We start from the raw sequence: 244,908 nt of genomic DNA on the forward strand, positions 1-244,908 counted from the left end.
TGTGTGTGTGTGTGTGTCGGTCTGTGTGTGTGTGTGTCGGTTGTGTGTGTGTCGGTCTGTGTCTAGGTTGTGTGTGTGTGTAGTAGAGGTCGACCGATTTAATGGTTTTCATTGCGCGAATGCAGTAGAAGCCAAGGTAAATGGCTAGCTAGCATTAAACTTATCTTATAAAAACAATCAATCATAATCACTAGTTAGAACTACTCATCCAGTTTAGCAGGCAATGTTAACTAGGTGAAATTGTCATTTCTCTTGCGTTCATTGCACGCAGAGTCAGGGTATATGCAACAGTTTGGGCTGCCTGGCTCATTGCAAACTTATTTGCCAGAATTTTACGTAATTATGACATACATTGAAAGTTTTGCAATGTAACAAGAATATTTAGACTTAGGGATGCCACCCGTTAGATAAAATACCGAACGGTTCGGTATTTCACTGAAATAATAAACGTTTTGTTTTCGAAATGATAGTTTCCGGATTTGATCATATTAATGACTAAAGGCTCGTATTTCTGTGTTATGTTATAATTAAGTCTGATTTGATAGAGCAGTCTGACTAAGCAGCAGCAGGCCCGTAATCATTAATTCAAACAGCACATTGGTGCGTTTTGCCAGCAGCTCTTCGCAAGCACAGTGCTGTTTATGACTTCGAGCCTATCAGCCTAATGGCTGGTGTAACCAATGTGAAAGGGCTAGCTAGTTAGCTGGGTGTGCGCTAATACTGTTTCAAACGTCACTCGCTTTTAGATTTGGAGTAGTTATTCCCCTTGCGCTGCAAGGGCCGCGGCTTTTGTGGAGCAATGGGTAACGATGCTTCGAGTGTGGCTGTTGTCGATGTGTTCCTGGTTCGAGCCCAAGTAGGGGAGAGGAGAGGGATGGAAGCTATACTGTTACACTGGCAATACTATAGTGCCTATAAGAACATCCAATAGTGAAAGGTATATGAAATACAAATGGTATAGAGAGAAATAGTCCTATAAATACTATATTAACTACAACCTAAAACCTCTTACCTTGGAATATTGAAGTCTCATGTTAAAAGGAACCACCAACTTTCATATGTTCTCATGTTCTGAGCAAAGAACTTAAACGTTAGCTTTTTTACATGGCACACATTTTTACATGGCACATATTACTTTCTTCTCCATCACTTTGTTTTTGCATTATTTACCCAAATTGAACATGTTTCATAATTTATTTGAGGCTAAATTGATTTTATTGATTTACTATAAGTTAAAATTAGTGTTAATTCAGTATTGTTGTAATTGTCATTATTACAAATAAAAAAAATGGCCGATTTAATCGGTATCGGCTTTTTTGGTCCTCCAATAATCGGTGTCGGTATCGGCGTTGAAAAATCATAATCTGTCGACCTCTAGTGTGTGGGTTGTGTAGGTGTGGGTTGTGTGTGTGGGTTGTGTTGTGTAGGTGTGGGTTGTGTGTGTGTAGGTGTGGGTTGTGTGTGTGTAGGTTGTGTGTGTAGGTGTAGGTTGTGTGTGTGGGTTGTGTGTCTAGCTTGTGTGTGTCGGTCTGTGTAGGTTGTCTGTGTAGGGCAGTTGTGTGTGTCGGTTGTGTAGGTCGTGTGTGTGTGTGTCGGTTGTGGTGTTCGTCAGTACTAAATGTGACTTTCAGTAAGGGCGTGTTTGTGCATTGTGCAAAGGCAGGACTGTCGTCCGTTCTGTTCCTGGACTATATTTGGACATTTGGTAACTTTTGACAGCCACGCTAACAGTCAGGCAGGCTGATGGTAAACTGACCTAAGCCTTTATCTCACTCTGACTGCCGTTTTGACTATCTGTGAATTGGATACTCTTCTGTTCTGTGGGGACTTTCCCTTAATTTTAATGTTGACAGCAACAATTCGATTTTGACACTGCCGTCTTATTTTTTTTTGCAAAGCAATGCTTCTGCCCGGTTGGAGTATGCCAGGTATAGAAGGTGTTTGTAGTGTAGAAATCGTTTGATGGTAATTGTTCATTTGTATGAGTGTTTTTTCCTTTGGACAGTTTCTTGTCAAACGAGCACAACAGACAAATCATGACTGAAAGTTACTGAGAGAACAGGTGTAGAAACCACGCCTTCTAAACTAAATTTTTCTCCCATTAGACCTGGTGTCGCTGTTCGACCTGGAGAATGACCTCCCAGACGAGCTGATCCCAAATGGGGACCTGGGTGGCCTGATGGGCATGCCCTCCAACGGTGCCCCTGGCGGTGGGGGAGGAGTGCCTGGAGGAGGTCCCCGGGGCCTGGGCTCCATGGTCCCTGACGCTGCCGCCAAACACAAGCAGCTGTCTGAGCTCCTGAGAGCGGGCGGTGCTGGGTCCGGTGGCATGGGCCCCATGATGGGGAAAGTCCCCATGGGCCAGGGCTCGCCCAACCAAGCCCAGAAAGGAAGCCCCGCCAGCGGACAACAAGGCAACGGCTCCATGGTGGGCTTCAACCAGGCCATGATGAACAGCCATGGACACGGGATGCCTGGCCAGGTGATGAACGGGGCCCTGGGGCCGGCAGGACGGGGCAGGCTGGGGCTGCAGCAGTACCAGGTCCAGGCCATGCAGGGTGCTGGGGGGGGCGTGGGGCCGGGAGGCAGCAGTGTGCTGGCTGAGACTCTGGCTCAGGGAGGAGGGCAGATGGGAGCTCACAACGCCATGAACGCCCAGCAGGCTAGCAACATGAATAAGGTGAGTGTTGGTGCATGTACTGTCTGTTTACTGTCTGGCTTCACTCGGGGCCGAGGGTTTTGACTAGTCTGGTCAGGAAAACTCATTGTCTGGCTTCACTCGGGACCGAGGGTTTTGACTAGTCTGGTCAGGAAAACTCATTGTCTGGCTTCACTCGGGACCGAGGGTTTTGACTAGTCTGGTCAGGAAAACTCATTGTCTGGCTTCACTCGGGACCGAGGGTTTTGACTAGTCTGGTCAGGAAAACTCATTGCCATGGCCTATGATTTGTGATTGTAAAACTGGAGTAAATACATTGGTCATTTATATATACAGCACCTGTCAAGTTTGGACACATTTACTCACTCAAGGGTTTTTCTTTATTTTTACTATAGAATAATAATGAAGACATCAAAACTATGAAATAACACATATGGAATCATCTAGTAAACAAGAAAGTGTTAAACAAATCAAAATATACTTAATATTTGAGATTCTTCAAAGTAGCCACCCTTTGCCTTGATGACAGCTTTTGCACACTCTTGGCATTCTCTCAACCAGCTTCACCTGGAATGCTTTTTCAACAGTCTTGAAGGAGTTCCCACTTATGCTGAGCACTTGTTGGCTGCTTTTCCTTCACTCTGCGTTCCAACTCATCCCAAACCATCTCAATTGTTGTTTAGGTCGGGTGATTGTGGAGGCCAGGTCATCTGATGCAGCACGCCATCACTTCTTTTTGGTCAAATAGCCCTTACAAGGCCTGGAGGTGTGTTTGGTCATTGTCCTGTTGAAAAACAAATGATAGTCCCACTAAGCGCAAACCAGATGCGATGGCGTATCGCTGCATCTCACAAAGACACGGCTATTGGGACCAAAAATTGGACTCATCAGACCAAAGGACATATTTCCACCGGTGTAATGTTCATTGCTTGTGTTTCTTGGCCCAAGCAAGTCCCCTTTTCTTATTGGTGTCCGTTAGTAGTGGTTTCTTTGCAGCAACTCGACCATGAAGGCCTGATTCATGCAGTCTCCTCTGAACAGTTGTTAAGATGTCTGTTACTTTAACTCTGAAGCATTTATTTGGGCTGCAATTTCTGAGGCTGGTAACTCAAATTAATTTATCCTCTGCTGCAGAGAATTCTGCATCGTCCTTTCCTGTGGCGGTCCTCATGAGAGCCAGTTTCATCATTGCGCTTGATGGTTTTTGCGACTGCACTTGAAGAAGCTTTCAAAGTTCTTAATTTTCTGTCTGAAAGTAATGATAGACTGCCATTTCTCTTTGCTTATTTGAGCTGTATTTGCCATAATATGGGCTATCTTCTGTATACCACTCCCACCATGTCACAACAACCGATTGGCTCAAACATGAACTTTTAACAAGGCAAATCTGTTAATTGAAATGCATTCCAAGTGACTACCTCATGAAGCTGGCTGACAGAGTGCCAAGTATGTGCAAAGCTGTCATCAAGGCAAAGGGTGGCTACTTAGAATAATCTCAAATATAAAACAATTTTTGGTTACTACAGGATTTCATAGTTTTGATGTCTTCACTATTATTCTACAATGTAGGAAATGGTACAAATAAAGAAAAGTTGTCAACTTTTGACTGGTACTGTATATTTACCTTTTATTTCATTATATTCATCCAGGCTTGACACAGATGGGAGTGGGAAATGATGTCCTTGCTTTACTGTGTCCCACAGTCTTCCCGTGCTCTGGGAGCAACGCTTTGTAATGGCTTGTTCATGGCATCATGGCTGTCTGTTTCATGCGTGCTTTGCATCAGTACATCTGTCTGTCCAGATAGGAAGCTTGTTGGTTTGGTGACAGAATCGTTGGTACAGCTCTGGTATCCCAGCTCATATCACTGTTGAGCTATGAGATTCAAAGTCATGTCTCTGTTTGGAACAGGGATTTCCTGCTCAGTGTGAGTGTGCATTGTTCTTGTACCGATTGAGCGCTATAATCCCTGTTGGTCAGTACATGTACACATGCATCTGTTGGGTCTCTCTCTCTGATGCATCCTTGTCTCCCACCCACCATATGCACATCCATCTGTAATCTTACCCTGGGATTTTTGGAGGAACAGGACACCCAGCTGGGGTGTTGAATACATCCCTCCAGGACAGAAGAAATGACCTTTCATAGCATGTTAGGAGCACAGGCTGACCTCCGAATAGTCTTTTCCAATAACAGGATTTTTCCTATAGCTACTGTAGTCAGAGGTCTCCATAGCGGATCAATGCTAACATTATCTACTGGATTCCCTTGCTTGGCTTAGCTGGTTGGAGCAACTGGAGTCAGCCTGCTGTCTGCTCTGAGGTCGGTGTATAGGTGTTCCCCCGCCTGTCTCGCTTGTAGGTAAGGCTGAGGCTAAAGCATGGAGAGTTAGGCCCATATATTTAATTTGAATGCTATGGTTAGGCCTGTAACTTGATTCTAGCTTGGTATTTCATTAATATCCCATAGACTTAGGCCTACTATTTACCTGCTTCGAGTTGTTTTGGAATGTGGATATAGGTGGGTGAAGGGAGATTGTTTGTAATGATGACAAGTCTGAGAAAGCATAGTAGTGTTTAGAGAAAGACAAGCTTTATCTGTTGATTTGTGAAAAGTGCGTAGTAGTTGTGTGGTAGTGCTAGTTTCAGGGATGTCTACGGATTTTCTCTGCTACTGTTGTGGTTTGACAGGAAACTACGGGGAAACCAGCTTGCTAGTTCATACAGACTCGACACATGCAGGCTGTCACCACATAAAACAAACCCCCGGGCTCGCTGACACACGTGACTGTCTGGCATTGCTTTCTTACACAGTACTGACAGGGAGTAACATCATGTCTCCAGTTCTCTGCGAATGTTCCATAGTTAGGCAACAGTAGCAGGGTCAACCCTGGGTGTATCTTCACCATCTAACCTACTGCCAGGAGAAAGAGGGATTTCAAGCCGTGGAGGATAGTGTGTACATGCCATGGTACGTTGGTTAGGCTGTGGTTGCTAGATAAAAGAGCTGGCTCTGGCAGTATTGACATTGCACAGCTGCCACAAGACTAACGCATGCTGCTGAAGTGTGGCAGACACCAGAGTGTCAGTCCTGCGTTCTTAGTATCTGTCTGAATCAGAAGCAGGTTAGGGGTCAATTCCATTCATTCACACAGTAGACCAAACAAAAATCCTCATTCCAAATGTTTCTAATTGAAGAGAAAAGTAATTTCAGTGTAAATACAGCACCCCTGCTAGCTAGAGTACACCTACTGTTGCCATTCACAGAGATGTGGTGGTCTGTGAGAATCAGTAGGACGGTTCAGTAGGCACAACAACATGAGACAACTTCTAGTAAAAAGAGGGGGAAGGGAAGTGCTGCTAAGGTACACAATAGTAGATTTTGGAAGACAGAAGGTTCTCTTTGGTTAACATCTTAGAGCTACCCCCCTACTTTTTTCAATTTCCGCCTGAAGACATACCCAAATCTAACTGCCTGTAGCTCAGGCACAGAACCAAGGATATGCATATTCTTGATTTCATTTGAAAGAGAACACTCTGAAGTTTGTGTAAATGTGAATTGAATGTAGGAGAATATCACACAATAGATCTGGTTTAGATAATACAATGGAAAAACCATACATTTTTTTTCATTTTTATTGTTGTATCATCTTTAAAATGAACAAGACAAAACAAACAGTCAGATAGGATGATGGGGACAATTTCAGTGAAAAATATAAGAGGGCAACAGTACTTGTGCAAAGTTTCAGACTGATAACTTCCAAAATGAGTGTGCTACATGACATTTATCATGAAGTTACCCAGGTGTCCCACACAAGTAGCCCAAATGTACCCAAGTGGCCAAATTGGTGAAGTTATACATTTTTGAATGGAATAACTATATTCAAAATACCAAAATATTTGGAAGACCCTCAGTCCTCTACACAATATTGTGCTGCTGATGCCAGGTGCCACAGCAGTCTCTTTCTGCTGTAAAGCAGAGGGTCACCAAGCTCGTGGTGCAGGTGATGGGGAACTTCATTTTGCAAAGAACACAGCGACGCCTCCATGCTGTGCCCTTTTGGCCCTGAGGCACATCCATGCCTGCAGAAATACATTTAGGCAGATGAACACCACTTGTGGCAGGAGCTGGATGAACCAGCTTCAGTGGGGGATGGACACCTTGGCACTGGGGGCTCCCATTCGGAGTCGGTGTCACTGTGAAAGAAAATGTTCAGTTAGAATAGTTTCACATATGAGCCCTGTATCAACAGGTATAATAAACAGAAATATATAAAGTGGTTGAAGGTTGAAGTGCATAAGGTTGAATATATTATGACCTGCTAGATCTGTCTTTTATATTATGACATTTCAGCTAGATCTACTGTCTCTATTATATTATGATAGACCAGCTAGATCTGTCTTTATTATATTACAACAGACCAGCTGTATCTACTGTCTTCATTTCACTTTGGCCATTGTTGTGGGCCTGCCCTCCCCTCAACAGCCTCAAATAGGCTATTTAATTTCACAAATAATATTTTATATTATTCATTTCAAACAACGGCATTGGCATGAGAAACTTACCAGTCCAAAACGATGTCCTCTCCGTTAAAAAAATATTCCTCCATTTGGGAATCGCTAAATTAATCGTCCTACAACAATCTGTCTCATTTTCCCGATCAATTTCTTCTAAAATTGTGTGTACATCTGTACTCCGATTTAGCTTTCCCTGACTTAGTCGCCATACTGATTGAGATATAAACAGCTGAAGACGCGCTTTACCAAAACAATGTTGTGCGTAACATGCGTTGCTCCTTCCGGTATGAAACTTTAATGGCGAATGACCCTCTTTACGCCAGAGTTTACTACATGGGTTGGTCTTCCAACACATAAACATTACATATTGCCGTTTACCTCAGCTCATTGGCTATCTACCCAGCTAGATTTCAAGATGATCAGTGGTCATTGGGTTAAAATACAGTCAATCAACGAAAGAGCGGTCATATCATTGGTGCACAATGATGTCATTACTTGTTACTTGTTACCGTTACTCGGTTTCTTTCACTCAATACGTCCCGCGAAATGACCCATCAGGTTTGGTTGTGTTACAAAAAAACCAGTTGATTGCAATGAAACCAAACATGACTGGAAAAGTCATGTTTCGTTTGTGTATTTACATCGAATGTGTCGTCGAAAATGGAATGAGACGGAATTCACGACACAAGCGGTTCACAAAATGTTTCCTGTTAGGCTATAAAAATGTATTTGATCAAATAAAAGACCATTCATTGTGTAACATTGAGCATTGGGATTGCAAACAGAGGAAGATGGTCAAAGGTAAACTATTTATTTTAATGCAGTTTGTGATTATGTTACGCCTGTGCTGGTTGAAATAGTTGTTTTTTATGGGGCTCTATCCTCAGATAATCACATTGTATTCTTTTGCAGTAAATCATTTTTTAAATCTGACAACGCAGTTGGATTAGCAAGATTCTAGGCTTTCGACCCATGTGAGACACTTTTATTTTCATTAATGTTTAACCTGTTGGATCTCTAGGGGCGCTATGGTAATGAGCTTAGGTCTGTAAATAGAATCCCGGATCCGGGTTTGGTCGACCCAACAGGTTAATATGACTATTTTTGTAGCGATCACCGTATGTTGTCGAATTTAATCCCGCTAACGGGTTCGGTGCGCAGAGAGGTTAAAGGGGTACATTGGTCATCAAAAAACGAGGAGGACCAAGGCACTTCATATAATGAATTAAAATGCCTATCTGTATGGCATGTTCAATGGAACATTAATAACTCTGATTCATTTCCTCTGCATGGTCTTCCTCAGGGAGTACAAAGAAATGATAATATCCTCTTTTGAACAGCTTTTCCTGTCAGCTCTGATTTGAAGGGGAGTGGTTACAGAATTTATTGGACAACATCTAGTAAGCGTTACTATACACATTAAAAAGTGAAATACTGTACATATGTTATCAACAAATTCAACTCCAAGCAAGAAGCATCAGAACGCCTAGAAAGGTAGTTCTAACCTTTAAATGTGACTGGGCAAAGTGTCAAGAATAGGAGAGCTGTCTATTCCATAGTACACTGGAACACAGCAAACATGGAAAACAGTCTAAACATAGCTGAGGGCAATAGAGCAAAATGTCCACTAGATGACAGAAAATGGACCTCTCACAACCCTACAGGAAAGGTGAGAAATCCATATCTTCATTTAAACCAGGGTATTTAGTGGCATGTAATTTGTAAATTCATTTCTTCATTTAAACCAGGGTACTTAGTGGCATGTAATTTATAAATCCATATCATTTAAACCAGGGTACTTAGTGGCATGTCATTTATAAATCCATATCATTTAAACCAGGGTATTTAGTGGCATGTAATTTGTAAATTCATATCTTCATTTAAACCAGGGTACTTAGTGGCATGTAATTTGTAAATCCATATCATTTAAACCAGGGTACTTAGTGGCATGTAATTTGTAAACCCATATCTTCATTTAAACCAGGGTACTTAGTGGCCTGTAGTTTGTAAATCCCAAAACTTTCCCTTTGGTTTAGCTGTTTAAGACGGTCCCCTTTACTAATTGAGGCTGGAACATGATCAATACCCATAGCTTGTAGGGAGGCAGGGTTGCCATGGTGTAAGGACTTGTAGTGCCTTGCCATGGGGTCGTCTTCATTGCCAACCCGTATGGCGTACTTGTGTTCCGCTAAGTGGTCTTGAAGGCGTCTCTTTGTCCATCCAATGTAGAACACCTTGCACTGTGGACATTCCAATCTGTAGATGACATGAGTGGTTTTACAGTTAATGAAGTACTTGACGTAATAATCCATTTTAGAAGCTGTCAACAGAAGACTTTTCCTGTGCGATAGTTCTGCAATGGTGGCACTGGTTGCACGTAAAAGAGCCTTTGGGTTTGTGGTCTGGCCATGAGACAGCTATTTGAAACAGAGACAACCACAGCCTGGTATACTCTCAGGTCTGTCGTTGTTTCCGTTAGCTACAGTACTGCTACCAATGCCATTCAAAGAAATTCAAGCGGTTTGGCATAGGGCATGTGAACTCTCTCATTCTCTATTTTGTTTTCTTTCTCATTCATTCTCAGTGAGTCCTCTTTCTCTCTCGCTGTCCCTCTAACATTCTCTTCCTCTCTCTAGTTTACCTTCATTCTTTTTCTTTCTCCTTATTTTCTTCTTTCTCTTCCAATTTTGTGTGTGTGTGCTGGTCCTCCCGGCCCCTTGGCTCATAATGGAGCTGTAAATCATGTTAAGGTGTGTGTGTGTGGAAGGAGAGAAAGGAGGAGGAGCGAGGGATGGAGAGAGGGAACGCGGCTATTTCAGAGGCCGTCTCCACATCTGTCTGGGGTGTGTTTTGAATGTATTACTTTTTAGTGCATGTTCGCTCTAGTTAGAAGTTGGGAGTTGATTCCCCTGCGCTGTTGTGTGTGTTTTATGCTTGGGTGGTATACTGTATACTGGAGTATTTTGAAATGCCAACTGTATAATCTTCAGTACCGGTATGATAAAAAGAGTGTGTGTTGGGGCGTCCTAAAGCTGTTGTGACTATGGAAGATGTGCTAAATAACAGCTCAGGTAGGAAGGAGTGTGTGTGTCAGAGCTAGGGAGGGTCTAGAGTTGGCCTGCGTGTAAAAAGTTCAAGCTTGAAGTGTGTTAGCCAGTCAGTAAGCGTGTGCGTGCCTGTGCTAGCCCAGGCGCGTGAGACCGTTTGTTTGTGGGAGACTAAAGTGAACGTGAGGCAGAGCGGAACTCGGCGTTTCAGAGCTCCACTGTATGTAGGGGGTGGGGCAGACTAGAGCTCAGCTGTTGAGCGTGGCTACAATGCTGCTGGTCTCTGGCTCTTTCATCTGTCTGCTGGAGCGCTGACAACGGCGGGAGAGCCTCCTCGCCACTAAGCACAGTGGAGCACAGTAGAGGAGCATGCTGCTAGAGCAGAGCAGGCAGGGCTGTGTACACATGCACACCAGGAGAGGGATGGACTAGAAATGGGGATTAGGTCATTATGCTCGATTGCTAGTCATCCAACATACTGAAGTGGCAATCAGCAGTTGAAACGATAACAAATGATCTCCTCGCCCCTGTTTCGGTAAAAATCTGAGGGATTGGGCTGGGGAAATGTAATCATTCTCTAATTCAAAGACAGAGCTTTGCTTTGCTTTGGATGCAAGGACTCGCTTTGATATCAAAAGTATAGTTTTAACCATGATTTGCGGCTAAACAGTGTTTGTTTACATTTAATTTGTTTACAAACATTGGGGTAAAACAAGCTTATATTTTGGGTTCTGATGGGGTACGACATTGTAAGCTAGTGAAGTATTTATTGGGTACATATCATAAAGTCCAAAAATGGATGAGGTAACTGCTGATTGACACTTGAAGACCTGAGCTATACACTGACAAAACATTAGGAACGCCTGCTCTTTCCATGACATAGACTGACCAGGTGAATCCATGACATAGACTGACCAGGGGAATCCATGACATAGACTGACCAGGTGAATCCATGACATAGACTGACCAGGGGAATCCATGACATAGACTGACCAGGGGAATCCATGACATAGACTGACCAGGGGAATCCATGACACAGACTGACCAGGGGAATCCATGACACAGACTGACCAGGGGAATCCATGACACAGACTGACCAGGGGAATCCATGACACAGACTGACCAGGGGAATCCATGACACAGACTGACCAGGGGAATCCATGACACAGACTGACCAGGGGAATCCATGACACAGACTGACCAGGGGAATCCATGACACAGACTGACCAGGGGAATCCATGACACAGACTGACCAGGGGAATCCATGACACAGACTGACCAGGGGAATCCATGACACAGACTGACCAGGGGAATCCATGACACAGACACAGACTGACCAGGGGAATCCATGACACAGACTGACCAGGTGAATCCATGACACAGACTGACCAGGGGAATCCATGACACAGACTGACCAGGTGAATCCATGACACAGACTGACCATGACACAGACTGACCAGGGGAATCCATGACACAGACTGACCAGGGGAATCCATGACACAGACTGACCAGGGGAATCCATGACACAGACACAGATCCATGACACAGACTGGGGAATCCATGACACAGACACAGACTGACACAGACTGGGGAATCCATGACACAGACTGACACAGACTGGGGAATCCATGACACAGACTGACCACTGACCAGGTGAATCCATGACACTGACCAGGGGAATCCATGACACAGACTGACCAGGGGAATCCATGACACAGACTGACCAGGTGAATCCATGACATAGACTGACCAGGTGAATCCATGACATAGACTGACCAGGTGAATCCATGTGAAAGCTATGATCCTTTATTGATGTCACTTGTTAAATCCACTTCAATCAGTGTAGATGAAGGGGAGGAGACGGGTTAAAGAAGGATTTTTAAGCCTTAAGACAATTGAGACATGGATTGTGTATGTGTGTCATTCAGAGGGTGAATGGGGAATACAAATGATGTACAGTCCATGCGTAAAGTATTCAACCCCCTTTCCCTTTTCCACATGTTGTTACGTTACAGCCTTATTCTAAAATGGATTCAATAAATGTTTTTCTTCATCAATCTACACACAATACCCCATGACAATGTGAAAAAAGTTTTTCAAAATTGTAGAAAATGTATTTTTATTTACATAAGTATTCAGACCCTTTGCTAATAGACTTGAAATTGAGCTCAGGTGCATCCTGTTTCCTTTGATCATCCTTGAGATGTTTCTACAACTTGGTTGGAGGCCGCCTGTGGTAAATTTAAATGATTGGACATGATTTGGAAAGGCAAATACCTGTCTATATAAGGTCCCACAGTTGACAGTGCATGTCAGAGCATAAACCAAGTAATGCTGTTGAAGGAATTGTCCGTAGAGCTCTGACAGGATTGTGTCGAGGCACAGATCTGGGGAAGGGTACCCAAAAAATTCAGTGGCCTCCGTCATTCTTGAATGGAAGAAGTTTGGAACCACCAAGACTCTTCCGAGATCTGGTCGCCTGGCCAAACTGAGCGATTGGGGGAGAAGGGCCTTGGTCAGGGAGGTGACCAAGAACCCAATGTTCTCTCTGACAGCGCTCCAGAGTTTCTCTGTGGAGATGGGAGAACCTTCCAGAAGGGCAACCATCTCTGCAGGACTCCACCACTCCATCAGGCCTTTATGGTAGAGTGGCCAAACGGAAGCCACTCTTCAGTAAAAGGCACATAACAGCCCACTTGGAGTTTGCCAAAAGACACCTACGGGACTCTCAGAACATGAGAAACAAGATTCTCTGGTCTGATGAAACCAAGTTTGAACTCTTTGGCCTGAATGCCAAGCGTCACGTCTGGAGGAAACCGGGCACCATCCCTACAGTGAAGCATGTTGGTGGCAGCATCACGCTGTGGGGATGTTTTTCAGCGGCAGGGACTGGGAGACTAGTCAGGATTGAGGAAAAGATGAATGGAACAAAGTACAGCGAGATCCTTGATGAAACCTGCTCCAGAGAGCTCAGGACCTCAGACTGGGTCGAAGTTCACCTTCCAACAGGAAGGTTCACCTTCCAACGACTCTAAGCACACACCCAAGACAACGCAGGAGTGGCTTTGGGACAGTCTCTTAATGTCCTTGAGTGGCCTGGACTTGAACCCGATCGATCATCTGTGAAAATATATGTAGCGCAACGCTCCCCATCCAACCTGACGAGCTTGAGATGATCTGCGGAGAATGGGAGAAACTCCCCAAATACAGGTGTGCCAAGTTTGTAGTGTTTTACCCAAGAAGACGCAAAGGCTGTAATCGCTGACAAAGGTGCTTCAACAAAGTACGGAGTAAAGGGTCTGAATACTTTTGTAAATGTGATCTTTCAATCTAAACCTGTTTTTGCTTTGTCATTTTGGGGTATCGTGTGCAGATTGATGTGGGGGGAAAAACAAGTCTATCCATTTTAGTATAAGGATGTAACATAACACAATTAATACTTTCCGAATGCACTGTAAAGGCCTTTGAATGAGGTGTGGCAGTAGGTGCCAGGCGCACCGGTTTGTGTCAAGAACTGCAACGCTGCTGTGTTTTTCACGCTCAACAGTTTCCCGTGTGTATCAACAATGGTCTACCACCCAAAAGACATCCAGCCAACTTGACACAACAGGGGCCAGCATCCCTGTGGAACGCTTTCGACACCTTAGAGGCCTTAGCCTGAATTTGTCAGGGCATGTGGAGGGCAAATGGGGTTGCAACTCAATATTAGGAAGGTGTTTCTAAGGTTTGGTATACTCATTGTAGATGTCATAATTGCATGTTTTCAACCTTATTGGTCATATTGGAAGATCAAAATTAGTGTTTTTTTATTTATTCTAAAGAGATTGTAGCCGCGCACCTAACTATTCTGTCCATGCCTGCAGCAGATCTTGCACCACCCATTGTCTCTGAAATAGTGTTTTTTATGTGTTCAACTCACATTGAAAAGCTAGTCAATGAAGTTTAATGATGGTAGATGGATAGATAAATGGATGGGATTTGGCAGCCACTCATGGGGAAATGTTTCTTTCATACCTCTGTTTCCTTATTTGCCTGATTTTGGGGTTGGCAGTTATAACGATGGGGGGGACAAAGACCTGTTGAAATAAGTCACACTGCATCTGACCGCTCTCTCCTATTTTCATCCATTTCAATGAGCTCGTCCACAAGATCCGACATGTGTAATCATCTACAAGTAACTTGTAAGACATATATTCATATCTATACCTAGCCTGTGTTAGGTTTAGGTGCTCCCTTGTTTACTATCACATGTTGTGGTTGAGAGATGGCGTGATTTGGGGAGGCCTTGTAACAGGGGCCACTTCCTCTTATCTCAACCACGGAGAGACAGATGTCAACCGGCAGACCCACCATTGCATGTCATTCTCCCCTTCTAGACAATCCCCATGGAATCAGTGCTAAAACACCAGGCTCTTTGGTATTGTGTGCAGTAGGGAAACCTGTGGCTGGGCTTTGCAGTGTTGGGGCCCAATTTCATTTGAACCCAATAGGTTCGTTTTACAGTCCCAAATCATACATTGTCCTGGTCCTTCTTGACCCATTTTGAAACTCATGAATAGAGAAGAGACCTGGTTCACCTCAGAGATGGTCCTAATCCCTTGTCTCTCTGTAGATGGGTATGGCTGGCAGTCCTTTTGGGCAGCAGTACGGTCAAGGCGGGGCCCAGCAGCAGATGGGGGTGAACGCCCAGCAGCAGCTCCGGAACAAGGCAGCCCTTGCCAACAGCCTGCCCCCCTTCCCCAGTGACCTGAAAGGGGCCAACAGCCTGCCCCCCTTCCCCAGTGACCTGAAAGGGGCCAGTAGCATGCCAAACCTGGTAAGTTCCTCCAACTTTGTAGAAAAGGAGAAATGCAAACCTGCGGTAAGTTTACACGATGACCTAAACGGAGGATTCTGGGAAAGATCTGTTTCCATTTGGATCTCGAGCCTCTTCGTCTCGCCCCCTTAAACAGTTGGAATCCGATATCTGTCTGGGGGCCACAAAAAATCAGCTCTCAGATCTGATGTGGTCCCCATGCCTTTGTGTTTCAGACTTGTTACCTTGCCCCTACCCTCCTGGTGTTCTCACATATGAAAGTACTGACTATACAAAAGATATGTTGGAATCTCCACTCAGTTTATCAGAGGGTTAAGTGAAGCCATCATCATATTAATGTGCCTACCTACCTAGTCCTTTCAGATGTTTGAACACTGAAGAGATTAGATTAGGCCCTGGTTAGAGGACTGGTCTCTAAAACCCCTATCATTAACCCCTAGATCCTACGTACTATGGGAGGATTGGTTGAAGCAATACGGTGAAAATGACCCCCTGCCTATCAAATACTTTCAGATTTAGTCTCACGTAGTGACAACTCTCCCGAAGTCTGAGTCCATTAGTCTCTGCATTGACTTTGAATAACGCTGCAGTTCCCAATGCCACGGTATTGGAACAATTATTCTGACACATTTCTCTTCCATCTCCAAAAACCAGGCCTGGAATGCAGAATGAGAGATTGTTGGAAGGGGAAACATTTGTTAAAAGACACTCCACTCAGAATATTGTTGTACAGAGAGAGAGAGAGAATGAGGGAAAGAGGAAGAGAAAAAGAGAAGGGTCTCTTTCAAGGCACTGAGTAAATACTGCATGCAAATCTCTCTCCCAGGAACAGGAAAAGGGCCTAATGAACTCATTACAGAGGAAATAGTTGTGTTTCTATTTTGGTTAAAGGTTAATGGAGTCTTATGTGAAATAGTTGGATGTTTACCAGGCCTTTTGAGGGGGGGGGGGGGGGTCGGCTTTTCTTTCTTTTTGATTCATTCACTGGCTGCCTCCCATTATTCTGTCTGGGAATCGTTCTTTCTCTGTTCACCACTCTTCCCCCTGCCGCCCTCCGCTCTTTGTCTTTCTCACACAAGTGTTTTCCCTCTTTCTCCCTAATCAAACCTCACCCCGTTGATCTCGGCATAAATGTGTTTATGTAGATCAGCTTTTCTTTTTCAAATTGTGAAAGTAATGTACTTGTATAAGTAGGCTTAATTACCGGGATTGGGTGATTCCATTTCAATATAAACGGTTCAGGGATACAATTCAAGCAACCCAGTTCCAATTCAAGTAATTGGGTTCAAGCTAAGTTTCAAATAAATCCAGTCTGCCTCACTTATTTGTTGCGTTTCCCTCCCAAGGCCCAGATGCAGCAGGTACCCTCCATGGTCCCTGGCGGTGGGGTGTCTGCAGCGACTGCGAGCCACACGGCCGACCCAGAGAAGCGCAAGCTCATCCAGCAACAGCTGGTCCTGCTGCTCCACGCCCACAAGTGCCAGCGGCGGGAGCAGGCCAACGGGGAGGTGCGGGCCTGCGCCCTGCCACACTGCCGCACCATGAAGAACGTCCTCAACCACATGACCCACTGCCAGGCCGGCAAGTCCTGCCAGGGTGAGTGTCTGGGGAAGGGGGGTTGTGGTGTTGGTTGCTGGATAAGTGTTGGGGGACTGAGCCTGTGTGAATATGATTGAACACACACTCGTTAATGTCCAACGGGATATCAGCTTTACTCCATTTAATGTAAGAGACATTTATATCTTCTTCTGCTGTTTAGAAGGCTATAGTTTGTTGATTGACGTTGAAGTCAAGTTGGTTATCTTTCTCTGTGCTGCTGTGTCCAAAGCCCCTCTCTCCTCTTTCTCCATGGCTCCATATGAATTAGTCTTTCTGCTGTTCCCGGCATCCTATCTGCTCAACTACTTCTCAACCGTATTGGAGGAGAAGGTTGAAGGTCCCTGCCCTCTGACCTTCTCTGTGTGTTTTGAGGAGGAAGTGAAGAGAGGATTTGCAGAATTGAGGAAAGATTAATTTGGAAATAACCATTGTCTTCCATTCCCTCCCTCCTATTTGCCCCGGTGACTGACTGAAATCCCGCTCCAGCCTATATTAATAGTGAGGACACCAGCAGCTATAAATCCCGGGGCTTGTTTTAAAAGCCTGTCTGGGTGCTTAGGCCTAATGTAAATACTCAAGTGGCTTTAGTCTCCACACTGAGTCTGGGTGGCTACGGCGCTTTCCTGCCGCCCCGTGCTGCTCTGGACATTAAAGGGTGTCTCTAGGTCGATGGCCTCTGACTTTTAACCCCTGAGGTGCCAGTCATATTGGTAATGTGTTTTAATGGCTATGGGGTCAAATGAGGATATATGATGTTCTAGGTCTCATCCGGTTTTAATTGGGTTGTGCTGTTTACATGTTTTTAAAATGGTTTATATTAGTGATTATTTGTTTAAATGGCCTTGTTGTTTGGGTTTGCCGGTTCCAATGTTGTATTTGTTTTAACATTTTGTGGTGTAATATCTCACGTACCTACTAGCCCTGTGGGATAGCCCGCTAGCAATTCAAATAAATAATCGTAATATTAAACATTTATGAACGTAAAAGTATCTTATATCATTTAAAATCTTAAATTCTTGTTAATCTAACTGCATTGTCCGATAAACAGTTGGCTTTACAGCGAAAGCATACCATGCAATTGTTTGAGGACGATGCCCCACAACATATTTTTGAACCAGCACAGGCTTCATGAAATCACAAATGGCGATTTAAATAAATTGCTTACTTTTGAAAATCTTCCTCTGTTTGCAATCTCAAGGGTCCCAGCTACAACATGAATGCTTGTTTTGTTAGATAAAATCCTTCTTTATATCCCAAAAGGTCTGTTTAGTTGGCGCCATCGATTTCAGTAATCCACTCTTTCAACAGACAAAGGAATCCAAAGAGCTACCGATAAACTTTGTTCAAACAAGTCAAACTACGTTTCTATTTAATCCTCAGGTACGCTAAAATGTAAATAAACTATAATTTTTCATACAGAATGAAGTTTTTTCAATAGAAAAGTGAAATTGGCAGGCGTGTGTTCTCTGTCTCGCGCGAACAAATAGATTTTCCACTGAGACTCTTTGTGCCAAAACTCCTAATTCTTACTAATTTTGTAAGAAACAAGCCTGAAACCTTGAACAAAGACATCTAGTGGAAGCCATAGGAATTGCAATCTGGGAGCTAGAATTGCATAGGACCCATAGCTTTCCATTATAAGAGCCTGGGACATAAAACTAATAATAATTATGGTTGGGTTTTTCTTTAGATTTTCGACTATATCAGTTGTGTTATAGTCGCATACATTATTTTAACATTTCTACAAACATCAGTGTTTTCTATCCAATGCTAGGCCTGAGTAACAGGCAGTTTACTTTGGGCACGTCAGTCAGGCAGAAATTCAGGAAAATAGACCCTAGCCCTAATTTATTAATGATAACTCAAATACTTGAGGCTTTTCTTTAAGTAATATAAACTCTGGGATGAGACTTATTTGATGTTAACAGGAGTAGAATGATCTCTTTTATACTCTTGAAGGGATGAATCTGAAACTTCCACTTAAGTTAATGCATTGGTATCAGTAGCATGTTCACCACCGTGTGTCTCTAAAGCCCCTAATCATGCTGTTATTGGAGTCTTCCTCCACAACCATTTGCTTCCATTCCCTGGGTCTAAATCAAATCTATTACAGCAATTATCTGACTGTGTGAACACAATGGTACCTTTCTGTTAGTCCACAGGGCCCATTAGGCAACAGTCACATTAGGCTTGGAATAGTTACTAACTTTTGATTTCTGTTAGTCCACAGGGCCCATTAGGCAACAGTCACATTAGGCTTGGAATAGTTACTAACTTTTGATTTCTGTTAGTCCACAGGGCCCATTAGGCAACAGTCACATTAGGCTTGGAATAGTTACTAACTTTTGATTTATGTTAGTCCACAGGGCCCATTAGGCAACAGTCACATTAGGCTTGGAATAGTTACTAACTTTTGATTTCTGTTAATCCACAGGGCCCATTAGGCAACAGTCACATTAGGCTTGGAATAGTTACTAACTTTTGATTTCTGTTAGTCCACAGGGCCCATTAGGCAACAGTCACATTAGGCTTGGAATAGTTACTAACTTTTGATTTCTGTTAGTCCACAGGGCCCATTAGGCAACAGTCACATTTGGCTTGGAATAGTTACTAACTTTTGATTTCTGTTAGTCCACAGGGCCCATTAGGCAACGGTCACATTAGGCTTGGAATAGTTACTAACTTTTGATTTCTGTTAGTCCACAGGGCCCATTAGGCAACAGTCACATTAGGCTTGGAATAGTTACTAACTTTTGATTTCTGTTAGTCCACAGGGCCCATTAGGCAACAGTCACATTAGGCTTGGAATAGTTACTAACTTTTGATTTCTGTTAGTCCACAGGGCCCATTAGGCAACAGTCACATTAGGCTTGGAATAGTTACTAACTTTTGATTTCTGTTAGTCCACAGGGCCCATTAGGCAACGGTCACATTAGGCTTGGAATAGTTACTAACTTTTGATTTCTGTTAGTCCACAGGGCCCATTAGGCAACAGTCACATTAGGCTTGGAATAGTTACTAACTTTTGATTTCTGTTAGTCCACAGGGCCCATTAGGCAACAGTTACATTAGGCTTGGAATAGTTACTAACTTTTGATTTCTGTTAGTCCACAGGGCCCATTAGGCAACGGTCACATTAGGCTTGGAATAGTTACTAACTTTTGATTTCTGTTAGTCCACAGGGCCCATTAGGCAACAGTCACATTAGGCTTGGAATAGTTACTAACTTTTGATTTCTGTTAGTCCACAGGGCCCATTAGGCAACAGTCACATTAGGCTTGGAATAGTTACTAACTTTTGATTTCTGTTGTTTTTTCTTTGGCTCTGTGATTTACTGGACAAAAGCATGTTTTATGTGCCCAGGTGTTTATTTGCCCAGCTTATATGGTGTCTTGGACAGGGAGTGGTCATCTTGTCATAGCTACTGTATGTGTTTTTCAATGACTCGTTGCCTTCTCTCTTCCTCTTCTGTCATCCCTCATCTTTCTTGCTCTTTTTCTGTCTTTCATTCAATCTCTTTCCTTTCTCTCATTCATCATTCTCTCCCTCCCCCCCCCCCCCTCCCTCTCTCTCTTCCTCTCTTATCCTTCTATCCCCTCAGTGGCTCACTGTGCGTCGTCCAGACAGATAATTTCTCACTGGAAGAACTGCACGCGGCATGACTGTCCCGTCTGCCTGCCGCTGAAGAACGCCAGTGACAAAAGGAACCAGCAGCGTGAGTACCTGTTGTTTTACCCTAGGACCCTTTAGGACCCGTGTGTGTGTGTGTAACATTGGGTTTTGTGTAATATCATCCCATACAGGTGTTTTGGCATTAGCATACAGTGCATTCGGAAGGTATTCAGAACCCTTTTCCCACATTTTGTTACGTTAGAGCCATATCCTAAAATTGATTCAATTGTTTTGGTTCCTCATCAATCTACACTCAATATCCTGTAATTTTTGCAAATGTATTTAAAAACATAATGGAAATATAGCATTTTCATAAGTATTCAGACCCTTTTATTCAGTACTTTGTTGAAATACCTTTGGCAGCGATTACAGCCTCGTCTTCTTGAGTATGACGCTACAAGCTTCGCACACATGTATTTGGGATGTTTCTCCCATTCTTCTCTGCAGATCCTCTCAAGTGCTGTCTTGTTGTATGGGGAGTGTCGCTGCACAGCTATTTACATGTCTCTCCAGAGATATTTGATCGGATTCAAGTCCGGACGCTGGCTGGGCCACTCAAGGACATTCAGAGAATTGTCATGAAGCCGCTCCTGCGTTGTCTTGGCTGTGTGCATAAGGTCATTGTCCTGTTGGAAGGGGAACCGTCACCCAGTTTGAGGTCCTGAGCTCTCTGGGGCAGGTTTTCATCAAGGATCTCTCTGTACTTTGCCTGTTCATCTTTCCCTCCATCCTAACAAGTCTCCCAGTCCCTACCGCTGAAAAGCACTCCGACAGCATGATGCTGCCACCACCATGCTTCACCGTAGGGATGGTGCCAGGTTTCCTCCAGACGTGACGCTTGGCATTCAGGCCAAAGTGTTCAATCTTGCTTTCATCAGACCAGAGAATCTTGTTTCTCATGGTCTGAGAGTCCTTTAGGTGCCTTTTGGCAAACTCCAAGTGGGCTGTTATGTGCCTTTTACTGAGGAGTGGCTTCCGTTTGGCCAATCGACTATAAAGGCCTTATTGGTGGAGTGCTGCAGAGATGGTTGTCCTTCTGGAAGGTTCTCCCATCTCCACAGAAGAACTCTGGAGCTCTGTCAGAGAGACCATAGGGTTCTTGGTCACCTCCCTGAACAAGACCCTTCTTCCCTGATTGCTCAGTTTGACCGGGTGTCCAGCTCTAGGAACAGTCTTGGTGGTTCCAAACTTCTTCCATTTAAGCATGATGGAAGCCCCTGTGTTCTTGGGGACCATCAATGCTGCAGAATGTTTTTGGTAACCTTCCCCAGATCTGTGTCTCGACACAATCTTGTCAGAGCTCTACGGACAGTTCTTGCTCTGACATGCACTGTCAACTGTGGGACTTTATATAGACAGGTGTGTGCCTTTCCAAATCTTGTCCAATCAATTGAATTGACTAAAGGTGGACGCCAATCAAGTTGTAGAAACATCTGAAGGATGCGGGTATTGTGTGTAGATTGAGTTAATGCTGTAAAGTAACAAAATGTGAAAAAAGTCCAAGGGTCCGAATACTTTCCGAACGCACCGTAGATAAACCGGTTGTTGTCGCCCCTCAGCCAGTTTTCATACAGAAATCTGTCTCAGTGTTACATCTGCCACATTACATTTCATTTAAATGTATTTACATATTGTAGGCACAGATACAAAAACGGACACATTTCATTTACAACAGATGCATTGCACACTATAACACACTTGAGCTATAAATGATTTGCGATGTAAATCGAATTGAATTAGTCACATGCGCCGAATACAACAAGTGTAGACCTTACAGTGAAAAGCTTACATTGTTGATTAAGGGCTTGTATGTAAGTTCATTTTTAATTATTTTTTTTACAATGTAACTGAATTGTCAACAGAGAAGCATGCTGAGCTGAGAGCATAGAACCCTAGAGTGAGTGAGTGAGCGAGTAAAGTTTTCAGTGGCGCCACCTGCAGCCGCATCCCTAGCTGTGCTCTGTGCTTGCGCTGCTGGCTCGCTCTGTGCTTGCTCGCTGGCTGTGAAGGATTCCTGTAGAATGCTGGGCCTGTAATCTGACACCCTGGGGGGGGGGCTCCGGAGTTTCTATCTGTGGGGGAGGAGCTCAGGGGGAGAAATCTCTCTGATTGGCCAGAAAACCGGTGACTGATTTAAATCCCCCCACAGAGGCAACCTGCATATTCTCTCTGCCGGTCACAGATCAACATACAGAAGGCATAGAGCAGCAGTAGTAGGATCTTTGGGTGGAAGCGGATAAATATTATTTTAGATCATAACAAATGTAGGCTTTACAATTTTGTTTTGTTTAACAACTTGAGTTTTTTATGACTTCTATGAGAAAAATAATTGATTTAATCTTTGCCAATCAGTAGATTGCTTTTCATCAAATGTAACATCAAATGTAACTTCCTTTTCTGGAAGGGTATACTAATGATTTATTAACATAGGCCCAAGCCAAGTCCTAACTGTAGTTCTGTTTGAAAACTGGGGGAGATTGGTGAGTTATGTGCAGTTGGGATTCATCGCAAGTGTTCATATTTACTCATCTCCCTCTCCACCCACCACCCTCTTCAATTTGATACAAAAGTTATTGTATTGCCAAAGCAATAAGGTTTCTCTTTGAAATGTTTCATACATGTCTCCGCTCCCTCTCCAGCCATGCTGGGTTCGCCCGGCGCCAGCCTGCAGAGTGCCATCAATGCCACGGTGGGCACAGGCCCTCCCGGCAGCTCCCCGGGTTCCTCCATGAACAGTGGCGGGGTCAGCAGCGGGCACATCGACCCCAGTTCCATGCAGCGGGCCTACGCTGCCCTGGGCCTGCCCTATGGTAACCAGTCCCCTGCTCAGGGAGGACCTGGAGGACAGAACACAGCCCAGGGAGGGCAGCAGCTACGCTCCATCAATGCACTAGGTAAGAATGTTGCTTGGTCTCATTGGAGTTTTAGGCTAGGTTACTGTAAAGCACTTGAGGACAGTAGGATAAGAGCATCTGCTGAATGACTCAATTGTAAATGTAAAAATGGGTTGATAGATGCATTCGATTGATTCAACTGAATTGAATTTTGCGTTTGCAAATATGCACAATTTGAAATCCCAGAGGATGAAATCCCAGACACATATAGTGTCACATACACATTTGGTAAAGTTCTCTGTATAAGGGTCTCTCGTGTGATGAGTCGAAGTGGTATAGTGAGGGTATTGGTCACTGTTTTGGTGCTAATGCTGCCTCTGGTTGGCTGTGTTCTCTCCCAGGCACTAACATGAACATGGCCGGAGGAGGGGTGGGCGTGCCCTCAGAGACCGGCATGCTCTCGGACTCATCGCTCCCCTCGTCGCTCAACAAGTGAGTCCGCTCACCCATTTAGATTGTCTCTCTTAATTCTGTGCCCTAGATCACTCCAACTGGGTGGTACAGAGCTGGGCCCACTACAGTGTACAGCAGCACTCACCATTTTTACAATGAGCTCCAAAAGTATTGGGAAAGTGACAATTCTTTTGTTTTGTCCCTGTACTCCAGCACTTTGGAATTGAAATTATCAAATGACTATGAGGTTAAAGTGCGGACTGTCAGCTTTAATTTGCGGGTATTTTCATCCATATCAGGTGAACCGTTTAAAAATTACAGCACTTATTGTACATTGTCCTCCCTGTTTTAGGGGAACAAAAACAGTAAGATTAATTCACTTATGTGTATTAAGGTAGTCAAAAGTATGTTATTTGGTTCCATATTCCTAGCTTGAAATGATTGCATTAAGCTTGTGACAACAAATTTGGCGGATGCCAAATATAAATTAATGGTAAGTAATGTATTGTCACTTTGGAGTCACTTTTGTAAATGAGAATAGAATATGTTTCTAGAGACTTATACATTAATGTGGATGCTAATATGATTACGGATAGTCCTGAATGAATCGTGAATAATGATTTGAGAAAGTTAGTCGCACAAATATCATGCCTTCTTGACATGCCAACCTCTCACCATACAATAACAGGGGAGGTTAGCATTTTATATCATACCCCCAAGACATGCCAACCTCTCACCATACAATAACAGGGGAGGTTAGCATTTTACATCATACCCCCAAGACATGCCAACCTCTCACCATACAATAACAGGGGAGGTTAGCATTTTACATCATACCCCCAAGACATGCCAACCTCTCACCATACAATAACAGGGGAGGTTAGCATTTTACATCATACCCCCAAGACATGCCAACCTCTCACCATTACATTAACAGGGGAGGTTAGCATTTTATATCATACCCCAAGACATGCTAACCTCTCACCATTACATTAACAGGGGAGGTTAGCATTTTACATCATACCCCCAAGACATGCTAACCTCTCACCATTACATTAACAGGGGAGGTTAGCATTTTAGTGGGGGTCTGATATTTGTGCATTTAACTTTCTCACTCATCATTATTTACAGGTCATTCAGGACTATCCGTTATCATGCTATAATCCACATGAATGTAGATGTAAATAAGAATATAATATGCTTCTAAACACAAGTGACTCCAAAATGACACTACATTATTTACCATTCATTTTATTCAGACCCCTTCACATTTTCCACATTTTATGTTCCAACCTTATTCTAAAATGTATTAATTAAAAACATTTCCTCATCAATCTACACACAATATCCCATAATGACAAAGTGAAAAACATTTTATTAAATTTGTACTTTTTGCTATGAGACTCGAAATTGAGCTCAGGTGCATGCATCCTGTTTCCTTTGATCATCGTTGTTTCTACAACTTGATTCGAGTTTATTTGGAAAGGCGCACACCTGTCTAGATAAGGTCCCACAGTTGACAGTGCATGTCAGCAAAAGACAAGCCATGAGGTTGAAGGAGTTGTCCGTAGAGCTCCTAGACAGGATTGTGTTGAGGCACACACCTGGGGGAAGGGTACCAAAAAATTGCACATCATTGAAGGTCCCCAAGAACACAGTGGCCTCCATCATTATTAAATGGAAGAGGTTTGGTACCACCAAGACTCTTCCTAAAGCTGGCCGCCTGACCAAAGTGGGCAATCGGCGGAGACGGGCTAGAGCTTGATGGCCTAAAAATCATATTTTTTTTCCAAGCGTATGGGTGATTCACAATATCTATGCATTTCAAACAGTCTGCAATAATGTAATGAATTCAGGTATTGTGAAGTTTTATACCTATGCTAAATATAAGCCTCCACAACCATAAGACACACTAATAAGTTCATTATTTGATAAAACTAGTTGAACCTGCTTTTTTTTTGGGTGGGCAGGCAATCACTGATCTGGATTTCAAGTCTGAAAATGCCTTTTTTTTTGTTACAAATTGAACAAGAACCATGTATAATGCACATTCACTAATGACTCACTTCTTGTAGCAGGCTATAGAACATTAACACAGGTCTCATCAGCAGACTCTCACACAAGCCCACGTGTTAGTGAGAATCCAGCTAATATTTATATTTCAACTTGAGCCAACGTGGATCTATTTGCTAGCTAACAAGGACACTACCATCCCTACAATGAAGCATGGTGGTGGCAGCATCATGCTGTGGGGATGTTTTTCCTGCGTTAGGGACTGGGAGACTAGTCAGAATGGAGGGAAATATGAACAGCGCAAAGAGATTCTTGATGAAAATCTGCTTCAGATTGCTCAGGACCTCAGACTGGGGCGACAATTCGCCTTCCAACAGGACAACGACCCTAAGCACACAGACAAGACAATGCAGAAGTGGCTTCAGGACAAGTCTCTGAATGTCCATGAGTGGCCCAGCCACAAAACGTGAAGGTCTGAATACTTTGATGAACAGCAATATGGATGAAAATTCCCTCAAATTAAAGCTGACAGTCTGCACTCTAACTTCAGTTATTGTATAATTTCAAATCAAGTGTGCCAGAGTACAGAGCCTAAACAACAATGTGTCACCATCCCAATACTTTTGGAGCTCACTGTATATTCTATTTAAATAGTAGCTTTCATGATGAAGAAAAAAATCTGCATAAAAACAACTGTTTTTGGCTTAGTTCTAGTGAAACATGTAAATTCTGGTCTTTATTTTAAAAGTTTGAAAGTTTTGATCTGGCTCTTTTTACCCTTAGCGGTTCTACTCTACCATTTGAAATTGTGATGGAGAGGCACCTTGAAGGTGCCTCTACGTCATCTCAAAGGGAAGAGTTGGGTATGAAATCCACTCCCTTGTAGAGGTGCTGGGCGGTACCACCTCGAGGCTTACTATAAAAGTAGGTGACCGCGTGCTTTATTTGCCGATGGTCTTGGTGAGGGGAGTGTGCCAATCAATATATTTTGCGTAACTCTTCCTTGACTAGACCACTATGCAAAAGGCAGTAAGGCACATTTCCACATATGACCAAATGAACCGTTGTTGCTTACTGTTTCATACACATCTACATGATGAACCAATAAAAAATATCCATGAGGTTCATGAGGATTATACTTTTATATTCATAGCTACATGTATCGTAACAAGAAATGGATGACAATGGTCATGTCAACTTGTTTTGCTATGACTGGTGGCACAGTGTGCTAAAACGGTTAGCTCATATTTCAATGGTTGAGTTGTAATCCTACATGTGGCAGATATATTTATAAATCCTTTATTTACACTGTTCATCCCGTGCCCACACACTTCTAGTTCTGAGAAGTGATAGCCTACCTGTGAGACTGGTTGGCCTGGTAGTAGTTGTAGGTTTTTATACACTACCCAAGACCAACCTGAGAGTTAATTTGATCATTGGTCAAATAGTTACTGCAGTGCTGATTGAATTGAGCCCCATATCTTAATTTTCAATGTGATGATTGCACTTTTCCCAACACAATACTGCAACAAAAAAATATCCACATTTCAAATATTTGTTTACGCCCCATGGGAAGTTGGAACTTACTCCACACGCGCCGATAGATATCAGGAACTCCCCACCTTACCACTGAGTTAACAGTGCAGATAGATGTCAGGAACTCCCCACCTTACCACTGAGTTAACAGTGCAGATAGATATCAGGAACTCCCCACCTTACCACTGAGTTAACAGTGCAGATAGATATCAGGAACTCACCACCTTACCACTGAGTTAACAGTGCCGATAGATATCAGGAACTCCCCACCTTACCACTGAGTTAACAGTGCAGATAGATGTCAGGAACTCCCCACCTTACCACTGAGTTAACAGTGCAGATACCACTGAGTTAACAGTCAGATAGGAACTCCCCACCTTACCACTGAGTTAACAGTGCAGATAGATATCAGGAACTCACCACCTTACCACTGAGTTAACAGTGCAGATAGATATCAGGAACTCCCCACCTTACCACTGAGTTAACAGTGCAGATAGATATCAGGAACTCCCCACCTTACCACTGAGTTAACAGAGCAGGTAGATGTCACCACCTTACCACTGAGTTAACAGTGCAGATAGATATCAGGAACTCCCCACCTTACCACTGAGTTAACAGTGCAGATAGATATCAGGAACTCCCCACCTTACCACTGAGTTAACAGTGCAGATAGATATCAGGAACTCCCCACCTTACCACTGAGTTAACAGTGCAGATAGATATCAGGAACTCACCACCTTACTACTGAGTTAACAGTGCAGATAGATATCAGGAACTCCCCACCTTACCACTGAGTTAACAGTGCAGATAGATATCAGGAACTCCCCACCTTACCACTGAGTTAACAGAGCAGGTAGATGTCACCACCTTACCACTGAGTTAACAGTGCAGATAGATATCAGGAACTCCCCACCTTACCACTGAGTTAACAGTGCAGATAGATATCAGGAACTCACCACCTTACCACTGAGTTAACAGAGCAGGTAGATGTCACCACCTTACCACTGAGTTAACAGTGCAGATAGATATCAGGAACTCCCCACCTTACCACTGAGTTAACAGTGCAGATAGATATCAGGAACTCACCACCTTACCACTGAGTTAACAGCGCCGATAGATATCAGGAACTCCCCACCTTACCACTGAGTTAAAAGTGCAGATAGATATCAGGAACTCCCCACCTTACCACTGAGTTAACAGTGCAGATAGATATCACCACCTTACTACTGAGTTAACAGTGCAGATAGATGTCAGGAACTCCCCACCTTACCACTGAGTTAACAGTGCAGATAGATATCAGGAACTCCCCACCTTACCACTGAGTTAACAGAGCAGGTAGATGTCACCACCTTACCACTGAGTTAACAGTGCAGATAGATATCAGGAACTCACCACCTTACCACTGAGTTAACAGTGCAGATAGATGTCAGGAACTCCCCACCTTACCACTGAGTTAACAGTGCAGATAGATATCAGGAACTCCCCACCTTACCACTGAGTTAACAGTGCAGATAGATATCAGGAACTCCCCACCTTACCACTGAGTTAACAGTGCAGATAGATATCAGGAACTCCCCACCTTACCACTGAGTTAACAGTGCAGATAGATATCAGGAACTCCCCACCTTACCACTGAGTTAACAGTGCAGATAGATATCAGGAACTCCCCACCTTACCACTGAGTTAACAGTGCAGATAGATATCAGGAACTCACCACCTTACTACTGAGTTAACAGTGCAGATAGATATCAGGAACTCCCCACCTTACCACTGAGTTAACAGTGCAGATAGATATCAGGAACTCCCCACCTTACCACTGAGTTAACAGAGCAGGTAGATGTCACCACCTTACCACTGAGTTAACAGTGCAGATAGATATCAGGAACTCCCCACCTTACCACTGAGTTAACAGTGCAGATAGATATCAGGAACTCACCACCTTACCACTGAGTTAACAGAGCAGGTAGATGTCACCACCTTACCACTGAGTTAACAGTGCAGATAGATATCAGGAACTCCCCACCTTACCACTGAGTTAACAGTGCAGATAGATATCAGGAACTCACCACCTTACCACTGAGTTAACAGCGCCGATAGATATCAGGAACTCCCCACCTTACCACTGAGTTAACAGTGCAGATAGATATCAGGAACTCCCCACCTTACCACTGAGTTAACAGTGCAGATAGATATCACCACCTTACTACTGAGTTAACAGTGCAGATAGATGTCAGGAACTCCCCACCTTACCACTGAGTTAACAGTGCAGATAGATATCAGGAACTCCCCACCTTACCACTGAGTTAACAGTGCAGATAGATATCAGGAACTCCCCACCTTACCACTGAGTTAACAGTGCAGATAGATATCAGGAACTCCCCACCTTACCACTGAGTTAACAGTGCAGATAGATATCAGGAACTCACCACCTTACCACTGAGTTAACAGCGCCGATAGATATCAGGAACTCCCCACCTTACCACTGAGTTAACAGTGCAGATAGATATCAGGAACTCACCACCTTACCACTGAGTTAACAGTGCAGATAGATATCAGGAACTCACCACCTTACCACTGAGTTAACAGTGCAGATAGATATCAGGAACTCACCACCTTACCACTGAGTTAACAGCGCCGATAGATATCAGGAACTCCCCACCTTACCACTGAGTTAACAGTGCAGATAGATATCAGGAACTCACCACCTTACCACTGAGTTAACAGTGCAGATAGATATCAGGAACTCACCACCTTACCACTGAGTTAACAGTGCAGATAGATATCAGGAACTCACCACCTTACCACTGAGTTAACAGTGCAGATAGATATCAGGAACTCCCCACCTTACCACTGAGTTAACAGTGCAGATAGATATCAGGAACTCCCCACCTTACCACTGAGTTAACAGTGCAGATAGATATCACCACCTTACTACTGAGTTAACAGTGCAGATAGATGTCAGGAACTCCCCACCTTACCACTGAGTTAACAGTGCAGATAGATTTCACCACCTTACCACTGAGTTAACAGTGCAGGTAGATGTCAGGAACTCCCCACCTTACCACTGAGTTAACAGTGCAGATAGATATCAGGAACTCCCCACCTTACCACTGAGTTAACAGTGCAGATAGATATCACCACCTTACTACTGAGTTAACAGTGCAGATAGATGTCAGGAACTCCCCACCTTACCACTGAGTTAACAGTGCAGATAGATATCAGGAACTCCCCACCTTACCACTGAGTTAACAGTGCAGATAGATATCAGGAACTCACCACCTTACCACTGAGTTAACAGCGCCGATAGATATCAGGAACTCCCCACCTTACCACTGAGTTAACAGTGCAGATAGATATCAGGAACTCACCACCTTACCACTGAGTTAACAGTGCAGATAGATATCAGGAACTCACCACCTTACCACTGAGTTAACAGTGCAGATAGATATCAGGAACTCACCACCTTACCACTGAGTTAACAGCGCCGATAGATATCAGGAACTCCCCACCTTACCACTGAGTTAACAGTGCAGATAGATATCAGGAACTCACCACCTTACCACTGAGTTAACAGTGCAGATAGATATCAGGAACTCACCACCTTACCACTGAGTTAACAGTGCAGATAGATATCAGGAACTCACCACCTTACCACTGAGTTAACAGTGCAGATAGATATCAGGAACTCCCCACCTTACCACTGAGTTAACAGTGCAGATAGATATCAGGAACTCCCCACCTTACCACTGAGTTAACAGTGCAGATAGATATCACCACCTTACTACTGAGTTAACAGTGCAGATAGATGTCAGGAACTCCCCACCTTACCACTGAGTTAACAGTGCAGATAGATTTCACCACCTTACCACTGAGTTAACAGTGCAGGTAGATGTCAGGAACTCCCCACCTTACCACTGAGTTAACAGTGCAGATAGATATCACCACCTTACTACTGAGTTAACAGTGCAGATAGATGTCAGGAACTCCCCACCTTACCACTGAGTTAACAGTGCAGATAGATATCAGGAACTCCCCACCTTACCACTGAGTTAACAGTGCAGATAGATATCAGGAACTCCCCACCTTACCACTGAGTTAACAGTGCAGATAGATATCAGGAACTCCCCACCTTACCACTGAGTTAACAGTGCAGATAGATATCAGGAACTCACCACCTTACCACTGAGTTAACAGCGCCGATAGATATCAGGAACTCCCCACCTTACCACTGAGTTAACAGTGCAGATAGATATCAGGAACTCACCACCTTACCACTGAGTTAACAGTGCAGATAGATATCAGGAACTCCCCACCTTACCACTGAGTTAACAGTGCAGATAGATATCAGGAACTCACCACCTTACCACTGAGTTAACAGCGCCGATAGATATCAGGAACTCCCCACCTTACCACTGAGTTAACAGTGCAGATAGATATCAGGAACTCCCCACCTTACCACTGAGTTAACAGTGCAGATAGATATCACCACCTTACTACTGAGTTAACAGTGCAGATAGATGTCAGGAACTCCCCACCTTACCACTGAGTTAACAGTGCAGATAGATTTCACCACCTTACCACTGAGTTAACAGTGCAGATAGATGTCACCACCTTACCACTTAGTTAACAGTGCAGATAGATGTCACCACCTTACCACTTAGTTAACAGTGCAGGTAGATGTCAGGAACTCCCCACCTTACCACTGAGTTAACAGTGCAGATAGATGTCACCACCTTACCACTTAGTTAACAGTGCAGATAGATGTCACCACCTTACCACTTAGTTAACAGTGCAGATAGATGTCACCACCTTACCACTTAGTTAACAGTGCAGATAGATGTCACCACCTTACCACTTAGTTAACAGTGCAGATAGATGTCACCACCTTACCACTTAGTTAACAGTGCAGAGCCATATTTGCTCGCAATGCACACAATGTTATCAGAGCGTGCCAGTGGATTTCTGGTAAGTATACTTCAGTGAGAAAGTGTTGATCGGGTACAACTATGTTTACCCACCCCCAAAATGAATATTTCTGAGCAATTCCCCACCACTTCTCACCTGAATGCGTTGTGTGAATATATGAAAGGGTTGGGCAAAGGCTGAAATTGGGGTTAAATTCCTGATAACTACAATGCCACTCTTTCTACTCAGTTACCTGACACAGCATTACACAAGTTATTCTCTCATAGTTACCTTGGTGTTACTCTTATGATTACATGTTTCCTAAGTTGTCCTGCTCTCCTCTCCTCTCTCCGTCCTCCAGTCAGTTGATGCCAGACGGGTTGGGCATGGGGGGCATGGGCAACCTGCCGGGCGCCAACCCTCTCTCTGCCTCGGGGGTGAGGAAGACGTGGCACGAGCACGTCACTCAGGACCTACGCACCCACCTGGTGCACAAACTGTAAGTACCACCAAGATGCTTGCATTCTCTTCCTTCAACGTTTTTTCTCCTCAATGACCATGAATCTACCGGGGTTTAATAGGTGGACAACCCTCATGGTTTTGCCACCATAGGGCTAAAGGTATAGGAGTTGGTTTGAGGCTGGCCCACTGTGTTCACTTACCTCGTCCGTTCAGATCAGTGTTCTGAAAGGAAAATAAGTTTTCTGATTGAGGTTGCCGCTACTCCAACTCACTGTTTAATTCTCCCTTTGTGCTGTCCCTCTTTCCCTCCACCATCCCTTCCTTCTCCCTGTCCTCCTCCAGAGTACAAGCCATATTCCCCACCCCAGACCCCGCAGCACTGAAGGATCGGCGGATGGAGAACCTGGTGGCGTACGCTAGGAAGGTGGAAGGGGACATGTACCAGTCTGCCAACAGCAGGGTAATGAACTCCAGTGGAGGCTGCTGAGGGGAGGACGGCTCATAATGGCTGGAACCGAGCGAATGGAATGGCGTCAAACACATTGAAGCTATGTGTTTGATGTATTTGATACCATTCTGCTCCAGTCATTACCAAGAGCCCGAGCCCGGGCCAGCCAATCAGATTGAGTTTTTCCCCAAAATAGGGCTTTATTACAGACAGAAATACTCAGTTTCATCAGCTGTCCGGGTGGCTGGTCTCAGACGATCTCGCAGGTGACAAAGCCGGATGTGGAGGTCCTGGGCTGGCGTGGTTACACGTGGTCTCCGGTTGTGAGGGCGGTTGAACGTACTGTCAAATTCTCTAAAACGACAGAGGTGGCTTATGGTAGAGAAATACATTTTCAATTCTCTGGCAACAGCTCTGGTGGACATTCCTGCAGTCAGCATGCCAATTGTACCCTCCCTCAAAACCTGAGACGTCTGTGGCATTGTGTTGTATGACAAAACTGCACATTTTAGTGACCTTTTATTGTCCCCAGCACAAGGTGCACCTGTTTAATGATCATGCTGTTTAACCAGCTTCTTGATATGCCACACCTGTCACATGGATGGATTATCTTGGCAATGGAGCAATGGTCACCAACATTGATCTAAACCCATTTGTTCGCAAAATTTGAGGAAAATAAGCTTTGTGTGAATGGAACATTTCTGGGATCTTTTATTTCAACTCATGAAACATGGGACCAACACTTTACATGTTGTGTTTATATTTTTGTTCAGTATAAGTTATTTCTAATCTGGTGTTGTCAATTTCTGCAGGACGAATATTACCACTTCCTGGCGGAGAAGATCTATAAGATCCAGAAGGAGTTGGAGGAGAAGAGGCGCTCGCGGCTCCAGAAGCAGCCTGGCCCCATGGCAGTGGGGGGCCCAGGGGCCCAGCAGCAGCCTGGCCCCATGGCAGTTGGGGGCCCAGGGGCCCAGCAGCAGCCTGGCATGCCCCCTCAGCCGAACTCCATGGGTCCTGGCCAGTCCCCACGGCCAGCCAGTAAGTACCCTGGACCTCTGGAGACCCCTCTATTGAAGGAGGGAGCAACATAATCACTTATGTTTATTATCATCCTATTACCATGTGTGGGGCCAAACCTTTTATCAGTCATGCATTGACGGTGGAAATTTGACTAGCTATAACAGAATAATGACATGTTTGGTTAAAGTCGGTGTTTGAGGCTGTAGTTAGCTAATTTGGAAGCTTTGGTATAGGACATGTTGACCACCTCATCCTCCTCTCTTTCAGATGGATCTGTGCCTATGCCCAACGTGCCAAATCAGATCATGCCCCGCATGCAGGTGTCTCAAGGTACCAGTCCTTCTCCTACACTTCAACACTTGTTTCTCATCCTCCTTTCATTCAGACAGTCAACTGCTCAGTGACTGTCAACCCCCCTGGTGGCCAGTTGATTATATACTATAATCACTAACATAGTAAAGGGTAAATACTCCCAATACGCAAATAGTGTAAATGTTTTTTTCAGGAACGGTTTCTCTGTAAATGTTTATTTATATAATTAGAGCCAGTGTTTCCCCTGTATTCATTAAGAAGCTAAAAGAATGAAACCAATAAAATAAACAATGAATTTTGGAGTACGTTTGGAATGGCTGAATTACTGAGTGGGCATGCGGGCATATGCCCAGGGGCCCAGATTTTTGCATAAGAACACAGAATTGGCCATGGCAAAATGAATAGAATTGCAAGAAATTCGCTTTCACACTGCACATTTTTTTTTGTCAGCTCCATGACAAAATGTGTAGATTTGCTGAAAAAATTGCTTTACAATTGTACATTTTTCTCTTGGCTCCATGGGGGGGAAATTTAGCCACTTTTTGATCCAGAAAAACCCCTGCTTATTGCTAATAAAACACCTGCCTGATAATATGGAATGGTGCCATGTATATGTTTTTAACAATATGCTATTGGGCTCACCATGGTGTCTAAACACTTTTGGAGTAGAATGTATTTTTAATGTCACTGTAAATGACATCAGTCATTCTACAAAAAATATCCTGGGGTGGCACCCCCCGCCCCTTTGACTTTATCCACCGTAGCAAAACAAATTATAGTGGAAACACTAACAGGAAATGTACAAGTTTGTGAAAAGTTATGATTTAGCGCCTAACTGACTCAGTGGCTCCTTCACCTGCTCATCAGAGCATAGGATTATTAATTACAACATCTCATGTGTATTGTAGACAACACTAATCCTGTGTGTGTGAATGTATTGTATGTTTGTGTGTGCTTCTCCTCTCCCACATAGGAATCAATCAGTTCAACCCCATGGCAATGCAGAACGTGCAGATGTCCCAGGCGCCCATGGGGGCCCGCGCCGCCTCGCCCATGAACCACTCGCAGCAGATGAACATGAGCTCTGTCCCAGCGGTGAGACCTCCATGCTCCCTCTATGCCCCAGTTAACTCTTTCCTTCCTTCTGGATCTCCTTCTCTCCCTTTCTCCTCTCTCACTTCCTCTCTCTCACTTCCTCTCCCCCTCTCGCACTTCCTCTCCCCGTCTTGCTCCCCCTCTCACACTTCCTCTCCCCGTCTTGCTCCCCGTCGCACTTCCTCTCCCCGTCTTTCTCCCCCTCTCGCACTTCCTCTCCCCGTCTTGCTCCCCATCTCGCACTTCCTCTCCCCGTCTCGCACCTCCTCTCCCCGTCTCGCACTTCCTCTCCCCGTCTCGCACTTCCTCTCCCCGTCTCGCACTTCTTCTCGCACTTCCCCTCTCTCACTTCCACTCTCACTTCCTCTCCCCGTCTTGCTCCCCCTCTCTCACTTCCTCTCCCCGTCTTGCTCCACTAGTGTCTATAGAAAGTCTTCACCTCCTTGAGGGTTTTAAACATGGATTAAATTAGATTTTATTTCTACACAAACTACTCCACATTTTCAAAGTGAAAGAAAGTTATAAAAAATAGCTGAAAAGTAAAACTGTGGCGGGTTGACCTTAACTTTTTACCTGGGCTTTGGTCCTTTTCATATTTATTTTCATCCTGACAAACTCCCCATTCCCTGCCGGTGACAAGCATACCCGTAACATGATGCTGCCCCCACAATACTTCAAAATGGGGAGGGTTTCACTCTTGGATTTGACCCAACCCCGTAGTTTTTCATTTAGGCTAAAAAAGTGTTGTCTTGCAATATTATTTACAGAATGGATGATTAGGAATGGATTTAACACAGGCTTCTTCTCACTTCGTCATACAGGCCAGTAAATTGGAGTGAATCCAATGTTGTTGATCCCTTTGTGCGTTCAAGTATTGTGGTGTCAGCATACTTGTATTGGGTTATCAGCAGTGAAAATAAATATGGAAGGAGCAAAGACTAGTTTAAAAGTTACATAACTCACCTCAATCCTCTGAAAACCCTGGGATAAGGTTTTGTTTTTCTGTGGGACAATTACATATTTTTATGCAAAAGACTCACCAAAATGGCATTCCAAGAGGGTTTGTGAGTGGTGTAGTCTGTCCTGACTTGAATCTGCTTTTAAAACATCTGCGACAAGGTTTGAATATTGCTGTCCGTGTTGTAGCTTTGACCCTACTTTCCATCACATTAGGTTTTTGTGTTGAGCCTCCATTGGTTGAGACACATCAAATCAAATGTATTTATATAGCCCTTTGTACATCAGCTGATATCTCTAAGTGCTGTACAGAAACCCAGCCTAAAACCCCAAACAGCAAGCAATGCAGGTGTAGAAGCACAGTGGCTAGGAAAAACCTAGAAAGTCCAAAACCTAGGAAGAAACCTAGAGAGGAACCAGGCTATGTGGGGTGGCCAGTCCTCGTCTGGCTGTGCCGGGTGAAGATTATAACAGAACATGGCCAAGATGTTCAAATGTTCATAAATGGCCAGCATGGTCAAATAATAATCACTGGCAGAACAGTTGAAACTGGATGATACCCCCGGACATGGCCAAACAGGAAGGATAAAACCCCACCCACTTTGCCAAAGCACAGCCCCCACACCACTAGAGGGATATCTTCAACCACCAACTTACCATCCTGAGACAAGGCTGAGTATAGCCCACAAAGATCTCCGCCACGGCACAACCCAAGGGGGGGCGTCAACCCAGACAGGAAGATCACATCAGTGACGCACCCCTCCTAGGGACTGTATGAAAGAGCCCTAGTAAGCCAGTGACTCAGCCCCTGTAATAGGGTTAGAGGCAGAGAATCCCAGTGGAAAGAGGGGAACCGGCCAGGCAGAGACAGCAAGGGCGGTTCGTTGCTCCAGAGCCTTTCCGTTCACCGTCACACTCCTGGGCCAGACTACACTCAATCATATGACCCACTGAAGAGATGAGTCTTCAGTAAAGACTTAAAGGTTGAGACCGAGTCTGCGTCTCTCACATGGGTAGGCAGACCATTCCATAAAAATGGAGCTCTGTAGGAGAAAGCCCTGCCTCCAGCTGTTTGCTTAGAAATTCTAGGGACAATTAGGAGGCCTGCGTCTTGTGACCGTAGCGTATGTATAGGTATGTACGGCAGGACCAAATCAGAGAGAGAGGTAGGAGCAAGCCCATGTAATGCTTTGTAGGTTAGCAGTAAAACCTTGAAATCAGCCCTTGCCTTGACATGGCCTTGAATACAGGGTTGGTGTAATTTCAATCATATCAACATAATGAATAGAATGGACCTATCCCTTCAGACCACTGCAATTTAGCTGGTACACCATTTGAAATTTAAATGTAATTGACATTTTAACTTCTAATTACTACCACAAAGATTGAGGCCGGTCCACCCACCGTCGAATGTCAACTGAGATGGTCATGTCTATTATAGTATCTGTATTTCTATGATTTCAGTAGGTTTCCTATGGAAGATTGACAAGAACACTTTAAGACAACATATTCCCATTCAAGTCAACATTCTCTGACGTGTGGATCTCCAACCGTCTTTGTGGTACCATTTGAAAGTTGAAATGTCCATTTGGTTCCCATTTTAGTACATTTATCTGCCAAAACAACCACCCTCTATTAAAGAGCATGTTGTTTCAACTGATGGCGGGCAAAACACAAAAACCTCAGATCATGTAAAATAAGGTCTAAGCTACATGTGAATATGAGAGAGAGAAATCTGAGTTTAAGAATTTTTAGGTAATTGACGTTTTAATGTTTATACACTTTTTTAAATTATAAATAGTTTGATCATCTTTTAAATATCATCACTCTGAACCCTTTATCTTTTCCAGTGATGAACTGGATGTCTCGGCAAATCCAATATTTAGCCGATGTTATTGCTGGTGTTGTGAAATGCTTGTATGGTGGGCTATGCAAAATAGGTGAACTTTGAGCAACTTTATCTCTTGAATGTTTTGGCATTCAGGTCCAAAATGTCACTTTCTGAGCACATCTACAACGGGCAAATATGTATGGAAGGTTTTATTCTAATGGAAAGGGGTGCTGTTAAATAAATGTACCCTGTAGCCTCCTTGTTTCTACTGGGAAAGTGGTTGAGCATTGTATATGTCTTAAATTAGTTGGGTTGGAGTTTCACTGTTGAGTATTTATCTACTTCTAGTTGTTGCCTCTCTGCCTTCTGCTTTCTAATCAGCACACTGTTAGTTTATTACGTCGCAGGCCTTTCATAAGGAGTATTGTCTTGGTGGCGTGTGTGTTGTTGTATCCATTTAGACCTGGGTTTAAATACTTTTCTACATCTTTAAAAAAAACTTTGAGCATTTCCTTTAGCCCGCCTGGAGTAACAGGTTGGTGGCGTTTGCACTTTTGTGACTTGTCTATTGGTTCCATTTCACCCGGCAACCTCAATTAAGCACAGCTGAAGTTTAAAAAATAATTAATTTGAAATAGTATTTGAACCTAGTTCTGATCTCATTTAGATGCGTAGTTATTCTTGGCAAGGTCTCAATGCAAGATAGAGGTTTCCTCTCTATAACGTGTCTGTTTTTTTCTTCTCCTTTCCCCAGATGGGCATGTCCCCATCCAGGATGCCCCAGGTGCAGGGCATGATGGGACAGCACGCCAACAGCATGGTTGGACAGACAGCTAATCAGAGCCAGTTCATGCCCCAGAGCCAATTCTCTCCCAACACCGCCCCTGGCGGGGGAATGATGATGAACAACCTGGGCTCCCTCGGCCAGCCGCAAGCACAGGCAGCTGTCACTCAGGTGAGGAGAGAGACACTCACACAGATGGGGCTTGTGATCTGTTGCATTGATAATCTCTGCTGTTGGTTTGATCATATGTGAAGAAGCTGCGTTGTATGTGTTTATGGTTGTCAATATAAGTGTAGTGTTAGAATATGTACGTGTCTGAGTGGGTAGGTTTGTAACTCTGTGAATATGTAATAGTAGATGGAGCTCTAACTGTAACTTCTGTATCCCAGCCCCCCCTGCCCCGCGGCACCCCTCCACCCAACGCCTCGGCTAACCTGCAGCAGCTCCAGCACCCCCACTCCCACCCACCCCCCCAGGCTCAGCCTTCACCGTCCTCCACCCCCACTCATGTCCCCAGTGGCGGCCTCACCGCCCGACCCCCCTCGACCCTGGGCATGCAGTCCCCTGCTGCCCCCTCCCAGCCGCTCACGCCCGTGCAGCATCAGCAACCGGGGACCCCCAGCCAGACGCAGCCCAGCTCAGTGCAGCCCCCCAGCACACCGGTAAAATACCTGCTTAGGATCCACAACACTCTTATAGGGAGTTATCCTGACCTGGTGAACTGACGAGCATAACTCATGGCTAGTTATATTCTTTCACTTGGGCCCAGAGTATTTCCTGCTTAGGTCATGTAGTCAGGTAATAAATAGATGCTCTTTTTAAAGCAGCCTTTGTTACGGTCATGCAGCTTTTCCACATGTAAAAAGGTCTATTGAAGGAACAGCATGATTGGAGTGATACTAAAGCTTTATTAACAATATGGTGTTTCTTTCACATGCCAGCTCTTAATGACTTGTTGTTGTGCCAGTCAACAGTTATAGCCAGCACCCAGCCTTCGCTTTTGAAGGGTTTGAAGGGTCATTCTCAAATGTTTCCCCTCTAGCTGTCCCAGGCGCCAGCCAGCATAGATAACCGCATGCCCACCCCAGGCTCGGTGGCAGAGGTCCACTCCCAACAGGCCCCACCAGACATGGCCCAAACGGAGCACAAAGCCGAGCTCAAAGACGAGGAGGAGGAGGAGGACGACGAGGACGACGACTGTGGCTCGGGGAAAAAGCAGCCCAGCGACTTCAAAATGGAGGTGAGGATCAATATTGACTACAAGACACTTGACCAACCAGAGATTTCTATTTATATGTACATTATGAATGCAAGTGCTCTTGGATGGAAATATTAAAATGCATATGAACTCATCTGGTACAGTGGCCATGTTGCCCTCCATCTTTCAAAACGTAGTGTCCTACAGAATGATCTAAGTGCACCCTCTAAATGTAGCTGTGCCCCATAGCAGGACGAAGACCAAAAAGACCACAAACCCCTCACGGTCAAGGAGGAGGAGCCAGACGGGGCGGAGCCTAAGCAGGAGCCAATGGAGACAAAGGAGGAGAAGAAGCCGGAGATTAAGAATGAACCCAAAGAGGAGGAGGAGGGCGGGGTCAACGGCACTTCAGCGTCCACCTCCCCCACCCAGAACCGCAAAAAAAGTGAGGACCTGGTTTCTATAAAACTAGCCGGGGCCAGGAGTTTATCCAATGACAAGTAGTTTTTCCCCAGTTGGTCCTATCTTATTGCAGCTCTTTCCTCAGTTATGTCAGTCCTCACCTTTACCCTGTTTAGTTTATTAGGATCCCCATTAGCTACTGCGAATGCAGCATCTACTCTTCCTGGGGTCCTCATGAAACGTACAAATACATGACAAAATACAGAACCGTAATAGACTAGAACAACCGAAGGTATTACAATTACAAAAATAAGAGTTTGATATTGGAAAGATGCCGAGAGACAACACATACTATTTAAACACTATATTCTTATATCCAGTTAAGTGAGCTCTTTAGAGGAGAGGTGCTGTGATTCAATATGTTCTGTTTGTAAAGCTAAGAGAGTAACCTCTGGCAGAGTATTCCACCATGAGACGGCTCTATGCAGAACTGAGCGATGCATTCAATGTGTTTTTGGTTTGGGTGCTGTGATTCAATATGTTCTGTTTGTAAAGCTAAGAGAGTAACCTCTGGCAGAGTATTCCACCATGAGACGGCTCTATGCATAACTGAGCGATGCATTCAATGTGTTTTTGGTTTGGGTGCTGTGATTCAATATGTTCTGTTTGTAAAGCTAAGAGAGTAACCTCTGGCAGAGTATTCCACCATGAGACGGCTCTATGCAGAACTGAGCGATGCATTCAATGTGTTTTTGGTTTGGGTGCTGTGATTCAATATGTTCTGTTTGTAAAGCTAAGAGAGTAACCTCTGGCAGAGTATTCCACCATGAGACGGCTCTATGCAGAACTGAGCGATGCATTCAATGTGTTTTTGGTTTGGGTGCTGTGATTCAATATGTTCTGTTTGTAAAGCTAAGAGAGTAACCTCTGGCAGAGTATTCCACCATGAGACGGCTCTATGCATAACTGAGCGATGCATTCAATGTGTTTTTGGTTTGGGTGCTGTGATTCAATATGTTCTGTTTGTAAAGCTAAGAGAGTAACCTCTGGCAGAGTATTCCACCATGAGACGGCTCTATGCATAACTGAGCGATGCATTCAATGTGTTTTTGGTTTGGGTGCTGTGATTCAATATGTTCTGTTTGTAAAGCTAAGAGAGTAACCTCTGGCAGAGTATTCCACCATGAGACGGCTCTATGCATAACTGAGCGATGCATTCAATGTGTTTTTGGTTTGGGTGCTGTGATTCAATATGTTCTGTTTGTAAAGCTAAGAGAGTAACCTCTGGCAGAGTATTCCACCATGAGACGGCTCTATGCAGAACTGAGCGATGCATTCAATGTGTTTTTGGTTTGGGTGCTGTGATGAAACTCATGGTGGCATGTCTGTTTTGTAGTGTATGCAATAGATTATACTAGTGGTTAGTATTCAACACGTTTCTTAAAAAGACTAGAAGATAATTAGTACATTTCTCCTCAACCATGAGACTATCATGCATGTTGTTGATATTTGTTCTGTGTGTGCTGTTCTGAGCCAGCTGCAACTTTGCCAGGTCTTTCTTTGCTGCACTGGACCGTATTACCGGACAGTAATCAAGATGAGATGAGACCAGAGCCTGAACAACTAGGAAAAGTTGACCTTTGTGTCAAAAACACAGCATCTTTTTACAACACATACCTCTCTCCCCATCTTCACAACAACTCTGTCAATATGACTTGACCATGATAACTGACCCTGTGGAGAGACTGAAGCGTTCTGAATGTCAGATAGAAATAGAATAAATAGTCTTCACGATGTCCCTTTTCCACATGACAGATTATACTTTTTGTTCTTCATGATAGATTTCTATGATGTTGTACATGATTCATTTGAATAGAGCCCTGACCGCTCTGTCCTTGCTGCAGTCTTTAAGCCAGAGGAGCTGCGCCAGGCCCTGATGCCCACACTAGAGGCCCTCTACAGACAGGACCCAGAGTCTCTGCCCTTCAGACAGCCTGTTGACCCCATGCTGCTGGGCATCCCCGTGAGTACACACATACTCATGTACATACACTCAGATAGTCGTTCACCCTGAGAGTCTCTCTCTTGATTGGTTATGCCTAGTCATGTATTGATATGAAAACAAATGACAAATTAACTCGTTACTCAGTTCTATGCAGATCTCATAGATCTAGCCGAGGCTCAATAAGGATTAAGGATCTCTCTCATAACCATGTCCATATCATTCTGGTCAGAGCTATCAGTGAAGCTCTCACAATATCAGTGAAGCTCTCACAATATCAGTGAAGCTCTCACAATATCAGTGAAGCTCTCACAATATCAGTGAACCTGTCGCTCACAGCCACATTTCATTGATTGTCCTGAAGCTTGGTAGCGAATGATAAGGCACCATTAACTCAGTACCACTTAACTCTCTTCTAACCATTCCCCTCCTCCCCCCCTTCAGGACTACTTTGACATAGTGAAGAAACCTATGGACCTGTCCACTATAAAGCGTAAGCTGGACACAGGTCAGTACCAGGAACCCTGGCAGTATGTGGAAGACATCTGGGTCATGTTCAACAACGCCTGGATCTACAACCGCAAGACGTCCCGCGTCTACAAGTACTGCTCCAAGCTGGCCGAGGTGTTTGAGCTGGAGATAGACCCCGTCATGGTCAGCCTGGGCTACTGCTGTGGCAGGAAGGTGAGATGATGGGAGGGAAGGAGGAGAGATGGAGAGATGTTAGTGGAGGAAAGAGAAGGAGTAGAGCGGGAGGTTAGTGGTGTTTGAGCTGGAGATAGACCCTGTCATGGTCAGCCTGGGCTACTGCTGTGGCAGGAAGGTGAGATGATGGGAGGGAAGGAGGAGAGATGGAGAGATGTTAGTGGAGGAAAGAGAAGGAGTAGAGCGGGAGGTTAGTGGTGTTTGAGCTGGAGATAGACCCTGTCATGGTCAGCCTGGGCTACTGCTGTGGCAGGAAGGTGAGATGATGGGAGGGAAGGAGGAGAGATGGAGAGATGTTAGTGGAGGAAAGAGAAGGAGTAGAGCGGGAGGTTAGTGGTGTTTGAGCTGGAGATAGACCCTGTCATGGTCAGCCTGGGCTACTGCTGTGGCAGGAAGGTGAGATGATGGGAGGGAAGGAGGAAAGATGGAGAGATGTTAGTGGAGGAAAGAGAAGGAGTAGAGCGGGAGGTTAGTGGTGTTTGAGCTGGAGATAGACCCTGTCATGGTCAGCCTGGGCTACTGCTGTGGCAGGAAGGTGAGATGATGGGAGGGAAGGAGGAGAGATGGAGAGATGTTAGTGGAGGAAAGAGAAGGAGTAGAGCGGGAGGTTAGTGGTGTTTGAGCTGGAGATAGACCCTGTCATGGTCAGCCTGGGCTACTGCTGTGGCAGGAAGGTGAGATGATGGGAGGGAAGGAGGAGAGATGGAGAGATGTTAGTGGAGGAAAGAGAAGGAGTAGAGCGGGAGGTTAGTGGTGTTTGAGCTGGAGATAGACCCTGTCATGGTCAGCCTGGGCTACTGCTGTGGCAGGAAGGTGAGATGATGGGAGGGAAGGAGGAGAGATGGAGAGATGTTAGTGGAGGAAAGAGAAGGAGTAGAGCGGGAGGTTAGTGGTGTTTGAGCTGGAGATAGACCCTGTCATGGTCAGCCTGGGCTACTGCTGTGGCAGGAAGGTGAGATGATGGGAGGGAAGGAGGAGAGATGGAGAGATGTTAGTGGAGGAAAGAGAAGGAGTAGAGCGGGAGGTTAGTGGTGTTTGAGCTGGAGATAGACCCCGTCATGGTCAGCCTGGGCTACTGCTGTGGCAGGAAGGTGAGATGATGGGAGGGAAGGAGGAGAGATGGAGAGATGTTAGTGGAGGAAAGAGAAGGAGTAGAGCGGGAGGTTAGTGGTGTTTGAGCTGGAGATAGACCCCGTCATGGTCAGCCTGGGCTACTGCTGTGGCAGGAAGGTGAGATGATGGGAGGGAAGGAGGAGAGATGGAGAGATGTTAGTGGAGGAAAGAGAAGGAGTAGAGCGGGAGGTTAGTGGTGTTTGAGCTGGAGATAGACCCTGTCATGGTCAGCCTGGGCTACTGCTGTGGCAGGAAGGTGAGATGATGGGAGGGAAGGAGGAGAGATGGAGAGATGTTAGTGGAGGAAAGAGAAGGAGTAGAGCGGGAGGTTAGTGGTGTTTGAGCTGGAGATAGACCCCGTCATGGTCAGCCTGGGCTACTGCTGTGGCAGGAAGGTGAGATGATGGGAGGGAAGGAGGAGAGATGGAGAGATGTTAGTGGAGGAAAGAGAAGGAGTAGAGCGGGAGGTTAGTGGTGTTTGAGCTGGAGATAGACCCCGTCATGGTCAGCCTGGGCTACTGCTGTGGCAGGAAGGTGAGATGATGGGAGGGAAGGAGGAGAGATGGAGAGATGTTAGTGGAGGAAAGAGAAGGAGTAGAGCGGGAGGTTAGTGGTGTTTGAGCTGGAGATAGACCCTGTCATGGTCAGCCTGGGCTACTGCTGTGGCAGGAAGGTGAGATGATGGGAGGGAAGGAGGAGAGATGGAGAGATGTTAGTGGAGGAAAGAGAAGGAGTAGAGCGGGAGGTTAGTGGTGTTTGAGCTGGAGATAGACCCCGTCATGGTCAGCCTGGGCTACTGCTGCGGCAGGAAGGTGAGATGATGGGAGGGAAGGAGGAGAGATGGAGAGATGTTAGTGGAGGAAAGAGAAGGAGTAGAGCGGGAGGTTAGTGGTGTTTGAGCTGGAGATAGACCCTGTCATGGTCAGCCTGGGCTACTGCTGCGGCAGGAAGGTGAGATGATGGGAGGGAAGGAGGAGAGATGGAGAGATGTTAGTGGAGGAAAGAGAAGGAGTAGAGCGGGAGGTTAGTGGTGTTTGAGCTGGAGATAGACCCTGTCATGGTCAGCCTGGGCTACTGCTGCGGCAGGAAGGTGAGATGATGGGAGGGAAGGAGGAGAGATGGAGAGATGTTAGTGGAGGAAAGAGAAGGAGTAGAGCGGGAGGTTAGTGGTGTTTGAGCTGGAGATAGACCCTGTCATGGTCAGCCTGGGCTACTGCTGTGGCAGGAAGGTGAGATGATGGGAGGGAAGGAGGAGAGATGGAGAGATGTTAGTGGAGGAAAGAGAAGGAGTAGAGCGGGAGGTTAGTGGTGTTTGAGCTGGAGATAGACCCTGTCATGGTCAGCCTGGGCTACTGCTGTGGCAGGAAGGTGAGATGATGGGAGGGAAGGAGGAGAGATGGAGAGATGTTAGTGGAGGAAAGAGAAGGAGTAGAGCGGGAGGTTAGTGGTGTTTGAGCTGGAGATAGACCCTGTCATGGTCAGCCTGGGCTACTGCTGTGGCAGGAAGGTGAGATGATGGGAGGGAAGGAAGAGTAATGGAGAGAAGGTGGAAGGGAGACTACAAGTTTTGTGATCTGGAGAAACTCTCAGCTCTAATGGTAGGTTATTGTTAGGGCCAGGAGAAACTCTCAGCTCTAACTGTAGGTTATCGTTAGGGCCAGGAGAAACTCAGCTCTAATTGTATGTTATCGTTAGGGCCAGGAGAAACTCTCAGCTCTAACTGTAGGTTATCGTTAGGGCCAGGAGAAACTCAGCTCTAATTGTATGTTATCGTTAGGGCCAGGAGAAACTCTCAGCTCTAATTGTATGTTATCGTTAGGGCCAGGAGAAACTCAGCTCTAATTGTAGGTTATCGTTAGGGCCAGGAGAAACTCTCAGCTCTAACTGTAGGTTATCGTTAGGGCCAGGAGAAACTCAGCTCTAATTGTATGTTATCGTTAGGGCCAGGAGAAACTCTCAGCTCTAACTGTAGGTTATCGTGAGGGCCAGGAGAAACTCAGCTCTAATTGTAGGTTATCGTTAGGGCCAGGAGAAACTCTCAGCTCTAACTGTAGGTTATCGTTAGGGCCAGGAGAAACTCTCAGCTCTAATTGTATGTTATCGTTAGGGCCAGGAGAAACTCTCAGCTCTAATTGTAGGTTATCGTTAGGGCCAGGAGAAACTCTCAGCTCTAATTGTATGTTATCGCTAGGGCCAGGAGAAACTCTCAGCTCTAATTGTAGGTTATCGTTAGGGCCAGGAGAAACTCTCAGCTCTAACTGTAGGTTATCGTTAGGGCCAGGAGAAACTCTCAGCTCTAATTGTATGTTATCGTGAGGGCCAGGAGAAACTCTCAGCTCTAATTGTATGTTATCGTTAGGGCGAGGAGAAACTCTCAGCTCCAACTGTAGGTTATCGTGAGGGCCAGGAGTTACCTAAATAGGAAGAACTTGTGTCCCTTGATATACGGGTTTGTTAGCCAGGTTTGGGCTGTTGACGCCCTCAAGGTGGGAAACCATGGCACATTGCTGCTGATGACCTACAGTGCATTCAAAAAGTTTTCAGACCCCGTTTCCACATTTTTTTTACGTTACAGCCTTATTCTAAAATGGATTAAATAAATAAAAATCCTTCTAGATCTAAACACAACACCCTATAATTACAAAGCAAAAACAGTTTTTTTTATATATATATAAAAATTAAAAAAAAACTGATACCTTATTTACATAAGTATTCAAACCCTTGTCTGAGACTTGAAATTGAGCTCAGGTACATCCTGTTTCCATTGATCATCCTTGAGATGTTTCTACAACTTGATTGGAGTCCACCTGTGGTAAATTCAATTGATTGGACATGATTTGGAAAGGCACACACCTGTCTATATAAGGTCCCACAGTTGACAGTGCATGTCAGAGCAAAAACCAAGCCGTGAGGTCGAAGGAATTGCCCGTAGAGCTCTGAGACAGGATTGTGTCGAGGCACAAATCTGGGGAAGGGTACCAAAACAATTCAGTGGCCTCCATCATTCTTAAATGGAAGAAGTTTGGAACCACCAAGACTCTTCCTAGAGCTGGCCACTCGGCCAAACTGAGCAATTGGGGGAGAAGGGCCTTTGAGGGACGTGACCAAGAACCCGATGGTCACTCTGACAGAGTTCCTCTGGAGATTGGAGAATCAATACATTTTTTCATTCAAAATAATTATAATTAGCCAGAAGAAAGCCCTTCTTACATCAGCTGATGCCACAAAGTGCTGTACAGAAACCCAACCTAAAACCCCAAACAGCAAGCAATGCAGGTGTAGAAGCATGGTGGCTAGGAAAAACTCCCTAGAAAGGCCAGAACCTAGGAAAAAACAGAGGGAACCAGGCTATGAGGGGTGGCCAGTCCTCTTCTGGCTGTGCCGGGTGGAGATTATAACAGAACATGGCCAAGATGTTCAAATCTTCATAGATGACCAGCAGGGTCAAATAATAATAATCACAGTGGTTGTAGAGGGGGCAACAGGTCAGCACCTCAGGAGTAAATGTCAGTTGGCTTTTCATAGCCGATCATTCAGAGTATCTCTACCGCTCCTGCTGTCTCTAGAGAGTTGAAAACAGCAGGTCCGGGACAAGGTAGCACTTCCGGTGAACAGATCAGGGTTCCATAGCCGCAGGCAGAACAGTTGAAACTGGAGCAGCAGCAAGGACTCATCAGGCCAGGTAGTCCTGAGGCATGGCCCTAGGGCTCAGAGAGGATAAATACTCCAGACATAAGACTGACCCTAGCCCCCCGACACAAACTATTGCAGCATAAATACTGGAGGCTGAGACGGGAGGGGTCGGGAAACAATGTGGCCCCGTCCGACGATACACCCATCTTTGCCTCGATCCTGACTAGCCTCCCAGACCATGAGAAACAAGATTCTTTGGTCTGATGAAACCAAAATTGAAGTCTTTGGCCTGAATGCCAAGTGTCATATCTGGAGGAAACCTGGCACCATCCCTACGGTGAAGCATGTTGGTGGCAGCATCATGCTGTGGGAGCGTTTTTTTATTTTCAGCAGCAGGGACTGGGAGACTTGTCAGGATCGAGGCAAAGATGTACAGAGCAAAGTACAGAGAGATCCTTGATGAAAACCTGCTCAGGACCTCAGAGTGGGGTGAAGGTTCACCTTCCAACAGGACAATGACCCTAAGCACACAACCAAGACAACGCAGGAGTGGCTTCAGGACAAGTCTCTGAATGTCCTTGAGTGGCCCAGCCAGAGCCCGGATTTCAACCCGATTGAACATCTCTGTAGAGACCTGAAAATAGCTGTGCAGTGACGCTCCCCATCCAACCTGACAGAGCTTGAGAGGATCTGCAGAGAAGAATGGGAGAAACTCGCAAATATAGGTGTGCCAAGCTTGTAGCGTCACCTAAGACTGAAGGCTGTAATCGCTGCCAGAGGTGCTTCTACAAAGTACTGAGTAAAGGGTCTGAATAATTTTGTAAATGTGACGTTTTTTTTGCAAGAATGTCTGAACCTGTTTTTGCTTTGTCATTATGGGGTAGGGTGTGTCGATTGATGAGGGGGAAAAAACAATCTATTTTAGAATAAGACTGTAACGTAACAATGTGGATCAAGTCAAGGGGTCTGAATATTTTACGTCATTTAAGAGGATACAATGCCCTGCCATTCTAATCAGGTTTTACTGGTCACATACACATATTTAGTGGATGCTTGTGTTCCTAGCGCCAACAATGCAGTACTATCTTAACAATACACACAATCTAAAAGTAAAATAATGGAATGGAGAAATATATGAATATTAGATAGAGCAATGTCGGAGTGGCATTGACTAAAATACAGTAGAATAGAATACAGTATATACATATGAGATGAGTAAAGCAGTATGTCATCATTATTTGAACTTGATTAAAGTGACTAGTGTTCCATTAGTAAAGTGGCCAGTGATTCCAAGTCTATGTATATAGGGCAGCAGCCTCTAAGGTGCAGGGTTGAGTAACCGGGTTGGAAGTTGGTTAGTGATGGTATTTAAGTCTGAAATGACACGACAAGAAACATCCCTAACCCCTCCAGACATGCATAACCATGCGCTGCTGTGTTTACTGTGTGACAGACAGACACCTGTATGACCCCATGGCTAGATGGTCCTTATAAAGATTGAAACACTTGACTTAACATGATGAGCCTTTTGACTTCCTGTCGTACTTGTGACACTGAGTGTGCTTCCCAAATGGCACTCTATTCCCTATGTAGTGCACTATGCCCTATGGGCCCTGGTTAAAAAATAATGTATACTACATAGGGAATAGAGTGCCCTTTGGGATGTAAGCCTGAGACTATACGTACCAGTGAAAGGGGAACTTTCAGAGGAACACTAGGTTTTAATTTGGGAGAATCTGTGGACAGGACTGACCTGGCTGAATGCTAGACAGTGTAGAAGTGGATTCACTAACCCTTTCTCCCTGTGTTCCTCCACAGTTTGAGTTCTCACCCCAGACCCTCTGCTGCTATGGCAAGCAGCTGTGCACCATCTCCAGAGACGGAACCTACTTCAGCTACCAGAACAGGTAAGTCCACACTCCTGGTGGGGGGGTGGGGGGTGTTGTAAGTAGGCAGGGCAGGTGAAGGAAAGGGGGAGATGGAGAGAGAAGGGGAATAGGATTGTGCTCTCACAGTACATTGTAATGTTAGTTCAGGTACATGTAAAACAATGAATAATTATGATGAGAGTATTCTAAGAGGGTATTTCACCAGAGGGATGGTGCGTACTGGATACTGGAAGGGTTACATGTTGTTAAAAGTAGTGTAGCCTACATTGACAGGATCTTCAGGTTTCCCTTCAAGCCCGATGTGCTGCAATATCAGCACCACTGCTCCCCCTGCTGTTCACACATTGCTATTGCACTTCAGTAGCTCCAAATATTGCGGATGCATTGCAGTTGCATGTAGTGGAGTTAATCTGAACTCAGCGCAGTGAAGCTCGTTAGGGTTAACTACTCTATCCCTTCTGGAAGCACGTTGATGCATTTTACACTAGTTATTTACCCACATTACCCACATTTTTAAAAGTAATTTCAACAAAAATTGTTATGAAAAGTTCCAAAGACAAGCAGAGGTGATCCATATGTCTGTGTGTTCTGTGTGCATCCCTCTCTCCCCTACATCACCAGGGCTGGCATTCACTCCAACAGTCTCCCAACTGACATCATCATATCAATCATATCATATGCCTGCGCATTACTAAAGCTTTACGTGGAGAAGTAGTGGAACTTAGTAGTTCAGCGAAGTGGTTATACTTAGTAGTATGGATATTCAGATGTACTAATGATTTACTTTGCTTATGTTAACATTCATGTTCCTCCCATCAACATGGTTAGTGTTCCTGTGTCATTTCAGTATGCTTGTATGAGAAGATGTGTGAATGACTGTCATGACCATTCTCATGGTGACTAACCTGTGTTCTACCTTCACTCTGCCCTGTCCTCTTGTCTCTGTCCTCTGTCTTTCTGTCCTCTTGACTCTGTCCTCTGTCTTTCTGTCCTCTTGACTCTGTCCTCTGTCTTTCTGTCATCTTGTCTGTCCTCTGTCTTTCTGTCCTCTTGTCTCTTTCCTCTGTCTTTCTGTCATCTTGTCTCTGTCCTCTTGTCTCTGTCCTCTGTCTTTCTGTCATCTTGTCTCTGTCCTGTCTTTCTGTCCTCTTGTCTCTGTCCTCTGCCTTTCTGTCCTCTTGTCTCTGTCCTGTCTTTCTGTCCTCTTGTCTCTGTCCTCTGTCCTCTGCCTGTGTTATGCTTTGCCATTCTGACAACCATTTCTGCAACTCATTCTGCCACACGTGTGCCGGCTTGCCAACTTTCCCTGTGCTTCTGCTACTGTGTGCCCGCTCTAGCTCACCCAAATATGGCCTTGTTGCCGACAGGTATCACTTTTGTGAGAAGTGCTTCAACGAGATCCAGGGCAATAGCGTCACCCTGGGAGACGACCCGGCACAGCCACAGACGTAAGTTCGTGGTGGAATCTGTGGTAACGTTTTCATGTCAATACATTGAAAAAACACTGGGAAACAATGCTCTGTTTGATTTGGATTAGTTCCGTAGTTTTTATATTTTTTACCATATTCTGGAGCGAATCCTAACTTTCACTTAACTTGAATTTTCATCAATACATGACTAAGTGAACATTTTGTTAGTGGATGTAACCGCCCTTAAGTCTCCACTGATTCCATCTTTCCTTGGTGGATATCCTTAGTCCATGATTATAAATACTGGTCCAGAAGTGGTAGGCTTAGCTAATTATAGTCAAAGCTTATGAAAAAAGGGAATCTGTATTCGTATGAGTGGGCTGCGTGTTGGGGGCGTTGGCTGTAGAGTATCAGAACTGATTCTAACTGGTCGTCCGTTGTCTCTCTGTCCTCCAGTATGATATCTAAAGACCAGTTTGAAAAGAAGAAAAATGACATGTTGGATCCAGAACCGTGAGTATTGGTGTACCTTACCGTTTCAAACTGTTTACGTTTAATGGGGATTTAGCCCTTTTCATTCTGCTTTAAAGCTTCTAAATCCGTTGGCGACGAGCCGTCATGTACAGTATGCATCACAGTATGCACAGTATGCACAGTATGCATCACAGTATGCACAGTATGCATCACAGTATGCACAGTATGCATCACAGATCACAGTATGCATCACAGTATGCATCACAGTATGCATCACAGTATGCATCACAGTGTGCATCACAGTGTGCATCACAGTATGTACAGTATGCATCACAGTATGCATCACAGTATGTACAGTATGCATCACAGTATGTACAGTATGCATCACAGTATGCACAGTATGCATCACAGTATGTACAGTATACATCACAGTATGTACAGTATGCATCACAGTACTAGCTTTATTTGGACCATTTAAAAACACTAATCAGCCACACAAGTGGATACACTGCATTTAAAATACCGGAGGATGAAAGTCTTGTCCTGAGCTGAGAGATCTGTCAAACAAAGAAATTAAAATGAATAACCATTGATGGTGAATAGTGTATTGTCTCTTGAACCTGTCCCTCGCTTTTCCCATTCGATCACGGAGCGTGAGATGACCTCCCCAAGTACATGGGCAATGGTGGCTGCAAAAGTGTTTTGAATTAGGTGACAATTCTAACTGATATTTTATGTAACTAGATTCATTACTATCAGTCACTGACATTTTCCACTACATTTTTAAAGGGTGTATACCAAGGTTCGGGGTCAATTCCATTTCAATCGTGAATTTTAATGAATTGAAGTCACTTCCTGAATTGACCCCCAACTCTTGTACATACAGTTGTCCAACGCATTAGTATTTTGTCTCACGCCCATATGTCAGTCAACTGTTGTATCTATTACCCACTCTGCAGTATCTGTGAACAAGCAAGTCTCCTCTTGGAGACCATATGTCAGTCAACTGTTGTATCTATTACCCACTCTGCAGTATCTGTGAACAAGCAAGTCTCTTCTTGGAGACCATATGTCAGTCAACTGTTGTATCTATTACCCACTCTGCAGTATCTGTGAACAAGCAAGTCTCCTCTTGGAGACCATATGTCAGTCAACTGTTGTATCTATTACCCACTCTGCAGTATCTGTGAACAAGCAAGTCTCCTCTTGGAGACCGAGGTGTTGGTGTACCTTCTCTGACCAGCCTTCTCTCTCTCCTCACACAGGTTTGTTGAATGTAAAGACTGTGGACGAAAGATGCACCAGATCTGTGTGCTGCATTATGATGTCATCTGGCCATCGGGGTAAGCCTCATGTACCCTGAACAGACCAACGGCCCCGTGTGTCTTCTGATCACTGTTTCTGACTGTCTATTTGACACTTCCACTTTCCCTCAGCTTCATTTGCGACATCTGTCTGAAGAAGTCCGGCAAGACGAGGAAAGAGAACAAGTTCGCTGCCAAAAGTAAGTTTGAGATTGTGTTGAATAATTGTGGCGATCCGAGTGGATCCACCATTGTAGACGTGTGATGGAAGTTATTTCAGTAACTTGTGATGAGGATGTGAGGTTTGATATGACCTGCATCTGTATAACCTGTAGGACAACTGAAGAATTTGATGTTATCTGTCTCACAGGGCTACAGACGACGAGGTTGGGCATGTACATCGAGGACCGGGTGAATAAGTACTTGAAGAGGCAGAACCACCCTGAGGCCGGGGAGGTGTTTGTACGGGTGGTGGCTAGCTCCGACAAAAATGTTGAAATCAAACCTGGCATGAAATCTAGGTAAGGAAGGACTGCAGCTGCTCCAACAGTGAAATGGCCCCTCATCAATACTTTTTAAACCAGTTTATTGAACATGTTGAGAAAGATGTTCATTGAGGATTATTCTAATAAAGTTGTCTTCCAAGAGTTGCTCCAATATGTTTTTCATCTTCAGTTTGCTCCTTTGTTCATGCACCTTGGTTGGAAAGCGATGGCGCGGTAGTGTTCTTGATAGTGCTGAGGAGATTCTGTGGCAGAAGGCGTCTACACCGTTAATGATGAGTGACGTTCCCTGTGGTTGTGGATGTGGAGATTTCTCCCTTACTAGTAAAAGCACTATATAAATGTTTCATTCACTAATGAATTGATTAACTGTGTTTGTCTCCCCAGGTTTGTGGACTCGGGTGAAATGCAGGAGACCTTCCCTTACAGAACCAAAGCACTTTTTGCATTTGAGGAGATTGACGGTGTGGACGTGTGTTTCTTCGGGATGCACGTCCAGGAGTACGGTTCCGAGTGCGCCTTCCCCAACACCAGGTAACACTTTATAACGTAGTGATAACACAACATAATACACTTCTTAACAGTAATACACTCCTTCCCCAACACCAGGTAACACTTTATAACGTAGTGATAACACAACATAATACACTTCTTAACAGTAATACACTCCTTCCCAACACCAGGTAACACTTTATAACGTAGTGATAACACAACATAATACACTTCTTAACAGTAATACACTCCTTCCCAACACCAGGTAACACTTTATAACGTAGTGATAACACAACATAATACACTTCTTAACAGTAATACACTCGTCCCCAACACCAGGTAACACTTTATAACGTAGTGATAACACAACATAATACACCTAACAGTAATACACTCCTTCCCAACACCAGGTAACACTTTATAACGTAGTAATAACACAACATAATACACTTCTTAACAGTAATACACTCCTTCCCCAACACCAGGTAACACTTTATAACGTAGTAATAACACAACATAATACACTTCTTAACAGTAATACACTCCTTCCCAACACCAGGTAACACTTTATAACGTAGTAATAACACAACATAATACACTTCTTAACAGTAATACACTCCTTCCCAACACCAGGTAACACTTTATAACGTAGTGATAACACAACATAATACACTTCTTAACAGTAATACACTCCTTCCCCAACACCAGGTAACACTTTATAACGTAGTAATAACACAACATAATACACTTCTTAACAGTAATACACTCCTTCCCAACACCAGGTAACACTTTATAACGTAGTGATAACACAACATAATACACCTAACAGTAATACACTCCTTCCCAACACCAGGTAACACTTTATAACGTAGTGATAACACAACATAATACACTTAACAGTAATACACTCCTTCCCAACACCAGGTAACACTTTATAACGTAGTGATAACACAACATAATACACTTCATAACAGTAATACACTCCTTCCCAACACCAGGTAACACTTTATAACGTAGTAATAACACAACATAATACACCTAACAGTAGTACACTCCTTCCCAACACCAGGTAACACTTTATAACGTAGTGATAACACAACATAATACACCTAACAGTAATACACTCCTTCCCAACACCAGGTAACACTTTATAACGTAGTAATAACACAACATAATACACTTAACAGTAATACACTCCTTCCCAACACCAGGTAACACTTTATAACGTAGTGATAACACAACATAATACACCTAACAGTAATACACTCCTTCCCAACACCAGGTAACACTTTATAACGTAGTAATAACACAACATAATACACCTAACAGTAATACACTCCTTCCCAACACCAGGTAACACTTTATAACGTAGTGATAACACAACATAATACACCTAACAGTAATACACTCCTTCCCAACACCAGGTAACACTTTATAACGTAGTGATAACACAACATAATACACTTAACAGTAATACACTCCTTCCCAACACCAGGTAACACTTTATAACGTAGTGATAACACAACATAATACACCTAACAGTAATACACTCCTTCCCCAACACCAGGTAACACTTTATAACGTAGTGATAACACAACATAATACACCTAACAGTAATACACTCCTTCCCAACACCAGGTAACACTTTATAACGTAGTGATAACACAACATAATACACCTAACAGTAATACACTCCTTCCCAACACCAGGTAACACTTTATAACGTAGTAATAACACAACATAATACACTTCTTAACAGTAATACACTCCTTCCCCAACACCAGGTAACACTTTATAACGTAGTGATAACACAACATAATACACCTAACAGTAATACACTCCTTCCCAACACCAGGTAACACTTTATAACGTAGTAATAACACAACATAATACACTTCTTAACAGTAATACACTCCTTCCCCAACACCAGGTAACACTTTATAACGTAGTGATAACACAACATAATACACTTCTTAACAGTAATACACTCGTCCCCAACACCAGGTAACACTTTATAACGTAGTGATAACACAACATAATACACTTCTTAACAGTAATACACTCGTCCCCAACACCAGGTAACACTTTATAACGTAGTGATAACACAACATTATACACTTCTTAACAGTAATACACTCCTTCCCAACACCAGGTAACACTTTATAACGTAGTGATAACACAACATAATACACTTCTTAACAGTAATACATTCCTTCCCAACACCAGGTAACACTTTATAACGTAGTGATAACACAACATTATACACTTCTTAACAGTAATACACTCCTTCCCAACACCAGGTAACACTTTATAACGTAGTAATAACACAACATAATACACTTCTTAACAGTAATACACTCCTTCCCAACACCAGGTAACACTTTATAACGTAGTGATAACACAACATAATACACTCCTTCCCAACACCAGGTAACACTATATAACGTAGTGATAACACAACATAATACACTTCTTAACAGTAATACACTCCTTCCCAACACCAGGTAACACTATAACGTAGTGATAACACAACATAATACACTTCTTAACAGTAATACATTCCTTCCCAACACCAGGTAACTTACACTTCAGAACGAGGATGATGATAATATAAACTCAGCAAAAAAAGAAGCATCCTCTCACTGTCAACTGCGTTTATTTTCAGCTTAACATGTGTAAATATTTGTATGAACATAAGATTCAACAACTGAGATATAAACTGAACAAGTTCCACAGACATGTGACTAACAGAAATGGAATAATGTGTCCCTGAACAAAGAGGGGGGTCAAAAGTAACAGTCAGTATCTGGTTTGGCCACCAGCTGCATTAAGCACTGCGGTGCATCTCCTCCTCATGGACTGCACCAGATTTGCCAGTTATTGCTGTGAGATGTTACCCCACTCTTCTACCAAGGCACCTGCAAGTTCCCGGACATTTCTGGGGGGAATGGCCCTAGCCCTCTCAGTCCGGTGACGCTGACACATCGCCCCAGACCATGACGGACACTCCACCTCCAAATCGATCCGGCTCCAGAGTACAGGCCTCGGTGTAACGCTCATTTCTTTGACAATAAACGCATATCTGACCATCACCCCTGGTGAAACAGACACCGCTGCTGTCTGGTCCAGCGACAGTGGGTTTGTGCCCATAGACGATGTTGTTGCCGGTGATGTCTGGTGAGGACCTGCCTTACAACAGGCCTACAAGCCCTCAGTCCAGCCTCTCTCAGCCTATTGCAGACAGTCTGAGCACTGATGGAAGGATTGTGCGTTCCTGGTGTAACTCAGGCAGTTGCTGTTGCCATCCTGTACCTGTCCTGCAGGTGTGATGTTCGGGTGTACCGATCCTGTGCAGGTGTTGTTACACGTGGTCTGCCACTGTGAGGACGGTCAGCTGTCCGTCCTGTCTCCCTGTAGCGCTGTCTTAGGCGTCTGACAGTACAGACATTGCAATTTATTGCCCTGGCCACATCTGCAGTCCTCATGCCTCCTTACAGCATGCCTAAGGCACGTTAACGCAGATGAGCAGGAACCCTGGGCTTCTTTCTTTTGGTGTTTTCAGAGTCAGTAGAAAGGCCTCTTTAGTGTCCTAAGTTTTCATAACTGTGAATAAAAATGAAGTTGTTGAAGTGTTTCCATTACCCATTTAGGCAAATTGCGCATTAGGCCTAATACACTGGTGACAGCATGAAGCCTGATGCCCTCCCACATAGGATTCATGTCTCAGCTAGCCATCAAAACCCAGCATGGATAGAATCAATAATTGACAAACATTTGCCATATTCAAATAATTCTCGTGCCAACGTATCACCAGGGTGAAACTTGGACTCCTGTACATCTGAAATAATTGGATGGTGAAACTTGCTAGCCAACCAGAAAAGCAATTCCGGGCCTGGTTAACCAGGTTAGCTATAGTTGTCAGTGTAACAGGCCTGGTTAACCAGGTTAGCTATAGTTGTCAGTGTAACAGGCCTGGTTAACCAGGTTAGCTATAGTTGTCAGTGTAACAGGCCTGGTTAACCAGGTTAGCTATAGTTGTCAGTGTAACAGGCCTAGTTAACCAGGTTAGCTATAGTTGTCAGTGTAACACACCTAGTGTCTTCTTCTCTCCAGACGGGTTTACATATCGTATCTGGACAGTATTCACTTCTTCAAGCCCCGGGCGTTGAGGACGGCAGTCTACCATGAGATCTTGATAGGGTACCTGGAGTACGTTAAGAAACTGGGGTAGGTTTTCAATACCGGTGACAACACTCCCATTCAATCATTACACTGCTTTTCCAGGCTGGTTTCCTGTACACAGATTAAGCCTAGTTTTGGAGTAAAAAGCTATTTCAGTGGAGAATATCATGCTTCTTAGTCCAGGACTAGGCCTCATTTATGTCTGTAAAACCCGTTTGTGTGTCCAGGCAGGTTTAGGAATAGCTAAATCTTGCAAACTCATTTTGAAATAATTTCTTAACAAAGAATATTCCCAAGATATTTGTCGCAGTACCTTGAAATGCATGACGTTGAACCTAAAATCTGTCCTCCCATCCCTGGTCCCATGCAGCTATGTGTATGGTCATATCTGGGCGTGCCCCCCCAGTGAAGGGGACGACTACATCTTCCACTGCCACCCGCAGGACCAGAAGATCCCCAAGCCCAAGAGGCTGCAGGAGTGGTACAGGAAGATGCTGGAGAAGGCCTTCGCAGAGAGGATCCTCCATGATTTCAAGGTGAGACATGAAGGGGACCGTGGCTGTGTTCATTAGGCACCAAACAGAAGGCAACGGATTGGAACTCGGAGGGACTCGTCTGGAATTGGTTCAATAAGAAATTGTATTTTTAAGTGGCTTCTGTCTTAGGCCCGTGCTTACGTTTCTTATTAAATGCTGTTTTGAGTGTGGCATTGTCCCACACCATCAGCCCCATCTGTGCAGTCCAAGTAACAGGCGTCTTTTCTCCAGGACATCTTCAAGCAGGCCACGGAGGACCGTATTACCAGTGCCAACGAGATGCCCTACTTCGAAGGGGACTTCTGGCCCAACGTGCTGGAGGAGAGCATCAAGGAGCTGGAGCAGGAGGAGGAGGAGAGGAAGAAGGAAGAGAACGTGGCCTCCTGTGAGACCCCCGAGGTAAGACGGAGTGCTTTGTATGATGGAGGAGTGGACCCAATCTGACCCCTAGACACCGTGTCCTATGAATTTGTAGAGGTCTCTGAGGATTTCATTGGTATAAGCAGTACTGTGAAAACGTCTACCTATCAGAGGAGAGGGCAGATGATGGTGTCTGTCCTCCTGTCTTTCGACAGCCACTAGGTCAAAGCACGTCACAGACCTATTCTTCTTTTACCATTTATTTATGTCCATGTGTCCTCCATTGCCTCTGTTAACAGCTCTTTGTCCCCCCCCCCCCCCCCCCTCTCATATCAGCACACTGCTGACAGCAAAAACGCCAAGAAGAAGAACAACAAGAAGACCAATAAAAACAAGAGCAGCGTGAGCCGAGCCAATAAGAAGAAGCCTGGCATGCCCAATGTAGCCAACGACCTGTCCCAGAAGCTCTACTCCACGCTGGAGAAACACAAGGAGGTAGATGTCACTCACTCCACCCACTCATATAACATACACTCTAAAGCCCCGTTACCTTCCTCATCTCTCACTCCTTTAGTTGATCACAGTTTTGTAAGGACTTCTGTGGTCACATTATCTGTAGAGGCTCAGATCCAACACTAACATATCACTTAGAATGAAGCAATGCATTGAACTTGCATTCTAACTGGTGTACTAGTGTGGATATTGAAACACAACCACTTCTAGCTTGTGACTTCCTGTCCTCTCTTTTGTCTGATAATCTGATGACTCATGTCTCCCTCTCTTACCTCCCTCTCCACCCTTTCCCGCAGGTGTTCTTTGTGATCCATCTGCACGCGGGACCCTCGGTCAACACCCTCCCCCCTATCATGGATCCAGACCCCCTGCTGACCTGCGACCTGATGGACGGCCGTGACGCCTTCCTCACCCTGGCCCGGGACAAGCACTGGGAGTTCAGCTCTCTGCGGAGGTGCAAGTGGAGCACCATGTGTATGTTGGTGGAGCTGCACAACCAGGGCCAGGACCGCTTCGTCTACACCTGCAACGAGTGTAAACACCACGTGGAGACGCGCTGGCACTGCACCGTCTGTGAGGTAAGCCAGGGGGTGATGGTGCTGATTCATCACACATACACCAACACACGCTCCGACAGCATGTAATACATGGATATTGTCAATTCACTTTTTTAAACTGGAAGCAAAGGAAGTATTTTATTGTATGTTTATTTCACTTAAAAAGTGTGCTCATGCCAGATAATCGATAAATTGTCAAATGATTTTAAAGGTCTAATGCAGCCGTTTTTATCTCTATCATATTTTTTCTGGGTAACAATGAATTACCTTAATGTGATGGTTTCAATATAAATGGTAAAAAAAGGAGCTTAGCAAAGATACATTTCTCAAGTAGGATTTTTGCTATCTGGGAGTGGCTTGAGTGGCGAGGGTAAAACTGAAAACGAGCTGTTATTGGCCCGAGAGGTTTGGAATGCTTTTTCTTATTAATCTATTAACTCATTTACCGCCTGGTTATGTCACCATGGAAGGCCAAAACTCCATCCCACCAAAACAGGCAGAAATGTCAGGTGGTCTTTTCAAACCGCTCTTAATAGGGGCGTTATCCTAATTTGAACAATTTCACAGTTTTATTCCAACCTCATAATGTGGAAATCCATAAAACAGGAAAATCACCTTTTTGACAGCGCTGGACCTTCAATACATTTTGTGATTAAACGTCATCACATTTGTAACAAGTTGGTGCAGGTATGTGTGTGTGGGGCTGGGAGTGTGTAACCATAGAAACATTATGAGTGGAACTGTGATATGTGGTGTTTTCTCTCTCGCAGGACTTTGACCTATGCATCAACTGCTACGCTGCCAAGGGCCACGAGCACAAGATGGTTAAGTGGGGCCTCGGGCTGGACGACGACAGCAACGGAGCGGGCGGTGCCGGGGGCGAGGCCTCCCAGAGTCCCCAAGAATCCCGCCGCCTCTCCATCCAACGCTGCATCCAGTCCCTGGTCCACGCCTGTCAGTGCCGCAACGCCAACTGCTCGCTGCCCTCCTGCCAGAAGATGAAGCGCGTGGTGCAGCACACCAAAGGTTGCAAGAGGAAGACCAACGGCGGCTGCCCCGTGTGCAAGCAGCTCATCGCCCTGTGCTGCTACCACGCCAAACACTGCCAGGAGAACAAGTGTCCCGTGCCCTTCTGTCTGAACATCAAGCACAAGCTGAGGCAGCAGCAGCTCCAGCACCGCTTACAACAGGCTCAGATGATGAGGAGAAGAATGGCCACTATGGCCGGGCGTGGAATGGCACCTCAGAGCCTGCCGTCGCCACCTACCTCAGCCACCCCCGGCACCCCCACCTCGGGCGGACAGACCCCCAGCACACCCACCCACACCCCCCAGGCCTCCTTACCCATCAGCCAGCCCCAGCAGCAGCCGCCCCCCAACGTGACAGCCGGCATGGCCCAGCAACAACCCGGCTTTCCCAACAACGGGCGCACCAGCCAGCCGCCAACGCCGGTTCCACAAGGGGGAAAGCCGGGGCCCCAGTCTTCCCCCCTACATCAGGTGCAGTCGCCCCTGCCCAACATACCCAACATGACCCCCCAACAACAACAGATTCCCCAACAACAACAACCGCCCCCGCGGGCCGCTCTGAAGATGGCCCAGCACATAAAGATGGTGGCCAAGGCCAAGCAGCAGCAGCAGCAACAACAGAACTACAACATGAACATGCCCAACGGTGTGCCCATGAACCACCCCCGCATGGTGGGGCCTATGCAAGGCCAGATGGGGCCAGGGCAGATGCAGCAGATGATGGGGCCCCGGGGCCCCCAAGTGATGCAGGCCATGCAGCAGAGCCAGTGGGGCCCCCAGGGGGGGATGCAGCAGAACCCCCTCCAGAACCCCCAAGCGGTCCAACAACAGCAGCAAGGCCTACCCCAGCAAGGTGGCCCCATGGCCCCCCAACAGGCTCAGGGAAACTCCACTCAGTTGATGCAGCAGCGGCCCATGATGCAGCAGCAGCCCGGCCTTCAGATGCCCCCGGGGGTCCACATGCCCCCCCCGGGGCCCCCTCAGCAGCAGAGCATGACGCCACAGCAACAAGGGGGCATGCCCCGGGGCATCCCGGGAAACATCGCCCCCAATGCCCTGCAGGACCTCCTGAGGACCCTCAAGTCGCCCAGCTCTCCCCAGCAGCAGCAGCAGGTGCTCAACATCCTCAAGTCCAACCCCCACCTCATGGCCGCCTTCATCAAGCAGCGCACGGCCAAGTACCAGGCAAGCCAACTACCGGGCCAGCAGCAGCAGCAGAACCCCCAACAACAACAACAGCAGAACCCCCAGGCGATCCTGGGAGGCCAGGCTGGGATGCAGGCCATGGCTGCTGCCATGCAGGCTGGGGCAGTGCAGCAGAGGCCGGGGGTGGGCATGCCCCCCCAGCAGCAGCAGCAGCCTGGCCCTCAGCAGGTTGGTGGCCCCCAGGGTATGGCCGCCATGGGCCCACAGGGACAACAGCTGATGAACGCCGCCGCACACAACGGCAACCCCCAGCTCTACCGCAGGCAGCTGCTCCGGATGCAACAGATGCAGCAGCAGCAGCAGCAGCAACAACAACAACAGCAAGGAGCCATGCCCCAGGGCCTTCCAGGCCAGTTCCCCCAGCAGCAGGGAGGAGCAGCCAGCTACTCCCAGCTCCGCATGCAGCAGCAGAGGGCCATGCAGCTCCCCCCCATGGCCCAGATGGGGCAGCCCGGCATGGGCATGGACGGGCCCCAGGCCCAAAACCTCCTCCAGCAGAGGATGCTCCAGCAGCAACAGCAACAGCAGATGCTGAAGCAGCAGATGGGCTCTCCAGCCCAGGCCAACTCCATGAGCCCCCAGCCCCACATGCTCCAAGGACAGCCTCAGGGAGGAGCTCACCTGCCTGGCCAGGCGATGGGCAACGCCCTAGGCAATCAGGTTAGGTCTCCAGCCCCGGTGCAGTCGCCCCACCCTCCCTCACAGCAGCCCCCACATTCCAGCCCCTCCCCCCGGTTACAGCCCCATCCCTCACCCCAGCACGCCAACCTCCACTCCGGCTCACCCCACCCCAGTCTGGGCGGCCTCATGCCAGGCTCCATGGACCAGGGACACATGGGCACGCCCGAGCAGAGCGCCATGCTCCCGCAGCTCAACACGCCCAGCCGTGGCAGGCTTAGCAATGACTTGAATATGGTGGGCGACACCACAGGAGACACACTCGAGAAGTTTGTTGAAGGATTGTAGCATTTTGTGACGAGACTTGTTTGGTTTTCTCGGTTTTCCACAAATAACTTTTTGTACTGACTGCTATGTAAAGAGATGAGGCCTAAGGACTGTGAACCTTTCCTTAAACCAAGGGACTGCTATTTCTTCCAACAAAACGGAGGAATTTGAATAATTATTGCTGTTTAAAGAGGAGAATGGGGGGAAAAAAACACATATTTTGGGGTTCAGACCAGCCATGAAAATAATTTTGTTTTAATTTGTATTATTATTTGTTTTATGTCTCTGGTATGTACTTTTTTTAATGACACCTTCTCAAAACGAGTCTTTCATTTTATTTTTCAATGTTTTTATTTTGTACCTTTGCAAAAAAAATCATAGCGTTTTTGTGTTGAGAAGATTGTAAAATAATCTTGTCTGAACTTTTTGTGCCAGGTTTTGCATCTTTGCTCCCTCTTCATTCCTGGCTAATTTATTATTATAATGTACCATTTTTCAAAAAAGGGCACATGCCTTTAGGTGAGACTTATTTTCTTTCCGTACTGCAGAAGAGTCCTTGTGGGATATTCATGTATTTGTATAGAGCTAGGAACTATCGCACACCCAAACACCACGTTCAGGTGTGAACAACTGACTCTCTCAAATGCTCCTTCATCCACAGCTGCCGGAATGTTCCTTTTCTACTGGCTTGGAACCAGTATCTCTGTCCTCCAGATGTTGGACATCTTTGTTTCTTTGTTTATCCTTCAATCTGAAGTCTTGATCCCCTCCCCGGGCTTAACTGTGGCGTGGGTTTGTACCTTTTGGACTGCTTGCTGATTTGTGATTGGAGAGCGTTCTGTGCATCTTTTTTCCTCTTGCATTAAACTTGAATTGAGGTGAAACTGTTCACTGTTGTAAATCATGCAGGTTGACAATGTAAATATGCAGAAAAAGAATGAATCACTGTACAAACTGGTTAAAAATGACTCATTTCGTACTTATATACCATATTGTTAAATAAACTGTGTGCAAACAGACAACAATGGTGTTTGTATATTTTACATGTATTGTGTGCATGGCGATGGTGCAACTTAATGTACTTCAGCATCATGTAACGGTTTACCAAAACATTACTTACAGCAAAACGTGCCATATTGGTGGTTGCAGATATACTGTAAAATAATTGATTGCTGCACAGTTAACCCCTAACAGTATACACAACAATGACCTTCAATCAAAGGTAAATATTGGGACGTTTGGAATTGACAACTTTAAACATGTTTTCCTGTCTTGCATCGTAGATTTGTCTTAATGCAAATGTAGCTTATGCTGGGAATGGGGTTTTTCATTTGCACCAAAGTCTTCTGTCTAATTCCCGTATTTTCATTTATTTCTCACATCTCTCTAAGCAGGCAATATGCTAGTAGCTTGAATTACGTAATCTTTGTGCGACTGTGAGAGGTCCTACTTGTGCTTGCAGTTGTCGCACTTCTGTTTAACGTGTGTTGAATAGGTCAAACGACCTCTTGCTCTGTCAAAGATGTCTCGGTGCCTGAAATTGTTCAAATTCGCTTTGGGTTCTTCTCGAAGGGCCAACTCCAGGCTCCTGTCTTCTGGACGAGGATTGGGTAGTAGGACTGTAGGACCATTCAGTGAAGGTAAGCCGCTCGCTAACGTTAGTTCGCTAGCTAAAGCACTGCAGTTATATGAGCTAACTAATGTTAGCGTGCTCTGCCTGACGTTATATTACACAAGATCACTCACTCCCTGTCATATGCAACATGAAGTTGTCGACGACTGTGGAATGCGGTGTTTATTGACAAATGTGTCTTAACTAGCCATCCAACTATTTTTGTTTGAGCTAGCTAGCATATTTTGATATTTGGCATCTGGTGAATTAATTACATATGTGACCGGACCATTGTATATAAATATGGGGACAGTTGCATGTGCCCCGTACCGCAGCACAGACGACCAGTATCTTTACCAAGGATAATCAAATCAAATTTATAAGGATGTATCCTTGACCTAACCTACTTCATTGTAAACTTGCATTCATGTTGCATCAGATAAATCCAAGACAAGGACGTTCTAAAAGTGAACCATAACCACTGACACTCAATGCGTTTGAATATTCAATATGATGATTGCATGACCTCGCACGCCACCTATCCCCTCCTGTCAACAGATGCCCATGTCAGGCAGCAGCAGAAACAATGGTCCAGAAGTGGCATGTGGAACCCCAGCCTTTGTCTCACCCAGTGTTCCTACTACAGCACCAAGGAAGCTGAGAGAGTCCCTCAGGATACAGACAAGGATCTAGAAGCTGAGAAAGCTCCTGCGACAGAGAAGGTTGAGGAAGTAGAGAATATTCAAGAGGCAGAGGATAAAGCTCCCGAAGAAGAACCCCTGCACACAATCATCCAAGACACAGAGAATGTCCAAGGTGATATGTTTTCTGACCTCAGACCTGTTAGCTAACATTCTCAGTTTTGTGCTATAACAATTGGAACTTCAACATCACTAGCCAGTGATTGTCATAGTATTATGATTTGGCAACATTAATGGACACTGGATAGTTGTATGTGTAGCTTATGATATACTTTAGTCCACATCCTGTGTCCTTAGCATGCTAAACTAATGAAGTTAACCGTTTTCAATCTGATTTGTCCAGGCACCTTTTCCAAGCATGAGTTCCAGGCTGAGACCAAGAAACTCTTGGACATTGTTGCTAGATCTCTGTACTCTGAGAAGGAGGTGAGGGGTGGTCTGACCAGTCACAGCAACTTGAGAACTGATTTGAATGCATATAAATGACTAACTGATGGACCAGTGATAATGTGCTTGCTATATCTAGCTAGGTATTTCAGGAACCTTACGCTAAGATATTCTGTGTTTTTACCTTTTCCATCCTGGCCCATTGCTCAGGTGTTCATCCGTGAGCTGATCTCCAATGGCAGTGACGCCCTGGAGAAGCTGCGCCACAAGCTGATAACGGGAGGGGGAGACACGGCCCCCATGGAGATCCACCTACAGACGGACCAGGCCAAGGGCACCTTCACCATCCAGGTACGCCCAAACCAGGACGAGGGACTAGGGTTGCTGTGGTAACTGCTAACATGCTTTAAAGAGTTTATTTACATTTTTATCCTATTTTTCTTAGAATTATTTTAGTCATGAATCATCGTCAAATGCTAATTTGATTGACTTAAAATGCACATAATCACTGTTAGATGTTTCTGTTCATTTCAAAGTTCTGTATAGCACAGTCTGCCACCTGGTGGATGAAACAGAACTTGCACAGTTATAAAACTTGCTGGCTGTAGTTCTGACAGCTGGCTGTAGCTCTGACAGCTGGCTGTAGCTCTGACAGCTGGCTGTAGCTCTGACAGCTGGCTGTAGCTCTGACAGCTGGCTGTAGCTCTGACAGCTGGCTGTAGTTCCAAAGATAGGGAGGAATGTATTACAGAATGGTCCTTTGCTCTTGGTGATGGCTTAACAGCAGCGTATTTATCATAGTATACCTTCCTCTTTTAGGACACAGGAGTTGGGATGAACCAAGAGGAGCTGGTGGCCAACCTGGGGACTATCGCTCGTTCTGGATCCAAGGTAAACCTCGCTCCCTTATCTTTGTTACATCTCTTACATTTCCCCATTATCTGCCTTCCCATTTCATTCATGTTTTAATTCCAATGACTTGAGGAATATTCAAAAAATCAATTATGGGCCTGTGATAATACCAGTATCACAATATTCTTTCCATGGCAAAAATGAAAACATGAAGCAGGCCTTGGTCCTTTTAAAAACCTGCTGTATGTAAAATATTGTGCCTTAGCTTGTAAAATAATGACATGACTCTGGATGACAGCGTACTGTTTGTTTCCAACAGTAGGGCTGTTTTCATAAAGAAATGAAATTCAATTTGTGGATTGTTTCTTTGCCACGTTACCAATGAGTGGTCACCATCTCTGTAACGATCTCTGGTATCTCTGGTATCGTCCCTCCCCAAATTCATCGTTATCTATTTACCTACCTCATCCCCATACTGTTTATATTTATTTACTTTTCTGCTCTTTTGCACACCAGTATCTACCTGCACATGATCATTTATCACTCCAGTGTTAATCTGCAAAATTGTAATTATTCGCCTACCTCCTCATGCCTTATGCACACAATGTATATAGACTATTTTTTTCTTTCTACTGTGTTATTGACTTGTTTATTGTTTACTCCATGTGTAACTCTGTGTTGTTTGTGTCGAACTGCTTTGCTTTATCTTGGCCAGGTCGCAGTTGTAAATGAGAACTTGTTCTCAACTAGCCTACCAGGTTAAATAAAGGTGTTCTCAACTAGCCTACCTGGTTAAATAAAGGTGTTCTCAACTAGCCTACCTGGTTAAATAAAGGTGTTCTCAACTAGCCTACCTGGTTAAATAAAGGTGTTCTCAACTAGCCTACCTGGTTAAATAAAGGTGTTCTCAACTAGCCTACCTGGTTAAATAAAGGTGTTCTCAACTAGCCTACCTGGTTAAATAAAGGTGTTCTCAACTAGCCTACCTGGTTAAATAAAGGTGTTCTCAACTGGCCTACCTGGTTAAATAAAGGTGTTCTCAACTAGCCTACCTGGTTAAATAAAGGTGTTCTCAACTAGCCTACCTGGTTAAATAAAGGTGTTCTCAACTGGCCTACCTGGTTAAATAAAGGTGTTCTCAACTGGCCTACCTGGTTAAATAAAGGTGTTCTCAACTGTCCTACCTGGTTAAATAAAGGTGTTCTCAACTAGCCTACCTGGTTAAATAAAGGTGTTCTCAACTGGCCTACCTGGTTAAATAAAGGTGTTCTCAACTGGCCTACCTGGTTAAATAAAGGTGTTCTCAACTAGCCTACCTGGTTAAATAAAGGTGTTCTCAACTGGCCTACCTGGTTAAATAAAGGTGTTCTCAACTAGCCTACCTGGTTAAATAAAGGTGTTCTCAACTAGCCTACCTGGTTAAATAAAGGTGTTCTCAACTAGCCTACCTGGTTAAATAAAGGTGTTCTCAACTGGCCTACCTGGTTAAATAAAGCTGTTCTCAACTGGCCTACCTGGTTAAATAAAGGTGTTCTCAACTGTCCTACCTGGTTAAATAAAGGTGTTCTCAACTAGCCTACCTGGTTAAATAAAGGTGTTCTCAACTAGCCTACCTGGTTAAATAAAGGTGTTCTCAACTGTCCTACCTGGTTAAATAAAGGTGTTCTCAACTGGCCTACCTGGTTAAATAAAGGTGTTCTCAACTGGCCTACCTGGTTAAATAAAGGTGTTCTCAACTAGCCTACCTGGTTAAATAAAGGTGAAATAAAAAATGAATCTACAATCTCATTCAATTACAATGTCAGGGCCTAAGCTTTCTCGTTTCATCAATTTGCTCACATTTGTTGGTGTCTCTTTTCCATTCATTCACATTTTACCCCTGCTTCCTCTTTCTATCCCCCATCCCTTCTTCCTAGGCTTTCCTGGAGTCCCTGCAGAGCCAGGCGGAGGCCAGCAGCTCCATCATTGGTCAGTTTGGTGTGGGCTTCTACTCTGCCTTCATGGTGGCTGACCGTGTGGACGTCTACTCTCAGTCAGCCGAGCCCAACAGCCCCGGATACAAGTGGTCCTCTGATGGGTAGGAGAGGAGGGAGGGTTGGAGAGGGGAGGAATTTGATCAGTGTGAAAAGAGGAAGGGATGGTAAGAAAGAGGAGGGAGAGAAGGATGGAGAGGTGACAGGTATGTCGATGGATTGTGCGAGAATATGGTGTGATAGCGAGGTATGTCTTAGTAACACATTTTAATATGTTTAAGGTAAAAGATATGGACCAGTGTGTGATCTCTGTGCTCCCCAGGTCTGAAGTGTTTGATGTAAAAGATATGGACCACAGTGTGTGATCTCTGTGCTCCCCAGGTCTGGAGTGTTTGATGTAAAAGATATGGACCACAGTGTGTGATCTCTGTGCTCCCCAGGTCTGGAGTGTTTGATGTAAAAGATATGAACCAGTGTGTGATCTCTGTGCTCCCCAGGTCTGGAGTGTTTGATGTAAAGATATGGACCACAGTGTGTGATCTCTGTGCTCCCCAGGTCTGGAGTGTTTGATGTAAAAGATATGGACCACAGTGTGTGATCTCTGTGCTCCCCAGGTCTGGAGTGTTTAATGTAAAGGTGATGGACCACAGTGTGTGATCTCTGTGCTCCCCAGGTCTGGAGTGTTTGATGTAAAGATATGGACCACAGTGTGTGATCTCTGTGCTCCCCAGGTCTGGAGTGTTTGATGTAAAGATATGGACCACAGTGTGTGATCTCTGTGCTCCCCAGGTCTGGAGTGTTTGATGTAAAGATATGGACCACAGTGTGTGATCTCTGTGCTCCCCAGGTCTGGAGTGTTTGATGTAAAGATATGGACCACAGTGTGTGATCTCTGTGCTCCCCAGGTCTGGAGTGTTTGATGTAAAGATATGGACCACAGTGTGTGATCTCTGTGCTCCCCAGGTCTGGAGTGTTTAATGTAAAGATATGGACCACAGTGTGTGATCTCTGTGCTCCCCAGGTCTGGAGTGTTTGAGATAGCTGAGGCAAGTGGGGTCAGACCAGGCACTAAGATAGTGCTGCACCTCAAGGATGACTGCAAGGAGTTCTCTGCTGAGGACAGAGTCAAAGGTATGGACCATACAAGACCCCTTTGATAACTGTACTGTCTTTTATAGACATTCCACATATATAGTAGACATTCAACATGCATAATCGTTCCTGTAAGATTCATGTCAGGGTCTGTGTCAGGCTGGGAGGCTTGCTGCTTGTCCAGGCAGGACTAACAGATGTCATATGTTGTTGCAGAGGTGGTGACCAAATACAGCAACTTTGTCAGTTTCCCCGTCTTCCTGAACGGACGACGACTCAACACTCTCCAGGTGAGCACCTGGCCCACTCTTCTGGTTCTATCGACTTCTTACAGGGTTGAGATGGACCACAGCGATTGCTTTTCATTGGACCACTGATTGTTATGGCTTTAATGTCCTTCATGGGGTTGTTAGTGAGGATTAGTTGAATTGCTGGACTTATCGATGGATTCTAATAGAGGGAATCAACTTATCTGGAAACAAAGTCAAGAGACAAACTGATTGATACATTAATTGGCCCTGACAACTTATTGGTTCTCAAAACTTGTTGGACTGATTCCCAGTTATTAGTCCTATTTTGTAGTGTAGTGTGTGTCTGCCTGCCTGTCTGTGCAGTGAGTGTGTGTACCTGCCTGCCTGCATGCTCTGTGTGTAACAGTGTATCCATCCGGTATATTAACGTCCCTCCCAGGCCCTGTGGATGATGGAACCCAAGTCCATCAGTGAGTGGCAGCACGAGGAGTTCTACCGTTACGTGGCTCAGTCGTACGACAAGCCCCGCTACACACTGCACTACCGCGCTGACGCCCCCGTCAACATCCGCTCCATCTTCTACGTCCCAGACGTGGTGAGGAGAAAGGGGGGGGGGGGGGGTTGGGAGCAGAGGGCTAGGATGGGCTGGGGATAGAGGGTTGGGGAGCACTTGGCCACCAAGGGTGTGACTGGGGAGAGGAAGGGAGCAAAGATACTTGTTGAGGAAAAGAGAAACTAATAAGTGATGTTAAATGAGATCTTTCTGAGATCAAGGCTCTGTGACAGTTGTAAATGTGGACGTCCCGGTATGTTCACAACTGCCTGTAATATTACTGTGTGTCAATGTGTGAGCAGAAGCCGTCCATGTTTGACGTGAGCAGAGAGATGGGCTCCAGTGTGGCTCTGTACAGCAGGAAGGTTCTCATCCAGACCAAGGCCACTGAAATCCTGCCCAAGTGGCTACGCTTCCTTAGAGGTCAGTCTTTACTCAGTACCTCCTCAGCTGTGCCCATCTTAATGTCTCCCTTCATCTTTCCCCTCACATCTGCCCTCTGGTGTGTTTCCTTGTCTGTCTCTTTCCGGATCCTTTGTTGATTGTAAATGCTAGTAGTGTTACAGTATAACAGTGTGTATGTATTTGTGTATACAGGTGTGGTGGACAGTGAGGATATCCCATTGAACCTGAGCAGAGAGCTGCTGCAGGAGAGCACCCTCATCAGGTGAGACTGGAGCCCTACAACATCAGCTCTTTCCAGACAATGACACTGCTATGTCAAGTCTGTTGTACACATCACCCCTCTTTTAATATTGTCTTTCTACTCCTTCTCCCTTACATCCACGGCTCTCTCACTCCCTTTTATTCTCTCATGATCTCCGCTTCTCTCCCTGCCATGCTTTCCATCTCTCTCTCTCTACAGGAAGCTGAGGGACGTTCTACAGCAGCGTATCATCAAGTTCCTGATGGACCAGAGTAAGAAGGAACCTGAGAAATACGCCAAGTTCTTTGAGGACTACGGCCTGTTCATCAGGGAGGGTATCGTCACCACGCAGGAGCAGGACGTCAGGGTGAGACTGGGGGGCTGGGACAGGGGAGAGCAGGACGTCAGGGTGAGACTGGGGGACTGGGACAGGGGAGAGCAGGACGTCAGGGTGAGGCTGGGGGGCTGGGACAGGGGAGAGCAGGACGTCAGGGTGAGGCTGGGGGGCTGGGACAGGGGAGAGCAGGACGTCAGGGTGAGACTGGGACAGGGGGGAGCAGGACGTTAGGGTGAGACTGAGGGACTGGGACAGGGGAGAGCAGGACGTCAGGGTGAGGCTGGGGGGCTGGGACGGGAGAGCAGGACGTCAGGGTGAGGCTGGGACAGGGGAGAGCAGGACGTCAGGGTGAGGCTGGGACAGGGGAGAGCAGGACGTCAGGGTGAGGCTGGGACAGGGGAGAGCAGGACGTCAGGGTGAGGCTGGGGGGCTGGGACAGGGGAGAGCAGGACGTCAGGGTGAGGCTGGGGGGCTGGGACAGGGGAGAGCAGGACGTCAGGGTGAGGCTGGGGGGCTGGGACGGGAGAGCAGGACGTCAGGGTGGGGCTGGGACAGGGGAGAGCAGGACGTCAGGGTGAGACTGGGGGGCTGGGACGGGAGAGCAGGACGTCAGGGTGGGGCTGGGACGGGGGAGCAGGACGTCAGGGTGAGGCTGGGGGGCTGGGACGGGAGAGCAGGACGTCAGGGTGAGGCTGGGGGGCTGGGACGGGAGAGCAGGACGTCAGGGTGAGGCTGGGGGGCTGAGACGGGAGAGCAGGACGTCAGGGTGAGACTGGGGGGCTGGGACAGGGGAGAGCAGGACGTCAGGGTGAGACTGGGGGGGCTGAGATAGGGGAGAGCTGGACGTCAGGGTGAGACTGGGACAGGGGAGAGCTGGACGTCAGGGTGAGACTGGGACAGGGGAGAGCTGGACGTCAGGGTGAGACTGGGACAGGGGAGAGCTGGACGTCAGGGTGAGACTGGGACAGGGGAGAGCAGGACGAGACTGGGGGGCTGGGACAGGGGAGAGCAGGACGAGACTGGGGGGCTGGGACAGGGGAGAGCAGGACGTCAGGGTGAGACTGGGGCGCTGAAATAGGGGAGAGCAGGACGTCAGGGTGAGACTGGGACAGGGGAGAGCAGGACGTCAGGGTGAGACTGGGACAGGGGAGAGCAGGACGTCAGGGTGAGGCTGGGGGGCTGGGACGGGAGAGCAGGACGTCAGGGTGAGGCTGGGGGGCTGGGACGGGAGAGCAGGACGTCAGGGTGAGGCTGGGGGGCTGAGACGGGAGAGCAGGACGTCAGGGTGAGACTGGGGGGCTGGGACAGGGGAGAGCAGGACGTCAGGGTGAGACTGGGGGGGCTGAGATAGGGGAGAGCTGGACGTCAGGGTGAGACTGGGACAGTGGAGAGCTGGACGTCAGGGTGAGACTGGGACAGGGGAGAGCTGGACGTCAGGGTGAGACTGGGACAGGGGAGAGCTGGACGTCAGGGTGAGACTGGGACAGGGGAGAGCAGGACGAGACTGGGGGGCTGGGACAGGGGAGAGCAGGACGAGACTGGGGGGCTGGGACAGGGGAGAGCAGGACGTCAGGGTGAGACTGGGGCGCTGAAATAGGGGAGAGCAGGACGTCAGGTTGAGACTGGGACAGGGGAGAGCAGGACGTCAGGGTGAGACTGGGACAGGGGAGAGCAGGACGTCAGGGTGAGACTGGGACAGGGGAGAGCAGGACGTCAGGGTGAGACTGGGACAGGGGAGAGCAGGACGTCAGGGTGAGACTGGGACAGGGGAGAGCAGGACGTCAGGGTGAGACTGGGACAGGGGAGAGCAGGACGTCAGGGTGAGACTGGGACAGGGGAGAGCAGGACGTCAGGGTGAGACTGGGACAGGGGAGAGCTGGGGTGGAGGAATGGAGGTGTGAAGAATAGAAAAAATGGTATGCGTGTAGGTTTTTTGGGGAAGGGAGCAAGAGGATCATGTCCTAGGAATCAGAAATGTGAATTATGTCAGTCATGTCCCACACTCATTATCACTCAGTCCTTTCTGTCTCTCTCGCTGTCTTTGTACAGGAGGACATCGGCAAGCTGTTGAGGTTTGAGTCTTCAGTGCTACCCGCGGGCCAGCAGACCAACCTGAAGGAGTACGGCTCCCGTATGAAGGCCGGGACACGTAACATCTACTACCTGTGTGCCCCAAACCGACACCTGGCTGAACACTCCCCCTACTTTGAGGCCATGAAGCAGAAAGACATGGAGGTGAGTTGTTTTCAGATAGCCTGCTACCAGATCTGTTGGCTGTCTTGCTAACTCCTATGAGCATTGTCATGTCAAACAACGACCACAGATCTGGGACCAGATGGGAATATAAGACAGAAGTGATGGTGGAGGATAATGTCTGTGACTTCATCAGTGGTGGACAGGATTTCATCATTACTCCCTCTAGTTGTTGTCAGTCTGTTTTCTTTGTCTCCTTTTCTTTGTCTCCAGGTGCTGTTCTGCTATGAGCAGTTTGACGAGCTCACCCTCCTGCACCTCAGAGAGTTTGACAAGAAGAAGCTGATCTCTGTGGAAACAGACATTGTGGTGGACCACTACAAGGAGGAGAAGTACCAGGACAGCAAGCCTGGTAAGACCCATCTCTCTCTGACCATGTCACTGAATGCTGCGGGAATTTACATTCGAGGGGAAATCCTTGCTTCCACTTATGTCACATTTTCACCTGATCATGGATATCAATAACCAGGTTTCCTTCCAACCTGTTAATGTGAGTGAAGTTCGTTGGATAAAAAATGTCACGACAGGCCTGAGGGAAACAGCTAATTTGTCAGTAAACATTCCAAATTGTCGACAAAACAAAATATGATGGACAATGTGGGATATTTTTGTCTCTGTAAAATGAATTATGTGGGAAATGCCGGTGGATACGCTTTTATGTGGAAGTATTGTGTGGTCCTCTCACTAGGACTGGGGAAAGCCCTCAGTTCATTAGGCTTCAGGTGGAGGTTATGAAGAACTTCACTAGGACTGGGGAAAGCATGCAGTTCATTAGGCTTCAGATGGAGGTTATGAAGAACGTCACTAGGACTGGGGAAAGCCCTCAGTTCATTAGGCTTCAGATGGAGGTTATGAAGAACTTCACTAGGACTGGGGAAAGCCCTCAGTTCATTAGGCTTCAGATGGAGGTTATGAAGAACTTCACTAGGACTGGGGAAAGCCCTCAGTTCATTAGGCTTCAGGTGGAGGTTATGAAGAACTTCACTAGGACTGGGGAAAGCATGCAGTTCATTAGGCTTCAGGTGGAGGTTATGAAGAACTTCACTAGGACTGGGGAAAGCCCTCAGTTCATTAGGCTTCAGGTGGAGGTTATGAAGAACTTCACTAGGACTGGGGAAAGCCCTCAGTTCATTAGGCTTCAGGTGGAGGTTATGAAGAACTTCACTAGGACTGGGGAAAGCCCTCAGTTCATTAGGCTTCAGGTGGAGGTTATGAAGAACTTCACTAGGACTGGGGAAAGCCCTCAGTTCATTAGGCTTCAGATGGAGGTTATGAAGAACTTCACTAGGACTGGGGAAAGCCCTCAGTTCATTAGGCTTCAGGTGGAGGTTATGAAGAACTTCACTAGGACTGGGGAAAGCCCTCAGTTCATTAGGCTTCAGGTGGAGGTTATGAAGAACTTCACTAGGACTGGGGAAAGCCCTCAGTTCATTAGGCTTCAGGTGGAGGTTATGAAGAACTTCACTAGGACTGGGGAAAGCCCTCAGTTCATTAGGCTTCAGGTGGAGGTTATGAAGAACTTCACTAGGACTGGGGAAAGCCCTCAGTTCATTAGGCTTCAGGTGGAGGTTATGAAGAACTTCACTAGGACTGGGGAAAGCATGCAGTTCATTAGGCTTCAGATGGAGGTTATGAAGAACTTCACTAGGACTGGGGAAAGCCCTCATTTCATTAGGCTTCAGATGGAGGTTATGAAGAACTTCACTAGGACTGGAGAAAGCATGCAGTTCATTAGGCTTCAGATGGAGGTTATGAAGAACTTCACTAGGACTGGGGAAAGCCCTCAGTTCATTAGGCTTCAGGTGGAGGTTATGAAGAACTTCACTAGGACTGGGGAAAGCATGCAGTTCATTAGGCTTCAGATGGAGGTTATGAAGAACTTCACTAGGACTGGGGAAAGCCCTCAGTTCATTAGGCTTCAGGTGGAGGTTATGAAGAACTTCACTAGGACTGGGGAAAGCCCTCAGTTCATTAGGCTTCAGGTGGAGGTTATGAAGAACTTCACTAGGACTGGGGAAAGCATGCAGTTCATTAGGCTTCAGATGGAGGTTATGAAGAACTTCACTAGGACTGGGGAAAGCCCTCAGTTCATTAGGCTTCAGGTGGAGGTTATGAAGAACTTTACTAGGACTGGGGAAAGCCCTCAGTTCATTAGGCTTCAGGTGGAGGTTATGAAGAACTTCACTAGGACTGGGGAAAGCATGCAGTTCATTAGGCTTCAGGTGGAGGTTATGAAGAACTTAGGGTGATGAAAGTGCACAGTGATCTTGATGCTCCTTTCTAATAAATCTCCAGGGTCTGATTCTGGTGACATGTTGATCGATGCTTGGCTGCGGTTTGACGACAAAAAAGTAATTTATCTCTTTTGCCCGTAATAATGTAATGTAGGCTACACCAGCACTGTATCTGCCTGGTGTTGGCTGGAGCGCCCTGCTACACCAGCACTGTATCTGCCAGCTGTTGGCTGGAGCGCCCTGCTACACCAGAGTGGACACGCTCTCTATTTAACACGTGTTGTGAGAAAACCATCAGTACTGTTGAAAATGCAATAGAAACCCATTTAACTTTGTATTTTTTATTCAGTATTAAACTGCAAAAGGTATTTTATGTACATTACATCATCACACACAGCCTGTTATCCCTACAAGTGACTGAACACATCTCTGGTGGGACAACACATCTCTGGTGGGACAACACACATCTCTGGTGGGACAACACACATCTCTGGTGGGACAACACACATCTCTGGTGGGACAACACACATCTCTGGTGGGACAACACACATCTCTGGTGGGACAACACACATCTCTGGTGGGACAACACACATCTCTGGTGGGACAACACACATCTCTGGTGGGAAAATGCGCAGGTTTTTATGCAGATTTTGTCTCCAATTGGATGGAAACCTGGCTAATGGGAGACAAAGTGAAATTTGCCTCTTAGCCTCCAACCACAGAGCTAATCTAGGAGTTAACCTAGCGTCAGACAGCAATATGAAGTACTCTAAAACTAACTCTGTGTTCTCTCCTGTGTCTATAGCTTCTGAGCGTCTGACAGAGGAGCAGGCTGAAGACCTGATATCCTGGATGAGGAACAATCTGGGAAACAGAGTCACCAACATCAAGGTACTGTTACCCTACCATCACTATCTACACTAGTCACCAACATCAAGGTACTGTTACCCTACCATCACTATCTACACTAGTCACCAACATCAAGGTACTGTTACCCGACCATCACTATCTACACTAGTCACCAACATCAAGGTACTGTTACCCTACCATCACTATCTACACTAGTCACCAACATCAAGATACTGTTACCCTACCATCACTATCTACACTAGTCACCAACATCAAGGTACTGTTACCCTACCATCACTATCTACACTAGTCACCAACATCAAGGTACTGTTACCCTACCATCACTATCTACACTAGTCACCAACATCAAGGTACTGTTACCCTACCATCACTATCTACACTAGTCACCATCATCAAGGTACTGTTACCCTACCATCACTATCTACACTATTCAACATCAAGGTACTGACTGTTACCCTACCATCACTATCTACACTAGTTCCATTACCCTGATCACTATAACCCAGTGGGGAACGGTCCAGGGCCTCTTCCGTGGTCTTGTGTGGCTGATTTGATCCAGCCTATATATACAGTAACTACTGGCTAACTGGACTTTGGTACTGTATGTAAGAATCAGTCCATTTGTAAGGTTTCCTTTGTCTGTGACTGCTCATTCTTCACCTTTGACCCCATGACCTCCAGGTGACCCCTCGTCTGGACACCCACCCAGCCATGATCACGGTGCTGGAGATGGGTGCCGCACGCCACTTCCTGCGTACCCAGCAGATGGCCCGCAGCACAGAGGAGAGGGCCCAGATACTGCAGCCCACCCTGGAGATCAACGCTGGGTACAGGAGAGGGAATGGAGGGGAGAGGGATCTCTAAATCGAGGCGTTTTATGCAAATCCATAAGTTTCAAGTTTTATTTGTCACATGCACAAGTGAAATGCTTAACTTGTCAGCAGTATTCAATGTCAAAATAGTATTGTGTTGATTTGTGCTTGTCTCCTGCTCTCCGTTTCCTCTGTAGTCATGACCTCATCAAGAAGATGCACTCACTGAAGGAGTCCGACTCTGCACTCGCACAACTGCTGCTGGAGCAGGTAGAGTACACTATCCTGGATCACACTATCCTGGATCACACTATCCTGGGTCACACTATCCTGGGTCACACTATCCTGGGTCACACTATCCTGGATCACACTATCCTGGATCACACTATCCTGGGTCACACTATCCTGGGTCACACTATCCTGGATCACACTATCCTGGGTCACACTATCCTGGGTCACACTATCCTGGGTCACACTATCCTGGGTCACACTATCCTGGGGTCACACTATCCTGGGGTCACACTATCCTGGGTCACACTATCCTGGATCACACTCCCTACACTTTGGGGTCTGAAGCCATATCAAGCTGGGACCAGGGTTTGGGCCCATTCCATTTACAGTGTAATTTCAGTTTACTTCCTGAATTGTACTGAATTGAAATGGAATTTACCCTCAACACTGGTTGAGACACAAACATTATCAGCACTTTAAAAAACATGGTAGTTAGATTCTCTGGAAATGGGGCTCTTCGGGACATTCATAGTTCTCTGAGCTTAATGGCAATCTGTTTCACTCTTATTTGTGTCAGTTTCATTCTCATACCTGTTGTGTTCGGACTCCTAAATGTCAAACTAAGATGAAGCCTTGAGACGGTGGTATTAGACCAGTCTTGCATGTGTCTCTAACCCCTTCTGATCCTTGACCTCAAGATCTACGACAACGCCATGATCGCAGCGGGCCTCAACGACGACCCCCGACCCATGATCGCCCGCCTCAACAACCTGCTGACCAGGGCGCTGGAGAAACACTGAGACGCCACGGCCGTCAACTGTAGGGCCGATACACTACAGTCACTGCCTGGTTTAACTCCCCGGTTTAACTCCCCAACCAACTGTCCTACTGGTCAGGTCACTGTAGGCCCTACATAGACACGTGACCTGGCTCTACATGCTGCAGATACTACCCCCATCAACAACACACGGCTCTGGTGGCCTTTCCACATTCAGGCCTGCCCATCTGTTGGAGGAGAGCAGGGAGGCTTCGGCCTGCTCAGAGACCTGAAAATGGAGTAGACGGACACGACTCAAGCTGTGGATGTGTGTGTTGCTCAGACTCTCCAGCAGTGTTGACTCATGTTGTGTGTGATGACCCAGATATTTATCAGACTGTGTCATGAGCAGAGTGGAAACCCCAGATCTGAAGAATGGGTTAGGGCTTTGTAAAGGACGTCTTATTGACATTGGGACTGGTGTAATGATTTTACACATTTCCATGACGTGCAGACTTCCTAGATGACCGTTCAATACAATTGTTACTGTTGGCCCTCTTTTTTCTTCCTATTTTAGTGTTTGTCATCTTGATTCGGGTTCCTAATTTTTTTTGTACCATTTTTTTTGTTAGGTGATATTTTCCTCCCAGCTATTCCTCAGATATGATGGTTGGCAATCCCAATATTAGAGCCATAGATTCCTGTCCTTCAGAGAATAGTATTCAAACTGAATGTAAAGACTTATTTTACAATTAGATGTGTTGCTGGGAGAAATTTGTACGAGATTGTATATTACCATCTGTGGAATTTGACAAATGTCAATTCGGTGCTCCATCCAATATTATTAGTTATCCATCCAATATTATTAGTTATCCATCCAATATTATTAGTTATCCATCCAATTTTTTTTTGTACCTGTTAACAAAGGCTGACATCGAAGAAAGAGCGCGTCTAATACTCAGATTGTAAAGTATGATACTGATGTATTGTGAATAAAACCCATTTACTGAACCCTGTGGATTGACCTCTAGAGACCCGTTTATACCTGGTGCTAACATGCGTAAATGCGTCCTGTAGTCAGGCACACGGTCTAGCTGGATGTCTCGTGAAAACAGATGTTTTATGCAACCATTTAAGGCTGGGATTCAATCCATTCTGTATTATAGCACACATTTTCCAGGTCATTTCTGATTGAGTCTGCAGCGATGACCGTAAATGCGCTATCTGTGGACGTAGAGGAAAATGCCTTTAAAAGCTGAATTGGTGGCTGTCCAGCCTGCTGCTCCATGGAGTGAATGTATCTAAAAATATCACACTCAAATAAGAGGGATCAGGAAAAAGAAGACATTTTAATACCATGTGTAGATGAGGCAAAGCTTCATCAGATAGTGATGGGATCTGCACCCTTGCCGAAGCACTTTCTCAAAAAATGTCCATCCACTTTCTCAAAAAATGCTTTGGCAAGATTAAAACCTGTGACACCTCTTGTTTTTTCACATATTTAAAGGTAGTATACTGAACAAAAATATACACACATGTAAAGTGTTGGTCCCATGTTTCATGAGCTGAGGTAAATAAAATCCCAGACATTCTCCATACACACAAAAAGCTTATTTCTTTCAAATTTTGTGCACAAATTTGTTTACGTCCCTGTTAGTGAGCATTTCTCCTTTGCCAAGATCAGGGCTGTCCAACCCTCTTCCTGGAGATCTACCGTCCTGTGGGTTTTCAGTCCAACCCTCTTCCTGGAGATCTACAGTCCTGTGGGTTTTCAGCCCAACCCTCTTCCTGGAGATCTACTGTTCTGTGGGTTTTCAGTCCAACCCTCTTCTTTGGAGACCTACAGTCCTGTGGGTTTTCAGTCCAACCCTCTTCCTGGAGATCTACTGTCCTGTGGGTTTTCAGTCCAACCCTCTTCCTTGGAGACCTACAGTCCTGTGGGTTTTCAGTCCAACCCTCTTTCTGGAGATCTACTGTCCTGTGGGTTTTCAGTCCAACCCTCTTCCTGGAGATCTACAGTCCTGTGGGTTTTCAGTCCAACCCTCTTCCTGGAGATCTACCGTCCTGTGGGTTTTCAGTCCAACCCTCTTCCTGGAGTTCTACCGTCCTGTGGGTTTTCAGTCCAACCCTCTTCCTGGAGATCTACAGTCCTGTGGGTTTTCAGCCCAACCCTCTTCCTGGAGATCTACCGTCCTGTGGGTTTTCAGTCCAACCCTCTTCCTGGAGATCTACAGTCCTGTGGGTTTTCAGCCCAACCCTCTTCCTGGAGATCTACTGTCCTGTGGGTTTTCAGTCCAACCCTCTTCCTTGGAGACCTACAGTCCTGTGGGTTTTCAGTCCAACCCTCTTTCTGGAGATCTACTGTCCTGTGGGTTTTCAGTCCAACCCTCTTCCTGGAGATCTACAGTCCTGTGGGTTTTCAGTCCAACCCTCTTCCTGGAGATCTACCGTCCTGTGGGTTTTCAGTCCAACCCTCTTCCTGGAGTTCTACCGTCCTGTGGGTTTTCAGTCCAACCCTCTTCCTGGAGATCTACAGTCCTGTGGGTTTTCAGTCCAACCCTCTTCCTGGAGATCTACAGTCCTGTGGGTTTTCAGTCCAACCCTAGTTTAACACACCTGATTCTATTAATTAGCTGCTCAAAAAGACCTTAATGAGCTGAATCAGATGTGCTAAATTAGGGTTGGACTGAAAACCTCAGGAAGAGGGTAATCCAGAGATAATCCATCCACCTGACAGGTGTAGCATATCAAGAGGCTGATTAAACAGCATGATCAATACACAGATGCATCTTGTGCTGGGGACAAAACACAATTCCACAGATGTCTCAAGTTTTGAGGGAGCGTGCAACTGGCATGGTGACTGCAGCAATATCCACCGGAGCTGTTAGAGAATGAAATGTTCATTTCTCTACCATAAACTGTCTCCAATGTCGTTTTATATATTTTGGCAGTATGTCTGACCAGCCTCACAACAGCGGACCACGAGTAACCACACCAGCCCAGGACCTCCACATCTGGCTTCTTCACCTGCGGGATCGTCTGAGGGGGGGTGGGGGGAAAGAGTGCTGAGGAGTATTTCTGTCTGTAATAAAGCCCTTTTGTGGGGACAGACTCCTTCTGATTGGCCGGGCCTGGCTCCCCTGTGGGTGGGCCTGGCTCCCCAGTGGGTGGGCCTGGCTCCCCAGTGGGTGGGCCTGGCTCCCGAGTGGCTGGGCCTGGCTCCCGAGTGGCTGGGCCTGGCTCCCCAGTGGCTGGGCCTGGCTCCCCAGTGGCTGGGCCTGGCTCCCGAGTGGCTGGGCCTGGCTCCCCAGTGGCTGGGCCTGGCTCCCCAGTGGCTGGGCCTATGGCTGCACCACTGCCCAGTTATGTGAAATCCATAGATTAGAGCCTAATGAATTTATTTCTTATATGAACTGTAACTCAGTCAAATCTTTTAAATTGTTGCATGTTGCATTTCTATTTTTGTTCAGTGTAGATTATAAATGTGATTAGTTAAGAATGTTGGGTAAGGTTGGAAAACAAGTCGCTACCAGGATGGTAACCTGGTAACTGGTAACCTTGCGAGTCACAACTTGCATTTAACACCCTCCATCCACATCCAACCTCCCTTCTTAAAAGCATTTATTTTATTTGACCATCTGTAAACTGGTCATGGCTAGAAGGGATCCAGCATTTGTCAGAATGTACTTGTTGTTGCAGGTTTATGAGAATTAGGTTAAGAAAAGTGTTAGGATTAACTCAAATGCAAAAAATAAATACAAAAAAATTACTTTTGACAAAAGCTGGATCCCGTCTAGACATGACCCTGTAAACTCCATCCACTGACATGCCACTCTACACTCTGCCCACTGAGCTTTCATCTAACCAATCAAATTAGTTCTGTCTTTGAGCCTGAGCTTCTCTGAGAACAAAATTGAGGCCAGGGCCACCTTGTTGCCAAATGTTGTCAAACGTTGCAGATAGAAATATAATTAATTGAGCTGATGTGATTCCTTAGTCTACATGTCAGAGGCATGTTTGTCCTACTTAGATAGCCCATTTATATATGAACCCAAAACATTGGGTCCTGCTGAACGTGACCCATGATTCATGTCAACTTTCTATTGTCTAGTGCTGCTCTGTAATGAGCCTGAATCCTGCCCTGAATGAGGAAAACTCCTGAGCACAATTCCAAGACTCTTTCTCAATTATTCTTTCCTCAGTTTTGTGTCCTCTCTCCTCACCTAATTTAACACCCTCTAACCTCCTTCCACCTCCAGCCTCCCTCCCTGACCCTCCATCCACCTCTAGCCTCTCTCCCTGACCCTCCAATCTCCCTCCCTGACCCTCCAATGCTAAAATGTAATTATTTTGCCACTATGGCCTATTTATTGCCTTACCTCCCTACTCTTCTATATTTGCACACACTGTACATAGATTTTTCTATTGTGTTATTGATTGTACGTTTGTTTATGTGTAACTCTGTGTTGTTGTTTGTGTCGCACTGCTTTGCTTTATCTTGGTCAGGTCGCAGTTGTAAATGAGAACTTGTTCTCAAACTAAAGGTGTTCTCAACTGGCCTACCTGGTTAAATAAAGGTGTTCTCAACTGGCCTACCTGGTTAAATAAAGGTGTTCTCAACTGGCCTACCTGGTTAAATAAAGGTGTTCTCAACTGGCCTACCTGGTTAAATAAAGGTGTTCTCAACTGGCCTACCTGGTTAAATAAAGGTGAACAAATTAATAATAATACATAAAAAAATCTCTCTCCCTGACCCTCCATCCACCTCCAACCTCCCTGACCCTCCATCCACCTCCAACCTCCCTGACCCTCCATCCACCTCCAACCTCCCTGACCCTCCAACCTCCCTGACCCTCCATCCACCTCCAACCTCCCTGACCCTCCATCCACCTCCAACCTCCCTGACCCTCCATCCACCTCCAACCTCCCTGACCCACAATCAACCACCAACCTCCCTGACCCTCCATCCACCTCCAACCTCCCTGACCCTCCATCCACCTCCAACCTCCCTGACCCTCCATCCACCTCCAACCTCCCTGACCCTCCATCCACCTCCAACCTCCCTGACCCTCCATCCACCTCCAACCTCCCTGAACCTCCATCCACCTCCAACCTCCCTGACCCTCCATCCACCTCCAACCTCCCTGACCCTCCATCCACCTCCAACCTCCCTGACCCTCCATCCACCTCCAACCTCCCTGCCAGCCTTTATTGTATTTAACTCTCACCTGTAAACTCCACTGACTGACCTGTCACTAAGCTCTTCCCACTAAGCTTTCATCCAACCAATCAATCAGTTCCCGACTACCTCTGGAGGTGATACTATGAACACAGCATGACTACCTCCGGAGGAGGAAGGAGGTCAGGAAGATCTGATCACAATCCCTTCTTTTTAAATTGTCTATACCTGTCTAGAAATGTGGCCTAAATCAGAATATGGCCAAGATCAGGACGCATGTTAGCAGCCGGTATAAACAGGGATCCGTTCTCTCCACGGGCTCCCAAGTGGCACAGCGGTCCAAGGCGCTGCGTCTCAGTGCAAGAGACGTCACTACAGACCCTTGTTCAATTCCAGGCTGTATCACAACCGGTTGTGATTGGGAGTCCCATAGGGCGGTGCACAATTTGCCCAGCGTCCTCCGGGTTAGGGTTTGGCCAGTGTCATTGTAAATAAGACTTTGTTCTTAACTGACTTGCCTAGTTAAATAAAGATAAAATAATGTAGCCAAGCAGTGAACCACTGCTGTTTGACATCAGTGACCCCCTGTGTAGAGCTATGGCATTGCAAGCCACATCCAAACTCCAAATTAGTGAAGAATAAATCTCACCACGGCACGTCTTGAAAACACATCTTTACTGTGTTTTTAAAGTAGTACAGACATTTTGACATCTTAGCCCACAGTGTTGGGCTTGAGAGATGGAGAATAACCAAAAATTCAAGACTTGTATCTTCCGGGTAGCTGCCCAAGTGGACAGTGTTGGTTGGTTGGTTGTACTGTTTCTGTTAAAAAGGTAAAAGAGTTCAGGTGAGGGGGTTGCCATGGTTATGTCATCGCCAGCGTCCCAGCGCTGCTCTCGAGTAATGCCCATCGCCATCCCATATTTCCACACCTCTAGAGAAGACCCACACCTGTTACCAGGTGCACTAGGCTCCAACCCGGTTGAACCCCCCTCTCACCCCGACCTCCAGGCCCCTCCATAAGGCCCTCTTCCCTGGCCGATGGGGCCCCAGATGGAGAAGCCCATCAGGACAGGTTGTCAATGTTGGCCAGGAAGCGCTGGGCCCACCACTCATCCAGATCGATGGGAACAAAGTCTGGGGACGGGGAAAATAAGAGAGTTAGAGGAGGCCTCAAACATTGGGTTATGGTGTGGCAGCATTAACAAGTGGACCTCAACTTTTTGTAGGGTGATGATGTGAATAAAGGTTAGAAGCACATTATTGGAACTGGTCAAACATAGATGGTGACTATATTTTAAACTAAAGTAAGAATTCAGTGGTGAAATGACTTTAAAAGGTCCAATGCAGCTGTTTTTATCTCAATATTAAATCATTTCTGGGTAATAATTAAGTACTTTACTGTGATTGTTTCCAATTAGAATGGTCGAAGAGAAACAAAAATAGATTCTTAGCAAAGAGCAATTTCACAAGCAAGAATTTTACTAGGACTGTCTGGGAGATGTCTGAGTAGGGAATGGAAAACTGAAAACGAGCTGTTATTGGCAGAGGTGTGGAACTCTCTTATTGGTCTATTAACTCATTTACCACCTGGTGATGTCATCAGGCAGGCCAAAACAAGCAGTCTTTTCTCATCATTTTCACAATTTCAACTGCACTGGGCCTTTAAGACCACGAACAGTGAAAACTCAGAGGTCATATCAGAACTTTCCCAATGTTTCCCAATAGGACATTCCCAGTCAATGAACTCCAATATGACTTTCCCAATATCACTTTCCAATGTCCCCCAATATAACTTCTGAATGTTCCCAAATAGGACTTTCCCAAAATGCCTCTTCACATTGCTAAGAATGAAGACATGATGACTGACACAACCCTACATCACACTGGTTTATGTGGTGGCAGTGCTGTGACAGCCCTAACGCACACACAGATGTGACCTTCTGTCCAGGTGACCAAAAGAAGGTGCATCTTTCCATTGGGTGTGAAAAGCATGGGGGGTACGGGCAGAGGAAGTGGTTTAGTGTCAAGGAAATGTACTGAGGGGGAGAGAATGGAGAACAGATTACAGTGAATGAGTGTTTAAGGGATGAGACTGAAGGAGGAAGGTAGACTCAGGTCAGGACTCACTCTTCAAGGCTGGGTTGGGGTTGGTGTCTGAATACTGCACTGGTCCCTGAGCACTGGCACTTCCTGTCTCATCACTGGCTCCTCCCTCCTCCGCCAGCTGCACTACCTCCTGCCAGGCTGCAACAGCAACACACAGACACAACCTGGATACATGCAGCCTTCAGTAGAAATGAATGTAGGTTCCTTGGGTTTTCTTAGAAATCTATAGATTGTTCTTAGACATGCTTTAGTTTAATATTGCGAATACTACCAGGAGAAACAAAGAAGAAAACAATATCAAAATACTACCAGGAAAAACAGAGAAGAAGAAAACAATATCAAAATACTACCAGGAGAAACAAAGAAGAAGAAAACAATATCAAAATACTACCAGGAGAAACAAAGAAGAAGAAAACAATATCAAAATACTACAGGAGAAACAAAGAAGAAGAAAACAATATCAAAATACTACCAGGAGAAACAAAGAAGAAGAAAACAATATCAAAATACTACCAGGAGAAACAAAGAAGAAGAAAACAATATCAAAATACTACCAGGAGAAACAAAGAAGAAGAAAACAATATCAAAATACTACCAGGAGAAACAAAGAAGAAGAAAACAATATCAAAATACTACCAGGAGAAACAAAGAAGAAGAAAACAATATCAAAATACTACCAGGAGAAACAAAGAAGAAGAAAACAATATCAAAATACTACCAGGAGAAACAAAGAAGAAGAAAACAATATCAAAATACTACCAGGAGAAACAAAGAAGAAGAAAACAATATCAAAATACTACCAGGAGAAACAAAGAATAAGAAAACAATATGAAAGCAGACAGTCATATAGTTGAAATTGGTAAACATAAAATAGGGGGAAACTCACCCTAAGAGTCAAAACATTTTGCAGCTTAAAAGGTGTAAAAAGGAAATAACCTTTGAACAAAAGTAGTCCTGCCACATCACACCCACAGTGTAAGGTCCAGTAGGGTGAATTTTACAAAGCATGTCGCGTTTGAAACTACATTTAAATAATGCACTCTGTCATGTGGATTTATGAGAGTTCAGTCCACTGGCACTAATGACCAATATTATCTCACTAGTCTAAATGTTTCAAGTACTAATGTAAAAAATCACAAGTCAAAATGAACCCCTATTGGGGAATGAATGACTGCATAAATGAATGAATGATGAAGGCAAGTTTGAATTACTATCATTTTAATTAAACATGCTCATAGTGAAGGCAAGATGGAGCTACCATGTTAATGATCCAATCCTTTCACATCTATGATATAGGCACTTTTCACCATATGGACCTTCACATGACTTACAAGTGTTGAACCAACGTGTTGTTTTATAATGTTACAAGTAACTGGGTGTAACTTAAAATGTGTATTTACTGGTTAATGATCCTATAAAACTTGTTGCAATCCTCCTTTCTAGAACCTCTCTGTAGAAAGCCTAGTAAGAGCAGGGCCTACTTTTTGTCCTTGTCCACTCTGACCAAGGTTATGTAGTTAATGTGCTGCCATTGCAAACGTTCAGTAGGAACGACCTAGTGTGTCACATGGGCAAGGGAGGAATGACTTAACAAGTTACACATGCTGTTTGGCTGGGTAGGTTAGGGTTAATGTTGAAATACAGTCATTGAGCTTACTGTGTAGAGCTCCACTTAGACACAAAGAAATACCTGTGTCTTCATTCAATTACACTGCAGATTCATGCAGTGATTATCAACACATATTTCTAGAAGCCATTGTGTACTACCTTCATCGGAGGCAGAGTAGATAATTTACAGACAGACAGACAAACAGATGGACAGACGGACGGACGGCTGGCTGGCAGAGGGCTTCAATTTGGGTGTGAGGGTAGTGGAATTCCAGCCAGCTGTGCCTGCTATCACTGGTATCAGTGTCAGTGCAGCTGTGATGCTGAGCCTGGGAGGGGAGACTGACTCCTTGTCCAACCCTGACCCTCACCCTGCCTGTAGATGGGTGGGAATACACTGGGAGGGAGTGGTAGAGGAGAGGTCCTACTGTCACCTCTAAAGGGACACTAGACAGAAAGGAGATGATTTGGACACTACTCAGACTGTAGATGAGGTGAATAATAATAGTATGGTAATATTATGTTTACCATGGCCCACATTCATGTTGACTGAGAACATGGCTGACCATGTTGAAAGAGAAACACACATTCTTTGTAAAGTGAGTTGAGAGATCAGATCCCAGAGGCCCATTGTCCATAGACGTCCTCAGTCACAACCATATTAAATGTACTCGTGGGTGTACGGTCAAAGTCATATTGCCAAGGTTTGAGGGGCTTGGTCCATTCTATAAATTGTATTTCTATGGTCTGTAACTCCTTTACCTTCATAGATAAACTTGACATTCTCCTGGTGTGCAGAAGTGAAGCCCTCCTTGGGCTGGGGGTCCACCTGTAGAAGAGCTGCTGGGGTGTTGTGGTACTTCTTCCCATTCAGGCGGTTAAACACTATCTTGGGTGCAGGAGAGCTGCACAACAAAAAAAGATGGACTTAAACATTAAATACTTGTTGATTTATTTTAAGTCTACACACAATATACCTATAGACCTGTAGTAAATATGACATGATGAAATGTTCTCCAAATAGAGTTTCTTAGGCATGTTTGCTACTGTAGTTAAGGCGTCATAAATTACTCTGACTCTGCTCTCTCTCAATCATTCATTCACGACAAATGAATGAAAATGTATGCTTCACTCAGAGCAAGGACTAGCTAGATAGGAAGTCATCCACCTGAACCACATCGTTACCATACCTTCGAACACAGTACGGTTTCTATGGTGATAACGAAAGCCCACATGATAAGAATGCAGTATTTTTATTTTATTTAGTTGACCTTTATTTAACAGTATGGAGGATGCCATGATGGATATGTCGCAGATTGTGCTTCTCTCTACTCTACTCGATCAGGACCAAATTAGTGAAATATTGCTAAAGATATGATAAACGCCTTATTGTTGATGTTTATTTGAAACGGGTTATCTTGAAACTTAGTAAACATATGTGAGTAGACAGCAGAGAGCAGCTACCAAGCTAGCATGTTGCTCAGTAGCATGTTGCTCAGCTAGCATACACGTGTTGGGACTAGACAGTGACAACAAACGCTCGTCAGTGACCTTGCTTCCCACACACAAGGTCGTTTCACGCCCCTGTTCAATGACATAAAAGCAGGTGGCTGTGGTTTGGAAATGACCCACAACAGTGTGCCTTGTGATAGAATGTACCCCATGGATATTAGTTTTTATAGCTAGCTTGCTACTATTACGTGCCAATACAGGCGCTCGCGCTACAACAATGTTGTAAGTGCATTTCTGTGTGCATTTCTGAAACTTTAATGTTTCACGGGCTGCAGGTGAAGCTATGCCAAACATCATTACATTACAATAATAACAGTGACACTGCCATTATATGCTAATAACACTGTTAAACCTATGTACAATGCAATAATAGTACTTACTCTGGTATAGACCAAGGCGTTTGTTTGTGCTTGAAGTCATTTATTTTGTCAATCTGCTGCGTTTGACCTCATATTAAAAAAGGGAATAGATATCAACATTGCATTGAAAAGGAAAGCGATATAAACATGTTAAGTTAACTACTGAAAACACAATGTATGTTACTGCCTCTGAATGAAGGCCATTTAATGGATTGGCATCAACATTGGCACATGCGCAAATATACACCCGTGCCACACTGTAAATGTTAACATGTAACAAGGCATGTATCTAACCTCATAATTACAATGTATCATCACTTTGATGACAGTGTGAGCGAGATGTCACTGACATGTTGTTACAAAAGTGTCCGAATCGGTCTCCTAGAATCCCCCACACTCACCTGTTCGTCGCTGTGTAACAAGTTTGCTGGGACCTCTTGTAATTGTGTACATCATGTGCTAGCAAAATCCTAGTCAACTTCAGTATGGCACTTTGGAGTGTCCTATAGACTTCCCAGGCCGGTTATGTCAGAGGCAAATTGGGTATAGGCACAGTTTATAATTTATAAAATCTTTACAATACTTCCTCTCGTGTAATTTATCGACGCTTCCACGATTCAAAAAACAGGTCCGTGTTTTTCCTGTTACATTGGGCAAATTCCGTTTCAAGATTATCTCTGCATTTCAACTACTAGAATCTTCTGCGCTTCGAACGACTGGTGGAAACTTTTGGGATAATCTACCGCGCAACAACATAACCATGAATCAAGCTCCTCTTTTTCGGTATTTAATCATTCTAGTTGAAAACGTATCTCAAAACAAACCATTATAGATTGCTACGTTCTCCTGAGGCCCTGTGGCACGAGCTGATCGCCTTGCATCCAAGTGTGTGAAGAAGTCGGTAACTTTGGTCCTTGGGGCTGTCCGAGTCGGTACAATGTCAGATCTGATGAAACATGAGCTGTCATTGAGCTGCAAAGACACTCAACCAACGCGCATACATTTTGACATCGCAACACGCCTCCCTCCGTCTTTTTAAAGCGACAGTGACCAACTGACTGTATGGCAGAGGACAGGTCTGAAGATAGGGGTACAGCGTTGCCGCTGTCATCAACGTTGCTTTCAGATATGAACAAAACAAGAATAAGGTGTCCCCCCATCATGTTTACACAGTGACCATACAATACAATCACATATCCACTAGAATACTCACTATTCAGCACCAATCTGCATGTAGGGGATATTTATTTTTCCAATATTTACAGTGGGCCTGCAGTAGTCACAATAAATAACATGGTTTCATAAAGGATACATTGTACATCATGTTTTCATTGAGAAATCAAAGATACATGTCAACAAAGAGAGTTATATTTTGTACCATTGATATATCAGTGTCATATTGTTAATACAATATTAATGAATGTAGCATAATCTCTTACAGATTTGTATTAAGATGAACAATTCAACATGGCAAATTAGCAAATTGTCTGCATTTAGTGGTGTGATGATTGGTCCAAGAGAGTTCTGAGATTATGGTGCTATTGTTGGTGTAGTATAGTTGCCAAATTAGGGTTGACATTGTATGATCTTGTATGAGTGTTTGCAGTAAAAACTATTCTGGTTAAAAGGGGCAACCTGAACTAGAAAATGATCTGCTATGCAGCTATATTGGATGTGTACTGTCCTGTACATTCATACTCCATATTCCCTATGATAGTGAGGTCTGAGTCCTTGTACAACTACATGTTGTTAGGTAGTAGTCTAGAACTGTGTGTGTGTTGTGTGTCAGTCAGTAGTGAGGCTCACAGTCTTCCCTCAGGCTGTCAGTGATGTAGCTGATCTTCAGGACATCTTGGTAGTACTGTTTATCCACGGCCGTGTTGATGGTCCAGCCCACCACCTCCACCCCTCGCTCTGCCCAGTACTGGACATAGTCTCTGTAGAGAAGGATAGATGAGGGGAGTGGAGACCTGTTGGGTCAGTGGTCAGGGTATCATGTTTGTTTTAATACTTCAACAAACATCAATATATTATATGAATACAGACAGTATATGTTATCTGACAATAGGATACAACTGTCTCAATTTTGAACTTCCTCTGATATTAACACACAATGATGTGTGATTCAATCCATGGTCATGTTCATTAGGGCTACACTGTATGTAGCGAAACGTTTTGCAATTGAAAACAACAATGAGAGTTTCCTATTGAAAAAGTCCAGGTAGTGTCCCCAGTGTCAGAGTGTTTTATTCAATTTTCTCCCTAATGAACACAACCCGTGTAACAAACTCAGTAGGTCGAGTCACTGCTGTTAGTATTACTCACAGGGAGATGAAGTCCTTCTGCATGAGGATGGCTGAGACGCCACACAGGTTCCACAACAGGTGATGGTGGGCCCAGTCCAGCAGCACATCCAGAACTCCCAGCCAGTAGTTTGTCCACGCTGACAGGGAACGGGGTGTTCCATCGCCATAGCGACTGAGGCTCCAGGGCCGGTGGGTCAGGGCCGTGACCACCCCAGGGTCCGCCTGACGCATCTGGAGGAGTTGACCGATGAGGAAGTCAGAGGTGGTGTTATGGTTATGAGGACAGATAACAGTCTTGTTATAACACATCCATACAGTGTGTAACAAGCCTAGCCTGGACCCACACCTGTCGGACAATGGCTGTTTACAGGCCAAACATGACAATGACCATAGGAGTTGGCAAAACAGTACAAACAGACCTGGGACCAGACTGGTGCTAAACTGCACGCTATAAGAAAAACACCACTATAATGGAACAGAAGATGACTAAATGTGCACATAGATGTCTCAATTCATATTTACAGTTTAATTTGACGTTTTTGTGCATATATTTGGGCTATGTTGTGTGTTACTGAGTTGAAAGGTTGTTTTCGAACAAACATAAATGTCAAATGACCAGAGATGTTACAAAGTTTACCTTGTAGATAACTTTAGGTTGAAAGGAGCAGACAATGCTAGAGTTGTAGAGGACAGGGTGTTTGTGATACATCTCCCCTAGGGCTGCAGCTGCCTGGTGGAGAGGAGGGAACATATACAGTGGGGCAAAAAAGTATTTAGTCAGCCACCAATTGTGCAAGTTCTCCCACTTAAAAAGATGAGAGAGGCCTGTAATTTCCATCATAGATACAACGTCCACTATGACAGACAAAATGAGATTTTTTTTCTCCAGAAAATCACATTGTTGAATTTTTAATGAATTTATTTGCACATTTTGGTGGAAAATAAGTATTTGGTCAATAACAAAAGTTTATCTCAATACTTTGTTATACACCCTTTGTTGGCAATGACAGAGGTCAAACAATTTCTGTAAGTCTTCACAAGGTTTTCACACACTGTTGCTGGTATTTTGGCCCATTCCTCCATGCAGATCTCCTCTAGAGCAGTGATGTTTTGGGGCTGTTGCTGGGCAACACGGACTTTCAACTCCCTCCAAAGATTTTCTATGGGGTTGAGATCTGGATACTGGCTAGGCCACTCCGGGACCTTGAAATGCTTCTTACGAAGCCACTCCTTCGTGTGTTTGGGATCATTGTCATGCTGAAAGACCCAGCCACGTTTCATCTTCAATGCCCTTGCTGATGGAAGGAGGTTTTCACTCAAAATCTCACGATACATGGCCCCATTCATTCTTTCCTTTACACGGATCAGTCGTCCTGGTCCCTTTGCAGAAAAACAGCCCCAAAGCATGACGTTTCCACCCCCATGCGTCACAGTAGGTATGGTGTTCTTTGGATGCAACTCAGCATTCTTTGTCCTCCAAACACGTCGAGTTGAGTTTTTACCAAAAAGTTCCATTTTGGTTTCATCTGACCATATGACATTCTCCAATTTTATTCTGGAATCTCAAAATGCTCTCTAGCAAACTTCAGACGGGCCTGGACATGTACTGGCTTAAGCAGGGGGACACGTCTGGCACTGCAGGATTTGAGTCCCTGGCGGCGTAGTGTGTTACTGATGGTAGGCTTTGTTACTTTGGTCCCAGCTCTCTGCAGGTCATGCACTAGGTCCCCTCGTGTGGTTCTGGGATTTTTGCTCACCGTTCTTGTGATCATTTTGACCCCACGGGGTGAGATCTTGCATGGAGCCCCAGATCGAGGGAGATTATCAGTGGTCTTGTATGTCTTCCATTTCCTAATAATTGCCCCCACAGTTGATTTCTTCAAACCAAGCTGCTTACCTATTGCAGATTCAGTCTTCCCAGCCTGGTGCAGGTCTACAATTTTGTTTCTGGTGTCCTTTGACAGCTCTTTGGTCTTGGCCATAGTGGAGTTTGGAGTGTGACTGTTTGAGGTTGTGGACAGGTGTCTTTTATACTGATAACAAGTTCAAACAGGTGCCATTAATACAGGTAACGAGTGGAGGACAGAGGAGCCTCTTAAAGAAGAAGTTACAGGTCTGTGAGAGCCAGAAATCTTGCTTGTTTGTAGGTGACCAAATACTTATTTTCCACCATAATTTGCAAATAAATTCATTAAAAATCCTACAATGTCATTTTCTGGATTTTATTTCTCATTTTGTCTGTCATAGTTGAAGTGTACCTATGATGAAAATTACAGGCCTCTCTCATATTTTTAAGTGGGAGAACTTGCACAATTGGTGGCTGACTAAATACTTTTTTGCCCCACTGTACAGTACTGCCTGGTGGAGAGGAGGGAACATGTACAGTACTGCCTGGTGGAGAGAATGGAACATGTACAGTACTGCCTGGTGGAGAGGAGGGAACATGTCCAGTACTGCCTGGTGGAGAGGAGGGAACATGTACAGTACTTACTGTCAAACTACATGCAGTGTAACACAAATACATGTGGGCGGCAGGTGGCTTAGTAACCAAAAGGTCACTGGTTTGAATTCCCGAGTCGACAAGGTGACAAATCTGCCGATGTACCATTGAGCAAGGCACTTAGCCCTAATTTGTTCCAGGAACGCCGTACCACTATGGCTGACCCTGTAAAATAACACATTTCCCTGCGCTTATCCTTTGTGACAACATGATATATCAGGACTACTCAACTACTATTTGAGAAGATCCAGTCACACAAATGTCCCCTGTGGAAAAGGTCCAGATTGATGTTGTCTTTATTGGACCCAACCCCCCCCACCTCGCGACCTCAACGTTTCATACCCCTCTGTGGCAGAGGTCCGGATTGATATGGTCTTTATTGGACCCAACCCCCCCCCCGACCTCAACGTTTCACACCCCTCTTGTTAGCGAAATGAAAATATTGCAGTTTTAAAGCACATTTTCTGCACTTCTACACATTTTTCGATGTCACCTGAGTGAGTCAACAAAAATCTAAATGTGGGCCCCTGGAAGTAAAGGCTCCTGGGCACAATCTGGCCATGATAACTACAAGATCAAGATAGCCTAACTTACCTACCTAGCTAATGTGGGCTTGTTGATCAACTGGACATTTCTGAAAGGTTCTAAATAGCTCTCTCAGATCTGTCAGTGAAGGACATAACAAGAGGAAAACTAGCCATGCGCCACGTTTCTAAATGGCACCTTGTGTGTTCTAATATTATAATATAATCTAACTTTCAACTGAAAGCCAGAGTGTGTTGACCCCATTGTGGGTTCAGATCTGGACCACGTCCGCCTGTTGAGTATGGCTGTGATATATGATGATCTTATGGTCAGCAAGTGGCATCTTATTTAAGGCCCAATGGAGTGAAAATTCAGTTTTTTCCTGTGTTTTATCATATTGTTCAACATCTGATGGAACTAACACTGTAAAAGTGTAATCAAATGTGATCAGAGTTTTTTCCTGATAGTTGCTGGTTGAAAATACAATCTACACAAGACCTTCTAATCAGCAGGTTTGCATGGGCGGGAGTTTCGCCTTTCCATGGTGACGACATCATGCGGTACTGGACTAAAAAAGATCAATGGAGAATCTCTATTCAAAATCATTTTTATTCCAGGATTAGGCTTAATCTGTATCCGGGAAACTGCTCCAAGACTATTTAATTGTATTTTTGACTGCTTTGGTCCTCCATATATAATGAGGTCTGTAGGGGACTTTGGCAAATGTAACGCTTACAAAACTGTCAATATGGGGAAGGTGGAAGTATAGTGAGTCACATTGTAAGGGGGGTTGAATTCCTCTCAGACCTACTGTCTGGGGCAGCTGTGAGATTCTTTATAACCAATCTCTATAGTAGGGATTCCTATGTTACTACCTTAAACAGCTGGGTTTTTAACCGGCCTTAATCTCCCTATACACTCAGTTTACTACCATTTGACCTTACAGTGATGTGGTTGTCATTCAAAGTGCTGCTGGAGTGTGTATATGGGCGTTTCCCCAACCCTGGTCCCTCAGTACCCCCAACAATACACCTTCCCCTTGTATCCCTGGACAAACACACCTCATTCAACTCATTGAGGGCTTGATGATTAGTTGACAAGTTGAATCAGATGTGCTTGTCCAGGCTTACAATAAACATGTATACTGTTGGGGGTACTGGAGGACCAGGGTTGGGAAAACCTGGTGTGTACTGTAGTGAAGCCCTAAGTCCTAAAGCTTTATAACAAGGCTTCTACCTGCCTAGAGAGGCCCTGTCCAGAAACAACCCCTATAGCCTACCCACTAGACACCTGGAAAGAACTGAGGAGTGGAAGTGTAAGCAATATGCTACACAATCAGAAGACAAGATGGAGACATCACCATATTGCTTAAACCTTTATCCAATCCCCTCAGATCTCCAGTTGTATCTAGGAAGTAGGGGCTGTTCCAAGACAGGGACAATACCTTATCAGGTTGATCTTTGACATCAAAGAAGATGGTCAGCTGGTGGTTGATGCATTCCTCCACTGCCTCCTGAAGCGTTGGCACCCTCTCCCCCTTGAACTTCTCCCTGGAGACACACAAAGGCCAGCGGGGACACACAAACGTTTGTACTGCTGCTATATTTGAGACACCACCAATATATATCTGGCCTTGTACCATTCTATATCAATAGGTCTATATCTGGCCTCGTACCATTCTATAACAATAGGTCTATATCTGGCCCTGTACCATTCTATATCAATAGGTCTATATCTGGCCCTGTACCATTCTATATCAATAGGTCTATATCTGGCCTCGTACCATTCTATATCAATAGGTCTATATCTGGCCTCATACCATTCTATATCAATAGGTCTATATCTGGCCTCGTACCATTCTATATCAATAGGTCTATATCTGGCCTCGTACCATTCTATATAAATAGGTCTATATCTGGCCTCGTACCATTCTATATCAATAGGTCTATATCTGGCCTCGTACCATTCTATATCAATAGGTCTATATCTGGCCTCATACCATTCTATATCAATAGGTCTATATCTGGCCTCATACCATTCTATATCAATAGGTCTATATCTGGCCTCGTACCATTCTATATCAATAGGTCTATATCTGGCCTCATACCATTCTATATCAATAGGTCTATATCTGGCCTCGTACCATTCTATATCAATAGGTTTATATCTGGCCTCATACCATTCTATATCAATAGGTCTATATCTGGCCTCGTACCATTCACAGTTTACACTCCCCATTAGTGTATTTTCAGTCATCCTGACTCTGTCCTGCTTGAAGTCCAACTGAACTCACCGATCACACATGGGGCCATGTTTACTAAGCGTTTGCACCAGGTACCGACCCTATCAGTGTTTCCTGGCAGAAGCACTAACTTCTGTTCTTTTTAGATCTGCTAACACTGAAGGCGTAACATTCAGGTCAGGGTCATGTTCATTAGGGTATACAACTGAAAATGTTTTGCAACAGCAAACAAAAACAAGCATTTGTTATTGATCCCTCCCTGTTTCAGTCCATTTCCTGCCTAATGAATATGACCCAGGAGTTCAATGCTTTTGGACCAGGCCCTAACCTCCCCTCCCCTGCCAAGCCCACCCGAGCCTGTGTTTGCCCGTGGCGTCCAGCGTCCTGAGCTCTGCCAGACGCAGCGTGCCCACCGCTCCCGTCCCGTTGGTGGTGCGGTCCACCGTCTCATCGTGCATCAGCACTGCCTCTCCATCTGCAGTGAAGCCCAAGTCCAGCTCCACCCCTGTGGCTCCATTCCTGCTGGCCTAGAGGACAGGAGAGGAGGATGAAGCAGGGGGAGGAGGAAGGGATGAAGAGGTGTGTGGAGAAAGACGGGAGAGATATAGATCTGAAATGGATAGATAGAGTAGGGGAGACGGAGCAGCAGGCTATTAAACCAACTGGGATTGTACTGATCTAGTAGGCCTAGATATTAGCCAAAATATGTTTCAAATTAAAGAGTAGATACAACAATAATGTTCCAGACACTCTAAACTATAACTAACCATGGCAAAATAAGTTAACAGGTTCTCCCTCTGCATGGATTTTGGGCAACATTTAGAGAACCCCCTGATAATATGAAACAATGTCTCAGTACAGACAAGGGACGTCATATGCCTTTCATCGGCCTCTGCTCACTTCACCTGCTGCCCCTAAATCCCATCATTATAGCCTAGGAAGCCTACTCATCATTTTATTTGCAGCTACAGCATTAAGTAGCTCAGACAGGGTAGATAACTGATACTTTGTCCTTGATTCACCTCTCGGATCGCTGCAATGGTGTTCTCCGGAGCATCGTGTCCCCCTGCCCGGTGCGCAACCACGGGGACGCCGGCGCTCGCAAGGCCAGTGGGCCGCAGCACCTGACTTGCCTGGTCAGCTGGCACTTGTGGGAACCGGAACATCACGATAAAGACGTAAATGGATGCGGTGACGGCCGATGCTCCAATCGCGCTCCTGGTCCCGAATAGAACCAGCAGAAATACCGCTGAGAAATAAACTTCGTCTCCAATTTGTAACATCGTTTAGAAGCGTTGATTAAAATGTCTCCAATGATAAAATCAATACACTGTCACTGTTCTCAATCCTCATTTATTTGATCGATCTACTTGATCACCGAATGATAGTTCCTTGCTGGTGTGAGATTCCAAGTTGAGACCGAGATGCGTGCGCTTAGGTAACTAACTACCAGACACAGCAAAAAAAACTAAGAGTTCAATTACGCATAATTCCAGACACAGCCGACTCACTGCTCCAGCTTCACAAAATAAAAACACACCATATTATATTGCGATGGGATGTTGCAGAATCCGAGATTTGAAAGGAGAGAGCATCAGTCGGTTTCTAGTTCATAGTACACACCGATCTAGAGGTCGTTGCTATGGAGCAGAGACGAGAGAGAGGTACCACGCTCACACTGTACTCGAGATAGCTGCAGTCTGAGCCATAGAAATACAATAGAATAGAATGACAGAAATATATGATATTTCTATGGCTAGAGCCATAGTGGAGAGTTTCTGACTGTGGCTATGCACTCATCTATAGATACTGAACATTACACACCACCCTGTTCACATAAATGGTTCACTCCTACAGATGAGTCATGTGGCCGTGGTATATAAACAGTGGCGACCAGTTTATTCAGGGTAGGTGACATTTTTAGCACACCCCCCCCCCCCTAAAAAATACATATATATTTCTAAATAAATACAGTTTTGCATGTTATTTTAGCGTTAATACTTGTCACATATCAGTTTGCAAACAATGTAAAATATATATATATATATCATTCAGTTAATAAAGCCGCATACACACATGGTCTCTTTTTTGTTTTGTTGAGTAAGGCAGCTCCAAATTGCAGGTTTCAGCCTAGCTCAGTGCTTTCTGTGGCGGTGAGGTGAGCCAGCAGAAAATAGGAGCATTGCGCTGTGATTGGCTCAGTGTTCTGTCACTCATGAAGTATAACATCCTTAGGAAGGGTAGACATCCAACATTTCAGCCCTTTGGGTCCTGCCATATAGTTGTATTACAAGTGCCCTTCAAAGAAGGCTCAAGGTCATTGGACACAGATACAATTATTTAAAATGATGTCTTATGTACAGTAGCTTTGATTGGACTGATCATGTCAACATCATACTTTCAAAGTCTTAGCTAGCAGTCAACATCATCATGAATCAAGTCGACAATCTACTGGCAAATCCTTTTTAATCCTTGTCATATGAAGGGAAATTATAGATAAAACGTATCGGTGTTCATCGGCCATAAAGATTACACAACAAATTGGAAATCCCAAATTCAACAATGACTCGTTTGGAAGGAATCAGTGGCTAACTGCAAGCACTGCAAAGAAACCACGAACGTTAGCCAGCTATTCAATGGAGTGGTTTTTCAGAGTTCCCACCATAAATCCAGAGAATGCCAGACTTTGATGACAAAATGTGCCCACAAAGGGCCGCTGCGCCACCTTCACAAGATGAGTCCAAACATGTCTTGTATGTTGCTGCATTAATGATGTAATATGCAAGATAAATAGTATTACTTTCTTAGCTACAGTATACATACATGCATGTTGTGTAGTAAGCTGTTAGTAGCCCGTGTGCCTCACCCTAATAATTGTCTATTTTCACCAAAGCGGTTTTGTAAACACATCGTTTGTGGCCGCACATGCAAATTCAGCACACACAACATTCTATAATAGAAGTGTGTTATTTGACGTGTCAAAGTAAAAGCTAATTTAACGTGTCAAATAGAGTTATATGATGTGTTTTTTTACACGCAAATAACCATACGGGCATTCATTGTGCCTCACCCTAATAATTTGGTCTATTTTCACCTCTTATTTTCGCCTACAGTTCTAACCTGGTGATGCACATAACCTGTTTTTAGAAACATTTAATCATTGAATATTGTCAGAGCTTTCATTGTCTGTTTATATGCCCCCTTTATTTATCCTACGGTTCTGACTTGTTGTACAGGGAGAACACTGTAAGAACGGCCCATGTTCTGAATTCTGTCTTTGTACATTTCAAATGTGCTGAACAAATAGTTATATTGACTACGTCCGTCGTCGCTCGCTCATTAATGTCTTAATCTAAATTATGGATTGCCTCTTATCTGCTTGTCGTCCCCTTATGCCATAGTTTGTACATCTCAATTGTCATTAGAAACCCCATTTGTTTAAGCAAGTCAGCCATATCAGTTATGTATTTAATTTTTTTAATTAAAGGCAGTAAATGAGACTGAATGAGCTGTTTCGCTGCCAGACAAGGATCCGCTGAAAGCCAGGTGTAGCAGTGTTAAGGTGTTGGGACTCTGCTGTTGGGACAGCTTTATGTAGGCCCTAACAGTTTGTGGGCACCGTGTGTCACCGTTATTGTCATGTACTGTCATGTTGTGTCTTGTCTCTGTCCTTTCCCTTCACCCTGTCTCCCTCTGCTGGTCGTTGTTAGGTTACCTTTTCTCCCCCGCTTTCCACCAGCTGTTCCTTGTCTCCTCTGACTACCCATTCACCCCGTTTCCCACCTGTTCCCTTTTTCCCTCTGATTAGGTCCCTATATCTCTCTCTGTTTCTGTTCCTGTCCTTGTCGGATTCTTGTTTGTTGTGTTTCATGCCTGAGCCAGACTATCGTCATGTTTGCTGTAACCTTGTCCTGTCCTGTCCGAATCTGCCGGTCTATCTGAGCCTACCTATGTTTGGTTATTAAAGAAGCTCTGTTTAAGTTAGTTCGCTTTTGGGTCCTCATTCACTCACCGTAACAGAAGAATCCGACCAAGAATGGACCCAGCGACTTCGGATCCTCTCCACTCAGCCGTCGGGATCCAGGGAGCGATGCTAGGCAGACACGAGCAGGAAGTGTCTGCTGCTCGACATGCCGTTGAGACCCTGGCCACCCAAGTCTCCAACCTCACAGAACAGGTTCACCATCTCCGCCTCGATCCACCGGCCACTTCCAGGGCTTTCGAATCTCCGGAGCCCAGAATCAATAACCCGCCGTGTTACTCTGGGGAGCCCACTGAATGCCGCTCGTTCCTCACCCAGTGTGATATTGTGTTTTCTCTCCAGCCCAACACTTACTCCAGGAGCACTGCTCGTGTCGCCTACGTCATATCTCTCCTTATTGGACGGGCTCGTGAGTGGGGCACGGCAATCTGGGAGGCAAGGGCTGAGTGTACTAACCAGTATCAGGACTTTAAGGAGGAGATGATACGGGTTTTTGATCGATCTGTTTTTGGGGAGGAGGCTTCCAGGGCCCTGTCTTCCCTATGTCAAGGCAATCGATCCATAACAGACTACTCTATTGAGTTTCGCACTCTTGCTGTCTCCAGTGGCTGGAACGAGCCGGCCTTGCTCGCTCGTCTTCTGGAGGGTCTCCGCGCAGAGGTAAAGGATGAGATTCTCTCCCGGGAGGTTCCTTCCAGCGTGGATTCCTTGATTGAACTCGCTATTCGCATTGAGCGACGGGTTGATCTTCGTCAACGAGCTCGTGGAAAGGAGCTCGCGCTCTCCGTCGCCCCCCTCTCCGCATCACTACCATCTTCCTCTGCTGGCTCGGGTGCTGAGCCCATGCAGCTGGGAGGTATCCGCATCTCGACTAAGGAGAGGGAACGGAGAATCACCAACCGCCTCTGTCTCTATTGCGGTTCCGCTGGTCATTTTGTCACTTCATGTCCAGTAAAAGGCCAGAGCTCGTCAGTAAGCGGAGGGCTACTGGTGAGCGCTACTACTCCTGTCTCTCCTTCAAGATCCTGCACTACCTTGTCGGTCCATCTACGCTGGACCGGTTCGTCAGCTTCCTGCAGTGCCTTAATAGACTCTGGGGCGGAGGGCTGTTTTATGGACGAGACCTGGGCTCGGGAACATGACATTCCTCTCAGACAGTTAAAGGAGCCCACGGCCTTGTTCGCCCTGGATGGTAGTCCTCTCCCCAGGATTCAGCGTGAGACGCTACCTTTAACCCTCACTGTTTCTGGTAATCATAGTGAAACCATTTCTTTTTTAATTTTTCGTTCACCTTTTACACCTGTTGTTTTGGGCCATCCCTGGCTAGTTTGTCATAATCCTTCCATTAATTGGTCTAGTAATTCTATCCTCTCCTGGAACGTCTCTTGTCATGTGAAATGTTTAATGTCTGCTATCCCTCCTGTTTCCTCTGTCTCTTCTTCACAGGAGGAGCCTGGTGATTTGACAGGGGTGCCGGAGGAATATCACGATCTGCGCACGGTGTTCAGTCGGTCCAGGGCCACCTCTCTTCCTCCACACCGGTCGTATGATTGTAGTATTGATCTCCTTCCGGGAACCACCCCCCCCCGGGGTAGACTATACTCTCTGTCGGCTCCCGAACGTAAGGCTCTCGAAGATTATTTGTCTGTAGCTCTTGACGCCGGTACCATAGTCCCCTCCTCCTCTCCCGCCGGAGCGGGGTTTTTTTTTGTCAAGAAGAAGGACGGGTCTCTGCGCCCCTGCATAGATTATCGAGGGCTGAATGACATAACAGTGAAGAATCGTTATCCGCTTCCTCTTATGTCTTCAGCCTTCGAGATCCTGCAGGGAGCCAGGTTTTTCACTAAGTTGGACCTTCGTAACGCTTACCATCTCGTGCGCATCAGGGAGGGGGACGAGTGGAAGACGGCGTTTAACACTCCGTTAGGGCACTTTGAATACCGGGTTCTTCCTTTCGGCCTCGCTAACGCTCCAGCTGTCTTTCAGGCATTAGTCAATGATGTCCTGAGAGACATGCTGAACATCTTTGTTTTCGTTTACCTTGACGATATCCTGATTTTTTCACCGTCACTCCAGATTCATGTTCAGCACGTTCGACGTGTCCTCCAGCGCCTTTTAGAGAATTGTCTTTTTGTGAAGGCTGAGAAGTGCACTTTTCATGCCTCCTCCGTCACATTTCTCGGTTCTGTTATTTCCGCTGAAGGCATTAAGATGGATCCCGCTAAGGTCCAAGCTGTCATTGATTGGCCCGTCCCTAAGTCACGCGTCGAGCTGCAGCGCTTTCTCGGCTTCGCGAACTTCTATCGTCGTTTCATCCGTAATTTCGGTCAGGTGGCAGCTCCTCTCACAGCCCTTACTTCTGTCAAGACGTGCTTTAAGTGGTCCGTTTCCGCCCAGGGAGCTTTTGATCTCCTCAAGAATCGTTTTACATCCGCTCCTATCCTTGTTACACCTGACGTCTCTAGACAGTTCGTTGTCGAGGTTGACGCGTCAGAGGTGGGCGTGGGAGCCATCCTTTCTCAGCGCTCCCTCTCTGACGACAAGGTCCACCCATGCGCGTATTTTTCTCATCGCCTGTCGCCGTCGGAACGTAACTATGATGTGGGTAACCGCGAACTGCTCGCCATCCGGTTAGCCCTAGGCGAATGGCGACAGTGGTTGGAGGGGGCGACCGTTCCTTTTGTCGTTTGGACTGACCATAGGAACCTTGAGTACATCCGTTCTGCCAAACGACTTAATGCGCGTCAGGCGCGTTGGGCGCTGTTTTTCGCTCGTTTCGAGTTCGTGATTTCTTATCGTCCGGGCTCTAAGAACACCAAGCCTGATGCTTTGTCTCGTCTCTTCAGTTCTTCAGTAGCCTCCACTGACCCCGAGGGGATTCTCCCTGAGGGGCGTGTTGTCGGGTTGACTGTCTGGGGAATTGAGAGGCAGGTAAAACAAGCGCTCACTCACACTCCGTCGCCGCGCGCTTGTCCTAGGAACCTTCTTTTCGTTCCCGTTCCTACTCGTCTGGCCGTTCTTCAGTGGGCTCACTCTGCCAAGTTAGCCGGCCACCCTGGCGTTCGGGGTACGCTTGCTTCCATTCGCCAGCGTTTTTGGTGGCCCACCCGGGAGCATGACACGCGTCGTTTCGTGGCTGCTTGTTCGGTCTGCGCGCAGACTAAGTCCGGTAACTCTCCTCCTGCCGGCCGTCTCAGGCCGCTTCCTATTCCCTCTCGACCGTGGTCTCACATCGCCTTAGATTTTGTCACCGGACTGCCTTCGTCAGCGGGGAAGACTGTTATTCTTACGGTTGTCGATAGGTTCTCTAAGGCGGCTCATTTCATTCCCCTTGCTAAGCTTCCTTCTGCTAAAGAGACGGCACAAATCATCATCGAGAATGTTTTCAGAATTCATGGCCTTCCGTCAGACGTCGTTTCGGACAGAGGTCCGCAATTCACGTCTCAATTTTGGAGGGAGTTTTGCCGTTTGATTGGGGCTTCCGTCAGTCTCTCTTCCGGCTTTCACCCCCAGTCTAACGGTCAAGCAGAACGGGCCAATCAGACTATTGGTCGCATCTTACGCAGTCTTTCTTTTCGTAACCCTGCGTCTTGGTCAGAACAGCTCCCCTGGGCAGAATACGCCCACAACTCGCTTCCTTCGTCTGCGACCGGGCTATCTCCTTTTCAGAGTAGCCTCGGGTACCAGCCTCCGCTGTTCTCATCTCAGTTCGCCGAGTCCAGCGTCCCCTCCGCTCAGGCTTTTGTCCAACGTTGCGAGCGCACCTGGAAGAGGGTCAGGTCTGCACTTTGCCGTTATAGGACGCAGACTGTGAGGGCTGCTAATAAGCGTAGAACTAAGAGTCCTAGATATTGTCGCGGTCAGAGAGTTTGGCTCTCCACTCAGAACCTTCCCCTTAAGACGGCTTCTCGCAAGTTGACCCCGCGGTTCATTGGTCCGTTCCGTATTTCTCGGGTCATTAATCCTGTCGCAGTTCGACTTCTTCTTCCGCGATACCTTCGTCGCGTCCACCCGGTCTTCCATGTCTCCTGCATCAAGCCCGTCCTTCGCGCCCCCGCTCGTCTTCCCCCCCCCCCCCCCCATCCTTGTCGAGGGCGCACCCATCTACAGGGTCCGTAGAATTTTGGACATGCGTCCTCGGGGCCGTGGTCACCAGTACCTCGTAGATTGGGAGGGGTACGGTCCTGAGGAGAGGAGTTGGGTTCCCTCTCGGGACGTGCTGGACCGTGCGCTGATCGAGGATTTCCTCCGTTGCCGCCAGGTTTCCTCCTCGAGTGCGCCAGGAGGCGCTCGGTGAGTGGGGGGGTACTGTCATGTACTGTCATGTTGTGTCTTGTCTCTGTCCTTTCCCTTCACCCTGTCTCCCTCTGCTGGTCGTTGTTAGGTTACCTTTTCTCCCCCGCTTTCCACCAGCTGTTCCTTGTCTCCTCTGACTACCCATTCACCCCGTTTCCCACCTGTTCCCTTTTTCCCTCTGATTAGGTCCCTATATCTCTCTCTGTTTCTGTTCCTGTCCTTGTCGGATTCTTGTTTGTTGTGTTTCATGCCTGAGCCAGACTATCGTCATGTTTGCTGTAACCTTGTCCTGTCCTGTCCGAATCTGCCGGTCTATCTGAGCCTACCTATGTTTGGTTATTAAAGAAGCTCTGTTTAAGTTAGTTCGCTTTTGGGTCCTCATTCACTCACCGTAACAGTTATAGTGTAATTCATGTATTGTTTAGTGTTGTATGTGTAGTGGCTTTGCTGGCATGCATCACACTTTCTTTTTTTTTTGCCCCACCAAGATTTACATGCTAAAACTGCCACTGTATATAAAGCAGGCAGACAGGCATTGAGGCATTCAGTTACTGTTTGATTGAACTTTAGAATGGGCAAAACAAGTGACTTTGAGCGTGGTTTGCCAGGCACGCCAATTCCAGCATCTCAGAAACGTCGGGCCTCCTGGGATTTTCACGCATGACAGTCTAGGGTTTACCGGAGAATGGTGTGAAAAAACTAAAATACATCTAGTCAGCAGCAGTCCTGAAGGAAAAAACAGCTTGTTTTTGAGAGTTCGAAGGAGAATGTCAAGAATCGCTCAAGCTAACAGGCGGGCCACAACAGGCAAATAATTCCGCAGTACAACAGTTGTGTGCAGAACGGCATCTCAGAACGCACAACTCGTCAGTCCTTGTCACGGATGGGCTATTACAGCAGACAACCACACCGGGTTCCACTCCTATCAGCTAAAAACATGAAGAAACGGCTCCAGTGGGCACGCGATCACCAACACTGGACAATTGAGGAGTGGAAAAACATTGCCTGGTCGACAAACCCCGGTTACTGTTGCATCATGCTGACGACAGAGTCAGGATTTGGCGTAAGCAGCATGAGTCCATGGCGGTACAGGCTGGTGGCAGTGGTGTAATGGTGTGGGGAATGTTTTCCTGGCACATGTTAGGTACCTTGATACCAATTGAGCAATGTTTCCATTCCCCAAAGAATTCCTGCTGTTCTGTAAGCAAAGGGGTGTCTGACCCGGTACTAGATGGATGTACCTAATAAACTGGCCACTGAGTATATGTCACAGATAAAAGGTTTTTAGAACCCTGCATGACAACGTGAAAGCCCTCCCCAGTATGCCATTTGGAACACTAGTGTGACCACACATTACAAAAGAAAGCAAACCACAGTGCACTTAGTGAAAATGTATTATATTTATCAAAGATAAACAGTCAATTCAGTCTAGAAATCAAGGCACAACAGAATGAAATATCAACAATCAACATTGAGAAACCAATTAAAAAGCATAGTAACGAACAAACAAAATCACAGAGTACAACCATGTGTTCTGGGGTAGATTTGAAAAAGGGTAACAGTTTTGAGCTCTAAGAGAACCTCAGCAGTTGGACAATATTCTTGTTGTACAGGGTAAAACAAATAGATACCTGCCTTAGAGCTGTTAGATACATAGATACAATGTGTCAAGTCATGTCTCGGGATGCCCATATCATTGCATCACTCTCTTAGTGACAGCTGTGTGTGTGTGTGTGTGTGTGTATATACTGTGTGTGTGTGTGTGAGAGAGAGTCCATGGCGGACATGACCATTTGTGAGAGTTGCAGTTCCAGGTTTACTTTTCTTGGTATGCCATAGAAATATAATCTATATGATGTCTAGATTACATACAGATATAGGATCTTCATTTGACCAGTATTGTCACATCAGTAGATCTTTCCAGTACTATGCATCTCTACACTGTATCCTTGCGTAGAGAGTGGATGTGCTGGAGCAGTTGGTCACAGTAGACAGGGGTGCGCTGTTTGTCCCTCACGGCTTCCACTTCCTGCTTAAGGAGGGCTGGGTGGACGCCACTGCCGGTCTTCAGGACCTCTGGACACACAGACAGACATGAGACAGTCAGGGGTTAAGTGGAAATGGACACACACAAATAAGTAACAGTAGATTATCTCACACACACACACACACACACACACACACACACACACACACACGTCGACTACCTTGAGGAACTCCACACAAATGAATTCAACACAATAACAAAGTCAAGATATTGGGGTGGATTATTGTCACTGGCTGCAATCATTCATTGGAAATGAATAATTTGATTCAATGTAATTGTATTTATGAGGACTGACAGTGAAGAAACCACCAGAGAATATTTGCAACTATACATTGATTTTAATAGTAATTTTTGGCAGCATTTCTGTACTTGTTACTTTTGTACACAATACCGTTCTCAGTCTGAGTGATTGACAAGGGAGATGTCCAATGGAGCAGAGTTATCCCAATCAATATTACCACCGGGGTTGAAGAAGGCAGAGTTATCACAATCAATATTACCACCGGGGTTGAAGAAGGCAGAGTTATCCCAATCAATATTACCACCGGGGTTGAAGAAGGCAGAGTTATCCCAATCAATATTACCACCGGGGTTTTGTCAGTGAAGTCACATCCAGTGAAACAGAAGATAAGACCTGTTCTCCACATTGAAAAATGAGACCTTGCCCTCCTCATAATCAACAAACACCCTCACCTTCTTGGGCTTCTCTCTCGGGTGGAGGCAGATCGAAGGTGATGTAGAGACCTGGTACCCAATGTAATGCAGACCCAAAACCCAAAACCCATTATCCAGTTCAGTAACAACATATTGTTCCTGTTGATGGACTGCCTGGCCAATCCCATCCACCAAAATTGTTGCAACCCCTATTACTAGCCTATTCAACCTCTCTTTTGTATCGCCTGAGATCCCCAAAGATTGGAAAGCTGCCGCGGTCATCCCCCTCTTCAAAGCGGGTGAGACTCTAGACCCAAACTGTTATAGGCCTATATCCATCCTGCCCTGCCTTTCTAAAATCCACGAAAGCCAAGTCAACAAACAGATCAGCGACCATTTCGAATCGCACCGTACCTTCTCCACTATGCAATCTGGTTTCCGAGCTGGTCATGGGTGCACCTCAGCCACGCTCAAGGTCCTAAATGATATCATAACCGCCATCGATAAAAGACAGTACTGTGCAGCCGTCTTCATCGTCCTGGCCAAGGCTTTCGACTCTGTCAATCACCGTATTCTTATCACACAGTATATGAGTCCATTCCATATGTTAATGAAGTTACTTCCCTCAGGTTATCGGCCACCATTATCTTTCAGTTCAGGCTTCCTGCTTGTTCATGCCTAATAACGCCTGTATCCGCTCTTGATTAGATTACAATGGTGGCAGGACCCTCTCGTGTCCTAAAATTAATATATATGTCTATCTTACCCTAAGCACTTATGTCTGTTTAATCTTTGGTTTCCTGTCCGCTTTCTGTTTGTGGTCTAATGTACACCTTTGCTCTACAGTATTATGTTTGTCCCTATATGTACCGTTTGCTCCCACATTTCTCAAATGACTGCCTCGCCTGGTTCACTGACTACTTGTCAGATAGAGTTCAGTGTGTCTAATCGGAGGGCCTGTTGTCCGGATCTCTGGCAGTCTCTATGGGGGTGCCACAGGGTTAATTTCTCGGGCCGACTCTTTTCTCTGTATATATGAATGAAGTCGCTCTTGCTGCTGGTGATTCTCTGATCCACCTCTACACAGACGACACCATTCTGTATACTTCTGGCCCCTCTTTGGACACTGTGCTAACAAACCTCCAAACGAGCTTCAACGCCATACAACACTCCTTCCGTGGCCTCCAACTGCTTTAAATACTAGTAAAACTAAGTGCATGTTCTTCAACCGATCGCTGCCCGCACCCTCCTGCCCGACTAGCATCACTACACTGGACGGTTCTGACTTACAATATGTGAACAACTACAAATACCTAGGTGTCTGGTCAGACTGTAAACTCTCCTTCCAGACTCACATTAAGCATCTCCAATCCAAAATTAAATCTAAAATCAGCTGCCTATTTCTACAAAGCCTCCTTCACTCATGTCGCCAAACTCACCCTTGTAAAACTGACTATCCTACCGATCCTTGACTTCGGCGATGTAATTTACAAAATAGCCTCCAACACTCTACTCAGCAAACTGGATGAGGTCGATCACAGTGCCATTCATTTTGTCACCAAAGCACCATATACTACCCATCACTGTGACCTGTATGCTCTCGTTGGCTGGCACTCACTACATATTTGTTGCCAAACCCACTGGCTCCAGGTCATCTATAAGTCTTTGCTAGGTAAAGCCCCACCTTATCTCAGCTCACTGGTCACCATAGTAGCACCCACCTGTAGCACGCGCTCCAGCAGGTATATCTCACTGGTCATCCCCAAAGCCAATTCCTCTTTGGCCTCCTTTCCTTCCAGTTCTCTGCTGCCAATGACTGGAACGAATTGCAAAAATCACTGAAGCTGGAATCTTATATCTCCCTCACTAACTTTAAGCAGCAGCTCACAGATCACTGCACCTGTACACAGCCAATCTGTAAATAGCACAACTGACTACCTCATCCCCATATTATTACTTGCTCTTTTGCACCCCAGTATTTCTACTTGCACATCGTCATCTGCACATCTATCACTCCAGTGTTAATGCTAAATTGTAATTATTTCCCCTCTATGGCCTATTTATTGCCTACCTCCCTACTCTTCTACAATTGCACACACTGTACATAGTTTCTATTGTGTTATTGACTGTACGTTTGTTTATGTGTAACTCTGTGTTGTTGTTTGTGTCGCACTGCTTTGCTTTATCTTGGCCAGGTCGCAGTTGTAAATGAGAACTTGTTCTCAACTAGCCTACCTGGTTAAATAAAGGTAAAATAAAGAGTGAATAGTCCCGACAAAAAGAGCACTTCACGTTCACCACCAGATGGGGGTGTTGTACCACAGTGACATCCACTCCAACAGGACAGATACCACTGGTATTTGATGGTAATAAAGATGCTATGGAATTACTTGAAGTAGAGCCAACAGTAAGTGTTGAGGAAACCGCATGGCGTAACTGAAGCTGTACAGTGTTGATACTCCTGTCAGTTGGGATGAGTTAGTTCACGTCAAGTCAGCATTCGATACACCTCGGAATCCGCTTTGTTCCTCAAGTGGTGACCAAGGGGGATTTTTGCGACTTGTGTGTATAAATAGTGTTTTTTTCTTTCTCTGAGCTCTTTTGAACAAAGGAGAACAATGATGACTTGTGATGAGAGGGGATCCGGTGATTCCCCTGAACGTGTGCCAACCACGGGGTGTGTGTGTGTGTGTGTGGAGCAGCAGCCGCGCTGCCAGGGCTGTGGGATTATGGGAGGAAGGAATTATGGGAACAGGGAAAGAGGGATGAGAGAGGGGGAGAGCGGGAGGAGTGGCAGTACTGTCCATCATACTGTCAGAGGAGCAGCAGACATCAAGCTCTTGGGAGATGACTTTGAAATTCAAGAACCATATAAGAATGGGATCAAAAATAAAAGAATAGAAGCAGGAAAGAAAGGAAGAAAGAGAGACGGAAGGAGGAAAAAAGCTTCAAACACAGACATGAGACAAAGAATGTCTCCAGATTTGTGGGGAGGATTGTGGTTATGGGTACGGGGGTACGACACAGCTATCAGTCAGCACTGGGTGAGCTCATCCACACACACGTTTACAGCAGAGCAGCGCACATGTGCATGCATATCACACACACAGAGGCACCGCTAACCTCCCTACTGCCTGTATCAATCGACCAGGGTTGGGGTCAATTCCATTTCATTTTTTTCTGAGGGACACTGCAATTGGAATTTAAACTCACCCCTTGAACTGACTGAATTGACATGGAATTGACCCCAAAACCTGTTATCAACCCCAACCCTCTACACCAAATCCCTGTACCCTCACACCCAGGATAGGCAGCCCTTAGCGGGATAATGTGAGCCTCCATCCCCCCCTGTACCCAGGAGAACAACCCCCTAATCACAACCACATGGAGACCCCTCTCCCTCATCTTTCCACACAGCCACTCCATGTTATCCCCCTCTCTTTCATCTCTCTCATCCCTCTTTCACCCCTTTCCTCCCTGTCTCTTCCCCCTCCCATGCCTGGTGTTTTCCGACAGGGTTTGACGGTTCTGTGGTTTCATGGCTATTTGTGTGTGTGTACATGTGTGCATGAGTATCTGTCTTTGTGTGTGTGTGTGTGTGTGTGCGTGCGAGCAATGTGCATACGTGTGTGTGTTATTTATTGGCAGAAGGTCTGAGTGTGTTTCCTGTAGTGTGGATGTGGGGCCTTAGCGGAGAACACTGCTGGAGTTTCACTCTGCTTCTCATGGAGGCTCCTCCTTGATTATCTGTGACAAACGCCTGATGATTCAACCATATTCTCCCATCTTCATATGGAGGGAAAAGAACATCAATGGGGCTGTATCCCAAATGGCACCCTATTCCCTTTATAGTGCACTACTTTTGACCAGGGCCAAGTAGTTGACTATGTAGGGAATAGGATGCCGTTTGTGACAACGTCGGACAGAGCTGATGCAACAACAGCCACCGTACTGTGGATTCCACTCCGTTTGAAACCTTTATCAGAGTTAATATGATGTGTTCTGGCTGTGTGTCGGGGTATCAGATCAGTAACCTTGACCACAGGATGTTCAGTGGTTGGGATGTAAATCATGTTTATGAACAGGACCTTCGCTTATATACTCACTGTCATCCAGAAGGGAAGTTGTGTAGCTTTTCAGGGGTGATGACGGAGCGTCAATCACACACACTCCTCTGCCTCTGGACCCACTCCCAGCCCCGTGATGGACGAGGGGAGTGGTGGTGTGTGTGTGTGTGGAGTGGGGGGCTTCGCACGGGTCAGCGTGAAAGATGAATGGAGTGGAAAAGGTGGATAGATAGCCTTTGATACGACGGAAAAGGGGGATCTGATATCCTAGCAATGTGGTTTTGTGTATGGGGCTGTTAGACGTAGGGATCAACTCTTTAAACTCTGACTGAGACAGGACAGAGCCTGTGAAACATGAGCACTACTGCTACCCACCTGATCAACATCAAGCCATATTCACTCACTTCATGTTCACTAGCTATCATCACCACCATCATGGTATCTGTCTGTCTGTCCATCTCATGTCTTCCAATCTCATCTGTTTCTCCTCCATACCATCTTTTCCATCATGGCCCCTCTTCCTGGTCTAAGGGTTGTCATGGCCCCTCTTCCTGGTCTAAGGGATGTTATGACCCCTCTTCCTGGTCTAAGGGTTGTCATGGCCCCTCTTCCTGGTCTAAGGGTTGTCATGGCCCCTCTTCCTGGTCTAAGGGTTGTCATGGCCCCTCTTCCTGGTCTAAGGGTTGTCATGGCCCCTCTTCCTGGTCTAAGGGTTGTCATGGCCCCTCTTCCTGGTCTAAGGGTTGTCATGACCTCTCTTCCTGGTCTAAGGGTTGATTTAGGATTAGACCAATGTGGTATTGTGAGTCTCACCAAGCACAGTGTCCTGCACGCGGCTGTCTGGGTCATCCAGGTGCAGCAGCAGCTGCTGGAACAGGACCTCCAGGTGTTGACTGTAGAGCTGGGAGTTGTAGTCTTTCCCCAGTGAGGCAAGCCATAGGCCTAGAGCCCTGAGGGCCACGCCCCTCACCTCCTCACTGCTGTCATCCAGACGCTTCAGCACCTCTGAGGGCACACACACACACACACACACACACACACATTTATGAAAGAACCCAGAGACACGCAAAGATAGGAGACACACAGACACAAACAGAGAGCAGGATGGGAACAAATTAGAATGACTAAATTAGAATGTCTAAATCTATTTCTATAGGATCATAAACAATCATGGATGCATTGTAGAAAAAAGGTGTGTGTCAGTGACAGAGGGAATGAGAGAGGATTGAGAGAGGAACAAAGAGAGAAGGAGAGAGAATGAAAGATAGAGCAAACTCCTCTCTTGCCCACAGTATGCCTAACAAAGACAGGATACACAGAGGGAGACACCAGTATAGTACCAGGGTAGATGTTGTTCAGGGCATCTGGGCGGAGACTGGGTCCTATCAGTTTGAGCAGGGTGGACAGAGAGCGACAGGCCAGTAGTCTGGACAGCTGAGAGTCTTCCTCTAGAGCAGACAACACCTGGGGGCTCAGCCTCTCCTCTACGGCCAGTAACTACAGACACAGAGATAAAAACAGAACATTTGGTTGTGCATCAGCATTTTCTCTCTTTATGTCAGTCACTCAACTATCCATGTCAGCAACCAAGTTTTAATTGGTAGTTAGTTTAGCTAGCTATTTACACTTCTGGTAAACATGGTCGTATCCTGACCGGGCACACGGGGAACATGCCCATGGGCCCTGAGCTCCAGGGGGCCCCCAATGATTTTGTTAGCCTATCTGAGTGAGAATGACTATCATGTTAACATGGCATCATTCATTTCAACATGTGTAGAACTGCAGGAAATGTGCTTTAAAACTGTAAAAATCTCTCCACCCCAAATGGGTAGGAAATTAGCTGAAAAACTGCACATTTCTCTCTGTAGAATTGCATAAAATATATGTTATAAAATTGCAGTTCTCTCTGCCCCATGGCAACATGTAGAATTGCAGTTCTCTCTGCCCCATGGCAACATGTAGAATTGCAGTTCTCTCTGCCCCATGGCAACATGTAGAATTGCAGTTCTCTCTGCCCCATGGCAACATGTAGAATTGCAGTTCTCTCTGCCCCATGGCAACATGTAGAATTGCAGTTCTCTCTGCCCCATGGCAACATGTAGAATTGCAGTTCTCTCTGCAACAATGGCAACATGTAGAATTGCAGTTCTCTCTGCCCCATGGCAACATGTCTTGCCAACCAAATCTTGCTTAGGGCCCGCAATAGGCTAGAGATGGCCCTGAAGTAAGCCGCTACTTTATTCCCAGGCTTTGAACCTTGCGGCTTACACAATGACGCAGCCAATTTCTGGATTTTTCCCGCTTTCACAAGATTCATGCCGCCAAAAAAACTGAGCACCGTCACATAATGTGACGTAAATCGAGCGCGCTCAAACTTCCCATCATTCTGATTACGGTAGTCATTTTGTCACCCTCATCATGGCAAAGACACGGAGAAATGCATATGATGCAGCTTTCAAGTTGAAGGCGATCGATCTGGCTGTTGGAAAAGGAAATAGAGCTACTGACAGTGTGGAGCATTGTCAAAAAATCCACTATCATCAACGGGTTTGGAAAGGCTGGACTGCTGCGTGTTGAAGAGGGCAGCGATCCAACATCGGATGAAGCAATTCTGAGGCTATTCAACTCTGACACCGAAGGAGATGACTTCAGTGGTTTCAGTGCACAGGAGGAGGAAGATAGTGACCAATTACTTTCTTGGTAGGCTACTGTTTACTGCTATTTTTACATTTTTTGTTACAAGCCGTGTTTAGTTAAAGCCTATTTATTTTTGTTACAAGCCGTGTTTAGTTAAAGCCTATTTATTTTTGTTACAAGCCGTGTTTAGTTTAAAGGCTGTGTAAAGTTCATTTGTTTCAATGTACCGGTAGGCACCTTCAGTGGGTGCGGTTTATATTCAGGTGCGCTTAATAGTCCAGAAATTACGGTACACAACTACTACTGTGCAAATAGTGTGTGGGCACTTGGCAGCGAAAGAGCAGGAAAGCTGAACTCACATTTCATACATGTTATGTTCACAGGTAGCCAGTGAATCACTCTAGTACACACAGTAATCCAAAGCACAGGTCTGACACTGGAGACCCTGTTATATAACCAATTGACTTCCCAAACACTTTAAACAGAGGAGGAACTGGACAGAGATGGCTGTGAGTGTGGGAGTGATGGGGAAAGCACAGCAGGACAGAGCTGCAGCAGACTGACACTGGACCAGGTAGACAACAACAGAACACAACCATCCCTGAGCTGGTCTAAGATCACATGAGTGAGGGTCAAAGAGAAAGAGAGAGAGAGAGAGAGAGAGAGAGCGAGAGAGAGAGAGAGAGGGCTTGGCATTAAAGTGATCTAACATGACATCAGTGTCTATCTGATGGGGCGGTGTGTAAATGGAGCAGCTAATTGTTTTTACAGGAAGGAGTGAAGGACTGGAACAATGCTCCCCAGACAAAGCCCGGTTTGATTTGCCTGTGGAAAGGAACACACCCACACACAGCCAGTGTTCTCCAAACTGTTTTCACCGTTGTTAAACACCATTTTAAAAGTGGTGCAACGCAAAGTGGTGTTTGAGCCGGTCGAGAGGGTGTGAATATGTCTGAGTGGGCAGACAGTCCCAAGGACAAACAGACGGTCGAGAGGGTGTGAATATGTCTGAGTGTGTGAGTGGGCAGACAGTCCCAAGGACAAACACAGACGGTCGAGAGGGTGTGAATATGTCTGAGTGGGCAGACAGTCCCAAGGACAAACAGACGGTCGAGAGGGTGTGAATATGTCTGAGTGGGCAGACAGTCCCAAGGACAAACAGACGGTCGAGAGGGTGTGAATATGTCTGAGTGGGCAGACAGTCCCACTCAGTCCCTTGCTCTAGTCTTGAGAGAGAGAGAGAGAGAGAGAGAGAGAGAGAGAGAGAGAGAGAGAGAGAGAGGTTTAAACTAGGTGAACTCTCCCGATGGTTTAAACTAGGTGAACTCTCCCGATGGTTTAAACTAGGTGAACTCTCCCGATGGTTTAAACTAGGTGAACTCTCCCGATGGTTTAAACTAGGTGAACTCTCCCGATGGTTTAAACTAGGTGAACTCTCCCGATGGTTTAAACTAGGTGAACTCTCCCAATGGTTTAAACTAGGTGAACTTACGACAGAGCCTGGGCGCGAACCCAGAGTCTCTGATGGCACAGCTGGCGCTGCACCCTTAACCACTGCGCCACCCGGGAGGCCCTTTGGCTGGGCCACTTAAGGACATTCAGAGATTTGTCCCGAAGCCACTCCTGCATTGTCTTGGCTGTGTGCTTTGGGTCGTTGTCCTGTTGGAAGGTGAACCTTCGCCCAAGTCTGAGCTCTCTGGAGCAGGTTTCATTCAAGGATCTCTCTGTATAATGCTCCGTTCATCTTTCCCTCGTTCCTGACTAGTCTCCCAGTCCCTGCCACTGAAAAACAACCCCACAGCATGATGCTGCCACTATGCTTCACTGTAGGCATGGTGCCAGGTTTCCTCCAGACATGATGCTGCCACTATGCTTCACTGTAGGCATGGTGCCAGGTTTCCTCCAGGCATGACACTTGGCATTCAGGCCAAAGAGTTCAATCTTGATTTCATCAGACCAGAGAATCTTGTTTCTCATGGTCTGAGAGTCTATAGGTGCCTTTTGGCAAACTCCAAGCGGGCTGTCATGTGCTTTTTACTGAGGAGTGTCTTCCGTCTGTCCACTCTACCATAAAGGCCTGATTGGTTGAGCGCTGCAGAGATGGGAGAACCTTCCAGAATGACAACCATCTCCACAGAGGAACACTAGAGCTAGAGTGACCATCAGGTTCTTGGTCACGTCCCTGACCAAGGTCCTTCTTCCCTGATAGATCAGTTTGGCCAGGCGGCCAGCTCTAGGAAGAGTCTTGGTGGTTCCAAACTTCTTCCATTTAAGAATGATGGAGACCACTGATTTTAATGAAAAATATATTTTTTATATATATAATTATTAGTATGGTTTGATTAAATTCAAAGCTCCCTACCATCATATCTAAACCAATATGACATGGATGTTGATGAAACTTTGCAAATCAACTTGATTGGAGGCCTCTGGTCATGAGTCGTCATGCCATTACTGAGAACCGGAGTTTTAACAGGGTCATTAACATTAGGGGAAAAAAGGACTATTTCTTTCCCTGACCTAGCTCACTATCTAGGCATCGAATAAGAACGAGCCTACAGCATCCATAAACTGACCATCAGACTTGCCACCTTTCAGACTGAATAAGGTTGTATGAGCAACAGTTTTGATTACATTTATAATTTAAGAACCAATGATGTGCTACCTTGTTGTAGCATTTCTGACAATGCTAACATATTTTTTAGCCAAAGTTCAGAGTTTATACACCAGGCTAGTAAGATGGTGCTGACAGATATGGCAGCTCTGATTCTACGTGTGTGTTCATTTGTGAAGGTACCTTTGTGTGTGTTTACCTGGCTGGGCGGGATGGCTCCCCCTTGCAGCAGGGCTAGCAGACAGCAGAGAGCTGAGGTACGGATAGCTGCAGCAGTACGACCTGCCTTCCACACCAGGTTAGGTAGCAGCAACTCCAACAGAAACACATCCAGGTGCTCACAGAACCTCCTAGAGAGAGAGAGAGAGTTCAACCACCTAAAAGGAAGTGATTCCCAAACCTTCCATAACAAAGCCATCACCCACAGAGAAATGAACCTGGAGAAGAGTCCCCTAAGCAAGCTGGTCCTGGGACTCTGTTCACAAACACAAACACACTCCACAGAGCCCCAGGACAGCAACACAATTAGACACAACCAAATCATGAGAAAACAAAAAGATAATTAGTTGACACATTGGAAAGAATTAACAAAAAAACTGAGTATACAAGAATGCTATTTGGCCCTAAACAGAGAGTACACAGTGGCAGAATACCTGACCACTGTGACTGACCCAAACTTAAGGAAAGCTTTGACTATGTACAAACTCAGTGAGCATAGCCTTACTATTGAGAAAGCCTGTCTTCTCTTGAGAGCCATGTCAGCCTATGAGCACACTGCCCACAAAGTGAGCTGGAAACTGAGCTGCACTTCCTAACCTCCTGCCCAATGTATGACCATATTAGAGACACATATTTCCCTCAGATTACACATATCCACAAAGAATTCGAAAAACAAACCCAATTTTGATAAACTCCCATATCTATTGGTTGAAATACCAGCATGTGCCATCACAGCAGCAAGATTTGTGACCTGTTTCCACAAGAAAAGGGAAAATAAATCAACATAAATATGGGTTGTATTTACAATGGTGTTTGTTCTTCACTGGTGAAGAGGCACCATTTTAAATACAACCCATATTTATGTTGATTTATTTTCCCTTTTGTACTTGAACTATTTTCACATCATTACAACACTGTATATAGACATAATATGACATTTGAAATGTGAGAGATGGGAAGAGAGAGGCGTGGGGGAGGGGAAGAGAGAGAGAGAGAGACAGAAATGGAGAGGGAGAGAGAGAGAGCGAGAGAAGAGAGAGAATTAATTAAGTCGGTCAGTTATTCCAATGGACTGATTCCTACATTAGTACACGTCTTGGATAGAAGTAGATGTTCTGAAGCCGTCTCTCCTCCCCAGTCCCCACTCAACAAAGTACTTCTCCAATGATTCACTAAGAAATACCCCAAAAAATCTGCTCTCTAGTACCGGGCTATTCAACTCTGACCCTACGAGGTCCAGAGCCTGCTGGTTCTCTGTTCTACCTCATCATTAATTACACTCACCTGGTGTCCCAGGTCTAAATCTGTCCCTGGTTAGAGGGGAACAATGAAAACACAGTGGAACTGGCATCCAGGTCTAAATCTGTCCCTGGTTAGAGGGGATCAATGAAAACACAGTGGAACTGGCATCCAGGTCTAAATCTGTCCCTGGTTAGAGGGGAACAATGAAAACACAGTGGAACTGGCATCCAGGTCTAAATCGGTCCCTGGTTAGAGGGGAACAATGAAAACACAGTGGAACTGGCATCCAGGTCTAAATCTGTCCCTGGTTAGAGGGGAACAATGAAAACACAGTGGAACTGGCATCCAGGTCTAAATCGGTCCCTGGTTAGAGGGGAACAATGAAAACACAGTGGAACTGGCATCCAGGTCTAAATTTGTCCCTGGTTAGAGGGGAACAATGAAAACACAGTGGAACTGGCATCCAGGTCTAAATCTGTCCCTGGTTAGAGGGGAACAATGAGAACACAGTGGAACTGGCATCCAGGTCTAAATCGGTCCCTGGTTAGAGGGGAACAATGAAGACACAGTGGAACTGGCATCCAGGTCTAAATCTGTCCCTGGTTAGAGGGGAACAATGAAAACACACAGTGGAACTGGCATTTAGGCCCAGAGATGAGTTTGAAGGCTCTAGTAGAGTGACACTCTAGTTCCCACATTCCCAAGAAATTCTCTAACGATAAGGACAAATACATTATTTTCTTCGGAAAATAAAGAAATGGTCTAGTCCCAGGTCTATTATCGAATAATTCACTATGAAATTCCTAAAAACTTTGCAGAAAAGTCTAGGAATACCTAATATAATCTAACGATATGGTGATGAATGATGCAGTCAGTGTACAAATAGGCAACATCATCAGAGTCAGGATGAGCAGACTGGGAAGTAGCCTCCTTGTCCTATGTGTCGCGATGTGAAAACACTTGATGAGAATATGAGTAATATAGAGCTACCAGGCAGCTACTGGAGATTACTGAGCGCTACACAGTGACAAACCACTGACACACAGCTGTATCTACGGCCATGTTTCCCACAGCCAGCCGGTCTGTGGATACTAAGACTAGAGGTGCAGAAAGAGAGGGAACAGGGGATGAAGAGAAGGGGACCATCTGGATGTCCTTTGTTTCTCCTCTTCTCTCACTCACTCTCTACTCTCCTGCCAATGCAATCATACTGACAGACACTCCCTCTCCCTGCCTGCCTGCGCCCACACACACACACACACACACACAGTTAATTTATGAGTCCGGCACCCCATTTCTCTCCAACACTGACATGTGGTATTTGTAAGTGCAAAATCTGGCAGCAGTCTCTATAATCCCTATATACACCCCCATTATACTTCTGTTCTGTGTGACTACATGTTGGAGCGGGCTGTACCATCTATTCTCCAGTAGGGGGAGCCTATCTCCCACTAATGCAGCCAGTCAGCAGCCTTCATGTGTTCTATTCTCCCTGCTCTCTATCTGTCCTATATGGAAGTGGATGGAAAGGATGCCATGAAGAGTAATGGATCTTTCCACATCGCATTGACCAATCCCATCAATAGTGTGCATGGCGCTCGCAGGCACAATAAGATATGATTGTCAGTTTGATACCCAACACACGTTTACACAGTCTGACTCAAGACAAGTGCTACTCCCAGCAAGTAACGCGCATGTAAAGGACGTCACGCTGCTTATCGAGGGCCGCTTCCTCCTGATTCGGCTCATACCGAGGCCCGAACACAGGACCTCTGCTTCTTTGCAAGCACACATGACCACCCTCCTGAAGTGTCTTACCAATCACGGCACGTGAATAGCTAGCTATTTGGCAGCGCAAGTGGGGACACTTCTGGCTGAGGAGGCAGTTTTACACATCCCCATGTACACATCCCCACACACACACACACTGCTAGCCTGTCGGGTCTCTACACTGCCTAGCTCTATGCTGTAAATCTCAGACAGCAATTACAGACCTTCCTTGCCAACAACACACACCTCTTTCTGAAGAAGAACTTTGATTGTATCTGTCATTTTCACAGTGTGGGGTGTATTCTTTCTCCCATAACACATTCCTTTCTACTTGTATTTCATCTTAACTTTTAATAGCAGCCCACCTCTCTATTTCTGTTCTACCTTAACCTTCAATAGCAGCCCACAGATCCACATGAAACAAAGCCATTATGTGTCAGTGGAACTAAGGCATATGTTTGAGGATACTCTCTCTCTTCCCTTTTCCTTTCTCTTTGTTCTGCTGCCGACATGTTATTATGTCATTTTGTTACAGGAACAAAGAGTGTATTATAGAGAGATACTGTGCATCATTATCATTATCGCCTTGATGAGATGGAAGTGTGTGTCTGTGTGGGTGTGCTGCACTACAAACATTCTACATGGGAGAGACTGTGTGCGGGAAGGTATTACTTAAAAAAAGGCAGGTTGTAACCACATATAACAAATGGATTTGCATTAGTATATGCATTAAAAGTCCCAATGTAAAGATACAGCTCACTTTTCTACTTTTCTAGTTGCTACAGAGCATTGCTGCATGGGACACGTGCCCCATGTCAGTGAAGAGCATTGCTGCATGGGACACGTGCCCCATGTCAGTGAAGAGCATTGCTACATGGGACACGTGCCCCATGTCAGTGAAGAGCATTGCTGCATGGGACACGTGCTGCCATGCAGCCTGCTCTTCACTGACTTTATGGCTAGTGGCTAACATTAGTGGCTAGTGGCTAACCGAGCTGGAATATAAACTCTGTAGCACAGAGTAGATCCTCCAAATGCCGTTGAAAAATAGTGCATTGTGGGTAGATGAGAAGATCTCCAGAATTAAGTGAATAAATATTTAATAACTATGTTTGTACTTATAGGTAACCAGATCGTGACTACAACTAACTTACTAAGTCTTTGACCACACATCACGTTGGTGAGTAAAAACTCATGCTTCCAACCCTATCTGTCAATATGAATTCTTCATAGTATAAACTTCCAGAAGACCTGGTGCCCTTAGATGAAAGTTGCTATACTGTATAATCACTCACTACTGATCTTCCTATGATGACTTAACTACCAAGGTGCCCTGGGTTAAAAGCACAAGTCAACACTAAACAGCATAGGTGGCCTGTGAGAGGAAGAGAGAGTTGGGGAAGGACAGAGGCTCTGCTTGTTACCTTTATGGGATGGATGTAGCCTATCACTCCTCTGGAGCTTGGAGTTCACAATGCTAATGTCTTAATGTCTGACTTCTAGCCTGGGTGTCAGTCTGCTTCTACCAACTCCTTTGGCCAGTTTGACTAAAAGGGTTCCACACCATAATAACTACCCAGATTGACCTCCACATGACCCTAGACATTATGTACACATCCACGGTGACACGCGCTGCACCCCGGGCAGTCACGGTCGACCCTTGGGGACCACGCTGACGAGTTACCCCACTGAGTGACGGGGACAACTGTTGCTGCGACCGCAGGAGCCACAGCAGAGACCACAGACCACAAGGCCCCGGCTTAACTTAATGCATTCCCCAAGATTAGAGAGGCGCTAGAGAGGCGCTGGAGGGGAAGAGAGATGGACTATGTGGAAATGGCTTGGAGAGGCGGAGATAACAGAGATATTCAGGGACCCCATGAGGAGTCTTTCATGTGATTGTCTGCTAATATCCTGGTCTGGATTTGACTGAATGTAATGTGGAATGCGTGGGTGACAGGTAGCCTCTCCACAGGTGATTTAGTTGTATGTGTCTGTTTACAATGTGACTCATGATGTGTAGATCAAATCCTCTTCAGGGCAATACAAGTTTAATTCTGTCATTCATTCTTCCAATCATTCAGTTAGTCTCAACGCTCCATCCCTCTTAACAGTGTTGAAAGATCACTCTGGGGTGGTGATGAGGCCTGGCGTTACTAACTCACTGAGGACGGATAGATCAAACCAAAATACACCCCCCCCCCATCAGAGGCATATTGATAGGTATGTTTCATGTTGGTAGGTCCCAGATGTAACAAGATGCCTGTGGTGGTAGATTCCATCCAGATTAGTGAGACGGGGAGGACAATTTAGGCCAAGTAAAGCTCATTTCAACACATTTGAGCTATGGCTTCTATGAATTCTAAATTCAGCCTTGTAATGAGAAATATAAACAGTCAAAAGTAGGGGTAGGGGGGGGCATGTCCCCTCCATTACTAGTGGAAATTAGACCCATGGTTTTTCCTATTATGACCAATCTCCTATAGTAGCCATAGACTCTATATAGCCCAAGCCTCATAGAGAATAAACAGACCCACTGCAGTCTGCAGAGCCTGAGATGGGAAAGCTACCATAGACTTGCTGTACATAATACATCATTGACAACTACGTCTGTTGACGAGGGTCCCGTGTCGCTGGGCTGCTAATTCTACAGTTAATGAGGGGAAGTTGGAAAAACATGAGCTGTGCTAAATCTGCTAATAACGCCTGGGGAGAAACACATCACGTTCAGGGCAGTTTGGAGAAATGAAAACAAACGTGACAGGTTTAGGTCAGCCTGCGCTAACGAGCCTGTGGAAAGTCAACCTGGGCTATACTGGTCCAGCCTAGCTTTAACTGTGTGTATCTAAGACCATTACTGAACTTTCACCTCTCCTTTACCCATATTGTGGCATGTCGGGAAACCAGAGGTACTTCCTGTTTTCACTCTGCGACTTAGCTGTAGGTGTAGGAGCTAGGTGTTTATCATGCATTTTTTATGTCTGTGGTGGACACAGGTTTGTGTGTGTAAGTGCATGCGTGTGTGTGTGTGTGTGTGTATGCGTGTGTGTGTGTGTGTGTGTGTATGTGTGCGTGTATGTGCATGCATGTGTGTGTGTGTGTGTGTGTATGCATGTGTGTGTACAGTATGTAAATTTACGTGCATGAGCATGCGCGTGTCCTTGCGTCAGTTTGTGTTTGGCAGCCTGTGTGTGTGTGTGTGTGTAGCCTGTGTGTGTGTGTGTGTGTGGGAGTCTGTGTGTGTGTGTGTGTGTGTATGGGAGTCTGTGTGTGTGTGTGGGAGTCTGTGTGTGTGTGTGTGTGTGTGTGTGTGTGTGTATGGGAGTCTGTGTGTGTGTGTGGGAGTCTGTGTGTGTGTGTGTGTGTGGGAGTCTGTGTGTGTGTGTGTGGGAGTCTGTGTGTGTGCGTGTGTGGGAGTCTGTGTGTGTGCGTGTGTGGGAGTCTGTATGTGTGTGTGGGAGTCTGTATGTGTGTGTGTGTGTGGGAGTCTGTGTGTGTGTGTGTGTGTGTGTGTGTGTGTGTGAGTCTGTGTGTGTGTGTGTGTGTGAGAGTCTGTGTGTGTGTGTGTGTGTGTGTGTGTGTGAGTCTGTGTGTGTGTGTGTGAGTCTGTGTGTGTGTGTGTGTGAGTCTGTGTGTGTGTGTGTGTGTCTGTGTGTGTGTGGGAGTCTGTGTGTATCAGCCGGTCCCATATCACTCCCTATCCCTCCTTTTGGACCCCCCCATGTTAGCATGCCTGGAGAGGTATTTAAGCAGTGTTGCTTCAACCTTACAGATATGTAAACTTTGAAGGGTTAGGGCCAAGGGGGAGGGATTCAGATGGGACCGGCTGGTTGTGTGTGTGTGTGTTCAGAACTCACCCCTGGTGTCCAGTGTGTGTGTGTGTAGCGTCCAGCAGCAGTTTGGACAGCATGGTGAAGATGTGTAGTCTCATCTCAGGGTCTCTCTCTGGGTCCAGACAGTTCTGCAGAAGGGGCATTAGCAAGGGCAGGAACTCTCCAATGACTGGGCCTGAACACACACGCAACACACACAGAAGAACAGAAGTCCTATTATTAGTACCACTGACCACTACTCAGTCAGACAGGGAAAGTTCCAAGGACTGACCAGACTGTGACACACAGCAACAAGGAAATGAGACATGAGTTAAAGGAGCTTTTGTGTGTGAATTGCTTGAGTGTGTGTGTGTGTGTGTGTGTGTGTTGCGGTAAGTCGTGTTACCAGGCTGGGTCAGTCACTGGATGGGAAATTCACAGTGAAAGTATTCCCAGCTCACACACACACACTAACCAAGTGTCTGTCTGACTATGTGTATGACACGCTGTAGAGACAAGACAGAGGATATCCTGTGATGATGAGGGCAGCGGCTGGCCAGTAGAACGGACTTCCCCCAATAAGCAGATAAAGAGAGGGAGAGAAAGAGAGAACAAGGCAATGGAGGGTAAGGAGAGAGGGAGATAGAGAGAGGAGAGAGAGGGAGAGAGAGGGAGGGAGAGAGGGAGGGAGAGAGGGAGAGAGAGAGGGAGATAGGGAGAGAGAGAGGGAGAGACAGAGAGAGGGAGAGGGAGAGAGACAGAGAGGGAGAGAGAGAGAGAGAGAGGGAAGGAAGGAGAGAGGGAGAGAGGGAGAGAGAGAGAGAGACAGAGAGAGAGACAGAGAGAGAGACAGAGAGAGACAGAGAGAGAGAGAGAGAGAGAGAGAGAGAGAGAGAGAGGGACAGAGAGAGAGGGACAGAGAGAGAGGGACAGAGAGAGAGGGACAGAGAGAGAGAGACAGAGAGAGAGACAGAGAGAGAGACAGAGAGAGAGACAGAGAGAGAGACAGAGAGAGAGACAGAGAGAGAGAGAGAGAGAGAGAGAGGGAGCGAGAGAGGGAGAGAGAGAGGGAGAGAGAGACAGAGACAGAGAGAGAGACAGAGACAGAGAGAGAGAACAAAATGGAAAGATGTCACACAGCAGGACTGTGCGAATCAAAACGGTGCCACAGACAGGGTGAAGGTGTCAGACCAGAGCAGACATCTCAAGGCCTCTTCACACTAACTCACTGCTGAAATGAGAGGGTCAGCTAGGCTGGATTCCTCTAAAATGATCCCTAGTACACAGCCAGTTGACCACAGTGTCCTGCCCTGCTCACCTGGCAGTGTGTGGTGTGGTGGAGGCACACAGACACAGAGGGGATTTATTTTTACAGGGCCAGAGGGTGCCAGACCAGAGACAGTGAAGGAACACACACACACACTCACACACACGTGCATGCAGAGACACACACAAAAACGCAGGGACATTTACGGACAAACACATACACAAACGCAGGGATCCACACACACACGTACGGAAAAGAGGAGCAATGCCAGTGTGAAGAGGAAATGGGAGGACAAAGTTTATGTCTGACAAACAGCAGTCAGAAGGTGAGACCAGACTATGACTAAGAGAATGGGATATTCTCAGATCTCAAACATCCACTAATAGATGCTATAATCTATAGCATGTCTTTGGCTCCCAGGCCCATATTCCCAGAATGCTTTGGCATAGTGGCCAGAAAGGTGAAAAGTTAACCCCGGAATGGCGAGGGGCTTTGTAGGGAGTATTTTAAAAATAACCACACAAAGACTGGGGGGGTCTGACCGTAAGCTTAGAATGGACTGGTCAGTTATGACTGGAGGCTTAGGGGACTAGAGGACATACTACAGCTGTTTATTGCTGTTCTCATACAATCAGAGCAGAAACCTCAAATACCTGTTCAGTACATCCTGTTACTATCATCTGATAAATATCTGTGTAAATCTATTGGTCCTGATTAAGCATGAATAACAGTACAACTATAAAACTAAAGAACAAAAAGAACTTCTCTATTATTAGAATTATACAGACAAACCTAAAGGGGTTCTATTTTGGGTTCCATGTAGAAACAATTCCATAGAGGGTTCTACATGGGGACAGCCAAAGAACCCTTTTTTCTAAGAGTGTATAGGTCTGGAGTGCAAGTGTGTGGTGTGTGAGAGAGAGAGACGGAGACAGACAGAGAGAGCGAGAGAAACAGAGAGAGAGAGAGACAGAGAGATAGACAGAGAGAGAGAGAGACGGAGACAGAGAGAGAGACAAGGCAAGAAGGGCATTCTATGCCATCAAAAGGAACATAAAATTCAACATACCAATTAGGATCTTGCTAAAAATACTTGAATCAGTCATAGAGCCCATTGCCCTTTATGGTTGTGAGGTCTGGGGTCCGCTCACCAAACAAGATTTCACAAAATGGGACAAACACCAAATTGAGACTCTGCACGCAGAATTCTGCAAAAATATCCCCCGTGTACAACGTAGAACACCAAATAATGCATGCAGAGCAGAATTAGGCCGATACCCACTAATTATCAAAATCCAGAAAATAATTGTTAAATTCTACAACCACCTAAAAGGAAGTGATTCCCAAACCTTCCATAACAAAGCCATCACCTACAGAGAGATTAACCTGGAGAAGAGTCCCCTAAGCAAGCTGGTCCTGGGGCTCTGATCACAAACACACCCCACAAAGCCCCAGGACAGCAACACAATTAGACCCAACCAAATCACGAGAAAACAAAAAGATAATTATTTCCAATGTGTCAAGTAATTAACAAAAACACAGAGCAAACTAGAATGGCAGAATACCTGACCACTGTGACGGACCCTAAACAGAGAGTACACAGTGGCAGAATACCTGACCACTGTGACTGGCCCTAAACAGAGAGTACACAGTGGCAGAATACCTGACCACTGTGACTGACCCTAAACAGAGAGTACACAGTGGCAGAATACCTGACCACTGTGACTGACCCTAAACAGAGAGTACATAGTGGCAGAATACCTGACCACTGTGACGGACCCTAAACAGAGAGTACACAGTGGCAGAATACCTGACCACTGTGACTGACCCTAAACAGAGAGTACACAGTGGCAGAATACCTGACCACTGTGACTGACCCTAAACAGAGAGTACACAGTGGCAGAATACCTGACCACTGTGATGGACCCTAAACAGAGAGTACACAGTGGCAGAATACCTGACCACTGTGACTGACCCTAAACAGAGAGTACACAGTGGCAGAATACCTGACCACTGTGACGGACCCTAAACAGAGAGTACACAGTGGCAGAATACCTGACCACTGTGACTGACCCTAAACAGAGAGTACACAGTGGCAGAATACCTGACCACTGTGACGGACCCTAAACAGAGAGTACACAGTGGCAGAATACCTGACCACTGTGACTGACCCTAAACAGAGAGTACACAGTGGCAGAATACCTGACCACTGTGATGGACCCTAAACAGAGAGTACACAGTGGCAGAATACCTGACCACTGTGACTGACCCTAAACAGAGAGTACATAGTGGCAGAATACCTGACCACTGTGACGGACCCTAAACAGAGAGTACACAGTGGCAGAATACCTGACCACTGTGACTGACCCTAAACAGAGAGTACACAGTGGCAGAATACCTGACCACTGTGACTGACCCTAAACAGAGAGTACACAGTGGCAGAATACCTGACCACTGTGATGGACCCTAAACAGAGAGTACACAGTGGCAGAATACCTGACCACTGTGACTGACCCTAAACAGAGAGTACACAGTGGCAGAATACCTGACCACTGTGACGGACCCTAAACAGAGAGTACACAGTGGCAGAATACCTGACCACTGTGACTGACCCTAAACAGAGAGTACACAGTGGCAGAATACCTGACCACTGTGACGGACCCTAAACAGAGAGTACACAGTGGCAGAATACCTGACCACTGTGACTGACCCTAAACAGAGAGTACACAGTGGCAGAATACCTGACCACTGTGATGGACCCTAAACAGAGAGTACACAGTGGCAGAATACCTGACCACTGTGACTGACCCTAAACAGAGAGTACACAGTGGCAGAATACCTGACCACTGTGACTGACCCTAAACAGAGAGTACACAGTGGCAGAATACCTGACCACTGTGATGGACCCTAAACAGAGAGTACACAGTGGCAGAATACCTGACCACTGTGACTGACCCTAAACAGAGAGTACACAGTGGCAGAATACCTGACCACTGTGACTGACCCTAAACAGAGAGTACACAGTGGCAGAATACCTGACCACTGTGACTGACCCTAAACAGAGAGTACACAGTGGCAGAATACCTGACCACTGTGACTGACCCTAAACAGAGAGTACACAGTGGCAGAATACCTGACCACTGTGATGGACCCTAAACAGAGAGTACACAGTGGCAGAATACCTGACCACTGTGACTGACCCTAAACAGAGAGTACACAGTGGCAGAATACCTGACCACTGTGACTGACCCTAAACAGAGAGTACACAGTGGCAGAATACCTGACCACTGTGATGGACCCTAAACAGAGAGTACACAGTGGCAGAATACCTGACCACTGTGACTGACCCTAAACAGAGAGTACACAGTGGCAGAATACCTGACCACTGTGACTGACCCTAAACAGAGAGTACACAGTGGCAGAATACCTGACCACTGTGACGGACCCTAAACAGAGAGTACACAGTGGCAGAATACCTGACCACTGTGACTGACCCTAAACAGAGAGTACACAGTGGCAGAATACCTGACCACTGTGACTGACCCTAAGCAGAGAGTACACAGTGGCAGAATACCTGACCACTGTGACTGACCCTAAACAGAGAGTACACAGTGGCAGAATACCTGACCACTGTGACTGACCCTAAACAGAGAGTACACAGTGGCAGAATACCTGACCACTGTGACTGACCCTAAACAGAGAGTACACAGTGGCAGAATACCTGACCACTGTGATGGACCCTAAACAGAGAGTACACAGTGGCAGAATACCTGACCACTGTGACTGACCCTAAACAGAGAGTACACAGTGGCAGAATACCTGACCACTGTGACTGACCCTAAACAGAGAGTACACAGTGGCAGAATACCTGACCACTGTGATGGACCCTAAACAGAGAGTACACAGTGGCAGAATACCTGACCACTGTGACTGACCCTAAACAGAGAGTACACAGTGGCAGAATACCTGACCACTGTGACTGACCCTAAACAGAGAGTACACAGTGGCAGAATACCTGACCACTGTGACGGACCCTAAACAGAGAGTACACAGTGGCAGAATACCTGACCACTGTGACTGACCCTAAACAGAGAGTACACAGTGGCAGAATACCTGACCACTGTGACTGACCCTAAACAGAGAGTACACAGTGGCAGAATACCTGACCACTGTGACGGACCCTAAACAGAGAGTACACAGTGGCAGAATACCTGACCACTTTGACTGACCCTAAACAGAGAGTACACAGTGGCAGAATACCTGACCACTGTGACTGACCCTAAACAGAGAGTACACAGTGGCAGAATACCTGACCACTGTGACTGACCCTAAACAGAGAGTACATAGTGGCAGAATACCTGTCCACTGTGACTGACCCAAACTTAAGGAAAGCTTTGACTATGTACATACTTAGTGAGCATAGCCTTGCTATTGAGAAAGGCCGCCGTAGACAGACCTGGCTCTCAAGAGAAGACAGGCTATGTGCACACTGCCCACAAAATGAGGTGGAAACTGAGCTGCACTTCCTAACCTCCTGGCCAATGTATGACCATATTAGAGACACATACTTCCCTCAGATTACACAGATCCACAAAGAATTCGAAAACAAACCCATATCTACTGGGTGAAATAACACAGTGTGCCATCACAGCAGCAAGATTTGTGACCTGTTGCCACAAGAAAAGGGCAACCAGTGAAGAACAAACACCATTGTAAATACAACCCATGTCTTTATTGTTTTGAAACTTCGGTATGTATAATGTTTACTGTTAATTTTATTGTTTATTTCACTTTTGTATATTATCTACCTCACTTGCTTTGGCAATGTTAACACATGTTTCCCATGCCAATAAAGCCCCTTGAATTGAAATTGAATTGAAAGAGAGAAAGAGAGAGCAATCCGGGATGAAAGAACGTGTGTCGGAGGTGCTAATGTCGGAGGATTATGGGGGATAGGGGTAAAGTAATGCGTAAAGTGAGTTCAGAGCCCTGTAACCCTCCCTAACCTGGACTGAGACAGACTGGGAGTGGGGGGGGGGGGGGGGATTTACCCTAGTCACTAAGCTAACTTGGCTCTAATGACAAGCTTTCTGTGTGTAGCTGGATAATGGCAGGTTATGTTGCTGACTTGCCAGATGCCTCAAACTGAATTATTCTGCTGCTATCATTCGCTACATATTTCAGTCAGACTGCCACCATTCAAGTGGTTTGTAGTGACATCAAAGTGCGGGGTGTTGTACAAAACCAAGTCATCAGCGATTGGACCATCTCTAACCATCAGAGTATCAAAGCCAATGACACATTTTTAAAAGTGCCACTTTACACATTTTTGTTCTGGCTCTGACCCAAACCATCGGTTTCTGGGACCAATCAGACCGTAGAGGAGGTACTCAGATACAGACTCATTTTTGTTCTGGCTCTGGCCCAAACCATCGGTTTCTGGGACCAATCAGACCGTAGAGGAGGTACTCAGATACAGACTCATTTTTGTTCTGGCTCTGGCCCAAACCATCGGTTTCTGGGACCAATCAGACCGTAGAGGAGGTACTCAGATACAGACTCATTTTTGTTCTGGCTCTGGCCCAAACCATCGGTTTCTGGGACCAATCAGACCGTAGAGGAGGTACTCAGATACAGACTCATTTTTGTTCTGGCTCTGGCCCAAACCATCGGTTTCTGGGACCAATCAGACCGTAGAGGAGGTACTCAGATACAGACTCATTTTTGTTCTGGCTCTGGCCCAAACCATCGGTTTCTGGGACCAATCAGACCGTAGAGGAGGTACTCAGATACAGACTCATTTTTGTTCTGGCTCTGGCCCAAACCATCGGTTTCTGGGACCAATCAGACCGTAGAGGAGGTACTCAGATACAGACTCATTTTTGTTCTGGCTCTGGCCCAAACCATCGGTTTCTGGGACCAATCAGACCGTAGAGGAGGTACTCAGATACAGACTCATTTTTGTTCTGGCTCTGGCCCAAACCATCGGTTTCTGGGACCAATCAGACCGTAGAGGAGGTACTCAGATACAGACTCATTTTTGTTCTGGCTCTGGCCCAAACCATCGGTTTCTGGGACCAATCAGACCGTAGAGGAAGTACTCAGATACAGACTCATTGCGAAGAAGAAACTAACATCCATGGGTGTGATGTTTTGCCGGTGCAAGGAGTTTGGGTAACCAGGCAAGTCTCTTTCTGTCTGTGTGAGTGTTTCTAAAGGGGACTTGAGTTAAAGGTCTTTGACTTGTCTCAGAGTCATACAGGTCTTAAGGGTAGATGACAGCGTAGAAATAAAGTGAATAGAACGGACATACCAACATTTGTTTCCATTCCTGTTAGTGAGTATTTCTCCTTTGCCAAGATAATCCAGCCTCCTGACAGGTGTAGCAACTTCACACAGCCATTGTAGAGGAGTGGGACAACATTCCACAGGCCACAATCAACAGCCTGATCAACTCTATGTGAAGGAGATGTGTCGCACTGCATGAGGCAAATGGTGGTCACACCAGATACTGACTGGTTTTCTGATCCACACCCCTTCTTTTCTGTTGTTGTTGGTTGTGACTAACAGATGCATATCTGTATTCCCAGTCATGTGAATTCCATAGATTAGGGTCTAATGAATGTACTTCAACTGACTGATTTCCTGATATGAACTGTACCTCAGTAAAACCTTTGAAATGATCGCCTGCTGTGTTTATATTTTTGTTCAGTGTAAATCTATGATGGTGGCTGTTTGGCTGGTATGGAATGAAGGGTTGTCTTCAATGACAATATCCACTCTATAACTGGTATTGGAGTGGTGGGGAAACAACATGGAGGTAATAGCTTGACTATAGTCTCACCTGACTGGCCAGCGATGACATGTAGCAAATATTGTATACTATATTGACAAGATAGTCAAGTGACCCGCACTAACAGTAGAAATACATGTCCTCAAATATGGAAGTCAGGGTGGAGGCGGCGAGATCAGGTGGAACCATTCTAGCCAATGAGAGGGCAGATATGCATGTGAACAACAGGCCATAGAGATAGATGACTCATCTTTGTATCTGTGCCATTATAGAGTCTGTGACCGCAAGGGCCGCACCATTGAAGCCATTTCCATTTTAAAGTAGTCCATTTTCTTATTCTTCATTGGCTGATTGCTCCAAAATCATAGGAATCCCCACCCAATTGTCTACTTTAAAATACTGGAAGTCCTCAATGGCAATATCCACACTAAAACGGGTTATATTCATGATGAGTCCTCTCCCTATGACAACGGGAACAACTCCAATATAAAGTTGTTTTTTTCAAAGTTGGGTAAATGCAACGTGTGTCCACTTATATCAGTAAATTCGGAACAACCTAACCGTTCCGAAACTTCAGTTGATCGAATAAGCCTCACTTAGCAAATGAGCAATTCCATTTTTTGTTGACCAAATTCAACACTCTCCCATTGACCAAAAATTCCTCCCTTCTTTGGCTTATTTTCGTGGACAGATTTTGAGCGGAGTAAAACCTCTTGCTTCGCCTCTTCCTCTCTGCCTTTGGTCTCACATGATTCTGACAATAATGTGGTTTTAGTCTCACCTGATTGGCCAGATATGACTGTTTGGAGAGTAATGGGTTGGTTACAGATTGATTGGACAGAATTTACCTGTATTCTCACCTGATTGGCCAGCAATGTGGCTATATGCTCACCTGATTGGCCAGCGATGCGGCAATAGTCTCACATGACAGCAGAGCTCTTCAACCCTGTTCCTGTAGGTTCTCTCCAACCCTAATCTAACACACCTGATTTGAATTAATATCTATCTGATCAGTTGAATCAGGTTAGTTACAAGTGGAGTTGGATTTAAAACCTACAGGAGGGTAGGCTCTCCAGGAACACGCTTGGAGAAGCCTGACCTATAGTCTCACCTGATTGGGTGGCGATGACCTGGAGCTGCAGTCTCTGGGGGGAGTAGCTGGTCCAGGTCTTCTGAGAGGCTGAGAGCCACTGGAGCAGCTGATCCATGTGCTGCCTGTAGAGGTCAGCTACTGTAGCCAGACCCTGGACCTTACACAGAGACACTACGCTCTGCTCTGCCTGAGAGGAGAGAGAGAGGGAGGAGAGAGAGAGATGGAGAGACAGAGAGAGAGATGGAGAGAGACAGAGAGAGAGACAGAGAGAGAGAGAGAGAGACAGAGAGAGAGACAGAGAGAGAGACAGAGAGAGAGAGAGAGAGACAGAGAGAGAGACAGAGAGAGAGACGGAGAGAGAGACGGAGAGAGACAGAGAGAGACGGAGAGGAGAGAGAGAGAGAGACGGAGGAGAGAGAGAGCGAGAGAGATGGAGAGATAGAGAGAGAGATGGAGAGAGAGATGGAGAGAGAGACGGAGATGGAGAGGGAGATGGAGAGGAGAGAGATAGAGAGAGAAACAGAGAGAGAGGGAGATGGAGAGGAGAGAGACAGGAGAGAGAGACAGAGAGAGGGAGATGGAGAGGAGAGAGAGAGAAACAGGAAGGGAAGGTGAGAGAAAGTGATCAACACATTCCATTAAAATGTTAATGGCTGTGTTGTAAGTTTAGATTACATCTGGAAACAGAAGCATGAACAGTAACTTTACCATGAAAATAATAACTCTCCAAAAACGCTGTAAACAATGTGCTTCATATGCTCTTAGTCTTATACATCAAACCACTAACACATGTACCCATACAGAAAACAAACAGGAAGCATACATCCCATAGTCACAATAAATATCAACGGAGAGGAAATGAGCAGAGTGAGAGAAAGGAGCGTGAGCATAGTGTTGTCTCTTCAGGACAGAGGAAGTGACCTCGAGGGGTGCGTTATGGTCCCCTTGAGGGGAGGCGGGGATGGACACTGTCTGATTGACTGTCCTCTTGAGTCAATAGTGTTAACCCCCTGCGAAGGGAGCCAACAACCCCCCCCCCCCCACCCCCACAAACCCCGACTGGAAGATAATTTTCTGGGAAAACTGACGTTGCCATTCCCCCTGGGAGGTGTAACAACGTCCAGGAATGTCCCAGGCCATGCTCTCCCTCCCTCCTTCTCTACATGTTCCAGGCCATGCTCTCCCTCCGTCCTTCTCTACATGTCCCAGGCCATGGTCTCCCTCCCTCCTTCTCTACATGTCCCAGGCCATGCTCTCCCTCCCTCCTTCTCTACATGTCCCAGGCCATGCTCTCCCTCCCTCCTTCTCTACATGTCCCAGGCCATGCTTTCCCTCCCTCCTTCTCTACATGTCCCAGGCCATGCTCTCCTTCCCCCCTTCTCTACATGTCCCAGGCCATGGTCTCCCTCCCTCCTTCTCTACATGTCCCAGGCCATGCTCTCCCTCCCTCCTTCTCTACATGTCCCAGGCCATGCTCTCCCTCCCTCCTTCTCTACATGTCCCAGGCCATGCTTTCCCTCCCTCCTTCTCTACATGTCCCAGGCCATGCTCTCCCTCCCTCCTTCTCTACATGTCCCAGGCCATGCTCTCCCTCCCTCCTTCTCTACATGTCCCAGGCCATGCTCTCCCTCCCTACTTCTCTACATGTCCCAGGCCATGCTCTCTCTCCCTCCTTCCCCCCTTCTCTACATGTCCCAGGCCATGCTCTCCCTCCCCCGTCTCTACATGTCCCAGGCCATGCTCTCCCTCCCTCCTTCCCCCCTTCTCTACATGTCCCAGGCCATGCTCTCCCTCCCTCCGTCCCCCCTTCTCTACATGTCCCAGGCAATGCTCTCCCTTTCTCCTTCCCCCCTTCTCTACATGTCCCAGGCCATGCTCTCCCTCCCCCTTCTCTACATGTCCCAGGCCATGCTCTCCTTCCCCCCTTCTCTACATGTCCCAGGCCATGCTCTCCTTCCCCCCTTCTCTACATGTCCCAGGCCATGCTCTCCCTCCCCCTTCTCTACATGTCCCAGGCCATGCTCTCCCTCCCTCCTTCTCTACATGTCCCAGGCCATGCTCTCCCTCCCTCCTTCTCTACATGTCCCAGGCCATGCTCTCCCTCCCTCCTTCCCCCCTTCTCTACATGTCCCAGGCCATGCTCTCCCTCCCTCCTTCCCCGCCTTCTCTACATGTCCCAGGCCATGCTCTCCCTCCCTCCTTCCCCCCTTCTCCACATGTCCCTGTCCCTATTCTTCCTCCCAGTTCCAAACAGGACACCGTTTCTGCAGACAGACACACAGACAGTCAGACATAGAAGGCCACTGAGTGGTCAGTCATTCATCCGTTGGCCAGAGTGCAACTCCACTTCCCGCTCCTCTCCTCGTAGACCTGCTATTAGCACACAGTCCAGACAGACCGACTAAACTAAGACGTAACACAGGGCTTTTACAGTCTGTTCTGTTTCCTCTGCCTCTTCTCTTTGTTGTTTTATTCTGGGTCAAGTTACCCGGACGAGGAGTGTCCTTCGCGGCAGGATGGCGCTCGCATGGCATGTAATGGCAGCAGGCGTGAGGAAAGATGGGGCTGATTCTCTCGCTCTCTCAAAACCGCCTCCTTTCACCCTCGGCAACGGTTTAAACTAGTTCCACTCCAAAGGTGCAATTTCTGACTAAATGGGTAATTACAGTAGACTGTCGAGTTCCACTGTGCCCACTTTGAACCAGGGCTAACACTCACATTCTTCAAATAGCTTCTCTGGCCCGCTATACAAAACATACTCACAGCTGTAATAAACAAGGAGGAGGGGGGTGGAAAGAGAGTGTTACATGTTAAAAACATTCTAGATCACCACATGTCAGAGCAGAGAAGGAGAGGAGTAGTTACACAGGAGAGGTGGATGGTTATAAACGTTGAGCCCACAGGGGAGGGGAGGCCTGCCTGGAAGACAGAGAGGATAATGGGATTGCTCGTTAGAGCCACTGGGTGAGGCTGTGTGTATGTGTGTGTGTGTGTGTGTGTGTGTGTGTGTGTGTGTCTTACCTGGGCAGTGAGCTGGGGTTTGATGTATGGATGTGTAGACATACGTGTGTGTGTCCATGTACTGTATGTGTGTGTATGTGAGCACATCTTACCTTGTCAGTGAGCTGTGGCTCAGTGGAGAGGCTCTGGACAGTAACCAGCACCTGTAACAGCTGTAGACTGACCGAGCTACAGTCCTTCTCACACACAGACAACAGAACATCCACACAGGACAGCAACTGGTCCAGATACACCGCCTGGGAGAGGGACGGAGAGACAATTCTAATTCAGCCCTTTATTGGGTAAATATCATACATCACACAAACACATTTAAATATCAGCCCTCACACATTTACACCTGGAAAAGGAGAGACCGGGAGAGAGAGGGAGACGGAGATAGGGGAATGTGTAGATTGAGGTGGAGTGTGAGAAGGGGTGAGAGAGATGGGTACAGAGAGAGAGAGATAGGTACAGAGAGAGGGGTGAGAGATATTTACAGAGCGAGATAGGTAGAGAGAGATAGGTACAGAGAGAGGGAATAAGAGAGAGATAGGTTTTGAAACCTCTGTATGTGTAATGTTTACTGTTAATTTTTGTTGTTTTTCACTTTATATATTCACTTTGTATGTTGTCTACCTCACTTGCTTTGGCAATGTTAACACATGTTTCCCATGCCAATAAAGCCCTTGAATTGAATTGAATTGATAGGTACAGAGAGAGGGAATAAGAGAGAGATGGGTACAGAGAGAGGGAATAAGAGAGAGATGGGTACAGAGAGAGGGAATAAGAGAGAGATGGGTACAGAGAGAGGGAATAAGAGAGAGATGGGTACAGAGAGAGGGAGTAAGAGAGAGATAGGTACAGAGAGAGGGAATAAGAGAGAGATGGGTACAGAGAGAGGGAATAAGAGAGAGATGGGTACAGAGAGAGGGAGTAAGAGAGAGATAGGTACAGAGAGAGGGAATAAGAGAGAGATGGGTACAGAGAGAGGGAATAAGAGAGAGATAGGTACAGAGAGAGGGAGTAAGAGAGATATAGGTACAGAGAGAGAGAGAGATAGGTACAGAGTGAGAGAGAGATAGGTACAGAGTGAGAGAGATAGGTACAGAGAGAGAGAGATAGGTACAGAGAGAGAGAGATAGGTACAGAGAGAGAGATAGGTACAGAGAGAGGGAATAAGAGAGATAGGTACAGAGAGAGAGAGATGGGTACAGAGAGAGAGAGATAGGTACAGAGAGAGGGAGTAAGAGAGAGACTGCAGTGCTAGTATGATGGTGCATGAGAAGCCCCTGACCTCTGTTCCTCACTGTCATACTGTTAAATGAGGGAAAAGTCAATGGTGTGACCGCTCCCTTCACCACCAGCCTAGAAGCTAGATTTATTTTCTCTGAACTCTATCCGCCCTCTCCCCTCTATCCCTCCTTCTGTCTCCCTCGCTCACACTTCTCGCCATCTGCTCTCTCTCTCTCTCTCTCTCTCTCTCTCTCTCTCTCTCTCTCTCTCTCTCGGTGCATGCTGGGAGTTTTTTGGAGTTTGAGTGTTTGGTGTGGAAAGCTCTATCCTAACTAACTTTCTTGATTCTTTTATTTACATGTTATTTTCTATGGTGGAGGGTTAATGAAATATTTGTTTTTAGCGGTATCCAAGGTTTTCTTTTTCAAAGTTAGGGTGGAAGAGGACAGAGTAACTTTCCTGGGGGTTGGAAGGTGTAGTGTGCGCAATGGCTTCTCAGCCTAGCGCGGAGGAGACGCTGTCGATACAGCATGGATTCAGGTGTGTTCCTGAGAACGGAGTTAAGGTGGAGGAGGTTCTGCTCGCGGTCGGTGAACAGGTAGGAGCTGAGTTTATACATTCTGCTTCTAGAATGAACAAAGCTGTGGTTGTGTTCATGAAAAGGGCTAATTTGGTCGGTAGGCTAATTGCTAGCGGAATATTTGTAAGGGATGTGTTGGTGTCATTTTCACCTCTCTCTACCCCTTCAACAAGAGTTGTAGTGGCAAATTTGCCTCCGTTTATTACGGATGATCAAATTAGGAAAGAGCTGAGTCGTTTTGGTAAATTTGCTAGCGGTTTCCGTGTACTGTCAGCAGGTTTTCAGGCAGATGCCGTTAAGCACGTTGTTTCGTTCAGGAGGCAAGTGTTTATGTTTCTGAACAATAATGAGCAACAGCTAAATGTGCATTTTAAAGTGAGGCATGGGGAGGGGCTCTATGCCGGTTTTGCCAGCACAGATAGTCTACGGTGTTTTGAATGTGGGGATTTGGGGCACAAGAGTTTTGCGTGCCCACATAAAGGCCATAGACAAGGTGAAGGTACAACGGCAGGTGGGGGAAATCGAGGTCAAAATGCAGGGGGTAAGGAGATGCAGATAGCAGAGCCTGGGTCTAGTCAGTCTAGAGATGGTGGTGTAGATGAGGCTGGGCCTAGTCAGGCTAGAGATGGTAGGGTTGTGGAGGCTGGGTCTAGTCAGGCTAGAGATGGTGGAGAAGCAGAGGCTGGGTCTAGTCAGGCTAGAGATGGTAGGATAGTGGAGGCTGGGTCTAGTCAGGCTAGAGATGGTGGAGAAGCAGAGGCTGGGTCTAGTCAGGCTAGAGATGGTGGGGTAGCTGAGGCTGGGCCTAGACATGCTATGGAGGGTGGTGCAGATGATGCTGGGCCGAGTCATGCTATGGAGGGTGGTGCAGATAATGCTGAGCCGAGTCATGCTATGGAGGGTGGTGTAGCTGAGGCTGGCCCTAGTCATGCTATGGAGGGTGGTGCAGATGATGCTGGGCCTAGTCATGCTATGGAGGGTGGTGTAGCTGAGGCTGGCCCTAGTCATGCTATGGAGGGTGGTGCAGATGATACTGCGTCTAGTCAGGTTATTCTAGTGGATGAGGAGAGTATAGTGGGGAAGTGTAAGAGATTAGGGGGGGAGGAGGAGGGTGTCAAGAGGAAAAAGAAAAAGGGTGTGGACAAAGGCACCATGGAAATGTTGCCTGTTGCTGTGGGTGAGGCCCTAACCAGAGAGAAAGGGCAGGTGGTCAGGGTGGGAGATAGAGAAGAGGAGGAAAGTGAGTCTGAGGAAGAGGATGAGGAGTTATTTTTTTCAGACTCCTCTTCAATTGGCCCGGAGCTGACAGCCAGTCAACCCGAGGGGTCTAAGTACACGTTGAGAGAACTGACAAGGTTCCTGAATGAGACTAAGGGGAAAAAAGTTAATCTTGAGGCTTTTTTTCCTGATCCTAGAAAGTTTGTAAGATCAGTACAACATGCTATGAGAAATGAGGGGCATGGTGTCCTCTCACCCAGGAAACGGTTTAGGTTGAGGAAGTGGGTCACAACAGTGCGTAAAGGTTTACCTTCAGACACTGTTTAAATGTTTAATTTCTTACTGACACTGGGGCTTTTTGAGCTTTGCTATTGGTCTATTTCTCTGCTGGCTTTTCTCCCACTTCTTATGGAGACTCTTCGGGTAGGCTCGCTCAATATAAATGGCGCCAGAGATGCGGGAAAGAGGAGTGTGTTGGGTGAATATGTAAAACAAAAAAAAGTACAGGTGTTGTTTCTGCAGGAGACGCATAGTGATGTGGTGAATGAAGTTGATTGGGGGCTCTGGTGGAAAGGGGCAAGTGTGTTGAGCCATGGGACAAATCTTAGTGCAGGGGTGGCAGTCCTTTTTGCACCGGGTCTGGCTGTAAAAATTTGCTCCTCAAAGGAGGTGTGTAGGGGTAGGTTGCTTGTTGTTAAAGCAGAAATTAACAACATGTGTTTTGTCTTTATAAATGTGTATGCGCCTAACACAGGGAGAGAAAGAGGGGTTCTATTTGGGAGTCTTAGACAGGAACTCTCACAAGTAGCGCCTGAGGAGACGCTGGTGATCGGAGGTGACTGGAACTGTACAATGGATTTTACAAAAGACAGAAATGGGGAAGAGCCTCATTCAGTGTCAGTGGGAGTGTTAAGGGATATCTTTAATCAGTTTGACCTAGTGGATGTTTGGAGAACTAAACATCCAAACACAAGACAGTATACGTGGGTGAAGGTTTTTGGGGCTAGGGTGAGTGCAGCTCGACTTGATCGTTTTTACATGTCCAGGAATCAGAGCAATAGGCTACTGGGTGCTACCATTCTCCCAGTGGGGTTTTCGGATCACCACATAACCATGGCTCGGCTGTCTATTTCACCAGGGCCCCGGCAGGCATCTTATTGGAAGTTCAATGTAAAGCTCTTACAAGATGCCACTTTTTGCTCAGGTTTCCAGACTTTTTGGGAAAGATGGGGGCAGCGAAGAGAGGAGTATGAGTCTCTGAGTCAATGGTGGGATGTGGGGAAAGTGCAAATTAGGCTTTTCTGTCAACAGTATACTGCTCTCTCATCCTCAGAGGCTAGGAGAGTATTGGGGGAACTAGAGCGGTGTATTAGTGAGATGGAGGTAGAGATGGTGGGGCAAGGCAATGTAGGCCTCCAGGCTAACTTAGCCGAATTACGTAGGGACCTGGGCAGTTTTTTCCAGGTTAAAGCAAAGGGAGCACTTGTAAGAGCTAGGTTCTCCATGCTCAAGGAGATGGATGCTCCCAGCTCCTTCTTCTTTGGTTTGGAAAGACAGAGCAGTGAAGCCAAGGGTATGCATTGTCTACGGCTGTCTGATGGGCGGGTGACCTCTGTGGTGGGGGAGATGCGGGAGCGGACTGTGGAGTTTTATACTGAATTGTATAGGGCAGAAATGTGTGATCCTATGTGTGCTCAGGTCTTGTTCGCAGGACTCCCTAAGCTCTCTCGGGCACAGAGGGATGAAATGGACATTCCTCTGTTGTCACATGAACTGGCAGAGGCAGTAACCCAGATGTCCCCCGGTCGTGCACCTGGGGTCGATGGACTTCCAGTGGAATTTTACAAAAAATTCTGGGGAACAATTGGACAGGATTTATTTTGCGTGTTGCGTGAATGCGTCGGGGTAGGAGAGTTGCCGATGAGCTGCCGTCGGGCGGCTCTGACTCTCCTGCCCAAAAAAGGGGACTTGTGTGAACTTAAGAACTGGAGGCCTGTGGCATTACTCTGTGCGGACTACAAGATTTTTGCCAAGGTCCTCTCTAACAGACTGAAGTCCCATCTGGACTCTATAATACACAAGGACCAGACATATTGTGTACCGGGACGCTCAATCACGGACAACTTGTTCTTGATTAGGGACATGTTGGACTTGTCGAGAGGTTCTAATGTGAACTTTGGACTGGTCTCTTTAGATCAAGAGAAGGCTTTTGATAGAGTGGATCATGAGTATCTGTTTAATGTGATGTCTGTGTTTGGGTTTGGGAAGAGGTTTGTGACCTGTGTGAAGCTGTTGTATGCTGGGGCGTCATGTATGGTTAAGGTGGGAGGGGGGCTCAGTAGGCCAGTCTGGGTGAGACGGGGTATTAGACAAGGATGCCCTCTATCTGGGCAGCTGTACACACTAGCCATTGAGCCTTTTTTAGGACTGCTACGCAGGAGACTGCGGGGAGTGTGCTGGACAGGCATGGATGTGGTGACAGGAATAGCAGTCTCAGCATATGCAGATGATGTTTCTGTGATGGTCAGGGATGGGCAAGATATGCAGGAACTAGAGACTAGTCTGAAGGTGTACGAGGGAGCTTCATCAGCTAAGGTAAACTGGGGAAAGAGCAAAGCTCTGTTATGTGGGGCATGGGGGGATAGGGCTCCTCCTCTGCTTCCAGGGGGTTTGCAGTGGGGTTGTGAAGGGCTTAAAGTGTTGGGGGTGTACCTGGGCTCGGAGAGGTGGGTCAGCAAGAACTGGGAGGGGCTGTCACAGGCAGTGGTGTCAAGACTGGCCAGGTGGAGGTGGCTCCTGTCCCAAGTGTCATATAGAGGGAGGGTGCTGATAATCAACAACCTGGTGGCATCTTCCTTGTGGCATAAACTGGCTGTCCTCAACCCCCCCGCCGGTCTGCTTGCAGACCTGCAACGCAAGCTGGTGGACTTCTTTTGGTCGGGACATCACTGGCTGAAGGCAGCAGTTTTGTACATGACCGTCCACGAAGGAGGACAGGGACTGGTGGAGCTGGAGAGCAGGATGGCTGCTTTCCGACTAAAGGCGGTGCAGAGACTGCTGTACCACACTGATGTTGGCTGGAGGGAACCAGCATGCGCGCTGCTGAGGAGAGCTGGCGGATTAGGGTTGGACCGGCAGCTGTTCCTCATGAAGCTGGAGAGGCTGAGTACAGCAGGTCTCTCAGAGTTTTACTCTGCGGTGCTGAGGGCCTGGCAGCTGCTAAGGCCCACACGAGAAGGGGGTGTGGAGCCTGGGCAGTGGGTGTGGGAGGAGCCTATCTTCCACAACCCAGCCATCCCTTTGAGATCGGTTCAGTCGGCCACCCTGCAGAGGCAATTGATGGCAGGGGGTTTACAAAGGCTGGGTGACCTGAGACTGCTGGGAGAGGAGGGGTGGAAAACCCCGGAGGTCTTGGCGCAACAAACAGGAATAACGTCTCTTAGGCTGCTGGAGAGATTCCTGGAGGAGGTCCAGGAGGCACTGTCTGAGCCGGTAAGGGGGGTGTTTGAGAGGCCAAAGGGAGAGGGGCCACCAATGTTCCCGCCACTGCAGGTGACGGCAGAGACTGGAGACTGGCAAGGGGGTCTGGAGGACTTGTTAGATTTTAACACTCCGAGCCTGGGGGAGTTTGAGGGGGTGGGAGGTAAAGCCCTCTACAACCTCTGCGTTAAGGTTAGGAGCATTAGAAGCCTAACAGGAGTGAAGGCACATCAGTGGCAGGGGGTATGTGGGGCGGAGAGTATGGTGGGTTTTAGATGGAGGGCGCTCTACAAACCCCCAGTACCAAAGAGGTCAGGGGACCTCCAGTGGAGGGTTCTTCATGGAGCCCTGGCCACTAACAGCTGGTTGGCACGGGTTGATCCGGGAATTGGGCAGGGGTGTCCTTTCTGTCAAATGAAAGAAACTGTAATTCATGTGTTTTCTGTGTGCACCAGGTTAATGCCATTAATGTCTCTGTTGGAATGTCTGTGTGACAGGTTGGGGGTGGTTTTTGCTGTTGGGATGTTTATAATGGGATACAGGTATTCGAGTAAGGAGAAAGAAAAATGTGTTTTGTTGAATTTTCTGTTTGCTCAGGCAAAGTTAGCTATTTGGCTAACAAGGAGGAACAGGGTTAAAGGTGGGGGGATAACAGACCCTTTACTACTGTTTAATGGGATGGTCTCTGCGCGCCTTAGGGTTGAGTTTGAGTTCTATAAAATGATCAAATGTGTGGAGATGTTTGAGGAGATATGGTGTGTTGGGGGGGCTGTCTGTATTGCTGGGGAAGATGTTTTGGATATACGGTTGTAGGAGAGGGTTTTTTGTGTATGGGTTTTTGTATCATGTGGTAGATGGAAAGATGAGTATGGTACATGAATGCAGTACAGGATATATTTTTTATTTATTTTATTATTTTTTTTATTTATATTTTTATTTTTTTTTTATTTTTTTTTTTATTTTTTTTTTATTTTAGGAGTGGGGGGGTGAGTTTTAAATGAATTGAGAATGTTTCAATAAAGAAAGACCAAAAGTCAAAAGTCTCTCTCTCTCTCTCTCTCTCTCTCTCTCTCTCTCTCTCTCTCTCTCTCTCTCTCTCTCTCTCTCTCTCTCTCTCTCTCTCTCTCTCTCTCTCTCTCTCTCTCTCTCTCTCTCTCTCTCTCTCTCTCTCTCTCTCTCTCTCTCTCTCTCTCTCTCTCATGTTTAGACAAAAGGCCCTCCACTCGGACCAATTTCCATGCCATCACCGGGAGCACAGCCTTGTTTCCTGTTTTGCTGTGGCCTGTCATTAGAGAGGAGGGAGGGAGGGATGGGGAGGCAGCCTCCAGGTGTTTGCTTAGGGAGAGAGGGGGTGTATTAGGGAACGGAGAGAGATGGCCAAGAGTCTGTACGCACGCACGCACACACACACACACCTCATCCCTCCCATTCTCCATAATGACAAAATGTCTGTTCAGTGCTCAAAGCAGGCACTAGGAGGAGCACAACACTGTCTTCCCCAAGCGGCCAGAGAGCGGCCAGAGAGAAGCCAGAGAGCAGAAAGACAGCAGCAAGAGAGCAGCCAGAGAGCAGAAAGAGTGACCAAAGAGCAGAAAGAGAGCGGCCAAAGAGAAGCCAGAGAGCGGCCAGAGAGCAGCCAGAGAGCGGAAAGAGCAGCCAGAGAGCGACCAGAGAGCAGAAAGAGAGCGGCCAGAGAGAAGCCAGAGAGCAGCCAGAGAGCGGCCAGAGAGCAGCCAGAGAGCGGAAAGAGAGCGTCCAGAGAGCAGCCAGAGAGCGACCAGAGAGCAGAAAGAGAGCGGCCAGAGAGCAGCCAGAGAGCGGAAAGAGAGCGTCCAGAGAGCAGCCAGAGAGCGACCAGAGAGCAGAAAGAGAGCGGCCAGAGAGCAGAAAGAGAGCGGCCAGAGAGCAGAAAGACAGCAGCAAGAGAGCAGCCAGAGAGCAGAAAGAGTGACCAAAGAGCAGAAAGAGAGCGGCCAAAGAGAAGCCAGAGAGCGGCCAGAGAGCAGCCAGAGAGCGACCAGAGAGCAGAAAGAGAGCGGCCAAAGAGAAGCCAGAGAGCGGCCAAAGAGAAGCCAGAGAGCGGCCAGAGAGAAGCCAGAGAGTGGAAAGAGAGCGGCCAGAGAGCGGAGAGAGTGGCCAGAGAGTGGAAAGAGAGCGGAGAGAGCGGCCAGAGAGCAGAAAGAGAGCGGCCAAAGAGCAGAAAGAGAGCGGCCAGAGAGTGGGGAGAGCGGCCAGAGAGCAGAAAGAGAGCGGCCAGAGAGAAGCCAGAGAGCAGCCAAAGAGCGGCCAGAGAGCAGCCAGAGAGCAGAAAGAGAGCGGCCAGAGAGCAGAAAGAGAGCGGCCAGAGAGAAGCCAGAGAGTGGCCAGAGAGCGGAAAGAGCGGCCAAAGAGCAGAAAGAGAGCGGCCAAAGAGAAGCCAGAGAGCTGCCAGAGAGTGGAAAGAGAGCGGCCAGAGAGAAGCCAGAGATCGGAAAGAGCGGCCAAAGAGCAGAAAGAGAGCGGCCAAAGAGAAGCCAGAGAGCTGCCAGAGAGTGGAAAGAGAGCGGAAAGAGAGCGGAGAGAGCGGCCAAAGAGAAGCCAGAGAGCTGCCAGAGAGTGGAAAGAGAGCGGAAAGAGAGCGGAGAGAGCGGCCAGAGAGCGGCCAGAGAGCGACCAGAGAGCAGAAAGAGAGCGGCCAGAGAGCAGAAAAAGAGCGGCCAGAGAGAAGCCAGAGAGCAGCCAGAGAGCAGAAAAAGAGCGGCCAGAGAGCAGCCAGAGAGCAGCCAGAGAGAAGCCAGAGAGAAGCCAGAGAGCAGAAAAAGAGCGGCCAGAAAGAAGCCAGAGAGCAGCCAGAGAGCAGAAAAAGAGCAGCCAGAGAGCAGCCAGAGAGCAGCCAGAGAGCAGCATGCCACTTCAGTGGGAAGGAACAGAGATCAAAGCATAAATAAATAAGATGGAAGAGCAGTGAGTCTATGACAGGACTGGAGAGGAGAGACTAGAGGGTCAGGACTTCCAGGACTGGAGAGGAGAGACTAGAGGGTCAGGACTTCCAGGACTGGAGAGGAGAGACTAGAGGGTCAGGACTTCCAGGACTGGAGAGGAGAGACTAGAGGGTCAGGACTTCCAGGACTGGAGAGGAGAGACTAGAGGGTCAGGACTTCCAGGACTGGAGAGGAGAGACTAGAGGGTCAGGACTTCCAGGACTGGAGAGGAGAGACTAGAGGGTCAGGACTTCCAGGACTGGAGAGGAGAGACTAGAGGGTCAGGACTTCCAGGGCTGGAGAGGAGAGACTAGACACTATTCTAAAAGAAAGTGAGCATTGAGGATAACCTCTGCTTCCTTAGTCCCCCTGTCTGGCCTGGGCTTCCCTGGGCCTCCCCCTCACCCCTCTGGGCTTCCCTGGGTCCTCCCCCTCACCTCTCTTGGCTTCCCTGGGGCCTCCCCCTCACCTCTCTGGGCTTCCCTGGGCCTCCCCCTCACCTCTCTTGGCTTCCCTGGGGCCTCCCCCTCACCTCTCTTGGCTTCCCTGGGGCCTCCCCCTCACCTCTCTTGGCTTCCCTGGGGCCTCCCCCTCACCCCATCTTGGCTTCCCTGGGGACTCCCCCTCACCCCTCCTGGCTTCCCTGGGGCCTCCCCCTCACCCCTCTGGGCTTGTGACTCAGTTCTCCCCTCCTGTGTGCTTACTCACCCCCCCCGTAGAGTGTGGACGTGCTCACAGTGGGTGGTGAGGATACCCATAGAATCTCTAGTTATTGTATTTCTGTGGGGATCCCCCTCTTTACAGCTCTGCAGCTCACTATCATGGGAATAGAGCAGAGAGAATGTGGAGGTTTCACTCTGTTCTGGTCTGGTCTGTCCTGTTCTGTTCTCTGCTGTGTTCTGTTCTGCTCTGTTTTGGTCTGTTCTGTTCTCTGCTGTGTTCTGTTCTGCTCTGTTTTGGTCTGTTCTGGTCTGTTCTCTGCTGTGTTCTGTTCTGCTCTGTTTTGGTCTGTTCTGGTCTGTTCTCTGCTGTGGTCTGTTCTGTTCTCTGCTGTGGTCTGTTCTGTTCTCTGCTGTGGTCTGTTCTGTTCTCTGCTGTGGTCTGTTCTCTGTTCTCTGCTGTGGTCTGTTCTCTGTTCTCTGCTGTGGTCTGTTCTCTGTTCTCTGCTGTGGTCTGTTCTGTTCTCTGCTGCGGTCTGGTCTGTTCTCTGCTGTGGTCTGGTCTGTTCTCTGCTGTGGTCTGGTCTGTTCTCTGCTGTGGTCTGGTCTGTTCTCTGCTGTGGTCTGGTCTGTTCTCTGCTGTGGTCTGGTCTGTTCTCTGCTGTGGTCTGGTCTGTTCTCTGCTGTGGTCTGGTCTCTGTTCTGTTCTCTGCTGTTCTCTGTTCTGTTCTCTGCTGTGGTCTGTTCTGTTCTCTGCTGTGGTCTGTTCTGTTCTCTGCTGTGGTCTGTTCTCTGCTGTCGTCTGTTCTGTTCTCTGCTGTTCTCTGTTCTGTTCTCTGCTGTGGTCTGTTCTGTTCTCTGCTGTGGTCTGTTCTGTTCTCTGCTGTGTTCTGTTCTGCTCTGTTTTGGTCTGTTCTGGTCTGTTCTCTGCTGTGTTCTGTTCTGCTCTGTTTTGGTCTGTTCTGGTCTGTTCTCTGCTGTGGTCTGTTCTGTTCTCTGCTGTGGTCTGTTCTGTTCTCTGCTGTGGTCTGTTCTGTTCTCTGCTGTGTTCTGTTCTGCTCTGTTTTGGTCTGTTCTGGTCTGTTCTCTGCTGTGTTCTGTTCTGCTCTGTTTTGGTCTGTTCTGGTCTGTTCTCTGCTGTGGTCTGTTCTGTTCTCTGCTGTGGTCTGTTCTGTTCTCTGCTGTGGTCTGTTCTGTTCTCTGCTGTGGTCTGTTCTCTGTTCTCTGCTGTGGTCTGTTCTCTGTTCTCTGCTGTGGTCTGTTCTGTTCTCTGCTGCGGTCTGGTCTGTTCTCTGCTGTGGTCTGGTCTGTTCTCTGCTGTGGTCTGGTCTGTTCTCTGCTGTGGTCTGGTCTGTTCTCTGCTGTGGTCTGGTCTGTTCTCTGCTGTGGTCTGGTCTCTGTTCTGTTCTCTGCTGTTCTCTGTTCTGTTCTCTGCTGTGGTCTGTTCTGTTCTCTGCTGTGGTCTGTTCTGTTCTCTGCTGTGGTCTGTTCTCTGCTGTCGTCTGTTCTGTTCTCTGTTGTGGTCTGTTCTCTGCTGTGGTCTGTTCTCTGCTGTGGTCTGTTCTGTTCTCTGCTGTTCTCTGTTCTGTTCTCTGCTGTGGTCTGTTCTGTTCTCTGCTGTGGTCTGTTCTGTTCTCTGCTGTCGTCTGTTCTGTTCTCTGTTGTGGTCTGTTCTCTGCTGTGGTCTGTTCTGTTCTCTGCTGTGGTCTGTTCTCTGCTGTCGTCTGTTTTGTTCTCTGTTGTGGCCTGTTCAGGTCTGTTCTGTTGTGTTCTGTTCTCTGCTGTGGTCTGTTCTCTGTTCTGGTCTGCTGTTCTCTGTTCTGGTCTGTTCTGTTCTCTGTTCTGGTTTGTTCTGGTCTGGTCTGTTCTCTGTTCTGGTTTGTTGTGGTCTGTTCTGGTCTGGTCTGTTCTCTGTTCTGGTTTGTTGTGATCTGGTCTGGTCTGTTCTCTGTTCTGGTCTGCTGTGATCTGGTCTGTTCTCTGCTGTGGTCTGTTCTGTTCTGTTCTCTGCTGTGGTCTGTTCTCTGCTGTGGTCTGGTCTGGTCTGTTCTCTGTTCTGGTCTGCTGTGATCTGGTCTGTTCTCTGTTCTGGTTTGTTGTGGTCTGTTCTGGTCTGGTCTGTTCTCTGTTCTGGTTTGTTGTGATCTGGTCTGTTCTCTGTTCTGGTTTGTTGTGGTCTGTTCAGGTCCGTTGTGTTCTGTTCTCTGCTGTGGTCTGTTCTGGTCTGCTGTGATCTGGTCTGTTCTCTGTTCTGGTTTGTTGTGGTCTGTTCTGGTCTGGTCTGTTCTCTGTTCTGGTCTGCTGTGATCTGGTCTGTTCTCTGTTCTGGTTTGTTGTGGTCTGTTCAGGTCCGTTGTGTTCTGTTCTCTGCTGTGGTCTGTTCTGGTTTGTTGTGGTCTGTTGTGGTCTGCTACAACACCCCTAGGGAGGCAGCCCAGGATGCTGTAGCGAGACACCACCAGACATTTAACATTGTAACACACAGACAGACACTGACACCAAAACAGCCATCAGTAGGTGGCTTAGTGGATATGATCATGTGTTAGACACACCTGGAGCCACTGCACACGCCACGGGGGCCCGTAACACCGTGTGTGTCTGACACAAATGCACACTGACATACTGAGGTAGTTGGGGATTCATTACCCCCCCCCCCTCACAACTTCTGCCGGTGTCATGGCAACAGGGAAACAGATACACCCCTGGAGCTCAGACCCGGTTGTGTCAGTCCACAGGTGAGGTGGCAGCCACGGGCACGGGTACGGTAAGCCCAACCCACCACCACACTTCTCCTTTCTTTCCTCTCTCTTTCAACAGCGAGAGGAGCAGGCCACAGCTGTCAGCGGCCATGACATCAGACAGAGGAAACATGTCAGAGTGGGTTTGTGTTTTCTGAGAGACAGTAATATGGCCGACATGGCGTCACCACGTCACACAAAGGACAGCCACTCCCAAGTCTCTCGGCAGCATTTGCACAGAAGACAAGATAGAAAACAGAGCCTCCTCTGGCTCAGCACTTTGACAGTGTCTTGCTGTGTAATGTTCTGTCTGTTAACGACGTGGTTGTAAACACTCCTTCCCTTCACCTTTCTCTCTCCCATCTGCCTGTTTGCTTTAGCTCCGCAAATGTGAGACTAGCGCCGTAGCCACGGCAACACCACAATGGCCCTCAGCTGTAGAGTGAGAGCGTGTCTCTATTATGTACTAATAGCTTAATGTCTGTGGGTGTGTGTGTTTTATGGTATGTCCTATAATTACAACTTGTACGACACGGAAGCTTAACTAACCAACACTCCTTTCAACTCCTCTCTGCCACAGTGAAGTCATTGTGAGTGCCAAGCACAATATCAGTGTCCACATCTTCAAGGGGCTCCACCACTCTCTCTCTCTCTCTCTCTCTCTCTCTGCTGACCAGAGTGGTGACTTTGAAGATTATTTATATTGGATTTTTATTACTGCTTTTTGGTCCAAGTCAAACCTCTCACTCTCTTGCACAAAACTCTCTAATGTTGGAAGGATCAAAAACACAAAAAGTTGTTCTCAACTTTTGAAGTTTATTTTAAAAAGCAGAGCATCTGAGTCTGCAATTTAACTATTATTTTTTAACTCTACTTTATCTTATCACCACCGCTGCCCAATGTGCTCATATGACATTTTCCCCTTACATGTCTAAAAACCAACGAGCTAAACTGATATCAAAAACAGACAGTTAGTCCAACAAGCATGATCACTGTGGCTGCTGGCTAACCTTCACACCATCTGTGTGATGACTGGGTCTCTGAAGTTCATGTCAGAGTATTTGATCATTTTTATTTAACCTTCATTTCCACAGGTTTTTCTCATAGAGGTAACATCTACTTTTCAAGGGAGACCTGGTCCGACAGCAGCAAGGGAAACAACGTTTCACAAAAAACTACTTACATACACTAACACAACATTGAACAAAACTATAGACACACATACAGTACAACAATGACATATTACGTAAAGAAACACAAAATGTCATAACTAAAAAACAGCGGTCCTAAAGACAATTACACTCTTCCATGATATTTATAATGGATCAAGTGTTTAAACTCCACCAACGTTTTTGATTGGTAAAGAACCTGAGAGCTGCATGATATACTGAATCAAGTGATCTCAAGGTAGAGGCCTGTACTGTTCAATTAACAGGTGTACCTTCTAAAAAAAGTTAATTTGTGGAATTTCTTTCCTTCTTAATGCGTTTGAGCCAATCAGTTGTGTTGTGACAAGGTAGGGTTGGTATACAGAAGACAGCCCTAATTGGTAAAAGACCAAGAACTCAAATAAGCAAAGAGAAACAACAGTCCATCATTACTCTAAGACATGAAGGTCAGTCAACATGGAACATTTCAAGAACTTTGAAGTTTGTTCAAGTGCAGTTGCAAAAACCATCAAGCACTATGATGAAACTGGCTCTCATGAAGACCGCCATAGGAAAGGAAGCAAAAACCATCAAGCACTATGATGAAACTGGCTCTCATGAGGACCGCCATAGGAAAGGAAGACCCAGAGTTACCTCTGCTGTAGAGGATAAGTTAACAGCCTCAGAAATTGCAGCCCAAATAAATGCTTCACAGAGTTCAAGTAACAGACACATCTCAGCTAGAGGTCGACCGATTATGATTTTTCAATGCCGATACCGATTATTGGAGGACCCAAAAAAGCCGATACCGATTAATAGGCCAATTTTTATTTATATTTGTAATAATGACAATTACAACAATACAGAATGAACACTAAACCCTTTTATTTTAACTTAATATAATACATCAATTACATCTATTTAGTCTCAAATAAATAATGAAACATGTTACATTTGGTTTAAATAATGCAAAAACAAAGTGTTGGAGAAGAAGCTAAAAGTGCAATATGTGCCATGTAAGAAAGCTAACGTTTAAGTTCCTTGCTCTTAACATGAGAACATATGAAAGTTGGTGGTTCAATATTCCCAGTTAAGAAGTTTTAGGTTGTAGTTATTATAGGAATTATGACACGTCAACTATTCCTCTCTATACCATTTGTATTTCATATACCTTTTGACTATTGGATGTTCTTATAGGCACCATAGTATTGCCAGCCTAATCTCGGGAGTTGATAGGCTTGAAGTCATAAACAGCGCTGTGCTTCAAGCATTGCTAAGAACTGCTCACTAACGCAGTAAAGTGCTGTTTGAATGAATGCTTACGAGCCTGCTGCTGCCTACCACCGCTCAGTCAGACTGCTCTATCAAATATCAAATCATAGACTTAATTATAATAAACACACAGAAATACGAGCCTTTGGTCATTAATATGGTTAAATCTGGAAACTTTCATTTCGAAAACAAAACGTTTATTCTTTCAGTGAAATACGGAACCGTTACGTATTCCATCTAACGGGTGGGCATCCATAAGTCTAAATATTGCTGTTACATTGCACAACCTTCAATGTTATGTCATAATTATGTACAGTCTTTGTTAGGATGAAAACCCAGTTTGCAACGAGCCAGGCAACCCAAACTGTTGCATATACCCTGACTCTGCTTGCACTGAACGCAAGAGAAGTGACACAATTTCCCTAGTTAAAATAATTGCATGTTAACAGTCAATATTAACTAAATATGCAGGTTTAAAAATATATACTTCTGTGTATTAATTTTAAGAAAGGCATTGATGTTTATTGTTAGGTACATTTGTGCAAAGAATGTGCTTTTTTCACGAATGCACTTTTGTTAAATCATCACCCGTTTGGTGAAGTAGGCTGTGATTCGATGATAAATTAACAGGCACCGCACTGATTATATGCAACGCAGGACAAGCTAGTTAAACTAGTAATATCATCAACCATGTGTAGTTAACTAGTGATTATGTTAAGATTGATTGCTTTTTATAAGATAAGTTTAATGCTAGCTAGCAACTTACCTTGGCTCATTGCCCGCCACAAGGTCTTTTTGACGCTGCACTCGCGTAACAGGTGGTCAGCCTGCCACGCAGTTTCCTCATGGATTGCAATGTAATCGGCCATAATCGGCATCCAAAAAGGCTGATTACCGATTGTTATGAAAACTTGAAATTGGCCCAAATGAATCATGCTGATTAATCGGTCGACCTCTAATCTCAACATCAACTGTTCAGAGGAGACTGCGTGAATCAGGCCTTTATGGTTGAATTCCTGCAACAACAAAAAAACACTACTAAAGGACACCAATAATAAGAAGAGACTTGCTTGGGCCAAGAAACACGAGCGATGGACATTAGACCGTGAAAATCTGTCCTTTGGTCTGATGAGTGCAAATTTGAGAGATTTGTTTCCAACCGCTGTGTCTTTGTGAGACGCAGAGTAGGTGAACAGATGATGTCCGCATGTGTGGTTCCCACCGTGAAGCATGGAGGAAGAGGTGTGATGGTGTGGGGGTGCTTTGCTGGTGACACTGTCTGTGATTTATTTAGAATTCAGGATACACTTAACCAGCATGACTACCACAGCATTCTGCAGCGATATCCCATCCCATCTGGTTTGCGCTTAGCGGGACGATCATTTGCTTTTCAACAGGACAATGACCAAACACTGATGATTAACGACTCATGATGCAATTGTAACAACATACAAGAACTCAAGTCCTTGTGTTCACCTTCCTAGAATTCCTCACACTCAAATGCAGACCGTATTATCTCCCAAGAGAACTCTCCTCGGTTATAGTCACAGCTGTGTATATCCCTCCGCAAGCGTATACAGTTGAAGTCGGAAGTTTACATACACTTAGGTTGGAGTCATTAAAACTTGTTTTTCAACCACTCCACACATTTCTTGTTAACAAACTATAGTTTTGGCAAGTAGGTTAGGACATCTACTTTGTGCATGACACAAGTCATTTTTCCAACAATTGTTTACAGACAGAATATTTCACTTATAGTTCCCTATATTATAATTCCAGTGGGTCAGAAGTTTACATACACTAAGTTGACTGTGCCTTTAAACAGCTTGGACATTTCCAGAAAATTATGTCATGGCTTTAGAAGCTTCTGATGTCTAATTGACATAATTTGAGTCAATTGGAGGTGTACCTGTGGATGTACTTCAAGGCCTACCTTCAAACTCAGTGACTCTTTGCTAGACATCATGGGAAAATCAAAAGAAATCAGCCAAGACCTCAGAAAAAAAATGGAGACCTCCACAAGTCTGGTTCATCCTTGGGAGCTATTTCCAAACGCCTGAAGGCACGTTCATCTGTACAAACAATAGTACGCAAGCATAAACACCATGGGACCACGCAGCCGTCAAACCGCTCAGGAAGGAGACGCGTTCTGTTTCCTAGAGATGAACGTACTTTGGTGCTTAAAGTGCAAATCAATCCCAGAAAAACAGCAAAGGACCTTGTGCAGATGCTGGAGGAAACAGGTACAAAAGTATCTATATCCACAGTAAAACGAGTCCTATATCAACATAACCTGAAAGGCCGCTCAGCAAGGAAGAAGCCACTGCTCCAAAACCGCCATAAAAAAGCCAGACTACGGTTTGCAGCTGCACATGGGGACAAAGATCGTACTTTTTGGAGAAATGTCCTCTGGTCTGATGAAACAAAAATATAACTGTTTGGCCATAATGACCATCGTTGTTTGAAGGAAAAAGGGGAGGCTTGTAAGCCGAAGAACACCATCCCAACCGTGAAGCACGGGGGTGGCAGCATCATGTTGTGGAGGTGCTTTGCTGCAGGAAGGACTAGTGCACTTCACAAAATAGATGGCTGCATGAGGATGGAAAATGATGTGGATATATTGAAGCGACATCTCAAGACATCAGTCAGGAAGTTAAAGCTTGGTCGCAAATGGGTCTTCCAAATGGACAATGACCCCAAGCATAATTCCAAAGTTGTGGCAAAATGGCCTAAGGACAACAAAGTCAAAGTATTGGAGTGGCCATCACAAAGCCCTGACCCTCAATCCTATAGAATTTTTTTGGCAGAACTGAAAAAGCTTGTGCGAGCAAGGAGGTCTACCCACCTGACTCAGTTACACCAGCTCTGTCAGGAGGAATGGACCAAAATTCACCCAACGTATTGTGGGAAGCTTGTGAAAGGCTACCCAAAACATTTGACCCAAGTTAAACAATTTAAAGGCAATACTACCAAATACTAATTGAGTGTATGTAAACTTCTGACCCACTGGGAATGTGATGAAAGAAATAAAAGCTGAAATAAATCACCCTCTACTATTATTCTAACATTTCACATTCTTAAAATAAAAGTGGTGATCCTAACTGACCTAAGACATGGCATTTTTACTAGGATTAAAATGTCAGGAATTGTGAAAAACTGTATGTAAACTTCCGGCTTCAACTGTTGACGGACATATTCAATCCATCCCTATCCCAGTCTGCTGTCACCACATGCTTCAAGATAGCCACCATTATTCCTGTTCCCAAGAAAGCAAAGGTAACTCTACTAAATGACTATTGCTCCGTAGCACTCACTTCTGTCATCATGAAGTGCTTTGAGAGACTAGTCAAGGACCATATCACCTCCACCCTACCTGTCACCCAAGACCCACTCCAATTTGCTTACCGCCCCAATAGGTCCACAGACGATGCAATCGCTATTACACTGCACACTGCCCTATCCCACCTGGACAAGAGGAATAGCTATGTAAGAATGCTGTTCATTGACTACAGCTCAGCATTCTACCCTCCAAACTCATCATTAAGCTTGAGACCCTGGCTCTCGATCCCCGCCCTGTGAAACTGGGTCCTAGACTTCCTGATTGGCTGCCCCCAGGTGATGAAGGTAGGAAACAACATCTCCACCCCGCTGATCCTCAACACTGGGGCACACAAGGGTGCATTTTAAGCCCCCTCCTGTACTCCCTGTTCACTTACGACTGCGTGGCCATGTACGCCTCCAACTCAATCATCAGTTTGCAGACAACCCTACAATGGTAGGGCCCTCGAAGTGTAGCATCAGTAAAATAACCTCTCACTCAATGTCAGCAAAACAAAATAAATGATCATGGACTTCAGGAAACAGCAAAGGGAGCATCCCCTTATCCACATCGACGGGACAACAGTAGAGAAGGTGGAAAGTTTTAAGTTCCTCTGTATCTCTGAAATGGTCCAAGCACACAGTGTGGTGAAGAAGGCGCAACCTCAGGAGGCTGAAAAAACGTGGCTTGTCACCAAAAACCCTTCTAACTTTTACAGATGCACAATTGAGAGCATCCTGTCGCGCTGTTTTACCACCTGGTACGGCAACTGCACCACCCACAACCGCAGGGGCTCTCCAGAGGGTGGTGCTGTCTGCATCACCGGGGGCAAACTACCTGCCCTCCAGGACACCTACACCACCCGATGTCACAGGAAGGCCAAAAAGATAATCAAGGACAACAACCACCCGAGCCACTGTCTGTTCACCCTGCTATCATCCAGAAGGTGAGGTCAGTACAGGTGCATCAGAGCTGGGACAGAGAGATAGAAGCTGTTTTTCAATCTCAAGGCAATCAGATTGTTAAACAGCCACACTAGCACAGAGGCAGCTGCCTACCTATAGACTTGATATACTCTGTCACTTTAATAAATGCTAGTCACTTCTATATGCCATTTTATAAGAACTCTGTCACTGCTCATCTCATATATTTTATACTCTGTCACTGCTCATCTACTCTGTCACTGCTCATCTATATATTTTATACTCTGTCACTGCTCATCTATATATTTTATACTCTGTCACTGCTCATCTATATATTTTATACTCTGTCACTGCTCATCTATATATTTTATACTTATATATTCTCATCCCATTCCTTTATTAGATTGTGTGTATTAGGTTTAGTTGTGGAATTTGTTAGATATTACCTGTTAGATACTGCTGCATTGTCGGATCTAGAAGCTGAAGAATTTCGCTAGACTCGCGACTGCTAACCATGTGTATGTGACCAATAACATTTGATTTGATTTGACACACCTCCAGGCTGTGTAAGGGCTATTTGACCAAGAAGGAGAGTGATGGAGTGCTGCATCAGATGATCTAGCCTCCAAAATCACCCAACCTCAACCCAATTGAGATGGTTTGGGATGAGTTAGACCGCAGAGTGAAGAAAAGCAGCCAACAAGTGCTCAGCATATGTGGGAACTCCTTCAAGACTTTTGGAAAAGCATCTAGGTGAAGCTGGTTGACAGAATGTCAGAGTGTGCAAAGCTGCCATCCAGGCAAAGGGTGGCTACTTAGAAGAATCTCAAATATAAATATATTTTGATTTGTTTAACACTTTTTTGGTTACTACATGATTCCATATGTGTTATTTCATAGTTTTGATGTCTTCCCTATTATTCTGCAACGTAGAAAATAGTAAAAATAAAGAAAAATCCTTGAATGAGTAGGTGTCCAAACTTTTGACAGGTACTGTACATCGTACCAGCTCCTGCCTGGCCTTCAGAGGAAAAACAAGCCTTATGCCGGTAATAAAAACCTATTTTCAGCTGGAGCTTCCTTATCAAGTTCTCCACATGAACAGTGAAGCTCATCCTGTCATCCACCCACACTCCCAACTATTTGTACACTTGGACATTCTCTATAGTATGTTCATCCAATGTATGTGTGACTGTATGGGAGTGTGTGTGTCTGCCTGTCAGTGTCTGCCTGTCAGTGTCTGCCTGTCGGCCTGTCAGTGTCTGCCTGTCGGTGTCTGCCTGTCGGTGTCTGCCTGTCGGTGTCTGCTTACACTTACTTGCTTGGTGTGTGTGTATGTCTGGCAACCTGTCTTTCTGTCTGTCTGTTCTGCTCTGTCCGTCTTTCTGACTGTCTGCCTACCTGTCTATCTGTGTCTGTCTGTCCACTCCGCTCTGGGTCTGCTCTGCTCTGGGTCTGCTCTGCTCTGGGTCTGCTCTGCTCTGCTCTGCTCCGTGTGTGTGTGTGTGTGTGTTTGTGTGTATGTCTGCCAACCTGTCTTTCTGTCTGTCTGTTCTGCTCTGTCCGTCTATCTGACTGTCTGCCTACCTGTCTATCTGTGTCTGTCTGTCCACTCCACTCTGCTCTGGGTCTGCTCTGCTCTGGGTCTGCTCTGCTCCGTGTGTGTGTGTATGTCTGCCAACCTGTCTTTGTCTGTCTGTCTGTTCTGCTCTGTCCGTCTTTCTGACTGTCTGCCTACCTGTGTCTGTCTGTCCACTCTGCTCTGGGTCTGCTCTGCTCTGGGTCTGCTCTGCTCTGGGTCTGCACTGCTCTGGGTCTGCACTGCTCCGTGTGTGTGTGTGCTTGGTGTGTGTCTACAGGAACGCAGATGCTCCTCTCCCTTCTCTCTCTTGTTATTTACAGCCCAATGGTGACCTGCCTGGCCCTCTCTGGTTTGGCCCTGCTCTGTGTGTCTGGCCTGGTTGTTTTCAAAGAATACTGCAAGTGTGTCGGTCTGTTCTGGTAACCCTGCTCTTTAAAAGGGGAATTTCACAATTTTTCAACTTTATATTCATCATCTCCAGCACCACCCCAACATCAACATCTGTGAAAATGGTGTGTTTCTATATTCTGTAGTAAAAAAAGATTGAGGAAGATGTTTCCAATGACATCATCGGTGTGCACCTTGTGATTTTAACCAATTATGAGTAGGCATTGCCACTAATTGTCTACCAATTTGTTGATGATGTCATTGGAAACACTTATGTTCCTCTATGTTTTTTACTAAAAAACATAGAAACGCACCATTTTCACATCTGCTGATGCTGATGTTGTTTTTTTTTTTTAAATGTCCCTTTAGCTACCCAGCCAGCACTGTGCTGCTGACCCTGCTCTTTACATACCCAGCCAGCACTGTACTGCTAACCCTGCTCTTTACATACCCAGCCAGCACTGTACTGCTGACCCTGCTCTTTACATACCCAGCCAGCACTGTGCTGCTGACCCTGCTCTTTACATACCCAGCCAGCACTGTGCTGCTGACCCTGCTCTTTACATACCCAGCCAGCACTGTACTGCTAACCCTGCTCTTTACATACCCAGCCAGCACTGTACTGCTAACCCTGCTCTTTACATACCCAGCCAGCACTGTACTGCTAACCCTGCTCTTTACATACCCAGCCAGCTGACTGTACTGCTGACCCTGCTCTTTACATACCCAGCCAGCACTGTGCTGCTGACCCTGCTCTTTACATACCCAGCCAGCACTGTTCTGAACTGCTAACCCTGCTCGTTTACTACCCAGCCAGCACTGTACTGCTGATGACCCTGCTCTTTACATACCCAGCCAGCACTGTACTGCTAACCCTGCTCTTTACATACCCAGCCAGCACTGTTCTGTACTGCTAACCCTGATCTTTAAACTACTCAGCCAGCACTGTACTGTACTGCTAACCTGATCTTTAACTACCCAGCCAGCACTGTACTGCTGACACTGATCTTTAACTACCCAGCCAGCACTGTAATGTACTGCTGACCCTGATCTTTAACTACACAGCCAGCACTGTACTGATGACCCTGATATTTAACTACCCAGCCAGCACTGTACTGATGACCCTGATATTTAACTACCCAGCCAGCACTGTACTGCTGACCCTGATATTTAACTACCCAGCCAGCACTGTACTGTACTGATGACACTGATCTTTAACTACCCAGCCAGCACTGCACTGATGACACTGATCTTTAACTACCCAGCCAGCACTGCACTGATGACACTGATCTTTAACTACCCAGCCAGCACTGTAATGTACTGCTGACCCTGATATTTAACTACCCAGCCAGCACTGCACTGATGACACTGATCTTTAACTACCCAGCCAGCACTGTACTGTACTGCTGACACTGATCTTTAACTACCCAGCCAGCACTGCACTGTACTGCTGACACTGATCTTTACATACCCAGCCAGCACTGTACTGATGACACTGATCTTTACATACCCAGCCAGCACTGTACTGATGACACTGATCTTTAACTACCCAGCCAGCACTGTACTGATGACACTGATCTTTAACTACCCAGCCAGCACTGTACTGCTGACACTGATCTTTAACTACCCAGCCAGCACTGCACTGTACTGCTGACACTGATCTTTAACTACCCAGCCAGCACTGTACTGTACTGCTGACACTGATCTTTAACTACCCAGCCAGCACTGTACTGTACTGCTGACACTGATCTTTAACTACCCAGCCAGCACTGTAATGTACTGCTGACACTGATCTTTAACTACCCAGCCAGCACTGTACTGTACTGCTGACACTGATCTTTAACTACCCAGCCAGCACTGTACTGTACTGCTGACACTGATCTTTAACTACCCAGCCAGCACTGTACTGATGACACTGATCTTTAACTACCCAGCCAGCACTGTACTGCTGACACTGATCTTTAACTACCCAGCCAGCAGTGTACTGTACTGCTGACACTGATCTTTAACTACCCAGCCAGCACTGCACTGATGACACTGATCTTTAACTACCCAGCCAGCACTGTACTATACTGCTTCCCTTCAGTACCCACAGAGACTAACTTCTGATGATCTTTATTGAGACAGACAGACCAGGGACCAGAAGGTCTGTCTCCATCTGTGTCCATCGTGCTCTGGCTTGACCCCTGCTAGAGGAGGGGTGGAGGGCTCCGTTTCCGCTCCTGTCTGTCTGTCACCGGGACCCTGACCCTCTTTGAAATGTTGGAATCTCAGTGCTTTAAAGGGGGTTGGGGGGCAGTGGTTGGTAACAGGGTGGGGGCTCTACGTTGCTCTCTTCTACACACAGTGAGTGTTGAAAACTGGCTATTATTATTATTTTTCTAAACGGGTTGCCCCCATGTGTCTTTTCTGAAATGACCAGCGGGGTGAGGGGGGGGGGGGTCAACCCAGACACGCAGAGGTCAGGAGAAATTCATATTTTATTATTATCATCCCCTCCAGAGGAAATTATTCTGAGCCCCTCAGGGGGGGTTATGGGTACGGGTGACTCATTGCAGCCAGCAGTGTGAGTGCATGTGTGAAAATAGCCCCCACCACCCTTCGCAGCCAGAGAAATGTTATTTTAATATCAAACGTAAACTAAATGTGGGACACCAGAGGAGAGGAAGGAAAGAGCTGCTCTGGTCTTTTACTTTTCCTTTTTCCACTGAGACATTAGGGATGTTGTTCTCTGTCTCTGTCTGTCTCTCTCTCTCTCTGTCTGTCTCTCTCTCTCTCTCGCTGTCCGTCTCTCTCTCGCTGTCCGTCTCTCTCTCGCTGTCCGTCTCTCTCTCGCTGTCCGTCTCTCTCTCTCTCTCTCTCGCGCTGTCCGTCTCTCTCTCTCTCTCTCTCGCGCTGTCCGTCTCTCTCGCTGTCCGTCTCTCTCTCTCTCTGTCCGTCTCTCTCTCTCTCGCGCGCTGTCCGTCTCTCTCTCTCTCGCTGTCCGTCTCTCTCTCTCTCTCTCTCGCTGTCCGTCTCGCTCTCTCGCTGTCAGTCTCTCTCTCGCTGTCCGTCTCTCTCTCGCTGTCCGTCTCTCTCGCTGTCCGTCTCTCTCTCTCTGTCCGTCTCTCTCTCGCTGTCCGTCTCTCTCGCTCTCCGTCAGTCTCTCTCTCTCTCTCTCGCTCTCTCTCTGTCTGTCTCTCCATATGTGTTTCTCCATCTGTTTGTCTCTCTCTCTCTCCCCATCTGTCTCTCTCTCTCCCCCCGTCTCTCCCTCTCTCCCCGCCTGTGTGTCTCCCTCTCCCCCCGCCTGTGTGTCTCCCTCTCTCCCCGCCTGTGTGTCTCCCTCCCCCGCCTGTGTGTCTCCCTCTCCCCCCGCCTGTGTGTCTCCCTCCCCCCGCCTGTGTCCCCCCGTCTCTCCCCCCGCCTGTGTGTCTCCCTCTCTCTCCCCTCGCCTGTGTGTCTCCCTCTCCCCCGCCTGTGTGTCTCCCTCTCTCCCCGCCTGTGTGTCTCCCTCTCTCCCCGCCTGTGTGTCTCCCTCTCTCCCCGCCTGTGTGTCTCCCTCCCTCTCTCCCCGCCTGTGTGTCTCCCCGCCCTCCCTCTCTCCCCGCCTGTGTGTCTCCCTCCCTCTCTCCCCGCCTGTGTGTCTCCCTCTCTCCCCGCCTGTGTGTCTCCCTCTCTCCCCGCCTGTGTGTCTCCCTCTCTCCCCGCCTGTGTGTCTCCCTCTCTCCCCGCCTGTGTGTCTCCCTCTCTCCCCGCCTGTGTGTCTCCCTCTCTCCCCGCCTGTGTGTCTCCCTCTCTCCCCGCCTGTGTGTCTCCCTCTCTCCCCGCCTGTGTGTCTCCCTCTCTCCCCGCCTGTGTCTCCCTCTCTCCCCGCCTCTGTCTCCCTCTCTCCCCGCCTCTGTCTCCCTCTCTCCCCGCCTCTGTCTCCCTCTCTCCCCGCCTCTGTCTCCCTCTCTCCCCGCCTCTGTCTCCCTCTCTCCTCGCCTGTGTCTCCCTCTCTCCCCGCCTGTGTCTCCCTCTCTCCCCGCCTGTGTCTCCCTCTCTCCCCGCCTGTGTCTCCCTCTCTCCCCGCCTGTGTGTCTCTCGCTCTCTCGTTGGTTTAGGGTTACGAGAGGACTCTAGCAGTTGAAATTAAATGAAAGATTGGTGAAAACAACATGTGCCTTGCACATGTACTCCAAGGTGCTCCAAGGTGAACCCCCTGACCTCACAGCACAGTTATCCCTATAAAAGCTTTCACAACAGTCTTGATAGAAAAAAATGCATCTTATCTTAATAATCTTTCACTTTATGGAACCTTTCACTGTAAACAGTTTTAGGGTCAAAACTAAGTACCTCAGAAAGGGTACTGTTTCATCTCTCGGTCTATATGCCAACTTCACCAGACCTGGCTGGAGACTCAAATATAACATAGAGGAAACACCTCAACCCATTGAGATGTGAACTATCATAAGTTACCCCTAACCACAGACCATTCATGTGGATAATGATCTGATCCTGGACCAGTAGTTATGACATTTACCTTTCCCCCCAATTCCCAACCCATAGGTCATATCCATAGGTCATACCCATAGGTCAAGGGTCATAGACTCACCTGCTGGTACTCCTGGCAGACGTCTGGTTGGACCAGCGTATCAGCGATCTTCTGGAGGTGTGGTTTCAAGAGCTCCCTGGAGCAGCCCCCCAGCACGGCAGCCAGAACCATGAGGGGGGTGTGGGGGGAGGAGGAGGAGGAAGGGATCTCCAAGTGGACCAGGAGCAGCTTGAGGAAGACCTCAGGGCTGACAAAGGTCCCCAGCAGCTTGGCAGACCTCAGACACTGCAGAGAGAGAGACAGGGGATACTATAGTTTATGGAATGATTTGCCAATATTACAGAGTGTATTTCACGCCAATAAAACACATTGAATTGATAGAGCAAAGATTAGCGAGAGAGCAGAGACCAATACTAGAGAGAAAGAGACAATAAGAGAGAAAGAAAGAGGACAAAAGAAAGAATTCAACATAACAGAAGACCACAGAAGAGAACGTAATTCATAATCCATTATCAGCCAGTGGATCAGGGGAACCATCAAATGCTTCCTCTTGGGGCAGGTGCATCCCAAGTCCGTAGGCCAGCCCAGCCTAACTGTCTCAGGGCTATAAGACACATATATCACGATTCACTGCTGTCTATTCTAAGGCCAGCAGGTGTGTCCTCTCATGACATGACCATCAAGATCAAGCCATTCACCACAGCAGCTCTGAAACATCTGTTTCTGGGTGGAAAGAATGTCAATGGAAATAGGCCATGAGCATGACAATAACGGAAATAACTTGAAGGAAGGAAGGCCATTAGTACTGTGAGCAGTTTGTTAAAATGGTGCATCAGTGTACGGCTTGTTTCACAAAGATCTGTCAAGTGATGAACTGAAGTAGCCAACACACAGGTACTGTTTACTGGACCTGTAGAGCAGATATCTACCATTATCTTCTTTATTTAACAGTGATTTAACCTTTATTCATCCAGGTTAGTCTATACAGAGAATATATGTTTAACAAGAGAGACAAGATCCAAGAAAGAGCTCACCAGCTGCAATAGCAACACTATCATCCAACCATTAGACTTACCACTATCATCCAACCATTAGGCTTACCACTATCATCCAACTATTAGGCCTACCACTATCATCCAACCACTATCATCCAACCATTAGGCCTACCACTCTCATCCAACCATTAGGCCTACCACTATCATCCAACCACTGTCATCCAACCATTAGGCCTACCACTATCATCCAACCATTAGATCTACCACTATCATCCAACCATTAGACCTACCACTATCATCCAACCATTAGACCTACCACTATCATCCAACCACTATCATCCAACCATTATACCTACCACTATCATCCAACCACTATCATCCAACCATTAGACCTACCACTATCATCCAACCATTAGACCTACCACTATCATCCAACCACTATCATCCAACCATTAGACCTACCACTATCATCCAACCATTATACCTACCACTATCATCCAACCAGTAGGCCTACCACTATCATCCAACCACTATCATCCAACCATTAGGCCTTCCACTATGATCCAACCATTAGACCTACCACTATCATCCAACCAATAGACCTACCACTACCATCCCACCACTCTCATCCAACCAATAGACCTACCACTATCATCCAAACACTATCATCCAACCATTAGGCCTACCACTATCATCCAAACACTATCAATCAACCATTAGGCCTACCACTATCATCCAACCATTAGGCCTACCACTATCATCCAACCATTAGACCTACCACTATCATCCAACCATTAGACCAACCACTATCATCCAACCTTAACCCCTACCTTAACCATTTTACATTTCATTTCCAATGGTGTAGGGACGTCCCATTGGATTACATAGAACACACAGTGATAGCATGTGTCTCTATGTGTTGACCACTCACGTTGGTGACCACGTCGCTCTCGGGGTCGTTGCAGGCGCGGTACAGCGTGGAGAGCAGCAACTGCAGGTGCTGGGTGCAGTGGTCCTCAGCGTGCAGCAGCAGGGCATACAGCAGCTGGGCCGTCTTGACCCGCGTGCCCGCCACCCAGTCAACCACGTCGCGAGCCAACGCCGGCAGCAGGTTGGACAGGTTCCTCACCACCAGCTCCCTGCAGCCCAGGCCCGGACGCGCCACTGGGGGGAGTAGAGAGGTGGTGGGGGGGGTTAGAAAGTGCATGAATATGCCAACATGCATTAGCCTACTAAAAAGCACACAAATGGACCAATTAAGATTTACATCTAAGGCTCCGTTTGCACCAATTAGATCTGCAAAAGATCTGAACTGAATGATTGGTTCAAAAGACCAATAATTTGGCAAAAGATCAGAATTGGGCTGCCTGTGTAAACGCAGCCTATAAATCTACATCTACAAGTGCTAATAAGTTAATTGTGTTGTAACTGTGTTCTCCTATTTCTAACTGTGAAATAGAGACAGAACAACTGTTCCATTGCCCCCTGGCCCAGTTTTGCTGATGGAGCATTTTACAATATTTATTTTCAACAAAACACTTCCGTAGGCAAGAAGGGAACTTAATTTGCCGGGTGTTTTCTGCTGTCACAGTGATACTGATGGAGAGAGAGGACTGCATCTTACTCTAAACTCTAAGTCCCATTTTCCAGACATGTACATTTTGGTTTTATGATTGAGATTTCCTCTCCGTGGGACTTGTCAGAGCAAGTGGAACACATTTTTAAATGAATAGCCTCCACATGCTTCATCCCTCTCCCCCGCCTACCCTCCCTCTCTCTCCCCCGCCTTCCCGCTCGCCCACCTTCCTTCAGTAGCCTATGAGCGGGTCTCCCTCCCTCATGAACAGGTCTCCCTCTCTTTCTATTTCTCTTTTGCAGGCTGCTAATGAGAGGGGAAGAGGGTGATCAATCCTACAGAATCACACAGGACAAGACAAGCCGTTTCTGGTTGTGTCCCAGTTGTCTGACACTGACCTTTTCAGACAGGAGGGGGCCGTGTTGGATTTATGACTGGCAGGGAGAGAGACTCATCCAGTAACCATCAGCATTATCACTGTGTGGAGCTGGAGACTGACCCAGATCTGCACTACACAATAGAGGTCGACCGATTATGATTTTTCAACGCCGATACCGATTATTGGAGGACCCAAAAAAAAGCCGATACCGATTATTGGAGGACCCAAAAAAAAGCCGATACCGATTATTGGAGGACCCAAAAAAAAGCCGATACCGATTATTGGAGGACCCAAAAAAAAGCCGATACCGATTATTGGAGGACCCAAAAAAAAGCCGATACCGATTATTGGAGGACCCAAAAAAAAGCCGATACCGATTATTGGAGGACCCAAAAAAAAGCCGATACCGATTATTGGAGGACCCAAAAAAAAGCCGATACCGATTATTGGAGGACCCAAAAAAAAGCCGATACCGATTATTGGAGGACCCAAAAAAAAGCCGATACCGATTATTGGAGGACCCAAAAAAAAGCCGATACCGATTATTGGAGGACCCAAAAAAAAGCCGATTCCGATTAATCGGCTGATTCTTTTGCTGTTGTTTGTAATAATGACAATTACAACAATACTGAATGAACACTTATTTTAACACATCAATAAAATCAATTTAGCCTCAAATAAATAATGAAACATGTTCAATTTGGTTTAAATAATGCAAAAACAAAGTGTTGGAGAAGAAAGTAAAAGTGCAATATGTGCCATGTAAAAAAGCTAACGTTTAAGTTCCTTGCTCAGAACATGAGAACATATGAAAACTGGTGGTTCCTTTAAACATGAGTCTTCAAATTTCCCAGGTAAGAAGTTTTAGGTTGTAGTTATTATAGGAATTATAGGACTATTTCCCTCTATACCATTTGTATTTCATATACCTTTCACTATTGGATGTTCTTATAGGCACTTTAGTATTGCCAGTGTAACAGTATAGCTTCCATCCCTCTCCTCGCTCCTCCCTGGGCTCGAACCAGGAACACATCGACAACAGCCACCATCGAAGCAGTGTTACCCATGCAGAGCAAGGGGAACAACAACTCCAAGTCTCAGAGCGAGTGACGTTTGAAACGCTATTAGCGCGCACCCCGCTAACTAGCTAGCCATTTCACATCGGTTACACCAGCCTAATCTCGGGAGTTGATAGGCTTGAAGTCATAAACAGCGCAATGCTTGAAGCATTGCGAAGAGCTGCTGTCAAACGCACAAAAGTGCTGTTTGAATAAATGCTTACGAGCCTGCTGGTGCCTACCACCGCTCAGTCAGACTGCTCTATCAAATCATAGACTTAATTATAACATAATAACACACAGAAATACGAGCCTTAGGTCATTAATATGGTCAAATCCGGAAACTATCATCTCGAAAACAAGACGTTTATTCTTTCAGTGAAATACGGAACCGTTCCGTATTTCATCTAACGGGTGGGCATCCCTAAGTCTAAATATTCTTGTTACATTGCACAACCTTCAATGTTATGTCATAAGTACGTAAAATTCTGGCAAATTAGTCCGCAAAGAGCCAGGCGGCCCAAACTGTTGCATATACCCTGACTCTGCGTGCAATGAACGCAAGAGAAGTGACACAATTTCACCTGGTTAATATTGCCTGCTAACCTGGATTTCTTTTAGCTAAATATGCAGGTTTAAAAATATATACTTCTGTGTATTGATTTTAAGAAAGGCATTGATGTTTATGGTTAGGTACACATTGGAGCAATGACAGTCTTTTTTCGCAAATACGCACCGCATTGATTATATGCAACGCAGGACATGCTAGATAAGCTAGTAATATCAACCATGTGTAGTTAGCTAGTGATTATGATTGATTGATTTAATGCTAGCTAGCAACTTACCTTGGCTTACTGCATTCGTGTAACATGCAGGCTCCTCGTGGAGTGCAATGTAATCAGGTGGTTATAGCGTTGGACTAGTTAACTGTAAGGTTGCAAGATTGAATCCCTGAGCTGACAAGGTAAAAATCTGTCATTCTACCCCTGAACAAGACAGTTAACCCACCGTTCCTAGGCCGTCATTGAAAATAAGAATGTGTTCTTAATCGACTTGCCTAGTTAAATAAAGGTTAAATAAAGGTGTAAAAATAAAGAGAAGAAAAAAACATTTGGCCAAATCTGTGTCCAAAAATACTGATTTCCGATTGTTATGAAAACTTGAAATCGGCCCTAATTAATCGGCCATTACGATTAAATCGGTCGACCTCTACTACACAACCAAACGGTCATGTTTATTAGGCACCAAACGGATGAAAACTGACTAAAACAGAAATGGACTAGTCCAATAACAAACAGCCATTTACCATTATCAGTTGCAAAATGTTTAATGTTTCATGCCCTGATGAACATAACCCAGGACACATATGGGTACCCAACACTTAGCCTACCTATGGCCAGCAACCAGGGTGATCACGTTCATGTTCACGTTCAAACTCATCCTTAGCCCCGGACCTGGGTTATCTACCCTCGCCATCGCAGCAGCACCTTCCTACAGTATATCTGAGGCAGCTACACTGTCATTATTACTGCAGCCTGCCTGTCAGACACTGGGTTAAAGCCACTTCACCTGCATAGTGGAACTTCCCTTTTAATAAACCCTTCATCATTGTCATCATCACCCTTAATTGAATTTGTATCATTAACTTAGTACCAATCAACATACTCCTATGGAATAAATCAATGGACCGACATAGAGGGGGAGTAAAACACTAACAAGGTGAGATTAGGACAGTGGAATCATTTATCCTTCATGAATACAGGCGATCCCATTGAAATTCAACCATCTTTTAAGAGGCGAGAGACCTGATTAGATGCAGTGCACACACTTCAACCACAGGTTGTTGCCTGGTCCCATATCTGTTTGAGTCATCTGGCCAACTCTTAGGGTCATTGAGTACGGTTTCATGCACACAAAAATAGGATTATTGTGAAGTCAGATCAATATAATAGCTGTTTAAATATTGACATGCTTTGCAAGAAGAACAATGGCCCTAATAATCCTGTTTACATGGATACATCTGAAATCAGGCTACCTGATGGTACTGGTAAATGCAGAAAATGGCCCATCAAAATAAACGTTCTACCACAGCGACCATGTTATTTTTGGGATTCCTATTTGATTCTGAATTCAGACATACAACGTTAGTGGGAAAACTACTTTCGAAGATGCATATTTTCAGTGTTTCCAAACTCACTTCACTAGCGCAAAAGATAAAAGCACTGCTCGTACTAGCACGCTCAGATCTAATACACCGCTGTAAAACTCTGATGAAGGCCTTTACATGTCCTCAGAATTCTAAAGATTGCTCAGAAAACCAGGTATTTTCATCAGCGTATGCTTACTTCCATGTTGACCTAAGATAAGTAGAGTAAGGTGTTTATAATTGACATGACTAATGCCATACTCAGCCTACTGCCATAACCAGATTAATATCAAATTATTAGTGTGCATGTAGACATACTCATCGTCACATCTTGACATAAACTGGTCTGGGACCAGGCTAATGTGGTGAGTGCGTGTGAACGTCATAGAAACAAACTGCCTTCCCAGTGTAGCCTATGTAAAATAAACTGAAATCAGGTCAGGAGGAAAACGGTAGGGTTGCTGCTCTAGATAAAGGCCTGCTGTCTGTCTTCACCTGCTGAGTGGGATGGAAAGTCAGACAGGACAGACAGGACATCACCTCTCCTTCCTGAACCCAGCAGGGATATGAAGAGATGAAGGGCTTCCTCATTCCTCACTACAGTGCTGACAGACATTATTAATAGGTGGTAATAAGCACTTGGGGAGGCAACACAGGCTGGGTGTTGTCCCTCCAATGGCCTGCCCTTCCAGCTTCTCACACAGGGGTGGGGTGGTGCGTGAGTGGGGTAGTCGTGAGTGTGTGTTTGTGCCAGAAAGAGAGTGAGTGTGTGCGCGTGGGGGAGGTGGGCAACAGCCCTGCAGGACGCACATATGTGTGTGTGTGTGTGAGTGAGAGAGTGAGAGTGAGAGTGAGAGAGAGAGAGAGAGAGAGAAAGTGTGTGTGTGAGAGAGAGAGGGAGAGTGAAAGTGTGTGAGAGAGAGAGTAGGGGGAGAGAGAGAGAGTGTAGGGGGAGGTGGGCACCAGCCCTGCAGAAAACCCCTCTAGTCTCCACCCAGCATGCACACCACATCCACAAGTTAGTCTTAGTAATGAGGGTGTTAGGGGGCAGAGTGCTGACAATAATTGGCTATTAGTCAAGCACTGTCATAGGAGAGCCTTGTATGATTGACAGAGCAGATCTAATGACATAACACATAACCTGTAGAATACGTAACCCGCAGGCCAATAGAGATGAGTAATATATGGAGGTGTGGAACTCCACCATGACTAAGCAGTCTTGGGGAAAAGGGCATAGTTGGTTTATGGTTGTAGCTCATACGTATTCATTTTTTTAGTTCGGCCACATCTAAAGGAATAATTCAAGGATTTGTATAAAAGTTGTCTGCTCAAAGACAGACAAGAAGACAGTACTTCTTAATACAGAAAACTAATGTTATATAAAGTTAAAAAATCCTTTCAAACCTAGTCCCAACAAAGCTAATTAAAAATCCCTTTAAACCTAGTCCCAACAAAGCGAATTAAAAATCCCTTTAAACCTAGTCCCAACAAAGCGAATTAAAAATCCCTTTAAACCTAGTCCCAACAAAGCGAATTAAAAATCCCTTTAAACCTAGTCCCAACAAAGCGAATTAAAAATCCTGTTCCCTTCTTTCCCTTGATTAAAATATAATTAAGACCCCATGATGTGAATAACTGAATATTTAAAGAGTCATGGATAAAAAATATTACAATTAAATCAATGCAAGACAAGAGCAAATTCTCCCACGCACAGAGCTGCAGATGATGAGCATGATGTCTATAGCTTGGAATTCAAACTGACATGCTCCATTTCACCATGGTATCAGTTTGTATTTCAGGTCACAGCAACTAGGACACACAGACAGGAGGGTGAGAATCCTGCTATACTACAACAAGCAGAAGTACAACTGAATAAATTAAGCATATTGGGAATGGATAGGTAGGCTAGATGGATCATTGACAGCACATCATCCCACCCCAGCCCCTACAGCCCTCTCTCCATGCCCAGACTGCTCTGACGTCAATCATGCCCTCAGATACATCATGCCCTCAGAAGACAGTTCTTCTTATTAATAAAGGCAGCTGAACCCCACGCTGCGTCTGACCTACTTTCAGAGGAAGGAGTACATAACTAGATCGGTGGAGGAGGAGGTGGCTGTACAGAGAAGGCCACAACAACAAATCACACAGTTTACACTGGCTGATGTTCTTCAGGCTGTATCAATGCACTGATCAACTTTTGTCTTCATTATTGTAATCAAGACAACACACTACCTGGGACAGTAACTAACTAACCTTTCCTCAATGGGCTACATTCACTGAAGGCCTTGTATCTCTCTGCAGGAGACAAAATCCAATATATTTCTTTAATGATTTGTTCTCCTTGTCTGGCCTTCTTTGTGTGAGAAACTTAACTCTGTAAATACTTTTTTTTTGCACCAACCAAAGATCCTGTATTCACTTTCTATGTCAATTTGAGCGGCGCAATGGTACATTGTTGTTTCGGGCCTCCGAGTGGTGCAGTGGTCTTAGGCACTGCATCGCAGTGCTAGCTGTGCCACTAGAGATTCTGGGTTAGAGTCCAGGCTCTGTCACAGCCGGCCGCTACCGGGAGACCCATGGGGCGGCGCACAATTGGCCCAGCGTCGTCCGGGTTAGGGGAGAGTTTGACCAGCAGGGATGTCCTTGTCCCATCGGGCACTAGTGACTCCTGTGGCGGACCGGGCCCAATGCACGCTGACACGGTCGCCGGGTGTACTGTGTTTCCGCCGACACATTGGTGTGACTGGCTTCCGGGTTAAGTGGGCATTCTGTCAAGAAGCAGTGCGGCTAGGTTGGGTTGTGTTTCGGAAGACGCACGGCTCTCGACTTTCGCCTCTCCCGAGTCCGTACGGGAGTTGCACCGATTAGACAAGACTGTAACTACCAATTGGATACCACGAAATTGGGGAGAAAAATGGATAAAAAAAATCTATTTTAAAAATGGTACATCGTTTCATCTCTCTGCAGTAGTAGTGATGGAGTTAACTCACCTCCAGCAGGGTAGAGGTCAGGTGGGGTCAGGAGGAAGTCCATCTTGTCCTTCAGGTCATCCTCATTCTCCTGCTCCCACAGAGCGCCTGTCTGCCTCCACAGCTCAGCAGCTCGTTGACTGGAAGGGAGAGAGCCAAATAATGATAATGCATGTCCATCCCTGCCCCGGCAGACCCAGGATTCAAACCCATTCCATAACCATGCAATGTACAAACACAAAAGCCCAGCCTTGTTGGCTGCTACTATTCCCTCTATCACACCAAACCTACTGTATAAGTAGGTATCTACAGTAATCTGCACAAGCAAAGCAGATACAATATGTGTGTATTTGTGGCTGCATATTTCCTAGGTCTGACAGAGTGAGTGAATGGTTGGTATCAAAGGCAGGGTGGTTAAGGACTGGGTCAGTCTTTTGAATTACAGGCAGTCAATTCAGGAAGTAAACTCAAATTACAATTCAAAATTGGAAAAAACGGCATCTATTTCCAAGGAGTAGAAGCTATTTATTTCAAAAGTTTAAAACAAATTGAATTTTGAATTAAAATCACTTCCTGAATTGACGGCCTTCAATCCGAAATTGAAATTGCAGTCAATTCAGCCCTATATAATAGGTACCTTATCTCTGGGATGTCATCGCTGAGGCTGCTCAGTAGGAGGGGGATGAGCTTGTGGAAGTAGGAGTATCTGTCTCGCAGGTGGAGCAGCCAGTCACCAACAACCACAGTCACAGCTTTTCTCACCTGGAGGAGAGAGAAGTGGGATGAAACAAAACATAGTTTCTTAAGTGAGGAAAACACCTTGTATGGTACTGTAGTAACTAAGGGGTTCTCAAAGTGTTTCACTCTGTGCCTCCCTTCCAGCCTTGGGGAACATCCCGAGCCCCCCTGCGCAGACACGTCTATTTCTATGGACACAGGTACTGTTCATGACACAAACTGTTAACACCCTCCATGTTGGTGTAGAAAATGTTGCAGGTTTAAAGCTTATTTCCTACAATTATACACATTTTGTCATGGGGTGCAAAGAAAATGTTGCAGTTTTAAAGCAAATGTTCTTGCAATTCTATACATTCTGCCATGTCTAATGTGTATTCATGTGATATTTGAGTGACAAAAAAATTACAACAATATCAATGGGCTAAAAAAGCTAAATAAAAAACGTTAGCTGACATGGGCTAGTTGATCTGGATATTTCTGACAAGTTATAAATAGCTCTAAGTTATGCAATGACTAACATGACAAGAGGAACTGATGATGCACTACCCAATTTCAAAAATGTACCTTGTGCATTCTACTGTTACAACTTTCAAGAGTAAGTTTAAAGCCGGGCTTTAAAAAAAATCCAAAGACATTTATATTATATATATATATATATATATAGTGGGGCAAAAAAGTATTTAGTCAGCCAACAATTGTGCAAGTTCTCCCACTTAAAAAGATGAGAGAGGCCTGTAATTTTCATCATAGGTAGTAGACTTCAACTATGACAGACAAAATGAGAAAAGAACATCCAGAAAATCACATTGTAGGATTTTTTTATGAATTTATTTGCAAATTATGGTGGAAAATAAGTATTTGGTCAATAACAACAGTTTATCTCAATACTTTGTAATATACCCTTTGTTGGCAATGACAGAGGTCAAACGTTTTCTGTAAGTCTTCACAAGGTTTTCACACACTGTTGCTGGTATTTTGGCCCATTCCTCCATGCAGATCTCCTTTAGAGCAGTGATGTTTTGGGGCTGTTGCTGGGCAACACGGACTTTCAACTCCCTCCAAAGATTTTCTATGGGGTTGAGATCTGGAGACTGTCTAGGCCACTCCAGGACCTTGAAATGCTTCTTACGAAGCCACTCCTTCGTTGCCCGGGCGGTGTGTTTGGGATCATTGTCATGCTGAAAGACCCAGCCACGTTTCATCTGCAATGCCCTTGCTGATGGAAGGAGGTTTTCACTCAAAATCTCACGATACATGGCCCCATTCATTCTTTCCTTTACACGGATCAGTCGTCCTGGTCCCTTTGCAGAAAAACAGCCCCAAAGCATGATGTTTCCACCTCCATGCTTCACAGTAGGTATGGTGTTCTTTGGAAGCAACTCAGCATTCTTTGTCCTCCAAACACGACGAGTTTAGTTTTTACCAAAACGTTATATTTTGGTTTCATCTGACCATATGACATTCTCCCAATCTTCTTCTGGATCATCCAAATGCTCTCTAGCAAACTTCAGACGGGCCTGGACATGTACTGGCTTAAGCAGGGGGATACGTCTGGCACTGCAGGATTTGAGTCCCTGGCGGCGTAGTGTGTTACTGATGGTAGGCTTTGTTACTTTGGTCCCAGCTCTCTGCAGGTCATTCACTAGGTCCCCCCGTGTGGTTCTGGGATTTTTGCTCACCGTTCTTGTGATCATTTTGACTCCACGGGGTGAGATCTTGCATGGAGCGCCAGATCGAGGGAGATTATCAGTGGTATTTTATGTCTTCCATTTCCTAATAATTGCTCCCACATTTTATTTCTTCAAACCAAGCTGCTTACCTATTGCAGATTCAGTCTTCCCAGCCTGGTGCAGGTCTACAATTTTGTTTCTGGTGTCCTTTGACAGCTCTTTGGTCTTGGCCATAGTGGAGTTTGGAGTGTTGTGGACAGGTGTCTTTTATACTGATAACAAGTTCAAACAGGTGCCATTAATACAGGTAACGAGTGGAGGACAGAGGAGCCTCTTAAAGAAGAAGGTACAGGTCTGTGAGAGCCAGAAATCTTGCTTGTTTGTAGGTGACCAAATACTTATTTTCCACCATAATTTGCAAATAAATTCATTAAAAATCCTACAATGTGATTTTCTGGATTTTTTTTTTTTCATTTTGTCTGTCATAGTTGAAGTGTACCTATGATGAAAATTACAGGCCTCTCATCTTTTTAAGTGGGAGAACTTGCACAATTGGTGGCTGACTAAATACTTTTGTGCCCCACTGTATATATATATATATATATGTTTTTAAATTGGATGGGGAGGACCCCCGCCGACCCCTCATGTGCCCCCCAGTTTGGGAACCACTGCAGTAACTGTTGGTGTAAAAGAAAAGCAGCCTTTATTAATATGTTGGATTGATTAGATTGATCAGTTTGTTTATTTTGGTAAGACAAACATTTATCCCACATTTATCTAACAAGGAAAATAAGAATCTAGATTAACTCAGTAATAACAGAATTAGTCTAATCATTAACACTAAATGTCACTAAGAATATTTGAGAATTATCTGCCAGATTTGACAGAGCCAACCTGTGGTGAGTCGTCAAACAGCCTCTGTGCCAGGTGAGAGAGCACATCGTCCACGTTCTTCCCCGTGCCGTACTGGATGACCGCTCCAGTGGCCTCGATGGTGGACACACGCACACGGGAATGCTGGTGGGAGACGGTCTGCATCAGGGGCTTGACCAGGCTCTCTGCCTGCATGTGGAAATGTTCTGGGGATAGAGAGAGAGAAGCATTTCAAACAAGATGAATGCAAGGTGACTGTCACTTCATGCCACATTATAAATTAGGGTACGATTTCCTGAATCTTATCAATACATTCAATGGTTATACATATATTGTATTTACTTTGGCACCATGGCCTTTTTTTGCCTTTACCTCCCTTATCTCACCTCATTTTCTCACATCGTATTTAGACTTGTTTTACTGTATTATTGACTGTATGTTTGTTTTACTCCATGTGTAACTGTGTCGTTGTATGTGTCGAACTGCTTTGCTTTATCTTGGCCAGGTCGCAATTGTAAATGAGAACTTGTTCTCAACTTGCCTACCTGGTTAAATAAAGGTGAAATAAATAAATAAAATAAAAAACATGTATTCAGAGAGACCATACATAGCTAGCTCTGTAGGGCATGCAAATCACAGAGAAACAAATGATTTTGTTTTTGTCCCATTGTCTTTATAGCCACAAAAAACAACCACTCTGACACAGCTTGGTCAGGTGTCCATACAATGTGCAACCATGGCAACCCTATAAGATAACTAGCTAGCTAACTAGTTAGCCTAATGTGTGGGCTAACAAGAATACACACATTATATTCTCAACCATCTTACCTGGTACACTTTTTGCAAAATGAACAGTGCATTTGCAACTCTCCCTTTTGACGTCTGGGAAAGGGTCGACAATAGTTCTCTGCAATATCTTCATCATATCGTCGAGGTAGGGAGCTAGGTGCCTGCCACACACCTCCACTGTAAGAGTCAGAACCTCCACCATGGACAGCCTAAGTTCCTCCGCGGGCTCCAGGATCTCTTTCCCGCCGAGCCGCTGCGTCAAAGCGGGCATGAGATATGGCAAGGAATCCTCCGGTTGAGGAACACACCGAATAAAATCTCCAAGCATGTGTATGGCAGTCTCTCTGCATCTTTCCATAGGATCTGACAGGCATTTCAGGAGCGACTTCAGCAGACACGTGAAAACCTCCTGCAACACGCCGCTCGACAGCCCTTTATCAATAGTTTCTCTTTTGATTGCTTCAAGCGCTCGTTTTCTTGTGGTTTTGCTGTCTTCGTTGAGACAGTTTAGATGTCGAGCAATCGCTCTCAAAACTTCAGAAGCAGCACGTTCTTCTCCGGCCGCCATAGTTGTTGCCATTTTCACTGTTGATATGGCAACGATCAGCGTTGAGACAAACATACTTGCTTTACGGTAACTCTAATTCAAACATTGAAAACTTTATTGACAACTACGCAGTTTCATGTAATGCAGTGGAAATGAATCTACATATATGGAATAAAGATTTGACATAATGTATTTTTGTTACAAAGAATCATTGTGTATGTTGAATAGCATGATGAAATATATATCTTATAATATAAATAGTATCACTTATACTATAACAATATAATAACTGTAGTATAACAGAGTTGAAATATTGTGCTTTCATATCACATTCTTCTTTAGGTTAGGATTATGATATTGGCAGAGCCCAATGATGGACTTTGTATCACAGCCTCATAACTAAGCCTTTTAACAAATGGGCAGAAAATTGTAATTTGGTGCTTTCTCTGCATGAGCAGGTCAGGAGCAGGTCAGGTCTGTCAGTGTCGTCTGTCAGATAACCTTTTCTCTGTCTGATACTGCTGAGAAAAACAAACAAACACCTGCCCTCTTCTTATGAAGCTGGTGTATTGAACATGACACGATGATGTGGACATCCACATAAGGAACGCCACGGCACATAATTATTTAAACATTTGAAATGAGTGAAAGGATTGTAAGCTTGTTGCTGGCCTCTTTATTCAGTTGCTTTGCGGCTGAATAAAAAGTGACAGATTGACGTCATTGAGACAGACGCAGAGCGAGCCCCAGTGAAAGAAGCAACCGAGCAGCGGCAGAGCATCTTCTCTAGCTACAGAGTAGCCTACCTTGCAAACCACATCCGTAGCCAAGAATCTCTGAGCATCCCCGGAAAATAACGGTAAGAAACTGAATGGCACAACGAATATCTTATCTGGCAAAACCTCAGCGTGTTGACGTATTTATCAGCATATGCAACTAGGCTTGAATATTGCTTTTTGTTTAGCCATGGTTGTGATTTGGTTGTCATCTTATGTGAGAGACATGAAAGATAGACTCGTGCCCGGAAACACTTAAACAGGTGCTCTAGTAATGCTACTTAGGAAACATTTGATTTTCACAGAAAATGATATAATAGCTAGCTTGACAATTTTAAATGTTAGACATTGAGGCCAATGATAAGCTAGCTGTCTTACAGTCATCTTCCATGGAAATATGGAGGTTATGGGTTTATGATAGCTAGCTAACGTTAGCCTACTTAGTTTTAGTTTTAAGCTTGCTAGCCAGCTATGTAGTAGCTACTTTCAGAGGCTAGCTACAGTAACACATCAACCGTGATGTTTCCTTATAATTTAAATAGCGGAAGTGAATTGGCGGAGGCTTTGTATAGCTATCTCTGTCCCTAATCTGACTGTCTTTACATATTATTCCATTACAGACTACCTTGTTGTCAGAAGATATTACATAGTTTAAAAACCACATGATTTGAGAATGCATCCTTTATTTGACAGTGTTGCTGATGTGGGCTAGGCTATGTAAAGGTGGAAATAGATTGAGGTGACAATAAACAATATGCTCCTCTAGATAGTGTGACTGTAACTATGCATTACACCTGCAACAGGTACTGAAGTATGATTTGATCATGTCAAGGTATTGCTTTGATAATCTAGTAGGCTAAGTGTCTGTGGTATTAATACAAGCCATATTAATTAATAGGCCTCTGTCTATTGTAGTTTGGAGATCCAGCCCCTATCACATTTAAAGAAAAACTGACCGAGACAGACACACAAACAACCAGGGGCTGATATTTCTCCTCATTCTGACAACCTCTCCTCTTCTCCACCACTCTTCTTTCTCGCACTCTCTTTTTTCTCTCTTTATGTCTTTCTCCCCTTCTCTTCTCCTCTTCATATTTTCCTCTTCTCCCCTCCCCTCCACTCCTCCTCTCCTCTACTCAACTCTTCTCATCTTCTCCTCTTTTCCCCTCTCCCCTCCTCCTCCTCTTTCCACCTCTCGTCTCCCCTCCCCACCCCTTCCTCTTCTCTCCTCTTTTTCCTGTGTTTGCTCTCTTCTCAACCTCCCCTGCTCTTCCCTCCTCTCCTCTTTCCACCTCTCCTCTCGCCTCCTCCCCTCTCTTCTCCCCTCCTCTTCTCTCCTTCTCCCTTCATCTCCTCTCTCCTCAACCACCCCTCCTCTCCCCCTCTCTGCAGATAAACCAGATAAATAACATGGCCACCTCCTCCTCCCCTAATCTGGAAGAAGACGAGAGTCTGAAGGGCTGTGAAGTGTTCGTGCAGAAGCACAACATCCAGCAGATCCTCAAAGAGTGCATTGTCAACCTGTGCATCGCCAAGCCTGAGCGTCCTATGAAATTCCTGCGGGAGCACTTTGAAAAGCTGGAGAAGGTTTGTGAATATCCCTAAATCTCCCCTTATTTGCGACCTAAAGCTCCCTTGAAATGTTTACTGCATCTTTGTTCTTTGAAAATACATTTTTACCAACAATAATATTTGTTGTTTGTGACTATCTATTTAGTTTTTTCGTCTATAGTGTCATTATGAATGTATGTCAGTAATGTTTTGCTTATGTGTGAATAATTTCTGTTGAATTGCACTCTGCAGAAAAGCAAGGATTTGCTATCAACGTATTGACATGTAATACACAAATGAACTGGAAGGCATTGGAATTGAGCTGAGTAGAAGCTATTATTGTTGTTTCATTTCACTGAGGTGGATCTATTTTCATTAGTTGATAGTCTTTTACATCAGAATACATGAGAAAGGAGACTGTTATGCCCATGTTTTCTTGTCATATCCTCAGTATATTTGTAAACAAATAGCCTAGGGGTATCCTAACTGTCAGTTTCATGATAATACTACATTTGTCTAATTGAGCTTTCAACTCTCCACACAATGGTGGGGTACATTAGCTGAGGGCCTGGGAGCATTAGGGGCGCAGAGACAGGGACAGTCTGTGCCCCATCCACAGACACACAGGCTGTGTTGTATGGACGTTGTCTATCCACAAGTGTCTGTGGGACAAACCGAGAACGACCTGTTACTGCCTGGTGCCTGGACTGACAGATTACGGAATAGAACTACAGAATGGTGTGAATTTCTCAGAGGTTAGAGAAAAGAGGGGATAGAAGAGGAAATAAAGGAGGGAATCTCTCTCTCTGAATGTATTATCTCTGGCTGGCACCTCCATAGCGAGACGCCTTCATAGATCAGCCCAGCTGGTGTGTATATTCAACCTCTGGAGCCCTCAGCCCTTGAAAGTACAGGGTCCTGTCAACTCTTTGATAAGTTAGGATAGTTAGTTATTTATTTCACACACGCCATGTTGAGGATTCAGCAATGGCTGAATTATAGGCTATGTTAAAGGGAAATGTAACAACAATTCTACTTCATATTCTTCATCTCCAGCACCACTCCCAACATCAACATATGTGAAAATGATGTGTTTCTATGTTTTGTAGTAATAAAGACAGAGGAAAATAAACCAATCAGTAAACACTTATCTCCCTTTAACTTTAAAAAAAAAAAAAAATACATTTTACCTTTACGGGAGCTTTTTTTTCTATAGAATAGACTATCTTTATTTTTCCCAGAGGGAACTTTGATTGTGGTGATGCACTTTCTCCGTTCACTACATTTGTGTCAAGTTCGATTTACTTTATTCCCATGACTTTCTTTGTAGTAGATGTGTGGTATTGGATTTGGTTAGAATACCCAGAATCTCAATCAGGTGATTTCTTTATGACTGTTTTTCAACTGTTGGTATGCTAAGTTTTAGCCCATTACGGAACTGTCCACAGAGAGGCCTGAGGTGTCATCTGATGTGTTTGAAAACAATGGTCTCTCAGAGAAATGAATAGACCACAGAGTTGTCTGGTACACTGAATGGTGGTCAACCCAATAGCCCATGGTGACTCCAGGTCTACAACAGAAGGAGTGATTGTGTGACCGGATCAGATACAGAAAGGGGATGAGGTAGGTGAGGACTGAGAAGTGAGCCTAGGGTTGGTTTTGCTGTCTACTCCCGTCAATGCAGCGTGTGTGTGTGTGTACGTTCGCGTCCGTAAGGGGTGATTATCCCAGTGTGAGTTTATGTGAGTCATCTGATGATACTTTACTGTGTGTTGGTTCACACACCACTATCTGATGATTCCTCTGACCCAGTTGCATTGTTAAGGCGATGCAGTGTTCCTCAGTAGGGTCTAAACCCCTCAGACTTCTAAAATGCTCAGTAGCCTTTATATTTCCCTTCTAGTCTTTTATCTGAGACGAGTCTTCCGCAGCAGCTTACAATAAACACATTGAATACATGGAACAACCAACACATGACTCAAGCACAGTAAGTAAACACTTCTTCAATGCATGCTTTGGTTTTTACCCTAACACTACACAGCTGATTTAAATAATCAACTAATCATCTAGCTTTGATCATTTGAATCAGCTGTGTAGTGTAAGGGCAAAAACCAAAACGTGGAGCCCTTGGGATCCCGAGGACTGAGTTTAGGAAACGCTCCTTTAAACCTAGTCCTGGACTAAAAAGCACAGTCAGGCTTAATCTGTGTCCGAGAAGCCAGTAATTAGTGTTAGTTAGTTAGTTAGTTAGTTAGTTAGTTAGTTAGTTAGTTATAGTCACTGTGTTGGAATAGAGTGGTCGCTGGAACTCCGGATTCAATTACACAATGGCTTTAAAAGAAGGCCTCATTCCGGTCCAGAAATCACCATAGGTTTTTACTCTACAACGGCTGTAGCTGTAACTAATCCTGTGCATCCTCCATCCTTCTGTGTTGTGATATTATACAGGATTACCCAGGCCAGGGAGCGTGCAGCACACAGCATGTGTCACAAGGATTGTAATCCATTTTTTTCATTCATTTTCCAGATTATTATGGTTGGCCTACCCACAGTTCTTTATGCTGGGTTTTTATGCGCAATAATTTACAGTTCAGAGGTGTGTGTTTGTGCATGTGCCTCTGTGTATGTGCACGGTACACGTGTGCGTATCTGCGTATATGCACGTGTGTGTGTGTGTGTGTGTGTGTGTGTGTCTCTGTGCGTACCTGTGTATGTGCACGTGTGTGGGGGATGGTGCCCTTGTCCTAGCTGCAGTGCTAGCCCCAGCAGGTTTCTGTTGTCAAGGAGACCATGGAGCATAGTGTGAAACAGTGTTGCTAGTCTGGTAGGGCTGAATCTAGAGGGAGACAAAATGCTGCAGAGAGAGAGAGAGTGTAAAGTTAAAATGCTAATCGGATCACTTAGGCTTTACCATGACATATATATTGGAGATGCTGCCAAATGATATCGAATGCCTGTCCATTTTCTATCAAGTTGACATGATTTTACAGAACCTGAGTTTAGCCTATACGACATTATCTGTCATGACCTGGCTCAGATGCTTCATTATGAGATGGTATATGATTCTGAAGGGTCTTTGTCTTTGTTACATTAAGTAGTCCACAATGCTGTCCACATCCTTTAAGAACATGTAGCATACAATATGAATCCTCAATATGTCATGTTGCTGAAGCTCACTTCATTTCAAACACCGCAGGCCTAATAATCAACCCCACTACAACAGTGTTGTATCATATTACTTAGCTAGCTAGCCCTCCTAGTCTCATATAATTTAGCTAGCTAGCCCTCCTGGTCTCATATTACGTAGCTAGCCAGCCCTCCTAGTCTCATATTACTTAGCTAGCTAGCACTCCTAGTCTCTTATTGCTTAGCTAGCTAGCCCTCCTAGTCTCATATTACTTAGCTAGCTAGCCCTCCTAGTATCATATTACTTAGCTAGCTAGCACTCCTAGTCTATTATTACTTAGCTAGCTAGTCTCATATAATATAGCTAGCTAGCCCTCCTAGTCTCATATTACTTAGCTAGCTAGTCTCTTTGTTTTGACAGTATATTGTGCAGTGCAGTGTCTGAGGGTTGACTTCCCCTGGCAGGCTCCCCATAAGTGTTAGACTGACTGTGTTGCCTACTGCAGTCTGAAACCTAGACTGTGTTGTCTACTGCAGTCTGAAATCTCATGACTGTATTGCCTACTGCAGTCTGAAACCTAGACTGTATTGCCTACTGCAGACTGAAACCTGGAGAGGAGGAGGATCTGACTGTATTGCCTACTGCAGACTGAAACCTTAGCTAGCTAGACTGAAACCTCTGACTGTAGTGCAGTCTGAAACCTATAATTTAGCTGCAGCTAGCCCTCTACTGTAGTCTGAAACCTGGAGAGGAGGAGGATCTGACTGTATTGCCTACTGCAGACTGAAACCTAGCCTACTGCAGTCTGAAACCTGGAGAGGAGCAGGGAGGAGGATCTGACTGTATACTGCAGACTGAAACCTTAGCTAGCTAGCAGTCTCCTATTCTCATATTACTTAGCTAGCTAGCCCTCCTAGTATCATATTACTTAGCTAGCTAGCACTCCTAGTCTATTATTACTTAGCTAGCTAGCCCCCCAGGGAGGAGGATAGTCTCATATAATATAGCTAGCTAGCCCTCCTAGTCTCATATTACTTAGCTAGCTAGCCCCCCTAGTCTCTTTGTTTTGACAGTATATTGTGCAGTGCAGTGTCTGAGGGTTGACTTCAGTCCCTGGCAGGCTCCCCATGGGGTCTCTATTCTCAGTGTGGAGGAGAGAGGAGGATAGACTGACTGTGTTGCCTACTGCAGTCTGAAACCTGGAGAGGAGGAGGGACTGAGTCTACTGCAGTCTGAAACCTGACTGTGTTGTCTACTGCAGTCTGAAATCTGGAGAGGAGCAGGGAGGAGGATAGACTGACTGTATTGTCTACTGCAGTCTGAAACCTGGAGAGGAGGAGGATAGACTGACTGTATTGTCTACTGCAGTCTGAAACCTGAGGAACTCCCTGCTGACTGACTGTATTGTCTACTGCAGTCTGAAACCTGGAGAGGAGGAGGATAGACTGACTGTATTGTCTACTGCAGACTGAATCCTGGAGAGGGACTCCCTGCTGCAGCTTGGAGACAGCAGACCATGATCAGTCACACTGTTTACACATAGACAGTAGAGACACTGGGACCGGGAATAACGCTTCTGATTGAACAAATGTCTCCAACCATGTTGGTTAGTCTGATTGTTGTGTGTGAGAGAAATTAAGCAGCCTTTCCAATATTTCAGTGCATTATTGGTTAGACTGCTGAATTTCATCAGAAAACAATCAAAACAACTTACGCTAAAGACACGACCTGTCTGGCTGTAACTACTATATATGAAGTGACGTTGGTGTGTGTGTGTGTGTGTGTATATCGGGGGTGACACTATACTCTATACTTGATTCTCTATTCATGTAGGGATGTGATGATGATGATGAATGTGTTTTGGATGTTCCTGTTGGTTAAGACGCTCTTCCTGAAACACATTAACTTTTGGGTCAGTGTTTTTACGTTTAAATCTAGCTCTGAGGTGTTCTGCTGTGAGGTGAACGAATCTGGAGTGTAGAACTTGTTTTCCCTCTCTCTTGTCTCTCCTCTCTTTGTATGGGCTGTGATTCTAGATATTTTGGTTATTTTTTGTTTATTAAACAACTATTTGACGACCTCGGTTCAGTTATTTTAATTCCATTTAGTTTTTTTCTTTTTCTTCTGTGAGCTCAATGTGCACATTGCACCGTTTCTCTAGAGGTAAATCAGATCCAGCCTGAACTGTGTGATGTAGAAGGGAGTCGTAGTTTCCAACAGGCCAATATTCCACATAGATTAGCGCATAAAATGTGGTAATTAACTACAATGACAATAATCCATTGCGCATCTACTTGTCCGGTCTGTGTTTGTTTAATGCCTGCTACGGAAGAGACAGGAAAATGCACGATCGTGAAGTGATATAGAGAGCATCTGTTGCTTTGCGAGGTATCTCGACCTGAAAATACATGAGCTAAGTGATTGATAGTTGGTATTCAGCAGTCATAAAGTATGCCTTATTTACTTTAAAGAACTACTAAAATACCGATTTTGTTAGACAGCATAGGCAGCAGTTGTAGAGATGAGGACTTGTAATGAAATAATAAAGTCATCAAATAAAACCAATGCAATATACACAACAACTGAAATATTTTAGTAATGTGAATGTCACGTCTGCGCCTGCTTCTCCCCTCCGGGGTACGACGTCGCCAGAGTTCTAACCACCGGTCCTGGGATTCATCATTATGTACACCTGGCACTCATCATTACGCGCACCTGTGAATCATTATGATTCACATTATGATTCACACCTGGACTCCATTACCTTCATAATTTCCTGCCCTTTATATGTCACTCTCCCATGTTCACTCACCAGTTGGTATAGTTCTTGTGTATTGGCATTCTGCTTTATGTTAGTGTCGTTTTATTAAACCGTTTCACCTGCTCCCGACTCACCGCCCATCATTACAGTGAATAACTGATGGTTTATACGTGATAAGCAGCAATGGGCAGTAACTACCATCATGGGACTTAATTGGTTTATTCTGTTACAGCATTCAACCCAACTAATAAAAACCGAAAACCGACCTTAAAAAGCATGAATCACTCAGCACTATATGACTCCCTTCTCGCTTTCTCTCTCTCAAACACACACACACAGACAGTCACTCATTCACTTACTCTCTCCGTGTTTGGGAGAGAATGTTCTGTGCCCTACAGATGAGCTGTTGACAGATGATCTAGCCTCTGACAGACTGTCTCTCTCTGTACTCAGAGGAGAAGAGTTGAAATGAAAGGAGTGGCTTTTAAATCATTTTCATCACCATCCCTCTCTTCTCTATTTCTCACTTCTATTTATCTCTCTGCCTCTCTTTCTCTTGCTTTGTCAGGCTCTCCTTCATCAGTAGTTGATGACGTGGGTTCTGTTCTAGTCTGTACGGGTGTTATTCAACTTTTCTCCCCTATCACCCATCTGAGGGGGTAACCTAGGCAACCAGAGAACAGATAACCTCCAACTCTGTATTTAATAGTCACGGAACCCAAGTAGTGATGCACCGATATGACATTTTTGGCCGATACCAATATTTTCCTAGCCCAAAAAACCCGATACCGATATTTAACATTTTTTGCAGCCTTTTAAGTATTCTAGTACAGTTTAAATAGTTAAACCACACACATGGATGCAGAGGTCTAAGGCACTTCATCTCAGTGCGAGAGAAGTCACTACATTCCCTGGTTGAAATCCAGGCTGTATCACATCCGGCCGTGATTGGGCGCACAATTGACCCAGCGTCGTCAGGGTTTGGCCGGGGTAGGCCATCATTGTAAATAAGAATTTGTTCTTAACTGACTTGCCTAGTTAAATAAAGGTTACACACACACACCACACTGACCAAAACGTTATTTTGTTGGCATTTACGTATGTCCCCATTACCAGTAAAACATAATCAAAACCTATTTATTTCACTTATTTGCTGTGCTGTTTTGTTGTTCATTTGTTCAGTCATTTTATTCTCAACCAGGATTTCTATGAAACGTCATTTGTGTCTTTGCTATGGAATGCCGTTTTGGTCCTTGCATGTCAACAAAATATACAATTTAACACTATTTGACGTGTCAATTAAGCTTGTTGACCAATCAGGACCTGAATATGACTGCACGTCACAATAATTTAACGCACTCATAATTGTTTTACGTAGTTCTTACACACTATCACTCGTATTTCATATGTCACAACGATTCATCGATACGTATGCTATGATGCTGGTAAAGTTGTCTGGCACACCTACAGTGCTGGCCATAAAAAAAAGCTAGCTAGCTCATGAATGCAAACAATGTTTTTCCCCAAAAACATAGCAAAATGACAATCTTTTTTAGCTAGCTAACTATATAGCTAGGTGTCATCATCTAAAATAACCCTCATTTATAAGACAGTTCTTATTTGATTATTGGTGGGCAGCTTCATCTATGTGAAGGTAGCCACAATAAGGATTAGCCACAACAGTGGACTTTGCGTTCAAAATAAAAGCCTTCAAAATAAAAGTATGGCATAATTCTACTATTTGTATTCATATGCATCACTGTCAATGACAAACTCTTATTTTGAAGGCAAACCGCAAATTCCACTATTGTGCCTAATCCGTATTGTGGCTAGCTTCACAACACATAACCCGGTCCGGTCGAGCATCACTAGCCAGATGAAGCTAGCTGGCTGCTTATAACGTTAGCATTGGGCAACAGGGTTAAGTAGCGTCCTAGCTATTTATTTTCATGAACTGAAGTTACATTTCAATAGACAAACAACAAGTTCCAATTTAGCTAATACTTACTCACAAGTATTCCTAAATCATTGCTAAGAATACTGAAAATGACTGCAGTTTCTACTGGGCATTGTTTTCAGGTTGGTTCTATTGGTGCTAGCTAGGTACCAAGTTAAAGATAGCTACCCCAGAAGTTGCGGTTAAACAAATGATTTATTTTTTACCAACGCGGTATTGAAAACATATAGTTCGTGGCCAGTGTTTGCTTTTATGCAGACTTTTTTTGTACAGCTTTGACAGTGCTACTGTTTTTAACTTCTTGATTGACCCATCCCATTAGCGGGATCATTTTCGTCAACATCCGCTGAATTGCAGAGCGCCAAATTCAAATTAAATTAGTAAAAATATTTAATTTTCATGAAATCACAAGTGCAATATAGCAAAACACAGTTTATCTTGTTGTTAATCCACCTGGCGTGTCAGATTTCCAAAAAGCTTTTCGGCGAAAGCATACCAAGCGTTTATGTAAGGACATATCTCTCAGCAGACCAAACGCGTTATGTTCAGAAATCCACAGACGAAAATTCCAAATAGTATCCGTAACGTTCTTAGAAACATGTCAAATGTTTTTTTATAATCAATCCTCAGGTTGTTTTTACAATATATAATCAATAATATTTCAACCGGACTGTAGCTTCTTCAATAGGAGAGAGAGAAAATGTCTGCTCCAAGCTGTTGCGCATGCAAAACGCTGCTGGCACCCAGCCATCCAATGACGCGATGTGAACTTTCTCGCTCATTTTTCAAAATAAAAGCCTGAAAATATGTCTAAAGACTGTTCACAACATGTGGAAGCCATAGGAAAAGGAATCTGGTTGATATTCCTTTAAATGGAGCGAAGGCAGGCAATGGAACAGAGAGCTTTCAGGAAAAACAGCACCTCCGGGTTGGATTTTCCTCGGGACCCCACTCCATCATTGTCTTTGTCCACCTCCTTAGCGTCCTTTGAGTGGCGACCCTCGCCGCCGACCTTGGCCTAGGAACCCTAACAAAGGGCCCCACTATACTGAGGGGCAGCTCGGGACTGAGGTAGCTCATGACCGAGGGGTAGCTCATGACCGAGGGGTAGCTCATGACCGAGGGGTAGCTCAGGACTGAGAGGTAGCTCAGGACTGAGAGGTAGCTCAGGACTGAGAGGTAGCTCAGGACTGAGAGGTAGCTCAGGACTGAGAAGTAGCTCAGGACTGAGGGGTAGCGTGTCGCACTTGTGAAGGTGTACTGGAGACCTGGTGTGTATAGCCGGCATCAAATCTTCCGGAACTCTAACACAAGTCTCAGGCTGAGTACAAGGAACTGACACAGGTGGCATCGGACAGCTAACACGCTCCTCAGGGCGAATGCCGTGCATACTACGCCAAACCAACAGCTCTCTCTCTTCACTCTCCTCCAATTACATCAACAACTCCTCGAATGTCTCATCTCCCATCCGTTCACTCTCCTCCAATCTGTCCAATAACTCTTCAACATTCTCAGACGCACACCTCAACTTCACTGACTGCTCTGATTCCATCCATGGCTCCTTACAGTAAACAGGGGGAATTGGCTCAGGTCTGACTCCTGACTCTGCCACACTCTCCCTGTGCCACCCCCCCCAATGAATTTTTGGGGCTGCCTCTCGGGCTTCCAACCGCTCTGCCGTGCTAGCTCCTCATAATGCCGCCTCTCTGGTTTCGCTGCCTCCAGCTCTGCTTTGGGGTGGTGATATTCCCCTGCCTCTGCCCAGGGTTCTTTCCCATCTAGGATCTCCTCCCAAGTCCATTTCTCCAAATAGTGCTGCCTCTCCTGCTGCTGCTGCCTCTCCTGCTGCTGCTGCTGCTGCTGCCTCTCCTGCTGCTGCTGCTACCACGCCGCTTGGTCCTTTTGTGGTGGGTGATTCTGTAACGGTTTTCTTCCGCTGAAGGAGAGGAGGACCAAAATGCAGCGTGGTTAGTGTTAAACATCTTTAATATAGACGATAACCGAGAACACTACAAAAATACAAAACAATAAATGTGAAAACTGAAACAGTCCTGTGTGGTGAAACAAACACAGACACGGAAACAATCACCCACCAAACCCAACAGCAGGGTGGCCTAGTGGTTAGAGCGTTGGACTAGTAACCGAAAGGTTGCAAGTTCATATCCCCGAGCTGACAAGGTACAAATCTGTCGTTCTGCCCCTGAACAGGCAGTTAACCCACTGTTCCTAGGCCGTAATTGAAAATAAGAATTTGTTCTTAACTGACTTGCCTAGTTAAATAAAGGTACAAAACAAAACAGGCTACCTAAATATGGTTCTCAATCAGAGACAATGATTGAGAACTATATCAGGTCAAACATAGAAATAGACAAACTAGACACACAACATAGAGTGCCCACGTAGCTCACGTCCTGACCAACACTAAAACAAGGAAAACACAAAAGAACTATGGTCAGAACGTGACACCAGTGTCTGGTGGAAAGCAAGACTGAACCCAAGTTTTTCTCTAGGATTTTTCATGTGATTAGCTACATTCTGTTTATTTTTATCCCCCTCCCAAAAAACATAGTCCTTGCTGATGACAAGGATACCCATAACATGATGCAGCCACCACCATGTTTGAAAATATGAAGAGTGGTACTCAGTGATGTGTTGTGTTGGATTTGCCCAAAACATAACACTTTGTATTCTGGACAAAAAGTTCATTTCAAAGAGAGTGCATGTTTTGGAATGTTTTTTATTCTGTACAGGCATCTTTCTTTTCACTCTGTCATTTATGTTCGTATTGTGGAGTAACGACAATGTTGTTGATCCAGCCTCCGTTATCTCCTATCACAGCCATTCAACTCTGTAACTGTTTTAAAATCACCATTGGCCTCATGGTGAAATCCCTGAAAACATAATTCCGCTTTGGCATTATGGGGTATTTCTGTGTAGACCGGTGACACAATATAAACATGTAATCAATTTTAAATGTAGGCTGTAACACAACAAAATGTGGAAAAAGTCAAGGGGTGTGAATACTTTCTGAAGTGACTGTATGGGTCCTCTGTTTCCCTTTACAATGACCACAAGCTGGACAGGGCTGATTAGAACAGAGTGGACAAGACCAGGCACTAAATCAGACAGGGGAAAAGACCAGCATCTATGATGATGTTCTTTTCTACACAGAATATACAAAAGGATTGCCTGAGCATCTTCTGAACTTCCCAATACCTTTCTGATGCATTTCAGTCACTTCAAACCAGACTTCCTTCAGATGTAAATACAGTCAGTAGTACTGCCAGACTGATGTGTAATAGACTGTCATAGCTCCAATGAAGAAAGTTAACACTGGCTGTTGATTACATATGGATATCAAAATGTGGTCGTGGGCCAACACGTTGTTGAACCCCTGGGCTAATGTGATGTCTGTGTGTCTGTTTCCTTGGCAGAAGTTACAGTAGGAGGGCTTTGTGTGAAATAACAGTTTAGGGCCATTCATTCTCTTTCATCCATTCATGCTTTTTAATGATGTTCTTTGATGGTCTGTGCAGCAGCCCCAGTTCCAGCTCCAGCCGCCCCAGTTCCAGCTCCAGCCCTAGCCAAGAAGCATCCCCAATATTATTAATGACCCATGTGTAGGGCCACGGCTGCATCCCAAATGGTACACTGTTTACCATGTAGTGCACTACTTTTGACTACTTTTGACTATGGGCCCTGGTCAAAAGTAGTGCACTACATGGTAAATAGGCTGCCATTTGAGACGCTGACCAGTTATTGCCTATAACTAGGAAAAACACAGCTATAACTCCATTGAGAGGAAGTCAAGGAGCCCGACCCAAATGGCATCCTATTGAAAAGATTTGGCATGGGTCCTCAGATCCTCAAAAAGTTCTACAGCTGCACCAATGAGAGCATCCTGACTGGTTGCATCACCGTGTCAGAGGAAGACCTTAGAAATTGCCAAAGATTCTAGCCACCTTAGTCATAGACTGTTCTCTCTGCTACCGCAGGGAAAGTAGTACTGGAGCGCCAAGTCTAGGTCCAAAAGGCTTCTTAACAGCTAACCAAATGGCTACTGGACTATTTGCATTGACCCCCATTTTTTATTTATACTGCTGCTACTCGCTGTTTATTATCTATTATCTCTGCATAGTAACTTTACCCCTACCTACATGTACATATTACCTCAATTACCTCAACTAACCTGCAACCCCACACCTCAGTACCAGTACCCCCTGTAGATAGCCTCATTATTGTTATTTTATTGTTGCTTTTATTTTTTACTTCAGTTTATTAGTAAATATATTTTTAACTGCATTGTTGGTTAAGGGCAGTAAGCATTTCACGGTAAGGTTGTATTCAAATACCTGTTGTATTCAAGTTTGATTTGATTTGATAGTGCATTAATCTCGACCAGAGCCCTATGCACTGAGGGTGTGGCTCTCATTAGGTTTGGCTGGATGTCACCCAGCAAACATGTTTATTGGCCCAATGCGGGCTAAAATATTGACCTCACGTAAGCTTCCCATAGTGGGCCGATGCCGGTTGCTCATCGCCTCCACATTGGACCCCAAGGCATTGGTCAACTCTCTACTGATCAAGTGGATTAATAGTTTCCTTGTGAACCGTACTCAACAAGTGAAGTTTAACTCTGCCATCTCTACATCTAGAACGGTGAATACGGGAGCCCCTCAAGGTTGCGTACTTTAACCGATACGGTACACGCTGTACACAAACGATTGTCAAGCCTCTGACACAACCCACATGTTTTTTAAATATGCAGATAACACCGCTGTTGTGGGTTTCCTCCACCCAGACCAAGCCTCTGACGCAGCCCACATGTTTTTTAAATATGCAGATAACACCGCTGTTTTGGGTTTCCTCCAGCCAGACCAAGCCTCTGACGCAGCCCACATGTTTTTTAAATATGCAGATAACACCGCTGTTGTGGGTTTCCTCCAGCCAGACCAAGCCTCTGACGCAGCCCACATGTGTTTTAAATATGCAGATAACACCGCTGTTGTGGGTTTCCTCCAGCCAGACCAAGCCTCTGACGCAGCCCACATGTGTTTTAAATATGCAGATAACACCGCTGTTGTGGGTTTCCTCCAGCCAGACCAAGCCTCTGACGCAGCCCACATGTGTTTTAAATATGCAGATAACACTGCTGTTGTGGGTTTCCTCCAGCCAGACCAAGCCTCTGACGCAGCCCACATGTTTTTTAAATATGCAGATAACACCGCTGTTGTGGGTTTCCTCCAGCCAGACCAAGCCTCTGACGCAGCCCACATGTTTTTTAAATATGCAGATAACACTGCTGTTGTGGGTTTCCTCCAGCCAGACCAAGCCTCTGACGCAGCCCACATGTGTTTTAAATATGCAGATAACACCGCTGTTGTGGGTTTCCTCCAGCCAGACCAAGCCTCTGACGCAGCCCACATGTTTTTTAAATATGCAGATAACACTGCTGTTGTGGGTTTCCTCCAGCCAGACCAAGCCTCTGACGCAGCCCACATGTGTTTTAAATATGCAGATAACACCGCTGTTGTGGGTTTCCTCCACCCAGACCAAGCCTCTGACGCAGCCCACATGTTTTTTAAATATGCAGATAACACCGCTGTTGTGGGTTTCCTCCACCCAGACCAAGCCTCTGACGCAGCCCACATGTTTTTTAAATATGCAGATAACACTGCTGTTGTGGGTTTCCTCCAGCCAGACCAAGCCTCTGACGCAGCCCACATGTGTTTTAAATATGCAGATAACACCGCTGTTGTGGGTTTCCTCCACCCAGACCAAGCCTCTGACGCAGCCCACATGTGTTTTAAATATGCAGATAACACCGCTGTTGTGGGTTTCCTCCAGCCAGACCAAGCCTCTGACGCAGCCCACGTGTGTTTTAAATATGCAGATAACACCGCTGTTGTGGGTTTCCTCCAGCCAGACCAAGCCTCTGACGCAGCCCACATGTGTTTTAAATATGCAGATAACACTGCTGTTGTGGGTTTCCTCCAGCCAGACCAAGCCTCTGACGCAGCCCACATGTGTTTTAAATATGCAGATAACACCACTGTTGTGGGTTTCCTCCACCCAGACCAAGCCTCTGACGCAGCCCACATGTGTTTTAAATATGCAGATAACACCGCTGTTGTGGGTTTCCTCCAGCCCAGACCAAGCCTCTGACGCAGCCCACATGTTTTTTAAATATGCAGATAACACCGCTGTTGTGGGTTTCCTCCACCCAGACCAAGCCTCTGACGCAGCCCACATGTTTTTTTAAATATGCAGATAACACTGCTGTTGTGGGTTTCCTCCAGCCAGACCAAGCCTCTGACGCAGCCCACATGTGTTTTAAATATGCAGATAACACCGCTGTTGTGGGTTTCCTCCACCCAGACCAAGCCTCTGACGCAGCCCACATGTTTTTTAAATATGCAGATAACACTGCTGTTGTGGGTTTCCTCCAGCCAGACCAAGCCTCTGACGCAGCCCACATGTGTTTTAAATATGCAGATAACACCGCTGTTGTGGGTTTCCTCCACCCAGACCAAGCCTCTGACGCAGCCCACATGTGTTTTAAATATGCAGATAACACCACTGTTGTGGGTTTCCTCCAGCCAGACCAAGCCTCTGACGCAGCCCACGTGTGTTTTAAATATGCAGATAACACCGCTGTTGTGGGTTTCCTCCAGCCAGACCAAGCCTCTGACGCAGCCCTCATGTGTTTTAAATATGCAGATAACACTTCTGTTGTGGGTTTCCTCCAGCCAGACCAAGCCTCTGACGCAGCCCACATGTGTTTTAAATATGCAGATAACACCACTGTTGTGGGTTTCCTCCACCCAGACCAAGCCTCTGACGCAGCCCACATGTGTTTTAAATATGCAGATAACACTGCTGTTGTGGGTTTCCTCCAGCCAGACCAAGCCTCTGACGCAGCCCACATGTGTTTTAAATATGCAGATAACACTGCTGTTGTGGGTTTCCTCCAGCCAGACCAAGCCTCTGACGCAGCCCACATGTTTTTTAAATATGCAGATAACACCGCTGTTGTGGGTTTCCTCCAGCCAGACCAAGCCTCTGACGCAGCCCACATGTGTTTTAAATATGCAGATAACACTGCTGTTGTGGGTTTCCTCCAGCCAGACCAAGCCTCTGACGCAGCCCACATGTGTTTTAAATATGCAGATAACACTGCTGTTGTGGGTTTCCTCCACCCAGACCAAGCCTCTGACGCAGCCCACATGTGTTTTAAATATGCAGATAACACCGCTGTTGTGGGTTTCCTCCACCCAGACCAAGCCTCTGACGCAGCCCACATGTGTTTTAAATATGCAGATAACACCGCTGTTGTGGGTTTCCTCCAGCCAGACCAAGCCTCTGACGCAGCCCACATGTGTTTTAAATATGCAGATAACACCGCTGTTGTGGGTTTCCTCCACCCAGACCAAGCCTCTGACGCAGCCCACATGTGTTTTAAATATGCAGATAACACTGCTGTTGTGGGTTTCCTCCACCCAGACCAAGCCTCTGACGCAGCCCACATGTGTTTTAAATATGCAGATAACACCGCTGTTGTGGGTTTCCTCCACCCAGACCAAGCCTCTGACGCAGCCCACATGTGTTTTAAATATGCAGATAACACCGCTGTTGTGGGTTTCCTCCACCCAGACCAAGCCTCTGACGCAGCCCACATGTGTTTTAAATATGCAGATAACACTGCTGTTGTGGGTTTCCTCCACCCAGACCAAGCCTCTGACGCAGCCCACATGTGTTTTAAATATGCAGATAACACTGCTGTTGTGGGTTTCCTCCAGCCAGACCAAGCCTCTGACGCAGCCCACATGTGTTTTAAATATGCAGATAACACCACTGTTGTGGGTTTCCTCCAGCCAGACCAAGCCTCTGACGCAGCCCACATGTGTTTTAAATATGCAGATAACACTGCTGTTGTGGGTTTCCTCCACCCAGACCAAGCCTCTGACGCAGCCCACATGTGTTATAAATATGCAGATAACACCGCTGTTGTGGGTTTCCTCCACCCAGACCAAGCCTCTGACGCAGCCCACATGTGTTTTAAATATGCAGATAACACCGCTGTTGTGGGTTTCCTCCAGCCAGACCAAGCCTCTGACGCAGCCCACATGTGTTTTAAATATGCAGATAACACCACTGTTGTGGGTTTCCTCCAGCCAGACCAAGCCTCTGACGCAGCCCACATGTGTTTTAAATATGCAGATAACACTGCTGTTGTGGGTTTCCTCCACCCAGACCAAGCCTCTGACGCAGCCCACATGTGTTTTAAATATGCAGATAACACCACTGTTGTGGGTTTCCTCCAGCCAGACCAAGCCTCTGACGCAGCCCACATGTGTTTTAAATATGCAGATAACACCGCTGTTGTGGGTTTCCTCCAGCCAGACCAAGCCTCTGACGCAGCCCACATGTGTTTTAAATATGCAGATAACACCACTGTCGTGGGTTTCCTCCACCCAGACCAAGCCTCTGACGCAGCCCACATGTGTTTTAAATATGCAGATAACACCGCTGTTGTGGGTTTCCTCCACCCAGACCAAGCCTCTGACGCAGCCCACATGTGTTTTAAATATGCAGATAACACTGCTGTTGTGGGTTTCCTCCAGCCAGACCAAGCCTCTGACGCAGCCCACATGTGTTTTAAATATGCAGATAACACCGCTGTTGTGGGTTTCCTCCAGCCAGACCAAGCCTCTGACGCAGCCCACATGTGTTTTAAATATGCAGATAACACTGCTGTTGTGGGTTTCCTCCAGCCAGACCAAGCCTCTGACGCAGCCCACATGTGTTTTAAATATGCAGATAACACAGCTGTTGTGGGTTTCCTCCACCCAGACCAAGCCTCTGACGCAGCCCACATGTGTTTTAAATATGCAGATAACACTGCTGTTGTGGGTTTCCTCCAGCCAGACCAAGCCTCTGACGCAGCCCACATGTGTTTTAAATATGCAGATAACACCGCTGTTGTGGGTTTCCTCCAGCCAGACCAAGCCTCTGACGCAGCCCACATGTGTTTTAAATATGCAGATAACACTGCTGTTGTGGGTTTCCTCCAGCCAGACCAAGCCTCTGACGCAGCCCACATGTGTTTTAACTATGCAGATAACACTGCTGTTGTGGGTTTCCTCCACCCAGACCAAGCCTCTGACGCAGCCCACATGTGTTTTAAATATGCAGATAACACTGCTGTTGTGGGTTTCCTCCACCCAGACCAAGCCTCTGACGCAGCCCACATGTGTTTTAAATATGCAGATAACACCACTGTTGTGGGTTTCCTCCAGCCAGACCAAGCCTCTGACGCAGCCCACATGTGTTTTAAATATGCAGATAACACCGCTGTTGTGGGTTTCCTCCACCCAGACCAAGCCTCTGACGCAGCCCACATGTGTTTTAAATATGCAGATAACACCACTGTTGTGGGTTTCCTCCAGCCAGACCAAGCCTCTGACGCAGCCCACATGTGTTTTAAATATGCAGATAACACCACTGTTGTGGGTTTCCTCCAGCCAGACCAAGCCTCTGACGCAGCCCACATGTGTTTTAAATATGCAGATAACACCGCTGTTGTGGGTTTCCTCCACCCAGACCAAGCCTCTGACGCAGCCCACATGTGTTTTAAATATGCAGATAACACCACTGTTGTGGGTTTCCTCCAGCCAGACCAAGCCTCTGACGCAGCCCACATGTGTTTTAAATATGCAGATAACACCACTGTTGTGGGTTTCCTCCAGCCAGACCAAGCCTCTGACGCAGCCCACATGTGTTTTAAATATGCAGATAACACCACTGTTGTGGGTTTCCTCCACCCAGACCAAGCCTCTGACGCAGCCCACATGTGTTTTAAATATGCAGATAACACCACTGTTGTGGGTTTCCTCCACCCAGACCAAGCCTCTGACGCAGCCCACATGTGTTTTAAATATGCAGATAACACTGCTGTTGTGGGTTTCCTCCAGCCAGACCAAGCCTCTGACGCAGCCCACATGTGTTTTAAATATGCAGATAACACTGCTGTTGTGGGTTTCCTCCACCCAGACCAAGCCTCTGACGCAGCCCACATGTGTTTTAAATATGCAGATAACACTGCTGTTGTGGGTTTCCTCCACCCAGACCAAGCCTCTCGTCAAGGTTCTGTCAGAGAAATGGCTCAATTCACCCAGTGGTGTGCAGATCACTTTCTTGAAATAAACGTTAAGAAAACAAAAGAGCTGGAAATTGATTTCAGAAGGAACAAAACTCCACTACCCCCGACAAAGATTAACGGGAATCAGTCGATAGAGTGACCACATAGAAGTACCTGGGAATCTAAATAGACAAACTGAAATTCAATGACTGTGCCTTTGCAAAGATAAAGAAATTGCAACAGAGAAGGTTTTTTTAACGCGAAATGAAACATTTTAATGTCGACCGCCATATCTTACAAATGTTCTATAAATCTGTCCTGCAGTGTGTGCTGTCCTTTGGTCTGATATGCGTGTTTGGAAACATGCGAGTTCAAGACCAAGTCAAGCTTCAGCGCTTGATTATAGACTGCGGGAATTACAATTGGTATAGATCACGAATCAGCCACCAACCTGTACTCAAAACTCACCCTCCTAAAACGTGAAAGCATTTTACAGGGCAGTACCCTTCCCCTTCACTCAAAACTCACCCTCCTAAAACGTGAAAGCATTTTACAGGGCAGTACCCTTCCCCTTCACTCAAAACTCAGTCACAGCAGCAGCCCGACAAGGGAAAAGAGACTTCTTCTTCAAAAGAAAATGAAAACAGATAGATATGGGGACTCTTTATTCCAACAGCCATATTGCACTTTCACTTTAAATGTGTAGCTATAGCACTTTGAATGAATTATTTGGTGTAGTTTCTGTGTTTTCATGTTTAATGTACTGTTTTTTTTAAACACATGACCAAATGAATTTGCCCCTGGTGGGATAATAAAGTTGATGTGAATCTGAATCTGGTCCAGTGTGGGCCAGTGTGGGCAGCCCATATCTGGTGAGGGCAGCCCATATCTGGTGAGGGCAGCCCATATCTGGTGTGGGCAGCCCATATCTGGTGAGGGCAGCCCATATCTGGTGTGGGCAGCCCATATCTGGTGAGGGCAGCCCATATCTGGTGAGGGCAGCCCATATCTGGTGAGGGCAGCCCATATCTGTTGAGGGCAGCCCTCACTTTGCTTGAAATAAGCCCTTCTTTTCCCAGCAAACGTCCACAATTGGCATGATGTAAGCTGCCCACATTGGGCCGATGCACATTTGCTTTGTGAATCTGTTTCCCTGTATCTGTGTGAGGCCCCTCTCAGGCTCTCTATGGCTCCATCTCCTCTGCTCTCCTCTGAGTGAGTGAGTGTTGTTTTGTAGCAGCAGGCCCAGAAACAGTTCAGTTCTGGTTCAGTGGCAGCTAACAGCAGGTCAGACATTTTGGAACGTCCATTGACTGTAGAGTGGAGACAGATCCATTGACTGTAGAGTGGAGACTGATCCATTGACTGTAGAGTGGAGACTGATCCATTGACTGTAGAGTGGAGACTGATCCATTGACTGTAGAGTGGAGACTGATCCATTGACTGTAGAGTGAAGACTGATCCATTGACTGTAGAGTGGAGACTGATCCATTGACTGTAGAGTGGAGACTGATCCATTGACTGTAGAGTGGAGACTGATCCATTGACTGTAGAGTGGAGACTGATCCATTGACTGTAGAGTGGAGACTGATCCATTGACTGTAGAGTGGAGACCGATCCATTGACTGTAGAGTGGAGGTGGTCGAGGCCTTTACCCTCTCTGTTACTGCTCAGAACACCATACAGGGAATCAGCAGGCTAATGTTATCAAGGCTGCTCCAGACCTCTGAGGGTGCCGTGTGTATCTGCTGAAACATCTAACCACACACACACACACACACACACACCAGGCCTGCCTGCCTGCCGGCCTCAGGTCGCTGTTGTGCGTCAGAGAGTGTGAGACCAGCTGCCCTCGTTATGGAGAGACCCAGTGATTGGGTCAGGCTGGCCCTGCAGGGGAGAATTAGATGATCACCTGGCCCATCATGAGTCCTGGAGCCTGCAGCACGTACACAGTGTTCACATCAACAGCACAGGGCTATGAACCTGTAGCGTACTAGGATAACATACAGGCTGTAAGGAAGGGACATGGTAGCAGTCGTAAGGGCCATGAGGCTCCAGGAGGATCGGAGGCAAGCAGGTAAAGCTGGGTGATTATATTAACAATGTGCTGCTGGATCGGTCCACCAAAGGAGTCCCTTTTGGGTAGTGTGGGTAGTGATTACACCTAATTTGAACATTATGTCATAAAGAGCACATGTTCAACTTAATAAAAACATGTTTCCCATCTTAAGAGGTTAAATAAAAACATGACTATAGTAAGTGCCCAATAATGTAACAGGGTTGACTGTGGGAGGGTTGACTGTGAGAGGGTTGACTGTTAGAGGGTTGACCGTAAGAGGGGTTGACCGTAAGAGGGGTTGACCGTAAGAGGGGTTGACCGTACCAGGGGTTGACTGTAACAGGGGTTGACTGTAACAGGGGTTGACCGTAACAGGGGTTGACCGTAACAGGGGTTGACCGTAACAGGGGTTGACCGTAACAGGGTTGAATATGTCTTAAATCACCTGTAAATCCCCTTATAATGGGGTAATGGAAGTATGTTGTGTGCAACAGGGAGGAGAAATTGAATGCAAACCATTTTTAATGCATTGTTAAACCATTTCCAGCCTGTGTATCTACAGTATGGGGAACAGGGGTGACGTTTTATGCTCGACTCAGTTTCTCACCACAAAACATCAGAAAGCTCACCTGGTTTTACACTATGATTACACTATTGTTCAATGTTTATTAAAAACACATTTTTAAAGGAATAGTTGAACAGTAAAACGAGAGTTCTTCAGAAAATCTTCAGAAATTACTTTGTCAAAGCAACAAAATGACTAGTGCTTTACAGTGATGGTGAAAAAGTGGGTTAAATCTACCTAGAAGTCACAGAGGGACACAGAGGGACACAGAGGGGCACAGAGGGACACAGAGGGACATGTCAAAATGCTTTAGCAAGTATTTATTCATATGAAAGTCTGAGTTGTTGAATTTTCCATGTAGCCTCTATTAAAGGGCACTTAATAGAAGTGGCTTTTCAAATTCAATATTGGTGCAGATTTTCTACTTCAAATATCAAAGGGATGCAAACGGGACTCATTTGGTGGAAGGAGCCCACCACCATTCACCACCACCTCCTCCACTGTGTGTATGAGTTGTTGGCTTAATCAACCCTGAGAAGAGAGGAGGAGAGGAGTAGCAGGACAGTCAGTGGTTCTGTCCCGGGTGATGAGAGGCTGTGGTCTGGCTTGTTGTCTCACTGACTGTGACTGTGGATGGATGGGTTTTAACAGGTCTGTCTTATACAATACAGACACAGCAGACCCAGGAACAGGCTGATTAGACAACAGGTCAGTACTGCTCACCTCACAGCTGGGCTCTCAGCTTGCTGTACCATCATGACTACACACACACACACACACCGTATACCGGGGTATTTCGAAAATACCAACAGTATGATTTTCAGTGCTGCAAAAAACGAACCTTAACACACACAAACACATACTCATTCAGGCACACACATGCATACACACATCCGCACATACACACACCCGCACACACACACAGGCAGTGCACACTCACTCATTATGGAGATTTTATGCAGCCAATAATAGATTGATTTGTGAAGCGTTCACTGTGTTCTACGTGCTGTTGTCATGAGTCTTGGTCTCATGCTCTCCTCCTGCCTGATCACAACCACCTGCAGCTATCACTGGGATAATGTCTCCTATGTAAATATCACCTCACTCTCTCTCTCTCTCTCTCTCGCTCTCTGTCTTCCTCCTTCTCTCCCTTAACTCCCTCCATCACTTTCTTTCTCCTTCCTCTCATCCATCCTTCCCTCCCTCTCTTTCTCCATCCATTCATCCCTCCACCATCTTTCCACTTAAACCTGGTTTATCTCTCTCTCTCTCTCTCTCTCTCTCTCTCTCTCTCTCTCTCTCTCTCTCTCTCTCTCTCTCTCTCTCTCTCTCTCACACACACATTCCATTTCTGCCAGATGTCCTGTTCCTATGTTTAAGTGTTTGAAGCTGTACTAGTCACAGTCACAGTCTAAGTCTTTCTCTGCCCACAAGAATTCCTGCTGGCTTTCTGCTTTCTACCCAGAGACATGAAACAGGCTGAGGCTGCTGGGCCAGCCTGCTGGCTTTCTGCTTTCTACCCAGAGAGATGAAACAGGCTGAGGCTGCTGGGCCAGCCTGCTGGCTTTCTGCTTTCTACCCAGAGAGATGAAACAGGCTGAGGCTGCTGGGCCAGCCTGCTGGCTTTCTGCTTTCTACCCAGAGAGATGAAACAGGCTGAGGCTGCTGGGCCAGCCTGCTGCCTTTCTGCTTTCTACCCAGAGAGATGAAACAGGCTGAGGCTGCTGGGCCAGCCTGCTGGCTTTCTGCTTTCTGCCCAGAGAGATGAAACAGGCTGAGGCTGCTGGGCCAGCCTGCTGGCTTTCTGCTTTCTACCCAGAGAGATGAAACAGGCTGAGGCTGCTGGGCCAGCCTGCTGGCTTTCTGCTTTCTACCCAGAGACATGGAACAGGCTGAGGCTGCTGGGCCAGCCTGCTGGCTTTCTGCTTTCTACCCAGAGAGATGGAACAGGCTGAGGCTGCTGGGCCAGCCTGCTGGCTTTCTGCTTTCTACCCAGAGAGATGAAACAGGCTGAGGCTGCTGGGCCAGCCTGCTGGCGTTTGAAGCAGCTGCATATGGGTTCCCTCTGGGGCTGGTGAGGCGGTTGTTGTTGACTCACGGTTGAACCGTCCACAGTCAGTAATTAGTAGTTTGGAAGGAGGACGGACGGTCTGTGTGTGTTAGACCTTTGTGGAGGTCCCAGGCTCTGTGTGGTGGGAGAGGGAGGGATAAAGACAGAGCAAGAGAACTGTATTCCAATCGGTGCCGTCATCCTCAACGGCTCACAAGAAACAACTAGGGAGGTCATACTGTCTCTTAGCTGTGTCTGGGCCCTGAGTGGACCAAATGTCTTTAGATGGAGATGTTGCTAATCAGCCAGTATTTCCAGGAATTAAATCATTCACACAGGGCCTGTGTGGTTTCTGTAGGGATATGATTGTGTGAGTCATCAATTCTGTCCTAAACACCACTCCCCCTTTGAATTCCTAAAATCACTCCCATCAGACTCCCTATTTTAGCATTCCTCTGTCTCTCCCTCACCCCCCTGAAATATTAGACTCTTCACTGTTCTGAACCTGTCTCTCTCTCTCCCCTGAAATATTAGACTCTTCACTGTTCTGAACCTGTCTCTCTCTCTCTCACTCCCCTGAAATATTAGACTCTTCACTGTTCTGAACCTGTCTCTCTCTCTCTCACTCCCCTGAAATATTAGACTCTTCACTGTTCTGAACCTGTCTCTCTCTCTCTCACTCCCCTGAAATATTAGACTCTTCACTGTTCTGAACCTGTCTCTCTCTCTCTCTCTCACTCCCCTGAAATATTAGACTTCACTGTTCTGAACCTGTCTCTCTCTCTCTCACTCCCCTGAAATATTAGACTTCACTGTTCTGAACCTGTCTCTCTCTCTCTCTCACTCCCTTGAAATATTAGACTCTTCACTGTTCTGAACCTGTCTCTCTCTCACTCCCCTGAAATATTAGATTCTTCATTGTTCTGAACCTGTCTCTCTCTCGCTCACTCCCCTGAAATATTAGACTCTTCACTGTTCTGAACCTGTCTCTCTCTCTCTCACTCCCCTGAAATATTAGACTCTTCACTGTTCTGAACCTGTCTCTCTCTCTCTCACTCCCCTGAAATATTAGACTCTTCACTGTTCTGAACCTGTCTCTCTCTCTCTCACTCCCCTGAAATATTAGACTCTTCACTGTTCTGAACCTGTCTCTCTCTCTCTCACTACCCTGAAATATTAGACTCTTCACTGTTCTGAACCTGTCTCTCTCTCTCTCTCTCACTCCCCTGAAATATTAGACTCTTCACTGTTCTGAACCTGTCTCTCTCTCTCTCCCCTGAAATATTAGACTCTTCACTGTTCTGAACCTGTCTCTCTCTCACTCCCCTGAAATATTAGATTCTTCATTGTTCTGAACCTGTCTCTCTCTCGCTCACTCCCCTGAAATATTAGACTCTTCACTGTTCTGAACCTGTCTCTCTCTCTCTCACTCCCCTGAAATATTAGACTCTTCACTGTTCTGAACCTGTCTCTCTCTCTCTCACTCCCCTGAAATATTAGACTCTTCACTGTTCTGAACCTGTCTCTCTCTCTCTCACTCCCCTGAAATATTAGACTCTTCACTGTTCTGAACCTGTCTCTCTCTCTCTCACTACCCTGAAATATTAGACTCTTCACTGTTCTGAACCTGTCTCTCTCTCTCTCTCTCACTCCCCTGAAATATTAGACTCTTCACTGTTCTGAACCTGTCTCTCTCTCTCTCCCCTGAAATATTAGACTCTTCACTGTTCTGAACCTGTCTCTCTCTCACTCCCCTGAAATATTAGACTCTTCACTGTTCTGAACCTGTCTCTCTCTCTCTTCACTCCCCTGACTCTTCTGAACCTGTCACTCCCCTGAAATATTAGACTCTTCACTGTTCTGAACCTGTCTCTCTCTCACTCCCCTGAAATATTAGACTCTTCACTGTTCTGAACCTGTCTCTCTCTCTCACTCCCCTGAAATATTAGACTCCACTGTTCTGAATATTCCCCTGAAATATTAGACTCTTCACTGTTCTGAACCTGTCTCTCTCTCACTCCCCTGAAATATTAGACTCTTCACTGTTCTGAACCTGTCTCTCTTCACTCTTATCATAATCATAAAAACATCACAAGGCAGGGAGGTGGAGGGCCTTCAAAGACTCTTGATTGACAGTTTGTCAGTTGGGACTCTGGTAAAGTGGACCAGTCCATTGAGGGTTTAGAGGGGAATGTGCCATACAACTGAATTACCCTCTCAACCCCCGCCACCCCCCACCAGGTATAATTTAGAATGACCTGAGAGGATCACCTCTGAGTGGGGATCAAGCATCTGAGTGCTGCCCCAAGGTGCTGTGTGTGTGTGTGTGTGTGTGTGTGTGTGTGTGTGTGTGTGTGTGTGTGTGTGTGTGTGTGTGTGTGTGTGTGTGTGTGTGTGTGTGTGTGTGTGTGTGTGTGTGTGTGTGTGTGTGTGTGTGCTCTTATGTTCCTATTTGTTGAGCTACAGAACATGCACATGTACAAATGTAGGATCTTAATCTGATCACTCTTTTGTTGCTGAGAATTTTCCTACAAAGCAGGAAATTAAAACTTTCATTGTATTCAAGGTTTAAAAAAGCTTCTAAAGTTTGTTAGTTCCACTCATCTTGTTTTAAATGAAAAATTATCAACCCCTATAATGTTTTTCTTTAATTATAATCCACTTAATAATTAAAATATCATAGCTTGTTTTACCCTGGGAGAGGAGAGTGAGGGAACACTCCTTGTGAATGTCAAGCTGAGTGCCATGACCATCCTTTTTCGAGGGTAGGGGTCAGGCAGGGAATGTATCAACCCCTATAATGTTTTTCTTTAATTATAATCCACTTAATAATTCACATTCCCTTTTGTTGCAGGATCATTTTTCTACTCTAGCAAACTGGCTCAAATTAAGATCCTACATCTGTATAGTATTTGTCTGGGAGAGGAGAGTGAGGGAACACTCCTTGTGATGTGTCATGGTCATTGTCTTAGCTGAGTGCCATGACCATCCTTTTTCGAGGGTAGGGGTCAGGCAGGGACAGTCCTTTAGAGGGTAGGGGTCAGGCAGGGACAGTCCTTTAGGGGGTAGGTGTCAGGTAGGGACAGTCCTTTAGGGGTCAGGCAGGGACAGTCCTTTAGGGGGTAGGGGTCAGGCAGGGACAGTCCTTTAGAGGGTAGGAGTCAGGCAGGGACAGTCCTTTAGAGGGTAGGGGTCAGGTAGGGACAGTCCTTTAGGGGTCAGGCAGGGACAGTCCTTTAGAGGGTAGGGGTCAGGTAGGGACAGTCCTTTAGAGGGTAGGGGTCAGGTAGGGACTGTCCTTTAGGGGTCAGGCAGGGACAGTCCTTTAGAGGGTAGGGGTCAGGTAGGGACTGTCCTTTAGGGGTCAGGCAGGGACAGTCCTTTAGAGGGTAGGGGTCAGGCAGGGACAGTCCTTTAGGGGTCAGGCAGGGACAGTCCTTTAGAGGGTAGGGGTCAGGCAGGGACAGTCCTTTAGGGGTCAGGCAGGGACAGTCCTTTAGGTGTCAAGCAGGGACAGTCCTTTAGGGGGTAGGGGTCAGGCAGTGACAGTCCTTTAGAGGGTAGGGGTCAGGCAGGGACAGTCCTTTAGAGGGTAGGGGTCAGGTAGGGACAGTCCTTTAGGGGTCAGGTAGGGACAGTCCTTTAGGGGGTAGGGGTCAAGTAGGGACAGTCCTTTAGAGGGTAGGGGTCAGGTAGGGACAGTCCTTTAGGGGGTAGGGGTCAGGCAGGGACAGTCCTTTAGAGGGTAGGGGTCAGGCAGGGACAGTCCTTTAGGGGGTAGGTGTCAGGTAGGGACAGTCCTTTAGGGGTCAGGCAGGGACAGTCCTTTAGGGGGTAGGGGTCAGGTAGGGACAGTCCTTTAGAGGGTAGGGGTCAGGCAGGGACAGTCCTTTAGGGGGTAGGGGTCAGGTAGGGACAGTCCTTTAGAGGGTAGGGGTCAGGCAGGGACAGTCCTTTAGGGGGTAGGGGTCAGGTAGGGACAGTCCTTTAGAGGGGAGGGGTCAGGCAGGGACAGCCCTTTAGAGGGTAGGGGTCAGGCAGGGACTGTCCTTTAGGGGGTAGGCAGGGACAGTCCTTTAGGGGTCAGGTAGGGACAGTCCTTTAGGGGGTAGGGGTCAGGTAGGGACAGTCCTTTAGAGGGTAGGGGTCAGGTAGGGACAGTCCTTTAGGGGTCAGGCAGGGACAGTCCTTTAGGGGGTAGGGGTCAGGCAGGGACAGTCCTTTAGAGGGTAGGGGTCAGGCAGGGACAGTCCTTTAGCAGGGACAGTCCTTTAGGGGGTCAGGCAGGGACAGTCCAGGTAGGGACAGTCCTTTAGAGGGTAGGGGTCAGGCAGGGACAGTCCTTTAGGGGGTAGGTGTCAGGTAGGGACAGTCCTTTAGGGGTCAGGCAGGGACAGTCCTTTAGGGGGTAGGGGTCAGGTAGGGACAGTCCTTTAGAGGGTAGGGGTCAGGCAGGGACAGCCCTTTAGAGGGTAGGGGTCAGGCAGGGACTGTCCTTTAGGGGGTAGGCAGGGACAGTCCTTTAGGGGTCAGGTAGGGACAGTCCTTTAGGGGGTAGGGGTCAGGTAGGGACAGTCCTTTAGAGGGTAGGGGTCAGGTAGGGACAGTCCTTTAGGGGGTAGGGGTCAGGTAGGGACAGTCCTTTAGAGGGTAGGGGTCAGGCAGGGACAGTCCTTTAGAGGGTAGGGGTCAGGCAGGGACAGTCCTTTAGGGGGCAGGCAGGGACAGTCCTTTAGAGGGTAGGGGTCAAGCAGGGACAGTCCTTTAGGGGTCAGGCAGGGACAGTCCTTTAGAGGGTAGGGGTCAAGCAGGGACAGTCCTTTAGCGGGTAGGGGTCAGGCAGGGACAGTCCTTTAGAGGGTAGGGGTCAGGCAGGGACTGTCCTTTAGGGGGTAGGCAGGGACAGTCCTTTAGGGAGGGGTAGGGGTCCAGTCCTTTAGATGGTAGGGGTCAGGCAGGGGTCAGGCAGGGACAGTCCTTAGAGGGTAGGGGTCAGGCAGGGACAGTCCTTTAGAGGGTAGGGGTCAGGCAGGGACAGTCCTTTAGGGGGTAGGTGTCAGGTAGGGACAGTCCTTTAGGGGTCAGGCAGGGACAGTCCAATAGGGGGTAGGGGTCAGGTAGGGACAGTCCTTTAGGGGGTAGGGGTCAGGTAGGGACAGTCCTTTAGAGGGTAGGGGTCAGGCAGGGACAGCCCTTTAGAGGGTAGGGGTCAGGCAGGGACAGTCCTTTAGGGGGTAGGCAGGGACAGTCCTTTAGGGGGTAGGTGTCAGGTAGGGACAGTCCTTTAGGGGTCAGGCAGGGACAGTCCTTTAGGGGGTAGGGGTCAGGTAGGGACAGTCCTTTAGAGGGTAGGGGTCAGGCAGGGACAGTCCTTTAGGGGGTAGGGGTCAGGTAGGGACAGTCCTTTAGAGGGTAGGGGTCAGGCAGGGACAGTCCTTTAGGGGGTAGGTGTCAGGTAGGGACAGTCCTTTAGGGGTCAGGCAGGGACAGTCCTTTAGGGGGTAGGGGTCAGGTAGGGACAGTCCTTTAGAGGGTAGGGGTCAGGCAGGGACAGCCCTTTAGAGGGTAGGGGTCAGGCAGGGACTGTCCTTTAGGGGGTAGGCAGGGACAGTCCTTTAGGGGTCAGGTAGGCACAGTCCTTTAGGGGGTAGGGGTCAGGTAGGGACAGTCCTTTAGAGGGTAGGGGTCAGGTAGGGACAGTCCTTTAGGGGGTAGGGGTCAGGTAGGGACAGTCCTTTAGAGGGTAGGGGTCAGGCAGGGACAGTCCTTTAGCGGGTAGGGGTCAGGCAGGGACAGTCCTTTAGGGGTCAGGCAGGGACAGTCCTTTAGAGGGTAGGGGTCAAGCAGGGACAGTCCTTTAGGGGTCAGGCAGGGACAGTCCTTTAGAGGGTAGGGGTCAAGCAGGGACAGTCCTTTAGCGGGTAGGGGTCAGGCAGGGACAGTCCTTTAGAGGGTAGGGGTCAGGCAGGGACTGTCCTTTAGGGGGTAGGCAGGGACAGTCCTTTAGAGGGTAGGGGTCAGGTAGGGACAGTCCTTTAGGGGTCAGGCAGGGACAGTCCTTTAGAGGGTAGGGGTCAGGCAGGGACAGTCCTTTAGGGGGTAGGTGTCAGGTAGGGACAGTCCTTTAGGGGTCAGGCAGGGACAGTCCTTTAGGGGGTAGGGGTCAGGTAGGGACAGTCCTTTAGGGGGTAGGGGTCAGGTAGGGACAGTCCTTTAGAGGGTAGGGGTCAGGCAGGGACAGTCCTTTAGGGGGTAGGTCCTTTAGGGGGTAGGCAGGGACAGTCCTTTAGGGGTCAGGTAGGGACAGTCCTTTAGGGGGTAGGGGTCAGGTAGGGACAGTCCTTTAGAGGGTAGGGGTAGGTAGGGACAGTCCTTTAGGGGGTAGGGGTCAGGTAGGGACAGTCCTTTAGTCCTTTAGAGGGTAGGGGTCAGGTAGGGACAGTCCTTTAGAGGGTAGGGGTCCAGGCAGGGACAGTCCTTTAGAGGGTAGGGGTCAGGCAGGGACAGTCCTTTAGTAGGGGTAGGGGTCAAGCAGGGACAGTCCTTTAGGGGTCAGGCAGGGACAGTCCTTTAGAGGGTAGGGGTCAAGCAGGTACAGTCCTTTAGCGGGTAGGGGTCAGGCAGGGAAAGTCCTTTAGAGGGTAGGGGTCAGGCAGGGACTGTCCTTTAGGGGGTAGGCAGGGACAGTCCTTTAGGGGTCAGGTAGGGACAGTCCTTTAGGGGGTAGGGGTCAAGTAGGGACAGTCCTTTAGAGGGTAGGGGTCAGGTAGGGACAGTCCTTTAGGGGGTAGGGGTCAGGTAGGGACAGTCTTTTAGAGGTTAGGGGTCAGGCAGGGACAGTCCTTTAGGGGTCAGGCAGGGACAGTCCTTTAGAGGGTAGGGGTCAAGCAGGGACAGTCCTTTAGGGGTCAGGCAGGGACAGTCCTTTAGAGGGTAGGGGTCAAGCAGGGACAGTCCTTTAGGGGTCAGGCAGGGACAGTCCTTTAGGGGTTAGGCAGGGACCGTCCTTTAGGGGTAGGGGTTAGGCAGGGACAGTCCTTTAGGGGTCAGACAGGGACAGTCCTTTAGGGGGTAGGGGTCAGGCAGGGACAGCCCTTTAGGGGTCAGGCAGGGACAGTCCTTTAGATGGTAGGGGTCAGGCAGGGACAGCCCTTTAGAGGGAAGGGGTCAGGCAGGGACAGTCCTTTAGAGGGTAGGGGTCAGGCAGGGACAGTCCTTTAGAGGGTAGGGGTCAGGCAGGGACAGTCCTTTAGAGGGTAGGGGTCAGGCAGGGACAGTCCTTTAGGGGGTAGGGGTCAGGCAGGGACAGTCCTTTAGAGGGTAGGGGTCAAGCAGGGACAGTCCTTTAGGGGTCAGGCAGGGACAGTCCTTTAGAGGGTAGGGGTCAGGCAGGGACAGTCCTTTAGAGGGTAGGAGTCAGGCAGGGGCAGTCCTTTAGGGGGTAGGGGTCAAGCAGGGACAGTCCTTTAGGGGTCAGGCAGGGACAGTCCTTTAGGGGTTAGGCAGGGACAGTCCTTTAGGGCTTAGGCAGGGACAGTCCTTTAGGGGTCAGGCAGGGACAGTCCTTTAGAGGGTAGGGGTCAAGCAGGGACAGTCCTTTAGCGGGTAGGGGTCAGGCAGGGACAGTCCTTTAGTGGTTAGGCAGGGACAGTCCTTTAGAGGGTAGGGGTCAGTCAGGGACTGTCCTTTAGAGGGTAGGGGTCAAGCAGGGACAGTCCTTTAGGGGTCAGGCAGGGACAGTCCTTTAGCGGGTAGGGGTCAGGCAGGGACAGTCCTTTAGTGGGTCAGGCAGGGACAGTCCTTTAGAGGGTAGGGGTCAGACAGGGACAGTCCTTTAGAGGGTAGGGGTCAAGCAGGGACAGTCCTTTAGAGGGTAGGGGTCAGGCAGGGACAGCCCTTTAGGGGTCAGGCAGGGACAGTCCTTTAGGGGTCAGGCAGGGACAGTCCTTTAGCGGGTAGGGGTCAGGCAGGGACAGTCCTTTAGTGGGTCAGGCAGGGACAGTCCTTTAGCGGGTAGGGGTCAGGCAGGGACAGCCCTTTAGGGGTCAGGCAGGGACAGTCCTTTAGAGGGTAGGGGTCAGGCAGGGACAGTCCTTTAGAGGGTAGGGGTCAGGCAGGGACAGTCCTTTAGGGGTCAGGCAGGGACAGTCCTTTAGAGGGTAGGGGTCAGGCAGGGACAGTCCTTTAGGGGTCAGGCAGGGACAGTCCTTTAGTGGGTCAGGCAGGGACAGTCCTTTAGCTGGTAGGGGTCAGGCAGGGACAGTCCTTTAGGGGTCAGGCAGAGACAGTCCTTTAGAGGGTAGGGGTCAGGCAGAGACAGTCCTTTAGCGAGTCAGGCAGGGACAGTCCTTTAGAGGGTAGGGGTCAGGCAGGGACAGTCCTTTAGGGGTCAGGCAGGGACAGTCCTTTAGGGGTCAAGCAGGGACAGTCCTTTAGGGGGTAGGGGTCAGGCAGTGACAGTCCTTTAGAGGGTAGGGGTCAGGCAGGGACAGTCCTTTAGAGGGTAGGGGTCAAGCAGGGACAGTCCTTTAGAGGGTAGGGGTCAGGTAGGGACAGTCCTTTAGAGGGTAGGGGTCAGGCAGGGACAGTCCTTTAGGGGTCAGGCAGGGACAGTCCTTTAGAGGGTAGGGGTCAGGCACGGACAGTCCTTTAGGGGTCAGGCAGGGACAGTCCTTTAGTTGGTCAGGCAGGGACAGTCCTTTAGCGGGTAGGGGTCAGGCAGGGACAGTCCTTTAGGGGTCAGGCAGAGACAGTCCTTTAGAGGGTAGGGGTCAGGCAGGGACAGTCCTTTAGGGGGTAGGGGTTAGGCAGGGACAGTCCTTTAGGGGTCAGACATGGACAGTCCTTTAGAGGGTAGGGGTCAGGCAGGGACAGTCCTTTAGGGGGTAGGAGTTAGGCAGGGACCGTCCTTTAGGGGTCAGGCAGTGACAGTCCTTTAGAGGGTAGGGGTTAGGCAGGGACAGCCCTTTAGGGGTTAGGCAGGGACAGCCCTTGTAGTTCCTCTAGGAATTCCCTCACCCCCCGGCCTCACTTCCCTCTGACAGGAGAGAGAAATCTCCCTGGTTTCCCCTGGCTGACTGTGACCATGGTGATCCCTCTTTGTCTCTTCTCACTTCTCCCCGTTATCCTCCCTTGTCCTTTCCTGGGCTAGACTGGGCTACCCCACAGCTATAACAACAGCTATTGAAGTGTGTTTTGCTCTTTTAGCATGCTAGCTCTCTGTGGGTGCTCTGTTAGCATACTAGCTCTCTGTTGGGTGCTCTGTTATCATACTGGTTGTCTGTTGGGTGCTCTGTTAGCATGCTAGTTCTCTGTGGGTGCTCTGTTAGCATACTAGCTCTCTGTTGGGTGTTCTGTTAGCATACTAGCTCTCTGTTGGGTGCTCTGTTAGCATGCTTGCTCTGTGTGTGTGTGTGTGTGGTGTGTGTGTGTGTGTGTGTGTGTGTGTGTGTGTGTGTGTGTGTGTGTGTGTGTGTGTGTGTGTGTGTGTGTGTGTGTGTGTGTGTGTGTGTGTGTGTGTGTGTGTGTGTGTGTGTGTGTGAGTCAGTGACTTGGGGCAAGTGCAAACACCAAAACTATCAGTCCCTGAAATCAGCAATCATGTTGTGCCTGTGTGTGGCTCCCCTCTCATGCTAAGGAAAGGAAGTGGTAAGGTCAGGGATGAGGAGAGGTGTGTGTGTGTGTGTGTGTGTGTGTGTGTGTGTGTGTGTGTGTGTGTGTGTGTGTGTGTGTGTGTGTGTGTGTGTGTGTGTGTGTGTGTGTGTGTGTAAATCCCCAGGTATGCATGCACACTCCCTAGTGTGTGTGTTTCAGGCTGTGGTTGAGCACCTACTCTCTGAACATCACCCCAATGACATGTCCTATCAACACCCACACCCCTCACCAACCCTAACACACTCCCCAGCCCCCCACATCAGAGCCCACTGGACAGGCAGTTACAAGACAGACACTAGCACAACACAATGCTAGTTGACAATAGGCGCCATTGGGGCTCTGTAATGGTGTGTAAGTGATGAGCAGAGTTCAGCCGGCTGTCTCCTGGTTGGGCCATGCATCGCTGGCTGTGTTTAGTGACAAATACTGCTTTGGTTTCCTCGCACTCTCTTGGGGCTGGACATCACGGCATGGTAGTCTGTAAGTGTGTTTAATAGTTACCAGACACAGCACAGTGCTAGCTGACACTAGGCGTCCATTGTGGCTCTGTAAGTGTGTTTAATAGTTACCAGACACAGCACAGTGCTAGCTGACACATTGTGGCTCTGTAAGTGTGTTTAATAGTTACCGGACACAACACAGTGCTAGCTGACACATTGTGGCTCTGGAAACGTCATTTATTTTGGGATCTGCCCCTGGAAACGTCATTTATTTTGGGATCCACCCCTGGAAACGTCATTTATTTTGGGATCCGCCCCTGGAAACTTCATTTATTTTGGGATCCGCCCCTGGAAACGTCATTTATTTTGGGATCCGCCCCTGGAAACGTCATTTATTTTGGGATCCGCCCCTGGAAACGTCATTTATTTTGGGATCCGCCCCTGGAAACATAATTTATTTTGGGATCCGCCTCTGGAAACGTCATTTGTTTTGGGATCCGCCCCTGGAAACAACATTTGTTTTGGGATCCGCCTCTGGAAACGTCATTTGTTTTGGGATCCGCCCCTGAAAACGTCATTTGTTTTGGGATCCGCCCCTGGAAACGTCATTTATTTTGGGATCCGCCCCTGGAAACGTCATTTATTTTGGGATCCGCCCCTGGAAACGTCATTTGTTTTGGGATCCGCCCCTGGAAACGTCATTTATTTTGGGATCCGCCCCTGGAAACGTCATTTGTTTTGGGATCTGCCTCTGGAAATCTCATTTACCTGATGATGCGCGAGTTGAGAAGGACCGTCTCATTTCAAGCAAGCGCCTTTCCTTCCATGGTCACTCTCCTCCATTTCCTTTCACCTTTTTCAAAGAGAGCAAATCTAATTGATAAAAGGCCAATGCCTTCAGGTTCCTCAACATCCTGTTTGCCCTAAAGCAACAGAATTAATAACACATTCTAAAAAATAACACCACAGTCTGATTGGCAGCCTTTTAAATATACATAGAAATCAAATATTCAACCAGAATCTCTAATCATCAGAAAATCTCTGAATATCAATGAGGACCGTTGTGTGATGTATGAATGTCCACCTTTTGTTGATGTATTCCACTGTGTGTGTGTGTGTGTGTGTGTGTGTGTGTGTGTGTGTGTGTGTGTGTGTAGTGGCAGTCCTGTACCCGTGTCCTCTATCTCCTCTTCTCCTGTCCTTTCTCTCTCTATGTCTCTCTCTCTTTCTCTCTCGCTGTATCTCTCTCTTTCTCTCTCGCTGTCTCTCTCTCTTTCTCTCTCTATGTCTCTCTCTTTCTCTCTCTATGTCTCTCTCTCTTTCTCTCTCGCTGTATCTCTCTCTTTCTCTCTCTATGTCTCTCTCTCTTTCTCTCTCTCTCTGGCAGGCAGCTGGTGATAATGACGCAGAGAGAAAAAAAGAAGGGAGAGAAGAAGAAGGGGGAGAGAATGGAGGGAGAGAGAGAGAGAGCAGATGCTGTATGGAACAGATGAGGACTAGACCTAGGTGGTAGAATATAGCCTAACTAGCCTGACTGATGAATAACAGAAGAGCAGGTATGTAGAGAGAGATGGAATGAGGGGAACGAGGGCAAAATAAAGAGGCATGGTTTCACTCACACAGCGCCCTGTGTGGCTATGTGACGTCATCAACACCCTGCGTCATTGAGTTTGTCATTGGACTCTGTGTGTGTCTGGGGCACGGGGCTAGTCAGGGTAACAGAGTCACACACACAATGGGCATGTTTCAAACCAGACTTGACTCTCTGGCCTCCAGGGAAAGACGTGTGAGAGGGTCAGAGAGACGAGACACTGCATGGTACGGTATAGAACTGGTTTTTGTTTGGCACAGAATGGATGGATTTGTTCGTATGGGAATATATCACTGCTGCATAGACAGTGGCTAGTGTTGTTGTGATGAATGACGTTGTGTGGATGTACGTGTGTGCTGCTGGCTTCCTGCTTCAGCCCTCAACCAGAGGGTCGGGATGCTACTGCGCTCTGTTGTCATGGTGATGCGGGAAATGAGAAAACCGGGATTATGTGAATTTGTGCGCAGGCAGAAACGAAGAGAGAGAGAGGGAGGAGAGCGAGAGAGTGAGTGAGTGAGAGAGAGAAAGGAGAGAGAGAGTGAGTGAGAGAGTGAGGAGAGAGAGCGAGAGAGAGTGAGGAGAGAGAGAGTGAGAGTGAGGAGAGAGAGAGAGAGAGGGAGGAGAGAGAGAGTGAGGAGAGAGAGAGAGGGAGGGAGGAGAGAGAGAGTGAGAGGAGAGAGAGAGGGAGGAGAGAGAGAGAGTGAGAGGAGAGAGAGAGGGAGGAGAGAGAGAGAGAGGGAGAGGGAGGAGAGAGAGAGAGAGAGAAACAGGAGTACAGGAAGGACCGATGCTGAGGGAAGCTTCTTGCTGTGTTTTCATCAGGGTTATTATCACTGGTTCTTGAACAAGACGTCTGCTGCTGCTTTTGGGATACTGCGACCACACACACTCGCACACACACACACACACACACACACACACACACACACACTCTCTCTCTTATACATACACGCTTTCTCTCGCTCTCTCGCGCTTGCTCACACACATACACACACACGCTTGCTCTCGAACATACACACACACTCTGGCCTTGTCAGCATGGCCATGGACCGTGATGTCAACAGTGATGGTGGCGCGTGTGTGATGGTACAGTAGCTCTAGGACTGTGTTGACACACACATGACGAGCAGTACTTCCCAGGGGCCCAGCTGAGGGACACTACACAGGCCTGGCCAGGGGCCCTCCACGGCATGGTAAATACTCTGGGTTTACGTTTGAACCCCTACCACCGCCGACTATCTCTGCTAGCATGGATAACACTGTAGCAAGGAAAGAATGCTGAATAGTTTGACTACAGCGAGTGACTTTGTGTTGATGAGTTGAGTTGCTTTGAGAAGAGAGGTCTGTGTATTAGTGTCTGTATGACATGAAGGCTGAAGGGGATGGATTGTGATTTGGGGAGACTTAGCTAATAGCTAGTTCTTTGTGTACATGTTCTTCACTGTAAGCATTGGTATTTGATGGAGATGTCTGTGTGGATAGAGATGACAGGGCTGGCGTTTTGTAGCGGTGTGTGAGGCTAGAAGGCGTGACTAATTGTTAGAGATATCGTGATACTGAATTGATTATACTGCTGCCGCTGTGTGTGTGCTACTGAAGTTGTTCCCTCGCTCTCTGTCCCCCGCTGGCTTTGTTCCCTGAGGGAGTGACTCTGCCTAATACAGTGTGTGTGTGTGTGTGTGTATTTGTATACAGGGGCTATACACAATAGAGGTCGACCGATTATGATTTTTCAACACCGATACCGATTATTGGAGGACCAAAAAAAGCCGATGCCGATTAATCGGGTGGGAAAGTATTCGGCCCCCTTGAACTTTGCGACCTTTTGCCACATTTCAGGCTTCAAACATAAAGATATAAAACTGTATTTTTTTGCTCAAGGACACAATTGTATTTGATATTTATACAGCGGCTATACACTTAAGTTAATACTTTGTAGCGCCACCTTTTTCTGCGATTACAGCTGTAAGTCGCCATGAGTTTTGCACATCGAGAGATGATTCCTCCTTCAAAACACGCCGATACAGCAGATTCCACAGATTCTCGATTGGATTCAGGTCTGGACTTTGACTTGGCCATTCTAACACCTGGATATGTTTAGAACCATTCCCTTTATGTTTTGGATCATTGTCTTGTTACTGATTAATCGGACAATTCTTTATATATATATTTGTAATAATGACAATTACAACAATACTGAATGAACACTTTTATTTTAACTTACTATAATATATCAATAAAATCAATTTAGTCTTAAATAAATAATGAAACCTGTTCAATTTAGTTTAAATAATGCAAAAACAAAGTGTTGGAGAAGAAAGTAAAAGTGCAATATGTGCCATGTAAGAAAGCTAACGTTTCAGTTTTTGATTTGTTAAAAAAGTTCCTTGCTCAGAACATGAGAACCATATGAAAGCTGGTGGTTCCTTTTAACATGAGTGCAATATGTGCCTTCAATATTCCCAGGTAAGTCTTCAATATTCCCATGTTTTAGGTTGTAGTTATTATAGGAATTATAGGACTATTTCGCTCGATACCATTTGTGTTTCATATATCTTTGACTATTGGATGTTCTTATAGGCACTTTAGTATTGCCAGCCTAATCTCGGGAGTTGATAGGCTTGAAGTCATAAACAGCTGCTGGCAAAACGCACGAAAGTGCTGTTTGAATGAATGCTTACGAGCCTGCTGCTGCCTTCCACCTCAGTCAGACTGCTCTATCAAATATCAAATCATAGACATAATTATAATATAATAACACACAGAAATACGAGCCGTAGGTTATTAATATGGTCAAATCCGGAAACTATCATCTCGAAAACAAAATGTTTATTCTTTAAGTGAAATACGGGACCGTTCCGTATTTTTTCTAACGGGTGGCATCCCTAAGTCTAAATATTGCTGTTACATTGCACAACCTTCAACGTTATGTCATAATTATTTACAATTCTGGCAAATTAATTACGGTCTTTGTTAGGAAGAAGTGGTCTTCACACAGTTTGCAACGAGCCAGGCGGCCCAAACTGCTGCATAAACCCTGACTCTGCGTGCAATGAACGCAAGAGAAGTGACACAATTTCCCTAGTTAAAATGAAATTCATGTTAGCAGGCATCATTAACCAAATATGCATGTTTAAAAATATATACTTGTGTATTGATCTTAAGCAAGACATTGATGTTTATGGTTCGGTAACATTGGTGCAACAACAGTGCTTATTTAGTTTGGTGAAGTAGGCTGTGATTCGATGATAAATGAACAGGCACCGCATCGATTATATGCAACGCAGGACAAGCTAGATAAACTAGTAATATCATCAACCATGTGTAGTTAACTAGTGACTATGTTAAGATTGATTGTTTTTTATAAGATCAGTTTAATGCTAGCTAGCAACTTACCTTGGCTCCTTGCTGCACTCACGTAACACGTAACACAATCTCCTTGTGGAGTGCAATGTAATAGGCTATAATTGGTGTCTAAAAATACCGATTGTTATGAAAATTAGAAATCGGCCCTAATTAATCGGCCATTCCGATTAATCGGTTGACCTCTAATACACATCATATCATCTTTAAAGTGTAGTAGATGTTGTTAGATGCTCTGAAACAATGGAGAGAGACAGACAGAGAGAATAGTGGGGTCTGAATAGAAATCACAACCTTTATAGACAAATGCTTATTGGCTGCCATTACAGTACATGATTTCTCCTTAACATGGGTAATTTATCATGCCCTAATGATTAAGGGAAACCAATGGAATATTGTTATGTATAGAACAGGAAGATAAATTGCCGTGCTCAGCTCAATGTTTTGGGTGCCAGCTTCAAAAGACACATACTGGAAGAAAGTACAAAAAACGCACTCACAGAACACACACAGAACACACACAGAACACACACAGCATATAACATGTTCTAATGTGGTGCTGTGAATAGTTTGTTTATGCTAGGGATGTCTTCTGTCAGTACACTTGTGAATTTACTCCTTTCACAATGACAAAGGGGACAGAACACAAACAACGGGGCCACAATTCCACCCAGAACCCCCTGAATCACAGCTGCAGAGCTCTAGTGTGCTGCTGAAATGCCTGTCCTTGAGATATCTCCTGTGAAATCTGTCGTTAGGGAAGGTGTCTGGAGTGGACTGTGATGAGGCTGCATTTTCCATCACCTTGCTCCATGTGTGTGTGTGTGTGTGTGTGTGTGTGTGTGTGTGATGTGTGTGTGTGTGTGTGTGTGTGTGTGTGTGTGTGTGTGTGTGTGTGTGTGTGTGTGTGTGTGTGTGTGTGCGTGCGTGCGTGCGTGCGTGTGATTTCTCTGCTCCTGAGAGCAGCAGACTGCCCCTTCATGCCCCGGCAATCTATCTGGTGGTACAGTGGAGACAAGAGAGGACAACCGACTAGTAAACAGATGTGTCCTGGTGGTACAGTGGAGACAAGAGAGGACAACGACTAGTAAACAGATGTGTCCTGGTGGTACAGTGGAGACAAGAGGACAACGACTAGTAAACAGATGTGTCCTGGTGGTACAGTGGAGACAAGAGAGGACAACCGACTAGTAAACAGATGTGTCCTGGTGGTACAGTGGAGACAAGAGAGGACAACCGACTAGTACACAGATGTGTCCTGGTGATACAGTGGAGACGAGGACAACGACTAGTAGACAGATGTGTCCTGGTGGTACAGTGGAGACAAGAGAGGACAACCGACTAGTAAACAGATGTGTCCTGGTGATACAGTGGAGACAAGAGAGGACAACGACTAGTAGACAGATGTGTCCTGGTGATACAGTGGAGACAAGAGAGGACAACCGACTAGTAAACAGATGTGTCCTGGTGATACAGTGGAGACAAGAGAGGACAACCGACTAGTAAACAGATGTGTCCTGGTGGTACAGTGGAGACAAGAGAGGACAACCGACTAGTACACAGATGTGTCCTGGTGATACAGTGGAGACGAGGACAACGACTAGTAGACAGATGTGTCCTGGTGGTACAGTGGAGACAAGAGAGGACAACGACTAGTAAACAGATGTGTCCTGGTGGTACAGTGGAGACAAGAGAGGACAACCGACTAGTAAACAGATGTGTCCTGGTGGTACAGTGGAGACAAGAGAGGACAACCGACTAGTAAACAGATGTGTCCTGGTGGTACAGTGGAGACAAGAGAGGACAACCGACTAGTAAACAGATGTGTCCTGGTGGTACAGTGGAGACGAGGACAACGACTAGTAAACAGATGTGTCCTGGTGATACAGTGGAGACAAGAGAGGACAACGACTAGTAAACAGATGTGTCCTGGTGGTACAGTGGAGACAAGAGGACAACGACTAGTAGACAGATGTGTCCTGGTGGTACAGTGGAGACAAGAGAGGACAACGACTAGTAAACAGATGTGTCCTGGTGGTACAGTGGAGACAAGAGAGGACAACCGACTAGTAAACAGATGTGTCCTGGTGGTACAGTGGAGACAAGAGAGGACAACCGACTAGTAAACAGATGTGTCCTGGTGGTACAGTGGAGACAAGAGAGGACAACCGACTAGTAAACAGATGTGTCCTGGTGGTACAGTGGAGACGAGGACAACGACTAGTAAACAGATGTGTCCTGGTGGTACAGTGGAGACAAGAGAGGACAACCGACTAGTAAACAGATGTGTCCTGGTGGTACAGTGGAGACAAGAGTGTACAACCGACTAGTAAACAGATGTGTCCTGGTGGTACAGTGGAGACAAGAGGACAACGACTAGTAAACAGATGTGTCCTGGTGGTACAGTGGAGACAAGAGAGGACAACGACTAGTAAACAGATGTGTCCTAGTGATACAGTGGAGACAAGAGAGGACAACCGACTAGTAAACAGATGTGTCCTGGTGGTACAGTGGAGACAAGAGAGGACAACCGACTAGTAAACAGATGTGTCCTGGTGGTACAGTGGAGACAAGAGGATAACGACTAGTAAACAGATGTGTCCTGGTGGTACAGTGGAGACAAGAGGATAACGACTAGTAAACAGATGTGTCCTGGTGGTACAGTGGAGACAAGAGAGGACAACGACTAGTAAACAGATGTGTCCTGGTGGTACAGTGGAGACGAGGACAACGACTAGTAAACAGATGTGTCCTGGTGGTACAGTGGAGACAAGAAGACAACCGACTAGTAAACAGATGTGTCCGGTTGATACAGTGGAGACAAGAGAGGACAACCGACTAGTAAACAGATGTGTCCTGGTGATACAGTGGAGACAAGAGAGGACAACGACTAGTAGACAGATGTGTCCTGGTGGTACAGTGGAGACAAGAGAGGACAACCGACTAGTAGACAGATGTGTCCTGGTGGTACAGTGGAGACAAGAGAGGACAACGACTAGTACACAGATGTGTCCTGGTGGTACAGTGGAGACAAGAGAGGACAACGACTAGTAAACAAATGTGTCCTGGTGGTACAGTGGAGACAAGAGAGGACAACCGACTAGTAAACAGATGTGTCCTGGTGGTACAGTGGAGACAAGAGGACAACGACTAGTAAACAGATGTGTCCTGGTGATACAGTGGAGACAAGAGAGGACAACGACTAGTAAACAGATGTGTCCTGGTGGTACAGTGGAGACAAGAGAGGACAACCGACTAGTAAACAGATGTGTGCTGGTGGTACAGTGGAGACAAGAGAGGACAACCGACTAGTAAACAGATGTGTCCTGGTGGTACAGTGGAGACAAGAGAGGACAACCGACTAGTAAACAGATGTGTCCTGGTGGTACAGTGGAGACGAGGACAACGACTAGTAAACAGATGTGTCCTGGTGGTACAGTGGAGACAAGAGTACAACCGACTAGTAAACAGATGTGTCCTGGTGGTACAGTGGAGACAAGAGGACAACGACTAGTAAACAGATGTGTCCTGGTGGTACAGTGGAGACAAGAGAGGACAACGACTAGGACAGATGTGTCCTGGTGATACAGTGGAGACGAGGACAACGACTAGTAACAGATGTGTCCTGGTGGTACAGTGGAGACAAGAGAGGACAACCGACTAGTAAACAGATGTGTCCTGGTGGTACAGTGGAGACAAGAAGACAACCGACTAGTAAACAGATGTGTCCTGGTGATACAGTGGAGACAAGAGAGGACAACGACTAGTAAACAGATGTGTCCTGGTGGTACAGTGGAGACAAGAGAGGACAACGACTAGTAAACAGATGTGTCCTGGTGGTACAGTGGAGACAAGAGGACAACGACTAGTAAACAGATGTGTCCTGGTGGTACAGTGGAGACAAGAGGACAACGACTAGTAAACAGATATGTCCTGGTGGTACAGTGGAGACAAGAGGACAACGACTAGTAAACAGATATGTCCTGGTGGTACAGTGGAGACAAGAGGACAACCGACTAGTAAACAGATGTGTCCTGGTGATACAGTGGTAAACAGATGTGTCCTGGTGATACAGTGGAGACAAGAGAGGACAACCGACTAGTACACAGATACACAAACCTATATTGAAATAGATTAGTCATGAAAAACAAACTATTAAAAAGGTGTAAACAATGTGTTGTGTGGTTCATAGGTGCTGTTGGAACACACACCTCGTGAAGTGTGTTCACTCATATCCACAGCCAAGCGTAAATAAAAACACACATAATTACAATGACGCAGATGTAATTACTAGCCCTGGCACACACACACACACAAAATGCAGTGTCTACAGACTTAAAACCAACACAAACATATTTTGACACACACACATTACTTTTCTACTTCAGCCCGACACACCCTCCACCAGACAGACAGACAGACAGACAGACAGACAGACAGACAGACAGGCAGAGAGGCAGATAGTCCGTTTCATCTTTAGCGTGCCTAATTGAGCTTTGGTGCATGTTAATTCAGCAGTAAAACAACAGCTAGAGGTTACCAACCTGCTCCTCTTCTCTTAGATGTCTTCTTGTCTTTTTCTGCCTCCGTTAGCGTTTCCAGAGGGGGCTCCCTGTGTGTGTAGTACCCTGTCAGTTAGCTGTCCTTTTCTTCCCCTGCACATACAAGATGAATCCTGTCATACACTCTCCTCCTATGTTAGAGCACAGCTAGCTAACAGCTATTAGTCTGTTTCACTTCAGTCTTTGAGGAAATGTGGAAACTTCTTTGCAGAAGTGGTTTTCTATTCTGTTAGCTGGTTTGTTATTGTCAGAATGGAAGTTGTGGGAACAGTGAGGTCCAACTAAAATATGATGATAGTTTCTCTCTAATGTTAGACTGGGTTGTCTACACTATTGCATCCTAACTGGCTTTTCCTGGTGGCTTACATGTATTGTTGACATGCACATTTTTTAAATGTATTTTATTTTATTTCACCATTATTTAACCAGGTAGGCCAGTTGAGAACACCTTTATTTAACCAGGTAGGCCAGTTGAGAACACCTTTATTTAACCAGGTAGGCCAGTTGAGAACACCTATATTTAACCAGGTAGGCCAGTTGAGGACACCTTTATTTAACCAGGTAGGCCAGTTGAGAACACCTTTATTTAACCAGGTAGGCTAGTTGAGAACACCTTTATTTAACCAGGTAGGCTAGTTGAGAACACCTTTATTTAACCAGGTAGGCCAGTTGAGAACACCTTTATTTAACCAGGTAGGCCAGTTGAGAACACCTTTATTTAACCAGGTAGGCTAGTTGAGAACACCTTTATTTAACCAGGTAGGCCAGTTGAGAACACCTTTATTTAACCAGGTAGGCCAGTTGAGAACACCTTTATTTAACCAGGTAGGCCAGTTGAGAACACCTTTAATTAACCAGGTAGGCCAGTTGAGAATATCTTTATTTAACCAGGTAGGCTAGTTGAGAACACCTTTATTTAACCAGGTAGGCCAGTTGAGAACACCTTTATTTAACCAGGTAGGCCAGTTGAGAACACCTTTATTTAACCAGGTAGGCCAGTTGAGAACACCTTTATTTAACCAGGTAGGCTAGTTGAGAACACCTTTATTTAACCAGGTAGGCTAGTTGAGAACACCTTTATTTAACCAGGTAGGCCAGTTGAGAACACCTTTATTTAACCAGGTAGGCTAGTTGAGAATACCTTTATTTAACCAGGTAGGCCAGTTGAGAACACCTTTATTTAACCAGGTAGGCCAGTTGAGAACACCTTTATTTAACCAGGTAGGACAGTTGAGAACACCTTTATTTAACCAGGTAGGCTAGTTGAGAATACCTTTATTTAACCAGGTAGGCCAGTTGAGAACACCTTTATTTAACCAGGTAGGCCAGATGAGAACAAGTCCTCATTTACAACTGTGACCTGGCCAAGATAAAGCATAGCAGTTCGACACAAACAACAACACAGTTACACATGGAATAAACAAAACATAGTCAATAATACAGTAGAACAAAAAGTCTATATACAGTGAGTGCAAATGAGGTAAGATAAGGGAGTTGAGGCAATAAATAGGCCATGGTGGCGAAGTAATTACAATATGGCAATTAAACACTGGAATTGTAGATGTGGAGAAGATGAATGTGCAAATAGAGATACTGGGGTGCAAAGGAGCAAGATAAATAAATAAATACAGTATGGGGATGAGGCAGTTGGATGGGCTGTTTACAGATGGGCTATGTACAGGTGCAGTGATCTGTGAGCTGCTCTGACAGCTGGTGCTTAAAGCTAGTGAGGGAGATGTGAGTCTCCAGCTTCAGAGATTTTTGCAGTTCGTTCCAGTCATTGGCAGCAGAGAACTGGAAGGAAAGACGACCAAAGGAGGAATTGGCTTTGGGGGTGACCAGTGAGATATACCTGTTGGAGCGAGTGCTACGAGTGGGTGTTGCTATGGTGACCAGTGAGCTGAGATAAGGCGGGGATTTACCTAGCAGAGACTTGTAGATAACCTGTAGCCAGTGGGTTTGGCGACGAGTATGAAGCGAGGGCCAACCAACAAGAGCGTACAGGTCGCAATGGTGGGTAGTCTATATGGGGCTTTGGTGACAAAACAGATGGCACTGTGATAGACTGCATCCAGTTTGTTGAGTAGAGTGTTGGAGGCTATTTTATAGATGACATCACCGAAGTCGAGGATCGGTAGGATGGTCAGTTTTACTAGGGTATGTTTGGCAGCATGAGTGAAGGATGCTTTGTTGCGAAATAGGAAGCCGATTCTAGATGTATGCTTAATGCGAGTCTGGAAGGAGAGTTTACAGTCTAACCAGACACCCAGGTATTTGTAGTTGTCCACATATTCTAAGTCAGAGCAGTCCAGGGTAGTGATGTTGGACGGGCAGGCAGGTGCAGGCAGCGATCGATTGAAAAGCATGCATTTAGTTTTACTTGCGTTTAAGAGAAATTGGAGGCCACGGAAGGAGAGTTGTATGGCATTGAAGCTCGTCTGGAGGTTAGTTAACACAGTGTCCAAAGAGGGGCCAGAAGTATACAAAATGGTGTCGTCTGCGTAGAGGTGGATCAGAGAATCACCAGCAGCAAGAGCGACATCATTGATGTATACAGAGAAGAGAGTCGGCCCGAGGATTGAACCCTGTGGCACCCCCATAGAGACTGCCAGAGGTCTGGACAACTGGCCCTCCGATTTGACACACTGAACTCTGTCTGAGAAGTAGTTGGTAAACCAGGCGAAGCAGTCATTTTAGAAACCAAGGCTGTCGAGTCTGGAACTGGGATTGGACTAATGAACAAAATACTAAAAGATTTTAAATGTAATGTTTTGAGTAAACTATCCCTTTCACTTTTGTCTGGACTGAAACTTTTATTCTTAATCTCCCTCTCTCTCCCTCTCTCTCCCTCTCTCTCTCCCCCCTACAGGAAGAGTCCCAGCAGATCCTGGCCCGCCAGAAGTCCAACTCTCAGTCGGACAGCCATGATGACGAGGTGTCCCCCCCGCTGCCCAACCCAGTGGTCAAGGCCCGCCGCCGCCGCGGAGGGGTCAGTGCTGAAGTCTACACTGAAGAGGACGCCGTCAGCTACGTCCGCAAGGTCAGAGATAAACACTTCAACCAACTCACACAGTCAGGAACATTCAGTAACCATAGTAACACTGGCTGGGAATTGCCAGGAACCTCCCCATACCATATTGTCACGGTACTTAGGTGCCGATACGATATGTATTGCGATTCTCACGATTCTACATGTATAGCGATTCTCACGATTCTACATGTATAGCGATTCTCACGATTCTACATGTATAGCGATTCTCACGATTCTACATGTATAGTGATTCTCACGATTCTACATGTATAGCGATTCTCACGATTCTACATGTATAGCGATTCTCACGATCCTACATGTATAGCGATTCTCACGATTCTACATGTATAGTGATTCTCACGATTCTACATGTATAGCGATTCTCACGATTCTACATGTATAGCGATTCTCACGATTCTACATGTATAGTGATTCTCACGATTCTACATGTATAGTGATTCTCACGATTCTACATGTATAGTGATTCTCACGATTCTACATGTATAGCGATTCTCACGATTCTACATGTATAGTGATTCTCACGATTCTACATGTATAGCGATTCTCACGATTCTACATGTATAGCGATTCTCACGATTCTACATGTATAGTGATTCTCACGATTCTACATGTATAGTGATTCTCACGATTCTACATGTATAGCGATTCTCACGATTCTACATGTATAGCGATTCTCACGATTCTACATGTATAGCGATTCTCACGATTCTACATGTATAGTGATTCTCACGATTCTACATGTATAGTGATTCTCACGATTCTACATGTATAGCGATTCTCACGATTCTACATGTATAGCGATTCTCACGATTCTACATGTATAGCGATTCTCACGATTCTACATGTATAGCGATTCTCACGATTCTACATGTATAGCGATTCTCACGATTCTACATGTATAGCGATTCTCACGATTCTACATGTATAGCGATTCTCACGATTCTACATGTATAGCGATTCTCACGATTCTACATGTATAGCGATTCTCACGATTTTAAATGTATAGCGATTCTCACGATTCTACATGAATAGTGATTCTCACGATTCTACATGTATAGCGATTCTCACGATTCTACATATATAGCGATTCTCACGATTCTACATGTATAGCGATTCTCACGATTCTACATGTATAGCGATTCTCACGATTCTACATGTATAGCGATTCTCACGATTCTACATGTATAGCGATTCTCACGATTCTACATGTATAGCGATTCTCACGATTCTACATGTATAGCGATTCTCACGATTCTACATGTATAGTGATTCTCACGATTCTACATGTATAGTCTCACGATTCTACATGTATAGTGATTCTCACGATTCTACATGTATAGCGATTCTCACGATTCTACATGTATACTGCGATTCTCATATTCCTCAGTATATGAGGAATTCCATATATGAGTTATTCCATTCTAGCCATTACCATGAGCCCAACCTCCTATAGCTCCTCCCACCAGCCTCCACTGATATCTGCTGCAGAGAGACAGAGAGAGAGACACAGAGAGAGACAGAGAGAGAGACAGAGAGAGAGACAGAGAGAGACAGAGACAGAGAGACAGAGAGAGAGACAGAGAGAAAGAGAGAGAGAGAGAGAAGAGAAACAGAGAGAGAGACAGAGAGAGACAGAGAGAGAGAGACAGAGAGAGAGAGCGAGACAGAGAGAGACAGAGAGAGAGACAGAGAGAAAGAGAGAGAGAGAGACAGAGAGAGACAGAGACAGAGAGAGAGACAGAGAGAGAGACAGAGAGAGAGACAGAGAGAGACAGAGAGAGACAGAGAGAGACAGAGAGAGACAGAGAGAGAGACAGAGATAGTTTTGATCAGTCATGGAAATAAAAGTGCTGAAAACATGTTCACTATTTCAAAAGAAGATGAAGAACAAGATATAGGAAGGAAAATACCCGTTGGTTCAGGTACAGCCGACTAGCACTAGCAAATGCTACCTAGCAAAACATTTTTAATATATATACTTTTTTTGTGATCAAAGTATCGATATAATATCATCCCCCCAAAATATTGCGATATGTCTGACCACAGAGACTGAACACATAGACAGACCATATGCTGACCACAGAGACTGAACACATAGACAGACCATATGACCACAGAGACTGAACACATAGACAGACCATATGCTGACCATTGATTGTCCACAATCTGACCAGGAGAGTTTGACTAGAGATTCAAACTATCGACTCACACAGGAGTAAGGGGGCCTGAAAGGATGAAAAACATGATGTAGTAGCCAGCAGAAGTTAAATTAAGGTTGGTATGGTGATTCGGCTGATGCTAATTGGTATCATTGTAACACATACTCCTTTAGGACTGCAGTTGAAAATATTTGCCACTGTCAAAAAACCTACAAAAATGTAGGGAAGTAAAGAACCCTTCAACAACAACTAATTATGTTGACTTAACAGAACTCTCTTAACTCACACAATGTCAAGCATACCCAACCAGATGGTAGTGGATGGCTCTTGCACTCAGGGCTCTAAAATGTGACCGTTTTGGTTGCATATGCTCCTAAATATTTTGCTGTGCGACCTGGTATCTGCCAGTCTTAGCAGCAGGTATCTGCCAGTCTGTGTGTGTGTGTGTGTGTGTGTGTGTGTGTGTGTGTGTGTGTGTGTGTGTGTGTGTGTGTGTGTGTGTGTGTGTGTGTGTGTGTGTGTGTGTGTGTGTGTGTGTGTGTGTGTGTGTGTGTGTGTATATCCCTGAAATAGCGTGAATCACTGACCTAAACATTTGCTAGTTTATTGGTTTTTCATCCATGATTGGAGCCTGGCAGATACCTGCTGCTAAGACTGATAGATACCTGCTGCTAAGACTGGCAGATACCTGCTGCTAAGGCTGACAGATGCCTGATGCTAAGACTGACATACCTGCTGCTAAGACTGACATATACCTGCTGATAAGACTGATAGATACCTGCTACTAATACTGACAGATACCTGCTGCTAAGACTAACAGATACCCGCTGCTAAGAATGATAGATACCTGCTGCTAAGGCTGACAGATACCTGCTGCTAAGACTGACAGATACCTGCTGCTAAGTCTGACAGATGCCTGCTGCTAAGACTGGTGGATGCCTGCTGCTAAGACTGACAGATGCCTGCTGCTAAGACTGACAGATGCCTGCTGCTAAGACTGACAGATACCTGCTGCTAAGACTGATAGATACCCGCTGCTAAGAATGATAGATACCTGCTGCTAAGACTGACAATACCTGCTGCTAACCTGCCTGCTGCTAAGGCTGACAGATACCTGCTGATAACTGACAGATGCCTGCTGACTGCAGATACCTAGATACCCGCTGCTAAGAATGATAGATACCTGCTGCTAAGACTGATAAATACCTGCTGCTAAGGCTGACAGATACCTGCTGATAAGACTGATAGATACCCGCTGCTAAGAATGATAGATACCTGCTGCTAAGACTGACAGATACCTGCTGCTAAGTCTGACAGATACCTGCTGCTAAGACTGACAGATACCTGCTGCTAAGACCGATAGATACCTGCTGCTAAGTCTGACAGATGCCTGCTGCTAAGACTGACAGATGCCTGCTGCTATCTGCAGGTATCTGTCAGTCTTAGCAGCAGGTATCTGCCAGGCTCCAATCATGGATGAAAAACCAATAAACTAGCAAATGTTTAGGTCAGTGATTCACGCTATTTCAGGGATACACACACACACACACACACACACACACACACACACACACACACACACACACACACACACACACACACATAATCAGGGAGATAGACACGCACACACACACAAATCTGTCATTTCGAGGTTGTCCTTAAAATTCCCATCAGACGATAACGAACATGCCTTTGTTTAGCTTGAGCTACAAGCGTGACGGACAAGTGTCACACATAATTCAGAGTTATGGAAGCAGATTTGAATGAAATGAGGGGTTTAACAAATTGATTGAAGGCTGGGTTCTTCAGTAAACAGCTGTTGCCTTTCCCAGCAGTAATGACATGTAGCTAGCAGACCTGGGTTAAAAAACGATGTAAAATCATTTCAAATACTATATCTATGCTTGATTGAGCTTGCCTGTTGCCATGAATCCAATAGAAGTCTAAAAATGACAAACCCCACCCACCTGACACAGGCTAAACAAATGCTCGAAGCATTTGAAAGATATCAAATAGTATTTAAACCCAGGTCTGGTATCTAGACAGTACTGGATGACATGGTTCCAGACTGATAACAACACAGGCTCTACATACGTCAATGGGCTGAAATAACCCTCAGTCAGAGGCTAAATTGGTTTAATATCTTAGTTAGTTCATTCACATTTCCCAGACGAGCAACCAAGCATATTAAATGAATCCCTCTCTCATGCGTTAACATGGCTCAGCGTGTGTGTGTGTGTGTGTGTGTGTGTGTGTGTGTGTGTGTGTGTGTGTGTGGGAACTTGGTTTTGGCTGAGTGGCGTCAGGAGGATCTCTGTGTAATCTGGGTCTCAGCACACAGGCTTTACCCTCTCAGCTCCCAGCTCTCTGCCATCCCCTTCCTCTTCCTCTCCCTTCAACAGACTAGATACCGTTTCTACCCTTCCTCTCCCTTCAACAGACTAGATACCGTTTCTACCCTTCCTCTCCCTTCAACAGACTAGATACCGTTTCTACCCTTCCTCTCCCACTCCCTTCAACAGACTAGATACCGTTTCTACCCTTTCTCTCCCTCTCCCTTCAACAGACTAGATACCGTTTCTACCCTTCCTCTCCCTTCAACAGACTAGATACCGTTTCTACCCTTCCTCTCCCACTCCCTTCAACAGACTAGATACCGTTTCTACCCTTTCTCTCCCTCTCCCTTCAACAGACTAGATACCGTTTCTACCCTTTCTCTCCCTTCAACAGACTAGATACCGTTTCTACCCTTCCTCTCCCTTCAACAGACTAGATACCGTTTCTACCCTTCCTCTCCCTCTCCCTTCAGCAGACTAGATACCGTTTCTACCCTTCCTCTCCCACTCCCTTCAACAGACTAGAGACCGTTTCTACCCTTCCTCTCCCTTCAACAGACTAGATACCGTTTCTACCCTTCCTCTCCCTCTCCCTTCAACAGACTAGATACCGTTTCTACCCTTCCTCTACCTTCAACAGACTAGATACCGTTTCTACCCTTCCTCTCCCCCTCCCTTCAACAGACTAGATACCGTTTCTACCCTTCCTCTCCCTTCAACAGACTAGATACCGTTTCTACCCTTCCACTCCCTTCAACAGACTAGATACCGTTTCTACCCCTCCTCTCCCTTCAACAGACTAGATACAGTTTCTACCCTTCCTCTTCCTCTCCCTTCAACAGACTAGATACCGTTTCTACCCTTCCTCTCCCATTTGTAGACTAACAGGCTAGACTTTAGACATTCTCTGTCTATCTACTTTCAGCCTTTAAGCGGTTTGACCCTTTCTCTGTTCCCATCCTCTGCCATTCGTAAAGAGGCTAGACAGTAGACAGTTAACCCTCTCTGTGTCTATACCCTCCCAGCTTTAAAGTGGCTAGTAGGCCCTGTCTGTAAGCACTATCCCCCCAACTCTCACTACTTCCAGCCCTGAAGACTCTAGTAACCCTCTCTCTACACCTCTATCCATAAAGACTCTAGTTCCCCTCTCTCTACACCTCTATCCATAAAGACTCTAGTAACCCCTCTCTCTACACCTCTATCCATAAAGACTCTAGTAACCCCTCTCTCTACACCTCTATCCATAAAGACTCTAGTAACCCCTCTCTCTACACCTCTATCCATAAAGACTCTAGTAGCCCCTCTCTCTACACCTCTATCCACAAAGACTCTAGTAACCCCTCTCTCTACACCTCTATCCATAAAGACTCTAGTAACCCCTCTCTCTACACCTCTATCCATAAAGACTAGTAACCCCTCTCTCTACACCTCTATCCATAAAGACTCTAGTACCCCCTCTCTCTACACCTCTATCCATAAAGACTGTAGTACCCCCTCTCTCTACACCTCTATCCATAAAGACTCTAGTAACCTCTCTCTACAACCTCTATCCATAAAGACTCTAGTACACCTCTACCTCTCATAAAGACTCTCTCCATTACACCCTCTCTCCCCTCTATCCATAAAAAGTATCTAGTAACCTCTCTCTACAACTCTATCCATAAAGACTCTAGTAACCTCTCTCTCTACACCTCTATCCATAAAGAGTATTGCCTCTCTCTTTGGAGCAAATGGTCTATTTCCAGCATTCCAGATGGTTGAAGAGACTACAGAGGGTTGATGTTGGTAGTGTACTGCAGTGGCCTCATGAATGTTTCAGCCAGTCTGCTGCTGTTGTAGTTGTGGTCCTCTTCATGGTGAGCCATCTGTTGCTTTAAGTTAATTACAGCCTACAGACTGCTGCTTCCCTCAGAGCATTGATGCTTTCTTTCTTACAGTACTATCTCCTTCTCTCTCCCACTGGCATCTCTTTGACTCTGTTTTGCTATAGTTCTCTCTCTCTCTCTCTCACCTCTTTCTCTCTCTCTCTCCCTCTCTCTCTCTCTCCCTCTCCCTCTCCCTCTCTCTCTCTCCCTTCCCTCTCTCTCTCTCTCCCACTGGCATCTCTTTGACTCTGTTTTGCTATAGTTCTCTCTCTCTCTCCCCCACTCTCTCTCTCTCTCCCTTTCTCTCTCTCTCTTTCTCTCTCCCTCTCCCTCTCTTTCTCCCTCTCCCTCTCTCTCTCTCTCCCCTTCGCTCTCTCTCTCTCTCCCTCTCTCTCTTCCTCCCTCTCCCTCTCTCTCCCTCTCCCCCCCTCTCTCTCCCTTTCTCTCTCTCTCTCTCTCTCTCTCCCTCTCTCTCTCTCTCTCTCTCTCTCTCTCTCTCTCTCTCTCTCTCTCTCTCTCTCTCTCTCTCTCTCTCTCTCTCTCTCTCTCCCTCTCTCTCTCTCCCTCTCCCCCCTCTCTCTCTCTCTCTCTCTCTTTCTCTTTCTCCCTCTCTCTCCGTTTCTCCCTCTCTCTCTCTCTCTTTCTCTCTCTCCCTCTCTCTCTCTCCCTTTCTCTTTCTCTCTCCCTCTCTCTCTCTCCCTCTCCCTTTCTCCCTTTCTCTCTATCTCTCTCCCTTTCGCTCTCTCTCTCTCTCTCTCTCCCTTTCTCTCTCTCTCTCCCCCCTCTCTCTCTCTCTCTCTCTCTCTCTCTCTCTCTCTCTCTCTCTCTCTCTCTCTCTCTCCCCCCCCTCCCTCTCCCCCCCCTCTCTCTCTCTCTCTCTCTCTCTCTCTCTTCTCCCCACGGTAACACATCTGCAGAGCTCAGAGCTCTAAGTGTTTCTCCCTAGAACGTCTTTCCTTAAATACAGAGGCAGTAGTCTTTGTAGTGGGCTCTGAGGAAATGTGGCTGGCCCGCATCATTCCCCCAAACAGTCCTTTGGTTCAGACATGGACATGAAAATGCATGTTTTATGAATGAGAACATGGCCTTGTGACCTCACAGCGAAGGGCTGCACACACACACACACACACACACACACACACACACACACACACACACACACACACACACACGTACACACACACACACACGTACACACACACACACGTACACTGATCAAGCAGATGGGTTGCGTTCCATTATGTACAGACAGTAGGGTTTATTTAAAATATACTGTAATGTGCTTAAATCTGTGCATTGAGCTATGTTGATGTATGTGCATGTGCCTGGCTTCATGTGTACAGCTCTAGTGTTTTCTTTTCTTTTCAATAAATGCTTTTTGGGGAACTTTTTAAAAATCTTTTTAGCCATGTAGACATGGCATGACAAATAGGAAAGACAATGTGTACAGTATTAAATGGAATTCAATCAATTCCACTGTCTGTGATGAAGGTGCTGAAGTCTGGTTCCTGTTTGAGAGACCATGATGTTTGCTATGTTGTTCCTCAGGTGATTCCTAAAGACTACAAGACCATGACTGCTCTGGCCAAGGCCATCTCCAAGAACGTGCTGTTTGCTCACCTCGACGACAACGAAAGGAGGTAAGAACCACAAATCATAATCCAACTGACCCAAGATCAGTGTCTAGAGACGACTTCATCCTAGTTAAAACACATTAGTGACTGAGTGACTGAGTGAGAGAGCGACATTGTGTGTGTGAGCTAATCATAAAGAGGCCTTTTGTTGTGGTTGAGCAGTTTTCCCGTGTGGCCACAGTGGGCCAGTGTTGTCTGCAGTGCTGCTGGGTTGAAACAGGTCAGAAGTGGTGAGAAGAGGGGCAGGCAGACACTGGGCAGAGGGGCGAGGGGTACGGAGAGAGAGAGGGGGGCATGCCGGAGGGAAAATTTACTGCCTGGTGCCGCCCTCTCCTGTGTGTGTGTGTACACTGTTGTTGTCGATCGCCATGGCAACCCCCCCCAAAAAAGGCAGGCAGTGTGGATGTTTGACAGTAATCTAAAGTGTGTTGAAATTTTGGTGGGGTGCGGGGTTGGAATTGGGTTACTCGGAACGACACGATTCGCCACGGCTCTGTGAGAGGGTCTGAGGCTGTGGGGTTTGACAAACACAAAACAGCAACAACAAATCAAATCAAACTTTATTTCTCACATGCGCCGAATACAACAAGTGTAGACTTTACCATGAAATGCTGACTTACAAGGCCTTAACCAACAATGCAGTTCAAGAAAGAGTTAAGAGTTTATTTACCAAATTAACTAAAGTAAAAAATAATAGTAACACAATAAAATAACAATAACGAGGCTATATATAGGGGGTACCAGTACCAAGTCAATGTGCGAGGTGAAGTGACTATGCATAGATAATAAATAGTCCGCTGGCCATTTGATGAGCTGTTCAGCAGTCTTTTGGCTTGGGGATAGAAACTGTTAAGGAGCCTTTTGGTCCTAGACTTGGTCCTCCGGTACCGCTTGCCAGAGAGAGAGAGAGATTCATTAATCCCTCCATCCCTCCCCTTCACCCCATCTCTTCTCTCTTCCTCTCTCTTTCCTTCTCCACCTCTTTCTCTATCCCTCTATCCATCCCTCCCCTTCACCCCATCTCTTCTCTCTTCCTCTCTCTTTCCTTCTCCACCTCTTACTCTATCCCTCTATCCATCCCTCCCCTTCACCCCATCTCTTCTCTCTTCCTCTCTCTTTCCTTCTCCACCTCTTTCTCTATCCCTCTATCCATCCCTCCCCTTCACCCCATCTCTTCTCTCTTCCTCTCTCTTTCCTTCTCCACCTCTTTCTCTATCCCTCTATCCATCCCTCCCCTTCACCCCATCTCTTCTCTCTTCCTCTCTCTTTCCTTCTCCACCTCTTTCTCTATCCCTCTATCCATCCCTCCCCTTCACCCCATCTCTTCTCTCTTCCTCTCTCTTTCCTACTCCACCTCTTTCTCTATCCCTCTATCCATCCCTCCCCTTCACCCCATCTCTTCTCTCTTCCTCTCTCTTTCCTTCTCTACCTCTTTCTCTATCTCTCTATCCATCCCTCCCCTTCACCCCATCTCTTCTCTCTTCCTCTCTCTTTCCTTCTCCACCTCTTTCTCTATCCCTCCATCCATCCCTCCCCTTCACCCCATCTCTTCTCTCTTCCTCTCTCTTTCCTTCTCCACCTCTTTCTCTATCCCTCTATCCATCCCTCCCCTTCACCCCATCTCTTCTCTCTTCCTCTCTCTTTCCTTCTCCACCTCTTTCTCTATCCCTCTATCCATCCCTCCCCTTCACCCCATCTCTTCTCTCTTCCTCTCTCTTTCCTTCTCCACCTCTTTCTCTATCCCTCTATCCATCCCTCCCCTTCACCCCATCTCTTCTCTCTTCCTCTCTCTTTCCTTCTCCACCTCTTTCTCTATCCCTCTATCCATCCCTCCCCTTCACCCCATCTCTTCTCTCTTCCTCTCTCTTTCCTTCTCCACCTCTTTCTCTATCCCTCTATCCATCCCTCCCCTTCACCCCATCTCTTCTCTCTTCCTCTCTCTTTCCTTCTCCACCTCTTTCTCTATCCCTCTATCCATCGCTCCCCTTCACCCCATCTCTTCTCTCTTCCTCTCTCTTTCCTTCTCCACCTCTTTCTCTATCCCTCTATCCATCCCTCCCCTTCACCCCATCTCTTCTCTCTTCCTCTCTCTTTCCTTCTCCACCTCTTTCTCTATCCCTCTATCCATCCCTCCCCTTCACCCCATCTCTTCTCTCTTCCTCTCTCTTTCCTTCTCCACCTCTTTCTCTATCCCTCTATCCATCCCTCCCCTTCACCCCATCTCTTCTCTCTTCCTCTCTCTTTCCTTCTCCACCTCTTTCTCTATCCCTCTATCCATCCCTCCCCTTCACCCCATCTCTTCTCTCTTCCTCTCTCTTTCCTTCTCCACCTCTTCCTCTATCCCTCTATCCATCCCTCCCCTTCACCCCATCTCTTCTCTCTTCCTCTCTCTTTCCTTCTCCACCTCTTTCTCTATCCCTCTATCCATCCCTCCCCTTCACCCCATCTCTTCTCTCTTCCTCTCTCTTTCCTTCTCCACTTCTTTCTCTATCCCTCTATCCATCCCTCACCTTCACCCCATCTCTTCTCTCTTCCTCTCTCTTTCCTTCTCCACCTCTTTCTCTATCCCTCTATCCATCCCTCCCCTTCACCCCATCTCTTCTCTCTTCCTCTCTCTTTCCTTCTCCACCTCTTTCTCTATCCCTCTATCCATCCCTCCCCTTCACCCCATCTCTTCTCTCTTCCTCTCTCTTTCCTTCTCCACCTCTTTCTCTATCCCTCTATCCATCCCTCCCCTTCACCCCATCTCTTCTCACTTCCTCTCTCTTTCCTTCTCCACCTCTTTCTCTATCCCTCTATCCATCCCTCCCCTTCACCCCATCTCTTCTCTCTTCCTCTCTCTTTCCTTCTCCACCTCTTTCTCTATCCCTCTATCCATCCCTCCCCTTCACCCCATCTCTTCTCTCTTCCTCTCTCTTTCCTTCTCCACCTCTTTCTCTATCCCTCTATCCATCCCTCCCCTTCACCCCATCTCTTCTCTCTTCCTCTCTCTTTCCTTCTCCACCTCTTTCTCTATCCCTCTATCCATCCCTCCCCTTCACCCCATCTCTTCTCTCTTCCTCTCTCTTTCCTTCTCCACCTCTTTCTCTATCCCTCTATCCATCCCTCCCCTTCACCCCATCTCTTCTCTCTTCCTCTCTCTTTCCTTCTCCACCTCTTTCTCTATCCCTCTATCCATCCCTCCCCTTCACCCCATCTCTTCTCTCTTCCTCTCTCTTTCCTTCTCCACCTCTTTCTCTATCCCTCTATCCATCCTTCCCCTTCACCCCATCTCTTCTCTCTTCCTCTCTCTTTCCTTCTCCACCTCTTTCTCTATCCCTCTATCCATCCCTCCCCTTCACCCCATCTCTTCTCTCTTCCTCTCTCTTTCCTTCTCCACCTCTTTCTCTATCCCTCTATCCATCCCTCCCCTTCACCCCATCTCTTCTCTCTTCCTCTCTCTTTCCTTCTCCACCTCTTTCTCTATCCCTCTATCCATCCCTCCCCTTCACCCCATCTCTTCTCTCTTCCTCTCTCTTTCCTTCTCCACCTCTTTCTCTATCCCTCTATCCATCCCTCCCCTTCACCCCATCTCTTCTCTCTTCCTCTCTCTTTCCTTCTCCACTTCTTTCTCTATCCCTCTATCCATCCCTCCCCTTCACCCCATCTCTTCTCTCTTCCTCTCTCTTTCCTTCTCCACCTCTTTCTCTATCCCTCTATCCATCCCTCCCCTTCACCCCATCTCTTCTCTCTTCCTCTCTCTTTCCTTCTCCACCTCTTTCTCTATCCCTCTATCCATCCCTCCCCTTCACCCCATCTCTTCTCTCTTCTCTCTCTTTCCTTCTCCACCTCTTTCTCTATCCCTCTATCCATCCCTCCCCTTCACCCCATCTCTTCTCTCTTCCTCTCTCTTTCCTTCTCCACTTCTTTCTCTATCCCTATATCCATCCCTCCCCTTCACCCATTTCTCCTTTCTTCCAATTTCCATCTCACCCCACTCCTACTATTCACTCTCTTCCCTCCCTATCCCTCCACCCCTCCTCCATCCCTTCCTTCCTTCCTAATCTCCAGGCCAGTACTGTGGGAAGCATCTCAGGTGGCTCCCTCCCTCCCCTCCCTCCCTTCCACTCTCCCTCTTTGCTCTGGACAGCAGCCTGAATACTGGTTCATTGCCGGGGAGAATCCATTAGCTCTGTATCCCAGGCTGCATCCACAGAACAGCAGGGAAAAGCCTCTCTCCCTTCATCCCTCCATTCTAGCCTCCTGACGGTCCCAGGGAGAAAACCCAAAACACACCTCTTTCCATTCTTTCGTCAGCTGGTAATTTACTGCGCTCCCCACTTCTTGGCACAGGGCCTCAGTCTGATTGCACGTCAGTGTTGTTGCAACCAGCCGACAGTTTGCCCAGCAGTGGCAGGCAGAGAAGAAACATGTGATATAATAGAATCACACAGGCAGAAGTACACTGTAGTAGAGACCTTGGTTCAAGTAGTACTTGTTTCCTTGAAAATAATCTGAGCATTTGATTATGTCTTCCTGGAGTGACAGATGGGAGAGGTTTGCACTTTTGGGTCTACACTATTAGTTCAGTTGTGCCAGGCAAGCTCAGAAAAGCCCAGTTAAGTATTTTAAATAAAATACTATTTGAACCCAGGCCTGGTGTAGTCACTTAAATCTAGTGCTTGGGTGGCTGATACGGAGGCTTAGGGTTACATTGGCACCGGACCATAAACTTGCCTTGTTTTAATGTATACAAGACCTGTTGGCATGACCAGACCATACATGACCACACAGCCCCAGAGGAGACCGTATATGATTCTGAATGTATATGACTGGCTGTCGTGTTCGTGTAGCGGCTACAGAGACGGACCGTCAGCGACAGACAGACAGACAGGCAGGCAGACAGGCAGGCAGGCAGGCAGGCAGGCAGGCAGGCAGGCAGGCAGGCAGGCAGGCAGGCAGGCAGACAGACAGACAGACAGACAGGCAGGCAGGCAGGCAGGCAGACAGACAGACAGACAGACAGACAGACAGACAGGCAGGCAGGCAGGCAGGCAGGCAGGCAGACAGACAGACAGACAGACAGACAGACAGACAGACAGACAGACAGGATGATTATTTGTTCTAAGATGAGTGATGGGGCATAGTGATGATGACAGGTGCAGATCAGCCGGACGTTGTGACTTGGTGTTAGCCTAGCTAGCCTAGTGTTGACAGGGCCGTGTTGGATCCAACTCCCTCTGAATGCAGCTGATGCAGTCTGTTGTGTGATTGTGCATTACGGTAGCATGTTGACATGCCAACAAACTGCCACGTAGTGTCGTCAATTTGTTCCTCTTGAAACATGTAAGAAACACTTGGTGTTTTAGCTGTAAACAGACAGACAGACAGACAGACAGACAGACAGACAGACAGACAGACAGACAGACAGACAGACAGACAGACAGACAGACAGACAGACAGACAGACAGGCAGGCAGAACAGCATGGTGTCTGATTAGACAGACAGACAGACAGACAGACAGACAGGCCGACAGGCAGAACAGCATGGTGTCTGATTAGACAGACAGACAGACAGACAGGCAGAACAGCATGGTGTCTGATTAGCTCATGTCTGAGTGATGGGGTGTAACGATGATGACAGGTCAGGATTATGTGTGATCAGCCGGACGGCAGAAGCTGTGACTTGGCGTTAGTTTAGCTCTGACAGGGCCGTGCTGAGTCCAACTCCCTCAGTCTTCAGCTGATGCGCTCAGTCACATTGAAGTTCCATTACCATAGTTTTGTGGTTGACACGTGACAAACTTCCACAATTTGTTCCTCTTGAATCCAGTCATACCACTTGTACAAAACACTGTTGTTCAAAACCAATAGGCCTAAAGTACAATTTGTATACGCTTTCTAAATGAGCCAGAGATGTCTGGGGCTGACGTAGATGGGCAGATGGTCTGTGATGGTTTGTGATGGTCAGTGCTGGCGTGCCCTCTCTGGAGTGTCTGTCCATATCTGGTGTTGCTGAGCTGAAAGGCTGTTGTCAATGACAGATGGGCCCTGATTGGCTAGAGTTGCTGGTTCCAAGGCTGTTGCTATGGCAAGGCTGTTCCAACATCTCAGACACTCTGGATCCACTCCAAAATACATACCGCCCCAACAGATCCACAGATGACACAATCTCAACTGCACTCCACACTGCCCTCACCCACATAGACAAATTGAATACCTATGTAAGAGTGATTTTCATTGACTACAGCTCTGCATTCAACACCATAGTGCCCTCCAAACTCATCACTAAGCTCAGGACCCTGGGACTAAACAACTCTGCAACTGGATCCTGGACTTCCTGACGGGCCGCCCCCTGCTGGTGAGGGTAGGCAACAGCACATCCGCCATCAACACAGGGGCCCTCAGGGGTGCGTGCTTAGTCCCACGACTGCGTGGGTGAACACCATCATCAAGTTTGCTGACGACGTGAAGGTGGTAGGAGGGATCACTGACGAGGAAGAGGTCAGAGGGAGACATGGCAGTGTGCTGACAACGTGAAGGTGGTAGGAGGGATCACTGACGAGGAAGAGGTCAGAGGGAGACATGGCAGTGTGCTGACGATGTGAAGGTGGTAGGAGGGATCACTGACGAGGAAGAAGTCAGAGGGAGACATGGCAGTGTGCTGACGACGTGAAGGTGGTAGGAGGGATCACTGACGAGGAAGAGGTCAGAGGGAGACATGGCAGTGTGCTGACGACGTGAAGGTGGTAGGAGGGATCACTGACGAGGAAGAGGTCAGAGGGAGACATGGCAGTGTGCTGACGACGTGAAGGTGGTAGGAGGGATCACTGACGAGGAAGAGGTCAGAGGGAGACATGGCAGTGTGCTGACGACGTGAAGGTGGTAGGAGGGATCACTGACGAGGAAGAGGTCAGAGGGAGACATGGCAGTGTGCTGACGACGTGAAGGTGGTAGGAGGGATCACTGACGAGGAAGAGGTCAGAGGGAGACATGGCAGTGTGCTGACGACGTGAAGGTGGTAGGAGGGATCACTGACGAGGAAGAAGTCAGAGGGAGACATGGCAGTGTGCTGACGACGTGAAGGGGGTAGGAGGGATCACTGACGAGGAAGAGGTCAGAGGGAGACATGGCAGTGTGCTGACGATGTGAAGGTGGTAGGAGGGATCACTGACGAGGAAGAGGTCAGAGGGAGACATGGCAGTGTGCTGACGATGTGAAGGTGGTAGGAGGGATCACTGACGAGGAAGAGGTCAGAGGGAGACATGGCAGTGTGCTGACGACGTGAAGGTGGTAGGAGGGATCACTGACGAGGAAGAGGTCAGAGGGAGACATGGCAGTGTGCTGACAACGTGAAGGTGGTAGGAGGGATCACTGACGAGGAAGAGGTCAGAGGGAGACATGGCAGTGTGCTGACGATGTGAAGGTGGTAGGAGGGAGACACGGCAGTGTGCTGACAGGACAACAACCTCTCCCTCAACGTCAGCAAGACAAAGGATCTGATCGTGGACTACAGGAAACAGAGGGGTTAACACGCCCCATCCGTATCGATGGGGCTGTAGTGGAGCGGGTCGAGAGCTTCAAATTCCTCTGTGTCCACATCACTAAGGAATTAACAGGTCCACACACACCCAACGCAGTTGAAAAGAGGGCGCGACAGAGCCTTTTCTCCCTCAGGAGGCTGAAAAGATTCAGCATGGGCCTTCAGATCCTCAAAAAGTTGTACAGCTGCACCATTGAGAGCATCTTCACTGGCTGCATCACCGCTTGGTACAGCAACTGCAAGGCACTACAGGGGATAGTGGATACGGCCCAGTACATCACTGGGGCTGAGCTCCCTGCCATCCAGGACCTCTATACCAGGTGGTGCCAGAGGAAGGCCCTAAAAATGTTAAAAGACTCCAGCCACCCAAGTCATAGAATCTTCTCTCTGCTTACCTATGGCAAGCGGTACCAGTGCACCAAGTGTGGAACCCACAACACAGTGAACAGCTTCTACCCCCAAGCCATGAGACTGCTAAACAAGACTGCTAAACAAGACTACCAAACAAGACTGCTAAACAAGACTGCTAAACAAGACTGCTAAACAAGACAGCTAAACAAGACTGCTGAACAAGACTGCTAAACAAAACTGCTAAACAAGACTGCTGAACAAGACTGCTGAACAAGTGTGAGCATGTGGACTCTACCCACATGCTCACACATACTGGACTCTACCCACACGCTCACACATACTGGACTCTACCCACACGCTCACACACACTGGACTCTACCCACATGCTCACACACACTGGACTCTACCCACACGCTCACACACACTGGACTCTACCCACACGCTCACACATACTGGACTCTACCCACATGCTCACACACACTGGACTCTACCCACATGCTCACACACACTGGACTCTACCCACATGCTCACACATACTGGACTCTACCCACATGCTCACACATACTGGACTCTACCCACATGCTCACACACACTGGACTCTACCCACATGCTCACACAAACTGGACTCCACATACTGAACTCTACCCACATACTCACACATACTGGACTCTACCCACATGCTCACACATACTGGACTCTACCCACACTCTCACACATACTGGACTCTACCCACATGCTCACACACACTTACACTGACACCCCAACACACACATACTATACACCTTCACACACATAACATGTTCACACATGCATACTGACGCCACACACACACACACACGCACGCACGCACGCGCGCGCACACACTTTCACACTCACCACATGCTGCTATTGCCTATTATCTATCCTGCACATTGACTCAGTACTGGTACTCCCTGTATATAGTCATGTTATTATCTGGTAGCCCTGCACATTGACTCAGTACTGGTACTCCCTGTATATAGTCATGTTATTACCTGGTACTCCCTGTATATAGTCATGTTATTACCTGGTAGCCCTGCACATAGACTCAGTACTGGTACTCCCTGTATATAGTCATGTTATTACCTGGTAGCCCTGCATATTGACTCAGTACTGGTACTCCCTGTATATGGTCATGTTATTACCTGGTAGCCCTGCACATTGACTCAGTACTGGTACTCCCTGTATATAGTCATGTTATTATCTGGTAGCCCTGCACATTGACTCAGTACTGGTACTCCCTGTATATAGTCATGTTATTACCTGGTACTCCCTGTATATAGTCATGTTATTACCTGGTAGCCCTGCACATTGACTCAGTACTGGTACTCCCTGTATATAGTCATGTTATTACCTGGTAGCCCTGCATATTGACTCAGTACTGGTACTCCCTGTATATAGTCATGTTATTACCTGGTAGCCCTGCATATTGACTCAGTACTGGCACTCCCTGTATATAGTCATGTTATTACCTGGTACTCCCTGTATATAGTCATGTTATTACCTGGTACTCCCTGTATATAGTCATGTTATTACCTGGTACTCCCTGTATATAGTCATGTTATTACCTGGTACTCCCTGTATATAGTCATGTTATTACCTGGTACTCCCTGTATATAGTCATGTTATTACCTGGTAGCCCTGCACATTGACTCAGTACTGGTACTCCCTGTATATAGTCATGTTATTACCTGGTAGCCCTGCATATTGACTCAGTACTGGTACTCCCTGTATATAGTCATGTTATTACCTGGTACTCCCTGTATATAGTCATGTTATTACCTGGTAGCCCTGCATATTGACTCAGTACTGGTACTCCCTGTATATAGTCATGTTATTACCTGGTACTCCCTGTATATAGTCATGTTATTACCTGGTAGCCCTGCACATTGACTCAGTACTGGTACTCCCTGTATATAGTCATGTTATTACCTGGTAGCCCTGCACGCTGACTCAGTACTGGTACTCCCTGTATATAGTCATGTTATTACCTGGTAGCCCTGCATATTGACTCAGTACTGGTACTCCCTGTATATAGTCATGTTATTACCTGGTACTCCCTGTATATAGTCATGTTATTACCTGGTAGCCCTGCACATTGACTCAGTACTGGTACTCCCTGTATATAGTCATGTTATTACCTGGTAGCCCTGCATATTGACGCAGTACTGGTACTCCCTGTATATAGTCATGTTATTACCTGGTACTCCCTGTATATAGTCATGTTATTACCTGGTAGCCCTGCACGCTGACTCAGTACTGGTACTCCCTGTATATAGTCATGTTATTACCTGGTACTCCCTGTATATAGTCATGATATTACCTGGTACTCCCTGTATATAGTCATGTTATTACCTGGTAGCCCTGCACGCTGACTCAGTACTGGTACTCCCTGTATATAGTAATGTTATTACCTGGTACTCCCTGTATATATAGTCATGTTATTACCTGGTACTCCCTGTATATAGTCATGTTATTACCTGGTAGCCCTGCACGCTGACTCAGTACTGGTACTCCCTGTATATAGTAATGTTATTACCTGGTACTCCCTGTATATAGTCATGTTATTACCTGGTACTCCCTGTATATAGTCATGTTATTACCTGGTAGCCCTGCACATTGACTCAGTACTGGTACTCCCTGTATATAGTCATGTTATTACCTGGTACTCCCTGTATATAGTCATGTTATTACCTGGTAGCCCTGCACATTGACTCAGTACTGGTACTCCCTGTATATAGTCATGTTATTACCTGGTACTCCCTGTATATAGTCATGTTATTACCTGGTAGCCCTGCACATTGACTCAGTACTGGTACTCCCTGTATATAGTCATGTTATTACCTGGTACTCCCTGTATATAGTCATGTTATTACCTGGTAGCCCTGCACATAGACTCAGTACTGGTACTCCCTGTATATAGTCATGTTATTACCTGGTAGCCCTGCATATTGACTCAGTACTGGTACTCCCTGTATATAGTCATGTTATTACCTGGTAGCCCTGCACATTGACTCAGTACTGGTACTCCCTGTATATAGTCATGTTATTATCTGGTAGCCCTGCACATTGACTCAGTACTGGTACTCCCTATATATAGTCATGTTATTACCTGGTAGCCCTAGCATATTGACATGTTATTACCTGGTAGCCCTGCACATAGACTCAGTACTGGTACTCCCTGTATATAGTCATGTTATTACCTGGTAGCCCTGCATATTGACTCAGTACTGGCACTCCCTGTATATAGTCATGTTATTACCTGGTAGCCCTGCATATTGACTCAGTACTGGTACTCCCTGTATATAGTCATGTTATTACCTGGTAGCCCTGCATATTGACTCAGTACTGGCACTCCCTGTATATAGTCATGTTATTACCTGGTACTCCCTGTATATAGTCATGTTATTACCTGGTACTCCCTGTATATAGTCATGTTATTACCTGGTACTCCCTGTATATAGTCATGTTATTACCTGGTACTCCCTGTATATAGTCATGTTATTACCTGGTACTCCCTGTATATAGTCATGTTATTACCTGGTAGCCCTGCACATTGACTCAGTACTGGTACTCCCTGTATATAGTCATGTTATTACCTGGTAGCCCTGCATATTGACTCAGTACTGGTACTCCCTGTATATAGTCATGTTATTACCTGGTACTCCCTGTATATAGTCATGTTATTACCTGGTAGCCCTGCATATTGACTCAGTACTGGTACTCCCTGTATATAGTCATGTTATTACCTGGTACTCCCTGTATATAGTCATGTTATTACCTGGTAGCCCTGCACATTGACTCAGTACTGGTACTCCCTGTATATAGTCATGTTATTACCTGGTAGCCCTGCACGCTGACTCAGTACTGGTACTCCCTGTATATAGTCATGTTATTACCTGGTAGCCCTGCATATTGACTCAGTACTGGTACTCCCTGTATATAGTCATGTTATTACCTGGTACTCCCTGTATATAGTCATGTTATTACCTGGTAGCCCTGCACATTGACTCAGTACTGGTACTCCCTGTATATAGTCATGTTATTACCTGGTAGCCCTGCATATTGACGCAGTACTGGTACTCCCTGTATATAGTCATGTTATTACCTGGTACTCCCTGTATATAGTCATGTTATTACCTGGTAGCCCTGCACGCTGACTCAGTACTGGTACTCCCTGTATATAGTCATGTTATTACCTGGTACTCCCTGTATATAGTCATGATATTACCTGGTACTCCCTGTATATAGTCATGTTATTACCTGGTAGCCCTGCACGCTGACTCAGTACTGGTACTCCCTGTATATAGTAATGTTATTACCTGGTACTCCCTGTATATAGTCATGTTATTACCTGGTACTCCCTGTATATAGTCATGTTATTACCTGGTAGCCCTGCACGCTGACTCAGTACTGGTACTCCCTGTATATAGTAATGTTATTACCTGGTACTCCCTGTATATAGTCATGTTATTACCTGGTACTCCCTGTATATAGTCATGTTATTACCTGGTAGCCCTGCACATTGACTCAGTACTGGTACTCCCTGTATATAGTCATGTTATTACCTGGTACTCCCTGTATATAGTCATGTTATTACCTGGTAGCCCTTCACGCTGACTCAGTACTGGTACTCCCTGTATATAGTCATGTTATTACCTGGTACTCCCTGTATATAGTCATGTTATTACCTGGTACTCCCTGTATATAGTAATGTTATTACCTGGTACTCCCTGTATATAGTCATGTTATTACCTGGTACTCCCTGTATATAGTCATGTTATTACCTGGTACTCCCTGTATATA

The 244,908-nt window shown here is 46.2% G+C and overlaps 5 protein-coding genes across 6 annotated transcripts; 2 read left to right on the forward strand and 3 right to left on the reverse strand.

Moving 5' to 3' along the window:
• Positions 1-2,105: 2,105 nt before the first annotated feature.
• LOC139402041 (CREB-binding protein-like) lies at positions 2,106-64,433 on the forward strand (the record flags this gene model as incomplete). Its single annotated transcript, XM_071146093.1, has 30 exons — positions 2,106-2,680; positions 14,836-15,039; positions 16,386-16,635; positions 20,240-20,353; positions 22,950-23,204; positions 23,546-23,636; positions 32,413-32,550; positions 32,856-32,973; positions 33,774-34,002; positions 34,252-34,314; positions 35,270-35,391; positions 38,934-39,134; positions 39,353-39,625; positions 40,006-40,203; positions 40,411-40,606; positions 42,468-42,586; positions 43,010-43,249; positions 49,835-49,923; positions 51,273-51,353; positions 51,771-51,827; positions 53,054-53,131; positions 53,225-53,292; positions 53,463-53,613; positions 53,983-54,129; positions 58,201-58,314; positions 58,640-58,805; positions 59,037-59,204; positions 59,502-59,660; positions 59,975-60,256; positions 61,006-64,433. Coding segments are annotated over 30 exons (7,376 nt in total), but the record flags the coding sequence as incomplete, so codon positions are not given.
• Positions 64,434-64,836: 403 nt separating this feature from the next.
• LOC139402044 (heat shock protein 75 kDa, mitochondrial-like) lies at positions 64,837-79,992 on the forward strand. Its single transcript, XM_071146098.1, has 18 exons — positions 64,837-65,054; positions 65,585-65,842; positions 66,071-66,153; positions 66,325-66,465; positions 66,934-67,005; positions 68,883-69,043; positions 69,961-70,070; positions 70,248-70,321; positions 70,722-70,877; positions 71,138-71,258; positions 71,433-71,502; positions 71,701-71,848; positions 73,868-74,053; positions 74,285-74,423; positions 77,111-77,196; positions 77,857-78,002; positions 78,185-78,257; positions 78,917-79,992. The coding sequence occupies exons 1-18, from the start codon at positions 64,937-64,939 to the stop codon at positions 79,016-79,018; spliced, it is 2,244 nt and encodes a 747-aa protein (XP_071002199.1). The 5' UTR covers positions 64,837-64,936; the 3' UTR covers positions 79,019-79,992.
• A 4,822-nt stretch (positions 79,993-84,814) lies between these two features.
• LOC139402043 (MAPK regulated corepressor interacting protein 2-like) lies at positions 84,815-90,718 on the reverse strand. Its single transcript, XM_071146096.1, has 5 exons — positions 90,144-90,718; positions 89,764-89,830; positions 88,634-88,776; positions 86,285-86,401; positions 84,815-85,291 (listed from the first exon to the last, which is right to left on the reverse strand). The coding sequence occupies exons 1-5, from the start codon at positions 90,196-90,198 to the stop codon at positions 85,221-85,223; spliced, it is 453 nt and encodes a 150-aa protein (XP_071002197.1). The 5' UTR covers positions 90,199-90,718; the 3' UTR covers positions 84,815-85,220.
• Positions 90,719-91,318: 600 nt separating this feature from the next.
• Positions 91,319-98,941, reverse strand: LOC139402042 (glycerophosphodiester phosphodiesterase 1-like). Of its 2 annotated transcripts, XM_071146094.1 has the most exons (6): positions 98,338-98,941; positions 97,667-97,842; positions 96,518-96,623; positions 92,686-92,778; positions 92,068-92,279; positions 91,319-91,679 (listed from the first exon to the last, which is right to left on the reverse strand). In XM_071146094.1, the coding sequence occupies exons 1-6, from the start codon at positions 98,596-98,598 to the stop codon at positions 91,532-91,534; spliced, it is 996 nt and encodes a 331-aa protein (XP_071002195.1). In that variant the 5' UTR covers positions 98,599-98,941; the 3' UTR covers positions 91,319-91,531. The 2 variants fall into 2 exon arrangements, with proteins under 2 accessions (XP_071002195.1, XP_071002196.1); XM_071146095.1 differs by lacking the exon at positions 92,686-92,778.
• Positions 98,942-106,974: 8,033 nt separating this feature from the next.
• LOC139402045 (dynein axonemal assembly factor 5-like) lies at positions 106,975-176,603 on the reverse strand. Its single transcript, XM_071146099.1, has 13 exons — positions 176,059-176,603; positions 175,252-175,436; positions 172,587-172,711; positions 171,971-172,089; positions 164,750-164,982; positions 162,884-163,108; positions 136,922-137,065; positions 133,827-133,995; positions 124,701-124,851; positions 117,812-117,962; positions 113,702-113,858; positions 113,175-113,366; positions 106,975-107,669 (listed from the first exon to the last, which is right to left on the reverse strand). The coding sequence occupies exons 1-13, from the start codon at positions 176,597-176,599 to the stop codon at positions 107,530-107,532; spliced, it is 2,532 nt and encodes an 843-aa protein (XP_071002200.1). The 5' UTR covers positions 176,600-176,603; the 3' UTR covers positions 106,975-107,529.
• Positions 176,604-244,908: the final 68,305 nt, after the last annotated feature.

This window comes from Oncorhynchus clarkii, unplaced genomic scaffold (assembly GCF_045791955.1).
Source record: "Oncorhynchus clarkii lewisi isolate Uvic-CL-2024 unplaced genomic scaffold, UVic_Ocla_1.0 unplaced_contig_558_pilon_pilon, whole genome shotgun sequence".
NCBI lineage: Eukaryota > Metazoa > Chordata > Actinopteri > Salmoniformes > Salmonidae > Oncorhynchus > Oncorhynchus clarkii.

Excerpts from the sequence above, each read along its gene's own strand:
- LOC139402042 (XM_071146094.1), bottom strand. The coding sequence starts at position 98,598 with ATGTTACAAATTGGAGACGAAGTTTATTTCTCAGCGGTATTTCTGCTG. Across the intron at positions 97,843-98,337 it reads CCATTGCAGCGATCCGAGAG|GCCAGCAGGAATGGAGCCAC; the intron begins GTGAATCAAGGA and ends CCTGTCCTCTAG. Across the intron at positions 92,779-96,517 it reads TCAAAGATCAACCTGATAAG|GCAGCTGCAGCCCTAGGGGA; the intron begins GTATTGTCCCTG and ends CCTCTCCACCAG.
- LOC139402043 (XM_071146096.1), bottom strand. The coding sequence starts at position 90,198 with ATGATGTACACAATTACAAGAGGTCCCAGCAAACTTGTTACACAGCGA. Across the intron at positions 86,402-88,633 it reads TGTCAAGTTTATCTATGAAG|CCTGGCAGGAGGTAGTGCAG; the intron begins GTAAAGGAGTTA and ends TTGCTGTTGCAG. Across the intron at positions 85,292-86,284 it reads CCCCAACCCAGCCTTGAAGA|ACTTTGTTCCCATCGATCTG; the intron begins GTGAGTCCTGAC and ends CCCCGTCCCCAG.
- LOC139402044 (XM_071146098.1), top strand. The coding sequence starts at position 64,937 with ATGTCTCGGTGCCTGAAATTGTTCAAATTCGCTTTGGGTTCTTCTCGA. Across the intron at positions 67,006-68,882 it reads TCGCTCGTTCTGGATCCAAG|GCTTTCCTGGAGTCCCTGCA; the intron begins GTAAACCTCGCT and ends CCTTCTTCCTAG. Across the intron at positions 71,503-71,700 it reads CAGGAGAGCACCCTCATCAG|GAAGCTGAGGGACGTTCTAC; the intron begins GTGAGACTGGAG and ends CTCTCTCTACAG.
- LOC139402045 (XM_071146099.1), bottom strand. The coding sequence starts at position 176,599 with ATGGCAACAACTATGGCGGCCGGAGAAGAACGTGCTGCTTCTGAAGTT. Across the intron at positions 172,712-175,251 it reads TGTTTGACGACTCACCACAG|GTGAGAAAAGCTGTGACTGT; the intron begins GTTGGCTCTGTC and ends TCTCTCCTCCAG. Across the intron at positions 107,670-113,174 it reads CGTGCAGGACACTGTGCTTG|AGGTCCTGAAGACCGGCAGT; the intron begins GTGAGACTCACA and ends CTGTGTGTCCAG.